The sequence below is a fragment of the Rissa tridactyla genome, chromosome Z, assembly GCF_028500815.1.
Source record: "Rissa tridactyla isolate bRisTri1 chromosome Z, bRisTri1.patW.cur.20221130, whole genome shotgun sequence".
Classification (NCBI taxonomy): domain Eukaryota; kingdom Metazoa; phylum Chordata; class Aves; order Charadriiformes; family Laridae; genus Rissa; species Rissa tridactyla.
In genome coordinates, this window is record NC_071497.1 from 24,918,270 (window position 1) to 25,184,302 (window position 266,033).

General features: G+C 37.7%; 1 protein-coding gene across 1 annotated transcript; it reads right to left on the reverse strand.

Annotated features, from left to right (window-relative positions):
• Positions 1-55,370: 55,370 nt before the first annotated feature.
• MAN2A1 (mannosidase alpha class 2A member 1) lies at positions 55,371-172,123 on the reverse strand. The gene is made up of 22 exons (XM_054185042.1): positions 171,438-172,123; positions 158,592-158,852; positions 149,587-149,731; positions 141,904-142,075; positions 140,114-140,241; positions 138,436-138,609; positions 135,882-136,068; positions 129,808-129,985; positions 125,990-126,192; positions 120,315-120,500; positions 118,272-118,386; positions 115,281-115,348; positions 98,209-98,374; positions 96,228-96,458; positions 95,993-96,115; positions 87,807-87,921; positions 84,624-84,757; positions 83,511-83,652; positions 77,902-78,035; positions 64,748-64,942; positions 59,635-59,745; positions 55,371-58,694 (listed from the first exon to the last, which is right to left on the reverse strand). Exons 1-22 carry the CDS (start codon positions 171,570-171,572, stop codon positions 58,542-58,544), a joined length of 3,456 nt encoding a protein of 1,151 aa, XP_054041017.1. The 5' UTR covers positions 171,573-172,123; the 3' UTR covers positions 55,371-58,541.
• Between the last annotated feature and the right edge of the window lie 93,910 nt (positions 172,124-266,033).

Here is a 266,033-nt window from a genome sequence, read left to right on the forward strand (position 1 = left end):
ACCTCCAGGACGACTTAACTGAAAATTAATATTCATCAAATATTGATCAGCAGTTTTGCAGCATGCACCACGTTCCATATGCAAAGCTGGAAGTAGAAAGACTATTCTTCTCAAATCGGGAATCATTAGCTGAGAAAGTGCAACGTACATCTCAAACAATAAATGTGTATACATATATTTTTTTCCTCCACAGAGGTAAACAAACATTAACATAAATTACTCCAGAGGTATTCTCATATATTGAAAAATTAAAATTTAATGAACATAGGAAAATTATGGCCATATTTCTCTCAAGCATCTAAGGAAAAAATGAAAATATTCTCATTTATTAAGAAAGGAGCAGAATGTTACAAAGAACCTTTATTGTTTGCTTTTTATTAAATCATTTTAGAAAAAAAATAACTTTTTGAGACATAAACACAATTTTTCTGAAAACTAGTTTTCAGTACAGTCCTTTTTTATTACATTTTTCTAAAACCTCTGTCCTAGTGACTACAACTCTTTAATCTAGATAAGTCATTCTATTTACAAGTTGGTGCTTTTTTTATTAAAGCACTGTACACATGGCTGGTATCTCTCATTGTTTCTCAAAACTGGATGCAGAAACAAATAGAACAGGTGCATAACTGTCTTTTCATTTTTTTTTCCTTTGCAGCCCCTCAGAGACAATTGATATTTCAAAATTACTACTTTTTTAAAAAACATTAACTGAAAACTTTCAATACATCAAATATTTAATCCCATTTCCGTATGGAAACAACTGTTGACCTGTGAGAACTTCTTCAGCAACAAATATTCTAATTTTCAGTCAGCTCATATTGGAAAGATCCACAGCACAAGGACAGATATTGTGTTACTAATACTGGAGAGCACGTGAATAGATACAGCAAACCTAAAGTTAGAGAGATTAAATAATCCTATTTAAGTAAATAATCCTATTTAAGTAACTCCGAACAAACCTAATAAAGAAGGAGATACAGTGAAAAGCATGAAAGTGGACTTGAGATGAGTCCAAATGTCTGTTTTGTTGGACACTTTTTGCATTGATGTGTTTTTTATGTTCATATATCATAAACACAGAAGGATCAGTGCCTTTGTGTCTTCCATCATAAACAATTCAAACTAACCTTGTTAGGGTTCTGTATACTTTTGGATGATTTAGAAGAGTGTTTCTGTTCATAATTCAGAATCTCTGAGTGCCTCATAGTAAATAATTAATTACAACTACTATTGAATTTCAGTATTTTTATTTTTTCAGGCTGAAACAAGGACTGTATCTTATGCACCCAAGAACAGCATTTCAATTTTCATTTTTTCATACAAATATTACTGGATTCTAGGGACATAGCCAATAAAACCCATTTCTAATTACTTTAATTTTGACAAGTTTAACCACTGAAGCCGAAAGTTTTCAATCTGGTTTGTCTGCCTTCAGTCAAACAGTCTGAAAAATTTCAGGTTCCACTCTTGTTCAGAATAAGGCTAGCGATCAGAGTAGAGACAACAGAAGAGGGGAAGACATGCCAGAAAAATATGGTGCTGGAACTAACTAAGCAGAAACACAACCAAAAATGGCAGAAGAGGGGTTAGCAAAGGATGAGAAGGCTCAGGGAAGGAGGAAGGGGTGGACAACAAAAAAAAAAAAGCAGGAAGTAAAATCTTGGAGAAAGATACTGAGACTAGACGACCTATTAGTTAAGTTTTGTCATGTGAAGACCCATGTGGAGAAAGCATAAAGTAGGAGATAGGGTCTAGTAGACAAGGAATAGCTGAACAGAGTAACAGAACACATAGCAGGCCTCAAGAAACAGAAAGGAGACAGACTGAAGCAGAAGTGGGGTCTGTGAGCATTGGGGAACCCTCTCCTTTCACAGAGCTTCAGATGCTGGCTGCTCATCACTCTGTAGCTATCAGCATGTATCTGTGACACCTGCTAGAAACAAACAAATTTCATCGCTCTCCAGTGCCAGTTTGCCTGTGGAACAACTACGTGTCACATCAGTTACTTGCTTGACAACTGGCAGTGGTACACACAGCAAAGGTGTACACTCACTTTCGTACTGCACGTGGGCATTTTTCTCTCCAGCACACAAGAAAAGAATCACAGAGATAAACTCCTCCTTCCACAGCCAAAACGACCATTAAATTAATTCTCCTCTCCTTATCTCTTTTTTTTCATACAAAAGTGAAAATTCTTTTTAAAATTTTCAAAATAAAAATTACCTCAAATGAAAAAGACAGTTGCAGAGGATCATTCCATGTATAATACCTGTATATATATGATATACTTGCTTTCTACTTTGTGTTTTTCTTGCCTACTTCGAGAGTTGGAACAGGAATTGTCTCTTGTTTTGCAGAAGATGGCTTTGCTCTTGATTAAAGTACAACAGTAACAAATAATTAACCCTCTGCACATATACAATGTCATATACGTACACAAACATTTTGTGTGCATAAGTCTGGCAAAATTGTGTGCAGTTGAACCATTTAATTGCATGTACTGTTCACAAAGCCAGCCTTTATTTTAAAAAGTAGACGCAATTTCTGAGTGTATTCACAACCGGAGGTGCTCAGCATTTTCTCTGACAGAAATAAGGGCACACAGACTGGAGTTGGGACTTTTGTGAAGGATCTTCATTGAAAATTAACTGTTCTGACTGCACAACTGTCAGCCATGTTCTCACGTATCATTAAGATGGCAGAATCCTGTACTTTAATAGTTGTGTCATTCCATGGAGCAGAAAACTCTGCAAGAATGTTTTTGCAGTAATAAATAACTAGTATATATGACCGGCCATTTTGCATGCAGAAGTTTGTTGACAAAAGATTTGTATGAGATGAGACTATATCCCTTTTCCTTCCTCAACACCCATTAAATCACCAGCACTACTTGAGCCCTCAAATCTTTGAAGCTTTTGACCTCTAAGCACAGCAGGATAAATACAGCCTAAGATTACTAGCATTTGCTCCAATCATTACACTTTTCTCTTAAAAGTGGCAAAATGGCTTCAGGTTCAGCCATTTTCCTATAGTCAGTGTTCATACAGGGTCCTCTAGTCTGCCTCTCCACAAAACAGGAAATTTAGTCTTAAACAAAGATTAGATTGGCACTGGATTCATGTCTTAATTGATCTGCATAAGGCAGTATGGCAAAGAACATATTGCCAATAGCAAGTATGCTATCAGTCAAGTGACAATATTGTGGAGTCTAGCAATGCCAATGAGCTGCAGCTCCCCAAAAACGTGGAAAAACACACATTACTTTTTCATGCTGGTTTTAGTCTTCTAACATACTGATCATATGTTTTTTAGTTGTCTAGACCATGCTTTTGCCAAGACAGGTTGGACCGGATGATCCTTGAGGTGCCTTTCAACCTGTTATTCTATGATTCAATGATAATGAGTTAACCAACCTAGCCACAAACTAAACAGACCCTACAGGCAGAACCAGTTCGTGTGCAATGTTGTATAACTGTGAAAGCCAACTGAGATGCTTTGTGATCTGTATATCCCCTGACTTTCCACTGCTTAATACAATCTTCCAACACTCATCATTTCACTATGGGCAGCCAAACCACAAAGACAATTTATATCTTTTCCAGACAAGCACCTCACCTTAGCTACCAGTTTAGTCAAAATTAAATCTCAGCAGAGATAATCAGGCTTCTTGTTTTCCAAATATGAATATGTAGTGTGCCATTTCAAGTCCAAGTCTTCATAACACCGCTTGGCCTCAGCCTATACAGCATTGTTTCGCTCTGTCATTCCTGAAAACTCTGGGCATTCAGCCCCACAATGAGCCCAGCTGGCCACTATTTGGTAGCAGTTACACAAGTAAGAAAATGACGCCATTAACTTGAGTGCAGGCTTTTGTTTGGCCAATTATTAACTGAACAGGCTGGTAAAATTTTAATAAATACTGAAGTGATTAAAGTGTAAGAAAACTGATATTTGCAATGACAATATCAAATGGCTTAATATGGGTTGCAATAATAAATCAACAAAATTAGCAACTAGCCTTATCAAAGAGCAGTTTCTCAACGAACTATAAGAATATTGGCATTTTTCCAGACTGACCTCAAATTAATGTTTAAAGGAATGCATTTGCATAACACATTACACAGCACATACACAGAGTTACTAACAGCTTGTTGAAACCATCCTGTTTTCTCACTTAGGCAGAAGCAGAACAGCAGCTGCTTGCATACTAAGCTCCCTGCTCGGTACTCCCTTACCGCAGCTGGGTGCACGTAGGGAACTGATTTGACTTCCTCTAGAAGGCAGAGGTAGGGGTGACCTGTTCATTAATTCAGTTCATTTCCAGGTATATTTGTTTTAGTAAATGTGTATAAGCAATGACATTTGTGCACTTGATCTATTAAGTGATAAGGGTAATGTAACATGCCTCTCCTTTTATGTTGACTATTACTGTGATGCAACAGACTCTATTCTGCAACACGAAGTACAGTAGTGTTCTTCATCAGTACAAAACGTGTAATTTATTGTTTTTCTACCTCTCTGTTTTACCACCACTTTTTCTGCATTTTCCTCAAATACTGTTGACAATTCCATCTTTGTTCTTGAAATTTGTCCTTCATAGAGGCATATGAGCCTCTGTTCACTACCGCTGACATGTGCTGGGCTCATTATGGCAGGCAGGGCCATGCTGGAGCCGGGCAGCGGCTGTAAGGGCCGCATCCACAGCTCCTCCACCACCTCTGAGCTTCTCTAAGAACTAAAGAAATGCAACAGGCAAGCTCAGCGGTAACATTTTCCTTCATGAAAAGGCAGCAGCAAAATCCATGCCTGTGGTATGAGCGAACCAGAGGTACACACCTGTGTGGAGAAAGAAACGGGGTTTCCCCCACACCACTCTCCTCCCTGTGGGTGGGCAGGTGGCCAAGCTGCCTTGCTGGGCTGTCTTCCAAAGCCCACACATCCGCCAAGGGAGAATTTCACCGTATTCCGCAGGGAGAGCAGCATCCCAAAAACATGGAGTTTATTGAAGCTCCACGGCAGTCTGGTGTGTCCCAGGGTGGGCTGTTCACGGTCTGATAAGCCAAGAGGGGTTAAAAGCGTCCTACAACATTGTGGCAGCTCCTCCTTCTACCAGCCAAAGAAGGGGGCAGCGGGGGGGTGGGGTGGGTGGCCAGGAATTACTAAAGGAAGAAGTTTGTGTGCAAACAGGCAATCACAATTTATAGGGAGACTTCTGTTAAGTCACACAACCAAGTACACAACACGCATTAGGTTACAAGTGAAGTTTCTGCAGAGCTAATGCAACACTACAATGAATATAAAGACACAGTTTAAACATATGATCACATACCATTTTTTCCCAGGGTTCCCTCATTTATTCACTGCACAGTGTGGATGGTACTTACTTCAAAACCAGCTGTTCAATATTTTATTTCTCTCCTCATTGTTCTTGTGTAGTTATAACATTATTCAAGCTCTGCTCTGAAGACGGAATTTCTAATTTCCCTTTGGGCTCTTTTAGGGCTCAAATCAGCACTAAATACCTAAATTTCTGAGTGAGTGCATTTATTTAGTTTCATGAGACCCTTGTACAGTGAGAGCCTGGTTAACTCCATTTAGCAGACAAATCAATACCCGAACTCCACAGGTGTTTAACTAGCCCAACCTGGTGCTATCACCCCACACTCCTCCCAGCCCCAGCCCATGGCCACCCATTCCTGCCTTCTGGCTACGTTCTCCTTCTGGCACAAGTGTCCACACAGGCTTTTCTAGGAAGGAGTAGAAACCAAATTACCTTAACCTACTGAAAATCTCCTTCTTCTGGCAGAAAACCTACACATCTAGGACACAGTACCAGAACCGTTGCTTTCAGACAGGCTTCTTGTGGGTATGATAAAGCAGCTATCTCAGACTTGGAACATTAAGTAAAGTTGCTTTGTGGCTAAAAGCACTTAAATGGACTTTCTAATAACCTGAAAGGTATAAACTAATCTATAAAGCAGCTTTTAAAGTATAGCAAAATGGCAAAATGAATGGCCGTTTCCAGGCAGGCCTGACAGATCCTGGCACTCTGGCATACTGCAGAAGATTCAGAACCCTTGTAATGGCTTTGAGGTTTTTCCTAGTCAAGACAGGAAAATATCTACATAGGAAATCTGAGAATGTAGTAAGTGTTTATTCCTCATTTGTGAAAAAGTGACTGCCTGCTCTTTCTTACCATTAAGCCACAACTAGATCCTATTTAGTATATAGTGAGAAGAGGTCAGCTTTCAGTTGTCTTTAGGTCATTATAGATGTCTTATCTTATTACAGTTTTAATTTCTGTCTAGGGAGTGCAGAGATCTGGAATATTCTCATAAGTACAACCCAGTCAACATTCCTCTTTGGCTCTTTCTGCAAATGTCTCACAGGGCCACAGCACAGATCCAGTTTAAACCATGCTCCAGGTCCCATTAGCACACCCCTAAGTAACTAAAGACTCAATTTGATGAGTTTGTAAATGACTGCTTTTTCTCCTAAAAGGAGATATTTGTAAAACCCCTGTTAAGATACATGTTGAATTCCCTGGCAAGTACTTAAACACAGTTCCTTAAAAGCCTCCATGACTTGAACTTTGCAAACGGGAAGTTCTCATTAAGTAACTAAGGCCAAGATAGTTGTAACTTAAAACTGCCCTGGGCAGTTGAGGAGTGTTCATATATCATTTTTGAAGCTGAGGGGGACTATGCCTCCGTTTTGATGAGATTATTTTGAATTCTTCAATGACCTTGATGTTCCTTCTGGCTAGGTGCTGCTTACAAATGTAATAACTATACTTTTGCTTTCATCATCTATATCATAATGAAAATATTGACTAGTATATCCCTCAGGACAGTCCCCAGCAGAATCCTAGTCAATACACCCTTTCATTTAGACAATGAAACATTGATAATTCTAGCGAGCTTCTGACCAGTCAGGAAATACCATCTTTTAAACAAAGAATTGTAAACCATTTGACCATATGATTACTAGTCATTGTTTACTTTGCAGCATTCTACTTCATACAACACAAAGTACAAAATAATTTCCACCATTCTAGCAGCTGAAAGGAGGTTGCAGATGTTAGGGATCAGCGAAGTGACTTTTGACTGGTGCAGAGACACCACTAGCCAGAAGTAGACATAGCGTACTGTCTTGAGCTAGGCTGTTTCTCAGGGTGGAATTCAATACTGCAGAGCAGGATTCCTCTGTTGCAAACTGGTGACTAATCTGCCAGTCTGTCTGGAAAAGCAGGCAGCATTGATCTGCAGAAAAAGTGCTGAACAGCATGTGAGCATGTGGCTTTTCCTGTGATGCTGCTCAGAGCCTGCTGCATAGTGGTTTCATCCACTGCAAATTCATACTTTCCTAAAACTGCAGCTGCCAGAATACTTTGAGTAGCTTATACTGATCCTTATTTTAACACAGTAATTCCCAAACCTAATTTTCAAGATAGCAGCATCAGTCCTAATGAACTGGAACCACAGTACCTGGATAGGTCAGGTCCAGCCAGGGAGAAGGAATGCACGTCCATCTGCTCCACCATGCTATGTATCCTCTTTCTTTGCAAAATTTACAACACTAGCTTTCCCCTATCTCCTACACTCACCACAAACAGGCACTAGTCCTTTCTCCTTGCTTTACCACCCTGGCATAGGTTGTTCTGAGCTCTTTGTCTCATTCTGCCTTGCCAGCCCACTACTGATACATGTTCTGGAGACCTGCATGCAGGGCAGCTGGCTGGTCCAGGGCTCACGTAAGCACCTGCACCCCAGAAAGCAGGCAGGATCTGGTACGAGGAGCTCCTCAATGCCTGTCTTCAGCTGCTTATCTGTGAGTCATGATTAAATCAGCAAGGAGCCTATAATCTGGTGATTGCTGAATGCATGTAACTGCTGATGTACAGGACCGTGGATCCAGGAAACACCTTTGTGCAAGTAATTCATGTCATAAGCCACCAAGACCATGACTTGACTACATCTGTTGTCCTGTGGTTACACAGGGTGTGCAACAGAAGAATGTCACCAGCTCAGTAGGTAAGAGGCTGGGCAGATGCTCAAATAACTTTATCCTGTTCCTGGGTTTTGCACTGGCTTAGTCCTATAAAATCAGATGTAACTTCTCTAGGTGCCTATACTGACCCTCAGACCTGGTTTCTCTTGCCTGTTTTGTCTGAAAAATCTTTGTGATACAGATGGGTCCATCAACGTGCTGACATGGTGCCTTGCAAAACAGAACCCATGTCCACAGGAGCTAAATGCAAGGAGTCCAGAACACTCGTGCCTGTGGTCTTAATTCAAATGGAGATTTTCATCAAGAAAAACAAACAAAAACTGACTTCAAAAGAAGTCTAGCCAATCTGTCAAAACAACAGAGAGGAGAATGCCTTTACTCTAGTTTAGCTTTTGGTCCCTTCCTACATACCCCTTCCTACATACCCCCTTTATTGTATTAGTCAACTAATACAATAAAACAGGTGCATGAAAGACTATATTCAAAGGTAGTCGTTATCTTTTTTCAAAACAAAGATGAAAGATATTATCTAGAGTTTTCTTTCTGGAAAACAATGTTATAGTAAATATTAGCTACACTTCTTTGATATAACACCTTTAATGAGAATTGTTCAAATGAAAAGTGTGTTTTCTTTTATATGAGAAACGACCACTGAAATAGGTTGTTAAGGGTAATGTTTTTTCATGGCATGTTTTCCACTTTTTTTTCTCCTCCATGTGAAGAAAATCAAGTTGTCTGGAAAACCTTAGATTCAAGTATCTTAACCTATAGTGGCTATTCAACTACTCTTCCGATTTTTTTTGTTTGTGTGTGGTTAATCTCTAAACAGAGACACAAAATTCTGCGCTAGTAATAATAATAATGATAATTACTATCTGTAACCTGTATCAATAAGCATGCTTTCATAGAGATTTACTACCACAGAAGAGGACAATGGTAGTTAGGCCCCTTTTTTTTTTTTTTAATTTATTTATTATATCACAAGATACTGAACACTTGTTCAGGTAAAGAAAGGAGACTACTTGGATAATCGAGTTGAACTTAGCAAAGGAAATTAAAATAGAGATTTTTTTTTTTTTTACCCCCATTCCTATAATTAAGAAGAGGAATAACAAAAGAGGGGGAGAGAAGAGAATGCACAGACAAGTATAAAGTTTATATGGTTTGAGGGCTTGTGGCATCAGTGGATTCTGAGCAGCCCATAGAGTGTGACTGGGTGAAACTGATGCTGGAAACCTTGGAAGCTAACCAATAAAGTCGATATTCTTCCTGGTTTTGTTACCATTAGTAAAAAGACTAAAGTCCAGGGTGCTTTCCATTCATAGGAAATCACAAGAAAAATGGAAGGGTACAAAGTTGGTACGGCTCCAAAAATTAATATTTTACCTGAGTTTTCAAGATACATAATAACTTCTAATGTACAAACAAAAGCAAAAAGAAATTATTTGTTTTTCCACTAGAGGACAGGATATTTTTTATTCCAGAATTGTGAAAGAGTTGGGAAATGAAATCACATACCCAGCAGTGAGAATTCACAATGAATCTTTCATTCCAGAGAAAGGTACCATCAATCTAGAAACCAGAACATGATTCAATATTAAGATAGGCTCAAAAAGGAAGTGTTAAAAGGGAAATGAGTTGGGAAACCACATAGGCAATAGTTTGGCCTGTGCAATAGTTAGGGCTCAAATTAGTCTTTACGTAAAAAATTGTGGGTAAACTGAAAACGGACTAAGCATACACCAGTGTTAGAAAGGCAGGTTGTGTCATCAAGCATTTTTCACAGATAAAAATAATTCATATTCTGGACAAGGGAAATGCTCCAGGTCTCTTCTCTTTGGAATTCAGTGGAGGAATTTGACTTAATGCCACGTAGGAAGTTATTAGTTCAAGTGGAAAAGGTGGGAATTACTACACGAATAATAAAAGGATAAAGGTTTACCTATTGGGAAGGTAACAAAACCAAAAAGCACCCTGTAGGGATGTGATTAGTGGACTCCCCAGAAGTTGTAGAAGCCAGCCTGGAGTGAGTACTTTTGTTGATGATCTTAGCATAATATGCTGTCGTGTACTTCTGAAACAAAGTCCCGAGCCATTGTCACTACAGAAGGGGGAATCAAATGTAGCTCGAAAACCAAGATAGAGTACAAGTGTCTTTTGTTGTACAGCTGCCCCAAAAATACAAACTCTTTTAAGGTTATTGCTGAACCTGCCAATAACTTGCATAAATCTAATCACTTGGACAGGTGGAGGAGGAGGGATGGGATTGTCAGAAATGTGTAGAAATTGTATTACAGAACACTGTTGATAGATTTTTAAATTTTTTTTAGAAAAATCCCAAACCAGGCAATGTATGCATTGCTGTCAACTTTTAGAAACAAAGATCAGACATATGATTTTTCTACAGATTTTAGTGCAAACTCAAGATTAGTCCTTAAGCGACAAGAAATGAGCATGCCAGAAACATGAACCAATTTAGATTTCTTCACATCCACCACTGGAGATATTTGTATACCTCAGGCTAGAGTGACAGAATGATCAGCAACATGACTCTGCAACTATGATCTGGCTAGATGTTCGGAGTCATGTAAAATTAGAAGCATTACTGTTTCTGTCCCTCCCTGTCACTGCAAATGCACTAGTTTAGGGTTTAAATACACTGTTAATTACTGCTATAAATGAAGGATAGCAGAGAGGCCTTTCTCGTTCTAAACAAGGTATATAAAAAAAGGAAGTTATGATTAGATGATCTTACCCTATAAAATTTCCTTTCTGAATGTTATCTTGTGTAATTCAGGTAGAAATTTTGTGTACATACACAAATTTCCAGGGTGAAATTGTTCAGAAGAGACTGGATCTCCTGGTGCAGTCATGCCTTAAAGCACTAGGTTGCATACAGGAATCATCTGGCACCTCATTGCAGAGATAGCGTGTATTTCAGAATTTTTATCAAATTGTTAAATTGGATCATAGAAACAGCTGTGAAATATGCAGCTGATAGTTTAAGATATGAATTTGACCATATTATAGCTTTCACTACAGAAATATTGTACTAAAGATGAAATTTAGAAAAAAAAAATGACTTACTATACTTGGTCCAGCATGCAATGTTACATGGAATTCATTAATATAGATGTTCATAATTCTGCTGCATCTTCTCTCATGTTGAGGACTTATTGTGAATTATTTTGGTTTAAAAATAAGATTATTCAAGATACCTAAGAACAAAGATAAAAGGGAATACACGTTGGTTACTGCAGAAATTAATAATGCTCCACTAAAATAACTTATTTGAAAAACACTTGTTGAGCCTTAATTGTTTCCCATGAAGCATCACAATTTCCATTACCTTTCACCAAGTCCAAGGAGTCTTCCAAGGGAATCTGCAGGAACTCCTTTCATACCGCGTGAAACGGGAGATGCCAGGGCCTTACCTTTGGCTTGCAGGTAGCCACAGTGGAGGCCCTTTCCGAAGCTGGGTATCTGGCAAGTTCCGATTCCCAGGTGGTGGAGAAATATCTGCCCCACAGGACTCCATCCAGGCCTCCCAAGTAGATTCCAGCAGCTTAGGAGGTAGATTTCCCTGGTATGTGGCTCGAGGTCAAGGGCTGCAAATGAGTGAGGGTAATCAAAAGGCAAAAGCAGCAGGAAGGTATTAAGAACCGCAAACAGAGCCAAGGCACTCAGGCTCCTATCTGCAAGGTTGAAACTCTAAGGATAGAAATCCTAGGGGAGTTTGGACGGTCCCTGGCAACAGAGCAGTCCGTATAGAGCGTGGATGGCTGCAAGCAATGCCGGGAATCCTGAAAGCCAGCCAGTGAAGCTGATACTCCTGGGTTGGTTTGTGGGGTTTTTTTGCTGCTAGTAAGCAGAACAAAGTCCAGGGTGCTTTTAGTTCACTGGAAATTAAAGGTAAATACTTTATGTTAATTTTGTATGAAAACACACAAACTGTAACCGCCACACAACCTGGAAATCTTACTGCCATACTTGCAAGCTTTGGTTCAGCCCGTGACTGCTGCTGTTATAGGTTCAAAGAGGTGGATTTGAACGTAACATGGTGCTCTAAAAAGTACTGTGCCACATTGTGTGCATCTAGACTAATACTCTCAGGAGCATTTTACTAAAAGCACACAAAGATCGAGAGAAACTATATGTCTCATGCAACTATATCCAGTTACCCAACATAAAAGTGCAGAACTTTATGTGAACAAGAGCTACAGGAATAATTAGGTACTTAATACTTTAGATAAAGTTTTTAAAGCATTTTACAATTGGAAGTAGGCCATGCTACCAGAATACATTCTGGTGGACAGGTGAGAAACACCTCCAAGCAAAATAGTAGAGAGAAAGAAACCGCTCTTGAACACTATCTTACGTTTTAAAAACAAGCAAATCACAAGCATCTTTCATTGCTAATAGTAAACTTATATTAAAGGAGTCTTAAATACAGATATCAATAGTTTCTCTTCTGATTTTCTGATATTTGATCCTTATTCACTGCCAAATGATCACTGATCAATACAGACAAGTTTATTTTTTTAGCAGAATTCAAACACTGAAATGGTTCAAGCTTTGGTATAAAAGACTTTCCTGTAAAGTAGTTACTCTACTGCTTGGTCACTATTTTCTCTCAAGAAAGAAGCAAGGCAGTTGTTAGTGAAATTCCTTCATCAGTAATACAACTCTCACTTGTAGGAAATCAGCAGTGGGGAACCTAGATGCAGTTTGCTGGTCGCATTGTTGCTTACGTATCTGCTTAGTTTCATCTAGCAGTTTTCCAGCCAGTGCGCCTAGAACAGCCTGAGCCTTTGCAGTAAGAGAAACCACCTTATTTGGGCCTCACATTCTCAAAGTGTGGGCCTCTATGTCAGCAACACGGGGGTTGTATAGAGCTTTTCTGATGTCGTCTCTGTCACAGGAAGTCTGCCTCATCCCTTTTCTTTTTTCATCTGTTTGGATTCCCTTTCTCGGTTTTGTTTTTTTGTTTTTTTCCCCCTCATCACTTCCGCTTTCCACAGCTTGTACTCTCAGATATTCTTTAACTAGAATTTCAACTTTCTTCCAACTCATACAGAAGAATTTGTGGTGTATAAACAATTGCTTTCAGACTCATGACTAGGAGTTTTAGTTCTCTGGGGCTCTGTTCATACAATTGTGTTTCTTTCTCTGCCACGCTGTTAATTTTTTCCTTTGATAAGCCCTTTTAGCAAAAGGCATATCTATATTGTTTAGTATGTCAGCTGTATTTAAAACACAAATCCATCAACACTACTGCCAAACTACCAAGCAGACCATACTATATAACCTGTATTCTAACAATAAAATAACCTCTGCCGTTATAGTTTGAATGTATAACTTAACAGTACAATGAACTGTGAAGGCTGGAAGGGATAAACATGAAATGGCTGCACTGTCATGTCCTAAGCAGTAATGAATGTACCAATGAAACATTACGAATAACAGGCAGTCAGAAACATCCTTAAACAATGTGAGGAAAGTAGCCACCTCTTTGTTTGCATTCACAGAATTACATAGTCTGCACTTAAATTACTACAAAGAAAAAAGGTCTCCCAGAATTTCTGAGCATACCTGAAAGATCATCTGTGGGAGAACACTGGATAAAAAGTCAAACATGAAGAAAGGAGATATTCTTCTCCTCCTTCTCATTTTGTTCTCTGCCACAACAAACATCCTGTATTTGATCTGCAATTTGTAAAGCTCCTTTGACATCTTGGTTGTGAATACTTGCTGTGAGTGTCACAGCTGCACTCAAGACACAAATTAACACCCTCAAGGTCAGGCAGCTGTGGGGACAACTCATATACTATCATTACTTACCTGCAGAGTAGCCCTCTTAGAAGTCTTTGTTCTGCAGATAACGTGTGTTAAGCAAGTCATTTTAATTTCTTTTCCACTTTATCATTTCTAATGCTACTTGCTATGTTATTCTGCAGCTTAAAACTGCCTCAATCAGTAAAGGATTTTTTCAGTCACTCTGGCCATGCTTTGAACTAGGTCCCCAGGCTGAACAGCTGCAGAACTTAATCTAGCTTTTCAGTAATGAATTCATTCACCTCATTCATATGCAAGTCATGAATAAGTACCACAACTTTAAAGTAAGACCAAAACCAATCTTTTTAAATGGAGTGAATGTACAGTAGACTTAAACTGAAGAAGCTTGCACAGAATTCACAAAGGATTTGCTGTGTTAGTGAATAAGCTGCACACATTGCAGTTAGAAAAATTCCTTTCAGTGTTGCCATCTAACTCTTTCTCTCCCACAAAATGCTATCAGTCATTGCTGTCTCTTGGGCAGAGGCATGAACAGCTGACTTCCAACAGCACCCCTTAAGCTGTGGCCCTTTAAAGGGGCCTGTAGTGCAGCCATAGGTGTAAGGACACCTTGCTTCTTGCTTGCCTGCTGCACTCTAACCTGGATGTAGAAGTGGCAAATGAGCCCTTTATTGGGACCGTCTCAAATGGTTGTCCATGCATTGCAGCATCGTCTATCCAGAACAGCACACTTCAGCTGAGCAAACTGCCTCTTGGGTAACCTGGGTCTGGTGCAGCTCAGACAGTATTACAAGGAGGGTCTCTGTAACAAACTCGTATATTAGCATGCTCCAGGGTATACCTGGAGTGCCTTCAAGCCTAGAATCTTCCTATTTTTTTATTGGTAGAGAAGATAAAGTTGAAGGAATAATGGTTGGAAATAGGTAGGAAAATGATGCTACTATGGGCAGCCCAATGCTGGCATTGCACATTTTATATTTGGCCTTTCTGGTGTGGGGTTATTTTGCTATATTCACGTGCCACAAGATGCTCTGCAATGGTCAGATCAATCAAGAGTCTGTTACCAAGGACTACGGTAAATATACTGCTCAAATGCCATTCTGCTCAGTGCTAGAGAGGTGGCTATCTGTCTGAAATGTATTTTTCCTCTTTTTAGTGCTGCCAGTAGTGTAGTTTCAAAATAAATTAAGTTGAAAATTTAATTGCATCAGTCCTAGATAATTTTTTCGCACCTCTCATAGATCCATAGCATGCTGAGTGGTATAGGGCTCTTCACTGTTTTGCTTCTCCTTTATATTGGACTACATATGATTATTCTTAAAAGAGTGTATAAAAGCTTTGTGAAGAAAATTTGGATAGCTGAATGCCTTTGTCACTGTGGATGCTAATGTATTAAGTGAGAGCAGTGTTTTTCTTTAAATGTCATTTTTTTGAAGAGTAGTAACTTCTTGACCTCGTAAAAATTTCATTCTGCAAATTGGGTTTTGTGCTTTGTGGAAGACTCTTTTGTCCAGTTTTTATTTCACTGCCAAAGCTATCTACTTGAGAAAAACCTGAATTAAGGTCACCAGCAAGCCACTTGAAAAATTATGCTTGTTAGTCCATTCCACGTGTGTAAGTGTTGCTCTGCTGCATGTTCCAAAAATGCTCTAATACAATATTGCTCGGTGACATTTTTTTTTTGTCACAACTGTAGTACTTCACATATTTAAACAACTCTTTGAACAAATAATGAAATGGAAAGTCATTGTCATTCTGACAGGATGCAGCAGCGTCTGTATGGCTTTTGTTTGTCAGAAGTGCCACTGTTGCCAGGATACTCTGAGGGAAGATGTCAAAAGACAACAAGACTATCTGGACTTTCTGGAAAACTGCCCCTTGCATACTAACAAATTTGGGGAGTGCTCCTTTTCTCACTGACTTCAACAAAAACAAAACTGAGTTGCTAGTTTCACTTAGGGACAAGCTGGAAAGGATCCCATGAGGCATTGTTAAATTTCTGACACCAAAGAAGCAGCTAAGATAGTATCTCTGCTTCCAATAACTTTTACGCTTTCTCTGGATGTAGCTAAATCATCCCTGCAAGAAGCTTGTAAAAGTTGTTTGCCTTTTGAATGGATTCTGCTGTACAGTGTTTTCCTGGAGCAAGATCTCTAGAAAGTGTAGTTTTAAGACCTTCTTAAATTGTACAGTTCCTGATAAGATTTTGTTGTTAGTACAGGATACAGTTTAGGCCCTAATGCTGTGCCCTCACTTCGGTGGGCAGGTTGACAAGCCTCTCAAAGACCCAGTGTCTTAAATGGGAAATTACCCAAATTAAGACTAGAAATATGATAGAAATGTAACTGACAGCAGCGTAACTCTTACTAAACTTCCATAACTTTATGTGTGGAATCACCTTTGCCCGAAAGAGGACGACTGCACTTCTTTATCAAAGTGGTACCCACAGTTCAGAGGCTGCCAGCTGTTTTTGTCATTAATGCTGATGAATCACTGTGTAAATCAGTGCTCCAGATGGCCTTCCTTGCAGCTGGCACACAGTGGAGACACAGAGAGGACATGCCCAGCTGTGCTGCCATACCCAGCGATCTATGCTCAACTGCCCATACTGCGGATCCTCTTTCATTTTCTCTTTACCTACCACTCATTTCCCCCGTGCTGCTAAACCCCTCTGTCTGCGTCTGTTGCTCATACCCCTACACAAATAGCCCTTGCAAGCCACACAACAAACCTCCCCCCCAGCCTGGGTCCTGGCTGCAGAACTCACACCGAGACCTGCCCCATCTCCACAGCCGTCCCCCCAGCCCGCTCCTCGCCGGGCCTGCGGCCACCGCACTTCCCTTCTCTGTTGGCACAGGCACGTTTCACACTTGCTGAATAAGAAATGTTCGTACTGCTGTTTCCCTTCCCGGAAAAGGACCCCCTAATTGCATGCGCTGCCGCATGCACTCTCCCTCCTCCCTGATGAAGGCAACGGTTAGCAAAGGCAATAAAGAGCTATGTGTGCAGCAGGCCGTTTCTTGACAGGTTGGCTGCCCCTGCGGTCACCAGTGGTTACAGAACTGATTCACCACATCGCCCCTGTGTGCCTGCATTATAAGGCAGTCTTCAGAATAACCTTGACATTTGTGCGCCTCTGGAACAGACTGCAGTCTGAGAAGGGGCATGGTGAGCACGCCGTGCCAGCCCCAGGCTTCCCAGGCGCTCAAGTGTTCTTCTTCTGCAGCTTATTTATGAGTAGTGAGGAGTGGACACCATGCAGCGTTGTCAGTGTCATCAAAACAGATTTCAGAAATAGAATACAGATGTTACCAGACGATGCCCTTGAGATTGCACTGTGTGCTTGGTGGGAAGGCACCTTTCCTTGTTTTGATCATAAGGAAGTATTTTTGTTTCAGACAGAATCCACAGGTCTCTTCATCTTCTGTGGAGAAAATATAGCTTGAGGTACAGGAGCTTATCACAGGCTGAGTAAAAATGTTTAAGGGCACATGAAGTAAGCTGAAACCAGAATACTACCAGGACTACCATTCTTTTATTCTGTGTTTCCCATTGCTGGTATAATAAAGCAAGGCTATTTATTTGAATTCTGTTGAGAGAGACAGAATCAGTTGTTAAAGGTGGCAATAATAACCCTTTATTTAAATATAGCACTAGCATTTAAGAGGGTGATTCATTAGTACATACCTCTGATTCATCATAATGCATAAACAATTACGCCACCAAAACATAATGTTGTCATAAAGCTTTGCCTAAACCACGTTGAAAGCAATAAAAAAATTAATTCTGCTCAGTGAACTTTGTGTCAGACTCTTCATAATATAAAAATAAGGCTTTTTAGACTTCCTACTATGTGTTATTCAAGCCTTTTTTTACAGTTTATTCAACATGAAAAAATTATATTCACAATGTGAGAAAATAACACAATTTTCAACTGGGGCCATTCATTAAAATTTTTAATAACTCATTTCCTATATGAATAGTTGAAGAATTTGTGTTGCTCAGTATGTGGTTTTGAGACATTCAGAATAGGTATGAAAGCCTGTAAAGTACATTTAAAAGGTGCACTTTTTCTCAGTCTTCATTAAAAATATAGTCCAGAGAAATGCAGAAGTGCGTGTGCATAAAACACAGACTGGAAGGTATATAGTGGTGCATTTACAACCCAAATTGGAACATCCCCTCATAAAGATTTCTGGGCTACCATGGAATTATACAACATTACTATCCAGAGTCCTAAGTCAGTATGTGAAATGACTACTGTGTATATTCTTGTTGTTTGTGTGTAATGGCTGTACAAAACAAGGGACTTGGCTTTGACTGCTGAGTCAATGAATTCATTTTCTTCATACAGAACTCCAAAGCACCTGGCTGCTCATGATTTGCAATTCTTTTTGGTAAAAGACTTAAATATTAGGGCATGACATGACCAAAATTACATAAGATCCTATGGAGAGCTGCTGCATTGACTGAAAACTATCCAAAGCCAAAATGCATGTGAAAATTTAACTTACAAAACGTCAGTGTAACTTCCTATAAAAGATGGAGCAGAACTACACTTTGAGCACCTGGAGTTTAAGATCCTGTCTTTTACAGGCTCAGCTATTGCAATTGCTAGATGGTTACTAGCCCCTTGTAAACGTGAACATTTTCAGAAACTGTGATTGCATATGGCAAGATTTATTATTATCAGAGGCCAAATTACAAAGATAACTGAGGAAAAAGAGGTCTGAAATTTAGAACGTCTGATTGCTCCAAGGTTGCAAAAATAAATAGATCATAGTCCAGCCACCACCCTGGAGGAGTTTTTCTGCCTCATTTCTTGCAGCCCCAGCTATATTTAGAAATGAAAAATGGAAGGAAAACACCCTGTCTATATAGACCTAAGGGTATGTCTGTATTGTAGAAAGCAGCATGTCACAGAAACTCGTGGGCAAAAATGGCATAAGCTAGCTTCAGAAACAACTTGCGTAGTCCCTTCAGATCAAGACTGTGCCAAAGCTCATGAGCACTGTGCTGTGCTATGTTGACAGTACATCATGCACTGAGCTGGCAGCGGGAGCCCTGTGCTCTGTACTAATGTCCTTCATAGACACACCCAAAAGGCATCCACTGCCTTAAGCATCCACAGTTGAAGATATAAAACCCGACTTTTTTGCAAACGTCATTCTACCACTGCTTTCAAAGACAAACAGTGTTATCACCATGCTCAACTTATAGTACATTTATTATACAGTCAATTGATTACAATGACTCATGGCAAATGGCAAATAGGATATGATTGCAAAAATGCAGCACGAGGGAAAATGGGCACATTTTACAGAAAACATGTTTTACGTAGCTTCATATCTTAATTGTTTTACTTCACCTTAGCAATTTACAGTCTGATGTCAGTATGTCAATCTAAATATGATGTACACAACAGCCAATTCCAATTTCTTACATGCTCAGGAATGCTGAAGCCTAGGTACCATGAGAAGGAAAAAATAAAAAATAAAAGGCAAAGCAACTCAGAAGAAAGGGAAACAACTCCTTCATTTAAACCAACATCTTGGAAGTAAACTTGGGAGCTTATGTTTATACTGGATTTTAGAAAAATGTATTGTACAAAAAAAAATGAACAGAATTTGCTGGATAAATGTGTCGGATATCATGTTATAATGATTATCTTTCCCTGAATCCCCAAGGATACACATTAGTCTTCTAAATTCTCTATTAAAAATACCCCACAAAACCTTAAGTGACAGATTCCTGGAAACAAGGATTAAGTAGAAAATGAGAAACTTAAGTTTTTGTTTTGTTTATGGTGTGTTACAGATTTTTGCATGCTTAAAATCCAGACCAAGAAGAAATTTTACATTGCATAAATGCATCCCATTAAGCATTGTGCTCCAAGCTAAACCTGAGAAAGATTAAAACGCAATTGCAGAGTACATACTGACACACTGGAAGAAGTGTGATGACTTCAGCGGCATGGAACAAGGCATAAGCTGCCTGGATGAGGATCGGGGAAGAGTATTAAGCTTCCACAGATGCTGACTTTATAGCATTTTTAAAATACTACTCAGAGGGTTATTTAAATACTCTCCACAGTTCACCCATGCTTCTCACCAGTCTCTCACCGTTTGCTCCATTTTTTCCTTTCATTTTTGATCCTTGCTGCTCCCAAAGGTTCCTTTTCTCCCCTGCATTCCAGTTTCCCTTTCAAACATCAGCAGGTTCCAGACACCACCTTCCTGTGTCCCTTCCTCATCACCTGGGGTGGCAGTGTCCCAAAATTGCATTTATTTCATCTGTACTTGCTGCCCATGCAATCCCCCTTGTTTCCTTCTTCCCTTTTACATGCTGCCCTGTACCCTTCTGTGAGTTTCTGAAGTGTACGCTCCATCTTTAACATGATTCCTAATGGCTGTTTCTAGGGAACTAAGACATTCATGACCTTTCAGCTTGCTTGTCTCTACTACAGCCATTCCTGGATCCCTGTGTCACATACAGTGACACAGAAATTACCTTGATTTTCCTCATACAGAGAATAATTTAGGCACTGGGCTTCTTCATGTCTTTCCACACCCTGTCACCTCTGGCTTCGTAGCTTCTCTCGGCTTTTTTTGGGCAGCAGCCTCAGAGCCTCTCTCCTCCGTTTGTTCTCACATCAAATGTACCTAGCCATCAATCTGTTTTCTAGATTTAAGCTCTTTGGTTTCCTGGATTTTTGTCTTTTGTGATAGTCTGTTAAACATCATCTATGATGATGTCAGCCTTCGTGTCAATGATCAGTCCACCCCCTGCTCTGCACATTACCTCACCCTGATGTTTTAATATAATCAGGAGTCTTGGTTTCACATCCACCCAAAAAGCTATTATTTGATTACAGTCTTCACCAGGTGCTACTTTAATTTAGCTGTCTTTTGCTGCCGTTCTCCTTTTTAATCATCCTTCAGTCTTTTTCCACAATACCTACCAGTGTCAATTTTGTGCCCTTGTCTTTAGTATTTCTATGACTTTCTCTCATTCACCACCTGTGACTTTTCTGTTCTTAAGTCGTTCTTCCCTTTTTTTTTTTTCTTCAGTATGATGACTGAGTCTCTCAGTGCTTCACATTTCTCTGTCCACAAGTCCTATTCATCTCTTGCCTGTTGGAAGGTCCATAGTGCTAGTCACTACCTAACAGGCCCTTCTCATGCTCTGCTGTTGCCCTTGCCCTTGCCCTCACCCTTGCTGTGGAAATCATAGAATCATAGAATGGTTCGGGTTGGAAGGAACCTTAAAGATCATGTAGTTCCAACCCCCCTGCCATGGGCAGGGACACCTCTCACTAGACCAGGCTGCTAAAAGCCCCATCCAGCCTGGCCTTCAACACTTCCAGGGATGGGGCACACACAACTTCCCTGGGCAACCTGTTCCACTGCCTCACTGCCCTCACAGTAAAGAATTTCTTCCTGATATCCAATCTAAATCTACCCTCTTTCAGCTTGAAGCTGTTACCCCATGTCCTATCATTACACTCCCTGATAAAGAGTCCCTCCCCATCCTTCCTGTAGGCCCCCTTCAGGTACTGGAAGGTCGCTATAAGGTCTCCCCGGAGCCTTCTCTTCTCCAGGATGAACAACCCCAATTCTCTCAGCCTGTCCTCATAGCAGAGGTGCTCCAGCCCTCTGATCATTTTTGTGGCCCTCCACTGGACCCACTCCAACAGGTCCATGTCCTTCTTGTGCTGAGGACTCCAGAGCTGGACGCAGTACTCCAGGTGGGGGTCTCACAAGAGTGGAGTAGAGGGGATGAATTACCTCCCTCGACCTGCTGGACATGCTTCTTTTGATTCAGCCCAGCATGCCATTGGCTTTCTGGGCTGCAAGTGCACATTGCCTGCTCATGTTGAGCTTCTTGTCCACCAGCACCCCCAAGTCCTTCTCCTCAGGACTGCTCTCAAGCCATTCTCTGCCCAACCTGTATTTGTGCCTGGGATTGCACTTGGCCTGGTTGAACTTCATGAAGCTCGCACAGGCCTACCTCTCAAGCCTGTCCAGGTCCCTCTGGATGGCATCCCTTCCCTCCAGTGTGTTGACCGTGCCATACAGCTTGGTGTCATCAGCAAATTTTCTGAGGGTGCGCTCCCTTAACCAATGTAAATCCTTTAACCAATGTAACTTTCTCTATGTCAGCTTCATTCTTTTCTTAGTTTCTCCTTAGCATTTCTCTTTCTGGATGATGGGCAAGATTCCTGAGCAAGACAGTAATGCGTATAGTGAATATAAAATAGTATTTCTGAAAATTATATTAAGAGGTGGAAGTAAGTCAATATTCCAAAGCATTCTTACAATCAATATCTGTTGGTAATATTTGCTCTTCAAGGCGCATCTGATTTTTTTTTTTTTTATTTTATCTTTCTCCAATAAACTGATTTTGTTTTCCTGTGCAGGATACAGAAACAAAGGTTACAGGCAGGTAATAAGCTTGTTGGATATGGACGAAGGGTCACTAATAGTTGTTGGGTGATTTGTTATTATTTCAAATAGCACCTAAATCTTGAAATAAATATATTGTGAGACTTATCCCCAGAGAGAACATGGATCATTTTTCTTTCATTAAATGGAGCTGGAATAGCATTGTTTTTATTTATAAACACATTTCCAGGCCTAAAAGCTTGTCCCTTTAAAATTGCTAGTATTAAATTCTGATCAGCTCTTGATGAAGAAAGAACAATTGTTCAACAGCAACCCTGTTGACATCTGTGCTTGTTAAAAAGAAACCTAAAAGCCTAAAAAGGTTTTGCAAAGTTTATCAGTTTTTCCTCCAAAAGTAAGATGGGATGAATTGCACAGTTCTAAGTCAGTAAAGAGGTAAATTGGATTATGTTTTGCAATATTGGAGTCCCCATATGTATTGTAATGTGCAGCTGCCCTCCCTAGAATGCTGAATGTGTTTTTGCAACACGTTGCAGGATAGTAACCTCTGCTTTGTACACCAATAACACTGGAACGTGGATTTTATAAGTCCTTCTACATACCTACTTCAATATTTAATGCACACTGCTTAACCAAGCATTTTTCACATGGTTAGTATGGTCTAAACCTCAAAAGCTGGGGCTCTAAAGCATCGCAGTAACAGATGATGGTCACTAGATATAGTTCCACAATTTGGAGAGATCACAGAACTTTGTGTGAATTTATCTAAGTATAGGACTTAAACTTAGAATTATAACCATGCTATTGTTATATCATTTAACAGGTTCCACAGAACAAACAGAACACAAAACAAAGGTGTTATGAAATGTTTTCAGAACCCTCAACCATGAATTCTGGATTTTACAACCAGAAAATCGTCTCGGTATTTTTACTAGAGACAATCTAAAGGAACTTAGGTACCGGAGGACCTCTAGCCTCTCAAATCTGTGTTATTACTGGCTGATGAATCTTTTGTCAGAATGACTAATGGGTCATTCATTGGAGGACAAGGCAAATGGTTGCAATTCTCTATGAAAGATCAAAACACCCCATTTGGCTTGTTTCCATTTCACAATTACTGTTACATTATAAATAGTGTCTGAATCCAGTATCCAGTCTCCATACATGAGAAGGCAAATGTGCCAATGACTTTTGAAGAAGAATCCTTGTGATCCCTACATGTGTGAACAGGAGCAATGTAAGTAATTCAGATGGAAAACATGGAAATGGTGAATCATCTGACAAGCCTGCAGAATGTCTATGACCAGGTAGAAGAACGAAGTTCAACATGGTAAGCAGAGCCTGTTCTTCTCAAGATACGTATAAAGGATGTTGTTCCTGCCCTTTTCATAAGTACCATTTTGTGAATCAGACCAGTTTTTTAGAGGAGATTGATGTTCCTTCGTACCTAAAACAGCATGTCTTTTCTAGACATAAGGGTCTAATTGATTCCAATGACTGTCTAGACTTGAGTAATGCTCTCAAGAACAGATGCTTCAAACACCAATCAGGTGATTATTTTTAAGTGTCTTATTGCAACATTGTTAGCAGAGGCATATGAATTCTCCATGTGTAGCTTGTGATATTTACCCCTGTAACTTTAAAGGAGCTCTAGTGTGTTGTGGTTCTGAGATCTAGTCAAGGATCAGTCTTGCTGACAAACTTACTCTGGGTTCCCATTCAAGATGGACGCTAGGCATGCAGCCCTATATCTGCTTTAGGTCCTGTCTGTCACTGAGTCCGCTGTGACTGAAGCTAAGGCTGTGTCTTCATCACTCTTTGCTGAGCTTTTTAAACCTGTTATGACTTTTGACAGACAGGATCCCAGTGATTACTTTTCAAATAGTAAGAATGCTGAATCTTTTTGAGTGCCTTGTTTGAGAATGACATAACAATATCGCCTGCTGGGTAACTTGCAGCAGTCAAGTTTATTAATTTCCATTATTTCTCCTGGAAGCTGAGTCCTTCTCTTGTCTCAGAGGGGCACATCATTTTGTATTTTATTACAAATTTAATATGCATTTTGAAATATCTTGTGAAGACCTTTTGTAACAATATGCATTTTTTTGCATACAGAACATTTTCAATTGGTGTGTCTCAAAACACCGATAAACACTAATCAATTAAAACTCACAAAACTTAAAAGATATGAAATTTCTGTTTTCCAGTAGAGGACAGTGATATAAAGAGAAGTTTAGTTACTTCCATAAGATTTCACAAAAATCCCAAACTTCAGTTCTCAGTCCCATTTTTGACTTTTTAACCATTCCCCCCAGTTGTGATCACTGTGCCATTTCACCTACTATTCACCTCTTTGATGACATTTTAATTTTCATCCTTCTGAAATACGTTACTAGCAGAAAACAAGATACACTTGAGTACATTGTTTATTATAGCTCAGTTCCTAGGAAGTCAATCCCTTAAAAATTTATATGTCAGAGAACAATGAAGAACATAGAGAAACAACAAGGTATTAGAAGGCCTCTTGAGGAAACTGAAAGGTCAACATCATCATCATTTTGGAGAGATAAGACACTCTTTTGGTTTCTTCATAGTCTACTGCAAGAAATAGCCTCTTTACAGAATGCACTGGTTCTCACAATTCTGCATGCACTCTGAAAAGGTCTCTTCCCCAGTCAAAACATCATCCAACAGTTCAGGTTTTTACACCAGAAAATACCCTAAGTACCATATTTGATCTCTGTAAAAGTCCATAACTTTGCAATGCTATACTGTCAAGAGTACAAACATTCAGTCTATTCTGCAGAAAAGCGTTGTCTCACATTGGCAAAGTCCCTTCCAGTTCAGTATGGAAAACCGCTAATTCCACTAATTAGTGGACTGTTAACTCATAAGAGATTTAAAGTTGATAAGGCATCAATTAAATTGTGATAATGGATTTATACAGCACTAGACCATTAGACTTGTTCAGTTTATCAGCTTTCTTTCCCTCCTGAATTAGAATAAAAGACCCAAGCTCTACAGATGATGCTACCGTATCATTTATTCATAGATCATCAATAGAATAGATCATGCTTCCATGTAATTTACATGCAATAAAGCTTTTTCACACACGAGAAGTCAGTTTCTGGTCCAATTAGTGGTTAACACTGTTTCTGAAAAGAAGAGGAAGAGCCGTATACGTACTTTCCAAATTTGCAGTGCCACCCATGAGACACAGATGTCCCTTGTGGTAATTAGTTTACACCCTGAAGCAAGAAGCTTGATTACCCCTACATAATTACATTAACTGTGGCTACAAATGTAATTAATGGCCTGAATGTTATCCAGCCTTTAAAAAAAAAAAAAAAAAAAGGCAACATTGTAATCCAGTGATCTCCCCAGGCTGATTATAGTGTACATAGCATAGAATCATATAAGCATAGAATCCTTTAGGTTGGAAAAAACCCTTAAGATCATCGAGTTCCACCATTAACTGAGCACTGTCAAATCCACCGTGAAACTATGTCCCTAAGTGCCACATCTACAGGTCTTTCAAATACCTCCAGGGATGGTGACTCCATCACTTCTCTGAGCAGCCTGTTCCAAAGCTTGATAACCCGTTCAGTGAAGAAATTTTTCCTAATATCATAGAATCATAGAATTGCCTAGGTTGGAAGGGACCTTTCAGATCATCTAGTCCAACCATCAACCTAAATCTGACAAAAACCATCACTAAACCATATCTCTAAACACTATGTCCACCCGTCTTTTAAATACCTTCAGGGATGGTGCCTCAACCACTTCCCTGGGAAGCCTGTTCCAGTGCTTAATAACCCTTTCAGTGTAAAAATGTTTCCTAATATCCAATCTAAACCTCCCCTGGTGCAACTTGAGGTGGTTTCCTCTTGTCCTATCGTCTGTCACTTGGGAGAAGAGACTGACCCCTACCTCTCTACAACCTCCTCTCAGGTGGTTGTAGAGAGGAATCTACACCTCCCCTGGTGCAGCTTGGGGCCATTTCCTCTTGTCCTATCACTTGCTACTTGGGAGAAGAGAATGACCCCCACCTCACTACAACCACCTTTCAGGTAGTTGCAGAGAGCGATAAGGGTGATGAGACAATGGAACAGGTTGCCCAGAAAAGCTGTGGATGCCCTGTCATTGGAAACATTCAAAGTCAGGTTAAACAGGTCTTTGGCCAACCTGATATAGTGAAAGATGTGTCTGCCCATGGCAGAGGGGGTTGGAACTAGATAATCTTTAAAGATGCCTTCCAACCAAAGTGTTCTATGATTCTATGATTTATTATCCTTTTTCTCTTGTGGAGTCCAGTTCAAGACACAGGTTCAAAACAGATCTAGTGAATTGAGTCAAGGAAATTAAACAGCAAGAAATAAAATTTTTCTTGGCTGCCTATACTGCATCAAGTACCTCAGTGGCTGGGGCAAGCAAATTAATATGATCATTATAATGACTTGAGTGATGTGTATTCACTGGGGAGAAAGTCTAATTTTAAGACAGCAAATCCTCACCAGAACCCTGTTAAAGGAACTGCAAGTCATTTCATAGGCGTAATTTTAGACATGTAAATGCCATGTTGCTCATGAGGTCACGTATGTTATATTGGTCAAAAACAGTTTGCCAAAATTATTTTAAATTATCTAACCCTGGATATTGATCAGATGCAGGACTCTCTCTCAGACTGCTGAAAGTATGTGGCGCTGACCTAAGGAGGTCTTATGGCAGAGACATAAGCTAGTGTACAGCCATTTTAACCTAGAGGGAAACCTTGGGTATTTGGCACTAGAAGAGTAGTTATCCAGTGACCAAGTATTTGAAACTGATTTGTCCCTTCTTGTTCTAAAATTTTTCACTGATGATATACATTTATTAGTGATAACTCAGTTTGATACAATATTTTCATAGAAGGATATAAAATAGCCAAACTTTCCAAGTATTTATAAAAATAGGATCCAATTAGGATTGCTGTACAATCCTATGAGAAATGGTTGAATTTTGGAGCTTTCTTTCAGGTAGGAACAGTATAGTGACCGTAGATGAAGCTACCTGGTTCATATTTTCTAACTTGACTTTAGTTTTCAAAGAAAACAAAAAAAAAAAAAAAAACAAAGCAGGAAAGTAGCTTCTTTAGTTTAACAAGGCTTCTTCTCTTCATCAAAGTTCCGTTTAATTCATCAGTCTTGCTACTGCATACAAAGTTAATTGATGTCATTAACTATATTACATTTCTAAAAAAAAAATCTCCCCTTGCCTCCAGGGAAGGGGATTGACTATTTACACCTTTGAAAATAAATTATTTGCTAATCTTTCATTGTAAATTACTGGAAAAATTCCTCTGACTCAGCACCTTTAGGACAACATTGTTCCTGAAATATCATAAAACAACCAAAGTACATTCCTGCAATGCAAATGGAAAGTTATGTTACCTTAATATTGATGACAGTTTACTTCAATGAGCCACTGTGTAGCATGGAATTTAATGCTTTTTTCACATAAATAATTCAAGTAAATACCTGTAGATCTAGGATAAACAATGTTGAATTTTAGTCTGCCCATAGCTTTCCAGCATTTAATAGTTTTTGCTTCACTAATCTGAAGTAATTTCCAAAAAATTCAGACCTTTACAGATATGGTTAACTGGTTATCCTGGGCAAATTAAATTAAGCCTCTGGCATATGATGAAAAGTTTGTTTCACCTAATTGAGCATCTAATGAGTATGGATGAATTTAAGCTACTCATAGAAATTTTGTTTTTCAAAGCTTTTCTGATTAACATCCATTCAATTGGAGAAAGAAACACATTGCATTTATATATACAAAAGGTTTTGAAAGAAAGCTTAAAATAAGATTCTGATCCCTCCAGAAGGTTTCACCTCAAATTGTTGTGTCCTGTAGTAATAACTGTAATTATTACTGAAATACCCTGGCCCACTTTTCCTTTTGATTCATACAATTGCCTCTTCTTATTTCCCTCGGCTTTTCTGTGCAATATTGTGTATATTCACTAAAAAGGTGTGCTCTTCAGAAGCTTTACTATTACTCTGATCAAACTAGCATGTCAGTTTTCTCCCTCTAGAATATGCACCTGGAAACTAGATATAGCCTTTTTACCATCAAAATGTCAAGCAACAAGAGAAAGGGGTGGATAAAATTTTGGACTCTTTTGAGATTACTGAAAGCTTTATACCTTTGACCTTGCTCCATTTGATAGTATTCCTCTATGAATTCTTCATCTTAATAGTATTGCAAAAGCCTGAGATGGGCACTTTATTCTTTTTTACTCGTTATTACACATCAATAAAGCTCTGGACTCTATCTTGTCTTTTGGGTTAGGATAAAGGAAGAAATTCTTGTAAAGTAAAAAGTCAAAAATTTTTATCCTAGAAATCTTCTCATTTTGAGGAAACCCACAGGCTTTTAGACAAAGGATTTTAAATGAAGAGATTGTGTCCGAAGAAAGTTCACAGCCAGTTTTTCACACCACACAGCTTGGTCACAGTCCTGTTACTAAGAGCTCGTGTGGTTATCTACACTTGTTTCCCTCAATACCACATTAAAAAAAAATAAGTCTCTTGTACAGCAAAAACCTGATTTGACCGTGTCTTTTTGAAGCTTGCACTAGCTTTTTTCCTTCAAAACATTTTGTTCTGCCTTCCCTTTCCTTTTAAATCACTACACATTTTGATCCTGCCTACATCCAGACCCTAATCCCTTCTTGCTATCACCCTACCGCTTTTGTTTGTTCAGGCTTTTCTTGCCATTTCCTTTGTCTTGAACTAGGTGCTTTCATTTAATGTCTTTATACCACCATCCATTTATCCTATGCCTACACTGAGTTTAAAGATGTGATTGAAGCACATGGAGGTGTGCCCATGCTAGCCTTAATCTACCTGTTTGTGCTATGAGATTATTGCCTTCTAGTGCAAACCTGTCAGAAATTTGAGTGACCTACTCAAAATGTCACTCCCTTTGCCCTGAAATCTATGACTCTACTTCTTCCCTACATTGCTTCCAAAATTGCCTGGTTTAGAGCTAGTATGGATATATATCCCAAAGAGTGCCAGTCACCTTAATTCTGGCTGCATAGATTCACGTGTAGTATATTTTTAACCCAGAGCAATGCGTGGCTTATTTCATTGGGGTGGTTGTGTTCCTTACCCGGAGAAGGATTTGTCTCTGTGCCCTGCTTCCATGAGATTACAGATTATGGTTTAATTGGATAAGGTTTCTTCCAGTTCCTACAGATACTCATGAAAGGACCCTATGTCATTTGCTGTTAAAATAAGCTTTTTTCTATTCTCAGAAGAAATCAGATATTACACACTATTCACTGATGCCCTATGTTTCTCAGTTTCAAAGCATCTGTTAGGTGAAGCAAAAGGAAAACATAAGTAGGAACTTAACCACTGCTGGGCTGACAAACTGGCTTCTTGCTGTAATGAGGTCCATATGAGGTCCAGCGAGTTGTGATTCACCTCCCATTACAGGTATGGTCTTGGGCATGGGAATATTTTCCCACAGAAGTGAAATTAATACCCTAGACGACATATAGTTTTTTAGATAATCTAAGTAAAGCTATATTTGCTTTAATACAGAGGATCATTTTTTCCTGTGGCACTAATGTGGGCTTTCACTTGACCTGGGCTGTTCAGTTATAGCAAGGTTTAAAAAATTCAACATTGATCATCTAAGGCTAGAATAAAACATTCTTAGATTTTCTCAGGATTTACCATCCCTAAAGGCCTTCATTTATCCTTTTACACAAAGTATTCCATAATACTTTATGAATCTTCGTCCTTGTATTAAACCAAATAATGCTAAAAAATGAAAACACACCTTCTTCTCTTCTCCAGCTTGCAACAAAACCCAGGAATATACTTTCACAGATGCCCATGCTAAAAGGTACAATGCTTTCTTTGTGGTCTCTCCCAAAGCAGTACCTTAATCTGTGATAATTCAAGTTTATGGTTTTGTTTTATTTTTACTAAAAAAGTTAACCACTATTGTATTCGGACTTTTCTTTGCTATATTACACTTAAATGCCAGAAGGACTGCAGCTGCTCTCAAGTGCTTGTGCACGTTCTGATGTTTTCAATTAAAGTATTTACAATAATGACATACCATGGACTAAGAAGAATTTTCAGAGATGAAAACGGACTCAAAATGGAGTAGTTGGGAACCACTTATGTAAAGAATGTTTTTGCTCTCATTCATTTTAACAACCCTTGTCAGCCTGTATAGGTGGAAAAAAAATCATCTCCACTTTCTCTCAGGGGAAGGAATAGGGAAGGGTAAAAGTGCCTGTTTGCCAAGTCCCCTGCTGGTAATAATAATTTGAGATTTTTGTTCCATTTTGGGTAATGCTTGCCTCCCATCAAGACTTAAAGGCTTTTGTATTCAGAGAGTTCCTCTGCATTTATGATGCTTCATTTCTGCTTGCTTACCTCGCATGCAGACCAATGGTCTTCAATTTTGAGCAGCAGTTTTCACACTGCTGAAAAGAGGATTATGCTAATACCCCCTTTGGAGTCATCTGTAGACAACTGAAATTGTTCTTCCTGGTGTTGTTCCTGACCACTGCTGCTTCCTTAATTCATTATTAAGGGGGGAAACGGGTTCAAGTTACGTCAGGGGAGGTTTAGATTAGATATTAGGAAACATTTTTTCACTGAAAGGGTTATTAAACATTGGAATAGGCTGCCCAGGGAGGTGGTGGATTCACCATCCCTGGAGGTGTTTAAAAAAAGGGTAGATGGGGCACTTAGGGACATGGTTTAGAAGTGGCTCTTGTCAGGGTAGGCTAAAGGTTGGACTCGATGATCTTAAAGGTCCCTTCCAACCTCAACAATTCTATGATTCTATGATTCTATGATTCCTCAATTAACTCCTTCAGCTTCTTTTATTTTGTGTTAAGGTTTTCATTTAATGTCCACAGGACATCAGTCCAGAGTGGTATTCTCAGATTACTGTGCTGAGCAGCTAGATTAGACACACTTCTTATGAAGCATATTGTTCCATAGGATCTTTGCTGGAGCAAAAGTATTACTGATGGAAACAAATGTAGTCTGTGCTACTCCTAGGCTTTCTTCTTTTGAGGATGATTTTTGTCTCAGGTATGCTTTTTTATAGAATTACCTGTGTAATACCCATGCCTGTTTTCATTGTTAGTACTAATTAGTACCACTTCTGGCAACACTCTCTTTTGTACATCAGGGTCCAGCTCAAAATCCAGTTTATTTAATAACTCATTTCCTTTCAGGCTTTTATAGAGAATTTGACTATGATGTTATTGGCACCTTTGCCAATTTTGTGCATATTATGCAAGCTCTTACTAACTGTTGTAAAATGATGTAATTATGTTTCTTGCAACATTTATATGGGTGCTGAACATTGTCTTGGCTCCAGTATCCTCCTGAGCAGTTGTTAGATCTCACCAGTCCTGAGGTCTGCCATTCTAAATTATGTCTTTTTTCATGAGATATTTCAGATTTGGGGTTTGGGGGTTTTTTTTAACCATTCTTGTTGCTCTGGAATGGTGCCCACATTTTATAAATTTCATTCTGGGCTGGACTATTTCCGATGCCTGCCCAATTGCTTTGTCAAAAGGCAGACTGACATTTTTGGTTTTCTTGCCCTCCCTTTCTATTCCCCCAATTCTTTTGTTACACGTCCAATCAAGGTGTACTCTTCGTCCTAGAGTACTGTTCATCTTTTAATTCTTAAATAAAGTCGCAGGGGTTTTTTTGTAGTTTCATTCGCTTTAGGTACAACACCCTCAAAGATTTTACTTTAATGTGAAATGCAAAAATACTCCCCAAACTTTTTTATTGGTTTCAGCTAGCTTCCTGTTTGATTTCGCTGCTGTGCTCATCAAGTGTGTCAGAATTAGCCATTTGGTAGAAATATGGCAAGGTTTTCTCTGTCTTTCAGTTCTTTCAGATATAGAGTGCGATACAGGTAAAATGTCTCCACCCTCCCTCCATACCTAGATTTTTTAGTCATTGACCACTTCAGCCTCTCATTGAGGCAGTTTTCTTAGCTCCTTTTTAATTCATTATGCTGTGGTATTCAGCAGCTGCCCAGTGCTTCTAGCATTTTGTCCTCTATCGGCTGAGCTTCACGTCTGAAGCCAGGATGAAAAATTCTGCACTCAAACTGCCCCCAATTAAGGATCCAACCAGTTCCCTTGCTGTGTTAGAAACTGCGTAACTTTGAAACGGGCAGTGGAGGATGAGCTACCATCTTCAGGCTGTGATTCCCACCAGTGATACACCTATCTCAGTGCTGTGCCCTTAAGGTTTCTGAGATTTCCTGTGTCAGACTCCTCCCCTGCTGGGTGCAGCACAGAACTATCTCACTTGGGACATCAGCAACCATGTAAGCCCATTCACACAGAGAAAATATGTCAGGGGAAGGACCCTGGCAGCACTTTGGACTTGCCTTTAATGGCTGTTGCCCCAACAGCTCCTTTACTGTGTCTGATGCTGTCCCAGAATGATTTATACTTGTCATCACTAAGATCCCAATGAAGACCCAGAGGAATCTTGGCTCCTCATGCAGGACCCTCAGAGTAGCAAACTATCTACATCGGTGACAACTTTCTTCCTCGCAGCTGAGTGAGTGCAAGCTGAAGAGAGAGGGTTGAACTGCTCATAAGAGTGGAAGAGTCATAACACAACTGAAGCTTCACACCAAACCCACATACTTGTTGCATTGCTCACTGACCCCTTGCACTGGTATACCTTCATCTCTATCTCCTCTTTCCATCGTCTTCAGCATTACCAGTTATTACATTAACCTCCTCTCACCCACCAGCACTGCTGTTCAAGCCATGTGTACCCTGCAAATACTCTAATGAGCAATTACATTTCTAAGATTTCCCTCAGGTGAAGTAGTGAATTCTTGCACAGCATCACTGTGCTCAGTAGGTGCAGTCTTTTCAGCTGGCTAATTTTCTCCCCCAAAGCAATGCAAATGTGAGACTGGAAGAGTTAGTCTCCTTCTCCTTTGTCAGAAAGACTTCACAGAAAGAATATTTGATCACTTTGGGATTCTCGATTGCATAGAGCTAGAGCTTTATCCTCTGTATCAGTAAATTTTCTTGTACCTCTTTATGTCTTCCAACACATTTCTCTGCAGGACATGGTCTCTTTTTCTTTGGTATTCAATACCTAATAAACACTGAACGCTTTTAAAAAACAACCATGTGATTATATAAAAATAAAAACAAATTATCTGCTTCATTCCAGTCTGGAATTTGGTAGGTAGGAAAACAATTCTATTTTATCTAGATTGCTGAATCTGGATAAAGAAATATTCTTCCTCAAGAAGTCTCATTAACTGTATTTCTGTCTCATCACTTCAAATGCTTGTGGAAATAAGACAACTAACATTTCTTCTCTAGAACGAGTCATTGCATTCATATACTAATAGAGATCTTGGGAAGATTCTCTCCTTTAAAAGCTATGAGACAAGTTTATCTGTAACTTTGAAATTGTTGTTCAAATGTTAAGCTAAAATCAGTGAAATTTGATTGAGTATACCACAACACCTTTTTAAATCACACTTATTTTTAGAGTTAGGAAGCCAATGAAGTTTTTCTGCTCAGTTTTTCTTCTCCTTTACAGAAAACTGATAAAATTAGGTTCAGATGTCCTAAGTGGGCAATATATCTGATCTTACAAAACAGTCTAGTCTGTGAGAAGTACTTAGATTTTTCAGCAAATTTCTCTGTAAGAATCTAATAAAACTTTCTTTGTGTAAGCACACTATTTCATGTAAAACATCTCCACTTTAAAATTAAATTTTCTTCCTTCTTGCACAAAATATTGGTTGTTTTTTTTTAAGACTTAGGATTCTAATTTCAAAATTACATCCTGTGAATTAGAGCAGAACTTAAACCGCCTTTCTGTTGAAGCCTTAGAAGAAATTTTTGAATATGTGAACACATGGATTATAAATCTTAAAAAAAAAAAGTAAAATAAAATTGTTTTTTAGATGAATGAGTGCTATAATAGTGAGAGCATCTGGTATAACATTTTGCTGACCTCTACATGAAATACAGTTTGGCTAACACTTAATCAAAATTGATCATTCTTTCTGTAAACTAAAATGCAATCCATATAGCCTGAAAAGCCTCCTAAAACACGTTTGGTTTAGATTTTGCCTATGACTTGCACTCTAATTTGAAGACCTCCATCTATGAACAGAATAATCCCCCAGCTTTCAAGGCACTATTTTCAGCACAAACTGCACAATTACCAAGCTGAGAAGTTCTGGCATGGCATTGGATATAACTACATCTCTATGTATTTATACATATGTGCACACAGAGAGAGATTTTTTGTGTTTAGTTTCTAGCAGAAAGTCATTCATTATTCCATGAATTTCAGACTGGGACTTGCAGTTCTTTATTAAATGAATGACAAAAACGTGAATGATACTGAACAGAAACATTAATATAAAGACTAATCAGTTTCCTTTTTTGTATGACTTCCATTTCAAGGTCTTCCCTTCTCAATTAGTCTCCATGAATTGATTGTTTAATGCATACCTAATCTTGAACTTGTTCTTCTCTTGCTGATGGGAAAATTAAAGTTAATTTGGTTGAAGTCATGATGCTTATGTTGCCCATTTATCAAATGGTGATATTTTCAAAATCCGTATGGCAGCTGTTCTGTTTCTCCTCAGCAGTACACGGAAGACAATTCTATTTATAAACATGCAGACCTCTACCCTGTTTCCTGGAAATAAAAAACAAACAAACAAACAAATATTTTCTCCAGTAATATAGAATTTTTCTCTCATGGTGGTAGGAATTATGTTCCCATGTGCTGCATTACAATAGGTTAAAAAAATATTGCTTAGGTTGGAAGGTCTAAGCTGCTGGCAAAAAGGGATAGAAAAACAACAGAAGTTTATTTCTCTCTAGAAGGCACACAAAAAGAAAAGTTGCAAAGGTTTGTTTATTTGCTGCAGCAGTTATATTTTAACCAAGTAAAACAATACCTGTGTCATACAATTACTTGAAATGAATCTGAACCTCACCTCCATGCCTTTTGGGAGTACTTGACCAAGTTCACCTCTGTTAGTTGTTAGTCCCCTATTTCCAGCTTTACCTTTTTCCAAGGGAATTTTGCTTCATAAAACACTGGGACAACTATATTCTCATTCAGAATATAGTTGCAGCTTTTGCATTTGCCTTCCGCTGATTTTCAACAAATCTTTTGTAAATGCGTTATCCAACAGAAAACTCCTATTAAGTGTCTTGGAGTTGTAAAGAAAAACAAATGAATAAAGGTGAAAGTAATGATAAAACCAGTATCAAATCCTCACTGCAAAATCAACTAGGAAAAGACTGTGAATCCTCATTTACAGCACAGATACAGAGTGCTGACCATTTCTAGAGCTATTACTTAGCAGCTAAGACAGCAGCTAAGAAATAGCATAAATTCAGACTATTGCACTAATTTTGCAAGGATTTTTGTTTCCCCAGTAGTGCCTTCAGGCCTACTAGAGTCACATCAGTCATTCGTACCATATTTTTTTGCATGCACAGATGCCATGGGTTTATTTCACTGGATGAAGTGGAGATGGAATCTGCCTTTCTCTCCTGTGCCAGCATTGTCTTGTGCCCCAAGACACAGCAGAGCATCATGTGCCAGCAGGAGGATGGAAGAGATTCAATTCTGTTCACTCAAGTTTAGCCACAAAATTATTCATATGGTCTGAGCCTTGAGCTTTGGAATGCCCAATCCCTAATCTTGACCCAGAAATGATCCCCAGATCATTTCATTAACTATAATGAACTATGACAAGTGAATTTCCTCTCATTTAAATAAGGGTGTGACAGTTTTGCTTTTCTGTTTTTTCACTTTACCAGCTAGTTTTTTCTTAGCAATTACTAAGAGGTCATATTAAGTTTAGTTGAATCCCTTGACTTATGTGCTCAAGCATCATGGGAGTCTTGTGATTTAACATACCACAAAGAAGCTTTTATCATCATTTGGAGATAGAAAAATACAGATACGTATCCAAACATATATAATTGATGAAATTAGCAGCCTGAAAGCACACAACATTAGTAAGCACTGAGAATTAATATATGAACTTAAAAAATTACTGAGGAGCTGCCTGAAAGGGAGATGGCCTGGAGCTCTGATGAAAGAAGAACCACTGGGCTGGAGAAAGGCAACTGGGGAGTTTTTCAAGTATTGGTTTTAGAACTGATGGTATTTAAATATTTTCATCAATGACCCTGGCAAACATAGTAGGAGTATGCTAATGCAATGTGCCAGCACCATGTTTTGTCAGGTCATGGCGACATTCCAGCTGCAATATAAAAAACGCCATATGGATTTCTCTTCACTACATAATAAGCTGCTGCTGCCAAAGCAGTTTGGCTTTTGGAGCACTCCATGCCACCGTTCTCCCCCAGCCCCCTCACACGTGGAAAGGGAGCAAGATACAAACCTGAGGACTGTTTTCAGAGGTTGGTGAATATTCTGGGAAGATTGCAGACTCTTCCCTACCATTTGCTCTCCCAAGAGCCTCTTTGTCTCCTCATATTGACATGACCAGGTATGTGTATCACATGAATAAGTTCAGTTACTTAATTATCCCTGGTTACATACCAGACACACACCGAGTTAGGGAATGGGAGCACACATGCATTTCAAGCCACATGGGAAGAAAGAGCATGGGAGTCCTATCTTATGACCTACACAAAGATTAGGGGAAGACATTCAGGCCAAGGCAAGAAATTCTGTGTTACAGTCTTAACTGCCTCTGTTGCCAAAAGTTACGTAAATTAAGCTACCTAACAAGGCTTTTGGGGAAGCAAAATGTGAATTACCCAGATATCCTACTTAGGAATGTTCTTGATGTATGAATAATATACTTGGTTCAATATAACTTTTAGAATGTCTTTCTGTTGACTTTTATTTTAGCACAAAGTGAATGTATAGGATACAGATGAAGTTTCTACCGGAACAGCTCTTCTTTTGAGTCAGTCATCTTCTTATGTGCATAATCTAATAAGGTTTTCCTTTTGTTATAAGAGTCTGATAAAGAACAAGAACAACATGTGGACCTGTCTTCAATAATGTCCTCTAAGGCTACATACCTTTCATGTGCTTTTCATGTATTCCAGCCTCACAGAAAATGTTTCTAAACTCACACGAGTTCAAACCTTCATGATCTCTGAGGACCCAAGAAAAATGCATTTGCTAGTTTTTCAGATTATTGTTTTCAAGTTTACAAGTTTAAAATTATGAATAGTCAAAAACAGGAGGAAAAAGGAGAGTCACTGCTTTTTCTTTCCGAACACTCTTCTGTAGGTAGACAAACCTTTCCTTTCAGAATTTTGCATTTTGCAGATGTTTTATTTTCTTTACACCAAAGATTCTGAGGTACCTGGAGGCATACCTCTGTTTTGGAAACTATTCAGTGTACTTATGGCAAATAACAGTGGGCAGCTGGGTGAGCTTGACTGACATGGTATACTCCAAATACAGAAGTCATTTACGCTACACAAGTTCTCTTAAGCTTTTGCCAACAGAACTAGACTACAATATCATGCTATATCAATTATGTAAAAGAGACTACAACTCTCTATTTCTAAGAAAAAGCAAATTTTTGTTAGTGATTCACCTACTGAGTCATTAAAATACTTTTTAGTAGAGATGCGAAGAGGCTACGCATACTTTTTATTTTTAGCTACAAGGGAGGTAATGCTTATTTATGAATTTTAGTCTGTGTGTCTGAATTGCACTTATTTTCCTACAACCACCATTTCAGTAGAATCTTGCCTGAGAATTACTCTGCATAATTCTGCATAAATGGACGCCATTGATAAGAATAGCCATAAAGTGCTCTACAGAGAGGAATACATGATTTATATCTTGTGTGAGCAATTTTGCATAATAATTGCTAGATTTTTCAGATTTGGGGTGTATGTAGTTTAACAAACAGTGGCCAAAATATTATTTTTAAGAGAAGACCATTACTACAGGACCACCATAAAATAATCGTTATCCTGCTTTACTCTCCTGACTTCCAACAATTAATGGCTTAGGGATTTTCAGTACCTGGGTGGTTGTTTATAACAGCCCCTGGAAAACCTATCTTTTGTTCTAACCGCTTTTTGAATCTATTTACCTATTGGGTTTCCACAAGTTATACTACCTCCTTTTTTTAGTTTAAATTTGTTAATCAGTAATTTCATTCTGTCTTAACTAGTTCTTATGAGATAAAAAGATAGTAAGTAATTTCCTATCATCTACTGTATCCACACACATTTATAGTTTCATCATTTTATAAATGCCTTTCAGTTTGCCATTTGTTGATGAGTCCCAGCTCTTTAGTCTTTCCTCATATGGCAGCCACTCTAATCATCCCTGTTGGGCACCTATATATTTTTCTAGTTCTACTATATCCTTTTAAAGATGAAATAATTAGAACTGCAGGCAATATTCAAGACAGGGGCATACTGTTGATTTGTGCAAATTCAAAACAGTATTTTCTGGTTGATTTTGGTTTGGTTTTGTTTTTTTTTCCTCCGCTCTCCTTCTACCAATAAAACCCAATGTTATGTTTTCTGTCTTGCCTGAGCACCGGAACTGACCTTTTCAGAGAACTGCATGCAGTGCATCCTGCATCTCTTTCCTCAGTAGCAGCTAATTTAGAGCCCATAATTTTGTATATCTATATCGCTTACCATATGTACTTACCCATTCTGAAATACATCTCCCAGTCCCGTTGCCCTGTCTCTGGTATATACATCGCAATGCCTAATCCCGAATAGTAAGTGTGGTGCCAAAAGAATACAAAAGTATAAGAATTATAGAAAAAGCCTCAATAGATATGTATGTCCAAAAATGAAAGATATGTTTCTGATTAAAAGTATTTACATGCCAATAGAGAAGATATGTTTAAGGGAAGATGCTGAAGTATCAAGTCTATTAACATTGTTGCAAAGTTAGTTAAAAGTCTGGACAAAGTGTTATAGCAAATACTGGAATTATTTCACAGAAAAAACTCTAGTCTCAAAGACATCCAAAGACTATGAAAATATTAACAGGAATTTAATCTTCATGAAGGCCTAAAGCTACTGAAAGCAGAGAACATTCAAGTCAGAAAGGTTTGATACCAAAGAAATATCACTGAATCAGAAAAATGAGGGAAGGATATTTTCCACTATTGTTCACAACATGTGTTTCTTCTGATAATTTTTTTCAGTCCAGGAAACACAGTATCAAGAATGAAAAGTGCTGTGAGAAGACATTTTTCTTTCTTTAATAGATAGAACATGCCTATAATATCATATTCATCTAACTATGGATAGGTGAAGAGATCTGGAAGGCCTGAAATAAAATTTATAATTGACAAAACCCCCTTTCTTTATCAATAGAAATTTAAGACAATTCAGAGAACTGCTTATATCACAAAAGCTAGTTGAAAAGAAAATTAAAATTTTTCAAACAGATTAGAATCAGAAGAGATCAATCAAATAAAACTTTTAATTTGCATACATAGAAGTAAGCATGTCATTGTAGCAACCAATAACCTTGTATTCTCTCTGTTGGTCATGTGATGCAAATATTGACATGAATTATGTAGTCAGCCTTTGGGAATACTAATGAACGTTTCATATGGTAAATAAAGTATTGCTCTCTTTTTCCTTTCAAATCTTCTCCTAAGACTCATTACTACCTAGATGCCTACAAAAACCTTAGCAGATATATTTTGCTAGGTAATAGATCAATCATAGACAAGTATTATTGCTTATTTATGACAAAAAGATGAACTGAGAAATAACTGGTCACAAATCTAACAGAAATAGAAATGCTCTCTAATAATTCATGAACATACAGGTTAAGTCTAATGGCAGGTAGGACAGGGACACAGAGGTTGGAAGAAGCAGAAAAAAAAGGAAAAAGAAATCAAAATAACTTCTTCACATTTCATTAGCAATAAAGAGTTAAGAGAAAATTCTATGAAAGGACACGGCTGATGATAGATCAGAAAGGCTACTGCAATTCTTTTTTGTTTTTTAAAGAAGAGGTTAGCTGCTGTGGTAGCTTTTATAATAGAATAGACAAATGCACAGACACCTATTGGAACATCTGAAGATGATAAGCATTCCAGGATATAGGATAGATGTGTATATATAACACTCTCTCTTTTAAAGTCTTTCTGCTCTGTTCTTACCATTAAAATAAACCATGCATTGTATTGGTATCCATTTATATACATCCGTGCTATGGGTACAAGTGTACTGACATTGTTAAGCAGAGACTTTTACACTTTTATCCATCCTGGAGCGTCCAAGACTCCTGCTCTCACTTTCAATTTATACAGAAATACAAATGGATAGATCTCTCCCAGTCACTCCTTCCAGTCCAAGAATCTGAACTGAGGATTCTGAGGGTGACAAACAGAAAAGTAGGTTATAAAGGTACATATTGGAAACATTTCTAAAGAACAGTTATTATTAAGTAACTTTTTTTTTTTTTTTTTTTTTTTTTACTTTGCTTGATCATCTCTGGATGTATTCGCATTGGGGAAGATTCTCAGCCTTCCCAAAAAGTGTTATGTGGGGAGTTTTTGTGGCAAAGAATAGGCACTTGTTCGTGATATCTAGCATCTCTTCAAAAGCTTGATTTTATTGTTGAGCTTATCTATTACAAGAAGCTGGTGCCAAGTATAAAACTGAAAAAAAGAAAAAAAAGAAGTCAAGAAATGGCACTTAAGAATGAGGAAGACCTGAAGAAAGCAAAGAAGTTTTAGTACTGGTGACAGAGAGAGTTTCAAATGGCAGTGAAGGAGGACTGAAGGATGTCACAGTGCAAGGGGACATCTTTAAACTATGCATACTCTGTAGAATAAAGCAGATCAGCCATCTAGGCAGCTGATAGCAGGCTGATATGTATCAGCTCACTTCTGGGTGTTAATCATGCCCCAACAAGTCAGGATCAAACATGTTCAATAGCAACATTAGAGAATACCACTCGAAGGGGTCATCCACCATTTAGTGAATTTGAGAATTAACTTTTTCACCACAACTCAAGCAGATTATCAAATCAGACAACAAGAGTAAGTGATGACCTCTAAGAATTTCTGGGTGAAACCCCTTTGTCATGAGAGATTAACCATATTCTGTCACTTTTACCTTTGGGGAGAACTCAAATCACAAGCCTAATAGAAGGGAATTCTTAATTAACTAAGAATTATCCCTTATATATCTTAATATCCCAATATTGGTTTCTGTCATCATCCCAGATGCAGACATTCAGGAACCTATAACACAAATGCCACTAGCTAGATAACCTACAGCCTTTTGGAACTCTGTAGCTTCCTGAATCGGATAGTTGGTAAACAAGTGCAAATCACAGAATGCCATGACACCCCAGCTAAAATGCCAGTAAATATAAATGATAGTCAAGGGATTCTTGGGCTGCTGAAGAGCGGAGTCTCGTAGTAAGTGACATAAAAGTACAATATATGCATACATTTTCATTTTAGCTTACATTGATTTTCTAACATATATGCTACTTACTATGCTCCTCCATCACCATCCTGCTGGCCAGAACAAATTGTTGCACAAAAGAATTTTTAAAAATATCTCAATATTGAATAAAAACATTCCCGAGGGTTATATGGCAGGCTGCTATTTCCAAGCCAACTCACTCACATAATTTTTCATATTTCATCATTTTCAACAGCCACAAGACAAAGTGAAATTAGAGCATCCAGGTATTTGTATACATTTTTAAATTTTATATATTTTGAAACTTTGATCCTAGGAAAATACTCATGAGACAAGTATCTTCTTTGAATATTCATCTAGATGTAGGAAAATTTGCAAATTTGGATCTCTGACTTAGCCGTTTGAGCCAAAATGCCTCCCACAGTTGTGCTACATATGCATATTTGTTAAATATTATCCCCTTTCTCCTGCAACTCTAAAGCAACCCTGTGTATTCCCAGCTAAGGGACAGATGTGGTTTGTCGTCTACAACCCGCAATATTCTGACTTGCACTGATAAAAAAATTAAAGTTCACTGTCTAACAGCTTAATATTAATAGATATTATTTATAAAGACAATATGAAAAAATACCAAGGTTCACAATAGCTGTCAATGTACTTGTAGTTCTGGAGAGTCATAAACTATTCTGCTTTTAAAAAGTGGGATATTCTAATAAAGAGAAGAGTAAACCGAGTCTCTGAAAGCATCAGTGCTTTCCAAGTTCTGTATAGTTGGCCTTCTGGTACCAGACAGGCTGACAGAGCTGGAAGAGCTTTATATACTGGAATACAGGAAGTATTTTTCCGACATGCAGAGAAGCAACCTTTCTTAAAATTCACAATCTAACATCCTTTCTCGTAACACCAGTGGCTGACTGGAAACAAACTTCCTGAGAGATACCGCTCAGTGTGGCGTTCCTGGTATCTTGTTTATCTTACTATAAATTAGCATACATACACATAAGAATATATATTAGACAACTATTGCTGATTGTATCTGAAATGGCCTCTTTGTAAACTCTAAGAATACAGTCTGGATCTGATGTATAACAGAATGATTTGTGAGAAAGATACTCTTTTTTTTTTATTTTTTTGCTAGAAAGTAGTACTTGGGAAAGACCTGCATCAGTTTTATAGCGTGATTTCCTTTAGTATTCATAAAGGAGATAGCAGAATTAGACTCACTGAAAAGTACACAGTAGAAAAGCAGAATGAATTATGAGAATTAACTCTATGAGATGGCTAAACTGAATTGTTGAATTGTAGGGGTTTGCAGTTTTCTTAACCCTACAGTCCCTAAACTTCAGAGTGGCTCATCCACGTCTGAATCCCTAGAAATTCCAGCAGGCATCTGGAAAGGAAAATCATGACCATGTATGTATTTCAAGACCAGTTCAGATAGCCTTGTCAATCTGCAGATACAGAATCTTAGAACCACAAAGGACTGGTTGAAATAGCTGAACATTTACAATTTATACTCGTTACTGTCTAATGTGAATAGCAAGCTTGCAGAGCCCTCTGGAGAACACACAGTAGGCACCCTTTGGGATACAGAAAAGCAGACGTATTCTCCCCAGGCCAACTGCACAATGACCAAACCCACAGTGCGATCTCCAGCACAGCTGCCAAAGTCAGCACACGAGCAGTTTTAAATTTCATGCAGCAAAGTCAGCAATCGAGGGCTACGTCATCTTGAAAGAATGGGATCTGTGAGACATAACAAATGTGGTCTAAACTCAGAAGCAGCCAAAAACACCATGCTGAAGGGCAATACTGTCAGCATCTAATTTCTCTGAGGGGCAGCATGTTCTCATTCCAGAGAGTTAATTTTAGAAAGACCCATCCCAACATACCATTTTTCCAACACAGCAGATGACAGGGATGTTTGCAACATGCCGAACAGATGTGCAAAATGCTCCCAACTTTCTTGGAACCAGAACTGACTTGCTATAATGGAAGTGGCTATGATCACAATGTGTAAGGCCTTTCTGGCTTTATTATTGAAAACTATGGCTTTTAGCTATATCTCTACAGCTAGGAAGTCAGATATAGCAATACTAAAATGATGTGGAAGCTAGATTCTTCTGTTTTTATTGGATATGAACAGAAGGTTAATGGTGTTGCCTTTATACTATGCATCCTCTCTGTGAATCCAACAAGTAACATCCCGTTGTGATAGCTGCAAGCACTGATTATTATTTTTAAACTCTCAAACACTTTCTAGGATGTTTTATACATAAATTAGGTGAGAAATTTTTTTTACATAGGTGATTTACTTTCTGCAGCTTTCCCAGGCAATTTTTGCCAAGTGATAATAAAAATTTGGAAAACCAGGCATAGAACTGCTAGTGAAGAGCGAGAAGTGCATGTAGTCCCTGTCTGCAAGAATTACTGTTATTTGCTACTGAAAGGACTGGAACACTGTTACATGTACTAAATGGTACTATGCAGAAGACTCAGAGATTTTTGCCAGTGCGAAGTTACTTTACCTGCTAAGAGACAGAGGACACTGAAGTCACTTTCTGTGCTAAACTCAAAATTGCATTTTCCACCGTGGAGTAAGTAGCAGAGGAATGACTGGAGATGTGTTTTTTCAGATGAAGTGACCCTAATTGATTGCTTGCACAGCTGAACACAAAAGTTTAAACAGTGAACAACGGAGAAAGTGAGCTGGAGTAGTAAAGCTCTCTGTTGTCTGCAGTGTCAACAGTAGGACACTGACTTTAGTAGAACTTCAGGAATGTAAATGACACTGTATTTTGGCCTGCTGGCTTCAGACACAAACCTCATCACATCCTAAAGTACAGTGAAAATCAAAATTCTCATATCCTCCACTTCATTGTATTACCCTTCTTCTTATGAAAGCAGAGATGTATAGTCGGACAAACTTGACCATACATAGGCCTACATTTTAAGAAATTCTGCATTCGCAACTTTTCCTCAATTGTATTTGAAGGCACACTTACAATCAAACATGTTTTCTTATCTTGTTTGTTGTTAGTCTTCTATTAACTTTATCTTATCTTTCTTCATGTAAGGAATTTGGAGCAGGAAAAGCAAGCTGAGCATCAGGCTTGGAGAAAGAAAGCAAGCTCTTCCAAGCAACAAAAGAGGGACCAAAGCCATTGTCATGGCAACAAGAATCAGAAGTGAATGCTCCTGTTGCCCATATTCTAGTAGATAGGTGAAATAATTTATGTCTGAACTGGAGGTGCAGTATTCCTTGTTATTGATTGCATCTCTGAATTATAGAATAATTCATATAAATTGCAAGGAAAAAATATGCAGAGAAACAGATTTGTGTATTAAATGATCTAAATATAATTTGTAAGAATGTGGAACAGTGTACAGGTATTATATAAAAATCAAATCTCTCCAATATGTTATTTTTTAAAAAAATCATCCATTCTGAATAGTTGCCTCTCAGCATTTTGTGTTGAGAAAATATTGTTTTCCAAATAGTATGTCCTAAATATAATTATTTCCTGAAATTCAAAATACAAACAAAATATATGTATCTGCACACTATAGTGTACTAAACAACAAATTGAAAAAAGATCACTGTAATCACTTCACTAAGTAATCTAATAGGTACATGATTTTTAACTGTGTTCTTTTCCTTTATATTTTAAAAGAGGATTACATACATTTGAAAAGGCTTTTGGAAGACTACAGATCCAATGATCCTGTACTATAATCCACCAATATTTGCAGAATACATTAAACACTTTCAAGCATTATGTGCTGAATATTTAACACATGAAACACTCAGGAAGACCAGAAAGTCTGAAAGTGTTTTAATTTAAAAGCTGGGTCTCTGGAATAATTTGTTCCTTTGCTCACAGGAGTTACACACGGTACCACTTTAGGTTTAAAGGAAAGTATCTTTTCTCCCATTTTTAACATAGAATCATAGAATCATGGAATGGTTCGGGTTAGAATGGACCTTAAGGATCACCTAGTTCCAACTCCCCTACCAAGGGCAGGGACATGTCCCACGACAGAGTCTTACCAGCTTTCCATCCTGACTGTGCTAATTCTAACTGTTGCCTAACACCAAATCTTTGGTTTCTCAGCAAGAAGCTTCCAAATGAGCTCCCTACCCAGCAATTCACTTTGCAGAGCCTGAGCAGCACCTGCCTGCCTGGCACTGCTGCTTTGTGCTCCACTGCCTGCCGCAGCTGGGAGTGCTGGCTTCATCTTCACCTCCTCTGCGGCATTGGTCACTGTTGGCCATGACTACCTCTACACCTGTGTGTCACCTAGGAAACATGGTGTGTGAGCAAATGTGTTGGAATTCTTTCCTGAAGAAAGAAACCCCACAGACAGTAACGTGAACCTGCATCATGACCTACTGGCTTTTCAGCCCCCAAATCTCACAGGAGCATTTTGCTTGCAGTACCAGCCAACATGCCACCTATAGGGAATCCGCTGTTTTGGTGTAAATCAGAGCTCTAGCAATATGCAGGTGATAGTCCCTCTACTTACTATCCTTGGGTGATGATCAGAGAAATGCTTCCGTGCTTTAATTTAACCAAGTACTGAATGAAAAACTGTGATTCTGTTCAGCTGCAAGAGAGAGGCTGATTTCACAGACAAAGTCATTGGAGCAACTTTCAGCCACAGCCCACCCTTCTGTGCTAGAAGGTACATATACAAATTAGTCAATGTAGCCTGTATTCTAGTATTGATATTATAATCTTCACTGACAGTAAATTGCTATATTGCAGCGTCCAAAAATATGTCTTTTTGCCTTTTGGCTTTATATCCTGTTATATCCTTTCTTCAATTTTTTTTTATTTTTTTTTTTTAGATATCTTTTTGGCTCAAAGGCTGCTGTGCCCAATCTGTTTGATCTCTTGATGTGAGATGATATTCGGAAAGATAAAGTTGAGCCCCAGAAGATTAATCTCCCTCAAAGCACCTGTATATAAACATGAGAGAGGGCTGTGCAGTGAATGTTTCAGTGCACATAAAAGCAAACTTCTCTGAGTCACTCTGCAGAAGACTTATTTACTCTCCCTGAAAGCAGAGAACCAAGACAGAAATTAGCCTCCTGTAGCTAAAGTATGCTCTTCCACATGCTTTTCCATGGTTGCTGCCATGGAGCATCCTCCTTCATGAAACTACTGAATGCCTTTAGTACTTCTGTGTTATGACAAAGTCTGCCACAAACATGTCAAAACACGTCCTCTGCCTTATGCGCTGGTCCCTTATATCGTAGAGAGACTTTTCCAACGTCTCAGTTCTAATTTTCAAGAGTCTTATGACTTCAAACAGCATATCTAAATGAATTCTTTCCATGTGAATATGATGATAGTAAGAAACTTACAATTTGAATCAAGATGAAACATTCAAACAGCTGATGAGAACTACACCAAGGTCTCTCTGACTTCAGCCACTACTGTAAGCCATCTTTCAAAGTAAACTTGAGGAAATCTGTGTTTTCCAAAAATCTGCTTTTCCTGGCTTTTCTGTTTTAATTCACAGGCACAAAATTTTTACAGCATTTCCTCAACTAAAACCTCAAAATTGAGGATTTTTAAGTAATGTCGCCCTTATGATAGAAAAATCCTTAATCAGACTTTAATGAGGAAATTTAGGTAAACCCTTGAAACCTACATTCAACTTATACATCATTTTGCTACACAGGTCAGAATAGTTATAGAATCTCTCCCTTTTCTGGATGGAGGCCGGTCTTGTACTGTTTATTCTTCTCAGAGTGAACCAAATCAAATATCCACTTTTTTTAAAGGGCTTCTTCATTTGGCTTGTCACATTTTCTCTACTCAAACTGAAACAATTATCAGTTTGAGTTGGCAGGATCTGTACACTGCTCAAATGACAGAAATCCATTTGCGCTTTCCAAATCTCCAAACAAGAGTTTTGTAGGGTTCTTTGCTGATGGTCAGCTATGAGGAATGCTGCTGTGGGCCAACCAGATTGTTACTGTTGTTGAGCAACCAGATGCTGTACACGGATCTCATCTTTATAGCATTAGTTTACAAAAGTCATCATGCCAATCCCCACTGTCCCCTCCAAATCCTACAGAAGTTTGCATGTTTCCTAAGATAGTATGAATTTTTAGATTTCAAGTATCTCAGCTTGCCAAAGCACTATAGATTCATGTTTCTCCCTTGGTCTGTAATAGATGCAAAAATGTGCATTCACTGTGAACTTTTCTTTCTGTTTGTTAAGTTTCAGACCTCTTACACAACTCAAAGCCCCAGTTATGTTAACAATATGTACTTCATTGTTTTTCCAGTGACCTAGTCTTGGCTAGGTGCTCGCTTGATCCCACTTTCCACTGCCCAATTTTCTTTTTCTCCAGATAAATTCTGCCTTACCTTGACTGAAGTTTTTAGAACTGCAGAATGTCCAACAGTTTAAAATAATGACATAATCTTACAACCTTCCTCTTCCTGGCAGAAGCAGTGGAGCCATGCTCTGATCATGAACTGCCTTTCATCTCTCCTGTGGAATACTTAACCTTTGAAATCCAAGCATTCTCTCTGTGATCAGGAACAATTTACCATGGACTTGAAGATGAACTGTATTTCTAGAATGGATCCTTGCCTGTTGATTTTCCAGTTCCATAAATTTACTTATTTGTCTCTTTACCTTAAAAAAAATATCTGCTGCCTTTGAGTGCAAGCCTGCTATCCTATACCTATTTCTCAACTGTGGAAATGGGCATATTTATATTTCTTCTAATCATTAAAGCATAGACATAAATCTCATCTTCCAGAGCAAACCACATCTTTTCCACAGCAAATTTATTGCTATTTTCCTGAAGGGCACTGATTTAACAAGGATGAAATGCAAAATGAATATAATAGAAATTCAGATTTGCTGATTAGCAAGTAGTTACTTGTCCATTACATAAGACGGAAGATCTCTGCAGTAACTGCAGACTTCCTTCCATAATAATAGTGATACAAACAGTAAGGAAGATATCTATATACTTGATTCTCTCAACAAGTTCTTAAAGTAGATGTTAGCTTTTTTTGTAATATGGACATCAGCTTTGCAAAACTTTGGGGTTCTCGTGCCTGTGTCCAATGTGGACAATATAGGTAGATGAGTGTATGAACAGCTGCCATAACTTTACCAACTTTGACCACTAGAGCAAAAATTGGTGTTTCTTATCCATAAAAGAGTTCTGAAAAATTGGCAAATCCACAAGCAGATGATGTATAATAGGAGCAAACTCCAACAAAACTCCTTCCATCTATGTCTGTCTGGGAAATTATCCAGTTTTGAGCATTCTCAGTTCTGGTTTTGCTGCTGGAAATTTCTCTTTGTTGATTGTGTGGCTAAAATAAATTAATCACTTTTGAAATGATTCACATTCCTTCACCTTTGTTCATATTGACAATCTTGTGTTTTCACAGGCCAGTCGAAACTATATTGATTCTTGTTCAAACTGTAATATGGACAAAGATACCATCTTGCAGCAAACAAGCAATAGCCCTCAAACATGGTTTGAGGCATTATGTAAGAGGAGAGAAATCACTTTGTATTATCACAGCTCTGGCATTACCACAAAAATTTTTTCACTTTGCCCTTTGGATTAGTTTCCATTTGCCTACCTACTTTTAAAGCCAAGTGTAGAATACAAAATTAAACCCAACACTGGTGCCAAGTTACTATGCATCAATGACAATTGATCAAAATCCTTTTAATCTCAGTTTCCAGCTTGGTCCAAACATAAGGTGGGGTTGAATTGGTGATTGCCCTCACTTTTATAGGAACTATAATGTCCCACCCTGACCACCCACAGTTCCACACCTCCCATCACAACACAGACAGCACCTTTACAACCCAGTTACTCTGTGACCTTCACATACAAAATGCTACCTGTCATCATGGTCACAAGGCTTTGGGCACCTAATGACTTACATGGTGCCAAAGTGAAAGCAGTGTGCCTCGAAAGGCCAGTAAAATGCATATCTTGACAGTTTGTGCTACAAAAGTGAACTGGACTTTTATAGACCTTATATTGTGGAATTCTAGATATCATGACAGAGATGATGTGACATTCCCAGAGACTGGATGAAATATAAGTGTGTTGGGGGTGGGGGTGTTTCTTCCACTGAGTTTTTAGTTGAAACATGGAGAAGATGACAAGGACTGCTGGAAGACTCCTTACAGATTTTTGACAAAGTCCCGAGGAATGAGATTTCAGTGCTTGGGGTTTTTTTTTTGGCTACTGATATTTATTTAGGTGGTGCCTGTTTCACACATACCACCATACCAGATTGCTGTTAGGTCAGTGAATCATAGCATTTTTTTTTCTTGGATTTAGAAGTTTGCTCTTGAATCCTAGCTTTTTGGTTCTCCCCACTTAAAAGTATGTCATCATCAAAGAAGGAAACTGTATTTGCTTTTTCCTCTTGGCTAGTACTTGCATGATTCATTGTTTTATATATTAAAAATACACACCACACACCCCCTCTCCCCCACCCCCCCCCCCAGCACTTGGTTACTAGTTGTCAAAAACATCCAGAAAATCAAGAGAGATCCATTTCTGGTCCGTATCTGCAGGAGGTTTAACTGCTAAAATCTCCCAAACTATGGATTTTCCCTTTTCAGCTGCTCCTCATGTATTCTGTACTGGAAAGCTACTAATAGCCCACAGATCACAAGTTTCACACAGACCTTATTTTTAAAGATGAACCTCCACAAACTCAATTTATAAGGCACCTTTCCTAGCAGCAATTACACATTTATTAGCTATATTAAAACCCAACTCAACCCAATTATTAGCGTCTTGGCTTATATTCCAAAGGCCCAATTTTTGATGAATGAAAAATCACAACTCATTTTCTCTATTTGGAGACCAATTAGGTTAATAGGTTGTGGATCTCTGTGCCAAAACCATTTGAGTAAGTTCGCCTTACAGTTACATTTGAGCTTTCACAGTTTCTTTCTCATGTCTACTAGCCAAGCCGGTAGAATTCATTTACAAAGATATAAGCAAAAGAAATGGAACTGATTTTGGCACTGTCAAAATAAACGATTTCCTTTATGGGGTGCAAACCTTAAGTCTCTATCTGGTTGAAGGACTTTTACTAGAATGCTCCATTCAGAATTAACACATTTGTAACATCTGTATTCAATCTTTTGACACAATCAAAATTGTCTGTTTGAATTTCTTCCATTAAACTGATATTGTTTGACTTATTTTGGCTTGGAATGGGTTACGGTTTTAAATAATTAAAAACATATGGAACAAAGATGATACTTCTTTTCACTGTCACAGGTATTAAACAAAGAGTTTTGCGAGCAAAGGTCATCAGTTTTCAAAGGTGTTTTTCTCAGTACACTGCTGCAAGTGATTCAGACCACACTGCTTAGGATGTATAGCAACCCCAACAGGCATTTTAAAGGGCAAGTCCAAACTCAACTTTAAACTTGCCAATTTCCGTTTTCTCCTGGAAATGTTCAGTGCTGCACATTGAACCAGGAAAAACATTTCTGGTAAAGGTTGTTCCTTCTCTGAATTTTCAGCGATCATCTTTGGCCTCACATCCTCAAACATGCATCTGATTCTTGTAAAAGTTCTAGTTATCAGATGAAGCCTTCCTTCCGCTTCACAGGAACAGGCCATGCAGCACCACAGAATGACTGAATTAATGAGGTTGGCAGGGACCTCTGGAGGAGGGGGCTGGCAGGGACCCCTGCTTTGGCAGGGGGGTTGGACTAGATGATCTCCAGAGGTCCCTTCCAACCTCTACCATTCTGTAATTCTGTGATTCTGTGAAAATGCTGCTCAAGCAGGGCCTCCTACAGCCAATTGCCCAGGACCATAATGTCTAGACAGCTTTTGAGTATTGCAAAGGGTGGAGATGGCACCACCTCTCTGGGCAACTGTGCCAGTCCTTGGTCACCCTCACAGTGCAAAAGTGTTTCCTGATGTTCAGGAGGAACCTCCTGTGTTTCAATTTGTGCCCATTGTCTCTGGACCTGTCACTGGGCACCACTGAAAAGAGCCTGGCTCTGTCCTCTTTGCCCCACCACTTTATATACATTGGTAAGATTCTCCTGAGCCTTCTGTTCCCCAGGCTGAACAGTCCCAGCTCTTTCAGACCCTCCTCATATGACAGGGGCTCCAGTCCCTAGAAGAACAAAACTACACAATGTCATTAACAGGCCTTTTTTATTATTTTCTTGCTCCTTTTCACATCTACTGCTTTGGCCCCCATGCTGAATTAAGCCTAGTAAGTCACCAAGGAATTTTCTCAAAGTTATAAGACTTTTGCATGAATTGGATTGGGACAATTTGCTTTCTCTTCCTCAAGCCTTCTTGAACCTTCAGAACTGCTCTAAATGTACAGTATTGCTGATAACATTTAACTGATATCATTAAAAAGATTGACCTTCACTGTCATCTAGAACTGCGCATTTTCTTTCATCAGTGCATTTTACTGATGAAGTCTTTGAAGCTCTTTCTGTTATTAAGTTCAAAGTTGGCCAAAACTTTAATATACTCTATTTTCCAGACAGCTTTCTGATCTAGCACAATCAGGTTGCTGTCTCTCTCTTTAATGTGACTTGAGTGTCCAGCTGTTTTACGGCTGGGTTTCTCAATATGCCTAAATCTTTTGATCTAGCAAATACTTCATCTGTGCTTACAGGTCATTTTTTTATCTTTCCTGGAAATCCTCCAGTTCTTCTTGTTTTTTAAAAAAAAAAAAAAAAAAGCATACCTACTTTTGCTGTCTTAAAAGATGGTGGAACCTAGCAGTTTCAGATATTTTGCCTGCAACAATATGTGTATAATACAGATCATATACCTTTGCTCACGGTACGTTATTTCTCACTTTTTGCGGTACTAGAAGACAGTTGCTATGCAGAAAAGTCTTTGGAATTGACTTGAAGCTATTATTTACTGGAAAACTGAGAACTTGCAAATGATTTTGATTTCACTGTTCTTATTAAGTTCTTCCAGTACAAAGCCTATGGTTTAATCTGATTTGAGTTCTAAAGAGAGAGCTGTAAAAAGCCTAATTTCTTCAGAATGAATTGGGTTGCATCCCATTCTTACTGAGATTTACACACACAAATTACTTGAACTAGAGATTTCTTTTTTCAAACTATCTATACCTATAGTTTACCTGCTTCTGGAAAACAGAGTTAGGAAACATCTTACATCAAACTCAAAGTGAAAGTAGCCCAAACCACAGAAATTATAGATTTTGTTGGTCACTGATGTGAACAGGTTGCTCTTAGAGGGTGCCTGGTAGCCAAAGCCCTAACAGTGGGCATTATCAAAATGTCTCTGATTTATTATCGTCTGATCAAGACAGATCAATTAATTCTGAGCATATTCAGGACTTCTGGAAAGTAGGTTACAGGTAAACTTGGGGATGACTGACAGCTCCTGAAATGGAGATCACGTTACATCATGCTACCACTGGCAGAGCACTCTCCCATCTCTCTTGATGAGCGTCAGGAATACCTGGATTCTTCACCACGCACAATTCCAGCTCACAAATGTATAAATTTATTTTGGAAAACTAGGGAAGGAAAGAGAGGAGGAGAAAAAGGGAGAACGGCAGCGAAGCGTGTTCAAATGGATTTTCAGAGACAGAAAAATGTATGTGCCTGAAGAGCAGGCTAGAGATGGAAGGAAGTTGTGCCAAGCAAATAGGGTTTGTGCCCCATTCACATGCTGATTGATGTAGATTAAAAAGCTGGCTGAGTGCTCACATCCAGCCCATCTCATGTTTTGGCTCACACTGCAGGCAGTCGGACTCCAGAAAGCTCTAGGCAGAGCTGGAAGGCTGTGTACGTGCTGGAGTCCACAAACGCCTACACGCTTAGCTGGCATGCTAAGAAAGGAGAAAGTTGTACAAAAGGAAAAACTCAGACATCAAAATAAAAATAGACTAGCCATCTGAGGAGATCACAAGGTACTTTGCAGGTCATGATTTGAGAGGAACAGAGGCACATGCCATCCATGTGTGGTGGTACACCACAGGGCCTGGCGGTGGTGGTAAAGCAGGACAGACACTGCTGGGATTAAAGTCTTCAGTTTAGTCATACCCATGATATGAATGATTATATAGATTGACAGTAAAAGGATATCCCCTTAGCACACCGTCTACGAGGAAGAGTATAAGAGTATGTTATACTGAGAAACTAAAGCTCTGAAGCTTACAATTAAAAATATCCATCTTTACAGTTCAAATACCACAAGTTTACATACGTGATGGAAGTTTTTTATTTAATTATTTTCTCATTACCCTCAGCGTTATTAAATAATTTACCTAAAGGAAGGAGAGTAATGTAAATAATGTATTATTGCTACTCTGCATAGAAATTCTGGCAGACAAAAGCTCGTGGTGCAATATGGACTTCAAATATCTATTAGTTCATAAAAATCTGTATATTACAAGACTGATGGCTCCACAATTTAGTATTATAATTTACAGAAATATTTGGAGAGAGAGAAACTTTGTATCAGTTAGAACATTGCCTGAAAATCCCAAGTCCTCCAATGAATTGAGCTTATTCTAGGTAATGTACTGCATTTTTTGTATGTTCCCTCTTTTAGAAGACAAAATTAATATTTTGTCTCATTTTTGTTGTTGCAATTCTTAATATTATGAAAGAGTCATTATCCCAAAATAAATAGGACAACAAATTGAATGTCTATTTTATATTTTGCCATATATGAAACTCATTACAAGTCAGATAACCATTTAAATCTCAGCAATATATTTTAGTGTCAGTATCAGTAAAGATACAACAATGGACAGGTATATACCAAATACAGTTAATTTAATTTCAAAAAGTAAAAGACTTTATTGGTAAAAGGAATTAATGGAGTATGTTCTGTCCAGATGGCCATTCTGATATTAATGGATTCCAGAATAGGATGACCTTAAGAAGGTGAAGGCGTGCTTCAAATTGGACCCATACCCATTGTTGTCTGCTGCAGTTAGATGTTACATACTTTTTTTATCTTGAAGCACCTTTAAAATTATGTGGATTTACACTGTATATGTTTATGTATACTTTTATATTTATAGCTAAGACTATCCAGTCCAAAATCAAATAGCTTCAGGCACTGACTGAAATTTATACTAATTGTCTTTGCAACTCATTATGCTCAAGCTCCATCAGCACTTTGGGAAACCTGCAAAGCATCTATGCCTGTTCAACCTCTCCTATGTAATTACAACATATTACAATAGCATTATATTATTTTCTTAAAAATGTTTCATCTAATTACAATTGAACTGTTATTTTGACTTTATTTTCAAATGGTGTGTTAGTTAATTTAATTTACAAGAACAGCTCCGAGTCAGTTACTCTCAAATGCTTAAAGGAGAAATGAGATTAATTCAAGTAAAAAAAAATTTTAGAATTTTACACCTTCTACTATTTTCTGCTAAGTCACTGCAAGGTTTCTTTTGTGAAAGAAGAGCTGCCCATTATGTCTGAAGTTAGCATCTATCTTCTCTGTTTGGCAACTGTGAAATAGATTGCATCTTTCACCAGGAGTTCATCTCACTACAGGTAATTGTCACTCCCAACCTTCTCAAAGAAGGCATGCTTGTTTTTTATCTTTTTTTTCTTTTATTTAAATTAAAGGTATTAATGACACTGACCACATCTCACAATAACATTATCTTTTATTCGAGATCTTATTTTACATATCCCCATAAGATATAAAACCTTCCAAGAGAAAATATCAAAAACCTTCAGTTGAAATCAGTTTGTTTCAGACAATATGAGCAAGTCAACCAAAGACATTTAAGATAAAGAAATGTAAAAAAAATTCAGTACAGGTATAACTCTGGTATGGAAAGTAATTACGAGGTTTTAAACCATTTATTACATAGCATTGTCTTTAAAACCATATTGTAAGGTAAGGATGCGTGGTTCTCTTAACCAGTAGTTATAAACCCAGCAGCTATAAAAATAGAAAAAAAAGAAAATAATATGATTAAATTAGCTGGCTAATGCACAAAAAGCCCAAGAACTTAAATGAAATATCCAATGTAAAGAAAATACGGCGTAAGAATTCATTAAGAGTTGTCAGGAAAAACAAAACAAAACAACAACCAAGCCCATCGACAGCCACATTCTGAACCAATTAAAGTAAAATTTATTATCAGACTTTGACTGGGGCCTACAGGAAGGATGGGGAGGGACTCTTTATCAGGAAGTGTAATGATAGGACACAGGGTAACGGTTTCAAGCTGAAAGAGGGGAGATTTAGATTGGATATCAGGAAGAAATTCTTTACTGTGAGGGTGGTGAGGCAGTGGAACAGGTTGCCCAGGGAAGCTGTGGATGCCCCATCCCTGGAAGTGTTCAAGGCCAGGCTGGATGGGGCTTTGAGCAGCCTGGTCTAGTGGGAGGTGTCCCTGCCTACGGCAGGGGGTTGGAACTAGATGATCTTTAAGGTCCCTTCCAACCCAAACCATTCTATGATTCTATGACTGGAGTTTTGACTTAGTCATGGATTTCAGGAAAGGATCAGAAATTGAAGGCTGTTCTGTTGTTCACAAAAAAAATGCAAAATAAAGGAACAACGATTAAATCTGCTGGTTAAGGAAGATTCAGGCATCATGATTGTACAACTGATGATAAAAGAAATGATCCAATGTTATATGAAACATCTTTTGGAAGTAATTCCAACAGGCAAAATACTTTAAAACTTTATTGCATCAAAATTTTCTTTCTTCTGCCTAACAAAACTGAAATAGTATTTTGAAAGCTCTCTTGCAAAGAACACATAAAAGTCTCTGAAGCATTTTAATTTTGAAGATGCAACAAAATAGATGTTATGAGAAAATTCTGCTGGCAGGTCTACCAAGCTTTAAGTTCCAACAAAAAATAGGATTTTCAAATACTACAGCTAAGAAAAGTTACAGTACATGTTTATTGCATGAAAACATCCATTTATTGGATCCATCTGATTCTTCCATTTGTGGTTAGTGGTTCTTATATTCTTGATATAACTTGCACCAGATCCTACTAAGTATTCCATTAATTACAAAACACACAGTAGCTTGAATTAATTAGGGAAATCTACACAATCTCAACAGAGATCCAACCTGTGACAATGCATGAAATCAAAGTTTCACATTCATTTTCTTTTAAGATAGCCTGTAGCTACATGATATAATTTGATACACTGTGGACCAACAATGATGAAATTAAATACAGTAGGCAATATCAGAGTTAGAAAATAGCATATCTTTTTAACAGTTATGATGACTTTTCATGCATTAGTATTAAAGATAAGCAATGATGTATGGAAAAGTAAAGCATAAGCAAGGGACAGAAGAAAAAGTTATGAAGATAAATGAAGACTAGGAAATGGGATCACACTCAGGTGCCTGTTTATATATATAAACTGTAAACAGCAGCTCTACTTAGGGAAATACTTTTCACACTTGAACAACTTCAGCACTAAATATGGATTGCTTGATATGTGAAAACAAAGCAAAAAGTAAAGATTCCATTTTTCAGTAACGTGAGCACTGGCAATGTAAGTGAGGTTGCAAGTTTGAAAAATGTCATTTAAAATATAGGCACATGATTTTGAATTAACAGGTCACCACAATCTGTGACATGCAAGCACATATTTTGATGGGTTTGCAAACTATGTCTTGCTTACTATCAACTCTGCATCAAGTTGCAATTTCCTTGAAAGCAGCTGAATTTAGATTTTACAGTAATTCTTTTTTTTGTCTGTCTCATGTTATGACATCATTTTAATACATTCAAATAGTCAAAATGTTCAGAATAAGATAGCACAAACTTGGTGCAGGAGGACATAGATCAGAGTGTGGCCAGCATTGTCAAATAGGAGATACACAGCTTAAGTATTATATAAACTACCTTTCCCCCAAAAACATTAACATAGACACCAAAATTGTAACAAGACGTATCAAAAAATAAGGCACATTTATCTTGATATGATAATCTTGAAATAGAAAACTCATTTCAGAGAACATCGGTATCTAAATGAGTTTTATAAAAAATCTTGTATTCATGATAATTATGGACATTTCTCATCATACATGATAATGGAATAATTGCACATATCCCAGTGTGTCAAGTAACAAAATGGGAGTTTTATTAAACATTTCCATTGCAAAATTATTTTGTAGGTTCATGTTTTCCTATTTACATAACTCAGGTGAAGGATAGAAGTATTAAAATCTACCATCACTTATCACAAGTACTGCAGGCTTTTATTTTACCACAATTAATAATCCCCTTTATGTTGAATAAATTGAAATTAATTGTGGAATAAATTGAGATTATTGTCATTTATATAAATGATTGTAAATATTTGGACATTAGCTACTACACAAGAACATTTTATTTCATTTAATTTCCAAGCTGCATCAGGACTTTCTACACTGAATTATTTGTACATAAATTCATCAAGGATCAGCAAAGAAGGCTGTTTAAAATCCAATCCCCTCTTTATGAAAATTAAAACACCAGAAAACATCATTAGTTAGCATTTAACCTGAGATATAATCTGTTGAGAGGTTAACATCCTTAGAAATTTCTTCACTTGTTGCATTAACTTATACTGATGTTGCTATTTTATGAAAACAAAACAAAATAAAAACCCCCAAACAAAAAAGTTGGTTGCAACATGGCTTTTCACTGTGTTGGTCAAAAAAATTATAGAATGCATGTTTTTGTCACAGTATCCAGAAGCTGGAATAATAATAATGTGCTTCTTATTGCACGTAAAACTTAGAGGAGATATATTTGCAGATTCCTGTTCTCTATCTGAGTAGTAAAGCCAGATTTCATCTTAGCCGAATCCGGAACGTATTTATCTCCATAGAATTCATATTTATTTCACTTATATTTCTGGCATCCGGAGGTGAATGCATCAAAGATAAAGATGTGGGTGTAAGACTTTCCACTCTGAATTTGTTAAAGAGTTTATGCACCTTTATCTGAAAAAAAAAAATAAAAAAAAATTAGAAAATATGGCATATATCTTAAAATTGACTTTAATCTAATCTCTAACAATGATTCAAATGATACATCTCCTTATGGGTATTACCACAGCAATTCTTACACCAAACATTATGAATATTTTTAAGTACCATCTCTCAAATGCTATACACTATATCTTTTTAATCAGCGTTCACTTGCCACATTTCAAAGCAGGTAAGTTAAAATGACACATTAAAAAACTCATCAGAAATATCTGAATTAAAACTCTTCTTGTTTCTAAACAAAACAGCACTTACTCTTCTGTTTAAAGAAAATCTCAATCAGATTTCAAAATTTGATTACAAAATTGCTACAGATTCATAACCATCCAGTCCATCTGTAACCCTCAGAACAACATTGTATAATTCATACTTCATAATTTTACATATCACATCAATTCTATAGCAACTGCAAAACACTCAGGTATTTGCAATGGCGTAGGCCATGCATGTGAACATGGGTAGACAAAGGACATGCTATAATAATCAACAGTTTTCAAAGTAACAGACACATAACTTGTGGATATGTTAATAATATTCAAAAGATACACTTCATAATATGTAATATGACTTTTTTTACTTAGTAAAGTCCTAAAACACTATCAAAAAAATATTTGAGAAATACCGATCTGTGTTATACGAAAACAACATTTACAGGAAGATGATGAGATTAAAACTGACCTAGAAGTTTACTAGTTGATGCTTACATGCCATTCCCCCACACCAGCAGATCCATATATTTATCAAATGGAAAGCAGTTTTCAAGATAAACTTAACTATTACCCTGAAAGTATAACTCTTGAGAAATAAGTACCTAGACTTTTCCTATAATTTAACTTAAAAGATCAGTGTTTCTGCAATACTTGTAAGGTAAGCTACCCATAAAATTTCAGTATACCTTTCCCTGAGTAGTGGAACAGAGCAGACCCATGTCTCTGTTTGAAAATCTGCAGTCAAATCCCTTTCTGTGAAGAATCAGAGCAGCTTCATCAGACGGCTCAATATCTACCTACAAATAAACAAAATAAAAAATTACTCAGAAAGTAGCAGAGCTGGAAAGACATTTTAGGACCTCATAAAATTATCACTACCTTACAGTGATAGAGCCACTTATGCCTTAAATAATTAATGTTCAGCCTAGATTGAACAGTCATGTTTCTTTTAATGTTTGTAAGACTAAACATTGAAAGAGCTAAACAGCAAAGAGAGTTTAGATATACAAAGTACCACAGAATATGAAGGTAAGTTGTTAAGCAAAGAGTTCAAAGCTCAATAGATGCACATGTACAGACTCAGAATTCAAGTGTATAGTAGTATTAATTGGCTTCCCAGAAAAATGACATGGCAAAACTAAAAACTGACTAGAAATCACAAGCTAATTACAATATCCAGTTTTTAACAGTCATCGTGACTATATTCCATCAAGCTTTCATTTTGCAAACCAGATCTCTAAAATCTGACTCAGATTAAGGTGTACATGACATACAGTGCTCTTGAGCCTCAACAGGCATCAAAGAGTAATCCACAATTTCAACTTCCTAGTTTGGACCAAATCACTAACATCACTTAGGACGAATGGTCACAAGGATAGCATATAAAGGCCTCAAATCAGAATATTGTTTTGATATGTACTTCATAAAACAAAATAACCTAGAACTGGCTGGGAAACTTCAATTTACACAAAAACTTCATTATTTTTTTTTCTTTTACACTAAGATGTAGACAACCACTCTTGTTCAGCAAGAGTAACAGAAAAGAAATTCTTCACATTACAGATGGATGTGCATGCAAGCTATCTTCATGTCACAAGATTGGCACATGACAAGATGTCCTTTGTGCTGCAAGATGGCTGCTGTATCGCTACACTCACCTTAGTAATTTATTTTCCATGACGCATTCCTTTATTTATTTTTTTGTTGTTGTTGACATTGTTTTACATTCTTCAGCTCTTCATCTTATTGCATATATAATAAGGGTATAAAAAAGATGGCTCTATCCACAACCATGACAGGTCTTCAGGCTATTTTTCTCTAATTTATGTCTGGTTTACTTGTTTTCGTACTAGTGCTTTTTCCCAAAAGTCTCTGCCATGAGTTAGGTTCATTTCTCGTACTTAGTAAGTATCTATTGCCTTGGAGAAACCTATGCCAACAAGCATTAGGCACTTTGTGATGCTTTAGCTCTTGAAGGTGTAACAAACAAGAGAGGTCTTAATCTAACACACTTCAGTTCATAACCAATCTTCTAATAAAGGAGGTCTTGGAACAGCTTGAATCAGCTTCTTTGAAACCCAGCACAACACAGCTTCATGGGAGTACAAATTCATAGTACTAAGTAGTCATTCAGATAATAAAAAATGGTAAACTGATAAACTTAGTGTTTTCTAAATATTTAAGTATTTAAAATAGCAAAAAATTATTTGCTATTTTCATATTGATAGCAATATTGATATTGCTAATATCAACAGTATTTGGAATTGAAATGAGATACTTTTCAGTAAAACATTGCCTGGTAAAAACTCTGCATAGTTTACAAATCATGAATAAATCTCAGTATGAGAAGATTTTAATGAACAACAATAGCTTATAACCATGTAAAATCAGATTTTTAATTAATGAATGATGTCTATAGTCAGCACAATGAAACTAGTTTGCAGCACTTAATATCACTGATGGTTGAAAGAGTTCTTATCCTATTTATTGGAACAGTAGTACCACCTTCTACATTAAGTAAGGTAATAATGACGCTGTGACAAAATTATTTTCTGTCTCCAACTATGAAATACCTGACTTGGTTTTCACTGTCACTGATGTGACAAAGTTGCACTTGAAAGTAGACATTTTTATGTACACAAAATAATGCTGTCTGCCTAAACATCAGAATACTGAAATTTTAAAATTCATACTGCAAAAGCCTCACTTCCTATGGAGTAAACTGGTATTAAAAATGACAAGCCAATAACGGATATCAAAATTTTCTCTATTAAAGTGGAATTATCTTGTAGTAATCTGCATAACAAATGCATTTCTGGATTTCAAATGATGGCATGAATATTTCACCTCTTAAGTTTTTAAAATTAAATATTATCTTAATTAAGATTCAAAATATTTAAAACAGAAAGATAATAAACAATTAATGACACCTTCAGGAAAAGAGTTTTGGTGAGTATAAATATCTATGATACAGCAGTCAACCTTTTAGAATTCCCAGGACTTTATCATGCTCACAGCATTCATATGTAATAAATTAAGCTGTTCTAACCTATTATCAAAGCAGGTGTAAGACTGAGTAAGTTACCACAGCCTCTGCATCTACTTTAACTTACCTCTTGTATCCTTTCTAGGTGAATTAGATTATGTGTATGCAAGCCTCAGGAATGTCTGAGCAAGGATGAACCTAATTTACATCAAATACACCTTCTAAACATGATCATGCTAACTGCATGAAAACCTGTAACAAATTCTCAATTTTCAACGAACAACACCACTTTTAATTGCAGAACTTTACAGCATTGTTATATGACAAATACTGTACTATCAAATCTCTGTCTGCCTCTCTTGGAAGAGCTGCCAAAGCTTGATTTGATTTTGATCTCTGAGAAATAAAATGTGGTTCTCACATCAAGATGTCTAGATGGAAAAAAAAAGAAAAAATTCTCATAAGCAGCACTCCAGGGCAGTGCTGCTAAAATTTTGATGAGAAAGAAAGAAACGTTTAAACACTTTTTTTATCTGATTACTGTAAGCTAACAGGCATGCATTTAAAAGTTCAAGGAACATGACAAAACTATGTATTTATATTTAGTATAAAGGGACAAAAATGTACTTAGTTTTTAAATCTTGAGGGCCAGTCTATTTACAGTAGGTAAAATCTGTGTCAAACAACCTAAAAACCGGAGCTTTATTAAAAATTCATAACAAAAATTTCATATTCCTGAGGCATTGGAATCTTCCATGACAAGATCACTTATCTTACAACAATAGCAGTATTATTCCCACTAAGAGGAGCAGAGTTTAAAGGGAAACCAGGAATCCCCTTAAGTTTTTTCTCATTTATGCTTTAATGTACTTGCTTGCATTTGATTTCTACCTTAAATCTTAAAAATATTTTAATTTGGTATCCTTTTATGTGGAATTGTAATGATATGATTTCTTGAAAATCAACTTCAACAGCTAAAGCAATGGAGAAGTAGCCATTTTTCTGGAAAAAATGGCACTGTATCAATTAGCCAGAATTATGACACTTGTCATTCAAATTCTTGGAAGACAGAAAGGAAGCAGAAAGTGAGAAAAGATAAAAAGAGGCCACTTTGGCACGCAAGAAATTATTTGCAAGGCATAGCACCATTTCTGCTGTGGGGAAGAACTGTTCTGTACCTATAACGATAGTGCTCCTACCCTATGACTACTGATAACTTTCACTTTGAAGTGCACAGAGTAATGCTGCAAGCTCAAGAGCTGTCAAACAAGTAATCATTGAAATATACAGTTGTGGACAGGGAAGAGATCATAGCCTCAACCAATCTTATACCAATTGGGATAGTGGGGCCAGTATAGCCCAGATAAAATCGCAGAATTCACCTATGAATAGTAACATTGAACTCAAAAAACGCAGACACAGAGCCAGCCTTCCATTTCACAGGTTTCACACCCACATGATACAAACAAGGGGAGGAAGTTTAGTTCTGGAAAAGGGAGAGGGGGCACGTTCATGAAGGTCTGCCCTGAACTTGACATGCTGAAGCAAACAGGTGCTGCTGAGCTGGCTGAGGTAAATGAAAAGAGTTTACAGTGAAGTGTGGAATGTGAACTTCGCATAAACATTTAATTCATTACAAAGCTTCCTCCTAACTCTTCAAAGGCATAAGACCTGCAGAATCAAGAGTTATTCCACTTTGAAATTTAAAATAATAAATGGTCACAGCTGAAGGAGCGTACATGAGACTGAACTACTAACAGAGGAAGTGTGAGAAACTAAACTAATTCTTTAAGTTTTGAAATAAGGATTAAGACAAAAATCAAGAACTACAATAAAACAGCAGCTAATGGCAAGTTTTTTAGATATTCTGAAGATAATCTGGGGCTATTATAGATGAGCAGCTCTACCTCAGCCACCACAGAGACTCTATGGGAAGAGGGACAACTGTAGTTTCTAAGTATCTAAGCATGGTAGAATTAAAAAGGGATTTCACCTATGGTAACAGCACTGGTGAGTGATACTGCAATACAGCATAAAGTTAATATACTCACATTTTAAAAGGTGTTGAAAAACTGAAAAGAATTTATACAAGAGCTGGCAGAAGAAGGATGTCTAAACAGTCCTACTTCTACAGTTTATCAAACAGAAAACAGAAATATGGTTGTTAACAATTGTGTAAGTTCCTTTGCAAGGAAAAAAAATATTGAGTAGAAAACAGGTTTTTTGTTTGGTTATTTTTTTTTTGGTAAACCTACCAGAGAACAGTTTCACAGGAACCAAGGATTGTAAGCTGATATAAGAATAATTAAAATAGGTCTTGTATTTAAGCTTAACGATATTTTAACAATTTATTCCTATAGATGTTAAGATGTGGTAAATTTTCTTTAAGCCTTCCAAATGGAATCAGATGGGTTTAAAACTATATGCTTTAATAAAAACACAAATTATTGTACCCAGAACAAAGTCCAATTACCTTAATTTCAATTCCTCTTTATAGAGGAGAGGCCAAAGTATATGAGCCCTTCCGCTCTTAAATTTTGGGAATGCATTGAAATGTGCCTCCTCCAGACAGAGAATAATACACTATGCATATTATTATGTTGTGAAAAAACAAGTCCTGTATTTCATGTTACTCAAACAGACACAAGTCTCTAGTTCTTGCAGAATTAACCAAAACTAGTCATCACAGAGCAGTTTATCAAATCATACAAAAAAACTCCCACAAATTACTTTCCTAGAATGAAGCATTTGATTAGATTATATTACTAAGCTATATCATACGTTTACTCATAAGAATAGTGGTTTGACCTTACCTTTGATTGGATTGTCCTCAGATTGACTATATGCATGTCACAAGGCATAGATGACACGAGTGGAGAAAAAGTATTTAGCATCTCTGGGACACCTGAATCTGCATATGTTGTCATTGGAATTACAGGATGATTTAAGAAAGAAGAAGTCATATGGCTAAGAAGTGAGGGAAAACTGACTGATGCCTTCTCTTCATTCTGCAAAATACAAGAGAAAATATTTGTAAAATCAAGTTAATATACCATCACGTTTAAATTTTGAAACCCATTTACTTTATACATGACTCCATTAATTTAATACAAAATTTTAGTTTATAGACTGTCCCTTTAATTGGTTTTGGAAATTTCTAATCATCCACTAATTCTCTTCTAGTACTAGGTATACTTCCTGTTTTTACAAATCATTAGTACATCTTTCAAGAAGATCATTAGATGACACTTCATTTTACAGTATTAGCCCTTGATGTGTAAACAATGTAGTTTAGAGAAAGAAACTAGCTACTACTTTAGCAAGTTACTCCTATCTATTCAGAATCTACCTGAATACTGACAGCCAGCTAGTCTTTTGCAGGCTTCCTTTTCTGCATAAATTTTCTGTCCTTTATTTCTTATCTACTTTCTTCAGATTCATCTAACTTTCATCCTACATCCCTCTTTCGTCTCAAATCCAACTTCTTAAAACTTTTTGCTGGAAGAAATTGCAAGTAGCATCTTTGTCTTAGCTTGTAATGTAAAAGATTTCATGTCCTGCCAGCAGGAACTGAAGGGGCTCTCTCCCAAGATTTTACAAGTTCTGTACTTTCCCAAGTTTTGTATTTGCAGTGCTTTTACATGACTGCAGAAGCTGTGTTACAAACACAAGACGACCCAGTCCTATGTATTCACAACAGCTAGTTAAAACTCCATAGAAGCCAGAAAAGAAAACAAAGGAAGTTCAAAAACGCGATTTCTGTTTTAGAATGTCAGTGAAATTAAGGTAGAAATGGGTGAAAACTTATTTTGCTCTTATTTTTACTTGCATACTTAATCAGATAAATCCCTGCTTGTTTATAGTTAAACAGGTGACTTTTAGTGAAAACTTCACAGAAAGTTTATTGGAAACATAGTATCTTAAGCATTGATATCTTAAATTTGCATTTTACGACAGGCTGAAAATATGAAACAAAAAAAATAAATGGAAGACACTTAAAGCAAAAGGGAGGATTATTTATCAACTTAAAATGGACAACCGTAACAGTAATTCCTGTTTTAGGGTGCATATGCATGTATGTATATTTATTTATACCTCTGCAGAAACATTTAATACATCTGATAGTGTAGCAATTGAAAATATGCCAGAACTGGATTGATGCAAAATGATAATTTCTGTTTTATTCTTGGTGCTTTTCTTAGTAATGACTAACACTGTTTGCCTGTTTGGTAGCCACTAAGCATTAAGGCTAGTATTATAACACCCAAAATTGCTTTCCAAAAATGGTAATAGTTGATAGTTATAGAGGATTGCTTCTCCATGCACTTCACTAAATTTACTTACATTGAATTCTATCTGCCACTTTACTGCATGCTAAATCACCGAGTCCTCCAACTGCCCAGTTAGCCTTGATTTTTTTTATTTTTTTTTTGTACTACCTTGAATAGTTCAGCATCCGTGGAAAATTTGTTTGTCATGATTTTATTCTTTTCCAATGAAAGTATGAGCAAGCTTACTCTAAGTACAGCAAAAGCTAAAAGTCTTCCGTTCAAGTGACTGCATGCATGCCCCACCCACACGGAAAATGCGCATATACGTGTTCTTTCAAAGAATTCACTTTTTCACACCAAAAGGAACACCATTTACTGTGTTGCCTTAGATGTGGTAAAGTCAGTCAAAACATGTTCTTGTCAGTTTTCATATTATTATTCTATCATTTTTTCTCTATAAAGTAAGTTGATTGCTTGCATCTGAGAACTTTAAAAAGGATCTCCTAGAATATCTTACAAATTACTCATGAATCAGTCAAATAATTTATTTATACTATTATATTTAAAACAAAAGATTTATCAAAAGCCCTGCAACTGGTTCCTAGTTCTAGGCATGTAACCTGAGAATGAGCAGAAGATAAAACTACTGTCCAGCTACAACAGATAACTGAGATCAGTTTTTCACACACCCTTTTAAACTCAAAACATTTGAGATCAGTGATTTTGCCTAAGTGGGATTCACAGTCCATCATTTCCTCCCCTACTTTCAACCACTGCCTAATATACACTACAAACATGTTGAAGCAAGAAGTGCACACCCCATATCCAACACAGTTCTCCTCAACTCCATTTTTCTAAAATTTAAGAGACTCCAAGGAATTGCAAAGACGAAGAAGGGGGAGCCTTCACAGAAACAACTGGGGTTTTGTTTTTTTAAATAAAATGTTTTATCTACTTGCAAATTCTCACTGTAAGACATCCCAAATACTTACTTGGAGAAGGGCCACAGTTTGTTATGAGAAGAGAGACTGAAAAACCATTCTACTATGTGCAACTTTACACCTGGAAATACAGTGCTTGCTGTAAACAAACAAAACTCATTTAGATGTACTCAAAACTTCCTTTAAAAGCTTTTAAGCTTTAAAAACTTCCTTTCTGTTCCTCAGAAAATGCCACCAAGGTCATCTGAGATGAAGAGACGTGAGATCTTTATGAAAGCTTCTGTTCCATGTACAGAAGAATACCACGTACATAAACACAAGCACGATACCATGGGTCAAAACCTTGCCCAAATCCCAGAAATCAGAACTACAGGAAAAGATGGGAAGCAAGTTTGTATATTGGCAAACATGACTGTAAAAAATCCCCCGTGGCAAAAATATCAGGCAAATCCTCAGCTTTGTCTAGGAAAAGATAGCACAGAGCAGGTCAATCTTCTAGGACCGAATCCTTCAAAGCCTTCTATAAGGCTAACAGAAGTAATGTGAACAAAAAAAAAAGCTGTTTTTAACATAAAGATGCAGTAACATATATTGCAGATGAGAAATCAGGAGAGATGGAAGGAAAGACACTGGAAACTTTGAAGAAGAATGTGGGTGGGAGAGTATCATCTACTATTTTATGGGCAATGGGACAAAATTCTCAGATAACCTGTAGCAGAACCATAAAGAGTGGATCCTCAATTCCTTGATTCTGGAAATAACCGAGGACTGCAGAGAAACACAGTCTTGAAGGTCTCTGGCAAATGCTAGAACCAGAGCTGATTCACCTTGACTCATTTTTCTCCTGCTGTGTTTACATGTTTTATCACGGGCACAAGCATTCTATTTAAGCATTATGCACTTTGAAACTTTGAAAAGCTGCACTAAAACTTAAGTGGAGATTTTATCTTGAATCTTGTATTCCCACAGTTCAAACAACAGTCAGTTATGCTACCACAGAAGATCCAGAAGGGATATTTCAAATCCCACTCCCCGCAAGGTACACCACAGTCACAAAAGGACTGGAGTACGTCTTTGCCCTCTCAACCTAGTGATCCAAAATTTCAACAGGACTCTGAGGAAAGAGAAAGATGGGAAGGTTTTGCACGTACAGACAACACATTTGGAAGAATAGTTACTCTATATGCACATTCATTATATGGGCAGCTTTCAGCAGTACCCTGCTAATGGTAAGTCAGAAGACATAGTCCCACAATCTCCATCTAATTAAAGTACTACTCTCTCAAAAGTGGCATTATTTCCTCAACTTCAATAACAGTGTTTAGCACTCAAAAGTGTGAATGGAGCTCCACTGGCAGCCTTACAAACATTACGTACTGGCAAGATTCTGACAAATGCCACTGATATAGCTGAGTGCTGGCTTTATGAGCTCTAATCAAAGCAAATACTGCCTTTTTACCTACCTTACAGTGCATTCATATACAGTTATCCAATTGGAAACTGTGTTGAAACACAACCCCTTGAATGACTGTGCAATAGATGTAAATGAAGGATCTTTCCTTGTCATCAAAAGTAAGGTGAATAATTCTAAATTTTTAGTTTTGAGGAAAAACAAACAAACTAACCACACTCCAGTATAATCTTAGGTTACAACTTGCAACAAGTTCTGAGAATGGCCTCATCTATATAAAGTGCCCATATAACAGAAATGAGCTATTTTATCAATAAATGGAGGATGGAACAGATTAAGAAAAGACTCAAAGGGTTTGCTGTAAGAGTTTAAATTGAGGAACTGAGGTCCTTAATTAGAGGGGAAAAACACTAATTAGACTCTTCAGGAATCATTTAGTAATTGAATGGAAAAAAGAAATGGAAAATACTGTAGACAAGAAAGTAAAGCTGAAGCAGTTGATAATTAGAATTCAATTGAGCTAACAGAGAAACAATTAACTTTTCAACACAGACAAGTAGTTTTAAATTTCCCATACAAAAGTAAGGAAAGGAAACTGAGGCAAACAGAATATCAAATCACAAATCTTGACTATTTACTCCTCCTCTAAACTGTTCTCTGCTATGAACAACCCTGGTCAGGAAAGAAATTTAATTATAAACCGAAAACCCACCAGCATCCAAACTATCTGATCAAACATGCTGAAATGTGGATGCTGAATTTGGACGCCAGTGCATTCAAATAAAATCTGGGAACAGACAGAATTCTGGTCCTGCTAAATCAAGGGATGCAGATCAAAATAGTCTGATACCAAACAATCTGGACTATTCCTGCAAGGAAAAATTCTCTCACTCTCTCTCATGTTGTGTGAGGAAACAATTTTTACCAACTTTCCCTGTTACCAGTTCAGAAAACCAACTGGCAGCACTCTTCAAAGACTGGTAAATCTAATCTGTGCAGTAAAATGACTCTTCAGAACATCCCTAGGCCCAAGACAGAGGGAGACAATACTAATAAATCTCTCTCAATCATAATCTAGCAACTGACAGCAACCGCAATGGTCCGCTGAAGAATCTAAAGCTTTCCGAAGTCAAACATGGAAAGAAAAATTTGTTTCTTTCTGCATGATCCAAAGATTCACAATCCATCTGCATGTTTGATGAGATGCCAGAAGTGGTTGTGTAATACTGTGCTAGCCTGCTTATAGGTGGGAAACAAAATGGCAGACAACATCACTGACTATGTGAATATGCAGTTTTACAACCCATAACAAAAATAAGTTACAGGTAAGGACAGAAGCCTTAGCTTTAAAATTACATATATTCTTCCCCAAATGCAAATATCTTGAATCCTTAACTATTTAGAGTGCTCCCCGCTTGAGGTGTCTGTAAACCAAAAGAGAGTGAGAAAATCGCACAATATTCTTGCATGCACATTGCCCTAAAGCTTCCAACTTGAAAGAGAAATTCAGATTTTATTTGGGACTGACACTAGTCAAGTTAATGAAATTGACATCAAGCTGTGAATGGTTTCAACTTAGTTGCAGGTTTTACACACGAGATTGCCTGGCTGTTCCCTCACTAAATGAAAATCAGATGCACGTGCTTTAAATTCACCCAAAGTTGCACAATGTAATACAAAAAGAATAATTGAAGTCTGACAAGTTGTGAATGTCCTCCAGATATGGATAAATCATTCCCTTTCTTCTGAGGTCAATGTCTGGAGCTAGATTTTTGTGTGTCTGTAAAAACTCCCAGTGCTTTTGAGAAAGAAAGAAAGAAGGAAGACACATAACAGGGCTTAAACCCGTAATGCAATAAATGGCGATTAGTCTGATGAAAACTGGGTTAATTCTTCTGAGGTGAGTAATTCCTTTTCAGTGTCCAACAGTACAATGTGATGTAACCAAGTGTCAAAGGAAACACTGACCATCACTTCAAGCAGCCTTCAAACTGCCTAGTGGTTGCAGAGGTAATTTTGTATGGAAATCAGATAAGGTGATAGGAAGACCATCTTTTCTGGCAACGGGATTCAGAACACCCAAGACCTCAAAGCTGTACAAGAACAATCTTCAGGTACAATGAATCAGACTTTTAGGAAGGCCTGGATAAATTGCAACCAGAAATAACAGCCACAAATGTGAGTACTGAACAGGCAGTTACCCCGGAATCTTACAAAGACTATAAACAAGAATACCAGGTGCCAGATTATTTTCTGCTATACTACAGCATCAATCTTCCCTGAAATCCTGGGGGACAAAAATACTGAAAAATATAAGGATGAGATCAGCCTGAATTGTTCATATACACATTTTCGTCAACATTGAAATATTCATCAGTTACGTTACAGTTTTGCACATCAAAGTATAAATTCTTTTGGCAACATGTTTCAAGTCCTTTATTGAAAACCATGACCTGGAATGCTTAGGGTTTTTTTGATAGCTATTGAAGTGACCAGCAAAGGGGGACTCAACTGAGCAGACAAAACCTGATATTACCTCTTTACCTCAGGGAATGGAAAAATTTCTATCAGTTCACTTGGAGACTATTACACTGGAAATGAATTTCTGCCACACTAGGTGAAAGGGGTCCCTGGAGGCTGATTATAGAAGTAATGAAAATTCTGAGTCACTGTAAAATGTCCACGAGCCTGTGAGTTGGTTCAGAGTGACTCTAAAATCACCACAGAACTTCTGTACTGCCTGTGGATTCTTAGCTGGCACTAAGACTTCAGGTGAGGAAACCTGGGACAGCTACAGGTAACCAAATCCAGGGAAATTTGGACCCACAGGAGGAGTTCCTCACAGGCTGCTAGAGCCAAATTTGATGGTCTCTAAGACCAGGGGACTCCACTCTTCCCAGGTCAAGAGATGGGAGCCTGCTATACTTCTGGTCCTCCAAGACCAGGCTGGAGAAAGTCAGAGCATATATTTCCAGTAGGCATGCACACACACATGGCCAGCCATACAAGCGAGCAGAGAGCAGCACTTTTACCAGCACCCACATAAACACAAAGCACTTAGGTAACACGAGCAGAAAATCCAAACCTGACTGTGCTCTCCAGATGATCAGGTCTGAAGTTCACTAGTCAAAGACCCTGACCTTCATGATTCACAAGTACACTCAACAACCACTGATCCCTCAAAAATCAGTGTGGACCTCAAGTCTGTCTGATATCCAGGCCTGGACTCACCAGCTCAGACTTCACATCCTTACAGGTGCTGGACCCCAACCTGTCAGCTTGAAGTTTGCTAGCTGTTTACATGCACTCACAGAAAATATAGGTCTTGCGAGCAACTAGCAGCCAGTTGCACTGGTCCCTCAGTCCCGTGGTGTCTCTCTCCAATAACTAACACACAGACCTCTTATTCTACTTGCTTCCTAATTCTTACCTGAAGTTGGCTAATAGCTCACACAAATTCAGAGAAGATTGTGCACTTGCTCAGAAACAAGATTTAATACGAACACAGGGTAGGCTGTGGTAATCAAGCACTGACCTATTTATGCCTCTTTTACCCCTATTTTTCCCACTTGTTCCTCCTCAGTCCTTTTCTTTCCCCTCCTGCGGCACTTACACTGAACATCCCATAACAAGCCTCTAATTTTTTTATTTTTTTTAAAAGTACAAAATTCACTCCTCCTCCAAATCCTGTAAATCTTGGACTCCTTTAGGCAATAATCCCCTTAGTCTGCATAAAGTGATTTCTGCTGAGTTGTCCTGCTAGGTTTCACAACAGGAACAATCTTAACTTCTCCCTATCATGGCCTCAGGCACAGCCAGTTCAGTGCACTCCACTCCTTGCTGGTTAGGTTCCTTCACTTTCTCCACCTATCACTGTTCTTTTGATGACTGTCAGGTCCTTGCGTTTAATTTAGTTAGTCTTTAATCAGATGCCATAATACCAATCATGTTCTATAAACAGATCATTTGGAGAACAGCTGCTCACTGGTCTACAGAAGAGTGCAGACAGCAAAGAAAGTAACTAGTCACTGTGACCATAAGCACACCACCATAATTGCTGAGGTTGACAAATATGTAGCCATCAGTATAGTCGGACGAAAAGGACCACAAAAGCAGACCAACAACACAAAACACTTTTCTCAACAATAAAAGTATTTTATACTTTAGTTATAGACTCTCCCACCAATTTTATTTCTTCTCTTCTAGTTCTTCTTACAGTGTTTATATTGTTCAATAACAGTGCAGGAAGAAGGAGGAGGGACTTAATACCTAAATAAATAAACCATGTTAAGAGTTACGGGAGGGACACGGTGCTAAATTTTGTTTCCTGTTGACTGGTAAGAGCTTATCCTGTTCCCGACGATGGCAGAACACAGTGATCAGAAATTTTCTGGAATTCTGCTTTGATGAGAAAGTAGGTCATCAAACTGATGATAAAGACAGAAACTACATAGTGATATCCTCCTGAATTTTGTCCTCCAGAGAGACTACCTGCATTGGAAGACTGCTACTCATGGAAACTTCTTGTTCCATGTGTAAGGAAATTATCCCTTGAGAGTTATATGTCTTGAGAATACAAAAAGCCGCTCTGGACTTTGCAGCCTTTCTCCCTTCTTTAAGAAGGATTCCGCCCTACTGCCAGACCTTACAGCAGGAATGAGCAGGCCTTCCTAGAAGTGCTGATACAGAAAGGTTTAAATCTAATACCTCAAACTGCACCAGCTCAGATAGGCTCAGAAAAGACCTTAAAGAGGTAGACTCTCCCACTTTGGTGAATTATATGGGCTAAAAGTGGAGAGACCAAGCTTGAATACTGTGCATACTACTGAATAAAATACTTCCTTTCAAAACAGAGCTGGCAGACAGGTTATGCACAAATGAAGACAAATAAAAACAACACGAAGTAATTCCCTGTAGAGATGTACACACATACATACAAAGAAAACCCACAAAAAAGACACAGCTGTAAGCCCAAAAATCAGAGGAAGGCAGTCCTCTGTACTACCTATTGCACCACGAGACAGTTATAACAAGTGGCTGCTGCCCTCTTGTAGGGGGAGAACATTCACCCCTGTGGCTTTGGACAGTTTCACATGAATGGAGCTTGGAGGCAAATCTGTCTTTATTTAGAACCTGTCTGCAACACATCTTTGTCACAATGTCAAGAAAAAACATGTGAAAGAAATTAAGCTGTAAGGTGCCCTGGCATAAAAACAAAGACAGTGCGGACCTGAAAGCAGATAGTATTTGTAGATCAATAAGAGATGGAAACATTGTTCTTGAGCAGCAGAAACAAACTTCCAGCATAAGAAATACAGTATCATCTGTATAGTAAGTAGCAGTAATAATTTAAATGTAGTGTTTTAAGCAAATTTGTAAAAGAACTAATGCATGCCTGAATCTCTTTTCAAATGAAACAAGAAATAAGTGTATTTCCTTTACTAAATATATGTGGCAAGGCTCTAAAGGAGAAGCATTGTGTTCTGTTTAGAGAGAGGGAGAAAGGGAAATGTCTTTTTTCTTCTGTGGCTACCATAAACCCCTAAAATTTTAAGTTTTAAGATTTTGTGTACATTTGACAAGTTCGCTATGGTAGTCATAACTAAAAGTGATATTAGAATATCTGAGGTTGTCACACATGGGCTTGAAAATGCTTCTAAATGGTAGTAGTTAAGCCAATGTTAAGATTCTACTTTTCTGAAACATCAGTTATGCTTGTTAAGGTGTGGTTACACATATCATAGCAATGCATAGTATAGTATATAGCTACTATGTGAAAGATACACATGCATTATAAATATGCACATCAAGTAAGTGGAAAATGCAACTCAATAATCAGACAGAAATGGCTGTATTACCAAGCATACATTTTCAGAGAAAGTGGATACTGACGGATATTTAATAAGAAAAAAAGAATAGCTGTACGTGGTGGAAGAAAAGGGGTTTGATTATCTGACTGCCATATATCTGTGATTTTATTAACTGTCTGTATCATTGTTTCTCTAAACAACCTCCCACAAACCACAGCAAGTATTTGAGCCACTGAATCCTGGATCTCTTCTTGAGACTAGGCTCTAAATCCAGTTATATAAATTGAGCAGGTCAAGGCAAGGTATGAAAGAGGAATCTGAACAAGAAAGCATGTGCCTGGCACAGCATCTTTTCTCCAGCTATGTCATTGATGAAATAAAGATATTATTACTTCCTATAAATTCTATTTCATTTTCTTATACTAATATAACGCACTAAGGGCCAGAAAGCAAAACAGTATCAATGCTTATTTTTAACCAAACTTATAGTAAATGTAAAATAAAGATACCATATTTTCAAAAATAAAGAAACATTTACTTTTTTGACAAACAAGTATTGGTAACTGTACTCAGTTTCATTCTCACCTAAATAATAATCCCTTCAGTTTAAGAATTAAATGCATTCAGTTCTTGCTTAAAAATCTCAATTAATATTAGGAGAGAAGACAAAAAGATATGCAGAATCAAAAAAGGCCTGCAAGGACAAAATGAACATGTAAGCAGAATTAGTTAGATCTAGGTAGGAGGAAAAAAAGATGTATACAGACATTGTATCAAAACACAGTAACAGAATTCATGAGCCAAAACCCAGGTAACACTAGGACTAGAGACTTAGCAGAATACAGGCCACCTCAATTAAGAATTCCACCTTCCCACTGGACACGTCAATCTTACACTTCAGAACACTCATGCAGTTTGACTCTGCCATTAAAATACACTGTTCAGGGTGGGGTTGGGAAAGAAAAACAAGTATTTCAGAGATGTAAATTAAAATAATTGGAATAATTGGTTGAGATTGTCATAACCAAAAAGCTCCTCCGTAATTGCACCACAGTGGTGCATGTTTATTTGAATTAATTTTAAAGAATTGTACATCTTACACTTCACACACTCTCCTTTCATGGAGAAGTTTCCCAGAGAAAAAATCCTGTTCTTCAGAACTGTTTTTGAGAAAAGACAGAATGAAATATTTTGGAATACACTTTAGGAAAAGCTTGTACTGGCAAAGATGCCAAGTGATCAAAACTCTCTCCTCCTGTAGCTTCCATGGTTCCTCAAGTCAATAACAAAAACGGGCTTGACAATAAAATTAGGGTCAGTGTATGAGTCACGCTGCAGCTCGTTACATATATAAACTGCATATAATTTCTTCATAACTTTCTGACAGGGCTATTTTTAAACTATTATAACAACTACCTTCTGAGTAACAATGCACTAAAAAAATATGTTTGTACATTTAAAAAAACTGAAAGAAAGGGTACTACTACTCTTCCTTACTTTAACACATCTGAAAACGTTACATTAATCAGAAAATGTTACTGAAGTTCAAATAAATTTTGAAAGACAAAATGCTAGAACACTCTTAGTATAGCAAAGGGGAATTCCAGATACAGCACCAGAAAGATAATGTTTCCTTAAAACACCTTGCTTGGCTCCTGGGCGTTATGCACGCTGTATCAGTTGGGCCAACAGCACCTCTTTGACTGTGCCCATTCCCCCATAACTTTGATCCTCCTTCCTTTCGAGTCCCTGCAGGCATGTATAAGAACCAACTGTCATTAAAGGCTTACTCTGCAGCTATTTAAAACCATTACAAGCTCAGCAGAAAGAGTCAGGGAGAAGCAACATAGATGCTGTAACACAGGTACCCAAAACACCTCAAAGATTTTTTGATTGTAGTGGGTAACCGTCCCTGCTCCTTTGAATGATTCTCAGCAACTTGCACAGAATCTTTCAAAGATGGAGGAAAAGAAGAGGATTTTAGTAATAAAAGAAAAATACATTGTTATTCCACTAAGCTTATATCTGACTTGTATCCCAAACAAAGTGGTAAATGTATGCAAAGCCACATGTAAATGTTTCACTAACCAGATAATCCCAGAGTTGTTTGGGCTGCCTGTTCTGCTGCCCATTCTAATTGAGGTTTGTCTGTTCTGACATTAAAATAGACCTGCTTTCAGCAGGACTAGAAGACTTCCAGAGATACTTTTTAGTGAGTTATTTTATGGTCCTATGGAAAATACCAAAACTGCACACAGTGTCAATGCAAGCACCATGGTACTAACTGATTTGATCTGCTCCTGTTGTTTCAAATTATTTGCTAATGTAAACATAGATGTCCATGTCCAATAATTCTTACTTATCAGCTTCATATTCTAATTTAATACAACACAAATTACCCTCGGAACTCAAAAAGTTTTCTGTGGTGGTATAGATCTCTCTGCAGGTTTCTTCTTGTGAAGGTAGATTAACCTGGGCGATGCTCATTGCTGTCAAAGCTAGACTGCTGCAGAACTCAAGTTAGCTTCTTTCAACTAGGATATTTGCATACCACACTGATAAATGCAGTTAATATGCTGCCTGAGTTATACAGGATGAGGAACTAGAAAATCATAATGACACGTACAACCTGAAAAAAACACCGGCAATCACTAAGTGGTGAAAATTAGCTTTAAGCTTGATATTATCATCCTCTCACAGTGGTTAATGATATCCATTATAAACCAGAAATAATTCCAATTTATCTGCATATTCATTAGTAGCTCGGTATACAACCTCTCATGTTTAGCTATGTGATGTTTTTAAAATATACTCAGTGCTATCATCATGATTCTACTGCTTCAGTACGAAGATGTACTACTTATTTTGTCCTCAAAAATGACAGGAAAAAAAAGCAGAGATGATACGAAAAGAACTGAAAGAAAACTGAAGAGTTATTTGAAAGACTAATACAGGAAAAGGTGAACTGAAATTATCTGTGTGAGTAAAAAAACCCACACCCTTACAATAAAGGGTGTCAACTTTCCCAGAATCATAATGAAGTGAGAAGGTTTATATGTCTGACAACTTAATATTTCAACTTAAATCTTATTTCCTAAGAAAACTAAATTTATAACATGTTTTTTCTTTTCACCCATTTATCTAAAACAATTTGTCAACCTTTTTCCAGATTCAGTTAACTTTGTTAAGAAGCAGAAGTCTCGCTCATTAGCAATTTTTTAAAAGCTCCCTCATTAAAAAAGAAAACAGGAAAAAAATAGAAAGAAAAAAGAAAAGACTTCCACAACAGTACCCCAGTCATGTGTCGAAGTGTGAGTGAGAAAGTACACACTGCAGGTACTTGTCTGAGGAGTAGTGAAAGATGAAGTCTTTACGATAACAATATGCAAGCAAGCTGACAAAACTCCCTTGAAAGTTATTTTTCCTTAGTTCTACTGGTCTTAGAGTAATTTCTTTCCTGAGTTCATGGCTGCTGCAACAAAAATAAATATTTATATCTTAATTAGCTAGAGAAATACAGACAATGAATCCTACCACATCTGTTCCATGTCTTCTTTCCAGCAGAAGTCGGAAGATATTAGCTGTAATCTTGTTATCTTGGACACCTTGTCCAAGGCCACGGTTGTCATCCTGCATAAGACGACGATCCATGATCACTTCCAACTGACCTGAAAGAGCAATACAAGGATTAGGCTGGTAATAACAGCATGTAAAGCTTCTATTAAACATAAGAAAAATACTCTGAAACATAACTTACAAAGAATCACAGCTGTTCTCTTGTGTATGCAATAGCAGATCTATATTGTTTGGACTGATTATGAAAACAGTTAATACCCTTGGGTTTTGGCTGTTAATAATCTTCCAAAAAAATTTTCACAAGCCTTTCAGCACAACGTCCTGCAAAGTTTCAATGTAAAAGTCTAAACTGAAGTTTAGCACTGTTAACAGTGACAAGTGGCATCCCTCAGGGGTCCAAAATGGTACTGGTACTGTTCAATATCTGCATAAATGACACAGATAGTGGATCAAGTGCACCCTCAGCAAGTTTGCGGATGACACCAAGCTGAGTTGTACGGTTGACACACCTGAGGGACTGGATGCCATCCAGAGGGACCTGGACAAGCTTGATGAGTGGGCCTGTGTGAACTCCATAAGGCTCAACGAGGCCACCTGCACCTGGGTCAGGACAACGCCCGGAGTCAATATAGGCTGGGGAATGAAGGGATTGAGAGAAGCCCCATGTAGAAGGACTTGGGGGTACTGGTGGATGAACAGATGTACATGAGCCAACAATGTGCGCTTGCAGCCCAGAAAGTCAACTGTATCCTGGGCTGTACCAAAAGAAGCGAGACCAGAAGGTTGAGCGAAGTGACTCTGCCCCTCTACTCTGCCCTTGTGAGACCTTACATGGAGTACCGTGTCCAGATCTGGAACAGGAAAGACACGGACCTGTTGGAGCGGGTCCAGAGAAAGGCCACAAAAATGGTGAGAGGGATGGAACACTTCTCCTATGAGGACAGGCTGAGACAGTTGAGGTTGCTCAGCCTGGAGTAAAGGCAGCTCCGGGGAGACCTTATTGCAGCCTTTCAGTGCTTTAAGCTGGCCTACAGAAAAGATGGGGACAAACTTTTTAGCAGGGCCTATTGCGATAGGACAAGGGATAACGGCTTTAAACTGAAAGAGGGCAGATTTAGATTAGGTACAAGGAAGAAATTTTTTATGATGAGGGTGGTGAAACACTGGAACAGGTTGCCCAGAGGGGTGGTAGAACCAGAGAGGTAGAACTTTGCACCAGATGAATGCTGAGTATGAAGTTCTGAATTTATGTTGAACTGTAACATTGCCATTCAGAATAGCTCTTTAAGCATGATGTTAAATCATAAATAGCCTTATGGAAGATGAAGTTCATATCTTTTCAAGTTTATATCTCCAGAGGGAAACCAGTTCAGGGCATGTAATTAAGGCTGTTACGGTTTTTGCACGCTGAATCTTCAAACAAATGTATTTGTTTCCTAAATAAAACTGGAAGATTGAAGTACTTGTTTCCTAAATAAGAAATGCACAATTTAAGCTACTAAAAGAAGCTGCTTAGTAAGACGGTCTCTTTTATAATTCTTCATTGTTTCACAAACACTTATCCAATTTTCCTAAATACTTATTCTTCTCTTCCTGCAAGGAAAAACAGATTTTGTGTATTCAGGACAGAAGTCAGCTGGCAATGAGTAAGAAACAAATTTACCATTTCATACTAAGGTATAAGGCTAGGATTGTGCCTCAAATTGATGGTCTTTGTGGATCGCTGTACGAACATGGGAGACAGGCATGATAAGTCTCTGAAAAAACCTAGAGCCACAGTAAGAAGGACAAACCTACGATACACTTAGGTCAAAGTTTTTTAAAAAAACAACTTAGATCCAAAACTATCCAACTGCATTTCCAACTTTATTGGAGAAGCTAGGATAACGAAGGCTAACAAAATAAAGCTTTATGATTCTTAAAGCCATTGTGAACAGCAAATACAAAAAAAAATGATCAGTCCTGTTATAAAAAATATTTGAAAAGTGGGTCAAAGATTAAAGATTGTTTTAGGGAAATTTCTGGCTTAAAAGTGGTGTAAGTGTACTGCATGAAGCTTCAGGACATAAGTGATCCCTGCTACGCCATTAGTTATCCACTAGACTGCAGGGAAGTCCATCTCTAAATGACTGGTGCATCCCATCTGGAGGTCTTCCCTAGGTCATGGAGGATAATCCACTAAGCAGTAAATTAGAGCAGAACTGGATGGAATTTACAAGGTGAAGCACGTTCAGCATCTAACATTAAAAAATGCTTATGCATCCAATCCCACAAATGGAAGAGAGATGGAAAGTAGGAATAAAGTTGTGGCATATGTACTTCACAGTTTTTGATCACGTTTCTTAGAAGCTGATATTGAAGACTAATGATAATACAGTGAGAAATCCTAATCCATACTGCTGAGATCACCTGACAGCATGACAGTTAACTAACTGCTCCTTAGTAAGGAACGTGTCTCTAATCCAAGAATGAGAAGTGAGAAATAATCAGCTGTTCATGTCTCAGATGGTGGGTTATGCCTTGAGACACACAGTCTCAGACACACAGATACACAGCTACTGAAGGTGGTTGCCTAAACTGTAATGTTTCGAGATCCTGAGGGGCCTTCAAAAGGAGTGTGACGAGGTGTATGACTTTCAGCAGCCACAGAACCTTCAGCTTCATTTTTTGTTTTCTTTCAAGGAGTCCAACATGCCCTCAGGACAAAGGCAGTAAACACACATTTCATGAAATGTTACCTAATGATAAGAAGTCAGATTAATACATTCTCCTGCTTTTTTTAGTGGGCACTGAGTAAATATTTGATGTTGCTAACTATCTCTTAACCTTGAGTGGTATAACAGAGTTTGCCAAAGAGTGACATTGTTAAGAAATTAATGCCATGACCAGTTATGGGACACATCTTTTGCTCTTTTATATAACTGGAATAGGGGAAAAGCCTCTAATGTCCTCTGACTGTGGTAAAATCAATGCTCACAGAAAGCCAGTTTCTCCCTGATACTTAACTGCAATATGTCAATCAAAGCTAGCCTTAATTTCCCTAACTTGGAAGCAGATAGAGGGGGTCTCTGTGGATTTAGATGTTCCACTATTCTATGATGCAGAGACTAGGATTGTTAAAGAACAAATGCAGACACTATTCCAAGGTAACAGAGCCTCTGCACACTAATTTAGTCTCCAATACCTATGTAACAAGTGTCTACAAACATTTGGTGGTGTCAAGATAATTCACAAGATCAGGCCAAAGGGAATTTTGTTCCTATCAATGAAAGACATGAAAATATGTATCTTGTATCAGGCAGCCTTGGAACAAAAGGCTGATATTTTCCACTATGGCTTTATTAAAGCATCAGTCTATAGGCCAGTGTTAACTCTTTGCCCTGAAATAAATTAGGTTTGCTAATACTGCCATCAATCTAGTACACTATTCACCTTTTGTCAGAACAGACATTAATATGACACTTTTCTGAAAAGCGACTGGGAAGTAGGTTTTGGCATAGTTTCTGATGGGCTATTTTTCTAAGTATTCATTCCATTGTTTTTTAAAACTATGTAGATTTAAACTCACAATATACTACTGCAAGGAATTATACATCTTAAATTATGAATTACATACCTTATTTTGTCAACTACTTGCTAGCTTTAATTCATAAAATGGTTTAGTTTGGAAGGTACCTCAAAGATCATCTAGTCCAACTCCCCTGCCATGGGCAGGGACACCTCCCACTAGACCAGGCTGCTCAAAGCCCCATCCAGGCTAGCCTTGAACACTTCCAGGGATGGGGCATCCACAACTTCCCTGGGAAACCACTTCCAGGGCCTCACCACTCTCAATAGTGAAAAATTTCTTCCTAATATCTAATTTGAATCTACCATCTTTCAGTTTGGAGCTATTAGCCTTTGTCCTACCGCAATAGGCCCTTGTAAGAAGTCCTTCCCCACCTTTCCTATAGACCCCCCTTAGGTACTGGAAGGCTGCTATAAGGTCTCCCTTGAGCCTTCTCTTCTCCAGGGTGAACAACCACAACTCTCTCAGCCTGTCTTCATAAGAGAGGTGCTCCAGCTCTCTGATCATGTTTTTCACCCTCCTCTGGACTCACTCCAATGGGTCAATGTCCTTATGTTGGAGGCTCCAGACCTGGACCCAGTACTGCAGGTGAGGTCTCATCAGAGCAGAGTAGAGAGGGAGAATCACCCCCCTCAACCTGCTCGTCTCACTTCTTTTGGTGCAGCCAAGGATACAGTTGGCTTTCTGGTCTGAGAGAACACATTGCCAGCTCATGTTGAGCTTCTCATCAACCAACACCCCCAAGTCCTTCTCCTCAGGGCTGCTCTCAAGCCATTCTCCACCCAGCCTGTATTTGTGCTTGGGATTGCCCTAATCCAAGTGCAGGACCTTGCACTTGGGCTGGCTGAACTTCATGAGGTTCGCACAGGTGCACCTCTCAAGCCTGTCCAGGTCCCTCTGGATGGCAAGCCATCGCTCAGGTGTGTCAACCACACCACTCTACTTGGTGTCGTTACCAAACTTGCTGAGAGCATGCTCAATCTCACTGTCCATGTCACTGACAAAGATGTTAAAGAGCGGTGGTTCCAATACTGACCCCTGAGAAACCCACTCATCACTCATTTTCACTTTGGTATTGAGCTGTTGAGAGCAACTCTTTGAGTACAACCAGCCAATCCCTTTTCCATCGAGTGGTCCATCCATCAAATTCAGGTCTCTCCAATTTAGAAACAAGGATGTAATGTGGGACAGTGCCAAATGCTTTGACAAATGTTTGTCAAATGCATTTATTTGAATTTCTCCTCATTCTGGTAGCAGTATAGACTGAACAACTGACTTCTGTTTCCACCCCTCCAAGGCCATTCATCATCACCTTCTTTGCTCTGAGGGACAAGACTGTGTATCTTTTGGAATTCTTAATATGAATTGATTTTTCTTGCCAATGTATTCATCAGCTCTTTCAAAGTACTCCATTAAATTTGTGGGGTACAATTTTGCTTCAGAAGAAGTACATTGATTCTTACCCAGGGTAATTTTTATCCTTTATTTCACTAATTCTTGTCTTCAAAAAAGCTACCAATGTTTTCTTTGATAGGGATGTTACACTATACAGCCTATACTTTAAGACTTGTGCTTTCTACCCTAAAGCAAACAAACAAATCAAAAAACATAATCAGCAACACATTGTCCATCTTAAGCCTTCTGCTACCAGAGCATTACAAAAAAGAACAAATCACTTAATTTTGCTGTTTCACCCTTGAGCTCCACGTGAGTTCTTGGGTGAAAAACACTTGGTTATGACAACTTATTGCTCATTTTATCTTTTTTGTAATCTCTTTCCTCTGTCTCTAGTTTGAGACAGAATTTCTATTGAAGATGACAGGATCTCACGTGGGAACAACCTCTACCTCCTTCCTTATGGACATATTCTAAAACTTGTCAGAATTGGAGAACCGTATTTCCTTTCTTCAAATGTTAGTAGGTACGGCAATCTCTGAATGAACTATTTCAGACAATCATGAAGGACAGACCTTTATAGTATCTATCCTCTTGTACTTACCATTTTTCAAGCTTGCAACACCTAGAGATTGAGCTGAATGAAGTGTCAAACGCACGCCAACATCTTGGATATAAGCCATTGTAGTCATAGGATAGATATTTGCTTGAAGAGGTAATTTGCTCATCGTCAGTCTGGGCTGGATCTGCAATATGAACAGGAACTTCAATAAAATACATTCTTTTTATGCATTTAAATTTCAAAGACCTTTTCAGACATTTATCCCATGTGCTTTAGAAGCACAACTGGCACCAAAGCACTCACTCAACTGTATTATTTAGCTTTTTGGAGATTTGTGGCTAAAATTACCACTTTGGAAATGATAACTTCAATGTACTTTTAGATCAAAGACTATTTAAAAAAACCTGAAAGATTCATCAAGGGAACCTACAAAAAAAGCAATAATCACAGTTATAGAATGAGAGAAAAAAAATTCTCCTCTAGAGAGAAGGCAGAGAATAGATTCAAGGTAGCAGAAAATGAACTGTTGGTTTATAATTGGAACTTATTAAAGTGCTAGTGGAATTCTTGAATGGTACATGACAAATGAGTGGTAGTACTAAAATTATTTTCATGTTTATATATTCACTTTACTGTCTCCAGCAAAACACAGGACTACACGCTAACTGTGAAAAAAACACAGGTATGATTTTAAATGTATTTGCAAAACTATTTTTAGCAAGGAAGGAAGATAGGGAAAAGAAAATTTTCTTTCTTTTGTGTGTGCTGCAGTGTCCAAGTTAAGAAAATAGTCACACTATATTTCATCAGATGCATTACCAATAGAATAAGTTACTGCACTCCAAAAATACATCACTTATTTCCACCACAGCAGCAAGAAAGTGTTCTCTAGGTCTGAGTTGCTGGGCCTTATGCACCTCTAGCGCTGTGCTACCCAAAGGGCTCTAATTAAATAGAAAAATCAGGGGGGGAAAGGCACGCAGATATACAAGCTACTACATGGTAGCTTGTCATAACTTCCTTTATTACAATTCTTATGTTAAAAAGGACATAAAGGAATATTTAGCAAACACTTTGAAACTATTTACGATCAGAAGTATTAAGACAATCCAAAACTGAGACCCTAGGCTTTTATAATTAATAGACGATCATTACCTGATATCCATTAAGATCAGTATAGAATTTATTTTGACTGTTTATGTCAGATGAAATTCTCATGGCAAGCTCACGATTATATTCTCCTCTAATATCCACAATATTGGAAACTTCAAGAGACTGGCCTTCCAAACCTACATGAAAAAGATGCATTTAAAATCTCTCAAATTTTAAAAGTGATTGACACATATATAAGAAAGACTATGCTCCCAGAACACAGTGATTTATCTAGTTTTTGCCTGCTAGTTTTCCTTTTCTGTTATATCTAACCAGATATCTGAAGCCAGTTCAGTTTTATACCATATGATATAGCAATACTTCTAATCCAGTACTCATTAAGCAGACAGTCTGAAACCTTCACTGAAATAGAACAGAAGCAATTAATGGTAAAAACCAATGTGGGTTCCATAAGATCAGCAGGAAACAGTACACAGCTGTTAAGTGCTGTCTCTAGCAGCAGGTAATACGCTGGAGCAAGAGCTAGGCATTTATGTGGTTGTCGCCATTCACAGACAAGAAGGAAGTCCCAGCTCCTTGACAGCAACTGTTCCATTAAGCAGGAAACTAGTCCGCTGTTTTAACCAAAACAGGGAGAAGCTTCCGTAAGGACAGTGAATTAAGAAACCACATACTCATATGACCACAACCAGGACACAAGTCTTTGCTGACAGGGAAAAGATGCCTATTTATTAAAAGAAGGATTAAGTATTTGAAAAAGCAGACATATGTTCACTGAGATTCTTTTCTACAGTGCCTTGCCCTGAAAATTGAATACAATTAAAAATAACCTGACCTTTTCCAACAGTTCAAGACAGAGTTTGGACTGGAATCATACCATCATTCAGCATGACCACATCTACCCCTTCTGTAGTCTAATGGGACTAACAATTGTGAGCAGAATTACGCCAAGCACAACAAAGATATGAAGTCTCTCTTTGTAGTGAGATGAAATTACGTGTGCTTGTCTGAGGGATTGCAAACAGAAGAAAGCGAGGCATTGATTAACCAGCGTAGTCCTTTAAAGTTTGAAGTCAGGATTTAAAAATCTTAGGTACTTAACACTTTTTTTTTTCCTCCCAACACTTCACTGTCAACTCACAAGACCCAGAGGTGTGCTAATCAGTTAGAGGCTCATCACAGACAGAGGTTAGTACAACCTCTTTTTCCTTCTGCATATACAGTTTTAAAATTTTTCTAGCAGTTCTGTTTGAGAGCATGTTGGAGTAGTTTCCTTAAGAAGGTCTTTACTTTGTCAAATTCTAAAACAAACACTGAACCTTTACACAATGGAATGCTGAAAGTGTCTGCCTGCTTCAATTTTTATGCTATTATTTTGTATGTAAAATGCATACTAAATGGGTTGTGATTTTGTCACCTGAAAAAGAAGGATGTCAAGCTCTATATCTGTTATAAAATCTGAATGCCACGTGCAGCAGTACCAGCAACTGTTAAAATGTTAACATTTACCCATTACTATTATGCTACAGTGCTAAATTAAAAACATTTGATTCAGGTAATTATTTCTATTTTCACAGACATAGTCAGTAAAAAGTGGATCTATATGTTCCACTTTTGACGGTCTTGGTCATAGACTTTCCACCTATTTTGAAGTAGGACTATTAAAGCACGAGTACATTGAACAAGGAAACAATATTTTAGTTTACAATTTCGGAATGACCAGACCATTAATTACTCTCAGCTCTTTGCTACTGCATTATTTGAGTTAATACAAAAATACAATTAAGAAGATAATGAAACATAAGAAGCTTCCTATAAAAAGATTAACAAAACCCTGCTGATGCCAGTGGAAGCAGAAAAAGACAAAAATCACTCATTGGCCAACTACTGAGCAGAGTTGCCAAGCCAGACTATTTTCTGCCGAAAATTAACAGAATCCTAAAGCCATAAGTGGAAAAAGCAGTGTTTTACTAAAATTGCTGAAGAAGTCATAGGACTAGGAAGTACTGTCTAACAGTTGGATTAGGCACATGATCAGGCTTTCCAACACCTGGCAAGCAGGAGTACCAGGTCTTTATTTAAAAAAAAGGTACATATTCACATACACATATTTCTTTCTCTCCACATGATCTGTTACTGTGCATATCTAGTAAGACTTCAAGATACCTTCTTTTAACTGAAGTAATGCTATACAAATAACTTCCCTTACAAAGCCCAGGAATCAGATCTCAGCAAAATGATGATGCAAAGACATCAAATTTTAAATTTTGAAAAAGGCTATTGCATATGAAGAAATTAAAATAAAACAAATCACAAAAGTAAACAGAGACAATATATAAAATAATGGCATCATTTTTCCTTGTAAAAGCTGTGAACGTGGTAAAGGACTTCACCATGATGACTGGATAGGTAATGGTGTAAGTACTGAACCAGTGCGACGAATTAAAAACTGTCAAAAAAAAAAGAAAAAGAGGAAAAAAAACTAGATAGTGCACTCAGAATGAAAGATAAACTTATGTTTTAGGAAAGATTTTCACTGACAGCCCATTTTCTGCGAACTGTGAAATGGAGTATAATACTTCTGGTAGGTACTTACTAACAAATTAAAGAAAAAGGAGTATTATAAAGAAATCCATTAAAAAAACCAAACAACCTCACCCTAAACAGACAAGAGAATTTTCAGGCTTTTTCTCTGCCCTTCACTACAATAAACATCCTCTTTATGTAAGTTCCCTCCTTGCTAAGAAATTTAATTTACTGGAAGCCACATAAAGTAACTTTCTTTTCACATTTTTGGCAATCTAGTATATCTTCACCTCAGGGTACCTTTTCTTTCATCTAGACATCATTGGTCACATAAAACCAAAAAAATTTCACATCACCTCCAAGATATTTCTAATTATTTTTTTTCTCATTTTCATAAGTTACAGCTGCCTACAGCATTCAGATGACCCGGTAAAGCTCAAGACGCCCTTGTAGGTAATTATAATACAAAATTTCCTAATACTGAGAGGTGTATCTAACCAATATGTTAAGTCTAAGCACGCCAGCTTAATGACTAGCATGATGCTCAGAAAGGGATCATTGTGCACTGGACTCAGTAAGACTTCAGTCTGACAAATTCTGCACTAGTTCAGAAGTGCATTTAAACATTAGTAAGTCAGGTAGGATCCAAGACTGTAGCAATGAAAAATAACTGCTGAGACAGAATTTCACAAGTCTTACCCTGGACTTTATACAGTCGCATGGTGTGTGTCACGTGGTGGAAAAAACAAACAACTTCTGAGAAAATCTTTCCATGAGCAACTCTTACGGTAGGTGGATCTGTGAAAATATAAGGCTACAAAAAAAAAAAGGAAGTTAGACTAATTATTTTGAGAGTTTTGCATAAACATAGTGTCAATAAATCAAAATATTTAATATGTATTAAACAGCCTTTTAATTTTCTTGAGTTGTTCTATGTATAAGTCTAGTCTAAAAACTGGGAATTAAAAGCTACTCCTGATCTTAAATTCAGCATCTTCTCTTCAGTGCCTCACTTATCCTTTGGCTAAAATTAGGATAACTCTCATTACATATCTCACAGGTATTTTATGAGGATTAATGGATACAAGGACTACATATAAACACAGCAATGTATTAATATTGCAAACATACGGATTGAGGTTTTTTTGCTAGCAAACTACAGTAATCAAATACGGTAGTTTCATAATCTGTGGCAGATGATTTAACTGTTGTGTTTGCTCACAGTTTACTGTATCACTGGTACACAATGCACGAGGAAAACTGCCTCTACATTGTCTTGTGGATCAGTTTGCATATCCTTTTGACAGTGAAAGAGGAAGCTTTGTCTGCATCAAAAGCAGCTACAGTTGTCAGGGGAGTCCCCTGGAATGCAGGGTATTGCTGGGAACAATTAAGAAACCTCAAGAGGGACACTGGCTTCTTATTAATGTCTCTCAAAGACTAGCAGAAATTTTGCACATTCACAGTCAAACCAAAGAGATGAAGAAAATTATTTTTCCATGTAGTTACAGTATTTTGAGTCTCAGCTAAGCAAAAAATGACTTTTTTTTTTAAGTTGATCCCAAACTGAACTGTATATACTATATAGAAACACATGGATGGCTACAAAGGTAAAAATGGGTTAAATATTAAGCGTGTACAAAGCCAAAAATGAAAACACAACACATGCAACTACTACTATTATAGGGCAACAGCAATAAAGACTTCACTCAAAAAAACCCAACAGAATACTTGAAAAACATGTTATTCAAGAAGGATCTATGCAGAAAGCTCTTAGAGGGTGGCTGCCTTCCTCCTGTATGTACCAATGTCATAAGAACAGAACATGCTTTTTTTCTCAAGAAAAAAAACCAAAGATCAAATGTATCTTGAGGAAGAGACAAAAATCAAGATTACATACATACAGAGAAAAACAAGTACAGATACATAAAACCCAATCATCTTCTTCGAGCATGCACTATATGTATATTCACAGAGAAGATTTCAAGAAGTATTGTATAAAAGAAGAAACTGAAAGAGATTTTCAAAGACTAAAAGCCTGCCTTTCTATTCACATATTTATTCTTAAAGCTTCAGCCAGAACACTGTTTAATATGAGCTTTGCCAGAGCTCCGAGAGGCAACTCTGCAGCTATCAACTAGAGGAATACTTCGTACAGGAGTTTGGTAGAGGAATCATAATTGCTTACACTTCGGTAAGATGGGTTGTTTTAGGGAGAGAGGGACTTTTCTGCTGATCATCTTACACCAATGTTGTATCCCGTTAATCAGTACAAAAACCCAAATGAGGAAATGGTTTTTTGTACTTCTTAACAGTTGACATAAAAAAAATGATGAGATACTTCCAAGGGGTCTCATCTTGTCACTAAGACAAAAAAGTGTTATCTATTATACAAAACTGATTTTCTAGCTGAGAAATAAAAGAGGACTATGGTATTAGGAAGGCACGGAAGCCAGACGAATTATTATGCTGGGATTATTACTTGAAGATCAAATTTTAGCTTAGAATTTGAGATGGCTTTTGGGTTCTGTTATTTCCATGAAAAACTGCCAGCATAAGTAAATGTAGACTGAATCTTCCCCTTTCTTCTGGCAGAAGAGATTGTTATCTATCTGCTTATCTATCACACATAGGTATAGAAGACAAACTCATTTAAACTGTGACTGTATGCTCTTAGAAGTATAGCTTTAGATTAAAATCCCACAGAGGAACTGGATTACTGACAGGAAGGTGGAATAATCAAACCCTTCAAAATCCTACCTACAGGGTAGGGTGACATGAAGATCCTCAGGTTAGCAATGAAGGACTGAAACAGCAGCTAAAGCAACTCTCAGAAAATGAACTGAGAAACCCGAAGTTTTCAGATCAAGCAAATACCCTCACCAATTATTACCTAGGAGAACACTACTTGCATGAATAACAGCCTGACAAATACATTCTGTTAGCACAGTAACACCTATCTTATGGGCTTATTTCTGTTGTTTGTAAGAACATTTCTCATGAGATCTTTCACTGGAGCTATACAGGACCAAACCAGCAAAATACAAAGATGCTGCATGAGTGACAAAGGAACGCAAAAGGCTGTGCGCTTATTAAAAAAAAAGAGAGAAAAAAAATAAATTACCTGAAGCAATTTTTTTTTAAAACAAACAGTAAAAAAAATACTTGGAGGAACTCTGTTCCATCCAGCTTGTTAGTATGAAACATGATGGTGACATTGACAACTACCAAAATACGTTGTTCCCATACAAGTAGAAAGCTGCAATTAGATGCATTTAACAGCTCTCAGATTCTGGGATATTGCCACAAACACTAAGTTAACACATGCAAGCTGCACATGTAGCCAGATCAGCTCCCCAGCTGAAGATAATGACAACCATACTTACCATTCTGAATTTAAGGAAAGATGACGTCGTAAGAAAGAAAAGTAATTATGTGTCATTTTACAGATATTGCCTGAAACTAATTATTTTTCTTTAAATCATAATTTGTGATTCCACTAGCACACTCACTGAGAGAAATGTATCAAACCCAGTTTGCAAGCCTCTAATTCAGACATGGTGCAGTGAAAAGGTGCAAACGAGAAAAGAAAGTTACAAAGGCACATGCTATCATGTGATTCTGGGGGTTAGAGAAGTTCTTTCTGATACAAAGAGTGCAGATATTTGATGTATACTTGAGTTCTTAAAGACGCCTGTTGCTTCCTGATTGTTGGACAAACAGGAAAAATGAAGAAAAAATACAGTACTGAGTGAAGAGGGAAGTCTCCTAATTCATATTTAGTTCTTAGAGAAGCACTAATCCTAGAACATTATTTCTTGATAGTCATCTGGAGACATACTGAATTCACAAGCTACAAAGATATAATTGACCTGCTTTGCCACACTGAAAACTTTTCAACGATTCAGGCAGGAAAACACCTTTATGCACTGAATGTGCAATTACTCTAGTATCATTGTAAAAATCCTCAGTGAGATGCACAAAGGCCTGTGAAATGATCCTGGTCCTGGATCTGAAATATAAAGATAGCTTTGATGTGAAAGTCTGGCTAAAATGCCAAAATAAGCCTCTTACTACTCAGACACAATCCACTGTCCTTTCTAAGTGGAAGGAATAAACAGTGATAGAGCTATTTGCAAAACTGATTGGACAAAACCCTGGTCTGAATTCAGTATTTACTCTGCTTTGAGTGGGAGCTTGGACTAAATGACCTTCCAAGCGTGAAGGACTATGTTTACTTAGACCTTAAATTAGGAAGAAAAAGATTTGGGTCTCATACCCAGTGGTACTCTCAAGACTCCACTTCCTAAACAGTTAAAATGAATAGTTGCTGTAAAATCTGTTCCCCTCAGCTCCACTGGAATGAGTTCCATTCTAAAAGATTCAGCAGCTACTGTGTCAGGTTTTCTTGAGCCTGGAAAGCAGTATATTCAGAATAAGGGTAACAGAACTATGGGTCAAAGGGTCCAGAAACCATTTTTCAGTACTTATATTGAAGAGAAACATGTCAACCTCCCCTTGAGGGAAAGAAAGAAAAAAAAAAAAGCAATCTAGAAATTTTAAGAGAGAATACTTGGAGCAAAATAATATCCCATAGTTCCCTAGCATATTTTAAAATACTTGCCATCAAATTGTGTGCCAAAGTGCCAAGGGGCAGTGAAAACTGGAGAGAGGTTTACGGGCTCACTTAGCAGCTGGCATGGCATATTGCAGTCTGAAGGCACGAAGCATGGGCAATAAGCCTTTCCCCTTGCAGTCAACCGAAGCACTACGAACCATCTTAGCGCGGCCTAGAAATTTCTGGCAGCGCAGCACACCGTTGGTGCGGAAGTCAAATAAACTATGCCCAGAAGAAATCTTTCCAACACAGACTGAATTGCTCTTGATATGCCTGAGATTTTATTAAAGATCTCAAGACAAAGCCTTCAAGAAAAATTGCTTCTCAATAGCAGATTACCCTTCATTTGGCAGGGTTTGAGATTAGACTGGGCTTTGGGGGTGTGAGGGGGAATAAAAATCAAATACAATGAACTCTTGAGAACTGTGTTTTTAAGAATTAGGTGTCAGAAGTGAGACAGTTGTCATTTTAAATACTTTTGTCTGCAAAACCAACCCCACCAATACGTGGGGCAGATTTTTAGACGACAGATAAGATGCTTGAGGAAAATACATAGCACCAAGGAAAGAAGAGAAGCTTAAAAGGCAGACGATTTTTGAGCATTGTGAGCACCCTCCAGGTAATGGTGCCTGCATACTTGTCTTTTCCTGTTATAAGGCACACAATAATGACGGAAGCATTAAAAATATGCTTGAATGAGGATCCTCTCCCCTTTTGAGAGAGAAGATCTGAAGTTGGATACAGTGGGATACCCTAAATGTATAGTCTGTCTCCTTTTGGGCAGTGGAACTTCCCAATCTCACTTATAAAAATGCAGAAAGATACCATTATCTCTTCCTTAGGTTTGAAGGCCAAGCATTTAGATAACTCAGATAAGTGTTCTCTGAGAAGTAGAGGCAACAGGTAATCCTGACAGATTAAAAAAGAACCTGTCACGAAAAATGTTTCTTGAAGCTAGTGGCAGCAGCTGCAGCTATCCAAGTCAGAGATCATCATCAGTAAAGGAAGTCCAACCGTGGAGACAAAGCTGAAGAAATAAGGAGAAAAGCTCTAGCACTAGAGATCCAGCAGGCTTAAAAAAAAAATAGATCTCTCTTCTTATATATTCTGTTACTACTTAAGTATCTCCTACTAGTACATACATAGACACAGCTGCCTGAGGGAGAATCACAATTTCCCAGTCTGGGTCTACCAAAAAAGTCCACTTTTATTCTAAAAAACTGATTTGCAAAAAAAAGAAACTGAACCACTCACATTGATCCCACAAACACTTAGCATCTGACTCCTTGGAAAAAAACTGTTTTATTCTATTTCCTACTGATATTGAACATGGCTACTAAGTAGGTCATCACATACTGAATTCTCTTGAATACATAGAAGAAAACGTAGACAGTTAACTGTTCAGAATTTATTGAATGCTGATCTAACAGATTTATGGAGGTGGCCATCCTTCACAAAAATCACAAGAGATACAAATGTTTTCCCTTCATAGGCAGAATGCTTTTGTTTATAGTTGTTGTGAGGTCCATGGGTCCAAGGGAAGCCCCTTCCTTCCAAACCTTGACAACATTGTCAGTCAGTTAAGCAGCACTGATGTTTTAAAAACTTAAGATACTCCCTGGTACTTTGCTTTTGCTCTATTTTGCAGAAAATACAAAGACATGGTAGGGGTACTGCCTTATCTCTACAGCTGCAGCACGGAGCTTCTGCTCTGTGTCAATGTCCTGGCACTGATGTCCCAGCCTGAGGCTGCCACTGAACTACTTTCACACTTCAGAGACAGCAGGGACAGCATGGTCATGACCCTATGCCACAGTCCCAGAGACTCCTCTTACTGGGGGCTGTCTAGCTGCACCATGGCAATGTTTGCCAATGTGTCATAGAGCCTTAAGTCCAGCTATTCTTTCAGAGCAGTGACAGAGTTATCAGTGTTCAGTGTACCTTCTATTTAATACTGTGTAAACCACTGTCATTAACCCAGGCGTCTGCTGATGACCAACTTAGTGCTGATACTAAAGGCTTACCACGTCTTAGCTGGAATGTACTCTTTGCAGTACTCCAGGCTTGTTTTTGGTCAGCCATAAAGATAATTAATCCAAGGAACCTCTTGAAAGATCCAGATTTGTGTACATTCTAAGCACACAGACCATCATCTGCAGAAAACATGACATTCACTCCTTACAGCCTACTGATGAACAGAGCTGCACTATATGTGTCAAGTGTGAACATGGCTTTAAGTCATGGCCTACAAATGTAGCATGTTACAGAACTAAGTTTCCAAAATAAAACTGGCAGAACAACTCAAGACCAAAAAGGCTATGTAAGTCCTATAGTAAGACAGACAATTAAACTAGGTGAAGAAAAATAATGAAGAAAAATAATTTCTGAGTATTGCAGAACTGAAAAGAAAGGAAGCAAAAGACTTAATCAGGTGACAAAATAATCAGCTACTAAAGGCAAAGAAAACATAGAACTGTACTCATATACCAGAGAAAAATGACCCAACATCAAATGCAATTTATTCTTTGCAATTTTTGCAGTAATACATAGGGTAAGGGGGATAGAAAAAAACAACCACCTAGCCAAAAATCAAGAAAACTGCCTGTAATTTACCCTATCTCCACTCCACACAAGAACTTTGGAAGTGTCAGTCCACCTCACGTTGAGAACCGTGAAAAGATGGCATTTCTTTAAAGACAGAAATTAGTTCAAACTGGTTTAGAAACTACTATAGAATTACATCGTTATTCCCAGTTGGACAACCCAATTAATGTTATTAAAATGTAAGCCAAATGAGCCTTATGGTATATTTATGAAGCAGAATTTTTAGAAGTATCATGATTTAATTTTTATTATATAAAAAGTTACAAAAGCTGAACCCACCATCCTTTTTAATGTTAACTAAAAATGTACTTTAATTTCATTTTTCATAAAAGTTCAATATGTACCTTATTTTCTAACTGTGCTTGCAGGCATGTGAGACAACTTCTGTTCAAACCATAGCATTATGCTATCTAGATTTGTCTACGTTATTTTATAAAGCAAGTAATTCAAAAGTGTAGTTTAAATTATATAACTGATACATTTAGGGATTATTGTTTTTATAAGCAAAAGACGAAGAAGTATCTAAAATAAAAGTGTCACCATGCAGCTGATGAAAGGTAAAAAATCAAAAAATATAATTAATATTATTCATGTATTCACAGATCAAACCCACTGACATTTAAAAATTAAGAGTAAGTGAACCCTGGTGAATATAACTAATGCAAACAATTAGGGGACTAAATACACGAAATGATTTAAAACTGCCAACTCACAGACCTCGGAACGTGTGCTTCTAGGACAGGCTGCGAAAAGGAAAAGAAACTGTTCTGTCCACTTCCAGACTGATTTATGAGTGATTACCCTTGTGTATTTCCTGAAGTGGTGAACATAGAACTCCCAGTTTGCCTTATGCATGTAGCTTAAGTTTCCGCAGGAGAAAATGGGCAGAAGAAATATGCTGCAAACTAGCTAGCTTTTTATAAGTCTTCATTATCTCTTCATTTTCCTTCTGAAATATCGTCTTTCCAGTTCCAAAAGTGATACATTTTGTGTATTAAGTCAGTATATTTCTTATATTAAGTCAGTGTAAGAACACTGTCATTTTCTGAATTTCCTATATGAAAACTAATATGAGCATGCTGTTCCCCTCCAATAATTACACAGATTAAAGTATTGATAACTCTAGACAACTAAATCAGAACAGTTGCTTGTTACTCCAGCTTTATACTCATCCGTTGGGACTCAGTATCTTAATTACTGTATTAAACTACATATGCTAATATCAGCTTTAAAAGTACTACACTCTGAACTGGAATCTCCTAATTCACAATAAAGAAAGCTTAAGAATCAGAAAAGTGAAGAAATGCAGGAATGAATCAGTATGTCCTATACATTTGCACCACAGGAAGTGAAAGTGAACTTATTTTATTGATAGTGAATGGTCACATCTCACTGGCTTTCTTGCAAGGGTGTCATCTTATTTAAGTTTTTTGTTGAATCATGAAATAATCTATTTTTACACTTCCAAATTAATGCTGTCTTTTTACCCAAATCTAGGGTTATGAAGTATGAAGTTCTGACAATCATTTCAATAACTGATGTCATTATTTCTAGTCACACAGCTGTATTTCAGTGTTGGGGAAAACTAGGTCTTCCAATCTGTATTTGCAGAATGCTTGAAGTTACTTCAAGATGAGAATCTCTCTGCAAATGGAAGATTTACCTTGGCGTCTCCATCTGGTAAGAAGAGATAAGCTCCACTTTTATCCCGGTTACTTGTCGTTCCATACCAAGAAAACTCAACCTTCATTTGATGATTTTTACCATCTTCTTTGGTATTTATTTTCTAAGGACAGAGAATCATGTTTGAAATAGTTGACAGATTTAGGTTTCCACAAATAAGAACAAAAATTCTTAAAAAAGTAAAACACCGTGTTTCTAAATATAATGCAACACACCTCAAGTAATCCAGACATTCCAGAAAACCACAGTTTCATATAAGAATTTTCTAAGATGATATTATCCACAGAATTCTGCATCTCTTTTATCTTGAAAAGTCTGTCCGGCTTCTCCTGCCTACTGTTCCTTGTGTATATATTATAGTCTGCTAAAACTGCTTCTGAACTCTGAACCTCCAAAAGCTGGTAAACTCCAAGCCCCAGAGGTGGTAGATGCGCCACGAAAGAGATCTGTTGGGATCAAAGAAGAAGCCATTATTAAAAACATCGAAGTATCAACTTTCTATCCTACATTTATGCTCAGACTAACTCCTTTTGTTTCAATTATTTTAGGATGGCTGAATTCTTTCCAATATTCCATAAATGAATTTGTATGAAATTACAAATGTCAGTCCAAAATTAATAGCTGAAGCATATTTAGAAGAATTAGGAAACAAAAATGTCTGCATTGTTAATTTGTTAATCAAGAGCACTGTTACAATAATGCAATAATGATTCTGAATCTTATTAAAAAAGAATGTTAGTTGTGATGTGCAGTTCTGAGCATATTTGCTGTACATTAAAGATGCGTGTGTAGCGTATCAAGCGTGCACAGACCCTACTTCTAAGCTGCATTTAAAAATTCACAAGTTTAAATCGTGAAATATAAGGCAACTGTCTCATTTTTAGTCGCCGTAATTTTATTTCTCCTTCTTCAGACTCATGCAGTGCTATGTTTTGATATCAACAATGTTAAAAACAGGGATGTTTTATCTACGGCTGAGTAGTGCTCATGCAGGACCAAGGCCTTTTCAGCTTCTCAGTCGACCCTGCCAGCGAGCAGGCTGGGGGTGCACAGGAGCTGGGAGGGGACACAGTGGGGACAGCTGACCCCAGCTGACCAAAGGGATACCCCAGACCATATGACGGCATGCTCAGCAATAAAAACCGAGAGAAGAAGGAGGAAGAGGGGACGCAGAGAGTGATGGTGTTTGTCGCGTAATGGAGCCCTGCTTTCCTGGAGATGGACAAACACCTGCCTGCTGATGGAAAGCTGCGAATGAATTCCTTATTTCACTTTGCTCACACGCACAGCTTTTGCTTTACCTATTAAACTGTTATTATATCAATCCTCCAGTGTTCTCACTGTTACCATTCCAATTTTCTGCCCCATCCTACTGGGGGCAGTGAGCGAGCAGCTGTGTGGGGCTGTGCTGCTTACTGGGGTTAACCCATAGCAATTATCAATAATTACCCCTTTGAGGGACGACTGAGAGACACTTATTGAATTATCTTCGCAGGAACGTTATCCTGAAACATGTTCAATTTAGCTCCCAAGTCAAAAGGAATCACACTAAGAATGTAAGCCTGCAAGTAATACAGTGCTGTTACACTAATACAGTACTATTATATCACTAAGAATTTAACATAATATAGTTTCTGATGTGTGATCATTGAGGACAATCTTCTATAATGACGTAGGATTCAAAAATTATCAGAAATTTTGTTTAAAGCCAAAAACAAGAGGTGGACCCAAAGTCATCTCCCTAGCTTGAGTACAAGAGTAATGAAGATTACTATCCAGCCTCTATATCCGAAAGACGGAAAAAAAAATAAAAAAAAAATCAGAATCTAACTGCTTAAGCCATTGCACTTACAAACCTTCCAGCTGTAGTGCTTGAGCACATACAGACAGTGTGACTGTGTATAGACTATCATTTGAACGAAAAAGCAGTTTTGGAAAGACACACATCCAGTATTTTCTGTTCACACCCTTCAAATGTAGTACACCATATCAAAAAAATTTAATAACTTCTCAGTTTAAGAAACATTAATGCTAAATATATGTATTTCCTTTTTTCCTTAAAATGACTAAATTAACGGGATGATCTGCAGAAGACAGAATTGCCAATATTTGAAGTATGCTTTCCATTTCCTTAGACTGTGAAGCTACAATATCTGTCAAAAAAACCTTTAATGCCTTTTACTTAAAGCAGCGTACCTGATATGCTTCATGTGATACTGTAGTTGCTCCGTCCCAAACAGCACTGATCTGGACACTAACAGGTTTTCCCAAAGGAGATAATATTTTAACTCTGGGTGAATTCACATTGACTGAAACAACTGAAAATCGCTCTTGTTCCGTAGGATTATATATCAAAAGGTACCTGCAAAAACATATTTACCAAATTATCTTTTGGCAAACAAGCTTCCTCCTTCAGGTTTAATATTATTGCACATAAATTTTACATACAGAGCGTTAAAACAATGTTAGAACAACAGATACATACCACAACAAATAAATATGCAAAACATAACCAGGAAACAATGGATATTTAACATCAATTCTTGTCAGATCTTCTTTTCTTAATGCTATTATTTTTCCAAGCAATTTTGAAAATACCTTACAATAAAAATACATCATTTTCCCATCTTAACTACTAAAAAATTGCTATTAACAGTTGCAAGCACAATCAAGATATTTAAGGACATTTTAAATGTACTTTTCAGGGTGAACTACTAAATTCTTATGCACAGTTGCTCTCTGTTTAACATAATTTAAAAACAACGAAAGAATGAACAAAGCCTCCTGTATATACATATAATTGATATATATTCTTTAAAGCAACCAGTTTCTTTCTGCTATAAGGGAAAGTTAAAAATTATTTAAATTATAATTTACCAAAATTCCCTATGGCAACTGCCTACGTATACATTGAAATCTTTTTATTAGGTACATCGTGAATAACTCATTTTTATGTAATCTTATGCCTGTTATTCTGTTTGAACACAGATTTTGTTACTGACCAAAAGAATCATCCCTGAAATTGAATAGAGCAACTTTGTCAGCCTCTATAATTTTTTTTTTAATTACAAGTTCGTATATTGTAAGGTATAGAAAAATAAAATTATACTAGAACATTTGTCCCTCACGCATCTCTAGGACTATCGTTGTACTTCTTGTCTTTTCACTGCCAAGCTCAAAGAATACACTATTTTAAACTGTTCTCTGAAGTTTCCCTCTCTTCATTTCATCTTTTAAAAAAATTGTCTTTTAACAGTGAAAAGTGTTCTTGCCAAAATTTCTAATAACTTCGATACACTATTCTATCTTCAACCTCCTTGACCCTTCCGCACTGTAAAACATAGTTTACTTCTTCATGAAATCTTAGCTTTCATCAGTTTCCATGATATCCACTTCTCACTTATCAAATCACTCCTTCAGCATTTCTTCTAAGTAGATTCTCCTCATTCTCTGCTCCATTTTCTATGCAGATTCCTCAGGGTTTTGCCGGTGATTTTCTTCCTTTCTCTTTCACATCTTAACCTTCAAATTCAATTACCACCTTCACAGAACAAACCGCTTCATCTAGAATTGTTTCCTTCCACCCAAACTAGAAATCTCATTCTGTCACTCAGGTCTTTAACTTAAACATGACCTGTAGCTTGAATCTCTTTCTATAAGCGCACATTCTGACTGTAAGTCTTCCAGGTTCCTTACCCATACATTTAGATGCTCTGTGCTCCATTATTCACTAGCCTAGCACTACAGTACAACTAAGGTCCTGCTAATAAGTTACTTACATCACAAACCCTTTAATCTTTTCTCTTTTCCAACATTATCTCTAAACAGACTGAGGGTAGCCCTCCTCTACACACACGCCAGAGGACAGTGAGGTCTTCTTGGCACCATAAAGTCTGGCAGGCAGTGGACAAAACTGCTGAGATGATACTTTGGAAATAATGAAACAGCAAAAGTTCAAGGCTGAGAAGCAGCAGCGAACTACTTAGAGTTAATAAGGAAGTACAAATTTAACTCCTCTATTCTGGGAGAGAGGACTTCCACGCAATTTCAGTGTAAAGTCTGAGCAACTATGTTAATCCACCTTTAAACTACAAACGCAATACAGGCATAAAAGGAAAATTCTTCCTCCTTCTCCATACTGCTGAAAAATTTCACCTACTTTCTTTCCATCCTGCCCTTTTTATTTTTTTTGCAACACTACTCTAATTTTAACAAGTGCTGTTTTGCTCTATGGATACTCAAAATCCTCATGAACACTAATGAGGCTACCATTTTCCCCTTTTCTTTTCCTTGGCTCCCTCTTTTTTTCTGCACCAAACTTAGGTTTTTCATCTTCAATTTCATAGCCCTTCACTGCTATCCTATTACCTCACAGTCAGTAGAAAAGAAAAGATGAACTCCAACTTCTCATTCATTGAATAAACTAAAATCAAAGGCTATATTAGTTTTTCTATCAAGCAGCTTTGGATTACCTGCCATATATAGGATGAGCTTCCCATAAAAATTATTTTCCTTTTAACTCTTCAAATGAAGATTCCTGTGCTTAAGTATTGTTAAATCATGACTTCTGTGTATAACAACTACTTTCCTCCCATATTTGTGCAACTAACTGTGGTCAGTTACCTTCTAGCAGAAATAAAAGTGCTTTGGGATGCTCCTTTTGCCCTGTTTCATGTTGAAGACTCCTAGATTATGAGATATGACAAGAGTTAACTGTATTCTTGGTCAGCTATTGGAGTCTTTAAGAACTTGCACAAGACTTTGTGAGGGCCTCCACTAGACTTGGGTAGGTCATTTTACAGTTCTGCTTTACTGAAGATGTCTTCTTTTTAGATAAGATTTTAATTTAAATATTAAAGTAAGTTTCTTTAGTAACAGTTGTGGAACCAAAACCAAACTAAACCAACACTGCTCTCAGTCTAGACCCTTTAAAAAGTAGGAAGCCACAAAAAATAAAATTAGTGAAATACTTTTTTCAGAACTCCTCATATACTGTCAGAAACTATACATATCTAAGAGATGATCCAACACCAAAGCTCAGAATAAATCATCATTCTCATCCATCAACAGAACATTACAAAAATCTTTTGTTTATTCTTTCTATACAGTGGAATTCTTCAATTATTATGCCTCCAAGTAAAATGCTAGCTTATGCTTACAATTCATTTCTAGTAATGCTATACATCTTCATTAAATTTAAATTATCTGTAAAAATATTTCCAGAAACTTTGTTCGCTTTCCCATTGATACAAACATGTTTCAAAATTTTAATTAACTGCATGACAAATTTACCCATGACAGAAGACCTTAGGAAGTGCCATAATATCATTATATTTCAGCAGGTTATTTTTTTGTTATGTTTGGATAAAACAAAGCTCCTCTTGTACCAAGGTATATATGCTTTGTACCTTCTTGAATCAAGGTACTGTAAGTGCATTATGTGTATGTAGAATAATAAGGCAGTCAGATGAAGCTAGTAATGACAGATTTTCAGCAGTTGAAATGCAGAAATACTACACGCTACTATTTTATTTTCAAATTCTATTACAGCAGGACTGAAGTTTTTATGCTCCATAAGATATAATTCTTGTGCATATACAAAAGCACTGATTAACGTAACTAACTCATGTTAGTTCTGAAGCACCATTCAACTCCCAGCTTTAAAACAGAGTGGGATATTATTTAAGTTCTTTATGAAACGAAAGAGCTACACTTAACTTAAGCTGTATCATTACAAAGAATGTCATCCACAAATGTAGATTACAACTGCGTAATGTATTGTGGTTACATTACACAGAGAACCAACTTGACAATATTTAAAAGTTTTCTATTCCAGATTTTAAGGAAAAAAATTAAATTACTGTCTTTCAGAAGCAGCAAGCAATTATTTTCCTTTCATTTTTCAGATCACTGGTCTTTGGCAGCAGCACCGAGAAAACTACAAAAGCTCACATATTGTCCAAATAAAGGGGGAGGGTTTTTAATGACTGCTGGTAAAATTCAGATGAAAAATTTTACCTGAAATATTTTACTTTAGAAACACCACTATGGCCAAGTGTCAGCCATTATTTCTTTCACTTACTCAAGAAACCAAAGAATTCTGAAACTATTTTAATATAAACTGTATTGAAACAAAAGGAAATCATGTAACTTTCTACAGCTAAAACCACGGCCAATTTACTCACACAGAGACCACATATTCCATCTGTGCACTGGAAGCAGGAGTAAACTGCTCTCAGCCCCACAAAAAAATGAGAAACAGGTGCACATTTGAGCTCTTAATCCTAAATTGGACGCATCTCTGATGTGCAAATATTTGCAATTTCAGAAAAGCAAATCCTGCCACCTGCTTTTCAGACACTTTTGGAAAGATATACCTTGAATTTTTTTACCCCATACTTTTTTGGGTCTCTGAAACCTAGAACAAGTACCTTTTATTCATTTTCCCTATATAGCCTACCATATGCCATTAATAAACCCTTCTAATATTCGCATACGTCCAAGCATCAAGGAATATTTTGACTAGTCTTTCCTGTAGTAAAAATTTAATTTGCTGTGGAACATTCTCAGCCAAAGCTGAAAAAAGTCACCCCCTATTTCCCCCCATTCTTATTTCAAATACTTTCTTTACTAAGTTATCAAGAAAACACGTAAACCGGTGTAGCTATATTCACAGGCAAAATGTGAATAAAGCTGATACAGATCTTTAACAATTTCTTGGTTTCCTCGAAGAATGCTATTGCAAATTTTGTTTCTTAAACTGAAAAGTTACAGTATTTCAGACCACTGTTCTTTTTTTTTCCACTGATGTGCATAAACATATGGGCATACATATATATTGATACATAGACACATTTACTGGTAACACCTGCAACACATACACCATTTTCTTCTAAAGTTCATTCAATGCTGTCTTCACAAGCAATGCCTTCAACTAGCATGAGAAACTAGAACTCATTACTAGTAAAAGTCAGAGGATCATCAAGTTACAAAGGATTATTGAGAAGACCACCTCTTCAAGACACTTGGACTCATGACAGTTTAGGACAACAGCTTGCATTGCTCAGTGGAGGATCTTTATTCAAGTTTGCTTTGACAACCAGTTCTTTCAGGCACTCTAGCTCAGACTGATCAATTTTACTGGAAGCTCTCTGACAAACCTGCACAGACAGATGAGAGAATTTCCCATTATAACTCATCAGAACCAGTCCTCTGGGCACATACGGATGATTTCAATGCAAAGTTATGTGAACAGCACCTTCAAAGCTGGTTAGTTTCTTTCCCTCTCCTATTCTAGAGGCTAAGCTAGAAAATCACTAAGTGGTGAAAAAAAGCAAAACTGCAAACATGTACAACATCTCTGATGAAAAGACCTCAATGATTCTTGCATTGAAGCCCAAGAAAACATGTTAATAGACACTTAGTTTCCTCAGTTTTACTCTCGTGTTATTTAAGAAGCTCTTTCCTTGCTTTAGGGGACCATGGGAAAAAACTTTGAACAAAAACTAACCACAACAATCCCTTTTTCTTAAGAAGAAATACTCTGCAGAGTTATTTACTCAAAACACTAAGTTAAAAACCAAAAAGTTATATCAAGTTACTTAGTTCTGTTCAAAGCTCCTATGGTCTCTCACGTAAGAGTCAAGGCCTCCTTAGTCAAAAGTATGACTAAAGTGACATTTTAAGTACAGATCCCCATATCCACTTTTTTACGTATCTGTCCAAGTTTGCATTCATTTCTGCTATGAATTACTAAAGATGGAAAGAGTCTACATCATTGCTCTGAAAATAAATGCCATGTAAATGCCACATATACAACTTGAAGTGTCCTTTAATCAACTTCAGTTTTTTGAAAACAGGGATTCAGGATATCATCTGAAATCATCTGGTCATGCTGCTCCTCTGGTTCTACAAAAATTAGACATCTTCTAATATCTCAAGCCATGTTCTTAATATTCCTTTAGGAACATGACTAATCAAAAGCCAACTATACAGGCTCATGATCGCGACACTCTCCTTAACAGCAGATTAATGCTTTTTCTACAACTCTTCTATCAGTTACTAAATTGAGTTTTAGAAACTATATGTTTCACAGCATTTCAAGACACCTTTAAATCCAATCCAAAATATATTTAGGAAGAAAGTTAGGTAATGGAGAAAGTTTTGGACAGTCATTCAAAATCTACTGCATGAAAACCATGTGACCAATCCACTTTCCAAAGGTATTCAAGTCTGATCCATGCTTGTTTTAAAGAAAATTTGACTCTGCAGGTATTTTTTAAAACCATCCTCATTTCCCACTCTGCCACATGGGTATTTATTTCTGAAATGTAAAAAGTTCTCCTGATTTCACCAAAATTATACTTTTTCTAATACATGTTATTCAAGACACTGAACGCCAAGCCTCTGTGTGTCAAAGACATCTGGCTCACAACTTTCTTTTAACAGTGGCAAACCCTACCAAAAAATAGAAAACAAAGAATGTGGAAACCAATTGTCTGTTAATTTTTAGTTAAAAAGTCCATAAACCCCTGAGGAATTTTTGAATGTATTTTTGAAGACATATGCATGGATAGTTGTCCAATAATACAAAAATAATTTTCTTCCTAGTTCATATTCAGAAAGGAAGCAAAAATAGTAATACCCATAAGATGGAATAATCGTGCATCAGAGTCTGTTTTTTTCCCAGAAGGGGAAATACACTTTTATATCAAGCCATACTCACTAATTTACAGAACTACAATGTTAGGGATTCAGGACATTTCTTTTATAAATATAACTGGATACATACACATAGTATATATGCTACTTATGGGTGGGGGAGGGGTGGGTCAGGTAGAGGGAAAATCCAGAATTTTCCAGTATTAGGACATATCTTGACCTGTGCATTCCTATAGAAAACTGATCTGTTGTTACTCATGTAAATAATTATTAGTTTACTCAACACTTCACACTTCATCAGAAAGCCACCTACCCACAGTAAAAAAACATAAAATAAATGTATTACTTTGCAAACATTTAATGTGTAAAACAGTTAAAATACCCAGGACTGAGACAGCTCTTTTATCAGAAGTGATACAGAAACACTTTTCCTTTTATAGCAGATCTGCCAAGTGCCAAAATAATGCTTGTCAGAAGAAAAAAAAAACCTTTTTATCCTAAACAGGAAATTATTTTTGCCTGTACGACAAACTGAACACAAAATGCAGCGCTTATGCATTAGGGACAGCAGTTGTAAGCAGAGCTGTTCTCATTAGAGCAACTAGTTCTCATACAAACATCAGGTAACGTTTCAGGTCACTGGAAGGTCTTGTATGCCTTAAACCTGCCCACTTTTCTCATTTATTCCAGTTGGTCAAATAAAAGACAGTATATACAAAACACACTAGCCTATAGCCTTAGGCCATGCTCAGTACTGCAAAATATACTGGGTTATTATGACTCTCAAAAGTCAAAAGGCAAATCTATATATTAATAAAAAACCCAGAGGACTAGAAGGTTGCTGTAGTTTGACCTCTTACCCAGATGGAGAATTCAGTAGGACAAGCTTTGACAAATGCTTTAACCACTATTCTTGAAAACTTCCAAAACAGTTTATACTGTTCAAGCCTTCTCAAAGTCTCATCTCTTGAAGTATGCTTTCTAAAACTATATACCATATTTTTGATGCAGCCTTCATCACACAGAGATGTGATAGCACACTATTTCAACTGTATTTTACACAGAACTTCCATTTAAATAATCCAAAAGCAAAATTGTCTCTGACACCATACAAGTAACTCTTTCAATTTGATCTTTTGTAATGCCTTGTCTTTTTCTGCTTCACTAATGTCTACTAGGTTAGTCCCCACATTATTTTTCCATGTGGTGTGTAATACTTCCACTTGCCTACTTCATCTCATTCTTTGACTATGAAACATTGGCTCCATTTTATTAAGAAATTTTACATTTTAATCCTATATGGAGTGTTTGTTCCCAGTATGATTTCAAGCTTTATAATCTATTTACATTCTACTCAATCAGTATGACTGATACAAATAGAAAACAACTTGTGATTTTATGATCAGAACTGAAGAATTTCTTCTTTGTTTTTGGCCTCACTTTGCACAAAAAACTCCACCCTGTTCAGATGGATACTCAAGGATATAAGTTGAATAATATGTGATATCCAAAATTTAGCAATGGCCATTTGAGTCATTGCTAGGCAACCAGCAATTCTGTCTATTAACTGAGTGAAGGTAGCACTGGCAAAAATATATTTACAACAAATGGACTAGAAATTAAAGTGTGGAATTAAAACATGACGCTATGTCTTATTTTTTACTTTCTAGTTTTAAAGAAAGGGGATCAGATGTACTTCAATATTCCTGTTTGGGTTAGTGTTTTTTTTTTTTAAATTTAATCTGCATATTATGAGAATAAACTTTCAGAAAAAGCTGTAACAAGTTAAGCTCAAAGCACCAAACAAAACTACAGTGAAGGTGTCCTTTAAATTGCATCAACACACCTAATTGTATTACAACATTTAGTTTCAATAATTGCTACACCTTTAATGTACACCTCCTCTAAGATATAGCAGATGCTGAAACTTATGTTAAGAGTTCATAACTATACAATCCTAGACATTTAATTGAATAGAGAAGTCTTGTGTAAGGAAAACCTTATGCTTACAGAGCTGCAGTCTCAGATACACTGCCAAATGTAAACATGAAGTTTGGGGCAGTGGGAATATGGGTGGCTTAATAAAAATTCAAGTTAAGCAAGCAGTTCTCCTCTATGTAGTCAGAGAAAAGCAAGTTCTTCCCAAAAGGAGATTCCGATACCTTCCCAAGGGCCTTTTCATTGAGTGGATAAAGTGTAAGGAGATTTTTCAGCTTACTTAACTGGGTAAGATAAATAATGCTAATATGGTCCTCTGCATCACATCCAGCTAAGCTTCTTGTAAATTTAAAAATCCTAATTTGTGACTACCAATACTGTAACAGATGTAACAAACAAACAAAAAAAAATCAATTTACATTTAAGCGCCAATTCTTATAATCCAATTACACTGTTTATTATAGAGTAGAATATTAATTTTAAATATATAATCAAATATTATCATATATGAACAAATATTAAGATTTTTGCCTCCTCCTAAATAAAACATCTTTTCTAGTTTATCAAAAAAATCCTACAGAAGAATTAGTAGAAATCAAATCTCAACTTGAAACTACAAGCACACAATATAAATTTGTGTTGCTTTCATAAGGTATAAAAACCAAGGTGGAAACAGTATCTATTATCCACAGATCATCTTTTCATTATAAAATCAAATTGGTGACATCAAGAAATTAAAAAAAGAGATAGTATCAATAAATCAGTAAATTCACAAGAACTCAGTAGCTTTTCAACCAACACAAAATAGAATTATGCTATGTTTATAACAGCATTTGAAGAAGTAGTTAAATGCACAGTATAGAAACAAAGGTATAACGTTAAAATTACACATTCCTTCTAAAAGAAGTAGTGGCTGGCTGACAGTTCTGATTAACATACAAATAATTAAAAGCAATGATAGTGTGCTTAAAAAAAAAGTTCCATTATCTTAGCTTGACATTTCAGAATTCTGAATCACTCCAGGAACGCCCTTCCTAATGACAAACCCAAAGTCGAACTTTAGATTCGTTGATAAAGGTAAAAGAACTCACTCACACACGTTCCTATCAATTCTCTTTTCATAGCTCTACAGATATATCTTTATAATAGCCATTACTCATGCAAAAGGCAGAGAATTAGGCAGACAATCGGCACATATTCCAGCCCTCTACTCTCACAGGAAACAGGACCTTTGTGTGGCTTTCTCAAGAACAAACCATGGAACACCCTCAAGAAAACAGCGTTCACGATAAACACAGACAACAGCACAGCAAGAACTATAAATTTTGAGAACACAAAAAACCAACATCAACCTAAGACAAGACTTTTAAAATGTTATGTACCTACTACATATGCCAGATACACATACTTCCTATGATTTGGATGGATTGTAGTGGCACACATATCCTAATCTGGAGCACATAACTACTCTCCAATTAAGGATAAAAGGATTAAGTCCAAAGGCACTATTTTAAATTTTTCTTTTACCACAAAGTTGTGAGGTGTTCTGAAGTCCAAGATGGGCTTGAAGCCCCCTGACTTTTTCAGGATCAGGAAGTACCTTCACTAAAATCCTTTCCTTGTTCCTCTTGTAGTGCAGGCTTTATAAATCTGCATTTAGAAGGGAAAAAAAATCTGGTTCAGAAGAGCAGAAAGACTTTTAAGTATGCCATATCGCTTCAGTCTGTGCCTTGAGAGCCTTGGACTAACTACAGTATTGCCTCAAAGCAACTCCAGTAAAAAGGCTGAAGGGGCCAGTGCCTGGAAAAAAAAAAAGAAATAATACACAAATATACTAATATACTGAAAACGTGTATCTTCTACTTCCAAAACTGCTTCAACAAATACATGCATACAATGCAGTATATTTCAGTTATATTCAGTTCTTTACTAGCATATTCCTTCATAATGATCACTTTTTGGTTTTTGAAAAACAAACACAGTTTTTTTTCCTCCCCCCAAAGTATGTTTAGTTAATCTATTCTTTCTATATTTCATATGACACTTCCATTACAAACAGCATTTTCAGAGAAACCCAGAATTTACTTGTAACACCTAATTGTGGGATTTTTCATTTAATGTTTAAGTTTATATAGCAAATGAAGCACTCTGATTGCATTGGTACTGCAAACCCCAACAAAAACTGTGCATTGAACCGAAAATCCTAAATTTGTGTACTTTTGAGAAACTGCAAAGATTCTACAAATGCTACAAATTGTATCAACTTATTTACTGGTTTAATTTTGCAACTGTAATTTCAGAGACAATCAGTAAACAAAAATACTTAGAACAGACCATCATTGGTTTACCAACAATAAGACAGACCAAAAACTGAAAATGCTTGATTTATAAGAATTTTTATGCACTGAAAAAGTAATTATTAAAAGTTCAAAATTTAAGAAATTTTAGAACAACTTGAATTCAGAAGCATGACAGTCAAAACTGAAGTTTGAAAAATAAAGATTAATTACACAGAAAGCTTTGGAGTGCAATTAATTGCAAATCAAAGCTGCTTTTGTCTTCTTAATAATGAAAATTTATAATAACTAAAAAAATGAACCACTGTTCGGTTTTAAAGAGCTACACCTTACATCAAAACAGACATTCATCCCTTAACTTATTTGTTGTTTTGTTTTCAGAGTTCACACATAAACTTTTAATGAAGTCAACTGCCAGTGCAGTTCTGAGATAAGCCTGCATGTGGTGTAATTAACACAAGTAGTAGAAAACACACAATAAAAATGGAAATCTCTGAAAAACTGCTGTGACCTTACAGAAAAGAGTGGGAATTAAGAGACCAAGGTGCTGTGAACTCTTCCACACCCCTCGCTTCCTCTCCTATTAGACATTGTCAATGCATAATTTGCTGGGTTTGGTCATAAAGATAGCTGCACAGCTAACGTACACCCATACAACAGAATGAATGTATCCTGGTTTTTGTTTTGTTCATTTTGTCACCACTATTGCCAGAATGACTTTTACTGAAATATTTATTTCAGGTTCACAGTAACTGATGTTTCAGGATTCAGATGCCTGAGTTGCCCTGTGTCAGCCAAGCATTTGATTGCCTTTGCAACTGCTCCTCCATCATGAAAATCAAAGTGAGAGACTGCTTTTTAAATACCCATTCAATTTAGTCAAAATGACCTTGAGTTTACTACAAACAGAACATGTTCATGGCAGTTATAGGTCACGGGAAATCTAGTAAATTGATCAGGCAGCTGAACACTGAGATTAACACTTTAAAGTAATTTTTAAAAAATCATTAGGCTGATTTTCAGCTTAAGCTGCCAGGGTATTGGAAACTGAAAGTGCGGCTCTTCACATATAATTTCAAAGAGTTTTCTCATTTTTTTAACTTCTTGCACTACTGTGCTGAGAATATAAGTGCTTAATTAAGTGTTGTTTCTTAACAGAAGAAAAGAGTCTTAAGGCTCGATTGCACGACCATTCAACCTGTCCACCTCCCTTAGAGTTACTAATACAGAGGTTTCACTTTAACAAAAACATAACAAGGCTGTGCATATTGCTATCACTATTTCATCCAATAAAAAGCTAAAACTGTCGGCTTGGTTTTGGTTTTTGTGGGTTTTTTCCTCCCTGGGAAACAAGTGTGCTTATTAACAATATATGGACCCCCACAAATATTTTTGGCTTTATTTTAAATGTTACTGTATTCTTTCTTGTTTTCTTTAAACATTTTTCCCCCTCATTGACAACTGAATATACCCTTGTTTCAACTGTGGGTTTTTTTAACTGTTTCAGTATTTAACTAGACATACATATGCCTCAGAACTTGTGCAAGCATAAAAGGTAATTAAAATGTATATTATTAAAATGTCAAATGCTGTCAGAGCACCCTCTGCTTGTACAATTGTTAGGCTGGACAACTGCTTAGATTGATTGTCCCAACATGGACAACACAGGTGAAAAAAAAAAATTAAAAAACCCCACCACCAAGGTAAAGTTGCCAAATGAGAATATTAAAACATTACCCCAATCCAGTCACCTTCTAAACTCAGAAAGATACAGTTTCTTTGGTGTGAAGCTTTAATCAATTTCTTCACATCATCAGGACAGCTTTCCCTTTTGGCATATCACACCAACAGAGTTTCCTTCTCAGGCAAGTTATCCTTGCTGTCATCTCCAACAAAATACACTAACACAGACACTGCTCTGCCAAGAATTTTTGACCTTTGTACATTATTCTTTATCACACATTAAACTTAATAACTTAACTTCAATTTTCTACATTATAGTGCTGTGTTGAGAAAGCAGTAGGTTCACGTGCCAAGCAAATTTTTGAAAAGGTAACCAACTTGCAAAATCTTAATGGTAAATCATCATTTTCTTTCTCAAAAAAGACCACAAATCTTGGACCTAACAGGATGAGCACATCTTATGTCAAAAGTTTGTTAATTACAATCTTATGCCAAAACTTGCTCACAGATACTGAAGTACGGATAATAGCCCAGAATACTGTGAAACCTCAAATTTGGAAAAATGAAACTTTCTTTTATAAGGTGGATGTCACTAAACTGCTTGGTCCTTTGACAGATCTTTGAAGAATCATTGATTACAGTGTATCCTACCCAGAATTAATCCCCTAGGCAACCTGAATATTTCAACCAGTGGAAAATGTCTGCTAAGCTATTGAAGTAGCTTGATAAGAAGGATATAATGCCATTCCTCCACGATGAGCTAACAAAAGTAACTTGTGGGCAAATTACAAGTATTGTTGGTTTAGCACTAGAAATAATCCCAAATAAATAATTTTTTAAAATCTTTCAATATCATAGTATCTTCACTTCAGATGGGATGCCTTATACCATGCTTGCAGAATGCAATGGAGTTCAGGACTGAAACTCCACAGCCAGGTACATGAAGGTTCAGAAATGGATAAAAAAAAGGGGGGGAAAGGGAGGAGAGGAGAGTGTGTCTCATTCACTCCTAGGTTCATCATGTTGTGCGAAACAATACTACTACAAAATCCAAGCTGGTACAGACTGCCAATTCAGTTATTTGGTCATGTATCACATTCCCCTTCAATGCTGTCTTGGGAAACACTGTAGATGGAAATAGCTATGAAATCTTACCAATCACTTTATCAACACACCCTTCATCAACAGCTGACAGCTTAAACTGGATGGCGTGAGGTTCAAACCCACATCCCCCTCCAAGTCCAGTGAGTGTGAGTCTTTTGCCATTGGGAAGTATGACCTCTGACAGACTATTCCCAAGAAACAATGATTATATCAAAGGACAGGGCTCTCGCAGAAGTATGATGCAGCATCCACTTTATCAGCACACTCACGGGCTTTGTTTCCAAGACTCACTGTAATAACTGTTAATTTCAGAACAAGGTAAAAGTAGTTCCATATCTAGTTGGATATTAACTTGTGAAAGCTTTGTTTTTCAGCTGGAAGTAACCATTTTTTAAAAAAACATGCAACTCCATTTATCAGTTAAAAGGGGGTTATTATAATTAAATACACCATAACTTCAGTACTTAAAAGCCTGATCAAAGACCACTTAGTTCGTCTAAGGAGGCAGAGTCACAATAAGATTTAAAATACTCTACATACCTGTTTCATTGAAATTAACACATTACTTTTCTCATGAAACTACGGATTCATAAAAAGATGGCAACACAGCACTACAAAGAACCAATGCAGGGTGGGGTGACGGGGTGGGGGAACCACGTCAAATATATTAGAAGTGGTACCTACTTAGAAGCGGTTTGAAAGATACTTCGCCACTACACAACCATCTGGAGCTGCTTTGTACTAGAACAATGACTACCGAAAAGATAGGTTCTTTTCCTCTTTTCTTTTTTTCCATGTAATCAACTTGTACTAGCTCTCCTGTATAGTCTGTCCAATCAGTTTGCACTACTGACTACAACTTTCACAAGCAGTGAAGAGAACACAACTAAAAAAAAATATCAAAAAGGAAGGCTGTTTGAGAGAGGCAAAAGCATACTATGAAATTGTTTCCTGTTGAAAAGCAGGTTAGATTTGAAATTCAGTATCAACTCAGTAAAATAAGAAAAAAATAGGAAAATGACTGAATAATTAATCAGATAAAAATATCCGTTATCTTATGAGCTTCCCATCAGCAGTGCTTCTCTAAATTTATAGCTGATATGAACCAAACTTTTTTAAGAATAATCAATTTACAATACAGTTATTTTTAAAAATCTTGACATGGAAATGCAAAACTACAAAAACCTAAATATTCAGTCAATTAAAGGAAAATAACACTTTGTCAGTTACATTGACTTAATTTCTATCCCACATAATGGTATATTAGAACACATCAACAGAAAGAAATCCAGAGATTTCATGCTCCAGACATAAATAATAAAGACTATTATGACTAGAGGATAACCAAGCAATAAAGTTTTGAAGATAATCAGTATTTTCAATCTGCTGATGCCTCAAAATTTGAAATGAAAAAATCAGTTTCTGTCTTAGAAGCTTCAAACTCTGGAGTTTAAGCACAGTAATCCTTAATGATAAATTTATCAAGTTAAGTTTAAGATTCTACTGAAATGAACTTTTCATATCTTTGCTGGTTACCTAGAAAACTCAGATGCACAGTCATAATATTCACATACTAGATTTAAGCAAAAGTTACTGTCTCAGCTTACATACTACTTTTCACAATAATAATAATAATAATAATGTTAGTGGAGATTCAGACTACACCCAGAGATAAAGCTAAAAGCCTAGAAAAGACTATGCTCATTTTTATAAGAGAAAATAATTGAACATACAGATACTCAAATGAAAATTTTAACAACAAAGTAAACATGATGTAGTGTGCACTTCAGCATTGCTTTGAAAGTGTTTCCAAACAGGAAGTCATTACAAAAATAGGTTTTCAGGCAGCAATATCAATATTCTCTTGTAATCTTTCTCTTCCCCTTCTCCCTCACATTTTTCTCCTGTTTAGTCTATCTCCCATAATTCTTATTACACAGTCTTTGGAACATGAACTGCATCTTATATGACTGTATATGGTACCTTCACAATACCAGACAAGTTAAAATTAGCAATTATCTACCAATGTCATCTTCTTAGTAAGTTAAGAAAAGTTTGGAGAACAGCAGCAAAAGGCTGCTAGGATAATATTAATTTTATAATAAAAAATCTTGACATATATATCTACTTAATGAACTACTAAGAGGGGAAAAAAAAAGCAAATGCCTGAAATGCATAAACACCAAAAAGGGAAAAACTTACTTAGCATACTATGCAGAGAGATAAGTGGAACAGCAGATGTAAACAAAAGGCATATCAGGGGATGGAAGGGGCATGGGGAAAATTTCAACAGCTAACCTAGGCAAGGAAAGCAAAAGCATTAAAGCTATCCTCAAACGGAAAGAATGTCTATATTATAACTTGCCTCCAGCCAAGTGTTTATGTACAATATATACAGTCCTCTCCTAGTGAGGATATCTGAGGGGACATTTTGAGAAAGTTGAAAGATTTTAGTTAAATAAATAGCTAGGCACCTGAGTTTTTGACCATTTTGGACAAGTTTAAGATAACCTATTAGCACCTATCTAGTACTCCAATACAAGAATAAAACTCCTATCTTAGCAAAAATGTGTGTCTACAGGACTGCTCCAGAAACAAGCTTATATTAAAACTACATATACACACACATTATATACATTTAACTTCAGAGCACAAAAGACAGCTTCCCCAAAAAGCTCACAAGGACCAAACTTCACTCATTTTTTCAAAGAATCTGATTAGAATTTTTTAACAGCAGTTAGTCTGCTGAATAGCCTGACACCTTCATGAATTAGGCATGTAAGTTTTATTAGCTTGTCACTTGCTAGAACTAGAGAAATTAAATACTAACAACAGCAAAAATAGCATTCACTACTTTTTAAATGGATCTTAAATCTTCTCTTCTGTAAGCAAAAACCTTGGTACTACTTGATTTACACTCATAACAGCTCTCATATCCATACAGTTTATTCACTTGGTGTGGATTAGTCAGCATTGAACGGATGTTTAAGTTTTTTCAGGTTGGATACGGAATGTTCACGGGGAGACCAGAATGACACAGTTTCAACTAATACTCCAATGACAGTTTCAACTGAATACTCTGGAACTACACATAAAGAAGTAAGCCCTCTTAATACAATGGAAAGTTGGAGTTAAGACAAACGAGTCCTAGTTTATCTTCTACTTGAATTTTAAAGACAATCCAGCACTTATGTATTGTGATTTTTAGGCCTCATAAAAACTAAGGTTTTGCACACAGTGTTAGTTGAGCAAGCTGTAATTACATTTAATTAGAATTTTCTACTGCTAAGGATTACAATGCTCTAAAAGCACTTAGTAAACAGACTCTTTACTTGCTGCAGCTGAATTAGTGGTATGTGAGAAACTTCTATGGTTTTAAAGTGCTGTGTCCTCTTTATACTAGACATACCAGTATTAACATAATATGCCAGACTACCTTTTTAATTCTTTTTTTTTTTTTTAATTTTACCTTTATTTTGACTGAAAGTTAAAAAGGAATGAATTGGCATAAAAACCTAGTAGGCAGTGAAAACACACACATTGCTAAAAGAATCTCAGAAACTAAGTAATATATAAATTATTTACCTTGGTTGTGATGTCAGCTTTATAACTGTCTTACGTGGCAAAGAATCTTGGGAAGATTGAACATCATCCTACAAGAGAACATCTTTGAATTTGTTTGGAATACACTTAAACATATATTATATGAGCTTTGTCTATTATGTGAACTTTATGAAGTAAAAAACCATGATGGCTGTACCATAAACAGAAACCCGTTTTAGCACGTTACACAGGACGATGAACCACAAAACTGTATAAACTAAGTACTTCAGACTGACAAAAGAAAAGGGCTCACTTTGACCAATTCATTGAGAAACCTTTGCTTTCACTAAACGTCTCTTACCAGACCATTACCAAATTGTTACCCCCATGTTTTCATTTTTTGCATAAAAGACATCATAATCACCAACTTCCTTGAAGTTTTGCATATACTTGTCATATTTTTATTAACTTTCTCTTGCTATAATCTACTCTCTGAAACCTTATGCTCCTGTGTATTTATCACAAGAATTTAGAGTTTAGTTTTCTGACAGACCTCATTGTTACCTTATATTGTATGTAAAGAAAATTTTCAAAAACATATTTTGGGATGTGCGTTTATGATTTTTATGTGATATAAACCACTTGAAGAATTGTTTCACAATATTGGTTAATTCTTATTTTTCACTAGTTTCTCTCTTTTCCTAAACACAATACAACTGAGGGCTCAATTCCAGTGAGAAAAGGTAGTGACAAGCCATTGCTGTCACTATTGTGTTACTCTTTAATTAAAAGAACAGCCAACCTGTTGATGTACTGTTACATTCCTATTGGCTCATATAATGGTGACAACAATAGACCTTGCAACTGAAGTACAAAGCTCCTAGTTCCTCAGGGCACTCCAAAACATCCTCAAAATCATGGTTTTCAAATCCAACTATTGCCACTTAGACGAAATTTTTCTTTCTACACTCAAAGAAATAAGACTAATATACAGGAATGGTGCAATGGTTGGATAGCTTTACTTTTATACATTTGATCTCATCCTGTTGGTTGGATCATTCAGGGATCTCTAGGTTTCTTCCATTTTTCAGTGTGTTGTGTTCCAAGAGATCTGGGTTTTGTTTGTTTACTAGTGTAGAGTCTGTAAAACTTACACATGATGTACAAAGTATTCAGTTATCGTCTGAGAAAACCATGATGCTTTTGTGTGTAACTAATAATTAAGAATAGCAGAAACACAGTGCAAGCGGTGTCATTCTGTAATCTTTCCATCCTTCTCTTTTCCAGCTTCCTTTTTTCTAGCTTCAAGAAGCAATTTTACCCTGGTTGCACCTACTACCTACTGGAATGCTGCTAGTCTCTTGCTCTGTTCCTTTGACCATGTGTTTTTTTCCTTCTTCACCCCCGCAAACACAAATGAAGCCTGTTAGATCAAAAACAGCTATTGTCTTTCTCAAGTCTCTCAGCATTCACTCTGCATGCCCATCTCTGAGCAATGATTGATGTCAGCTTCCATCGGCCACGAAAATACCATGATAGTATTTCAGAACAAGTGCCTCTGAACTTTCTACTTGCTCAAGGTTTGCAAAAGGTTTTTCGTAAATATCCTTAAGTTCTCCCATTAGCATTCCCCACATTAAAAACATTTTGTTGTGGTAAACAAAGTACTGTGGGAATATTAGGTTTATGATATGCTGTAGTTACTGTATAAGATACAGATAAATCATAATCTACTTCTTTAATCATCTTTTCTTTCTGTGTTATATAGATATAATAAATTCATTGAAATAAGAGCTTTCTTTTTCATTTCTGCTTTCACAGTAGTAATAATGGTGGGTTTGACTTAGTGTGCTCCTAGGCAATATACAGTTTAAACAGCAATTAGTACTTCTACAATCCATTAGTATTAACCCAGACTCATAAAGAACAGGAACAATGAAAGTTTGTCAAAATATAACATCACAACATCCTCCAATATAATTCAGAGCAGAAATGAAAACTTCCTCCCATGAACAACTTCCAAAGATTCTTAGTTTATGAAGGTGCACATTCTCTTTGTTACCCTTTCCAACCGGGAGAAAAAGGACATATTTTTGTCACACAACCACAGGCACATATATGCATCATGCACATATATATTAGTATCAAAGTCATAAAATGCATAAAGAACTGTTTTAATAATTCATTATTTTTTTAAATATATGTGACTGAAGATTCAAAACATGATACACCTGGCACATCTAAGCCAGCACGATACATGTCATGTTAGTTACATTAGAAATGTGAGGTAATCATATAATAAAAATTGTATTAATCCTGCTATGTTTATCCACAAAGAAATGAAAGCATCTTGTTTCCCCTCTAGTCCAGGTTTATGGACTTAGGTAGACTTACGAAGACTACCTAGCTATGACAGCAGAAAGTTTTCATTCAGAAAGTGAAGAAACTAAACGGAACAATATTAGCAAGCGTGTTTCTTCAAGGTGCTCTTCACTGAAAAATGGGTCACAAAATGATATGTTGCTGACTTTACCATCAGTAGATCCTGTTTCAAATAATTTCAGCTAAGGAAAAAAGCACAAGGTCATGTCTAGACCTGGTCTTGCAAATTTAGCTTAGGTTTATTTCAGGATGGAAATTTTCAACTTCCTACATTTGTTAAGTAATAAGGTGAAGTCAAATTAGAGGACTGCATACCATTCTGTATTCATTTATCATACACATGTCACTGAAGTCAACAACAAATTCATGCCCATAAGAAAATTAGAACACCTGGCTTTACTATGTGATTCACGAAGTGGAACAAAATAAGCCTATTTAATTTAGGTATGTGGTGTTTTTTCAGCATTAACTACTGAAGTTTTCACTTTTTACTTTCCAATATCTTCAATTAATAGGAACAATGATAAGCAGCAGGTTTTGAGCAAGTATTAGCAGCAAATTTCATTCTGACTTTTAGCAGACCACTTAAACTGTATTGAAACTGCATGGTTCACATTTTATTTTTGGAGAAAATCAAGAAAGATAGCTCACCATTTTCAGGAATGGAGTTGATGTGTCATAATTATAAGCACCTTTATCCTTTAGGATAAGAATATGAGCGGAGTCAATTATCACTTTCTTCAAGTTCATTATTGAATGGAAAAGCCTGTTAAAAAATTTAAAGTCTTAGTTAGTTTTCAGTTGTTTTTATTTGATGTGATAATCGAAATTTAAAAACATTAAAGAACTCAAAACTATGAGTTATAAAAAAATAAATGTAATTTTTAATATCAATATAGCATGAAATTAACAACAGCTAGTTGAAATAAGTGACTAGACTGCAAAATGCAGACATATTCTGAATTTCGTTATATTCCTACCTTGCATACTGAAAATGAGGTACATCTCCACCCCACTGTTATGCTACAAAATGTATACCCTCAAAATAACAAGTACTTTTTCAAAATACTAATCTTAGGAAAGTTTATGCTTTCTATGTTTGATTTCCAGTATCCATAGTGGGGACAACCTGAAATGCTGGTCACAAAGTCAAGTCAGTCTGCCTTTAAGCAGTATTAGAAAAACAATCAGAAGCACAAAAATTTAAATTATCGTTATTTCCATTGCTTCAACTGACACAAGGTTTCCAAATTCTTATATACAGAGTGCTGTGTAATTTTATTTGCAAAGTGAAAAAAGCCTTTATTTTACTCTCTCATAACCAAATGCATTGCACATGTTCACACCTTGATTATACCTGTGCTTTAATAGATAAGAAATTAACAAATTTATGGAACTTAAAAATACTTGTCATGAATGCAGTAGTTTAAACCAAAAAAGAGTATTTGAGAGGCATTTAAAAAAATAACTTATTTAATGGACATGCTCTGCCATCAACCATCTACCCCAATTAATCAAATGCACTAGTGTTTAACATCCCAGTATGTAACAATTTTCTGAACAAATGCATAATTAAAGCATGTATCTGCATACACAGACATACACATATAAAATTCCACAAAGTTGCTAGTAGACTAATTGGTCAATACTGAGAAAATAACTACCCACCAGATATAACAGTGTCCTGGTTTCAGCTGGGATAGAGGTAGTTGTCTTTCTAGTGGCTGCTGTATTTTCAATTTGGTATGAAAGGAATGTCAATAATGCATATTGGTTAAGTTCTTGCTAGGTGATGTTTATATTAATCAACAACTTTTTTCAGCTTCCCATAGAAGCTGAGAAGGCGTGTACACAGAACAATGGAATGGCCAATGGAATATTCCACAACATAGGCATCATGCTCAATATATAAATGAGGGTTGGCCAGGAGGAAGGAATCCACAGATCACTGCTCGGGATGAGCTGGGAAACCAGTTCACCAGGTGGTGAGAGTGACTTGTGTTGTATTACTTTATCTTATATATTCTTTTACTGCTATTATTATTATTGTTATTTTCATTTTTCTGTTACTGTTCTATTAAACTGCCTTTATTTCAACCCACGAGGTTTTTTTTCCCTTTACTTTCCACTCCTTTTCTCCCTATGGGGGAAGAAGGGGCAGAACCGTGAAAGCGGCTGCATGGTACTAGCTGCTGTCTGGGGTTAAACCACGGCAAACATCAATACAGAACAACAGACAAATTAAGTAAAGTTTGGCAATATGAAAAAGATTTCCCACATTGAAGAAAGGCAGGTTACAGAGGGTGTGGGACTTTCCAAGGAATATATGCCTAAATTAGCATGTCTCTTGATCATTGCTTAGCACAGGCAGATACAAAGTGTTCTCCTATACAATAGCTACTGCAGAAAATAATAGCCCTGTTAATAAAGAACTCTCGGCATGATGTCTACCTAGCTTCTTTTGAAACCTCAGAAAGTTTGTTTGGACATCAAATTCTTACTTCAGAGGATTAAAAAATATTTCATAAATGAAGAGCATGGGTAATCGAATCCACTTATCTACAGCACCACTACACTTTGAGTACTGAGTATGTTGCTAGCTCTAGCAAATCTGCATGTCTGAAATAAATACCTGTGTTTTAAAAAAGGTAAAGGGAAAATAAGATTTAAGTTTATATAGTCATAATAAATTACCTAGTGCCATAATCCACAACTACCCAATCTTTAGACGTTCCTGTAATAGCATCATGATGCTGAAAGAGTCCAAGGTTCCTCCTAGCTTCTGTCAGCAATTTATAGTTATCCACTGAAGGAAATAGACCCATTTTCTCAGATTTGCTGGACTGTACCAAAGCCAAGGAGTAGAGGATTTCAGCTGCTCTGGAATTGCAGAGAAGAATCAAATATTTATATAGGTTTAAAAACCAAAAAACAACACACATTTTATATGAAGAAGATACCAATGTTTTTACATCTTTCCTCATGCCTAGTTCCACGGGTTCTTTAAACCCTAATCTTGTACTTTTTGGCCTGTTTCTAGCTTCAAACAGTTAAAAATCACTGCTGCATTTGATCGTCACTAGTTTTGCATCTTGTAAGCTTCCTGCAAGTTTTCAGTGATGGAAAACAGAGCTTGAGAACAAAAATAAGACAGTACAAAGTACCATAGCATTTTCACAAATGTGTGAGGTATACAGAGCTGAACTCAAATGATACAGCAATGATAGCCTGCATTACAGGAGGCATACAATTCCCATTTCAAAAAGCAACTTATTAAACAAATAAAATTATCTTAAAATAAATACATTAATCTGTACACTCTATATAATATCTATTCTGCCATTTGTACTCTAACCAAAAATAACTTCTAAAGATGTAGGCAGCTGCTCATTAAACATTCACCTGAATGGTGAGAACATTGGATTCAAAGACCCTTAGACTGAACCAGATGCAGAGCCCTTCTCTCCTTCTTATACAAAAGCCTAGCACTAAAATATTGCCATCAGGTTCTCACTTGATTTATGAGAATCTAAATTTATTTTACCAAAAAAAACCCCAAACAACAAAACTAAAACAAAACAAACTATAATTGCCAGTCATTATGAGTATCTGACTAACAAGATGCCTGTAGAAATTCTGGGAAATCATTTGTTAACTTTTTTTGTTATCTCCTTATCCTAAAATGTTACAGTTCTGTTTTTCTAAATCTGATAAGTGTCAGATTCTTTTTCAAACTTTATTTGATCTTAATCAAGGTTTCTCATGTGTTTAAAGAAATCAAGAAGATACAGGTTAATGTTATAAAAAACAAAAAAAAGCAAAATAGCATGTTCTCGAAACAAACGTAAAACTAACTTCTAAGCATATAAAGAAAAAAAAAAGATTTAAAAAGGGAAAATATGTTAACTCTTATACTTACCCAAACTGTCAGTGAGTGCATGTGTTCAAATTTAAACTAGGTACAACAACAAATTTTAAAATAATTCTCAACTTGGGTTTTCAGACTGTGGAGTGCTATTAACTGTTAACATGAAAAATAAATGTATTCATTTATTTGAATGAATGGATTCAGCTTGATCTCTTTCTCTTTGTGCATCACATAGTTGACAATTATGTAAAAACTGCAAGTAGCATGCGTCAAACTAAACTGACATGTACGCTGTACATATAACAGATCAATTCACTTTCATATTGTCAATATTTGAGGAATAGGGTGAGATTTTGCTCTTACAGGTAAAATAACTGCTCAGAAGCTACGCACAAAATCAAGAGCTAAAAGTTGTAATTCCTTTTTTTATTACTAGTGCACTTAAGCTTAATGGCTGTGATTTTAATGTTCCGTAGTATAAATTCATACATCTATGCATTCCTCCTACTTTGTTCTATTACAGCTTAACTTTAAATGAAAACAAGTACATTGTAGTTAAAATGGCATCCGATTCACATTCATTTAGTGGATAAGCCTTGTCTGAAAGTGTTTTACTGTTTTTTGTAAAATTTGACTTAGCCACTAAACACTGACCCAACTGTCAAGTAGAGAACACAAAAAATTCTAGTCCTCAAAATACAGGTTTGATTTCCCTCCCCACAATCCACCTCAATTTTTTTTTGTTAAATAGGGAAGTCCATTATATGTAAACAAGGTAACAACCTTAAAGCAAAAGAAATAACATTAAAATGAAGTTGTATAGTAAATATATTCTGAGTTCATACTGCTTCCAGAACTTCACTTTAAATCCATTTTGTCTATAAGGAGCACTCAGAACTCTTTTCACTTTCAGAAAAACAACTGATTTTGTTTTACAGATCCCTTCAATACATCAGTCTTTTAGATGCAGAATTTTCCTTTCAAGTCTCGATATTATTCTAAATAATAGAATTGTTCAATGGTCTCAAATATGAAAGACACTCAGAAGTGAAACCACAAGAAACACTGTATTAGAGAACACTTCATCTTATAAGTAAACATTTACCTCTCCGTAATACCTTTCTACAAAAGCTGTATAAAGCCTTGGTTTTCTCACCTCTATTTCAAACTACTACAGATCACCTAAAGTAGTTACCCCAGATTATCTACTTTGGTGTAATTTGTAACTGTATCTCTACCTAATGGGACACTGCAAATAAACCAAAATTTCCTTCACTGATTGCTCAAAGTCTACACTAGGTTACATTTAGGTATACTTTATAGGCAATTTACATAAATAATAAATGATTTCTACAAGAGTTTCTGAACTCTCAAGATGTGGTCTTATCTATCCGTCTGTACAGCTAGAAATATCACTGCAGCTCTTCTTCTGCTTTGGAATTACTGCAACGATCTCTTTTGCAGACTAATCATAATTTTCCCCCGATTACATCTGTAAAGAATGAAATCACAGAATGCATTCCTAACTTACCCCCAACTACACTATTGTTCTTTGCATCTTCCAATTACTACATTAAAAAAACTTCTGGTCACTGATTTCATCACCCTTCAAACTACTTTGATCCATCCATCCATCTCTCACTTAGGATTAAAAAAATCAGTTATGTCTCAAATTAGCAGTGATGTCAATCTCCATTACAAAATCCTTAAACTTTCATGTACTTTAATGCACAAACCAAAAAGTTTTTTAAAAACAGGAAAAACCCATCCAACCAACTGTTTTTGTGGCTTAAATGGCCAGCCATCATAGCAGGTCCTGAGGCTGAACAGTTTCCTGGCTATTAAGTAGCAGCGAAGTACTTCTTAATCCTGATACTGCTGGAACTTAAAAGCATTCATCCTTGGTAAAGAATACACGCACACATATTTATCTCCTGTTCATGGTTCATTCCCCTACATGTATACACATACATATGAACACTAGATAGATAGAAAGAACTTAGCTCAAAAAGAACTATGGAAAATTTAATCACAAGGGTGGGATGAGGGTGTTATTGATTAAATATGATCATAACATATTTCTTCTGACTCTAAAGAAAATAAAAAAAATAAAAGACAAACGCCCTAATTCTGCTAATATGCCAGCCTTGAAGATCCTCCAGGTCTCTGAAAGCACAACTGCCAAAAAACCTGATACTAAACTGACAAGAACACTTCTATACATTTTGTTCTTGCATGGTATTCAAAGAGGATAATGAAGGATGAAAAACTTCCCAGGCACATTTTTAGAAATGTGATTTGTTTTAATTCATAAGACTCAAGGTTTAGTTTTCTTCCAGAGATTCTTTACATGTAAGACTAGCAGCTTTTTCATGAGTTAAAGGTAATTGAAATCCTTATGTGAAGGAACCTTTTAAGAGTGTAAAGTTGTAGATACTACAAAGAAACTTGAAAGCAATTAATACTAAGTTTTATGCAATGTAAGTAATTAAAAACAGAAAAATGTACAGTACAATAAAGTAAACATACTTAAAAATTTTGAGAGAATAGGCTATGATAAAGCTAAAAGAAAATTAAATCTTGGTGCATTTTAATAAACAGAAAGGAATTTAGGCAAAAGTATGAAAAACAATTCAATAGGGAATTCAATTTACAAGGACACCATCTTTCTATACATTCTATATTTCCCAACAGCAGTATTAAACAAGGTTGTTTTCACTGAAAAGCAAAGATTCTTACGATAAACAAGCTAATAAGAACAGAGCTAATTAGTATTTATAATGTCAATACAGCAAGTAAAAAATAAAATGCTTCTAAGAAAATCATATTCCTAGTGATGCTTGATAATCTATTTGTAAACTATTTCTGAATAGCTGTCAAAATTCCTAATTACTGTTAGCCTTATAAATGCCCTCTTTCTAATCTTCTAACATTCTTGGTTTTGTACATAAGTTAAGCATAACACTTTTAACATTCCAAAGTTCTGATTAAAACACTGAATAAGTCACTGCTCTAATAACTTCTCCTTACTATATTATTTTTACATTCTTCTGCCAAAGAGATCCTAGCCTTGCTTTTTGTCATTCCTCTAAGCATTGGTCTTATTTTTCTTCTTCTTCCTGACAGTCTTTGGCTTCTTTCATCCCTGCTTTCCCATTTGTGAGCACCAAGGAGAAAAGTTTCAATGTGATGCCTTCAAAGTTACATTACCTTGTCTCTTCCCTAACACCGTTCTGTTCTCAGGCCCTTGATCTCACTTCTCCTTACACATTTCTGAGTCTATTGCTTTCATTTGTTCTTCATTTAGGTTCTTGATTTCCCCAGGTCTCATACTCTGTATTCATAGAGTGCAGAGAGAAGGCTAGAAAAAGCCACTTTTATTACGAGAAAAACATACTACGGATCACAGAGTAGCTACGTCCCAAGTTTGCGAAACCTCCATTGTACCAGAGTAAAGACTTGATTCCTTGTCAGAAGGAAAACAAATTCTTCTAGATACGGAGGTTTCTCTTCCGAAAGGTACTTATATCTGCCTCCAAACTGCTGCTTTCCATGCTCCCAAAACACTACTTTCCACACCTCTCTTGCTCTCTCCACTACTGCAGCAGCCATTACAACACAAAAAAACCATAACTGTAAGAAATCCTTAAGGAAGGATTTCTCAGCTTTACAGAAGTTCTTCTCTAGCACAAAAAGGTCTGAACAGCATATAGAAGCACGAATATAGGTATATTTTAAAGGGTCCTTCCAAAAGACAAAAAGCGTCCTTTGACTAAGGATCCTTGGAAGAGTAATCTTTTGGAAACCTAGTCTCCAAGTTTTGGCAATAGATGAAACGTCCAGGGTTTACATCACATGCATTTGCCCCAGAGTTCTTTCTGGAGCTTTAAAATACAGTGTGTCTTATCTACAGCTGCTACATGGGAGAACCACTTAAATACTCCATTATAAAAATTCAAAAATTCAGCAGTAACTTTTTCTGTAAAGGTGCAAACACTTTTCAGCAGAGCAGTACCTTACAAACTGAGATCACTTGGCACACAATATTCCTGACTACTTCTCACCTGTATCTAACAACCCTTGGAAAATTGACACCTTTGTATTTCTCTCTAAGAGTTCACAGTATAGCTATAATGACCAATTGATCTGACAGCTACTCAAATCTGACCCAAAAATAAAAAGCATACTACTTGCTATTTTTCACAGAATCAAGCCTTGCTGATCACTTGAACAGTATTTTCCAAGAACTTCATTTGTTAGGATGGAAAAAATATCATTGCATTTCTCTCAATTTACTAAAAAAACAGATAGACCAACTAATCCTTATAACAAGAACTACATTTGAGGGCCATTTAGGCTATCCTTATTGTAAGTAGACTTAAACTGTGCATTTTGAAATCACTTTTCCATCTGCCCAACAGATTTGGAGTACTTATACATACACTCATCTCTTCTGTGTGCCAAGACATATGTTATGAATTTACTGGATGGCAGTATTTACCGTAAGTAGGATTCCAGAACTCTATCCAGTCGTTTATAGAAGGGTCGCGATGTAAAATATCCACTCCAGTAATGATGATCTCTGTCTGCATAGGTGAAGAAGTCCCCACTTAAAACAGGGAAAAATGAATTGCTGCTCTTTTCACCCAAATTGCTTTCTTTGCGCAGAGCTTCAAAGTAATCTGATAAGGTTCCAAACTGGGCCTGAATGAAAATTAAAATTACTATAACATAGTTCCTTTTTCTTTATTTAGACATATGAAGAGAATTAATATGCTTGGTTTCATATACGTTTCAGAAACATGCCAGTCTTTCAGCAGAATTGTAGCACAAATCCTATCCTAAAGAGCTTTAAAGTTTCCCTGCACACTTTTCAGACAAGCTGAATAACTCTTCCAAAAGCATTTCAACTTTATTTCAACTCAGTACAAGGAAGACATGGACCTGTTGCACCAGGTCCAGAGGAGAGCCACAAAAAAGATCAGAAAGAGGGCAGGTTCAGATTAGATATAAGGAAGAAATTTTTTATGATGAGGGTGGTAAAACACTGGAACAGGTTGCCCAGAGAGGTGGTAGATGCCCCATCCCTGGGAATATTGAAGGTCAGCCTGGACAGGGGTCTGAGCAACCTGATCTAGATGTCCCTGCTTATTGCAGGGGAATTGGACTAGGTGACCTTTAAAGGTCCTTTCCAACTCAGATTATTCTATGATTCATGAAATACGAAAGACGCAATATTATGTAAGTAGATGTCTGGACCAAACAAGGAACTTAATGTAATATGACAAGAACATAATTGTCTTAATCCCATGTTTTCAAAACTAACTCTGTTGTGCTCCAGATCTCCGACATTTGCCTAATCCAAAATGACTGTTGATCAAAAAATTAGCATTTGCTTTCAGAAGCTCGGGGTTTTTTTTGAAAACTATATACAAAGAAATTGCATTTAGAGATGTAACACAGGGGAGTACCAAAAATTCATTACCTTCTGGTCATTTTTAAAAATGCTCAGTCAAATAAGGCAGTAACAGCCCTTCACAGGGTAGGTCAAAAGATGGGGTACAAAAAAGGGAAGAAAATAAAAGAGGGACAGGGACCAATGTCAATGCTGCCAGCTTTGAGAGATGTTGTTAAAGAAGGCAGAGATGGCAAACTAGATTGTGAATGAGAGTGGAAAAACAATTAATGGAAGTGCAAACAGCACAGAAGATCACATTACCACAAGTATCCTCATAATAAATTATAGTGATAAATCTTCAAGTTTAAATTAAGTCACTTTTGGGTGGGTTTTTTTTTTTGGGCAGGGGGGTGTATTTTTATTTTATTTTATTCTGAATTTTTAATTTTAATAACAAGCATATGAAGTAGCATGCTACAATTTACAACACCAGAAAACAAGTTTCTAGTAAAAATTCTTTTTAAAGTGACTTGGAATATAAGGACTGTTACTGTGACAACGAAGATACACTATTTCAATGTTAAAAAAAACCCAACAAAATCCCAACAGTATTCACTCTTCAAAATCATTCAGAAGATCCAAGTATTTGTTAGGTGGATACAATTTGATAACTTGCTACTTTGAATGGAAGTAAAGCAGAAAAAGAGACACGCTGCCACAGAAATCCCAGTATTAGTGATCCTTGCCTTATCAGGCACTTCTAGGACACCTGGCATTTCCCCTCACTATCATAAACAACTTCAAGACGGAATTCAGAAAAAGTAAAAATAAAAATCAATGGAACAAAAGAAATCAGGTATAGGTGGCCTCCCTTCTGCATGCTGGGCTACATCAGAGGAACAAAACCTCACTAGAGGAACAGACAAAGTTGAAGAAAACTCACTCTCATGTCAGGTGAGTGGAAACACTGAAATAATCTGGTAGACTCTTCTACTGGCACATAAATCTCAGCTTAATTTATGCATAACAGATGTAAAGGACATCTCCAAAAGGGAGATTAAACTCTCTGAGAGCAAAATAGATATCTTTTCAAGTAATCTACCACATCCTTTTAGGACCACAGAAGAGTGGCTGGCATGAGAATCTCAAAGCTAACAGACATATCCACTAGATAAACATCTCTAAATTTGTCTGAAAGGGTAAATCTCTCATAAAATCATAAAGGCAGAGTAGGCAGTCCCTTGTGTAAGTAGAATATCCTAGGCATCTCAGAACTTAAGAAATGTGAACTCTTCCTTTACATAATCTAGGTTTATAGGAAGCTGAGTGTGACCCCTTACTTGCCTGTGGAGTTACAGTCCAGTGAGGAAACTAGTACAGTGTGAAAGTTCTCCACCCAAGCTTATATTTCCAAGGATAAATGACATCAGTTTATAAAAAGAATGAACGAACAAACAAAACCAAACATTAAACAACCACAAAAACCTAATCCCAAAATACAGAGAGAGAAGGAAAAAAAAACCTCAACTAAATAAATTAAATGAAAAGAGATGCGCTCGAGTGCCAACAGTGCACCGGCTAAGCAAAGTACCCTACGTATGAAGTGGCTGAATCAGAGTATTGCATATCTTTTTGTCTGGGTATTAAGAACCAGAAAAAGGGTTGGACAGTCTATGAGGGCCACAAGGCACGTTGTGATTACTAAGGCATTAATCTTGGCAGGCAAGCCAGGGCTAATGAAGTAGACTTCTGGAGTGGCTGAGCAGAACCTTTTAGATAAGGATCTTTCAGATAACTCAGGACAGGATTGGTCCTTGAAGAATGACGTCAGAGCTAAAGCCTGCAAGTTTTTGCCCCAGAGAAGAGATCATTCAGCGCAGGTTAGCAGGAATGGAGACTACAGAAGCTATGCTGCTGTTAGTATGCAAAAAGTAACTACCTGCACACTATATCCAGTTTTGAGGGGAGTAAAACTGGTGAGAGCAGCAAGCTTTAGGTTTAAAACATAGACTTGAGATTTAAAAGATTTTAAAAATACCCTTCAGCCCCATCTCCCTCTACTGAGACATAACAGGCATTCCCACACATCATGTCACCCACAATAGCTCTCTCTCATGTGATACTCAAGAAAAAATAAGGTTGTGGTCCCCTATTTTCTTATTCCCATGCTGAAAGATGATGAAAAGGTGTCTCAGTACAGAAAACATCTATAGTACAAGAAGTCTCTAAAGTACTCAGCTTACACATTAGAATGTATGAATGTGTATTATAACACTCAAACATAATTAATGAATTAAAGTGAAACATAATTAATTATTTAAAGTGATATCTCATCCTATAATTGTGGTAGTATATTCACATATATTTTGTAGCCAGGTCACTCTCCTTGATTTTATTGTATTCAAGAACATGTGCTAGCAATGGCACCTCTTTGGAATATTTTTTTGGTTTAGGAGGTAAAACCAAGGGGACACAAGCAAAGGAACAAAATTTGATTGAAATTCTAAAAAGAGAAAATACAATAGTTTTAAATAACAAAGCCTGCAAGCTTCAAATAACTATGTCTGATGCCTGTGGAAATATGAGTACTAAGAAAACAATCAAACCTAATAGCTCCTCTCTAAAATAATCTAGCTTGGATACTATTTACAGTTTTCAAGCGGATATTACTAATAGAAAAGTTTTTGTTTTGGAGGGAGAGAAGGCGGTAAAGGTAAAAAAAAAGTTATCTGCCAAGACAAACCAATGTGCTGTTAAATAAGATAAGAAGCTCCACAGTTTAAAAAAAAAAACAAAAACACACACAAACCAAAAAAACCCAAACACCAGCAAAAAAACAACCACAACTTATTTCCATGAAGAATCTTAAAATACTAAGAAATATTGTTTCCTCCAGAAATCACAAAAAGTGTTTTATTTACCTTAACATGCCACTCAGGATGAGAATTCATATAATCAAACAGCTTCTGATAATTCTGGTACTGTTGATCCCATTCTGAGCTCTCAGCATAGCGGAAATCATCCCCTAGTGGAGCCAACAGAACTTTAGTACGGAAAAGCTTTGACTTCTTCCTGTATTGATCTAAAATCATCCAAGCCCTTGAGGCGGGGGGGGAAAAAAAGAAGACAATTTAGAAAACAGAAGAATAAAGGTCAGATTTTGACAAAACAATTCTTAGATATCAAGTTGTGCATTAGGGTGACCCTACACAAGAGATATAAAACTCTGCTATCTCATTTTGTAACAAAAAGCTGGATGCAATTCCCCCCACTGAGACACCACATTCAACCTACTATTGTTGCAAACGCTATGCTAATTAAATCCTTCAATAAGCTTATCAAGTTCCATCTCAAACAGTAGGTCAGTCTGCATCAATTTGTTCCTGTGCCAAAACTAACCTTCAGTTTAAATTATGTTTACCTGCTTTATATTTAGATAACAATCCTAATCCTCTCCAACCCTTATTTACAACAATAAGCAAGCCCTTCTCATCCCCTCTGGTAATTCCCTTGGATACTTTGCTTCATATGTTCATGTCCTTGACAGAAAAGCTGCCCATAAATTAATCTTTGAGGAACTCCAGCCTTGCCAAAAAAAAAAAGAATATTCTGGAGGAAGTTCACTAATAACAATCATTGTTCTCCCTCTCAGAGACAGCCCTCTTAAGCTTTAAGCACATTCTAAAAAATTAAACACTCTGCTTTTCTGCTTTTGGCCTTAAAAAACAAAACAAAACACAAAAATACCCCAAAAAACCCATACAAACAAAACCCACACATGTACACACAGAAAAAAAGGCAGTAAAATTATCCTTTGGCACTTACTAACTCTCTGACAGGTAAAATATCGGTTCTGTCATTAAGCAGCAATGTATTAGAAGTTACAAGTCTGATGTCTTGGTTACTGAAAAGTTCCATTTCCCCCTCCCTCCCCCTCCCAACCACAATCACTATCAACATTTTCAGATGCTGATCCTCTATAATCAAAGTTATGAAAATATTTTTGGTAGGAAGTATAAACCGTAGTAACATATTTAAGAAAACAGGAGTACAAATTACAACATTTTAAAGAGAAAATAGCAGCAAAATCCAGATTCCAGTGAGCTTTTTGTTTCTACAAGTCTGTTGAATAGATGGTCTAGCAAAATCTACTTTCAACTCATACTCTTGAAGATTTGTTACATAAACTTTTATGTGAGAATTGAATCTAGTCCAATATATTTGAAACCCATATTTCTTTGACCAGCATGTCAAGGTTTATTTATCAGATTATAAAAGTATTTAGCAAACATGTGGTCTGACTGTATTCTGGAGGGAGAAAGGGGGCACAACAACATCTTTAGTTAAGGATCTACATAGTTCTGCTGAGACTACAATAGACCCAGCTAGTGGCTTCCCTCTCTCTCTCTAGTTTGATTTACTGTTCAGATTACCAAGTATTTGCTTGACTGCTTGACTCGGTATTTTCCATGACTTTCAACAGGCTGACGATTTACACATAAAAACTTCCTCTCCCCACAACTAATAGAACAACTGGCACAGCACAAGACTTTGTAATTCTGCCTTCTAAGAAGCCAGCCTAACTCAACTTTTCTACACGCAGACTACAGCTGGAAATATACTTTATTTTAGACCGTCCAGAAAAATACAGGTTTACAGTTAACACAATATTTGACTTTGACATCTATCTTCAAATTATTCCTCTAGTTTCTTCCCAAATCTCCTGCAAAATTCATCAGTGCTGCTGTTCTCCCTTTCTTCAAAGTACTTCAAACTGTAGGATTATTAGGTGTTTTTAAGGGGGCAGCAGGATCTTCCTCCATTGCAAACTAGTTTCAATTACAATAACGCTAAAGAAAAATCAGATATCCTAAGTCAGGTATATCCTCTTACATTTCTCTCAAATAACTTCCTAAATCACTATTTCATACAGGAGTGAGAAATAATCAGCAGAAAGCCCCTGACAGAATCTGCTGAAGACGAAAAACACTTCTGAAGGAAAAAAAAAAAAAATAGACTTCCCCTTCTGGTTCCCCAGCAAGACATTATTATATCTATTTTGATATATGTTTATCCTGCCTACCTGAATGAAAATTTGAAAACCAAAGAGATTGGTCATGATAAACTTTTTACAGCACTGTAATTACGAATATAGCATATCAGCAGCAACTCCATTGTAATGGCTTTAAAAAAAAAAACCTCAAATTTTCAGTTTTATACAATTAAGAGTTCTTGGAATTGTACACAATGCATTATGTAGTTTTCACTATTCAGAGCAACCCTAACTGCACTCTTAGTTGACAACACTGAAGTATATCAACATTGTCAGTAACATTGTCAAGAATATTTTTCACCTTTCTTTTGGAAGCTTTCAGATTATCATTGAAAGACTAAGACCTTTCAGAAATGAAGAAAATCCCTTCATATGACAGGTGTGTTCTTTTAACACAAAAAACCCAAATATTTGTCTAAAACATATCAAAACAAGTAACATGTCTGGTTTTGCCCCTTCCTGTGTCAAAGAAGGAGGAGCCACCCAGAATCTGTGGGAACCACAAGAAATTTTGCAGCAGCTATAGCAAGTCCTATGTAGACAGGTTTGACAGTGGTCATGGCTCACAGTCCCTACTACATCAGCCCATACTGCACATGAAGCATTAGGGACTCACTCTGCTCAACTATCTCAATTAGAAAACAAAACCATTTGGTGGATTGGCAATTTTCTGTTCAAGTAATTTTATGGAGGACATGGCTATGCAGATAGGACAAGTACTTCCTAAGGGGGTGATCTCAGATTCTTGAGGTTGGCAGTCACAAACATTAACGATCAAAGCCACATGAGCAATATAATTCTGAACGCCAGTTGCATGTTGTGCAATGTCACCAACCATAAAGCGAAAAAAGCTGAAGCATAAAATTGGGCTCTCGAACAGCAGAAGGTGAAGGGGAAAGTTCATTTTCTACTCCTTCTCTGAATCATGTAACTTGTAGTACAGATTCTGTCCTATTTTCCATGCACAGGAGAGAGACATACACCAAAACAAGCTATGCTTCCTTTAACAAAACAGCTCATTCCATTCAAGGAAAAAAACAGCAACAGCTGTTTTTTCTTGCTATAAGGACAGGCTGAGAGATGGGGTTGTTCAGCCTGGAGAAGAGAAGGCTCCGGGGAGACCTTATAGCAGCCTTCCAGTACCTAAAGAGGGCCTACAGAAAGAATGGGGAGGGACTCTATCAGGGAGTGTAATGATAGGACATGGGGTAACAGCTTCAAACAGAAAGAGGTAGATTTAGATTAGCTATAAGGAAGAAATTTTTTTATGATGAGGATGGTGAAACACTGAAACAGGTTACCCAGAGAGATGGTAGATGCCTCATCCCTGTGAATATTCAAGGTCAGCCTGGATGGGGCTCTGAGCAACCTGATCTAGTTGGAGATGCCCCTGCTCATTGCAGGGGAGGCTGGACTAGATGACTTTTGAAAGTCCCTTCCAACCCCAATTATTCTATGGTTTATTCAAACATATGGATAAGGATGCAGCTGCAAAACAAGGCAAGTGCAGCGGCAATCTTTATAAACTAAGGTGTGATGAAGTGCAATTGAACAAGTACAGGCTTTCAATTAGGCTGTTGTTTCATTCCTTCCTACCAAATCATAACTAAAGTAGCAAGATAATGATAAAACCAACAGCTACTAGTTTTAAGTTTTCAATTCAATATCTCTTCAGTAGGTATATACGGCCATAATATTATCAAAATCAAAAGCAAGAGTCCCATCTGAGTATTCAAGATCTGTGTTTTATTAATTTTGTTGCACATTTAGTATTGAAGAAAGGTCAGTGATCTAAACCTTGCCTCTAAATTAATCATGTGTATCAAATACATTTTTCAGATCCATGTACTGTAGATCTCCTGTATTTTTCCAGTCTTAAAAAACAAAGCAATCAGAGATGAGAGACACATTAGTGTGCTACAAACTTTTAACCTTGGAAAGCTTATTATGTAAAGACAGATTTTACAATTACTTCTGCATCTCATACATCTCCTCATCATAACAGCTGTAAAACTTGTGTTGTTACTGAGGTCACATCAGAGAAGTTTTTGATTGCCTACAGTATTCCAACTTTTTATTTTATGTGACATATGAGTAGCGTCTTTAGCATTCTCCAGCAAAACACTGCTTCCTATGTTTTAGTGGATTTATTTGAAACTACACTCTCAAAGTATGGTTCCTGTGTTCCTTCCAGTGTTCAAAATGTAAATAATCCAGGCTCACCACTCAAAGACCACGTTTGAGTTTTTACTTTTCCCTTAGGTATTATCTTAGCTATTATAATACTGCTCTTTAAACTCCCTGTTAGAGACCGAAACTGATTTTGTCTACCAAAAGCTGCCACAAAAAAATTAAGTTTCAGAGACTATACTGAGATGATGATCTCTTCAACTCGATTGTACGTTAACTACATACCTGCCCCATTTCTTTTATTCTTTGATTTCATATGACATGGTGAAAGAAGCATTTCTTTTACAAGGCCTAATTTAGATTATGCAAAGGTTGCATCTTGGAAGTGCAGGGATAAATTAAGATTTAATTGAAAAACAAAAACCTTAAAAAGCATTCCGAGTAGGCTCACTCTACATTATATTTATAGCCTGTATGTTCCAGGTATTCATTAAACAAGCTGTTACTCTTCTACAAATATTTGTCTCAGCTAATTGGGACACATATTCAATGTTTTTCTTCTTACAACTTAGATTAAAAGACACATGATCTTTCCTTCACATTTCATAAGCACTGGGTGTGTCATAATGATTCTTCTATTAGGTCTACTTGTTCTCCTGTCACCTTCAGCTTTCATTTTCCTATTTTTCAAGAAAATTACTTTCTCCTATCATCATTCCAATTTCTACCTTACAATATGACAGTTGTGATGTATTCTGTTTTATTTTGGTTTTATCTTCAATAAAATTTCATAATTGAATTCTACTGACAAAGTGCAGTTTTCAAGATGCTTGGTAAAATCCACACTCAAAAAGGACATGCAGACTTGACATGTAGACAACCAACGCATCATCATCAGATCATCACTTCAGAACTTCAGCATCAAGACTAGAACCAAAAAGTCACCCTGCTATCCTTAATACATTTGTTATACTCAGCAATTTGCAACAATTGTAAACACCTACCTGAATTTCTAACTCTTGAGCTTGGGATGGTTTGAAGGCCTGAAGATAGTAACAGGGCCATAGAATATAATCTTTTTCTGGAAAAAACCTTCAGCAGTTCTATCTTGCCTTTCTTTTTTCCCCTTTCTGTTTTGGGGTTTGTTTCCCCCACCCCTTTTTTTTCCCCCTCCTCCACAAACTGAAAAGTAGTTTTGTAAAACTGTAGACTTGATTCTTACCCATGGCAAAACAACTCAGTGTTTCTATTTGAAAAATAAAATTGAGGTTAACATGATTACTCTCCCTGCCAGGACATGTAAGACATAGGACAGATTCACTTGAAAGTGCCCACTTCAGGAAACCTAGGTCACAGATTGCCAAGTTCTGCAAAGATATACCATGAAAAATACCTCATTGTTTGCAGTTACAGCATACTATACCATGTTGTCCCTGAAGTCTTCCTCTGACAGAAGACAAATCACTGTCTATTCATAAAATTTGCAAAAACTACAGTAACATAACTATAATCAGTTGACTATGTTCTGTCTAGCATTCAGAGATAGTAATAGTTAGACTCATGCATTATGAAAGGAAAAGAAAAAAAATTAATGCATCCTTCTTAATCATAACCCATCTTCAAATTTCACTGTCAATTACATTCTGAACTTATGAACAAACACTAGGCTAAGCAATAGGTATCTCGTTTTCCTATTAAAAGTTTCTTTTTAGAAGCATATAAATTCAACAAACTATGTTAGATACCATCTTTGACCAGCATGAATATTTTTGTTTTAAACTTAGTCCCTTGAAGAATATGTAAAAACTGTACCTGTGTTGAACATTTCCAGCATGAATGGCTTCTGGTGGAACTCTCCACGGACAGCTTACTCGTCCTCCAGGAAGACGTTTGAAATCAAACTGGCAGCAGATTTTCGGATCCGGACCGCAAGTATGAGGAACATCATAGCTATAGAAAGGCATCATATGACAAAGGATATCTGTACTGGATCCCAAATCTGGAATTAAATACATAGAGCACATCTTTAAAATAAACCCTCTCAGATTTGCCAAAAACTATATCAGTTCCATGCTTTTATTCCAAGACTTGTATTAAAAACATCAGGTCAAGACAATTCCTTGTTTTGAATAGCCATACCTGGAGTCTCCCTTTGCATGTACCTTACACATAAAAAGGCTAAAAAACAGAGATACAAACAAGATTGGCATGCTCCAATCAAGCACCAGCTGGTGGACAAAGATAGGAACAGAAGGTTAGGGATTTTTTTACCCCGGTAGGTCTCACTATTACCAGAATTTTAGAGGTGAACACACATCTTTTATACTTCGAGTGAATCAAAACCAAACAACAACAACAAAACAGCAACAAAAAAAACCAAACCCAACTATCCTGTTGTCATCACTTCATTAGCACAACATATTAATTGGTTGACTTTAGCGATATCCTTATTTCTTGAACACATAACTTCAATACATTAACAGTATGATTCTATGCACTTGTAGATAGATTATGTGCACTTGTACATAGAACTGCATGGAATCCTCTGCACTTCTGAGACCATCGTTGCAATCCCAACTTTTCCATCTAGTCATTCCATTCCCTTAAGTTTGACCCACCAGGAGCAGATATCTACCCACATTTTGTCAAGTCTCAGTAGAAAGTCTTTCAAAATTTAACTTTAAAGAAAACCTGAATTTCTCATAAAATTTAAGAGAACCTTAAGTTTACTCATCTGGTAAAACAACTAAATGCTGCTTACCTATTTCCAGCACTAACAACTTACAGCAATTTTATGCCCAAAAAAAGGGATGAATGCTGTAGATGTGCCACAGAACCTGGCTCCTAAGTATGTCAACAATACACAAAACCTTTAATAGCATAAGTCTTCACAGTTCTAATCCAGATCTTTTGTTTAAAAACTCCTATTTTACTACTACTTACTTATTACTAAAAAGGTAAATATATTTTATTTTTCAGCTACAGGTGTTCTCTTTATGTCAGATAGCATGTCTACATATTATGCCAGATAACTGTGCAGTGATCTTTGATTTGTGATCTGGTTTGAAAAGATGTCTTCTGAAGCCTGAACACTAGACCATACACATGATTTACATATGCAAGTATTTTGGAAAAAGTCCTGTCAACTAAGTATTCTGTAGACTGAGTGGCATACACCAACGTTCAAAGAAAAATCTCTGAAGTGTCAGTATCTGACAAATTCTTTCACAGTGGCATGCTTTCCTCAAATGAAGCTTACTTGTGCAGCAGATTGCTTTCTCTAAATAACCTCCTCCCTACAACTTCTGATTAAAAACACAGAAGAACTAAAAAAGCTTCAAAATCACCACCATCTTTCAATAGTAAGTACTAAACACATTTGTTTCACCCTGTATCGATACAGCAGTGACATATTAGCTTAGTTTAAAAACCAGAAAGACCAAAACCTACGTACATTCATCATACAGTTTACTGGAATGCCAGTGCAGTACAAAGAAAAAGAAAGTATTCATATAGAAAAGTACATTCATTTACAAACACATCAGTTTCCTAAGGCATAATCACTACATTACCTAAGAAAACTTTCATACTCTATATTGTATAAAGAATATCAAAAAAGCAGTCACATTTATTCTAAGAATAAGGTTTTAGATGAGACTTCAATTGCAAATTAAAATGGTGACATTTTTAATCTATTTTTCTGACCAAAGATAACTTACAAATTTCAACTCCACAGAAAGCTACTGTAACTACTTATGCTAATTTGTTACACCAGCTGAGGAAAACTGGTTGCTTGAAAGTTTTTTCCATAGTAAGAACATAAACAAGACGGATCTCTTCATCTTCAAATGTTCACTTTTGGCCTTTTTTTTTTTTCCCCTCTCCAAAAGAAATGTTCCTTCTCCTCCACATTATTTCCACATAGTAGAGTAAGAGGAAGAAAACAAAGAAGTGAGAAAAGGAAAAAGAATATTTCACTCCATTTACTTTTTTTATATATATTTGTAAGGAATGTGGGAGTAGGGAAATAAGAGAAAGTAAAAGCACAAAAGAAAGTGAAGAAACAGAAAGATTGGAGGAACAATGGCAATAATACAGTTGGGTTTTTTTAACTCTTTTCCCAACACACAGGTACTCACATTCCCTGTCTGTTATTTAAAAAAAAATATATATATGTATTCCTGGAACTTAACCTAGAAGACTTTTTTTTTTTTAAACAGAACTACAAGTCAAAGATTTTCAAGTCTAGGTTGACTTCTCTAAGTAAACTATTCTGTAAAGATTTCCATAGTATTTATTCAAGTTCTCTCCACATTTTACCTGTGTAAATTAACAAAATAAATTGACATAAAGGAAAAACACATACCCCAGTTCTGTCTCCAAAAAAATTCTAGTGTCTTCTGCATTGCAAAATGTTTTTTAACTGAGTAATGAACTCTCTGTATAAGCATATTGGAAAATCCTGTGCGTTTTAGAAGGTAGGCCATTGTTGGTGAATGCCCAAAAGGATCAATTGCCCAACCAGACTTTGGTTTTACTCCTGTTGACAAATGAAAAATGTAAAAAGGAAAGAAAGTTTTACTTTATACTCAAAGAAAGCTATATCAATATAATTCAAATCAGAGTACTAAAGAAGATAAATTAAAATATACAGGTGAGTATTAAGCCTCCTGCAGAACACACCCTGGAATTAACAAGCTAGAATTAAAACAGATAAACAATTAACAAAAAAATCAAATGTCTTAGAGGCAAAGCATTCTGTCTAACTACATAAAAACCCTGAGATTAGTACTCTACATTGTTACAGTATTTCAATTGTGCCTCAAACATCTTTACATGGAATGATAATGAATGCACCTCCTTTTTCACTTCAAGTAGTTTACAGATGTTACAGTTGGAAAGCTGACAGAAAATGAATGGATGGAGATGGACTGATGTTGCGGCTTGTTGCATTTTCACTGTAATTTAAATAATGTTAACCTTCGTTGGCTTTAGAACTAACTTTTCTTTTCTTTTGATTTATTTGGTTGGCAATCATTAGAATCATGTTGATTAATACTGTCCTTTCACTGAACTTCATACTAGCAAATAAAGAAGCTATATCTAACTCTTGTTTTACTGATTCTTCAACATGGTTCCTTTACTGTCGTATCAAAAAAAACAGTAGGGAATGCATTATTCTTTTATCAGGCCTTCCTCCCCGCCCCTTAATTATGGCAAGCTGCATTTATGGAAATTTCAATTTTCCATTTAAGAAAAACAGTGAAACAGCTTTTCAAAATAATTTCAGTTAATTGGATGAAGACATGTGAACTTATTATTAAAATCACTATACAATTTTTTTCTGTAGAAAAAGGGTTCTCTACTTACAGAACATTACCTCTATTTATACAACTAAACAAAAAAAACCCTCCCAAAGCCACCAAAACAGTTCAGCCAATGTTACTGCAGCCAGTAATTCCTCAAGTTTCAAAAGTGAATGAGTCAGCTTTTTTTTTTTTTAAATATGAACATTACAATGGGTTTAGGTTTTATAACTACTACTGGTACAACAACCACTACTAAATTTCACATTTACTTTTTTGAAAGCCTTACATAAGAGAACCTAATGAATACACAGCCTGCAGAACAGATTCAAACACATGAAAGGAATATTAATTTTTAGGTCATTTTAAGGCCTTTGTCATGATTTTCAAAAGACAGAAACAGCAAACAGAAACTGTTTGTGACACCAGAGACATGATCTACAGTTCAGAATGATCTAGTGTTAAATTTTATTATACTAATATACTACACACGTCTTTCATTGATCAAGACAAAATGTTATGACATAAAATTGTTTAAATGCACTTCATCCAGGAACTTCTATCTGCAAACAGTAATTGCAAATATTAGATTCAATCCTCTAGCTTACAGTAAGTGGTCTGATTTAATGTTTCAGGAAAGCAGAGTAGAGAGTCTTCTAAGCACCTCATAAATACAAAAAGCTTTTTCAAATTTACTTCTTCTATTAACACAGTTAAATTTTGGATCAAGATACATACCGAGGTTCTTTTCTAGCCATTGATGTCCTTCTATCAGTTGGTCAATTAAAGCAAAATAATGAGGAGAGGCTTCATCAGGCATGACCCATCCTCCTGTTACTATTTCAAATTGTCCATCTTTTATCAACCTGAAAAATACGTAAATTGTGTTCAGAATCTTGCACACGAAAACACACTCTTAAAAATCAATTTCTGAATACCCAATAGCTATTTACCAGGGACACAATACCAAAATCTAAATCGTTTGTGCTACTTCCATCACTGGACTACATTTCTTTAATCAAACTGGGAAAGAATGAATAGATGGAACAGTGAATCTTTTAATGCCTCTGTGCAATTAAAACTACCAGCTCTACTGCATATGCCATAATACTTGATTTTTTTTTTAAATCAGGAAGAGGCTATTTCCTGCCTAGTTTATCAAAACAAAAGTGTATGTGCCACAGTACCAAAGGTCAATTGAGCGAGACCTTTCCAAGCACATTTCAAGCATTACTAATATGTCCCCATCTTTGATCTACTCTTCCTTTTATTGTTTTAGAGAGCTGATAGAGCTTCAAAGTTTATTGTATCTATAAAGGCTTCAAACCATCTCCCTCATTAAAATGCCTTCTTGAAACAGATCACAGGACGATGACATCAATGAAAACAATGACCACGCTTACAGTACCAGGTAGTCCCTACAGTAAAATAATGTAATTTCAGCACTTATACTGTACACTGGCATATAAACGTTTAATGAATTCAAGAAAGGAATACAGTAAACTTAAGTCACATTATAGATAATACCTGTAAGAGTAATGAAAAACATACAGCAAAAATAATCGCTAGTGCAGCTTCTGTAAGTCTTACAGCAGTTTAACCAATACCTGATTCCCCTGAAGAAAGGACAGAGTTTCTTAGCAACTATCATTTACTGTTTATTGTGTGCCAAGGGATCTTTTTAATCTCAGAAAACAACAGCTGTGCTATAATACTCATGCATTGTACATAAATTTTTAAATAGACAGTTTTGTCATACCCAAGATTCCCAGCTCTACCTAACCTTTGCAGCTGTGAGGCTCTCATAGCATAATGTACACTGCAACTTCTGCATCTTGAAGAGGGGCATGAGAAGGAGGGCATCACAGAGATGAGCTAAGAAGTGTTGGATCCTGTCTTAAAGCCAGCCCCTTTTGGAAAACTTCAAACTATATCCTTTCTTCAAGTTTATACAAGCAGCATGCTTTCTTGTCTCAATGTCTATGCAAAACTTTTACTTTTGTCTCACATTTTGAACTTTAATTTTAAAAAGAACTGAGAAGAGCAAGGGTGTGGAGTATGTACTACTTTACCATTAAAGCAGCTGCATATTTATAAAAAAATACTCACATTTAACACCAAAAAATTCTCATTTCATAATTGTGTTAAAACTGAAGAAAAAATTACCACATATAAAGAGCTAATATGAAAAATTATTTTTATTCCATTGCCAATACTTCAATGTGACTTCAAATAAAGTTTATAATCACAACTCTATTACAATTATAATGACATCTTTATGGTTGTACATGGAAACTTTTAGTCAATTTTTTCAGTAACTCAGTAATTTGTCTTCAAAATCTAAACGCATTTTTATTTTGTAACTGGCAAAAAAAAGAACCAAGGCCAAAAATATTAGAACTTGAGTAGTCAATTATTCTAGCAATTCTGCATTGCAGAAAGTGAAATCTCAAGTTTACCATGTAGTCAAATACACAGAGTCCCAGAACATTCCACATAGAAAATAAGAAATAGTTCAGTGTTCAAACCTTTTAACAGCATCCTTTTTTTGGCTATCTATTCCATCCCACCATTTTGAAAAGTAAGAAATCTCAGACCACATAAATTTCCTTCGATTGTCTTCTTGCAGTTTTATAACCATATTACTTAAGATATGCTGTGTCTGATCTCTGAAGTAATCATCAAAAGTCTTCAGCCAACCTAAAAAAAAAGAATATATGAAATTCAAGTTGCTTTCAACAGTCTTAGAGATCTGCCTTCTTCCCAATGCCTACAAGAAGTGAAGCATTTTCTTAAAGAGCTGAGCTTTACACCCTGCGGACAGTTCAAAGTGCTAAACTCTCCAGGAGTTTCTTTCTACAAAGTTTAGATGCTTTATTCCCTAAACATGTAAGTATATGGAAGGCTTTCCACTTGGATCAACACGATACACAGATTTAAAAAATTGTGGATTTTTCTTTTTTAAGCACAACCTAAGTAGTTGAAAAGGAAGATGTATACACCTGCAAATTGATCTTTGATAACTTCCACCAGATTTCCTCGTGTCTCACATCAGGACTGTAGCATCTACTCACAGATCATCTTCCCAGCCACAGCACTATTCCAAATACACATACACACAATACCCTCTAATACTTCCCTCAATGTCTTATTTCTTCGTTCAAGTCAAAGCACCCCAAACCTACTTTATGTAAAACAACCAAACAAAAATCCTTACTAGCAGCATCTTACACCTACGGCTTGAGGAGAAAATTAAGAGTTATCCCACAGACCTTGAGGGTAAAGAAATCACATGGGGGCAAACCAAGCAGCAGTAAGCCCTGCATCCCATGTTCAACATCATTTGTGAATGAAGGGCTTGTTAGCAACGACTGAGAAAAGAAATGTTATAGCTGCAACCTTCATTAAAAAAAGATATTGGTGAGACGCGGAATAAAAGAAAACTCAACTTTAACCATATATTCAGACCTCACAGTACAAAGCCTTCCATGAAAATTTTTAACCTCTTCCTAAAACCTTGCATGAGAAAGTACATGTATCTTCCCTCCCAGAACCTGGAAGGGGTATATTCTTTCTGTAACTATAACTAGAAAAAAGAAGCAGTTAATCCTGGCTACTAAATACACAAGTGGCATATTCCTACTCTTCATACCATGTCACGTATGGGCATTTTCATTAAAGTGCTTCCAAAAGGGATTCAGCGGTTGAGTTTGAAGCCTAAGTATCATGTACAACACAGTAACAACTGAAGAATGGGAGTGATGTTATGAAACTGTCCTATAGCATGCATCCACACAGTGTGAGGATTGTGCTCCAGAAAAATATGATCATAGTGATTCCACTCTGATTTACCAGTTCTGTTCTGCAGAGGCACTGTCATTCTAGCACAATGCCAGTCTGCTTATAAAATACAGGATTAGGCTGCTCTGGACTGAGATTATATTGTTCCAAGGCAGTTATATAAATGCAGAAAAGTTCAGTATTAAAAAAATAATTTTTAAGTCTTATAAAAGAAAACCACTTTATTTCCAAATAGGGTCCAAATACGGATTCAGAGAGGATATATTATCCTTTATTTTAAGGATGAAAAACAAGTGATATTCACCTTAGGTAGAAATGTAGAGCTAACATAATTTGACAATACGCACATTCTTTTCCAGTTCACATCGAATTGTTCATTACATTTCAAAGAAAAACTCTTGTAATTAGGAATAACCACTAGGCACAGGCTCACTCTTACTTTTGTTGCAATACTTTCAGGCTGGACTCTCGCTTTGTAAAGCTCAGATTTTAATAAAGTAGTCAGAAGCAAACAAAATCACCACGAATTTCCAAAAACCTCCCTTTTTTATTGCGCAAATGAGGAAATAAACCTGTAACACTTGAGAGGAAGAGTGCTAGCTCAGTATTTTTTATTTTTTTTAACAGATGTTTAGCATCAAGAAAAATCATCACATCTGATGTAAGTTTCTATACAGATAGAACAAGAGAGTCTAAATTATCTTAAGGAGGAAAATACATTTTGTCAAGACAGTTAATATGAGGACTTGAAATTTAAGAACTTAAAACATTTTCTTTAAAGGCATGGAAACAGCTTAGTAGAAAAACGTTGTCAGTAAATTACTATTACACAATAATTTCATGGAGACTGAAAACAGAAAAGCAACGAATAAGCTGAATTTATTTTCTTTTTGTGCTCTTTTTACTCAAAATTTGTTGTGATCTCTGCCTATTTCAGTGTTTTTTTTAATGGAAGTTTTCACTCAAAGAATTGAGATCACATAGCCAATTAATCTTTTTCAGTGCTCTTTGACTTTTCAACAAATCAAAGAAATATTGAACTGATATTTACATAAGAAGATCCAGATGTAGCTGACTACAAATTTATAGCTTTTTACCAGGAATTTCTTCTGCAACAGACAGTATCATGCTGGCACACAACTAATGGAAGATGAACTTAACCCATCCTATGTTTTTCCTACACAGAAATATATCATAATCATAGAACCATAGAATGGTTCGGGTTGGAAGGGACCTTAAAGATCATCTAGTTCCAACCCCCTGCCATGGGCAGGGACACCTCCCACCAGACCCCTATGTTGAAGCACTAAGTCTGATTCAGAAGAAGACAAATAGAAGATGAGCCCCTTGTTCCCCAAAAATATTGTCTGAAATAAAGTCATTTAGGTAGAAGCAGAGACACTGATATTAGAAAGGCACAACCATATTGATTTTTCCAATGGCATACTTTAACTTGTAAAAGATCTCTGCTCAATGGACCACAAGAATCATTTCATATTTATCACATTTAATTTCATAAGCATAGCTAGAAACTCAAATAATTGCACATTTCACCAAAAGCCAAATCTGTCATGAACCATAAGGTACTTCAAAAATTATAATTAGACTTCTTATGTATTAGGCTTACACAGTGCAAGGTATTGTATACATCAAGTCTGCTGCCCTCATAACTAAGATGGGAAGAAAATTTGTACTGATCAGAAATTAAAAGTGTGTTCTCTGTAACAGTCCTGTCAATTTGCAATGTAACTTCCCTGAATTTTCTTCCCCCTGCCTCCACCACCTGACAAAGGAAAAAGTTCTCTTACTAAAAGTACCCTACCACCTCATACACAAACACAGAAACATTGAGAAGTGAGCCAGCAATAAAATTTAGATTTCTGTAATTCAGCATGTCAAGAAAAACTCGTGAGCTGCCCGGTTTCCCATTCTATTTCTAGGTCTCATCATCCTCTACAATAGAAAAATTAGGTGTACACCATTCAATGTGTATTTTTATAGTCTTTTCATAGCCACAGAATCACAGAATCTTCATGGTTGGAAGGGATCTTTGAGATCACCGAGTCCGTAGCCATCATAGTTGTTTGTTTTTTTTTTTGTTAGAAAACTCTATATACTGTTCATGTTTACAAAAAGGAAAACAAGTTCTAGACAGTGGTGACAGATTTTTATTTTTTATCTTCCTATTAAAACACAACACGAACATATTAATCAGTGAACTTTCAATTTACAGTCTGAAACTTTTAAAGGTAAAGTTTTCACATGTTATTCAACTAGCATTTTTTCTTTTCTGCTTCAGTTCTATACTAACCTGTTCCTACATTTTGGTGGGTCAGACAACAGTCTAAATAACCTGTGTTTCAAACATGTCAGAGAAACAAAGATACCTGAAAACCATATCCAGATCTGGTCAACAGAAAACAAACCTGAATCTCCATGGTATATCAACAGCCTCAAACTTCTATGCTTAAGTTTTCTCTTATCTTAACACTGCAATTAGCTTCACAGGGCTATACAGATTTCCTCTTGAGAACCAGAGACTGTCTTAAGTAATAAAAATGTATTAACATGAGTGCAAGTAAAGTAAAGTTACCGATGTTATGGATAATTAATGAAGTGTTAAAAAGTGGCATTTAGACCTGACATATGTGCACATACACTATTAATTAGGTAGAAATTAGGGGTGGGCAGGCAGAGGGGCAAGGGAAAAATCTATTTTTCCTCTCTTTTAATTCCACTTAAGCACTGTTTGTACTAGGTCTGTAACAACCACATTCAGCAATAAAATAATCTGATCTGCTACACACATATATACAAAGCTCATAAGTCTCAATTCTTAAATAATTTATTGAGAAGCCGTTACCAAAATCATCACTGCCAACAGAGCAAGAAATGCTAGAGGTGTCTTTCAACCCCTCAGGTGATATCTGAATATCATCTTTCAAGTCCACTTGTGCTGGTTGACAGTATCTCTGTCCCTGACCAGGATTCTCCCCTCTGGAGTTCAGCTGCCTAATCCACCTCAGGCAGTCACATGAAACTGCTGCTGAAGCACATGAGAGCTAACATAAGGGCTTTGCCAGCACAGCATGTTATACGATCGCTCATTAATCTGCTCCAGAAAGAAAAGTCACCCATCTGCAACAGCTATAACCTCACACAACACAGCTATTTGTAAATTGAACATCTCTCCATGGCTTGAGATTAATCTGCACTGGGTGAATCCCCCCCAGATCAGGCATGCTACTGAGGTGCTCAAATTTTCATCAGCTGTCAGCAATTAAAAGACAGTTATGCCTGCCACTAAGCAAAAGTGTGAAGGGTATCCATCCTCATACCTGATTTCCCAATAACAGGTAAATGTTAGTGAAGGGCTAACATTTCTATGTTAGGGCTAACATTTCATGCCCTAACTAGGGCACACAGCTAGTGAAGGGAGAAGCACAGACACCCCAAGTTTGTGGGTCCTGGTTGAATCACACAGAAGCAATTAACTCAGATTTAGCAGAATTTAGCAACATAAAGGGTTTTGGAGCACATAAATTATTCCCCAAAACAGAACTTGGAACCTAAGACCACTCCCTTCACTACTGATTCTGTTTCAAGGCAGTTTCTTTGCCTTTTAGCTACAGATTCTCGCTAGCTAGCATAACTGGTTATGTGAAAAGTTAAAGTAGCCTCAGATAAGAAGACATAAAACGTAATGAGAATTTAAAGCTTCTGCAGCTAATACAGTTATAACTTTACTGATCACATTTCTTGGTAAATATTTTTCACATACATTGTTACGCTATAGGTTCATTATGCCTTAAACTTTTTCGCTAGAAGGCATTTCCTTTGCACTATGCCTTTTAATCCTCTGTGGGAAAGGAATAATGTAACCATTAGCTATACAAGAGGTTTCAGATCTCTGTTACAGATAAATTTTCCTTCTTTCAAGTGCTTATTAATATGCAGTTTCATACTGCAGACAATTCCACAGAAATGTCCTTACCAAAAGCAGTACCAACTCAGGAGATTTCTATATCACTCTTTGTAAAAGCAAACAATAACCAGTCTCACATGATCGCCTTTGGTGATGAACAGTTTACGTTTACCAGGATTATATCTCAGTTTAACTCTACTTGATATCAACTGAGGAGCCTGAACCAGCTGCGAGATACTTAGATTATACGCATGAGGAGATGCAAATGTTTTGATTTTAGTTGCTGCTGGTGGAAGGACTGATACAATTTTATAGTATAGTAAAGGCATGAAGAACTTAGGTATCAAGAAGGAAGACCTTAGGAACCCAAACTAGACACCAGTGAGAAAGTCAACTATTAAAAGTGAATGACAACATCATTAACAACAACTTCAGACTAGTCCTTGGGAATAACCTATGCAGGAAAAAAGTTGTAACAGAAAGATGCGAGACAGCTCTCATAACTTCACATAATTCTTCAAGCCTTACTATTGAAGGGGCAGTCATAGAAAGGACTTCTTTCAGAGAGCTGAAAGAACAAGTACCTTACTATAGATTTAATGAGTGACTCCCTCCAAAATAGATATCTGAATGCCGGGAAAAAAATCCATCTGTGAAGCCAAGTTCATTATGGCCCACACCCCTATTTGGAAGAGGGCCAGGGCAGTGCTGGAGAGGGCAAAACAGAATCACATTAAACTTCCCAAGTGCACCAAGAGACATCATTCAGATGTAAAATTAAGGAATAGACAGACACATCACAAACATGTTTCCTGCGTAAGTAAAAAAAATCCTACTGGAAAGTACAGGAAATTCCAAGATTGGTAAGAAAAAAAATTAAACAGGAGAAAGTGTTGGTGAGGCTACCTCTGGTTGTAGAGCAGTATCTATGCTTTATCTGTCTTAGAAGTTTAATAATTATTTTTTTAGAGAGGGTGGCGGGTTTTGGTTGGGGTTTTTTTGTTTGTTTTTTTTTTTGGTGGTGTGGTTGGTTTTTGTTGTTTTTTTTTAAGACACAGACCAAGAACCCAAACTTGACAGAGAAGAATGCTGTACATAGAGAGGGTCTCCAGACCTGGAGAAAACCCTTGTTATCCTCTGACCTTTCAAATGAAGGTGTAACATTTTAAGAATCATAGCAAATATATAGCAAAGCTCAAAGCATTCCTCACTGAATGAGTTTAGTAACTTGACATCCTAATTTGGAGGCTATTAAGATATGTGTCCATCTTCCCAAGGATTCCACTATTTTTGGGACCCTTCTCATACGAGCAATACAGAGCTATTCAGTCTGCTAGACCCAAAAGACACATACCTAAAAATTTGGAGGCTCTGATGAAGCCCCCTCCAGCATAACCTGATATTGATGGCTTCTGCTATTGGCCAGCTCAGCCAAAAAATAACTGTAAAGACTGGGGCTTCTTTCTAGGAAAGTTTCCAGAAAAACAACAACCAGAGAGGAAATAAATGGACACTGGTTTAAAAACAGTTCTACAGAAAGGCAGACCAAAGTTTATACTGGGATTATTTTACCTGAATATTTTTACTATATCCATACTTTGTTATTTTAGCTGTCATAACTGGACAATACAGTCCCTCCAAATTCCATTGCTCATTTTCTTTGAAATGACTAGATATGTGCAAATGGAAGTCACTTACTTCACTCAGATCCACAGTACTTCAAACAACAAATTAAATTGTTAGACAGATATACAGCACTAAAGTTTGAAATCACTGAAATTTTGGCTTTCCACAATAACAAGTAGCTTCACCAGCTTCTCATGGTCAGTGTACATGTACCAGGAGTATACTACAGCAGTATAACTCACTGCTTTTTGGTGCATTTTACAGTCATTTCAAAATAAAGTGACACTTCTCCATTTTATTCATTATACAGTAAACATCCACCCAGGAGGAAGTGAAATTACGTAAGCATAACTAGGTTTCGTTTAGATCCAGACTTTATATTATCCCACTGTAGGTTGTGGGTGGGGGCATGCACAAAACAGTAAAGAGTGTTACAGTAAAAAACCTCAGATTTGCCATTGTCATGTCTTCCAAAAAGCACAGGCTGAGGGTTAAATATCTATCTATGACAGCCCAAAAAGTCAAAATCAGAGCAGGCCATATTTAATGCAGCAGTGAATAAACTGACTGGGTTACCAGCAGGATGAACACAGAAAATCCGTATTACCTTCCAATATCAACACCAAAGTTCTAGTCCAGTTAATAAATAAGTATGCATACAACTTTTATCATAACAGTTGTCACTCAAAGTCAATGGTACTTGAATTACACATCTGCTTATGCACCCTGCTAGACCTAAATCTAACATATTAAGTTGTATGCTTCAAAAAAAAAAAAACCCAAGTCTTAACAGAAATGGCAATATATTTCTTAATTCAAAAGTTCCTATATATTCAAATCAATATAGTTAAAATATTACCTGGGTCATTATGTGAGTGAGGCACGACAAAAACTTGAAGTGGTTCATTGTCCCATTCATTTTCATTGTATGTGATATCAAATCCTTGTTTCCACACGCCACCATCTGGATTATCAAAAGGAAGAATGTCATAGACATCCAACATCTAAAAAAAGAGTAAAAGAAATACAAAACATGAATTCACAAAAACACTTCTGCTATTAAAACCCAAAGCTGTTTTCATCAAAAATGGATCAGCTTGTTCATTACGCAAGGAGAGACCAAGTGTCAAATGAATAGAAAACTGACAAATGAGAGCTAGTTTCAAGTCACACTACAACACCCAAGACACAGCTGCCAGGAAGAGGAGCATTTTGGCAGGCCCTGTTCTAAGGAAACTGAAATTCATTAGATAAACAGTAGGAATAAGAGCCTTAAGTCACAAAAATTATGACAGCTCACAATGGCATTGGAGCAGGAAAGCAGGGAGAGGATTATAGACAATAGCACAATACCCTAAATAGGGGAATGCAGAAGATGATGAGGACAAACTCAGGAAGCAGTAAGAAGGGAGGACAAAAGGAGAGAGAAGGGAGGACAAAGTGAGAGAAATTGAGGCAAAAATCAAACTCACAAAAGGGAACTGAAAGAACCTATCAAGGACAAATGTTCAGAAATACAGCCAATTGCTATAACAAAGTTACTTATATATTTACTGTTGCCCAGTATACTAATTACACAAGGAAGGACATATTTCACTTGTCAAGGCAAATAATAAGGTTACAGGTAAGTAAATCAACTCTAAGAGTTATTTTAACAAGTTCCTATGAAATTCAGAAACCACCAGATAGCTTCAAAAGAGAATTTTCTAATGTGAGTTCAGACCAAAGTTACCATATCCAAGGTTTTTTTGTTTGGTTGGTTTTTTTCTTTTGTAATGCTCTGGTCTGCTTTTAGGAAAGAAGGCAAACTTTATGAAGGTGGACTATCATTTGGAAAAGCCTTTTACTGGCAATAGTTTAAAAAACTTAAACTAAACTTTAGTTCTAGCCCCATGTTAGAATAGAACTGTATACTTGACAAACTTCCTTCAACAAACATTTCACTTGCACAAAAATAGCCTACAGGAGTCATTTGCTACATGAACACCACAAGAGTTAAAACTTTCCAGTGGTAAGCCAATTTCTGTCCTGCTATGAAACTTTAGAAAAATACAGGTATCTGAAACAAACATCTGACTAAAGAAGTTAAGGCCTTGTGATGGGTTGACCTTGGCTGGCTGCCAAACCCCCACCCAGCTGCTCTCTCACTCTCCCTCCTCAACAGGACAGGGAAAGAAATAAGATGAAAAGCTCATCAGTCAAGATAAAGGCAGAGAGATCACTTACCATCACAGGCAAAACAGACCTGACTCAAAAACATTACATTAATTTATTGCCAATTAAGAGAGTTGGATAGTGAGAAACAAAGACAAAACTAAAACACCTTTTCCCCACTCCCCTTCTAGCCTGGTTCAACTTCACTCCTTCATTCCCAACTCCTCTACGTCCCCCTACCCTAAGTGGGGCAGGGGTACAGGGGCTGCAGTCAGTCCATAATGGTTCCTCTTTATCACTTCTTCCTCGTCACACTTTTTTTCTGCTCCAGCATGGGGTCCCTTCCACAAGCTCCAGTCCTTCATGAACTGCTCCAGCATGGGATCCCCCATGGCCACTGTTCCTTCTGAAATTATCTACCTGCTCTACCTTTAGCTTGAGACACAAAGAGAAGTAAGCAATGTTAGATGGGAATACAAACCACTGTAATCCTAGAACTAGCAGAGCATCAGTTAGGCCTACAACGTCCATACACTAGATATCTATGGCCTGTACGAGATCATCTTGTCACATCACTGCTCTACCAGGATTGCTTCCACCTTTGGACAACATTGCTTAGTGGAAAATACAGGTGCAATACTTGCAGATATACGCATTCTGTAAGCCCAGCTTGAAGGGCCCAAATAAAGGTTACAATGAAATTACTGTAATACCATACTTTCTTGCTTTTCTAACATTTGATTTTGAGTAACTGCAATTTTTCTGTGAAATGCAACCTTCTGAAGAAAATTAAATGAATGCACACTCTGTAAATTTGCCAGTTACCAATGTGTGATCTTAAGACTGATAAACTCATAGGAATGTGGGCAATTCCAGGAATTGTTCTTTTTAAACAAAAATGTTTTCAAGGTTGAAACGTCAAGAGCTTCTCTCATGGACAGAGCCTGAATTTCACAAGCAACTTTCTGCAGCCTGCAGGACACCAGTTTTTATAGTCCATAACATACATAACTGTAAGGTAATAGATGTTAGGGAAAAAATTATCTCAAACCATGCTCCCGTGATTATGAGCTCAAGAGCTGGAAAGTGCAACTCAGGAAATAGATCTTGGAATCTTAATCTATAGTTGTTTGATATAACTGGCTCAATGACCTGATGCATCTTCTACAGAGGTTTGCTCCCTGCCAAGGGCACGGATCCAGGATGTTCTAGAGGAACTGTCAAAGCTTGTCCAACTTGATGACTGCTACCCCTTGCTCTTCTTCCATGCGGGTACCAACGATACTGCCAGGGGCAACCCAGACTGCATCAGAAGTGATTACAGAGTTCTTGGGGTAGCAGTCGAAGTCATGGAGGCCCAGGTGGTATCCTCTTCAATCTCACCAGTGAGGGGTAAGAGTAAGAGTGTGAGAGGAGGACACCAACAGCACAGGTCAATAATTGGCCTCGGAGCTGGTGTTGGGAACAGGTTTTGGGGTTCTATGACCACAGGACCCTGTTTGCAGATCAGTGTCTGTTTAGGAGAGAAGAGATCCAACTCACTAAAGTGGGGCAAAGGCATCTGTGCCAGGAGGATGGCTAACCTGTTAAGGAGAGCTTTTAGCTAGGAATAAAGCCTGAGGAACAGAGTTACCAGCAGGCCTGTGATGGACAGAAGTAATGTGACACAAAAGGATTTAAAAAAAAATAGTTAAAAAAAAAAACAAAAACCAAAAATAATCAGGGCTTAAGTAGGGTCACCTCCAGTGTTTGCATGTAAGTAAGGAAGTGCCTAAGGCACAATAACAGAGAAATCCCCAAAATTCTCTCTGGGAAATCAGCATCCTGGGGTGCCTCTCTGAAGTACACTAACACACACAGCATGGGGAATAAACATGATAAACTAGAGATCTGTGTGCACTTGCAAGCCTATGATCTTGTCAGGATCATGGAGATATGGTGGGATGACTAATGACTGTAAATGGAGGGATACAAGACAGAAGATCTTGAGGAAAGACAGACCAGGAAAACAAGGAGCGAGAGTTGGCCTTTATACCAGAGAGCAGCTGGTATGCATGGATCTCTGCCTGCAGATGGATCAGAAGCCAACCGAGAGCTTATCAGCAAGGACTAAAAAGCAGACCAGTACAGGTGACGTTGTAGTGGATGCCTGCTATAGGCCGCCTGACCAGGAATACAAGTGAATGAGGCCCTCCACAGTCAGATAGGAGCAGCCTCATATTTGCAGGACCTGTTCCTCACGGGGAACTTCAACCATCTTGTTATCTGCTGGAGGGACAACAGAAAACTGGTTAATATTCAAGGATCACCTCATGCAAGCTCAAGTCCATCCCGACAAATAGGAAGTCAGGCAAAAATGCCAGGAGGTCTGCATGGATGAACAAGGAGCTCCTGGCAAAACTCAAACACAAAAGGAAGCATACAGAGTGTAGAAGCAGAGAGAGGTAATGTGGGAGGAATACAGAAACATTGTCCTGGCATCCAGAAATGAAGTTAGGAAAGCTTAATTTCAAATGGAATTGAATACAGCCAGGAATGTCACAGGCAAGAGGAGGGCTTCTATAAGTACATGGGTGACAAAAGGAAGGCTGCTGAATGAGACAGGGGGTCTGATGACATAGGACACGGAAAGGGCTGAGGTACTGAGCCTTCTTTGCCTCAGTCTTTACTAGCAAGACTGGCTTTCATGAATCCCAGGTCCCACAGACCAGGGGAAAAGTCTGGAGCAAGGAAGACACACTTGGTGGAAAATGGCCAGGTCAGGGAATACTTAAACCAACTGGACATAAGTAAGTCCGTGGGCCCTGGTGGGATGCACCCACAAGTACAGAGGGATCTGGCTGATGTCACTGCAAGGTCACTTGCAAGATGCGTTACAAATCATGGTGGTTGGAAGAAGTGCCCAAGGACTGGAGGAAAGCAATGTCACTCCTATCTTCAAGAACAGCAAGGAGGAGGACCCAGGGAACTACAGGCTGCCCAGCTTACCTTGGTCCCTGGGAAGGTGATGGAGCAGCTAATCCTGGAAACCATTTCCAGGCACATGAAAGACAAGAAAGTCAACAGGAGTAGCGAGCATGGATTCACCAAGGGCAAGTCACGCTTGACCAACTTGAGAAACTTCTATGATGAAATGACTGGCCTGCTAGACGAGGGAACAGCTGTGGATATTGTCTACCTTGACTTCTGTAAGGCTTCGGCCCTGACTCCTCTCACATCCTCACAGAGAAGCTGCAGATGTATGAGCAGTGAGATGGACCAAAAACCATCTGAACAGCCACGCCCAGATGGTAGTGATCAATGAGCGGCATGAAGTCTAGTTGGTGGCCAATAACCAGTGGTTACTCAGGGGTTGCTACTGGGTCCGATCCTGCTTAACATCTTCATTAATGATTTGGATGATGGCGCAGAGTGCACCCTCAGCAAATTTGTAGACGATGCCTAACTGGGAGAAGTGGCTGATACACCAGAGGATCATGATCCCTCATCCAGAGGGATGCCAACAGGCTGGAGAAATGGGCTGACAGGAACCTCATGCAGTTTAACAAGAGGAAGCGCAAAGTCCCGCACCTGGGGAGGAACAACCCCAAGCATCAGTACATGCTATAAGTAGCCCAGCTAGAAAGCAGCTTTGCAGAAAGTAACCTGGGGGTCCTGGTGGATGACAAACTGAATGCAAGACAGCAATGCGCCTTTACAGCAAAGAAAGCCAAGGGCATCCTTAGCTTCGCTAAGAAGAGTTGCCAGCAAGTCAAGGGAGGTGACCCATCCCCTCTACTCCACACTGGTGAGGCCACACCTGGAGTACTGTGTTCAGTTCCGAGCTCCGCAGTACAAAAGAGACATAGACACAATGGAGAGAGTCCAGCAAAGGGCCACTAAGATGATGACGGGACTGCAGCAGCTCTCCTATGAGGAATGGCTGAACTGTTTAGCCTAGAGACGCTTGGGGGATCTTATCAATGCATACAAATACCTCAAGGAAAAGTGCAGAGAAGGAGGAGCTAGGTTCTTTTCAGTGGTGCCCAGTGACAGGACCAGAGCCAACAGGCACAAACTAGAACACAAGAGGTTCCTCCTGAATATCAGGAAACACATTTTCCCTATGAAAGTGACAGAGCACTGGCACAGGTTGGTGGTAGTCTCCATCCTTGGAGATACTCAAAAGATGTCTGGACATGGTCCTGGGCAACTGGCTCTAGGTGACCCTGCTTGAGCAGGGGGTTGGACCAGATGACCTCCAGAGATCCCTTCCAACCTCAACCATTCAGTCATTCTATGATTCAAACATTAGTCAGAAGCAGTTAAGAAAATACAAGAAAAAACTTAGGACTCAAAAACTTCCACTGGAATAAACTGAAGCCAGATCAGGCCGAAATCTATGCACTTATACAAAGACTTCCAGAAACAGATGTTAAGTCTTTTTTACCTTTCACAAAACACCATCCTCTGTAAGAATTGTGCAAAGGATTAATTACAAATTGCACCATCACTTGACCAGGTTACACAACTGCAAGTGAAGAATAAGTTCCAAATACCCAGTCAGTAAGGAGCAAAAAAGATTAAAGACAAGCATTACCTGGATATATTTTAATTTTATTTCTAAGTATAAAACACCGATATACTAAGCAAGGACTTTGTAAAAAGAGTAAACAAACAGAAACTCAAAAAAGATGCTGCCTGCTTTCATTACAGTTGCTTCAGAAGACAGTCATGTTTTTACAAGCTTTTCAATTAAAACATTTAAAAACTTATGAGTTTTCCTTTTTCCCTCTATATGGCCTTATTCTTTCTCTACACTGAGGACTCAAACTGCTTAAGTAATGCAAGTCTTGGGCAAACATCACAACATTTACCCCAGTGAACACTAAACTACCACACGGAAGAAATAAAAGCATAGTCTGTGCCTCTTGAAGTCACCTTTTTAAAGAGTGATTCGTGACTCATTTTAAAAGGAGCAACATTACTAAGCACAATGTTAGATCCTTCAGTAGTTGAAAGGGACAAGAGAGGAGACACCTTGCTGTGTTAAAAGACCTTCCAGCTCAACACGATGGCTGTTCAGAATTCTATCTTCTTTGAGCACAAATTCCAGATACTTCTTGAACTACTGACCTAAAAAAGCATCAGGTCACAATGATATTTGATCCAAGTTCTTCATTTTGTTGGTTTTATTACCTAGCTCTACTTTTACCTTTTGAAAAAAGTACACATTAGTCTTCTATTTCATTTGAATTACATCAATTCTCAAGTTAGTGCTAATTTCAGTGGCCAGCTGTACTACAGTTTCCCACCTACTTAAAAACACCACAAGTAACAGTTGTACTTGTGGTACATGTATATTACCTGAACCATACAAGTATACAATTTCTTGATTTACAATTCCTTCATGAAAAAAAATCCTTTAGCTCTCCTATCCAAGAATCTTTTGAGGCTCATGTTATTAGTAACTTGTTTTGTCTGATTTATGCAAAGAAAATACATCTCTGAGTAGCAAGTCATGGTAATATTTCTCACTGAAATATCACAAAGGTTTTTAATCCATATTTGAATGCATTCTCATAATGGTTTCTCTATTATGAGAGACTATAATAAGTTCCCATAATTTATTCAGTGAAGCCTCTTTTGCCTTAATTCTCTAAAGTGATCTTTATCCAAACGCTATGTCTCACCTATATTAGCTTTTACTTCTTTCTAGTCTCTTGTTTCATTCTCATACACCCACTTAAGAGACAAACCATGGAAAAAGTAAGGTCTAAATCTGTAGGTTTAAGTTAATGTTTATGAACAGCAGGTAATTAACACAAGCTGGTTTAGAATTTAAAATATAATTAAGAAAAAATACTCCAAGTAATCTACTCAGAATTTTTCAGTCCTTATAAAAAAAAATCTAGAAGAAAATAAATTAACTGAGCTTGCAGAGCACGTCAGGCTTGGCAAATTATTAAATAGTAAAACCATATTCAAATACAGTAATTTAGATCAGCTTTTGAACGTGGTGTTACAAGAATTCCGCTAAAGTCAAGGTCTTAGATTTCATAACGGAAATGTGGGTCAGGCTCACAGGATGAGAAGCCACATACAGAAGCTGTATTAAAGTGACTTAGTGACGATGGTGGATAACCTGCTGAGTACAAGGTACTAATGCAATGACACAAAAAACACTAGAGCCCTCCCTCCCTGTGCAAGGCAAGGAAAGAAGTGTGAATATGGGAGTAGTCTAAGAATATTCCATGCTATATTTATTGCTTAAGTACATGCATATAACTTTAAAAGTAAAGTTACCAAAAAGCAGTTTAGCTAGTACAGCCTACCATTAAGTGGGTAGCTACATTAGCTGACAGTAGGTACATGTTCTGACATTCTGCAAATATGAAGCAAAACATGGGAATAGTTTAAGCAAACATGTTTTGCTTCCCATTCACAACAGGTTAACACATCCAAGAATTTAAACCAACTCATTTTACCTCAAAATTCACAATTCACATTTACGATAATTTATTTCTAATGCTCCTAAAAAGCACACCACTCATATGGCAACAGACCATACAAGGAATAACCTGTTAACAATCCAGTAACTTGAAAACATGTAATCATAGATCCACGTGCTTTAGTTTTCTGCACAGAAGTCTTAAAATATATTAGAAATATGAACAGTCAGATATTGTCTTTAAAAACTACTTTTCCTGTAAAAGACATTAAGGTGGTGCCTACCCTTGAAGAGCTTAAAGGAATTATGAACAATACATCAGAGGTTACAATTGTTCTAATATGTGTACTTATTCATCCTAAGTCCACTGTCTTTCTTCTGCAATAGAAATACTTTCAGTTCTAGACTGAGAAAGCTGGACTTCAAAATTTAATCTTTGCTTTAGAGTACTACGAATAGTTATAGTACTCCCACAAGACTCCTGAAAACAGTACAGATCACAAACTTCACATAGTATTCTCAGTGCTCCAGAAACACTCCATTGAAACTGGATACATAAGAGTCCATGAACTCACAAGCATCACCAGAAAGCCAAATAAATTCAACTTGAAGTGTTTGACTTTAAAAACTTCAACCTCCCCAGTTCATGGCAACCAGTCAACATGGTATATGTTCCTCCTTTCTGATCAAAGTGCCTATACAAACTGGAGACACACGAGAATGCTGAAATACAGAAGTGTCATTTAAAAGGTTATGCAGTACCTGAGATTTTTTTTAAACTGTTAGTTCTTGAACACTCTTTACCTCCCCATCAAGATCCATCTACACAGATATCCCTAAAATGTAAAACCTATTTAAATCAAGACTATCCACCATTTCCAGTCAATTTCTCATTGATTTTAGAACAATTTTGGGAAACAGAAAGAGACTCTCAAATAAAGTCTTTCCAAAGAGCTTCTGACTGGATAATAATCTGGAAAATAATCTGAGTATAATTGTTTTAAAACCCTGGGTTCTGTTTAGCATTTTTTAAGAACTTTCAAGCTTTCTGAAATGTTGGCTCTTCACAATCATTAGTCAATTTCTAGACAGTTTAAAACCGGTAAAAAAGAACAGTTTCATAACATCTGTTAAACACAACAGTCACCTGAACAATTCTATTATGTCTTAGATTAGAAGCTTAGTACCAAGCTTTTACCAGTAAATTAGACATTTTCAGAATTAAAAGGTAATGACAGCTAGCACTTCGGTAGAATGAAAGAGAACGACATACGGCTTACCTGTACACTTGAACCGTGACTTCCACTTTTTGAAGCAAACAAACAATCCTCAGAGTCAACTGAAAGCAAAACTGAAGCAGAAGGAAAGAGCTCGGAGACAGATCCTTGACTGAAGTTTATAGCCTCTGCATTTTTTTGACCATCCTTTACTGATTCACTCAGATTGATCACAGAATCTCTTATGTTTGAAATAATCTCATTATTTTCTGCCAATAGGCGTTCTAAGTGATCTATTTTTTCTTGCAACATTGAAAGTTGGCCCTGTAAAAAAAAAAAGTAAATTTTAATTATTTCTCAGACCAATTCTTGACAGAATTTAAAAAAAAGTATCAATTTCACAATAGTATATGATCACACACACAAAATCAAATCTTTATTCTATATTTTATGTAAAGTCAAACTAATAAGAAATTGAATGAACATATGAAGTTTTCTCCTTTCAGAAAAAGGGAAAAGAGCAAAAATTACATTTTCCACTATGAACTTGAATTCTCAGCACAAGATTTAATCAGTGATACAAAGGTACCCTTAAAAGGTCACACTGTTTCAAGTACCAATTATGCAAACCTCAACTTTTTTCATGTCTTTCACAGATTTGCAAAAATCTGATCTTTTCATTTATCTTCACATCAGAACATCAAAGAGAAAATCATTTTTAGAAAGATGTCGCATCGTTATGGGATTAACAGGATATATACATTTTAGGTTTTTCCTGTACATGGAAAATAGTAAGTCAGTAAATACTGAGTTGCTTATTTTCAGTGAAATTTTGAGACAAACGAACAAAAGCACTTAAACTGCCTGATCATAGTAATAATCTGTATAATTGGAACATCACAAACATCAAGATAACCAATAACACTTTCAGTCGGAAGGTCCTATTCAGTTGCCAAACATGAATTTGTAGATGATTCTAGTCTATACCACAAAAAGGATATAGCAGTGTGAACTGACAGAAGTCAAAGTATCTCCCAAAAATACTTCAAAGGAGAGACAGATACCACAAAGCAATTTAATAGCATCTAATCACTGTATTGCTGGAATACAGGAGGGAGCATAGCAGAACAAGGTATCTGGAAGTGCTACTGCCCTCTCATGTACTAGTAATCACTCCTTCCAGATGATTTGAGGTATGCTTTTTCAGGCATGAATGTGTTAGCTTTTACACAATCACAAAAGGCCAGATTATTTAACTTGTTTTTAGGGATATTTACTTAACAGTAATTTCTTTCTTTCCCTAGATTGACTTCAACCTAACACTATTAAGAAAAGATAGAAAAGAAAAAGCCGGTCGCTCCCTGTTATTAAAGTTGTGGTTAGACCCCAACATACACAATACATGTTTTTTTTTCAAGAAGCTGTCATTACAGCAAAAACCCCACTGCAGATTCAGGCATTTTCATATTACCCATTACATTCAACACAAATAACATTGATTTGGTAGACAGCTACTCTGTGACCTATGATTTTAAGGACAGGTAAAACTTTTTCCTAGCACCAATGACTTATTTTCTAAGTAATACAGAATAAGATTAGAAACAACAACTGTACATGAAAACTTTTTTCCTCTTTGACAATAATTCATTTGAGGTCTTTGCATTTTCCTTTTAAGTGACAAAGTGCTTTCCTCAAATGCTAAATTAATTCCAACTTCTGTAGTTAGGCTGTAGTTTGCAAAGGACTAAGCCTCCTTTCTAAATTGTGATGCGTACTTAGTTTTAAATTCTGTTCACTTTGAGAATAAAAATAAAAAACAACCCTTACCAAGAGACATTAATCAGCCTTTTGGGTTCTACTAAATCGGCATTCTTATAATTCTATCTTTATGGAAGTTCTGTGTAATTTTAAACATATGTTTTAGTATTTTTTTTTTAACCTGTTGGTAAGTTTTTCCTCTCATTTTCTGAGCTGTATAAAGCGCTGACCCACTGCTTTGTTTTTTTTCTTAGATTGATACATCCTGAAAATGCTTACAGGTTATAAGATGCAACATGGACAAACTGTTATTGCTCCCCAAAAGACAAAAACATATTTTGACAATAGATCCCAATTAAGCTAATTGAGATGTAGGGCACACATTCTAGGATCTTGGCAGTTTAAAGACAAATACTAGAAACTTAAAAAATAGATGAACTGAAAACAATAGGAAATCAATATGCAGATGATGGGATGCTCGAGAGAAAAAAAAAAAAACAAACAACTGTTGTCCCATGCCCCCCGGTGGCACAAAAGAAACAAGAACCAGACTGAAATCTTTCAAATGCTACATTAAAGACAGCGTACACACATTTCTGTGTAAAATTAGTATTTTTCCTTTCAATGTCTGCAACATTTTAAAAGAAAACAAGGTTTCTCTACTCAGAGAGAGTACTCAGTGGCTTAGTATGCTGCTCACTCTAAATATAACATATATAAAATAATACCGATTGGGGCTTTATAGGCTGCCCAACATAGGCTCTAATCTTTAGATTCCTAAGAAGCTAAAGTATAGCTGCCATCTATACAAATTATTACCTGCTTCACTGCACATGACTATAGTTCACCAAAGTTACCAAGTGTGTAAGCAGCTAAAATGCCATTCACACCTATCCCACCACTATATACGCTGCCTCTACAACTGTAAAATCAGACAACTGTTTAAAATTTATATTCTCACTCACATATGTTATAGAAATACTTTACCTCTTCCTACAAGAAAAGCATTTTATACTGCTTAGCAATAGCCTGTCAACTACCTGGTCATAGATTACACCACCAATCTGCCTTATGTCATCGAGCCAATTATGGTCTCTCCAGCACTGACCGACAACAGGCACACACAGCAAAAACCAAAAAAACCCTGAACCCAAGATTAAAAAAAAAAAAAAAAAACAAAACACCAAACACACATTTAAACTGATCCTTTCATTAGCATATACTGCCAACCCCTAGCAGTCAGATATAAACTTCCAGTTTAGAGGTCATGTCATATTTCACATCTCCAAGATGGACCTTTTCATTTAACTTATCACACTTCAAACCTTCAAATATCTGCAATAACAAGTTCCACCATTTTACCATTTATTATGTGACAAAACACTTTTCTTTGTAAACTAAGTTCTCTGCTTCCTGTTTCACAATAAATAGTAATTTGTTCCCTGATAATCTTCAAAAAACAATGATTTTATATGTTGCTATATACTTCCAGTAATAATTTATTGTTAAGCTGGAGGGTTCAAGCCTACCTAGGACTCTGAAGAGCAGTGGTTTTTAGAATTCTGTTAAAGTATGTTAGTTTAACTTTGAAGGTAGATATTCTGTTATTTGGAGAAAAAAAAAAATCCTTACAAAGACCTCCCATTGTGGAACTTAACAGAGGACATTAATAAAGACAATCCTGCTTTCTTTTCTGAAGACTATGAGATGCATCCCGCCTCTCTTTTAAAGCATTTTGACATGCTATGTTCTAACTCAATTTGAATGTAAAACATGAAATAAAAAGCTACAGTTAAGGACATATAACTATGACCTCATGCAGTACTCAAGTTAAAACTGACAGGCAACCAAACCTTTTGAGATTTTAAAAATATTTTCCATTTGAGGTTTTAAAAATATTTTCCACTTATGTTGTGAAATGCATCAGCCATGAGAGTTAACTTTAAGAAACAATAGTGTGACAAACCAGAAACAAATCCCAGTTTTCATTCAGTATGAAAATAGTTCATGTCAGGAATCCATTCTCAAGTTGAAAGTTTCACATGGATCCAAATTATGCAAAAGCTAAGTCTATTTCTATTGCACATTCACCTTTTCTTCTCACTCTTTTTAAAAGGGAGTAGACAATGCCTAGAACATAGTATTCAAGAGAAAAATTATTTTAAAATGTGAGCTAAACGTGGAAAATACGGCAACTCTTCAAGACAACAAAATTAACATATGAAAATAAATGAAATTCAGTTTCAACATTTTTAGAGGAAGGCAAACAACTTACACTGCCCAACTTCAAATGTCAAGGCCAAACAGTACAAAACAGTGAAGTTACTCTAAAACTGTTTCATCTTATTGATTGCTAGTAACAGATGTTGATTTACTAGTAAAACAGATTAGAAGCATGTTGCAGGTGGCATTAAATAGGTCTAATTAAAAAATTAAAAACACAGGTCCTCTCCACTACAAAAAAACATACTCTAAAAGTATGTTGGTTTACAATAATTTTGAAAATTTTTCATCCATTTAGGGGGCAAGGGGGGATTATTTTTCTTTTTTTTAAATCTGAGCAAGAGATGCACCATTTTTACCTTAACCAATTCTGCCTCAAAAATTTGTAATCTACATGGCTTTGTGGATAGCAAAATTTGGCCAGCTGCACGATCCATAAATGTCAGCAGACCTCCCCCTGACTTTACAGCATCAATTCTTCTCAGAAAAGATGCAATCCTGATCTGAGACTTTGAGCCCTGCCTAACTGCACAGAAAATTGGAGATACGTTATCTGGATAAGTATGTCTTAGTCCAAATTAACGTCATTAAAGGATGCTCTGTTAATGTACATACTTGTTTTAAAGAAAGGAAATGCAATGTAAAGTTATGTGAATCACCTGGCCTATGCAGCCACTTAAAAAGTTAATAACAACTTTGGTGAAAATATCTTTCTTTCATTTCTCTCTGACTTTATATATTGATCAGATGGTGCAAATAAAGGTCTTACTAAAAAAGCAAGAAAGGCAACCCTGCTGTTACTCCACAGCAAAGCAACCACTTCTACAGTAAGTACAAAGTGCCAACAAATCCAACAGTACTGAAAGTAGGTACAGCTGCATCGGTAGAGAAGTGGCATCACACGAGCAGCGCATCTGGTCACCATCCCCATGGTTACACAGGGCTGGACTTAACAAACAAAATCTGCCCATGGGAGATCATCTCTGAGCAGAGACCAGCACACCTTCCTCCCACCTGGAACAAAAACTGTCCATACCTGCAAGCTGCACTGAGCAACCCGCCACTACCACCACATTAACCAGCTACATAAACAGTTCCTTATGCTTCAGTCAGTCCGAACCCTTCAGCAGTTTTCATGTCCCAAATACTCCAAAGCAATCTGCTTTCCCACTGCCCTCTGCTTGTCCTTCTCTGTTTGCTTCTGACACTGGTCCAATCTGCAGCAAGGACTCTCTCCAGAAAGGAGTATACTGCCACCCAGCACAAGGAGGCAAGTCCAGTAAGACAATGAAAGATCATAGAATCATAGAATGTGTTGGGTTGGAAAGGACCTTTAAAGGTCATCTAGTCCAACCCCCCTGCAGTAAGCAGGGACATCTCTAACTAGATCAGATTGCTCAGAGCCTCATCAAGCCTGACCTCGAACGTCTCCAGGGATGGGGCATCCACCACCTCTCTGGGCAACACGTTCCAGTGTCTCACCACCCTCATTGTAAAGAACTTATTCCTAATGTCTAATCTAAACCTACCCTGCTCTACTTTAAAGCCATTGCCCCTTGTCCCATCGCTACATGCCCTTGCAAAGAGCCCCTCCCCAGCATTCTCATAGGCCCCCTTCAAGTACAGGAAGGATCAAGGTGCTTTATTCTGGGGAAGTGGAAAACGGACAGTTTCTCCCATCTAACCATTGTACACTGCAGAAAAGATACTAGTTGCAACTTTAATTTCCTCAGTGAACGTTCACGGCTTCTCTAAATGCAGTGCTTTCAGCAGGCCACTAACCACCATTTCATCAGGAAAAAGACAGCTAGCTCAAATAACTGATGTGGGAGTATGACAGGCCCACAAATGAGGAAATCTCATGGAAACAGGCAGGCAGAGGAGAAATCCACATTAGAGACTTCTGAGGTTAGGTCGGCTGGAACTTGATTATTTGAATCCACTCAGCCAGCAACCACTAAGCGCTTGGTCCAAAACCAGCCAGAGTCCATGCTCCTTCTCACCCACATGAACAAGTAACAGACCACAAAGGAACTGGCAGTGTCCTGCATATGAGGCTCTGGTGCACCGATGAGTGGTAGTGAAGAAAGCAGAATACCACAATGAACAGAGTTCTCCAGGGGACGTGGAATTCAAGTCAAGATAGTTGCCTATACAGATTTACTGCAGTAAGCAGTGAGGAAATTGGAACTCAAATCTCATTTTCTGTCTGCGCTGAATGGCAGTCATCATAACAATATTCCACACCAGTCTTGTAAATAACTATTTCCAGGTACATTTTCAGAAATCGCATACTACCTTCACTAAAATCTTAATATAAACCTCTGATCAGATGCCAGTGTACCAAAATGGTAAGACCAGCAAGCATTCTCTGTTGACTGTTAGAGCACTGTACAGTGAACAGAACATACTAAATGTAGAATTAAATGGTCAGCTCCTGTACAGAAAAAGCAAGCAGGTAAAAGTTAAAAATGCAACCTGATGTAGCATCAAAGCTTAATATTCAAAGACACTGTTTCAGCATGTATTCACATTGCAAGGTAGGTCATAGAACAAAAAACCAAGCATACAAAGCATCTATCAAAAGGACAAGTCAAGGTTTAAAGCCTTTACTAATCTGAGCAGAAGACTTATGTGCCTTTGTAATGATGAAAATTGCATAAGTAACCTTGTTAATAATTTCCTACCTTTAAAGTACCATTCAAAACAAGCTTACTTTACAAAGACACTGGAATTCTTCTGAACTAACTGAACTACAAAACAAAAGTCGTGTTCTCTTAAAAAATGAGAAAGTTCTATTCCAAAGATGCATCAGCCTAACAAATGGATTCGAAGAGGCTGATGGACTTCCACATTCTATTTTACCAGAGGCAGCAATAACAGGAGTACTTAATGTACTATTATCCTAGACTTAAGTTTCACGTAATTTACTGAGATAAAAATAAGGCATGCTGTTAGGGACTAATTTGACACCATCATCAGTGATCTGAAGGTAAGGAGAAAGGAAAGGGAGATGGAGACAAATCTAGAAATATTCCCTGTTTACAGTCAATTACTCTGAAAAATGTTCACTACTACTCTATCTGATATGTTTCAGGTTCATTTCCTTTTTGATTCCCCTCTCTGTTCTATGTTTAATCCTTATTTAAATGGCTAGCAGTACAAAACTGAAGCACAGCTTACATGGCATTAAGAGCATGACCATTTTAATAATGTTTATTTTTATTTGAACAAGTCAAAACTTAAAATAACAAAACCACGTGTCAGACAAAGAAAAGGTCAAGTAAGAGCAAATTAGGAAACTTTCTCTCTCCATTTAGTTTATACAGCTTAAGTTAGGCATTGACTCTAGGTAACAGAAGGAAGTGTTCATTTAGAGGTGGTGGTACTACTTTGCTGCAAAACACATTTCACTCAACAGTTTGCACCAGATCTAAAGACTGTAATTGAAGGACAGTAGCTTCTGCTTGACTGCTGCTTAGCCAAATAACAAGACAAATACTGTGAACATTAGGAAGTACAAAGAATTGTTACTGACCTGCAATTATGTTCACAAAGACGCCCCCTCCTTCTTTACAAACCTACTAGAAACTCAGCAGAAGAAATCCTAAATTTTTGTTATCTTACATTCAAGATAATTCCCATGACACTCAAAGGCTTGTAGATTGTGAACTTTCTGGGTGTTGTTAATAGTATTTTGTTTGTTTGTTTTTTAAATGAGTCAACATGTTTCAAATCCAGGAAAATTATTCCGTCTGTGGATTTCTTCACTCAACATTCAATCTTCTCTGATGTGAAACTCATAAGAATGCTAATAAAAGTCACTGTGCCCACAATTTTTCAGTACTCAGAAATCAGAAAATGCCAGCTTCAAAATTATGTACAACCTTAATTGCCACTATTCAGATTTTAGAGTAAGCCAAACATTTCCTAAATACCTGATCATACTGCTTCCAATACTTCTGCATACAGAAGTCCTGTTTCTTGTTATACAACATAGGTCTGAAAGCTGCCTAACAAGCTCATAAAAATACAGCAATTGCTAAGAACATGCAGCAACAAAACGTGTGTATTTGTAGTCCATGTAAGCCATTTATTTCAGCTACTTCACTATGACAAGGCACCTAGCAAAACTATAGCTGGAAAAGGTGTTTACAGTGCATCAGGAGCTATTTCAAAACAGGAAGCATACAAACTTGCCGACACTGGAGGGAGCTGAGGTTTGCACTGCACAGTATTGGGACATGGTAACTACCAAGCATAAGCTGATACACTACAGTTACAGCCACCTAATAGAGACTCAGGGCTGACTAAAGGTATTGCTTCCTTACAGCAGGGGAAATACTACCTTAGCCGTGCTCCAGAGTAAAGTTCACAAGGTGCCTTTGTTCAACACAGATTCAGAGAACTGCTGGTGTTTCTGCCATGTATTTGGTCCTAATTTCCTACTGTTACTGCTACACCCTACCATGATTCATATTTTGGCCAGGTGGTACTACTATCAAATCATTGGCAAGCTCAGATGAAATAACACTCCATAACGAAGGAATCACCACTTGCGCCATTTGTGCAGAAGTATTTGATGCATTGTGTCGATGCCTTAAAAGTATGAATCCAGTAAAGAAGCTTTAGCAGTACCACCAACAGCCAGGCCACTTGATGCTTTGCTGGAAGGATACTGCAAACAAAACAAGCCAGCTGCTTTTATAGGAACTGTACTTGATCACCTCTGCTCAATGCAATGCAACCAGTGAGCCCATAAAAGCAGTTAACACACATGAGAAGATCTAAGTAAGCTTCAAATAATGGTGGTGAAAGGTGGGGGCAGAGAGGGTGAGGAAGAGAAATCTTATTCAAATAAGAATTTGTTGAGAAAAACGGAAACAGTAAGGATGGAAGTTGCTGTACGTTTGTGCTTTGCCTTTTAATAAATTTTAAGGGAAAGACCAAAGATAAAAAGGAGCAATCGCTCCTTGCCATTCCAGTTATCAACTGGAATCATGGCAGACCTGAGTTTTAAGTATTTACAGAAACAACAGAATGTCTCCATGGGGAGACATTCCATAAAAGCCAAAGCAAGCTGTGTGAAAGTAGCTAGAGGGAAAAACTCCTGTCCAAAGCATTCACCTATGAGGTAGTATGAGAGGATGCTGCGTTGTGTTGCTGTTTTGCCTTGCTCAGGCATAAAATTAATTAAAAATAAACTTTCATGTGAAGACTACACAAAGGCCATATATTTCTGAAGCAAGATACTCTTACAAACAAATCCCCAGCTTTTTTTTTTTTAAACTGGATTTTTAATGTGTGCCATGCGTGCTTAGGTGTGAATCTAGCAAAATTTAGAATTGAAAGAACTATTCCACAGACTTCTATAAATGAAGAGCTTTTATGGATCTGTTCTAAGTCAAGGTAAAGTTAGTTAAGAAAACAAGCCATGTTAGGCTAATGATTTAGTGTTTGGGGTTTTTTTTCCCCTATTTAGGTCCAAAATACATAATAGATTAATATGGGCTTATCAGTATTTGGTATTCATCTGTATACAGTAACATAGGTTCTTTAATACAAGGTGCTTATGGAGTTGTTCCAATTTAGACTTGATTTGAATGTAGTTTTCATTTAGTGGTTATCAATTTAGCCCACAAATCACTTGCACCTGACACTAGTGCAGAAGCGATGGCATAGGACTAACCACCACTCTGAACCTCCCTCCACTCTACAGTCACACAAGATTTCTCAGAGAAATCTGTGTTATTACAGACAAAAACAATATACTCAACCATTTTTCCACTATATTCCACTAGACAACTCTTAGACAATGATCTGTACTGACAACTGGTACAATAATAACCTAAAAATGCACCCAAGGCATTCCTCCACCTTGAGCTGGTCTCTGCGCAGTGTTGTAACGTTGTTCCTAGACTGAGATAGGACGCTAGGACACATCGTATACTGAGATGTGTCCTGAGACAGGAGCATCCTATGGCTATTAACAGGCTCATGAGAAAGACAGAGCTTGCAATATGGCCATAGTAAGAATAGTATACACCTGACAACTAGGCAGGATCCATAAAGATATATGCAGGAATTACAGAGGAGAAGCCAGTAAGTCTTGATCTCTTGGGAGAGAGATCCCACTCCTCTTGGGAGATCTTGTTCAAAAATTATTTCTGCAAGACATTTCCATTGGCATCCTTGAACAACTACCTGAACTCTCAAATGGGAAAGCAAGCTCCAGAAGGACAACTCTTGACTACACTGGCAGATAAGCCTGAAAGAAGACGGGTTCACAAAATTGAGTCTGATGCAAACTTCCTCAAGACCATGCAAAGAGAAGGTGTTTTGTCTGGAAGAAAAAGTAGAAATGAAAGTGGAGCAGCAATCCTAACCATTTATTTCAGTACTGGTATTAGGTACTGTGACACACTAGGTGAATGCAGACCAACAGACACTGCCAGTTGAAGAATTCCAACTCTAATCCTGGCAGAAATTAAATAAAAAGCCTAGATAGACAAACACTCATAAACTAAACAGGAGACCGCTTGCAGAGGTACCCCCTTCTCTCCTCTGAGCTTAATGTAAGCCACGTAAGTCAGGAAGAAACTAATCAATATGCAACTTCCAGGACACAAAAAGGTGACGTGTACTGTTACCAGGACTGCAAAGAGGAACAGAAAAACCAAAGAATTAGCACACTGTCAGAACAGAAAGAGGTATGAAGCGAATCAATCCAATAATCTGTGAAAAAAAGTCTCAGTTCCTTTTTCTAAGCAAAAAAGGTTCCGATCTTTGCCATCAGGAATGAGAATGCCTTCTTAAATCTACAGACAGATGATCTACTGTTGCCGTAACTTATCACAAACAAAAACAGCTTCAAGTTTTTACATCTGTGGCTAGTTTCACTTACAGTACAATGAGTTCTGGCAACACTGCACTGACACAAACAACTTTTTGTCAGCTGAGGTAGGATTAAACTTGTTTTTTTCAAATATTTGTGGTGGCTTCTATTTCACTTTTCATCTTTTGCATTTACTTTAAACTGATGTTATAAGGCTCTGAAAACATTTGCTAGCTGTCAAGAGGTTTCCCAGTTGTAGCAAAGTGAAAAATTTCTACCCTATGGGCGGCAAAAGGAAACGACAAAATCACATCGACTTCATCCGTAACTTCCTCAAAGGATAAAGCAGTAAGAAAGGAAAAGGTAACTGTTAGCCTAAAGGAAGGACAAAACCAGCAACACACAGAGGATTCTCCAGTGAGAGTCAGCAGCCCCAAAGAAATTTAGGTACGGAAAAGGCAGAAAGAGTAAACACTGACAGATTGTTCTAGAAGATCGAGGGGAAGGAGGAGGACGGAAGGAGAAATGGTTGTCGCCAGCTGACTAGATCATGTAGAAGTGTAACAACAGATTAAGGTACTAAACCCTTGGTGACAAGAGATAAGACCATGTTACACAGCAAACCAGTGTTACATGTAGGACAGAGACAGGAATTTCAACTGCAAGACACTGACAATGGAATACAAAACACGTTTAATAAATATAGTGCCTGTTCACTCAAGTATTTCAAACCAAAATCTAACATCAAAAAAAAAGACCACCCACGTACAAGATTTCCACGTTCTATACTTTAGCTGTATTATACTCAACTGGTGGTTTAAAGACACATGAAGTGATTTTCACATATAAGATACTGACTGTATCACCAAAGCAGCGCTTGTACTTAACTGTTACAAGTGTCACACATGGCATTACTCTCCTGCTGGAGTTATATATTGAGCAGACACCGCTGCTGTAGCCAGACTTCTTTTGCTTTCTTCTCCTAAGCTTCTTTGCCATTCTCTTAGTTCCTGAAAAAAATAGTGGCTGACCTCTGAACTGTAACTTGAAGGAAAAAAGGCACTACAGATCTGCACTCTTTCTTTACATTTAAGTCAAGGATTTTATCGTTACTGCTAACAAAACTGTATCAATTACTTTTGCATTAACCGAAAAATTTGTGATTCTATCAGAGAGAGAATTGTCACTTTTTAAGTAAGCCTTTTGAGTTCTTCCATTCACTTGAAGCCTCACTGCTGTACTAAAAAAAAAAGTTTCATTCCTTTTATTTCCCAAAAAAAATAGTACAGTGGAACCATAAATAAGCTGTAACTTCACTTTCTAATTGTTATTCTTTTTTGTCTACTGCTATAAGAGAACAGACCTATTTATACACGGCAGTACTCTGACAGCATACCATGTGCTCTCTGAAGTACTTCTGTCACGGTTAAACATTCCTTATTAGAACACTACCACGATACACAGCTTTTAAATTTCTCTGCCGCACAGACAAGAAGGGAAAGTGAGGAACTAAAGAACCGCTTCGTTTCACCATGCGGTGCAGTCAGGTATCGGCCAATTGCGGCTCCAAAGCAAGGCTTAGCGAAAAGGAACGCAGTAACATAAAGTCAGCATTTTTCTAAACCTACCTGTTGATGCCATAGCTGAGGTCTACCCCCGAGTTCCCGACTTTCCCCGCCAGCTCCCGCCCGTTCTCAACACTGGTTTCCACAGCGCGGAGTTAAAGCCCTGCGCTCCCCCTGCCCCGGTGCCGCGGAGGGCGGCCGGACGGTGAACCCACAGCGCGACCCCGGCCCGGCCCGGCCCGCCCAGGGGGAAGCCCCCCCTCCAGGGGCCCCGGTGCCGGACGGGTGGGCTGCGCCCGCCTCCCTCCGCAGCCCCACGCCGGCAGCAGCGCCGCCCCGAGGCGGCACCGCTCGTCCCCCGCCCCTACGGCCCGGCAGCCGCCGCACCTCGCCGCCGGCCCGGAGGGGGCGAGCCGCGCCTCGGCGCTCCGGCACCCCCCGGCGGGGAAAGGGGAAGAGGCGGGGGGGCCCCGTGGCGGCACCGCCGCCCTCCCCTCCGCCCCGCGCCCCGGCCGCCGCCTCGCTCACCTTGGGGAAGGTGCCCTCCCGCCGCGGGCTCTTCGGGTGGTCGAAGTGGCCGCGGTCCAGCATCAGGTAGAGGGAGAAGATCACCACGCAGAAGACCGCGCTGCCGAAGACCGTGAACTGCCGGCTCAGCTTCATCGCCGCCGCCCGGCCGGCCCCGCCGCCGCGCTCCTCCCGCCGCGGCCGGCGCTCCCGGGCCCCACTCGCCGCTCCGCGCTCGGAGGGGAAAAGTTCTGCCGCCGCAGCGGGCGGCGGGGAACACAGGCGCTGCCGCCGCCGCCCCCCCGGACGCGGGGCAGCGCCGGGTCTTCTACGGAGAAGTGCGAGAAGTTACCTCTTACCGTCCCCCCGCTTCCACCTCGGCCGCTGAGCTGGGGCGGAGAGCCCTGCCGACACCCCGCCGCAGCGGCGAGAGGCGAACCGAGAGTTTCCGGGAGAGGATCGGGTTCCCGGGCAGGCTTAGCGCCCAGCGGGGAAGTGGCGGCGGCGGCGGCAGCGCTGCGGGGCCGACTGAGCGCCGCTGCTTCCTTCCTCCCTCCTCCTCGCTAACCGCTCCGCTCCTCCTCGTTACCGGCAAAGCGTCGCCGGAGCCTGACGCCTCCTCCCTCTCCCGGCGGCCGGAGCGCTGCCGCCGCCGGAGCACCGCGGGCCGCCGCGCACAGTCTGTCCGCGCCCAACGAGACCTCGCCGCCGCCGGAGCGCCGCGCTCCGCCCCCGCGCGCCCGGGCGGTTGGGCGGCGCCGCGCGCGTGTGACGGCCACGGCACCGCCCCCGCCGGCCCGCCCAGCGACGGCGCCGCGCTGGGTGGGGGTGCGCGCGCGGCGGCCGTTGGGGAGGCGGCTGGCGCCCCTTCCTCTCACCCGCCGGTCCGCCGTGAGGAGGAGGACGAGGACGAGGACCCCCTCACACCCCCCGCCCCGGTTCGGCGCGGCAGGGCCGGGCACCCGAGCTGTCTCCCACCTCTCCCGCCCCGCGGCAGCGGCTCCGAGGAGCCGCGTAACGGTCTGCCTGCTCGCGGGGAGACCGTGTGGGGCAGCCTCCGCCTGGTGAATCGACAAGGCCTCCGCCGTCCTTCCCGGGCCTTGCCGTGCCCAGCTGCGGAGCGGGGAACGGCGGCCCGTGAGAGGAGGGGGGGTGTGGGGTGACCTCCGGCACCGAACGAGCCCCCGCGTACCCGCGGTGTTTCACAAAGAGACGTCCCGCTTTTCCGTGCACCTTTTCCTGTTCCTCAGCTAGCAGCATCAGACGCGTTTGCGGGTCACTGTCGAGCTCCAGCTTTTCCGCCTCTGAAGCAAGCTTCAGGAAAAGCACCGCATGTTCCCCGTAGGAACGGGCCACAGCTGTGCTCGAGGGCCAGCCGTTCTGATTGCCCCCCTCCTCCATTGCAGCGCTTAGCTCCTTCTCATTTTCACAGATGTCGTCTGCTCAGATTTGAAAACGTTCACGCCTGATGTCTGCTTCTGACCAATATTTTGGGGAAGTACTTAAAATGCATTGGCTGCCACTGAGAACTAGACACATGCTGAAAACATCTTTTACTGCTCTGTGTGTGCTGCTTTTTTGAGCACTATCATGGGGGTATACCCCTATGACTTGAAGTCAGGATGTATGTGTTAGCATTGCTATGTTCTTTCTCCATGGAAATCTCACCAATCGTACCCAGATGTTAAAACTGTAATAACACATAAAAATTTGGCCAATAAAGTTCAGTAGGCTTTTTGCAGGAGCCAAGAAGCTTAAATCATTGCTAATGTTTTCCATATTTGGAGCTTGTTCCATTATCTTACAGAACATACTTGAGGGCTCGATTATTCATAACTTCTCCCTCCCTTTCTCCCACTGGACAAAAAGTTAAAGCATTTGATTCTGGTGGCACAGGACTCCTGCAGTTTCTGGGTATGGACATTATGAGCTGCTGTGGTGGGAGCAGAGAAACAGCCTCTTTTGTGCGTTGTGCACTATTGTGCATACTGACTGCATTCAAGACTTCTAATGCAGGGGAAAGAGATAGAGAGGTTGAATAGAAAAGCAGCTGAGCAGTGGGGACAATACAGGGAATAACCTGAGGAAGGACAAAAAGATGGGCGCTAGTGTAGGAACGGAAAGGAACTGACAACCAGGGAAAGCTAGGAATAAGAGATGAAGCAGGTTCGGGGAAAGAATTACACTGGAAAGGCACAACGCTCAGTGTCAGGCAAAATAGAAGAAAGCTTCAGATGGGTCTCTTACAGAATCTGGAATAAAACTCAGGAGTTTTGAAACCTGATATTGCTGTGCTGTTCAGCAAAAAGCTGCAAACGTAAGGATCTTGCCATTTCACATTTGCTCTATTCCCCCTCTAGTGGCGGATCTCCACAGAAATTACGATGCTTTTATTTTCCATCTCTAGTTGTTAGTGGAGTTCAGATGTCTTTGTGAATCCAAAAATCTAACGTTGCCACGATCTACATAAGATGTCATTTCCAAATTTCTTTTTCTTAAGAGGGAAACTGTATTTAAAGCTGGAGTAAACTAACACTGAGATTACAAAAAATGGCCTCAGGATTTGGGATATCTGTTATTAAAATTAAGTCTGAAGCCTCTGTTCATCTTGTGCATGATCAGATAGATATTATCTCTTTTTTTGCTGGAATATATAGTTGATTCATTGAACAGGGTAATGGTGTGCCTAGAGGGAAAAAACAGGACTGTGAACAAACCAGTCCTCTGCAGACCTTCTGTTTCACCTGTTAAAAAAGTCAGAAACTGATGAACGAGACAAGAATACCACAGAGAGACAGTAGTGTTCAGGTGGCTAAGAGAACAAATGTTGCCACAGACAATCAGACCCTGTTCTCCTCCCTGCTGGAAGATTTCTGGGTGATATTAAATCACACGAACAGAAATACCTACGGAGAGGTGGTAAGGATTCTTTGCTTTCTGTGGTCCTTCTCAAGACACTTGTAATCTAAATTGCAGAAATATGCAGAACTCATTTGCAGCTGAGGCCAATGAAAGCAATGAGCTTAGACCTCTCCTCACAAGGACCTTTTACATATAAAACTGTAATGTTTGTAATAAACCATGATTTTTTAGAACATCATTAAACTATGAGGAAATTAACCGTTCTACTGTCAGTTCATGTTTCAATGGTGTATATGGAGTAATGTGAGAGGTCACAATTTACAGTTAGAATAAAACCATATTTGAATCCTAAAAGTTTCAGTGAGAGCTGTCTGAATAAACCAGGGGTCAAGTGGAAAGTAGTATCTGGTCTAACATTTTGAAGCTGTGTCATAATGTTCATAATGTATATATGGACCAACTCAGGTTTTCTAGGTAACGTTGTGACATGTTGTTGCTCTGATTTTGCAACTCTTCATATTCTTGTGGTCTGAGATTTTTGTCAGGTGACACTTAAGATTAGATATCATTACCTGTTTAGATACATGCTTTGTTCTCTTGTGTTAGATACACTGTAGTATTCTAATGTTTAATGGCTGATAAATAAGAATGTATCTTCTGTAGTCTAGGATCATCTCAATGTATCTGGTATGGCTGGTATCAAAGTCAAGAACTACAATGTTTCCAGTTCTGATTTGTTGGGGTTTTTTGTGTTGTGGTGTTTTTGAGTTTTGGGTTGGGGTTTTTTGTTGTTTGTTTTTTTTTTTTCTTTCATGCATAATGTGAAATACCAGTAGTACACAGTATTAAAACCCATGTGGAATTCTGATTCTCTTAGAGATGTAGTGCTAGGCCCAAAAAATTCTTCTCAGGTAGAATTCAGGTTCTTTTGTTAGATACCTAAATTATGATACACAGGGGATAAGGAGAAGTGCTAACCTCATAAATAAGGGTCAAAACCTCAAGCTGTTCAAAGAACTCTCCTGGGCAGTCACCACTAAAGACACCACTTTAGTCACCACTAAAGACAGTCGTTTGAGTAAAACCCTGCCCTTTCCCAAGATTTAGGCTTATTAATAAGAGACTGGAAATGTGTGTTTTCACCTACTTGGGCCTGTAACTTTGAATTTTCTCTTGAATATAGATGTTCAATGTTCATTTTTCAAAGATATACTATTTTCACTTTTGATGTGGAAGGAAGAAAATGGTGACGCTGGCCACTTTTATAGATTAGCCATCTTTACTTAAGGCTTTATACGGATATCTCTGTGTTTATGAAGCCATAAATAAATACATATTATAATAATCATGTATGTGTGTGGTTTTGTTTTTTAAGTTTTAGTGTCAAGAATTGTATTTTGTGAAGGATGCAATCTTCTTGCTATATCCTTAGAGCTACGCCTGTGTTTTTTCTACCCATTTAAGGTTAGATGGGAACCTGGGTACTGAGGTTGGGGCAAACTTTTGTGGAAGTGCAGGAGCTGTATTCATATGAAAAAGTTTCATCTTAAATACAGATATGTCTTAAGCCATAGGCAGTTGCTGAGTGAATTTTTTTTTAGATCTCAGTTTTGGATTTGGGCACCTAAAGTTTGTCTAATCCTTTCCTTAGATACCAAATTATTTTTCTGGATCTCTCCTCTAATAGCAAACAGAGGAAACTAGTTTTACAATGGTTATTTTCTTACTGACGAGGCTGATGGTATCTAAAATATATTTTCCACTACAGACTATGGAAACCTTATCTCTGGCTGTTAAGAAACTGTAGAACCAAGTAAATACCACACATGAAGAGATCTACTATCCAAAAAAGGATGAAAATATAAAAAATATTGTACAGGTATAACTTTTACAACTTTCTTAACTGCATGCTAACTCTTAAGAGGGGATAAAGATATAATTATTGTTGTTAATAATATTGTAAAAAAAAAATCGTCAAAGTATTTACTGATAAAATTTTGTTTTCCCACCAAGTCAATGAATATTAAATTGTGAGATTGAGAGATGGTTTGCCTATTTTAAAATACATATAACTTGTATAATTAAAGTATATATACCTTTAGTTCTTGGAGACAAATTATTTTGGTCAGGGTATTGGAAGTGTGTTATCATGATATAAAACCATTATTGTTGGATTGGACAACCAGTGATCTATAGTTGCTTAGTTGAAAACTGTAACTAGCATCAGAAATTTGGTAGGAACACAGAAATTTGGCAAACTTTGCCTTTCATCTTCAAGAAACTGATTTTTCTCATTTGCTTCTTGAATCAAATGCTTATACATAACATTCATCCTTTGTAGCAACAGTTGTAATATAAGAAACGGAGACATTTTCTTAAATCTGTAACATACTGTGTTTGATGGGTACTCATATTTCTAAGTATATAGAACATTTCTGAGGGCTAGAACATTTTTAGTTTGCCTAAACTAAACTAAAACATTTCTCTTGGAAATGGAACTCAGTGTTGTTGTTATACATTAGAAAAGAGTTGTGGTTGTTCAGAAATTTTTATTTCTTCTGAGTTTCTCTTGTATACTAAGCTTTTTGTAAGTGTTTTTTTAATAATGCAAAAACAGCTGAGGTAAAAGCAGCACACGCATATATGCATGATACTATAACGGGAAGAACCTGCAGGTGTAATAATGGTGGATAGTATATTTTGATGTACAGATACAAGCACATAAGTGAGAAGAATTCACCTTTATCACAATCTCTCCTCAAGACTTGAGATCCTTCCTGTCCTTTTTCACTTTTCCCCACCATTGTTAAACATACGTATTCCTAGGATATAAATTTGGTACAAATGGACATAGGAGGGGACAATTCTTAATTTAATTTTCTTAAGAAACTTAGCTTGTCTGAACATACATTCCTTTTTCCTTTCCCACTTCAGTAATTTTTCAACCTGTGGATGCAGTAGACTGCATTTGACAAAGATGGAATCTTGAAAACACTAATTTCCCAGACATGTATGAGAAGTGGTGGCTGGGGTACAGTAGGGGAAAAAGCTACACAGATACTGACTGTCCAAGAGGAAATGTTGCTCAGAACATGCACAGTTTATGCTGCCTTTGCCTGTAAGGAAGGCACAGAGAAACAATGAAGGCACTGTGGAGGAAAAGGTAGCTAAAACATTGTGTTAAGGAAGAAAGGAAGAGTGAACTGGAAACACTGTAAGGAAGAAATGCAGGAAAAACAGAGGGAACAAGGAGGGGGAGGGACACTATTGTGATTGGAGATGTTTAGTACTTCAAATACAGCTATAGAAAACCATAATCCATTAGTTAATTGTTCATGGAGTAACTTGATTGAGTTAGAATTATTGCAAGCTTCTTTTTCCCTTTTCTGTTTCTTTCCCCCTTCCTATTCACTCTCCTTCCTCTTCCCCGTCCACTTCCCCTTTTTAAACCAACAAGGCCTTACATTCCTGCCAGGCTATTTTTATTTGATGTTTCCTCAATGTCAGATCAATCACTTTTGTTTAAATACAAATGAAAAATCAACCAGGAAACAGTTTAGTAGTGCCTCGTTGCCTACTATTAGTATCACGTAGCAGTACTTGCCAGTCTTTGCATTTATTGAAGGTGTAAGGCTCCAGACTGCAAAAATCAATCAAATTTCCAAGCAGTCAGGTCATTCTTCTCTAAAATATTAGTAACTACTGGAGGAAAATAAGGCATTGCTCTCACCTTTATTGAATTTCTTTGCTTGGTTTTTTGAATATAACATTTAAATATTGTGTTTGACCACTTGATTGACTGAAGGGCCACAATAATGTAAATTTTAAATAAATCATTAATGTGTGTATATATAGAGAGAGGTATTTAAACACTGATGGCTTTAGAACTAGACTGCATTGTCCTAGTATAGATCTTGAAACACTGTATAATAGAGTGGAGCATCAGGCAATTAACAAAGCCTCTTGTGTTTTCTGAAGTGAATTGCTACAGAAATTTGATTTTTATAAGGTACTTGTATGTCTCTGGTTTTTTTATTCCCTTACATGCAGAACTTGCCTCCATCTGCTTTTAGAGTGCGTATTTTTAAGTATCTGTCTTCATTTAACAATATATTATTTAGAGAGGAAAAAGTGGTGTGGTACTTCTTTGTTAAAATCAGAATGTTGAAACTATATCCATGCAGAAAGTTAATGCAGAGGCTGACAATCGATTATTTCTGATCTGTTATTCTGATAGGCTAAGTAACTCAATCAGTATATTAATGTATTATAGATTGCACTAAACTGCAAAAGCATAGAGTAAAACAATGCTAAATGCATGTCCATTAAGATTCATGGCTCTTTCAAACCCATGAAGACTTTTTGTTTGTCTACAGACAAAAAGGCTGACCATTCTTGCAGGTCAAATTAGAACTATATGAACTCTCTCACTAAGTGCTGTCTGACACCCTTTTCCAAGCTTTTCAATGAACCATTTCATATGTCTTAGTCCGTATAAAAGATGTTTGCCTTGACCACTGAATTCATTTTTCCTAATGGATGGCCAGTTTGCACACTAACTGTAGCAAAGCCCTTTTCTACTGGAGAACCTTGAACTGAACAGTCCTGCCTTAATCCTAGATGAGATGAATCAAAACAGCTGGATTCAAGGGGGCAGATAGCTTCACAACAAATGTTGATTTAATGAGCGTGGCATGACAAAAATCAGAAAGTTACCTTCACAGATCTGAAAGTAAGCCACATGTCATTAAATGTGGCTGAATGAGCGTAAACCCACATGAAAGCTTACTGAAGTTCTTACAGAAAAATAATATACCATTCTGTAACAAGGAACACTCAAATCAAAATTTTAAATTAAAAAAAAAATGTTGTTGGACAAGCCTGTTCATTCATGGTGAATTAAGTCATTGCACAATGTATCAATGTATTTTTACAAAGTGAAAGAATGCCTTGTTTCTTTGCTGAATGCTATTGGATATCTGTGTTTTATTTGTGTGTTCAGTCATGTCTTTAATTATATGGACATTCTCTAAAAAAACAGAATAAAAACATGAGAAAAAAAATCAACACTGTATCTGCTATCCATATATTTTATTCTCAAAATAAAAGCTGATTCTTTCAGTATTAGGCACAAAGTGAAGACGGAGCACAGAGAGAGAAGCCTTTATTGTAAAGAACACAGCACTAGCTTTAAGAGTAAAGCATAGGCTGAGCTAAGGAAAGAAAATCTGAACATCGTAGAACAGAACTTTCAGGGGCCTCTTCCAGTGTCATTCAGTTCTCTAGAAAAATAGTGATTGTAGAGATTATATAATGCTATGGTTAGATCTCCAAAACAGGTACAGTCAGTTTTCTGCATCTCCAAATATCCGAAGTGTAGTAAATACCATGTCTAGAAAGCATAACAGGGAAGGCAGTATTTAATAATAGTCAAAGTATATAGTACTGTCCTGATTATTCTCAGAATTACCCACAACTGGGAAAGCATTCCGGGAACTGCAAATCTTTAAGTGCAAACATAGTTTAAAGGGAATAAATCAACAGCTAATGGGTGGAGATAAAGTTCTGCATTAGCAACATCAAAGTAAAGGGAAAAGTCTCAGATATGTTGTAAGAAGTCACATAAAAATATCAGTTTAGATATTAAATTAACTAATATTTAATAAATATTAAAAAGCAAACAGTAACAAAAATGTTCATCAGAGCAGCAAATGTTATACTTGTTAAAAAGGCCAGTTACAAGTGTAAAATTAGTACTATCTACTTCAGAAAGTCTGTTTTATCATTGTAAGTCTAGTAACAGAAATAAACATAAATCAAGCTTAGCTTATGTTTTGCTGTGATATATTTGATTAAAATATAATCCTGCCCATCTGACTTAGCCTCAAAGTACAAAAACTGGGTCAAATACCACAGTCACCTGTATTTATGTAAATATTAAATGTATTAGAGACATGTTTCATTCTTTTTGAACTTTTACCTGGGGCAAAAAAGCTAATTATTATGGAACCTCACTAATGCTCTTATGCAGGTTTTGAATTCACAAGTTTTAAACCATGTGCTATAAGACCAAAGCTGAACACATCCACAACTCTCTCTCACATTATTCAGTAGTGGCCAAAGTAGCCAGGGTGGTCCAGAAGTACGTTTGGTAGTGAATATTTTGCTATGCTTTGGAGTGATGCCTTGGAGTATATGCAAGTATATGAGAACATGTTATTTCATGGCCCACCATTTCTACAGAAGTTCTAGATCTTTATTTGAAGAGATAATTCACTGTAACTTCAAATGCAAACACCCCTAGGAATATGTCAGATGTTTCTAATGTTTGGTATACAAACTAATTAAATCACAGCATATATTTTCAAATTTACTTTTCTTGCAATAATGTTGAGAATATGGAACAAAATTTGCATATGTCTATTGTTGCTTACTGAGTATTGAAAATAAGGCTTCAAAATTGCAGGAACAAAGTATGGTATATTTTCAGATGATATTTTGGTTCTTATTTTTTCCTTTGATCTCTTTTCAATTCAACTGAAAAGTACATCCTGAAAAGAATATTACAAATCGACTTCACCTTTTGAGAAATACCTTTTTCTTTGCTTGATGCAGTTGACTGTAGGCAAGAAGGTTGTGAAAAATTGTCCTTAATGTGTGAAGCTCTGTACAAACCAACAAAAAAAATCGTGTGGGCAGCCGAATTCTAAAAAGCCTACACAATAAATGTATTATTAATTTAATAATACACTATTAAAAGGAGAAGACAAAAAAAAATGGACAAAAAGTGACAAACAAAAATAGACAAAAAGCAACAAACACCACGGGAGTACAGATTTCACTAGTTACATTTCTTCAGACCAAACTAATCCTTTTTGCCTTCCTAAATTTCCCTAAAAAACAATAAAATATCTACCTTTCATGCTGCCCACACACATATCTCAGAAATGTGCTGAAGATTAATTCTAACTGAACAAAGCTAAGAATATTACCCTAACCAAAGGGATGGACAGCACGTGTCTCCGCCTGCCCCAGCACCCCCTACAGAAGGGGAATGCTTTCCACGGTCCCTGGCTGCTGCTCTGGGCTGTTTGGGGTTGAAGGAGGTAGTGTCCATAACCACAACATCACTTAGCTGCTTGAGATTTCAACAGAAACTTTTGCAGTACCTTTGTGTCTGCATTTGTGTGCGCAGCATAAAGTAGTGGACACTTGAAGGGCAATAACATAGAAAAAAATTAACAAGGTGATAATATTGTTATATATTGGAAAACAGGAAGAATGCCCATTACCTTGTCAAGCATCTTGCCACTTCCTCCCATCAGCCCATTTTTGTGTTTGGACTGATTTGCCACATATCCAATTCTGCAATCGAATAACCTCCTAGATAGACAGACTATTTAGGGCTACCAGGCAGCAATACTCCTGTGGAAGAACTCTGTAGGATGTTGAAGTGTTAAAACTAATAAATAAATAAGCAAACAAACAAACACAAAAATAAATATATAAATAAAAGGGGGGAAAAGAGGATTTTTTTGCATGTTGTTGTAACAAGGTTATATGACCCTTGCAGTGCATGACCTACATTGTAGGAAGGCACAATACTTGCTTGCATTATTCTATTACTTCATGTCACAATTTAGAAAGAAAAACAAAGAAGATTTTAGCACTAGTTATACAGTTCTGGTGAGGATGCCCCCACAATTCCTGTGGGAGATGCACAAAGGAAGAATTTTGTAACATGGTGTCCTACAGTTACAGCATTTTAGAGTTTTAGTTTAAAAGTAAAAAGGGAAAGGTAGGAGGAAAACGAGAGGCTTTTCTGCTGCCAGCAGAACAAATAAGATGTAGTTTCCTATCATTTTGCTCCTTCTTCTTTGATTTGCTGTAATTTAATAAAGGACAAGCACCATTTTCCACAGTGGTGGCATTTATTATCCTCTTTTCCCTTATGAAACCTTATATGTTTAAATAGGAGTTAAGCTAACTGTGAAACTTCTCCATCAGAAGGGCATTAATCAGATGTCTGTCTTCTACCTGGCTGCCTATTTTTATTAATTCTGCAAGACCATAGTATCTTTTTTATCATTGCTTTTCTCTAATATTTTATTGATGTTTGCTAGTGCTTTTAAAAGTTGTAGAAGAGAGAGGATGCATGAGCCTTCTTATTTCAGAATTTTTATCTTTCCTCATTAAATAGGGAACAGTGCTGAGATTTTTGAGAAAATATTGTTCTCTGTCATGTAAAGATTTCATAATAAGCATAGTGCTCTCCACCACCACAGCATGGAAGACTGGAAACAAGTCCTAACAGAAATGTATGCTATCAAGTACTGCAACTATCCTCAACGCCAGTAATCCTCAGACATTTCATTATCAAATGGCATCAAACAGGAACTGCTAAGTAGTTATGATAACATCCTGACATTGTATCTTGGCTTTTCTGTTGGCGATGTTGCATTTTTTCCATCAATGATTAATTAGCTCCTTAGGTCTTTCAACTCTTTATTTCTGCTGTGAGGAAAAATGTGTGAGTGATGGGGAGGAAATTATCTCCCAATCTCCTCTCTGCTGGAGGCAACAGGGAGAGGATTGACTTCTATAGCTTATTCTTCACGGCATGCTAACTGCATCTCAAGCAATCACAAGCTTGTCAACATGACCATGACTGCTCCATGACTACATTGCCAGTGTCAGCAAGATACAAGACTCAATTGGCACTCTCTGCGGTGATGACAAGTAATACAGGTGTCTGATCTGTGTGCAGAGATTCACACTGTATCATTTTATTCTTGCATTTGTAAGAGCTGGATTTAATTTGCCTGCTAATGCTTATCATCATAGAAGGAAACTGTTCAAGTCAACACATGTCACTTCATTGAAGTCACATGCTGCAAGTATGAATCTTTGCCTTAGTAATTACTAGGACCAACACGTGCTTTTCAGAAGGGAAATCTGTTTTGAGGAATTTGTGTTGATTTTGTGTTTCGTAACTGTTTGTTTTACTGCTGTAAGGGAAATTGAGAAGTTTGCTTAAGGGACAGAGAAAATGGAGAAGATGTCCCTTAGAGTAGTGTAACAACTAAAAAGGAGCACATAGGCATGCATATATAGATCAGGTACAAGATCTCTGCAAAAACTAGGACCTCAACAATGGGTGGGACCACTTAATGACAGAAACTTAAGGTGATGAAGCATGGGCTCAGAACTTTTCCAAGAAGAAAAATAAATTAAGACATTTTTGTAAGGAGCTTGCTCAGTGCTTTAATGACAGTATGCTCCTACAAGAGTATGTCTGGAGTGGTAATGGTCTTGAAGACACTGCTCAGTGTATACTGGCAAAGGAGACTTCAGATCAGACAGGTGCTAGCAAATTCTAGGTGGTGCAGTGGTTCTAGTGGTTCATGCCTGCTGTGCTTTCAGGAAACCTAAAAAACCCTTGCTGCCCTTTGGATGAACCTTTATTTTGATGTGTGTCAACTGGATAAGAAAAAATATAACTATATGCCAATAGTGAGAGAATGTACCTTCAACAAGTTTTACAATACCTACAAGCCTGAAAGAGAATACTTTGGAAGGGATTGATGGTACATGATAGAATTGCAAATAACCATTAAGAGAATATTCACACTTAAGCATTTAGACTGTACAGCAAAACCACTGATGGAGTTCCATGGAGTACTTTTTTGCTTTCAGTTACACCAAAATTGTGTGTGTTACGAACCGTGGTTATTGCTTTGTATTTGATGTGCAACTTGTAGATGCCTTACAAACTACAAACTACCATCTCTTTGCCGTTGATGAAATTCTATGATGCCCAGAAAGTGGACACATAACTTGATGAAAGTATATGATAATGTAATTTTCTAAATCATAATGACAACATAAATCATTAACATATTTTTTCTCTTCTGTGCTTTATTAGATATAAATTACTCAGCAGACTATTGACTTATTAATGTGAGTATTTTGTAGTACATCAAATTAGAAGGAGTCTAGAAATTTAACTTTGGTTTTAAATCAAGATCTTTATTAGGATTTAAAGTAGATTAAACTTTTACTTCAGTTGCATAAACACTAAACTTCTAGTAAACATTTGAAAACTGCTCTGTAGTTAGAAAATCAAGTGACATGAGTTTCTGTTTTTAGAAACCATAAACTATATGCCACTATCATTTACTTAATAATACAGCAGTAGTCTTCAAGGGGGGAAATGTGGCTTTAGCTGAATCTTTTTAAAATTTAGGATGACGGAGAGTGATGAATCTGGAATGATAATGAATTAGTGGTTTTGAAGTTCTTATCACCTAGCAGGAAGAACCTCTCTTTTTATTGTCATCACGAAAGAGTTGTTAGGGATACTGCCTCAAAAAATTTTCTTAGATGAGAAAGTATAACTTCATTCTAGATTTGCTTTCACAGTTAAGCTGAGGCAGCAAATCTTTGGCTAGATAATGTGTTTCTTGACAGAACAATTCTCTTTCCCTGTTTTTTTAAGACATCCTGCTTTCTTTTTTGTGTATTTTATTTCTACCAGTGCTAATGCTAACCAGTATTTAAACTGATGTTTAAGGGCTAACCTGTCCACCTTTACGTAGAATCATAGAACCATAGGGTCGGAAGGGACCTCTGGAGACCATCTAGTCCATCCATCACAGCTTACACAGGGAGGGAAGTCAGGCCTTTAATGGTACAGTTTAAGTTTACCTGAGTTGTCACTAATGCTAACAGAGTCAGTCTTACTGTTTTCCCCATTCCTGAATTCACATGACCCGTCTTGCGCTGCAGTGTTAGAGATCATGATGGTGCATGGTTAGTGCAATCAGGCAACCAATTAAGTTGATACCTAAGGAAACAAAAAATAATTTATTTTGAGACAGCTGGGTTCCTGAATCCAGCTGTCCCTTTGATTGCAAAATACTTGTGCTGGCATAAGCAAGAGAATATACGTTTATATTGGTTTAAACTGAATGTTAAACAACACCTTTAATTGTAAAACAGTTTAACAGGCAAACAAAGATGAATTTACTTACAATTTTAAGTCAGGGATGCAGTGATTGGAATTTTGCCTGTGTCTGGATTGTATGTAAGAGTCAAACATGCAAGACTGAAATTCATTACTGGGTTCTGGATCTGTTTGTTTACTAGTGACTAATGAAACGCTATCAATAATTCTGTTCTTCTAATGTATCCTGCCTCTGCAGAGCTAAAATACTCTCTAGGCAGTTTAAGCCTTTTGGGACAACTTTTCCAGAGCCAAAGAAGAAAACAATGTGAGTTTTGAATTCAAACTGTCATAATGGATGAACATAGAATTACATTTCTGGATCTGTATTATTTCTTTGAAGGAAATACAATATATGCAAAATAAGTTGAAGGAAGCTGAGTATCATATTGGACAACAGAATTGTTCTGATCACACAGGATTTTTGCATTTATGCAGTTTAGAAATCATCTGCCTAACTACATAGAACTTAGAGAAACTGAGTGAAACTAGATAATCTATTTTAAAACAGCTTGGGTTTTGGAATGGAATTAATTAATCAAAATACATTTGAAAACCACAAAATTCTGTTAGAAAAAATAGAAACAGATTATTGCCCTTTTCACCTAACAGTTGAAAGGGCAGTTCCTAACCTTGACCCTAGGCCTGGTGTCTGAAAGATATGTACAGTATTTGTTCTGAAACTATCCAACTGGCAATAAAAACAGACAAATCTGACAAATGTTAGGTAAACTTTTCTTTTGTCACTGTTTTCAGAGTGATCTGTCAATTAAAGAGTAAAGCTCTGAAATTGTATTACTGCTACCTGTTGTCAGGGACTAGATAAAACCTTAACAGGTTTTATTCACCTTAACAGGGTGCATAGAGCAGTCACTTTTAATCTGTTGAATTAAATAAGTTATTAGAATATTTTTATTAAAAAAAGTAGCCAAACAATAATAAGGTCAAAACACAGCCTTAAGTAGCATCTACAAGTCTATGCAGAGTGTCATGCTGCCTTACTTAGGCTTCTGTCGGTACCTAGATGAATAAATAGCCGCCAATATATTAATCTTTCTTGAAAGGAAAAAAAAATAAAATTAAAAGAGGAAATCTATGAGCTACATTTGACTACAGATAGAATAGAGCTGTGACCAAAGCAATTTTCAGCTGTTTGATTACTCCTGAGTTCTGAAAAATGACTGTGCGTTCCTTGTAAACAAATAGAAGTTAGTAGATTCCATCATCTTCTCTTCTCAATTTCTTTTTTAGTGGAAGGCTTTGATTTTGTTCAAAATCTAGACAAATAAAGCAGAGGCCATGTTACTCTTGTACTATTTTCTAACTGAAACATTATTTTTCATTTAACAACAGTTCAGGAGTAGATGCATTTTTAGTCTTGTAAAATAAAATTGCTGTTCAGTTACAGAAATAATTTCACATGCATCTAGAAATATTTAAATATGTATTTGTAAATTTCAGCAAAGATTAGATACAGTGAGCAAAAGAATGTATCCTGCAATAACCATGTGGCAATGAGAAAGCTATACACTCAAATACAGTCTAGAATAGCTTTACAATTACATTTTTTTAAATGTTGATAATGGCAAGTGTAGCAGAAGATATTTTAGGGAATATCAACAAGTTGAAAGCCAAAATCTGAACAGATAAGAAGATTACCAGTCGTTTTTAAAAGTCATTATTTTATTATTACTATGTGGTATTTTTCTGCATCACAGTTAGTCTGGACCCATCTTTACTCAGTAAGACTAAACGTCACAGTTATGTTACATTGCTGCAGCGAATTATTTTAAATGTGTAACCTTACAGATTGTCTATGATTAAAATAAAAGAAAACAACAAAAATCAAACCAAACCAAAACAAAACAAACTATTTACCCACCACAGTTGGCACACTTGCTCAAAATCTCAGCAAAATTAAAGATTACGGAATTCAAATGTTACTTCCTAGTGTTACTGTCAGCCTGGTCATTACTACAAAGACTTATCAATGACACTTGGCTTCTTTTAGCACAATCTGTCTGTATTCATAGAGTTCTCTAAATAATTCTCATGCATTTACCAGCAAATACAAACCTGTTCCTCAAACAAAGTAAGAGCTCTGTTAGTATATTTGCATTTATGCAGTGCCTCAGCAGAAAAAGAATGATACCACAGTTTAAACAGTTCTTCCCCAGCAAACAGACAATGCAGCTGTTCCTGCAGAAGAAGCTTCACTGGTACGATGTTTTAATTCTGCTTCATGGAGCAAAGCGCAGTTGAAAGTCTGACTGTCAAATCCCAGCATAGCTTTCCGGGAATGATGCCTGCTCCACCCCACTTTTATGCTGTTCTGTGCTTTAGGAAAAATCTATTTCCTTAAAACATTGATATACACATATTGCATCAGCAATAGTGTGGATTTTTTGTTGGAATGGGAGGCAGGGAAGTCCAGAGGTACAGCAGGACGGGGTCTATGCCAGCTAGAGAGAAATGAAATACACCACATTTACCAAGATTAAGGAGTAAAAATATTAGCCTGAATATTCTAATTGAGATATGCTTTTTAAGTATTCATCACTGACATGTTAAATTGGAACCGTGGTATCTTCCTATTAGTAATAATGGACAGTGATCTAATCTGAATGGAGACTTGTCCTTAAAATGGTGCCTGTGGGAGAGAATGTTAAAGCTGTAAATGCAAAAGATGTTGAGAGTAAGAGTTAAATGCTTGGAAACGTCTCTGGATACAGTAAAAAAGGAATTTGAGTAGATGTGATGCAGAAGTGGCTGCTTCATGAATATAGACAGCTTATTTTCTCCAAAATCCTTTCTCCACCTTCTTCTCAAAATGATAGCTGTATGTACTTTCTTGTTTGAACTTGGACATTTATTTTCATTATAACATGGTGCTTGATAGCAGTCAAAAATGAGACATTGCAGAGATGTTTGCTAAGTAGTTATGTTATGTTACACTATAAAACTGAGTAGGAAAGACTGATCTTCAGTACTCAAAGAGATCTTGCATCTTTCAGCACAAAAGACTTAAGTGTCAAGAGTGCACTATTGATCAAAATACCAGCAGGCTTACAGCACAGCAGCCACTTGACAATACAGAAAAAAATTACTTCTGTCCAGGTAATGTAAAACCCTTCATCGGGTTTTCAGTCTTCCTAGAAGTATACCTATAATCTCACTCTGGCAGAAAATAATAAGAACTGCTATGAATAAACTTACTGTCAGTCACAATTATGCTCTGCGTGGGCTATTAAACGGCAGAGAGCACTCTGGCAGAAGCCAGTTTCCTACATCGTGATAACCTGGCCAAATCGTGTAAGAAATAAAGGCTGGCCATTAAGCCTAAATGACTGATAGGTGTCCATGCTGGTCCCTCTGCTGCTGTATTACTCGGTGGGCTACTTTGCACCAGGACCATAAATACAGCATCCCCTTTGCTGGGGCCCTGCATGGGCTCCCAGCTGACCAGTCACGAGCACTGCACCGGTCTGCCTTCAGCTTTCCTCATGTCTGTCCCACAAGCTGTCTCAGGACCTGCTTGGTAGGGTTACTGGCAGCTAAGCTGGGTGCTGGGCATGCTCCTGCCTTGCCTTTGGTTTGGCTTTTACTTCTTGACCTTGGTCTTTTATGATTACAGTCCTTACTTCCATTCCTTGTATTAGCCTGCTCAGAGCAATTGTGACAGCCCATGCCTTGTTCATGATCTTTTAACATCTACTGCATACACTGAGAATCTTGCATATTAATATTTCCACATTTTAAGTAACATTTTCTAGACAATTCCAGTTGAAGAAAAAAAAGAATGTATTTTCTTTGTCCTGAGACACACACAAATGTCAACATTTTGCAAAGCAATTATTCCTTTTTGCATTGTACGATTTCATACTCTGTGTAACCGTTCTTTGAAATCTTACCTTGGCCACATAGCAAAATATTGGCATATCTCACATTGCGTGAAGTCAGCAGGCAAATTGAACCTCTTGCCATCAGCCTTGGAGCTAGAATGTCCTCTGGGCATCACAAATGTTATGAAATGCAATCATGCCACAATAGCATGAGGGATATTGTCTCTGTCTAGACTGTCCTAGGTGTAAGGCATTTTTAACCTTCCTTCTGTCTTCCAAAGATACATGCCATGACCTGTGCTGGGCCAGGAGACAGTTAAATCTTACTCTGGAAATGCTGATTGTCTTTCCTGATGCTGTCATTCTGCAAATAGAAAAGTACCTCTCACCCTCTCAATATATATGAGATAGTTCCACTGATCAATACAGCATTCATGTTACTAGCAGCAAGACATGTTAAGAAAGATAAATGGTACTAAAAAGAATGGAAACAGAGGGTTTTCTTGGAATGTTGCCCAAGTACTCAGGCAGATTTTGTGGAGCTGTGCTATACATTACACTAAGTCTAAAATACAGAGAAAAGAGAACCCACAGAGTACTGCATCACATGCTCTCCTGTGAGACACAAGGAGGCCCTCGCCCAAAACCTTATATATTTTGCTATAGTCTTTTTCTTCCAGGTCTTGATGAATCTGGGAGAGGCAGACAGCTCTGATTACGCCCTATCAGAAGAACAATACCGGCTTCACCGTGTCTGCTGGTAAAACCTCCTAGGCAGTAGACAAGCATGACTTAGAATGAAGTGCATGATCCAAGCATCACTGGAAAATGAACATCTCTGGGGAAAAGAATATGATTTCTCACTTTTCACCAGCATTAAAAATCGGCTGACAGAAAGGAAAAGATGTGACTATTAGGATATTGATAAATTTCCTTCATTTTTTCATTTGTTTTGCAAAATTCATTCTGGGAGCATGACAGTTAAATCATACTATCTCATGAACGTAAAGAGGTAGCGAGTTTACCTTGATAAAAATCCTTATTCTAAAAGCAAACTTATTTGCCTATTTACTCAACATCTAAGGAAGTTTCTAAGGAGGCATGCATTAGCATAACTATCTTTCTAAAAGATGGTGTTTTGAATCATCAAGAGTGTAATTTGAGGAAATTGATATAGTAAGAAAGAATGTAATAGTATTTAAGGTTTGGAGAAGCTGTAGAAACAGAGGACTGTATCACATTTGCATTCAGAGACTAACCACAATCCAGTATGCCTGTACCTCCACTGCAGCAGAATAATTCACTATTGATATTGAACTTTTGTACCTCTGAATTCTGAAAACTAATCTGTGCTTCAAACAGTTTTGGCAGAAATGGCACTGTCTTGCAATTCAGACTTTTGGATGTTATCCAGATACACTAACTTTATAACATGATAAATAATATCTTAGCATACTGCATTGACCTGTGTTACTTTTGTATGTTTTCTGGCTTGTGCTTAATGAATTGCCTTTATCTTGCCAATCTGTTTTCCTTTTTGTTCAGTTACCAAGTACCATTTACCAAGAGAGTAGATAATAAAGAAAGGCTCATTCAGTACTTTCTAAATAAGCCAGACTTCCACAGAGATTGAGAGAGAGGTGTAACCTTCCATCAGATTTCATAGGTCTGAACTAAGTAATACAGGTGTTTGAGTAGCTGATCCACTAAACACAGAGAACTACTACTTGCCTCCTGTCCACTGAGTGATGAAAGGAAAACAAGAAAGGATTTAGCTATGATTTTGTTTAAAATACATTCTTGCTAACAATACTTGTAGTATTTCTTATGCTGAATATATTTTCTTAGCACTGAATTTATTATGGATAACATAAAAAATGAATACGTATTATATGAATTTAAATGGAGGAATACCATTTTTTTCTTGGTTTTGTTTTTCTTTTTTTTTTTTTATGAAAGGTATTATCATCATTTTGTCTAATACCTCCTGCATTTATATAGGAAATTATTTCATTTTTTGAAATGTGTGACGTGACATATTAAATCTAAACACTCATGATTTAGAAATAATCAAAAGACATCAAAGTGGATACTAAAGGTATGAATTTCTTTAATTTTACCAGAGTAAGCATCTTGTATATATCATTACAGACAATGCTGGCTATAGTAATTCGTCCGGCTTGAGTAGCTCAGACCATTCTTAGGGTCCTTTTGCACAGCAGTCCTAGGAGAATGTGATCAGCAATTTGCTCATGCAGATCTCCTACAGAAATTATCATAAAAAAGGACAAAATAAAGTGTTTTTCCCCTCTTAGAAGTCAGTTCTGTCAAACATATCTTGATCACCTTGTGTTTTTTCCAGGATCTGATTCAAAATCCAAACAAGACCATGGGAATTTTTCAGAGGAAACTTTTTCAGACCTTTATTCCATGCGTTGCCTAATTCTTTTCTCTTTATCTCTGCCCTACTTTAGCACTAAACAAGCTATGAGACACGTAGGCCAAGTCAGACATCTATCATGTATATAAAAAGAGTTTCAGTTCTGATTAGGCATATTCTCTCCTAATAGAAAAGAGAAGTACTCTTTAAGGCTAGTGGAAGAATGACGGAACAGCGTTTATTGAACAATAAGACATACATACAACTAGGATAGATCCAATTAGGAGTGCATGAATAGTGATGCTTAAAACTTTCTTTTCGCTATCAGTGGCTTAACATACTTTCTGTGAGGTATAGCAAAAGCAATAGTTATTACACCTATAGTTGTCATAAATGTTACAATACTATGAAATATGAAGAAGACAACAAAAGACACTTAAAACTTTCTTAAACCCTAACCTTACCAAACCATTAGTATATCCTAGAAGTTATTAAAAATTGATTAGGCTTATGATTCAACTCTCTCAAGTATGAAGCTTCCTATTCAGCTGAGGAAAAAGGGGTCTGCAGGAGGGAAGATTCCTTGGACAGGCAGAATGCCTATTTCTTCCTCTTCCCTGGAGGTTGTGTGCCTCTCTATCCAGAACCCTGTGCTCAGATTTAGCCTTTGTTTTATTTATGCTTTGTCCTTACTTTTTCCCCATTTATGTGCAGGTTTCATTCTAAAACTGTGAATGTCAGATTATTTTTAAATAGCCTTAGTTAATCCACTCTATATTTTCATACATCTAAAGTATGTTAAAATAATGTATTAGTCTGACGCTCTTGTATTACTAGCCTTTATTTTATTCATAGAGCTGTTCATAGCCCTTGATACCATCCAGTATCAAATTGGGTTTATCTTTCCTTGTCCCCGGACATATCCAGTATTTTTAGGAACATTTCCCAGAAGCTAGATGCCATAGTCTATGGTAATAAACTTTTATTATTTTTTCTTGACACAGATTTGGCATATTTCTAGCAACACACTTTCTAAATAATTCACTGGCATAATTCAGCAACTTCCAGGGAATGTTTCCTTTCAGTATTCCAGATGAGACTGTACCTCTTCTGCTCGTTGCCTCCCACAGCAACTGCAGCAGACAGAAGCAACAGCTGCTGAAAGATACCTCCTTAGCTGCCAGCTAGACCACACTGCAGGGTCCTGCCACCTCATCTCACCTGGTGCAGTTAAAGCAAACACAACCAGGCTTACCTGTCTTTCAAGCAAGAATGACACTGGCAAGCATTTTTATATGGCTGTGTGCATGCACACATACTCAATGATCCAGTCCTCTTCTGCTCCGCCCCCTCCCAACAGAGGACATGGTAAACACACACGGAAACTGACACTGGATACTCCATCCATAGCTATTTTCACTATTCAAGCCATCTTTCTTAGCCCAGGCTCAAGGCTACTATGAACAAAACCAGCAGCTTTCTCAACCTCCCTCTCCTCACCCCAGAGCTCCTTTCCACATCCCCATCATCTGCTCCATCTTCCAGACAGCTCTATCCATGTCTGGTGAGGGTTGTGACTGCTCAGCATGCCAGCAAGGGAGGGTCCATACACAACCCAGTATTGCAGAGCAATGTGGTCACCATGTAGGTCCTCAACTAGGTCAGGGTCTGGATGCAGGAGAAGCGGACACACACGTCCCAGGAAGGACTTATTCTGTTCTGAGCATCATCTCAAGGCATGTGGAGGAAAAGAAAGCTATCAGAAGTACTCAACATGGATTCACCAAGGGGAAATCAGGTCTGACTAATCTGATAGCCTTCTATGATGGCATGACTGGATGGATAGATGAGGGGAGGGCAGTGGATGTTGTCTACCTTGACTTCAGCAAGGCGTTCGACACAGTCTCCCACAGCATCCTCATAGGGAAGCTTAGGAAGTGTGGGTTAGATGAATGGTCAGGGGGGTGAAGAGAAAACTGGTTGAAAGAGAGAGCTCAGAGGGTCGTGATTAGGGGCAGAGAGTCTAGTTGGAGGTCAGTGACAAGTGGTGTTCCCCAGGGGTCAGTACTGGGTCCAGTCCTGTTCAATATAATCATCAATGACCTGGGTGAAGGGATAGAGTGCACCTTCAGCAAGTTTGCTGATGACACAAAGGTGGGAGGGGTGGCTGACCCAGCAGAAGGCTGTGCTGCCATACAGAGAGACGTGGACAGGCTGGAGAGTTGGCTGGAGAGAAACCTTATGAAATTCAATAAACGCAAGTGTAGGGTGCTGCACCTGGGGAGGAATAACCCCATGCACCAGTACAGGTTGGGGGCTGACCTGCTGGAGAGCAGCTCTGTGGAAAGAGACATGGGAGTCCTGGTGGACGACGGGATGACCATGAGCCAGCAATGTGCCCTTGCGGCCAAGAAGGCCAATGACATCCTGGGGTGCATCAAGAAGAGTGTGGCCAGCAGGTCAAGGGAGGTCATCCTCCCCTCTACTCTGCCTTGGTGAGGCCACACCCGAAGTACTGTGTCCAGTTCTGGGCTCCCCGGTTCAAGAAGGACAGAGAACTGCTGGAGAGGGTACAGCAAAGGACTATGAAGATGATTAGGGGACTGGAACACCTCTCTTATGAAGAAAGGCTGAGGGATTTGGGTCTCTACAGTCTGGAAAAAAGACAACAGGGTGGATCTTATCAACGCTTATAAATACTTAAGGAAGGGTGTCAGGAGGATGGGGCCAGGCTCTTTTCAGTGGTGCCCGGCAACAGGACAAGAGGTAACGGGCACAAAGTTGAACATAGGAAGTTCCACCTAAACATGAGGAGGAACTTCTTTACCTTGAGGGTGGCAGAGCACTGGACCAGGCTGCCCAGAGAGGTGGTGGAGTCTCCGTCTCTGGAGACATTCAAAACCCACCTGGATACGTTCCTGTGCAACCTGCTGTAGGTGACCCTGCTCTGGCAGGGGGGTTGGACTAGATGATCCCAAGAGGTCCCTTCCAACCCTACGATTCTGTGATTCTGTGATTCTGCATAATTGCAATTAAGGCTTTCCTTGGATCCTAGGCTTCTAGTAGAATATTTTCATAGTAGCCACCCTGGCATCCCACAACTTGGCTGAGGTGTGTTGGCATATTTTTGCAGTCTCACATGTAAGACAGCAACAGGAGCAGCCTACAGAGATTGGAGCAACCCAGCCACAGCTGGGTTTGTGTGCCCCACCATATCACTCCTGGATCCAGACGGGCAGCAGCTTGGCAGGTGCTGCCCACCTTCTGTGGATCTGTGTGATGCTGAGCTGCAGCTGTGTGCTCTGCAACAGCTTCAGGTAGGCTGAATGGTGTAAAATGCAGCTAATAAGCTAGCATACCTAGGTTTTTCTGAAAACCAACTTTGCAACCATCCTCTAGTGGCACCAATTAGATGCTTGATTCACTGATGGTACAAAACAAGCTCAGCAAATGAGCACAGGGAGCCTCTCATGGCTCCAGCCATCTTTTCTCTACCCGCTTTACCCACACCTCTCTGTCTCCCTTTCCTACAGTCTTGGCAGCAGCCTACACACAAGAGACACATGTCAATCAAAAAACATTGCCCAGAGTAGTTCCTGTGCTGGGAAATACTCAGATCTTCTTGGACCATCCCGTCCTCACATTGGGTCAGCAGCATTAGGGTCAGTGCTGCTGCGTAGTTCTGAGGTAAGTGATACAACTGAGCCTTTGCCATGAAGTGGCTTGGTGTGTTGCAGCTGATGGGTCTAATCATACTACAAGTATTCCATCCAACTTGCCTCATTCTTCACTATTGAAGTTTTATAATTTGTAATTTGAATTTTGTATTATTTTTCCACCATTTTCCATAATTTTCTGTTTGAAAATAGCATATATTTTGCTTCAGCACTTGATTACGTAATAAAATTAAAATGTCAAATACTTAATTAAATTTGATGGTAAAATAATTTTTAAGAAAGCCTAAAGGTGAAAATTAATAAAATGAGTCACCTCAAAATGACCATCCAATGGAATGAAACTTTCTATTTCACTGGCCAAATAAGTGACTGTTTTTCAAATTCAAGACGGGTATCTTCTAGCTGTTTAACTGTTAAACTGCTTAACTGTTTATTGTTTAACTGTTCTGTTATTGTTAGCTGGTGGGAAAGTGGCATCAAACATTCCACTTGAATTCTTCCGATTTTATAATAAACCTTAGACTATCCCTTGGAAAAGTATGTAATTTTATCATTGTAAAAGGACTTTGATCTGCCTCCTTCTTTTGATGTTTCTAATGAATCTGTAAAGGTACTTCCTCTACATTGTTCTCCCCATTTCCTTGGAAATATGAAGCTGCCAATGCGTTAAGGTACAATAGTTACATCTCGATGCATTCTGCACTTGCAGATCCATTCTGTACACGTTTGCCTATTTGTCTTATATTCGTAGGCAATTCATCAGTCCCGCTCCCAGACATTCAAAACTTGTGATAGCTCACCATGTCACAAGTCTGGATGGTCTAAGCTGCGCATTCAGGAAAAATCAAGTTATAAAAGAAGACTTCACCTGGATTTACATGACTGTAAACAACTGCCACAATAAATCTGTGTTCTGGTCGCCTATGTTCATGTAATGAATATCAATGTGTGTGGTAAAGCTAACCGAACTGAAAAGTGGCCTGGACACGGCACACAAAAAACACTGCAAAAATTCACCCTTTTGCCTCTCCCCTATTGCTTCTTTCTCTTTATGTTTGTCACCACTGCAAGTTCTTCCATCTCCACCAGCCACACAGATAGTGCCAGGCTGGGGGATGCTCGCCCCGGGGCAGGCAGGGAGCGGGTAGGCCATGGGGGCCAGTGGGGGCAGCCCCAGCCCAGGGCATCCGGTACCTCCGTGGGTGTGGAAACTCCCACAGTTCCAGGCAGACCGGTTGGGCTACAAATGTTACTCTCCACTCTGAGGGTGAAAAGCAATTTTCATGAATTTTCTGCATGAAGCAGCAGAGTTAGAAGCTTCGTGCGCTCCTGTCCTACAGAGTTACAGCCAATTCCCTTAGTTAGAGCAGGTGTGCTGGGTCAGTGATTCTCAGGATTGGGTCAAAGAATGCACTAGCACTATATACATTCACCAAAAGCCGCTTGCCTCCCATTTGCTGTCCACTATCATGAACCTGACAGATAAAATGTGGCAGGTACATTCTTACCTATCTTTATCGCTAACTTTTGAAGCAGCCAAATGCACAAATTAAATCTCTTTGAGAATTTGAATGTGCTTCAGGTGTTGTATCAGTGAGGAAATGGGACTTTCTTGGACTTGATATAATGTATTTTTAAACCTTTTTTAGACTTATGTTGTCAATACTACTCATTATGTTTTACAGCAGGGAGGGAGCAATAGCTGGAAGTAAACTCTTTTGATCTTGGCCAAACAAACAGAAAGTCCCATGGAATGGCATGAAGGATGGAGCAGCCTGACCACAAAACCACAAAGATACACAAAGAAAACACAAAGATAACGAAGAAAAAGTCTCTTGGATTTTTTTTTTCTTTTAGAAAAGATTCATTTGGGTTTGCTCCTATAGTTCTCCAAAGAATTATTCATTTTCTTCCTTGTTTTTAACACATTTAATGCATTTTTAACCCATTTCACTGTCTTTAAATAAGCCAAAATATTCTAGAGTTTCTTCCATTAACAACAGAAGCAACTAAAAGGACTTTTTTATTTTATTGATTTAATTGCAATATGGCAGGGTTGAATTCAGATTATTTAAAAGAATTAATGACATCTAACATTTTTAAGTTTTGGCCTGATTATAAACTAAAAGCAGAAAGACTTGAAGGCATTGTTTTAATGAAACTAATCTTGTATTTCTATTTGTTTAAATCACTGCCACTCTTCTAATTAAACTAAGAAGTACTGATTGACATAGAACATTTCTCATATTTAAAAATATCCAAGTTAGTCAATATTAACATATTTTCTTGGATGAGTAGCTAGGAGATATGAAGGACAGACGTTTCTTTCACAGATGGAGAGAAATGGGTCAACTGTTTTGTTTTACTTGACAACTTAAATATGACTTGTAAACAGCCCAGCAGGAACATTAGGAACATTAATATTTGACTCCCTTCTGCTAGAAAAGGTCTGTTTTTTTTATCAGGAAGTGCAACATTGCCACGTATTCTCTGACGCTGTGTGACACCCGCTTCATTTCGTGCACAGGGAAGCTGGAGAAGGGGTCGGGAGCGCAGGTATCCCCTGCGGCCCCGGGCAATGGAACGAGTTCCGACAGGCAGCAGCATCTCCCACACCCTGCTCCTGGCTGCAGGCTTCCTCCACTGCACCCCCCTTCTGCCAGTATTGGCACTCATCGGTCTTGTGTGACGACAATTCTGTTACCAGAACGGAGAGAAAACAAACCTAACAGCGAACTGAATACTTTCCTGCTGGGCTGGTGAGTTGAAGCAGTTTGGGAGAGCGGCCAGACACCAATCAAGGGAAAGCCTCTGGCTGGGAGAATGGACATGGGATGCAAGGGCAGGAGGCGGCAGAGGAAGCAGGATCTCCTTCCCTTAAATCTTTTCAGCTATCTTGTGTAAGTTCACCCTGGCACACAGAACACTGTTTGCATGGCAGCAACATTTCTTCATGTTCGTTAAAACAAATGAGTTATCCTCAGACCTTCTTTGTCATTGAAAGATACACATATAAATCAAATATTCTTTAATAGGTCACCCGTAGTTGATACAGGTGCTTATCTTGGGAACGGTAAAGTGAGTCCTGGTTCATGACTAGGACTCCTAAGAGTTACAGTATAAATAATAACAATTGCTGGGCACGGTGGATTTCTTTTACTTCGCTACCAAACATACAGCTTGCAGAATCAGGAGTGGCTCAGAATTACGATGAGCAAACTAGAAATATTCCTTCCCTTTCCTCCAACAAGCTATTTAATCATCTTTGAAGGATCAAGCCCTTTATGCTGGTTTGAGAGGAAACCAATCTCTTGGTACTGCGGGAAGAGATTGCACAGTTTGAAATGAATCTGGAAATTACTCCAATCGGTAAAAGAAAACAAAATGGATAACAAAGCTCTTAGAACTGATGTTTTCTGTTCATACTTAGTCTTCAGTCTCATTTGTGGAATGATGAGATTTGTGAAATGATGAAAAGATGATTTTGACCCATGTTTTTTTCTTTTTCTTCAGAACTGAAGAAAGTTGAAAGTAAACATGTAAAATTGCAAAAGTACAGTCTTAATTACCATAAATCTCTCTTAAATTGTTTTTTTGTTCCAAATTCTGAAACTTGTATTATTCTAGTCCAAAAAAAAAATGATTGTTTCTATTGCACTTTTCATTATCTTATGCTTCTTCATGCTAATCTGAATGAGCTACTTCATCAGCCTCCAAGCCTAATCCAACCTGATAATTTTCAAATGGTTGGCTCCCTCCTCTGTTTACTGGAACAGCCCAATTTAGCATTATCAGCAAATTTAGGTACATTTGAAATTGCATGCTCCCTTCAAGGTCATTTATGTCCACAAAGAAACCTGCAATAAAAGAATGTTAATGAGATAGAATAAAAGCAATGAAATTCACTTACAGCTGAAATGTATCTTGTATGACCTACAAAACAGAAGTACAATACAGTACTTTATAAAGCTGCTCAGGTGGCACCTTGTGGTGGTTAATTTGAAAAGGCATATGGTACATTTCAGTCTTGTTTGTGATTTTCCTTCCTCTTATTGCTTTCTTTCATGACCTTTAACCTAGCTCTAGTAAAGCAATAATAAACTAATGTCCTTTCCTGGCTGATTTTGAAGAAAGAATGCCTCTGGAAAGCCCCATCTTTTCATAACAGCACGCTGTTGGAAGAATGTGGTTATATAACTTCTGAATAATGATATCAAAAGCTTCCATTTTCAAAAAAATTACTGTGTCCACCTCCTCAGTACAGTTCTTTTTCCTGCCTGATAGACCTGAGAGGGAAAAGGAGTGGGAATTGGCCAAGCTGCAGGGAGAAAAGGTCAAAACGAAAGAACATTCAGGAACGTAAATGTTATTAAAGATGGATATCTTTGCCTATTCCACGGTGTGCCACCATGGAGGGAGCATCTTGAATAATGGATCCCAAATTAAGCCATGTTTCTATGGAAAAAAAAAAAAAAAGGTTTCTAGGCAGCAGACAGATGTCCAGAGAATCAGCTGTAACGTTTCACTCCTGAAGTGACTGGCCTGTTTGGGCTATAGATGTCTTATTCGGTGTAAGCTCTTCAGAAGAAATAAGTGTTTGTATATTGAAAAACTCTTCACTGAGAATAAATTTTACCTCTAAATATCTGCTTTAATAGTTCCCTTTTACAGAATTCCTTTTAGAACAGATGTCAAACAACCCCCATTAATTTAGCTGTCCAGCTTTTAACTCTCTGAATTTTTTTCTCTTTTTTGATACAGTGAAAAACAACTTCTGAACATATTCCTTCTTGCCTAGTGCACCTTTTCCCAAACTATTTCCGTAAAGCCTTGCTTGCTTGCTGGGTGCTGTATATGACTGCATTCCCCCTCCTTTCTCTCTGTCCCCGAACACGCTGTCCCTCGCTTCCCTGCCCTGGACAAAGGGGTTTTCTGCAGAGCACTGCTGCTGTCCCGCTCGGTGGCTTCCAGCAGCTTGCTTCACTTCCCCTTAGTTACGGTTTCTCCCCCAAGCCACCGCTGCAGTAATTGTCCTCACTATAAAGTGTCCTGAGATCAACCAGTGAGTTACACAAGCACTGGGTATTCTCGTCAGAAGGCACAAATCAGAGCAATTCACACTTATGGCGTCTCCCAGCCCTGAATCCTTCATTTCACACGGCTGGCGCGCAGCGGGTGCACCCCCGAGCGCTCTGCTCCCTGTCTCCCTCCTGGGGACAGGCTCTGCGCCCACTTGCAGGTGGGGCAACCCCTGCCCCACGCTCAGCACAGTCAGAGTCCGGCTTTTTAGACACAGGCAGGATAACTACCCCAGGTCTGCTGCCTGCATGAACGGCAGCTCCCGGCTGGTGGACAACCTGGAAGTTGCTGTCTAAAGATATTGCGGACCTCTCTTATTCTGCACTCCATCTCTTCAATTCAATTTGTTCCACCTGTCTGTGTTGCGTTTGGATTTTTCTTGAATATGATGCTGTTCTTAAGTACGGAATCAAATGCTTTAATGAAATATGGATAGACTTTTTTTTCACTGAATCAGCAAGATAATTAAAGAATTCAAGCACAACAGTGAGACATCTTTTTTTTTTTTCCCCTTCAGGAATTCATAATGAATATTCATTAATAAATTACAGCCTAGTGGTACATGAACAGATGTGCCTGTGTGAACTATTACATCTGCAAAGAATGCGATCATATTCCTCACAGATCTTAAAATCTGCATTAGTACCTCCCTGTTCAGGTCTGAAGCTTTCTGTATGTTGCTTCTTAAGAATTTTTATTTTTTTTCTATTATTTTCCAAATAACTGTAATCAAGTCCACAGGCTTGTGGTTTGGTTGGTTTTCATTATTTTAATTAAACAGAAAAACTACTGCAGCCTACCTACAGGTCTTTGTAATGGGCCATTTTCACTGTACTCCAGCTTGCATTCAGAGAATTTCCAATGCTATAAAACTTCCATTTATTTGTCTTTGCTTTTTCCTAAAATTAAGATTACAGTACACACAAATTCCATGCAATTGCCTCCAGAGAACAATAGAAAACTGGGAATGACTTGACTTGATTTTCCGTTCTCTCTGGAGGGTGCACAGAAGAGAGGATTTAAGCCTTTAAATTAAGGAGATTAAAAAAAACTCCTGAATTAGCTGTGTGAGTACAAAAATAACAAACAAAATTATTTAAGTCAGTTGGTGTGTGCACTCCTTCCTAAGTGGTCCTTAGCTAATCCTAAAGAAACAAAATTATAAAATAGAAGCAATCGTTTGCTAGCATAAAGTTTGAACCTATGTACTACCTCATCATGGCGAACCATAGTTTTTATATATTTTTTCTAAAATCTAAAACAATCTTAAATTAGTTTTCCTAAGCATTATAGCTATCTTTTCAGGAACTAAAGGTGCTTTTAAAAAAAATACTATTTTTATATCTTTTATATATTTTTAAATGGGTCTCATTCTCTTCCTTTTTTCCATTTTGCAGTTGAATCCTAAAGTACACAAGTAATTGCCATGTTTTAAAATTAATAAATAAATGAATGCATGCATTTTCAGAATAAATCTTTGTACATCTTTGCTATTGAAATGTTAGCACTTGGTTTGAGTCCAATAATTTTTAAATTCAAATGACCTAACATCCCAGGACTTTTTTAATTTTGCATTTACAATGTTTCTCTTGTGGTGCAGAAGTAGCATGAAAAAGGACTTAAATTTTGCAGATGTTCCTCTGCAAAAGTGTACTCCTGATATTAGTGCTGTATAGCACAGTTTTCACATAGCTGGAAACTATCTGCCTCTGTTTCTTACCCTTCCTCCTCTCATACGCTTAAAAATACCTGATATTCATATTTTAATTCAACAACTGTTCCTTCAAGATAGTCACTAAATAGATGTGCAATAAACATTAACCTATGCAACACTTTTCTTCTGTAGTCCTCAGTTACTCAAATTATTCATATTGATTTTTTAAATTATTCAGCTTGTTCTTATGCACAGTAATTTGTTGAAACAATTTAGGTTTAATTTCCTATTACGATCCCATAAATCTTCGATGTGCTGCTTTGCCTTAGTGATATTGACTCTGTGCAAACAATTCAGGGGCTTTAGACATTTTTCGATATTCATCACTTTAAACATGATTAAAATTTTTCCCTCAGATCCTTATTTCTGAGACCTAAAATTTAGGTAATAACCTATTTAGGGCCCAGAATATTTCTTTCATTACAAATATTGATGCAGCTGATTCAGGAAGAAGTGAGAGAGCTTGAAACTCATTGTTTTAGTATATCACATGCCACACTTCCGTTGTTTTTGCTACTCAATTTCCTCCCTCTCACTGGAAAAATAGTGAGAAAACCATTTTTTTAATCCTTTTAATTGTACAGTCGAATACTGTTTAATCTTTCATCTTGATGGATTACAAAAAGAAGGGAGAGAACATTTTAACCCTCAAATACAAGCTATTTCCTGATCCCATGAATTTCAGGCAGTTTGCTATTCCCCAGAAAGCCCGCACATTTCTCCTTTGGTTGGATGTCACTGCCCTGTGCAAAGCTCCGTGAGGAGAGAAGTAGCATCCTTTGCAGGCTGATGGAGTCCCAACAGCTACAAGGATCAGGTTTCTGGATTTCGCCTGTTATCTATGGGTACTGGCCGCCCATATGGGTAAGAAGAAAGGTATTTCCATACCTTCTTGTTACATGCAGAGACAGTTGTGGGAATGCCTGGAGTCTGACCACATCACTGTGTGCATTTCCAGGAAGAGACATTAAACTACCAGAGCAGACTGTGCTGCCTAAATCACCTTCTCTAAGAAGACCATGAGCTAGATGGCAGCCTTTTGTAGGTGGAACCCATCCCAAGGTTTACAATAGCGAATGCAGACTGCTTCCTTCACTAAGACTGAGCCCTGACCACTACGTGCTTCAGTGCATAAAGTGAGAAAGCGGGAGTGCATTCAGTCTGACCAGGATTGATTCTGCTTGGCTGCAGATTGACAATCATCCAAACCTTTAATTGGTTTTCTTGTAAATTCTTACTTTCCGTCTACTGCTTCCTTTGAAAAGCATGGAATATCAGAGATCTTAAAAAGCAGCTGTGTATGAATTCTCAAGAAAAAAATTTATGATCTCCTAAAAAGTTGCATGCTGCTTCTGACTTCACAGACATGCAAAAATCTAATTGGTGGTTTTGATTGCTCAGGGAAGATGGGACTTTTCCCTAATTGTGTCTTGAGTCAGGCTAGGTAAAGACAAGCACTGATTGAAATCTATAAAGAATTCATAAACTTATTAAGAAAAAGATCATTTTAAGCTTTTTTTTAGGTTCTTCTTTTTCTAATTGAGCATATAGAATCCTCCAAATGCTATATAAACAGTAGATAAGTGATCCTCATATACTCCACTTCCCTGAACTATATAGCCCCACTTCATGGGTATAGAAACCCAGAAGAAAGTATCCACGTGAAGACAGAGATTTTTTTATACAGTTTTTTATTTGCATTTCAAAAAACAAGAAAGACTTAGTTCAAACTGCAAGCACATCTAAGTATTACAGATTTTTCTAATCCCTTTTGAACTCATGCAGATTTTTGTTCTGAACAATATTCTGTTGAACTAAGTTCATGTTGTGTGAAGGAGGACTTCAAATATTCATTCTGTATGTGTGAAAACTGAGCATATAATCTGATGTTTAGTGTTCTACCTTTTAACTGTGTGCAATCCCACCTTCCTGTTTTATGAGATTCCTTTCTTTAAGTGTTTGTGATGCCAGAACTTTGGTATCCCTAGGAACCTTGGTTTCTTCAGAGAACCCCGCCTCTGTGTGAGGAGTGACTTCTCTTTACAGAGTTGGGTTGACTCTTCCTCAATGTGTTAGTTACACCCATGTGCCAACTAGTTTTGTTCTTTAAAAACATTTCTGCTCACTTGTCCCATCTGGGTAACATAGTTCAGGTCTGTGGCTCCCCAGGTCTCCACTGGAATCTTTTAAAAAGTTAGCATCACATTAACTACCTACCAGTCCTCTAGTACACACAGTCAGTTTTGAGTAAAATATTATACTTCATGGTTGGCAATTCCTGGTGTCCCTGTGGAACCTGATAGGTGAATCCTATCTGGTCCTAGCAATCCATTATTTATTGGTTTAGTCCATTTTACCAATATGTCCTGTAATCTCATCTAGCAGCCCTCTGCCTACCTCTAGTTTTGCGTGTTTCTCAAGTTGTTTTTTAACCTTTCTTATGTTTCTACCCTGAACTTAAAAGAACTCATGATTCTTTCTATTTTGTGCATTTTGCTACATCATTACCTCTGCTTCTCAGGCATGCAGGCTTTCTCATGGGATTCCTAAAGGGAGCTTTTTTGTGAGAAGTGGTAAATGTTTGCTCTGTGCCTCCATTAGGGTGGTTTCTAATTGTCTGTGTCACTTATAAAGATTTTTTTGTCTTTCGTCTCTTAACAAATCTTATTTTTATGCAACTTTGAACTAAGCATTAGATTTTTTGCCTTTGAATATCAAGTGCCAGTACCCTATGATCACTGTGACTTTGTACAGTAACGTCATGAACAAGGTCTGGCAATCAGGACCAGCTGAGGTGTTGCTTCTCCTGTTGAGGTTCCCTGTCTCACTGCTCCACAAAGCAGTCATTTACAATATCTAAGGATTTAGTCTCAGCTTCATGACCTGATAGGACATCTGTTCAAACTACGTGGGGGTAATAGCAGTCTCCCATTACCATTGTGTTTCCTTGCCCTCTCAGCTTCTTTGCTGTCATTCAGGATGTCAATCACCTATCAAGCTTATCGTCATGTCCTTATTTCCACTCTGGGCAGGTTTATCAAGACATATGAGATGGATTGATGCCACGTCATTGGCTGCAGGGCTGATAGCCTAGGCACAGCTTAACAGGGGCTGCCAGCAGGTGTTCTCACAGTACTGCTTATTGTTGCCAGAAATACTGCTTCAAGAAGAAAACGACCTGATAAAGGAGAGGGTACACAGCGTGGGAGAGGAGTAACGTTTCTAGTCAGACTATCAAGTAGATGCCGCAGTGCTGTCCGTGTGGTATTTCGATTGACCGTGTGCTCTTGAGACTGTTATTTTAAGAAGAACATCTGGTGACTCTCCCTCTCATATACTGCTTTTGGTTTAGTAATTTCACGACCAAATACATGCATGCAAATTTGTGTTACACTGTTGGATAACTAACCACCTTTTCAACAATCCTGAAGGACCTCATGAGGACACAGTTGCAGTGGCGTTAGCACTACCCTCCAGTGACATGCTGGAGACACGACTGACGTACAGTTGGTTAAACAAGCTTCATTGCACAGCAGGATGGTCAAGTCAGCCCATTTCAGAAAGGACCTCTTCTAATTTCTAGAGCTGAAGAATTTGCACACTAATTAGTAAGTCTGTTAATCACTTTAACATCTTTTGGTGTATGACATACAGAGTAAGAATGTATCCAACATATCACGTGATACATCTTTTATAAAATGTTATTAGATGACTGTATATAAAATAATCAGGCTAACTTGCTTGTTATATATATACACACGTATATATTACCCACATATACCACATGGTATTGTTTGAATTAAAATCTAGTCATTGAATTTTTGTTAATGTGTGTAAACTGTACTTCAGATTTTGCCTGCATATATTGACTAATGGAATGACTGATCATAGAAAGTAAAAAGGCTGAAAATAAGCCAAAATTAAAAATGCTTAATGACTGGTGCAAAATAAGCATGAAATAATTTCTCTAATAAATTTCAATATGACATCTTTGCACTGAAATTCAGCTGCACTGAATAGAAATTTGAATGAAAACTTACTCTTCTTCCCTGTACCTGCTATATTTTGAAGTGTGAACAACATTCATTGATAAAAATATCTGATTAACAATATCCATCAAATAAATAATAAAAACATCTGATTAACAATATTCATCAAATATACAGCTTGTATTGCTAGGTACAGATGTGGATATAGATACAGACATAATAAGGACATAGATAAGGATATAGATGGAGATGGAGATGGATACCATAAAGAGTAAAAGCTAGTATTTTTATTTCCTAAAATGTAATATTAAGATAATCAATTACTAATTATATACTAATTACATACCATAGCCTTAGGTATAATCCATGTACACAGGTGTGTTCATATTTACAGTTCAAGTCAGTACTAAGGATGGTAAATTGGTCAAGGAACTGAACAATACTATTTATATCATGATCTCAAACTAGGGCTCCATACTTTGTTTATGCTTGGAAAGCACACATTGGTCTTTCTTGATTCTTTCACAAATATTTTTAATTATATGGGATCAGATGCATGCTTTATAACTGATTTTTAACTACAGACATGAAAAATTGATTTCTTAGGAAGCAGTCTTGACTTACTTTTGAATGACTGTACACGAGTAACCTTCACATATAGAGTTGCTTTACTTCTTTTTAAGCATTCTTTATATGGATAGTATGCTGAAGTATTGAGATCTTTTTAAGTTTATAAACTAAGCCCAAAGCATTTGAGAATAGAATTGCTTACCATAAAAAACTGAAGAACTGTAAGAGAAAATGAAACATAAAAATAAATTTCCATGCAAAATTTGAGTCAACACTGTCAAACCATGTTACGTCTATGCAAAATCTATTATCTTTAATCCAGAAAACTGCTCCAGAAAACTGAAAAAGTGAAAACAAATAAAATCAAACAAAAGAGTAAGATAAAACCCATTATGTTTGTGGACATGTTGTGTTATCTACTGCCTTTTCTGGGAAAATATATTTGTTATATTTGTTTCTGAACACATAAAAGGTGTTACATTGCAATATCAAGCAATCATCTACTTTTCAGTTTTGATTTTTAACGTATTACAGTATTGAAATTTAGAACAGAAATAATGTAGTAATCCTGTGAAATCAATGTGCCTTTCTTGTGTTTTATATCATACTTCATATTCGATACAGCAATTTATTATTGCAGCAATTCTTTGTAAAATGTAAAATCATATAAATCATTATTTGGTAGTTGAGACTGTAATCCCTATTGCTATGTTTCTCTACTGAACATACAGATTTAATGAAATTAAAGCACTTGTTCATCATCTTGTCGACCTAAACATCCATTCTGTATTTAAACATTAATTTAATGTAATGTTATGGGTAACTGGACTTGTGTCAGTATGATTTAAGGACTGCCTCTACTGCTGTCTCAGTTGGACTTATCTAGAATAATGTGCTTTATAACAGCTTTTTGTGTTGTACTAGGGGTCTACTGCACATGTAATGGCAACACCATCAAATGTTTAACATTGATAACAAATATCCAGAGCTAAGAGCACTGTATAGCTAAAACATCCAAGGGACAGGACGCTGTGGAGAATCAAGTACCTAATGCAAATACCAACAAGTCCTCTCGGCACTAAAAGAAAAAGGCAAATAGAAACAAGTGCTTTGACGTATTTTGTTGACACACTAATGAAATCTATACACGTATATGTAGGATCAGATGACAATTTGTGTGGGTGCTGTATTTCTAATGTAACCAGAGTTTAAAATTTATATCCTGTACTTGTCTTCCTTTGTAGTTTGTAATCTTTGACTCAAGAAAAAAGTAAATCGGAAAATATCCAAGAGTGTCAGTGACACAGAATTTTCATCATGATCTCAAGCATGTTTGAGAAAATTTAAAAATATTTCCGTGTCTTCTCTTTGCTCTACAAGGGAGCTCTGTGAGAATATCTATAAATAAGTATTACTTAAGCATTTTTAAATACATACATGAGGTAGATATAAATAAGTGTCAAATGGAGAGGTTAGGCAAAATGTAGGGGTGGACATTAAAATGAGAGGAATGACAAGACTAATTGCCCTCATTGTTCATAACATGGTATCACAGATGTAGGTTAAAACAGCTGTGCTCTCCTTCCGCTCAGTTACACATTAACCATTGTAAACCAGTGTGCATGAAGTAAATTTTATGGGTTAACGCCATACCTTAACCACAGCGAAGATTTTTAGTAGGTCTCTAGTCCAGTAAAGAAACAGCTAGCTAAAGGCAAAGTGCCCAAATAACACACAGTTAATAATAGTTTACAGTACATTTACTCTGAGAAATTAAATGTATACTGCAACATGTAGTTACTTAATCAACAGGGCGGAAAAGCAAACCATCTCTGAAAAGTCACCTGAGATCAAATACCCGCAGGTATTTTCTCCTTTATGTGAAACGGAAGGGAAAGTTGGAAAGGGTCTTATGCCACTCTGCCTGACGCCTGTGCTATAGGCATTTCAGAGGGCTTTTACTTCAAATTAGCACTGGACCGAGTGCCTGATACTCATTGCACTACCAAAGCTGCTGCCCTGTGCTGCCTTTCTGGTTTAGTGTCATCTGAAGGAAGCGTCTGCCCTCTGGGAACTCTGAACCAGAGCGTGTGGGGACAAGCAGGAGATTCACTTCAAAAGTGCACACCTGACCCAAACCAAAATGCTCATGCAGGTACATCTACGAGGACCGGGATGCAGAGGGTACGTGCCTGACTGGGGACGTGAAGAACCCAGCCTGTGTGTTTTCCAGCGCTGTTATGGAAATTGCTACATCTCCAAACGTCTGCACTTAACCAGAGCCTGTGATATTTGCAACACTTCCCTTCGCAGACATTGTTTGGAAAATGTCTGCTTCTCTTCAGTGCCACATCTGAGTAATTATTGGTACCTGAAATGCATCCAGCTCTTACCTCTGAGCAATATGTGACTGACACTGCTAATTCCTAGAGAGACTGGTGGCCACCATGCTGAGCGTCTGCCCAAACAACCCCTATTAAAAAATCTGCACCTTGCTTTACTCCATTTGCATTCTTCTGTAAAAGTCATTAGCCACTGCAAGCTGAAAAATTGCATCTAGTATATCTTCGCTGAATAGAAGTTGGAGCAACATGTTTACCCTGGGGGAAAGCTAAGACCTACCTTACTATCTGGGATGAAAAGCACATCCAAGGTGAGTTTAATTCTGAAAAATGCAATCATAAGCTGCTTTGATGGGATCTGATCACCTCGCAAATGGGGAAATTCAGTACACTGCTTACAAAGGTGAAGCAAAATGACCTTTGAATTTTCCACAGAATAGGATGAAATATTTTGTGAATATCTGTAATACCAACAGAGAACCTAGCCTTCTTTTGAAGAGCTGGATTGAGCTGTGAGCCAAAATGTAACTCATCTTCATAAACAGCAGTTTGACTGAAATGAACAACAAAGGCACAAAGGAAAAAAGGAGCAAAAAACGGCGACATTTCATTGTTGCTCAGTCTGTTTTAGACTGTTTGCCAAAGTGAAATGGACAGAAAAAGAGCAGGAGTTGGAAACATATCTGAGTTACTCCGTATTTCTGACCTTTTTCTTACTTTGTGTAAGAGTTCACTCCTGAAAGCAGAATACATCTTCGATGTGTGCCTAGTCCAGGAGACAAACCATTTTCTCCAACTGTATTTTCCCTTGGTTACATTAATTAGCCATTTTGTGTAAGAAATATGTTAGGATCTTTAAGTAGTCGCCAGGAGCTCTCACAGGATTAAAAAAATACATATATTGAGCACTTATTGCTCCCCACACTTGTCATGGGAAGAGCAAAACCTGGCAAGGAAAGAAGCAGGGCGGAGGAACTTAAATCATTTTAATCATAATTTAAATCAGTAAGCACGAAATCTTGCTTTAATGGACCTTATTATCTTGTTTTTCATGAGTAATTTTTAGTTACTTTCACAAAGGAAGTTTGATTCTCATTAGCCAGTAAAATCATTGTACAGCTTGTTTTTGGCTAATACAGAATTTCCAGTAAGTATATTTTGGTTTCTGGAAGGATCTGTAATATTTGTCTGAGCAACTATACACTTTAACATAAATTTTATCTAGATTCAAGTATTCTTGTTTTATTATCAGCAAATCATTCTCCTCTACTTTCCTGACAAGGAGTATTTAATTTTCCTTTGTTTATGTCTGTATCTCTAGAAGTTATAGAAATGTAGAAAATGAGATGGAGTTTTAAAAAAATACATAAAGCAATATTTTAAGTTATCTTATTTATGATTGGAAAGACATCTTTAAATAATCTAACTAACATAACACAGATCTCTAATGTCACAATAGTTTTTATTTTGAAGTGATGTAATGAAAACAAATTATTACACACTGTTAGTGGACTGATGGAATTAATATTCCCATGAAGTTTTTTAAAACTAGCAAGCCCTACCTTTTCGCACTTTAATCCTGTAGGTGAGGAAAGTGGGGAAAAAAACTCCAGTCTGTCTGCTTCTTAAATTCACTGTAGGTTTCATAGTTGTGGAACTAGTCTTTGGGCTGAACTATATGAATAAATTAAGATGAGAAAAGTCTTCTCTCAGCATCATCAGAAACTGTTGATAATTAGAAAACTCTGAGTCTGTATACATATTATGTGTCTCGGTTTAGGTACAGTGGAAAGGATTTTCACCTGTTGTCTTATTTGACTCTGTGTCTAATTTCAGAAATAGCTTTCTGACTTACCCTTTTCTGTTAAACCAATCTGTGTCAAACCCTGCAAAGAGATTTAAGTGTACTGGAAACCTGGATTGTTTGACAGCATAGATCTCTGTTTTCCCACTATTCTGAAAATTTAGAGATCTTATTGATGTTGCAGAAACTGATGGCTGGTATGCCATCAGAATGTTATATTACGAAGCAGAATACATTCTCCATCATGCCCTTTTTGCTCTAAAGTTCTGTATCTGCCTGAAAGCCTGCAAGATGTTGAAACTGTAAAATGATTTCCTGTTCCCATATGTTTTACTTTAATAAGAACTGTAGACCACCTGGTTTAACCAGTTAATTTTAGAGACAACCAGGGAATATATAGCTGTGGCTACAGCATATAGAAAGGTGCATTAAAATGAATTATGTATTTTAAAGCCATAATAAATGAAGTAGCAAAGAAAATGATTCAGGGAGTTGACCAGTGGCCCAGATCCCAAGCCGTACTGCAGTATTTGTGCAAGACACAGCTTTGGTAAAGTGTCCCTGCAGCTGATTCCAACCAGTTTATTATTTTAAATGCATAGTGATTTGAGTACTTTGACTACCACTTACTTTGCTACGTTATTAACGTAATATGCCCTCGTAAAGTCCAAAGATAGTTGCAAAGTTCAGTAGCCAATCTCCATGGCCAGCTTCCAAGCTACTGCAGTAACTGTCTTATCTGTGGGAACAGCTGAAATAATACAGCAGTTAGTTTTTCATTGCAAAGTGGGTTCTACTCTCGTCTGTCAGAAGTTGAAAGCTGACCTAGTCATCTGCACATGTCTTCTTGAGTCACTGCTTCTCCAAAAAGTGAAAAGATATATTCCATGAATTTAGTTTGACAAAGACAAGTAGGTAATCAGAAAAAGTCAATATGGATTTACCAAGGGAAAATCAAGCTTGATCAACCTGTCTGCTCTCTACGATGAAATGACTGACTATGTGAATGAGGTGGGTGGGGGGGATGTGGATGTAAAATAGCTTGAATTTAGTAAGGCTTTTGACTCTGCTTTTCACAGCATTCTCGTTTGGAAGCTGAGTTGAGAAAGGCAGGACAAACAGACTGTTAGATGGACTGAAAATTGGCTGGTCAACCAGAATTACAGGCAAGTAATCAATAGTCTGACATCTGGCTGGAATACCTACTTAGACAGGTGTCTGTACTAAGGTCTTATTGTTCAATAGCTTCATCAGTGACCTGGGTGACAAGACAGAACTCATCAGCAGCACATCTGTGGACAATACTAAATCAATGGGGGTGGCTGGCACACCCAACAACAGTGTCTCAGTCCAGACGAACCCTGAAAATCTCAAGTATAGGACCAACAAAGGATCGGTTCCACCATAAGAAGGACAAAGATCTGTACCTGTGAGTACCTTTCACCAACCAAGGCTGGGAACCAACTGGCTGAGCATTAGTCCTGGTGGAACACACCTGGGGGTTACAGCAGAGTATGTGCCAACAGTACACCTCAATCACAAAAGCAGAAAAAAGTAGCTACACCCTGGAAAAGCCAGATCCAGAAGGTTATTTTCTTGCACTGGGCTAAGGTGAAGTTGCACCTAGATTACGGTGTCCAGTTTTGGGCCGCCTGTTCGAGACGGATGTTGATTAACTGGAAAGAATCCATTGGGGCTACCAAGATGGCTAATGGCATACAGCGTGTAACATAGGAGGAGGTGCAGAGAGAACTAGGCTTGCTTAGTCTGGCAAAGAGGAGACTGAGAGGCAATTTAATACTTTCCTACAACTACCTGAACAGTTGTTTCAAAGGTGACAGGACCAAATTCTTCTCTGTGGAAGCAGAAAAAAAACAAGCAGCAGCAGCCACTAGTTTCAACTTGGAAGTTCAGATTGGACCTGAAGATTAACTTCTTCAGTAGGAGAGCAGAGCAGCACTGCAAGGAGTATTGGTATCCAGAGAGACCGTGGAAAGCCCATCCTTAGAGAAAAACTGAGCTGGACAAAGTCACAGCTGGCCCAGTTCTTGTGTTGCAACAGTTCTGCTTCAAGCAGGAGAGGTTCCTTCCAACCGACATGTCTGTGAGTCTGTGACTTCCTCAAAATTTGCCTTCTGCACTAGGTTCATTTGATGATGCAGATGGATAAAATCCTCTTAATTTATCTTTCCTTCTTTTTATGTGCCAAGCTGACAGGGACTAATACAGTTTTCATTTTGTTTTACATGAAATTTTTCAAACCAAAAATCTTAGGTGGTTGAAGATGAAACAACTGGAAGTACCAGACCTGTTACTATAGCTAATATCGCTGAATTAAAAATTGAATAATATCAAGCAAAACAGGGAGAAATCTGAAAAAAAAACAACACAAACAACAAACACACAGAATATTTGTAATCCTCGGCAGAGGCTTTTATATGGAAGAGCTAATGAATACCTGATAATATGGTTGTAAAATATTCTAATAAAAATACAGTTGGATAAAGGATGAGCTAGCTGCACATGCAAAACATTGGCTGCTGTGGTGGGAAGAAAGTTCTGTAATTTGTAACCAGCTAAAATAATTTGGAATTTATTTGAAATTCACAGCTTTAATCACTATATGGAAGAGAGCTTCAGTCACACTGGATTGATGGCATTGTGACACTTGAAAGATATTGAGTTGCTTTATTCATAATTCAGATAAAGCCAAGACTTATCCTTCTGAAAACAAAATGGTTTCTGAATATACAGTGATTGTCTATGGAAAAAAAGGACTCTCCAGACAAATATATAAACAGTATTTACTGTTTAAGAAACTTTAAACTATTAAAAACCTTTATACTGTTTAAGAGACTATAAACTATTTAAAACCTAATGTATAATACTTTTGTATATATGTAGAATATGTAGAATACCACACAGTGTTCAGGGCCTCACATGAGAAAATACATAAGTTCTGTTCCAGTAAGTTCTATTTTTCAGATCATAGAAAATCTGCAAAGAAAATCCTGTTGAGGGAAAACTACAGTACATGCTAAGAAAAGGAAAGCTCTCAGTTTCTAATTCTGACCTTATTAATCAACTGTGCACTGGAGCTGCACAGTGCACTGGCATTCATACATAATGAGAAATGGGGAAATCATTCTCAGCAGACACATGGCACGGAGAATGCCGGACTATTTTAAAAGCTCATTAATGAGGATCAGGGACTTTCAAGTCCCCTTGCAGAGTTTCTATTCTCCTTTGTTTAATTGTACCAGTACCGAATACACCAGGAGTACGGTGTATTTCCTTCCTCAGCTACCATTTTACAAAAGCACGGGTAAATATAGCTGAAGCACCTCCTAATTTGTCCCATCTCACTTGTTGTGGGCTCTTGAACTGAGCAAGCGACAAGAATCCTGCTTTAGGCTGACTAGCATTTGCACCTGCGTGCTAAGCATTCAGTAAATCTGGAGGAATATGTGAGCATCAAGGGATACACTCCTTTGACAATATTTTCAGGAACTGATCTGGACAGATTCATAGGTATTTTTTCAGGGAATCAGTTGTCTCAGCATAAAATCATCTAATGTGTTGCATGCTAATTTTATATGGGAAAATATGTTAATTGCTACCATCAGTCACAGAGCTGGATGTTGCTCACGGGTAGATTGAATTTAAGCAGAAAGAGCAAAAATGCCTTTTTATGTAGTGATAACCACTAGGTCACATGGGAGACCTGACGAGACGTACAGCGCGTGGTTGGGAATGCTTGGGGAGAATTACAGCCAAAGGAATTCAGGCAGCAGCATTCCAGGTGGAGACGCAGCTGTTGCAAGCTGAAGCTGCGCAAAACTCAGTCTCGCATGATGTCACGATGTTATTCTAGATATCATTAAATTATCAATATAAAGACACGCTCCCACCCAGAAAATACTTAAACTCCTTTTTTAGGGATATTGATTGCCTCGATGTGCACAAGCATGAGATAGGCAACAAAAGCGAACATGAAAGAGAGATTGTGGAGATGGACATTTTCTTGTATGTCTGTTTGTCTGTACTATGATCAGGGATAGGAGACTTTAGGTACATTCGATATAAACAAAAAGATAACATCAAAGAAATACCTGATTTGCATAATTGATTTCCCTTCTAGGGCAACATTTAAAGAGAATCAAACAAAAAAAGATAAACACATACTAAACAAATCTTCAAAATCAATAAAGTAGATGTTTACAGTACTAGTTAATGAGTTTCTAATCATGGTAGATCTTAGTGTTGATACTCTTCCCAGATACACACCTCTCTCTTAAAGAAAGAAACAATTAAATTACGCACACTTAAGAGGATGTCTGATATTCAATGGCTGTGGATGCTATTTACTTTGTTGCCTTACCGGTCATCATTTTGATATACATGTTATACATAAGGCCATTTTGAATATCTGCCTATCAGCACTTAGTATGTAATTTTCAATTTCCCTAGAGTGCTGCCTACTCAAAAAATTATTATTTTAAAGCCAGTATTCTAAAAATAGATACCATGCTAGCACTCATCAGACCACAGAAACTAACAAATTATTTCCCAGCTATAGCAGAAATAACACCATGTTATTTAATTTTTATAGGCAGAAAAGCCTATCCTAATGATGACTATCTGGCTCCATCTAAGTTTTGTCATTTTTGACATGTAGCTAGTTTTGGCTAAATGAAAAGATACAAAAATAATAGATAAACATTTTGACTTTAAGTGTTATTTAAAATTTTGTGAAGTTTTACAGAAAAACTGGTTTTGTATGTATACATATATGCATACAAATATATATGAATTTGACAGTATAAAGTTGATCTAAAGTTAGGATCCATGTTCATTTAAAATTATTAGTCCCGTCAACTAAGAGGGCCGTTTCAGCTTCTGAATACATAAATAATTGCAGTATTATCTTTACAAATATTTTTAGCAGTAATGCTCTACATTTTGCAATTTAGTTAAAATATAATATATCTAAAATTTCAGAAAGCCTGAAAGTAGGTTGTAAAAAAATCAGCTTCTGTGCCAGTAATTCCTCTGTATCACTGTGAATGCTTGTGCAGTGGGTTGACCAGATCCAGTACAGCTAGGAACACAAGAACAGGCCATCCCAGCCCTTCCCAGAGCTTTGTGTACATAAACCACCGCTGCTAAAATGTACAGATTGATTATGATCCAAACAAAAGCTCCCAATAAAGGAATAGTGATGAGTCATTATTATCTCAGATATAAGTGTAACAATGAAGTAATAATAGTAAAAAAGTGACTCTCTTGCTCAAAACATATACAAAAAAACCCCCACATTGTGCTTAGGTACATAGTGTATAGGCACCAAGTAAATAGCTTTAAAATACTTTCTAAAAAAGAATATCAGAATGTCTGTAAGATTATGATATGAGAACTAATTAACACAATACTGGCAGAGATTTTTCAGTAATCTGTTGCAATCACAGAAATGTGTTAATAAAAAAGAAGCCAGGTAATGTAAAGCACTTTTTTTTTTTTTTCCAAGTAAATTAACGAAGTCTCTCACAAGCAGATATTAAAGAAAGTCAGGAGATAAAAGACAAATTACTGGCCTAGGCAAAAGTTAGGAAGGAAAAAGATAAGCAAAAGGTATAAAAGGGGACACTTTATCAAGACAGAAGGATAAAACCAGACCTATATTAAGTCCTGGTTTTGTTTAGTACATAGAAAGAAAGGTAACTACGTTGTTTAGTTACGCCAGGAAAAAAAAAAACACACAGAATTTCACAGGGACTCATGGAGTGGACTGGAAATGACAGAGGGAATTCAGTGATGATAAATGCAGTGGTAATGCACACTGAAGGAGAAAAATGAGCTACTTGTACATATTAAGTCTAAATTAACTGTACTAACTGACAGGACATAGGCATTATTCTGGACAGCACTGCAATGAGAAACTGCAGATGGAGAAACGAAAAGATACAAACAAGTGTCAATAAGGAAAACTACATAGAAATTACCGTCTGCTAGAAAGATTCAGGCAGATGCTTACTTGGAGCACTGCTGCTAAATAAAAAAAAAAATTGAAATCACTTATTGTAAGCAGATTGATAACAGAAACAAAGAATTTCTATTTAATCAAGTTTTGCATTTGTACTTTGACTAATTTTCCTGCATAGTTGTTCATTTGCATTGACTTATATGAAGATTAAACCTCGGAACCTTTACACTTTCTTTGCTTTCTCTGCTGAAAATTACAACACTTTATATCTAAAATTATTTAACTAAATCACTCTATAGCTTCATAGGATTTGTTCACATTATTCATTCTGTCTTTTCGTTATTCTAGAAAACGTTCAACAATTCATCTGTTTATTACATTTTCATATTCTTTATAATTTCCTCTTTCTTAATTACATTCAGAAATTATATTCTAAGTTTGGGGTAAGCTGTATCTGGATTGAAAAAGGAATTCAATTGAAAGGTAACAAAAAGTATTTTAAATTAGTCTAAGAAAAGCCAGTGGAAACGGATACATTTTTAAAAAGAGAAGATTGAAAAGGGAGCAATAACTGGAAAAAGGCAAGTGTTAAACACACCTTCAAAAAGGCAAGCAGGACAATCTGGAAAAGTACAGGATCATCAAACTCACCTTAGTACCTGGGTGTCTTTATATTGCAGTTCCTCCTGGAAACCATTTTAAAGCAGGGGAAGGACAGAAAGGTTATTGGGCACCGCACAAAGGGGAATTTGTGCTTTACCAACCTGTTTGGCTCCTGTGACGAAATGTCCAGTGTTATGTAGGGATGTCATTCACCTTGACTTTCTATACAGTCTCCTGTAGTATTTTGCTAGCCAAACTGTAGGATGGGAGGGCCAAAAGGAAGATCACGAAGATCAACAAAGAAATATCCTAAGTTTTACACTTAGGATGTAATAAGCCCAATGCAACAGTACATGCAGGGGATCGACTGGCCAGGGACTAGATCTGCAGAAAAGGAGTTGGAGGTTGTGGTGGGCAAATTGAACAGGAGTCAGCAGTGTGCCGTTGTGGCAAGAGCACAGCCACGCATCCTGTAGTCCCTGTTTTTCATTCATCATCTGGAAGTAGAAAACCAGAATTCTGGCTTATACAGTTTCCAGCCTTTTGAAGAACTGCTTTCAATTTGGGGAAAAAAAAGAAAAAAAACCAAACAGGTATTTACTGAAGTAGTTTGCTACAGCAGAAGTACTAGCAAAACATTTTCTACACATAAGGATTCAAAAAGATTTTATTTTTGTGTGAAACATATCCACATTTGCTGCACTGGAAATACTGAAAGCAATATATGTAGACTAATATATAACACTAGGACATTTTCAAAAAGCTTGAGCTACCTTAAAAAATTAAATGTTTCCCAACTTTCTGGTTCTGTATATAGTTTTGCAGCCTTTAGCTTTCATATCTGAGGAAGGTCGTAGATGTAGCACATAACTTGATTTATTAAAATAAATTGCCAAGGTTATAGTAGTTTCAGGCCTTAACTTAAGATTGTTATATTTTTGCATTTAATTTTAAATTGTTCCTTTTAAAAATGTATTCCTTTCATTTAAATGAACATAATGGTAGTTATTTAGTCTGCTTTCGGTGCATTTAATATTAAACAGGATATTGGAAAATTAGAGGGAATTCATCAGAGAGGGAAAAAGGATTAATACAGATATGAAAAGCTTTGATTTGAAGAGAAATACAAACTATTTTGCTGCAAGGAGGGGAGGCATGGTAACAAGGTACTCAGCAGGTACCCTGCTCCTGCCTTCACTGCTGCCTATGAAAAGGAGGGTCTGATGCTTTCCTCCCTTCTCTTCTCCACCAGTCTTGACCGTGCATCAAGCATTAGCCATGCTCCTGCTATTTTCCATCCCCTGCTGTCATGACAGTGGAACACCCTGAGTCTTTCTCAGCATAGGGATACCATATATTTTGTAGTTTGTCTGTTTCCATTAGACTCTTTATCTTGTACCCTGTCTCACCTGCCTTTCGGGACCAGTCGTCAGTCATCTGGTCACTCTGAGCTTTGTATATGTCTTTCTCCTGCTATGTTAAACTTGTGATGCAGACTCATAAGATGATTCAGAAGACAATTCTAATCATTTAAGTAACCTATCACAGTGATCATCATGAGGAATATGATGAAATGAGTTTATGGTATCAGTTGCAAAACTTCCCAGGCTGAATCAGAAGCAAATGGTATTCAGTTCAGTGCCTTCTTTTGTAAGACTGACACTGACACAAAACAGAAATAATCATCCGGTCTTGACCACTAGAATAGATGTTTTGTTATTTTTTGTTCTGACAAATACTTTGGCGATCTTCACTAAAGTGTGTTATTTGTATTTCCATTGGAACATTAAGTCTGTACCTCTTGTCATATACCCATATTGTAGGAAAAGCCCATTCTGAGACTAAAGACTAGATGAAAGTGTTCAGGATTTGCTAGAGCATCTTGCTGTCCATCAGCTAATATTTTTCCTTAATCAGAAAGCTTTAGATCATATTAACTATACTTATGACCTCTGCAACCATTTTTCCATCATCATCCAACTGTGAAGAAAAAGATGACGAAACAAGCAGTTAGCAGTCATGTTGTCTGTTTCAGGATGCATTTTAAATTATATATAAATTCAAGAAATCTTGTTAGCAGTTATGTAATTCATTACACTGCTTGTTCAGTTCTTTTTCCTCTTAACAGTGTCATGGATAGATCGTGATTGCATGTAGTTTGTTTGACTCAATGATAGGCTATCTGTTGTTCTGTTGGCCATATGAGTGAGTTAAAAACTGCAGTTCACACATCTAATACTAAACCAATGTGAGATAAGTTGCCTCTTTCAAGGTTTCATCCTAATGTTTCATAGTCAGATACTAGTTTAAACCTCAAAGAAAGAGATTTTTTTTTAGCCTTTCCAGTTATAACTGTGCTGTAGGCTTCATATGAGTAGGAAAGTCCAGAACTTCTGTATATCCTTCACATCTTATGGAAATGAGTCCTACCCCCTAATTACCGCATGTTCCCACAGCACTGTGCAGCACAGTATTGTATCAGTGCTGTTGACAGATCTGCAACCTTATTTTGATGCAAGGTCTGCAGTTTGCAATACCACACTGCATGAATGCTTACTTTTGAATTCTTTTCATGAGGCATAATGCTTTGTTCCCTTTGCTTCTTCATACTTTGTCTGTAAGTTCACATTTCCCATCATAGAATAGAGAAGATATGCAGAGAAAGAGAGTAACGCCAAGGAAGAGAGGAAAATGCAGAATATTAAAAAGGTCACAACAGTATGGCACACTATTTTAATTCATAAAATGTGAGACAGTCTAAATGCTTCCTGACACCTCATTCTAATGATAAATACTGTAATAAGAAACATAAATGGCAGAAATTATTCCATTCACTTGACAAAGATTATGAAAGCAGGAAGAGGTGCAAAATTAATCAGTTCTTTTTTGTATAATTGTATTCATGTAGTGGTCTTTAGACATATTATTTGGAATGACTAAATAACAGATCTAACTTAGCCATTAACTATAATAACAGAAAATAGGGAGAGATTTTCCTTAAATTGATTATTCCAATTTTTAAATAAAAATCATTAAGGAACTGGATTACTGTTAAATCATTTTCTGTTCATTTCAGTATAACTTTTTTCTGGCATACTGTGTTGTATTAACTTCCTTCTTTCCAGGAAATGCTCCACTGGAGCAAGAATCACATTTAACTTGAGAGGACAAAATTGATCAGAATTTTTTACTTGGTTTCTTACTGTGCCTGCTAGTATGCTGACAGACTGTTTTTTGGTATCCTAGATATGGTAGAGAGCATATTTTTATTTGTATCCAATCATGTTTTATCCAGTTTTGAAGGCTGCATAGAGCAAGGTGTTTTGTTAATAACGATGCTATTTTCGATGTTATTTATTTGTCAGAATGGGAACTTTACTAGCACAGCATATAGCATGCAGAGAGCGTGTGCTCTTTCAAGCAGCCCCACTACAGTAGCTGCTGGTACTGAACTGATTAAGAGCTCTTTATCTCTAAGCAACACTAAGCAACACTGCAGTTGAGGCTCACCATGGGTTTACCATAGTCACCGCTTTGGCCTTGTTAGCTCCCGGCTGCATGAATATTGCAACTGTTTTAAGATGTTTTATCACGACCCTTGCTCGTAAGACAAAACTCTGGTGGCTGTGGATAGCCTGTCCATGTATATTCCATAGCCCTGGTGCTCAGGGTCTCCAGGCACTCATGCCTGTACTGTTTGGCCAGATATATTCCCTGAAGAACATGCTGAGCTCTGGGTGTCCTTTGGTCCTCCCTTCACACAGCATAAAAGTGGGAAGGTTACCTGTGTCTGAGAACATAGTATGCAACAGTTCTGAGATGCGTGCGCCGGCTCAGTGAACATTTAAAAGCCATAAGGCTTCAACTCTCCAGAATTGACAATACTCAAGTGATAGAAGAATCTTGTAGAACTCTGCTGAGAAGTACCTGCCTCTGTACCATTTCTATCCAGTGATAATGGATGCCTCCATTTTAGATAGTGAGCTTACATATGTCAGTTCTAGACTCAAAGACATGTATCTACTCAAAAAGTTCATGCAGCATTTGACTCGTAGAGCTAAGAAGTATTTGGTAGGTTGAATAACACTGTTTCCAACAGTGAGAGGACTGATACGGGTGACAGTTTACTGTCATCTTACCTGCATCTTCACCTTCTTCCCTGTGCACTATGCAAGGTATGTGAGACCAAAAATAAAAAGGAGCCATGAAAGAGTCGAACATCTTACCTGCTGTTGATTACAACCAGGAAAAAAGGAAGAAGGGACAGATAAAAGGAAGAGGGGACACAAAGCCCTTTCATATTTCCCGTTGAAGTTTTACAGGCTTGGGTCCAGAATGCACATGGGTCCCAGGCTTATGATCTTTTCCCCAACCACATATTCCTTTTTTTATATTTTTATCAGTCTGAGGAACAAGGTTCACTCTCCTTGATTCTTATAGCAATAAGAAATTTTTGAAAAACAGCGTTACCCCCTCTTGTTTTACACTGTAAGGACATGTACAAGGCTTTCCACCTCAACTGCTACAGCTTTTACTTATTTCGTGTTATAAGCAAGCCATAGCACAAGCATGGCAAGGCTGTGGCTATTAATACACTGATGTCTCTCACACCAGGGCTATCACAGATGATAAACGGTGGCATGAGGCTGCTGGGTATTCCACATCATTCTTTTAGCAAAAAGTGGGCAAGGAAGAGCTGCTAATGTCTCTCACAGGGATTCAGGTACACATCCTGTCCAACTACCATCCTTAGTAGAGCAACGGCCACTTGGGAGCCATGAATGACAAAATAATACAGGCTGGAAGGGAGTTCAGGAGACCTCCAGTCCAACTGCCTGCTCACAGCCAGGTCAGCTTTGCAGTCAGAGCAGGTTGTTCAGAGCTCCAGTTGGATCTTGAAAACCTTAGGTGTTGAAAATGATCAAAGAGACTGCACAACCTCTCTGTACAACCTGCGCCACTGCTTTACTGTCCTCATGGGGAAAAAGATTTTTTCCTTTTATCCAGTCTGAACCTCTGCTCTTGCTATTTGTGTCCATTGTCTCTTATCCTCCTGCCATACACTGTTGTGAAGATCCTGGCTCCATCTTCTCAATAATCTCTTCATAAGTATTTGTTGTTATTTGGTCAGCACTGAAACCTCCTCTTCTTGAGGCTGAACAAGCCCAGTTTCGCTGCAGTTGATCCATCTCTTTCTTGCATTTGGGGCCCAATAATCTGCTTGTCTCAAGAGTGCTGAGTAGAGAAGGATATTGATTTCCCTCCACCTACTGACTGTGCTCCCATCAATACAGCCCAAAATGCCGATGGCCTGTATTGCTGCATGGGGTTCTTCCTTTGCAGGTGCAGGACTTTGCATTGAATTGTTGAATTTCATGAGGTTCCTGTTGGCCATTTCCTCCAGTCTGTACAGGTCTCCATTCAATGGCAGCTGTGTGGTCCTATCTGTCTCCTCAACTCTCCAAACTGTAGGGTATGAAACTCATACAGCTGAGGAAGCTGGCCATTTTTACTACTGCAAATAACAGTGCTTTAAAGAGAAGCTCATAACTTATGTGCATTTCCACTTGATGAGGACTCATAAACTTGTTCAGAACATAGTATCCCCCCCTACAGAAATGCATAAATTCTCCCTGTTCCTCTACACACATGACATGGAACCCAGTAAGTCATATTTTTATTAATCTGCATGCACTGCAATTTGGTCAATAAAATAAACCTTCTCCTCATTTGTCAGTAAGGATTTAATATCAAGCACTTTGCACTACCGTAACCTTATAAAACTACAAACTAGAATGTGAGCATGGGGAATAGACATACATTGTTTAATGGTTATTTATATGAAGCATCTCATATAAATCAATGAAAGTATTCATGTAATTAAAGAGATTACAATCTAGTTCTGGAATGCTGTTACATGTGCAAAATATTGCACACAAATTTTAAGGGTATGTTACAAGTACTAAGAAAGTAATGAGATCTAAACTGTAATCATCCATTCCATTATACTTTGAGATTACTTTGATACAGAATGCTTGGTTTTGTCTATTTTTTGAATTCATGTAATTCCAATTTGACTAAGTCAAATGGATATCCATTTTGAAATGGATAGGCTGAATTTCAGTATGGATTTCAAGTATCTTGTGAAATAAGCCACAACAGTTTCACGAAAGTGAACACATGAATATGCATATACATTCAAAAGCCTTACCTCACCACAACTGGGAAAACTCAAACACACTGTTGTGAAAAGAAAATCCACATACCAAAAAGCAAAGAGATATAAGATCTGTGAAGCACCAGTACCAATATTCTAGATATAAAAACTAAATAAAGCAAACAAATGATAAATCACCTTTCTTCGAAATGCATCCTACACAAAATAATGTATAAATCTTTCATCTCAACCTCTTCCTCTTGTTCCTCCTGAACCTCCATCATCAGGGTGTCAGACCTCACTGTAGCTCCTTCATCACTCTATCTCCAGAGCAGAAGCCAGGTCAGCTCCCCCAACTCTGAAAGTCCTGTTCTTTAACAGCTATAGCTTCCACCTTGACCATTGATGGTGTTTCTCCTTCACCTTCTAACACTCATTTCTCCTGAGTTTTGAAGAGTCTTTTTTCACTACTTACCCTCACAAGCCTTAAAAACTCTTCTTGCTATGCTGCTGCCCATTTCTACTTGGTTTTATTTGCTCCTCTGTTGTTACAGCAGTGGTGCATGCAGTTTCATTGCTGCCTGGCGCCCTTAACACCTGATCAGCACTGACAAGAATCGTTCCATGTGTTAAGTGTGATGTATTAAAACAACCAGCTCAGTCCCAGCAATCTCTGACCCTTTGGTCATCAGAATCACTGGACTGGTGACTAAAAACTGTGCATGCAGGTGGAGAGAGCGCTGTATGTTCACCTCTTACTGTTTTTTCTTTGACCACAGAAGCTAATGGAACGACAAGCGAGCTGACCTCGTGCCCATGTGGAGCTAAGGAGGAGTAAGAGGAATGTCAGCATTTGCTGCCTGTCAGCCTTCAGCTCCTCTGGTATTGTCAGCCAGTACAATGCAGACTGCATCAGTCAGCAAAGAGAGAATAGAGAAAAATTAGATATATTGAGAATCTAGATGAAAAATAGCAATACTATCTCTGTTTTCCTAATCTACAAGAATTTCTCAGACTTCCTTGTGCAGATTATAGCTGTGATTGTATCCCTCTTCTGCTCACCCTTTCTTCTTCCTCTGTCCTAAATATCTAGAGACAGTTGCTTTGAGAATGACCATCGCTTGTTATCACAGGTTTACAGTGGTATTTCAGTAGTCTCTGTCTTAAAGATTAATCCCTAAATTTAAAGATATTGAAGCCAGATCCATCTTCTTCAGAGAATAGTGGTGTACCACAGGGGACCTTCAGTCTCTATCACAGCAAAGCCAATTTCCTCTTCTTGTTTACAAAATTGCCTCTTAGATTTCCTCCATCACGACCCTGTCAATTGAGAGCCATCTACTTTGAATTCCCTCATCTTGGTCTCCTCTTGGTTCTCCCATGACTATGTAGAACTACTCCTTCCCTTGCAATTTCTCGTGTGTTGGCAGTTTTCCCCTCTGCCGCCTTCCCTTATTTAATCTCTCCCTCATCTCTCTGTTCACATTCAAGTAGTATGGACAACACTCACGTTCTCCAGTTTTGTTACTTCCTCCTGACATGAATATTACTCTACTGACTCAATTACAAAATACTTACCTCTCTCTTTTATATTTTAACTTTCATTTCTTTCTAATCTATCACATCACTTTGTTGTCACTTTCTGCATGCACCAAAGACACTGTTGTCAGTTCTGCAAAGTTTTATCTTGCTATTACTCTTGTCTTTCAGAAGCATTTTGTAAAATTTTGTATGAATGTCATTATACAAAAATAAATTGAATTGTTACATTTTGTCATTCATGCCTGAGTGAATGTGTCTTATGGAAAAAACCATATCTGAATTTCAACGTCTTCACAGGATTAGGATTTTCAGGGTTTTTCAATGACATATTTTAAGCATTGCCTGCAGTGGAGGAACCAAAAAACGTGGCTAAAGGAATTACATATGTGTATTAAGTAACCCACTGAAATACTGAGGTATAAAGTAATACACTGAAATAACCGAAAATAAATTAGAGATAATCCAAATTAGTGAGAAGAATTATTATACTGAATTAATGGGGGTAACAAATGATGACAGTGAGTCATACAAATCTTATTTTCTATCAATTGCTCCAGCAACCACTTAGCTCCATAGTACTATAAAACATTACACGACAGCATTAAACAAATGGGTGTGCTGCTGGCTCCCTTGCATTTATATTAAAATACTGCATAACGATGCATGTACAGTAAAGCAAGACAGACAATCATAGGCAAATTTGAATGTCTAAGGAAAACCAGATGTTCAGTGGGATAACAGACATGTAGTATAAAGAGACCAAGACTGCCACAAACAGGATGTCAGATGATGATGCAAAAATGGCATACTTATAAAAAATTATATCATTGAAAATCATTATTTATGTGAGAAAGATCTGTTTCAAAATGGGAAATTCTGCTATATTTTTTTTTAAATACTGTGATGTGCAATGAACAAAAATACCACTTTGAGAAGACATTACGGTTCATACCCTTCCCTCTGGAGGTGGGAGAACAAATGAAATGTCAGCGCACCTCTCCAGAGGCAGAATGATGCAGGGCTGAAATCTGTTGCTCTCTCACATCAAGTGTCACAGAGCGTGTGCCTCACAGGATATGTTGAATCAAAAGCTTCAAGTCTCCTCAGTAAAATCACCCTGCTTTCTACATCAAATTTTACATGAAGATTTCCTTTACACGTGGAAGATTCTTCTCTTGACTGCCCTAAGGGTGTCTCTGTATCGTATGTTACAGCTTCATAAACTTTCTACAGAGCTGGAAGGAAAAGGAACACGTGTCTTCATTTGAAATAATATATACAAAGCAAATATCATAGCTGTAGGTTGGGTGATGGTGGAATCCATGACTCACCTTTTCTTTTGTTATTGTCTCTTTCTTTGGAAATGGACATTATAAACTAACATTTCATTGTCCTATCCCCTCAGCATCCTGCCTCTCTCACCAGAGAGATGTGGTTCTTCTCCCATAGTAGAGCCAAGCAGCTCAAAAGGACTGATTTCGGGTCAATCCCAAGCACCGATATAGGCTGGGCAAGCAGCGACTGGCTTGAGAGCAGCCCTGAAGAAAAGGACTTGGGGGTGCTGGTAGACGAGAGGCTCAATATGAGCTGTCAGCGTGCACTAGCAGCCCAGAAAATCAATCGTATCCTGGGCTGCATCAAGAGAAGCATGGCCAGCAGGTTGAGGGAGGTGATTCTCCCCCTCTACTCCACTCTCGTGAGACCCCACCTGGACTACTGCATCCAATTCTGGAGCTCCTACTACAAGAGAAATATGGACATGCTGGAACGTGTCCAGAGAAGGGCCACGAGGATGATCAGAGGGCTGGAGCACCTCTCCTATAAGGACAGACTGAGAGAGTTGGGGTTGTTCAGTCTGGAGAAAAGAAGGCTCTGAGAAGACCTTATAGTGGCCTACCAGTATCTTAAGGGGCCTAAAAGAAAGCTGGTGAGGGACTTATTAGGATATTGGGTAATGGTAGGACTAGAGGGAATGGATTAAAACTAGAGATGGGACGATTCACACTGGACATTAGGAAGAAGTTCTTCACCGTGAGGGTGGTGAGACACTGGAACGGGTTACCCAGAAAGGTGGTGGACGCCCCATCCCTGGAAGTTTTTAAGGCCAGGCTGGACAGGGCTCTGAGCAACCTGATCTAGTGGGAGGTGTCCCTGCCCATGGCAGGGGGGGTTGAACTAGATGATTTTTAAGGTCCCTTCCAACCCTAACAATTCTATGATTCTATGATTCAGTGTTTTTGGTAAGAATCAGAACGCGACTGTGTTGCGTTGTTCTCAGAACATTTCCCTTTGATGGCTAGACCATATTATTTTATTTCTTCCTTTCTGTCTCCTCACCACCAATGACAGAAACCTTAGCTCTTTACTAAGTACTGTAGGAAAGGACAAGAACTCCTGAAGAAGAAACACTTCTTCCAGGCCAGCACCAGAACCACGAAAGTCACAGGACTGGCTTATAAGAAGCAGAGTTTGCATTTTATCATTTGTAAAGTTGCAACACACACCTTTTCTTTATCTTTTTTAATGAAGTTTTGCCTTTTGCATCAAAGAAAGAATGACAAGACCATACATATAATATTCTTTCAGTGTGGAGTCTATCATTGTTCAATAAGAAGGAAATATTCATATATATAGCTTCAAATCAACAAATATTCCCAAGACTGCTTACAGTTGCAGGGAAGGAGATGCCATCATTATTTCCAAATTTTTATTATGCCAACATGTTAATGGCTAACATCTCATCATATTTGTCATCATCAGTTAGTATTGTACGGAGATATCTGCATAATATACTCCATATCAAGCAGTGGATTATAGGCAGCTGCTACAGAAAGGGGTCTGTATATATGCCTAACTAAATCTTACAACTGACTATTTTTTACGATGATTCATACTGCGGCTTTGGAGTCCAGGCTTTATACAACATACCTGTTAGCAAGCTGTTATAAGCTGCCTTTGAGATATAATATAATAGCTTCTTCATCTTTAAACAGCTTCAGAAAAGATTTCCTGAGTAATAAATGCTTCATTTAGTAGGGCAGAATTTACTCTTTGACTGAAATGACCAGTTGCTCAAATGTACTTTTGAACTGATGCCTAATAGTGAAAGAAAACAAGCAAAACAACTGTAAATGATCAAAAAGAAACATGTTTATGTAAGATATCATTATGTAACTACCTGTTTTCACTGTAATAGCAAGCCAAATACCATAGACCATCTGCATGCATAAAATATTTCCACCTACATGGCATGAGGCTTTGATAGTCCTTTGTGGACTCCTTTTAGGTTTGAAATGTAAATATGATCTAACTGCTATGCTTTCACTTTAATTTCAGTGGGGCTTTTGTCCCGAGCAATTTGAGTTCGCTGTCATTTCTTCTAAGTAAACACATTGAAAGGAATTTGCTCTATTAGGATCACAAATACCCCAAACATGGGAGTTACAGCTTTTGTACGCTGCAGCTGTTTTACAGATGAATAATGGTAAGACTTGAGCCTATTCTTAGCATATTTCTTGTAGAAGTCCACTAGAAAAGTACACCAGAAGGTGTACACCAACAGTTCTACCTGTTAAGAATGGTTTATTTCTATGCCTAAAAAAACTATGCCTAAAAGCGTTGGTCAGTCGTGACGACTCTCAACAAAAGATGCACGCACAAAACCACACAAACAATAGTTGCAAAATAAGTGACTGAAGATGTCAAATGCTAGGTAGGCATTTATGTAGGCATTGAACATAAATGCCTACGAGGTAGGTATTGATTTGTATATCCAGAGCTATCACTCTTGTCCAGTTTTGACATACGTATCCAGATGTTCACCTGCTGAAAATTGATTCTTTATTTCTGTTATCCGTGCAAGAATATGAACAACAATCTCCCCCTTGCCATCTTCTTATCAAAAGCCAAAAGCACAGTTTTAATTTGTGTTTACAATTTCTGCAACGCTAGTATAATTTCAGCCAATCTATGAAAGCAGATCAGAGAGTAAAATCTTTCTATAATTTTAATAATAATTTTTAATAATCTTAAAAAAAAAATTACTTGCATTCCTAATTTTATCCATAGAATGCTCAGACCAATGGTTCTCTTCACAATGAGCAGTACTTTAACGCACAAGCAACTCTAGTGACTTCGGTGAGGTTTCCCATCCAATGTATTTCAGTGCAACAAAGCAAAAATGTCACAGGCTTCTACTATGCCTACAGTCATGAATTCACGATGAGGCATTCTGAAAGCAATTGTAAACAAATAAAAGTAATCACTCACAGTAGCTAACATCGGGAAGATGTTTTCAAAAGTGTAATTATGTATCTACAAGTATGGAGTAATGAAATAGGGTTACATTTTGGAAGAGTTTCAGCAGTTAGCAGCATACATCCAACTGGACCCTTTGGCATTTTTGATCCAGTCTTCTGAATAACACTAAAGAGGAATCTCCAGTAGAAAGCTTTCTCTAACATAGCTCTCACTAAGATTGTCCAAAGGACATGGCCTCTGTGAGATGTGACCATACACACAATTTTGAAGAAGGCTATGGAAGTGCGACAGTGCAACAAGGGATGATGGTCTATTATTGCCTTTTCTTGCAGTGATTTAAGTTAAAACTGTCTTCAGCAAGTCTAACTTTCCCCAGATTGAGGTGAAATGGAGTAATTAACTCCAGCTGTCTCTCTGAAGAGCTATGTGCTGTCTGGGCTGAGAGGAGTTCAAACGGACTATGAGAACATAAAATGAGAGCAGTCATAATGAATCAGACCAAGTATCCTGTCCATTTAACACAGTCTCCTGTCTCAGGCCTACATCCTAGACCCAGATGTCTGGGGATAAAACAAGAACAGGGCAACTGTGCACTGATAACTCCGAAGAAGAAGTCCTTCCATCCAGTGCTTTGCAGGTCAGGAAGGCAGGACCTTCCAGGGCATGAGGTGTCCTTCTCATGCAGAATCATGCACTTGACATGTAGGAAGTAAAGGCAAGTTTGTTCAAATTCAACATAATTAAACAGCAGTCTTGAATTGAGTTTTAATAATTGTTATAAAATAATATAAAAACTAACGCATGACATCAAGAAAAGCTTTCTGGTTCCTGCAGATTTTCTCAGACATATATCCTCAGATAACCATCAGAAACAGTGCTGAAGGATTCTGAGCTTTAAAATTGCCAGTAAGAGTCTCTAGATTGTAAGTTTAGGGTAAATCATAGCTTTAGATACACGAGGTCATATTCACCTCCAGCGTTATGTACTTGAAATCCCACGGATTAATTTAGCACAGACTTAGTGTGATTTTTAGAAAAGTTCACCCAGAGAGCAATTGCTTTATGTTGGATGACATATTTAAGTCCTTTATTGTTTCTGACAAATCACTTTGCTGCCAAAGCATTTGAAAAGTTCACAGCTCTTCTGTCTCTAAGGTGCAGTATATTTATCACTCAATCCTTCACTGGACTTCAAGATATAAAAGTTTCTCAGGGTCATGTTCTAAAATATGGTTATAAAATTATTCAGGTTCTAAAAAGCTTATAAGATTAATTCTGAAGTTATTTTTCAGTGTCTTTTGTGTAAACTAGAATTAAAAATTTGATTAGGCAAATACCTGAATCAAGACTCAGAAGTCTTACGCCACATTAGCGTTGACAAAGCAGCCAAAACTCTTGAGTGTGAATAGGCACTGCAGACCCATATATGCATTTGTGCATCTCTGTTACTGTCTGTATGCACATATACATACACATTCATATACATATATAAACAAGGATAGCTATGGATCTATATGCATACATATATTAGGATTGGAAGTATCTGCCAGCATTTTTATAAAATCTTTTGTTTAAACTATTTCTGTCATTAACTGACATATTTAAAAATCAAGAAATGACAAAACGCCCTGGCTGGTTATCATCCAAGATTCATGCAATCATATTTTTCTCTGTTTTTATGAGCTCTCAAGAAATAATTTTTATAGAATATGTAATTATAAATATACATGCACAGCTGGACATTTCATATCTTTGTTAAAATAGTGTGTGACCTTTCCCTAAATCAAGTTACTTTTCTATCATCATATCAGAAGCTAGGGAGGAAAAATGAAATTTTTTAACTTCAGATATACTTGTCAGTCTTCTCTTCTTTCCAATCAGATTTGAAAATTGTTACAAGCAAGCTTAATTACCTTCGCAATAAAAGCGATTAATTTTCTTCAGAGACTTAACCATAGTGATTTACAATACCATTGTGAATCTATAACATATAACAATCACTGAGACTCATGCTGCAAACGTTCGTAGGGCTACTCAAAGCATAGCGTAAATAAATGACTTAATGACTAATGGAGAACTGTCTAACACAAAGTAGTCTTCATCCTCACTTGGACATATTTTTAATATTATAGTCTGCAAATATAATAGTAGAAAAGGATAAAAAGCACAACCTGCAGCATTTTTTATTATGCCTGAGAAAATATTTTTCATATAAACAAAAAACACCTAAATGATTGAATAACCCCTTCAGAAAATAAGAAAAACAGATCCTCCCATGGCTGATTATATCCAGTATTCATGCATTGCTGGTTAGCATACTTTCCACAGACTATAAGAAAAAAGTTGTGTTTTATAGAATTCAAACACGTGACCATTTTCTAATGATCCAAGTAATCCTTGTAGACACAGCCATGTACGTGCATGCACACACACACATGCACATGCAGAGCGTCACTCTCCTCCTCCCCTCTGTGTTCCCCCCCCACCTGCCCACACCAGCAAGGAACTCGTTCCATGTTAGCACTGATGCTAACAAATTAGCATAGGGAGTAGTTACTATCCATTTGCCAGGAATTCATTACTCATAACTGCAACGTTTTCTATCTACCGGAAAGCAAATTGGTTATGTCACATGCAGAGACTATCACTGGTAGGGAGTTGGCCTTGAGGAATTGTGGGATGTTAAAAATGTGTCGTTCCTCATTGCAGCAATGTTGTCAGCCTGCAGTACATAAAATATCATGTCACATTTATCACCCAGAATCCGTACTGTTTATCTGTTCAGTACACACAATGGCTCATGCAGGTCTCACTGTCTGAGAATACGGCACTTGTCCATGGGGTGCTTCAGAAGCCCCAATACTTCTGTAATAGGACTAATAGAAGCTTTGGATATGAGCCTAAACAATTATGTATATTGATCAATCAGTCACTGTCTTCTCTTCATCCTTATGCCCAAATCTTTTAAAAGTATCCAGGTTCTTCACTGACAGAGAGCATGCATGCTCAGTATAAAAAAAAAAAATAATAAATGAACAGCTTAGTGTAGTTTCCACCCTATGGCAGAAGATGGGAAAAGGGGAGTGGGGAGGAGGGAGAGCAGAGAGGGGAAGGAAAAGGTGTAAATATTTTCATGGAAATGCCAGGAGCAGTTGTGAACTCCTACACTATTTCCTCTCTTCCCTTCTGCAAACGGAAGGAAAATCAAAAGCTTTCCACAGATGAGGTGCATCCTGGGGAAAGAGAACGGGAATGTAGGACAGGAAGGCTCAGGGCAGCTGGAGAAGAGATCTCTGTCCAGAGAGATCGGAGGTGGGGGTGGGAAAAGAGCAATGCTACACGCGGGGCTCCTGGAATGGGGCTGGGCATCAGTGAGACAGCAATGTATTATTCACTCAAAATAATACAAATAAATAATAAATAAACAAATAAATAATACATTATAAAGTATAGATAAATATAATATAAACACATATTAAAAAATATATAAATAAATAAATTATACATGCTAGAACAGCAAATACTTACTAATCCTTACCAATACAGTCTTTGAATAAGTGTAAGAACTGTGTTGGGTTTTGGTTTTTGTGGACTTTTAGCATTCGTCACACAAAGTTAGACCTTGAATCAGATTGTTACGGCAGATTTTCTAAAAAAAGCTCAGGGGAACTTTCAATAGTGTGCTCGTGTTTGCTCAGGCAGCTACTATATTTACTAGATTTGCATGCACAAATATTTGAGTTCTGTGCACGTTCATGGAAAAGCAGTCATACAGACTGATATTAAAATACAGTCTAGAACAGGAACTCTTAGCCAACAGTCTTTCAGTGTGCCATTAAGAGTACCACCATCCTGATTATGATAACTGAAGAAAACAAAAAGAAACTTAGCCTTTAGCAGAAACTGTTACCCTCAAATAAGAATGAAGAGAAGTGAAGGGCATGACACAAGACCTCTGCTTTCCTTTTAATTACTATAGAATTAAAATTGTGTGGAATAAGTGCTTCCAGGAATACACCAATAGAATAGGATTTTCCATTAAGAAGTAGAGTAGAGTTTGTAACTGGAGCAATCACTCATGTAGTAAGCTACTCTTACAGGAAATGGTGCGCATACGTAGTTTGTTGGCTATTAAACGCAAGGGCCCTGAAGAGTTGTAGCTACAACGAGGAGGCCACGTACAAACCTATTTTTAGTTCTTGTCTAACAGTAAAACTATACCAAGATACTTATTACTGTGGTTTGTTTTGGTTTTGTTTTAAAATCAGTTTACATGAAGTGCAGGCTTTGTAACATTGTATTTTTAAAAATAATTAGGTTACTAGCTTTTGCATTATACAGGACTCTTAAAAACATAAGCTACATACAAATAATATTCTGTTGACCAACCACATATGAGACCTCCCTGTTTTGTAATGGATGTGTGACTGATAAACATAAAAATCTGTTTGCAGTGGTTCTTCTCTGGTTTACATGGCCAAATGGCTTTATGATTCTCGTGTTGGCCAATTTTTAGGAATGTGTCTCCAAGCACAGTAAGTTGACAGGCTTTTACTGCCCATGACAATATTAATGTCCCTATAATTTTTTTAAGCCTTTTCATCTGTCAGTCTAGATAGTGTCTGCCCAGTGACTGACTGCCGTTAGATACCGCAATAATTCTACAAACAAACAGTGCAGGTGTCCATCTGTGTCTTACAGGCACAGTACTCATAATTCAGCAAGTGTACTTGAATGAATTTTAAAGTCCCTGTGGACCAGAATAAGAAAAGGGTTGCTGGGAGAGGTTACATCCCAGTATAACTGATACTGTTGGAAAAAAGCAGGCTATCAGACATTCAATCCATTCTTCAAGTCTAAAAGAAAGGCAACAGATTTCTCTTCGGGCTGAGAACAATTGCTATGACTTTAAACAAAATCTTTCGATGAATTATAAAGCCAGAAGAAAAAAAAAAGAAAAAGAAGAGGGGAAAAAACAGAGCTTGCTTACATGAAAGAGCAAAGCAGCTTATTATTAAGAAGGCAAAAGGTGTGATGGTCATTAGTACTTGAAGACAAGGGGAGAGAGAGGTCTTTGGTAGCAGGGACCTGATAAAGGTGAGTAATTAGCTGATGATGGCTTTTGGAAGAAATTCTAATGCATCATAAAACCAGGGGCTCTACTGAGTTTGTAATTTTCAGCCCAACAAAATTAGAATATTTTATTTTGTAGGCTATATTGACTCACTGGTTTCAGTGCATTGCTATAGTTCAGTAGGCCAGGACAAAAGTGTATTCCGGTACTATTTTCTTTCCAATGTGGCGAATAAATTACTGTTTAGTTTTTCCTCATGAAGTAGATTATCTTCCATAGTCACATCCAGTGAGTTATTTTCCTTGGGTAACAGGTAACCAGAGCTTTTCCCACACCTACCTCTTTCTTTTCTCTACACCCATGGTTTCAGTCAGATGGAAATTTTTCAACAAACAAACAACCCCACTGTTTTCCTCTCAGGACCATCACCGAAATCTGATCTACTCCTTATTCAGCAAAGAAGTAAGTAAAAGGACTTAAGACTTTACTTTGTTACATGTCTCAGAGTAACAGTAGATCAGCTTGCTCATCTGCGTTCTCCTCAGTCATGTATATGTCACCATATCAGTCACCATAATCACCAGTCACCATAATCATCACTGTTTGTATATTTTGGATTCACTGCCACTGACAGCTGTCCACATGGAAAATGGCCGAATTTAGTGGCAATTTCTCTTTTTTAATTTGGTTTACACCACTTTCAGTCAAAGTCACAAAGTTTTCTAATTAGCACTTATGCTCTTCAGAGTGGGTGAAACGTGTAGCTCTTGCTTTTTATTGTCCTCACAGCTCATATCATTACTTGAACAGCCATTTAAAGCAAGTTTTAATGACTTCTTTTGCAGGAGGGTAGACAGGTAGGAGTGAATAAATAAAACTTCTTGAATAAGTAAAAGAAGTTGAATTGAACTCCATAAGAACACTGCATATGAGCACTCTTTCTGAAAAGCTCCCTTCCTGGCAAACGACTTAAACACATTTAAATCCTACCAGCTTCAGTGACAGCTGGGTACATGTTTAAGTATTTTGTTGGTGACTGGCCACCGTTTTCTGTACCTCACAGAACCTAGCTTTTAGACAGATCTACTGAGTGAGAAAAGGGTTTCGGAGTGATTAAAATATAGGATATTAGCACCCGTAACATTTTTTTTTCCAGCTACAAAGAAGGAAAATTCAAGAAATACACTCTTGAAAGTGAATACGAAACTTCAAAAGTTTATAGAAAACTTTGGAAATTGGTTTCTCATATTACACCATGAGATAGCACTCATAGGAAAAAATAATTATTAATCTTTTAAAATAGTACATCACCAGATGTCCTTTCTCAACTTTTCAGTATCCATATGGCAGCCTTTCTTAAGTGTAAGTGTATTTGTCCATATACAAAAGCAATCTCCTTAGATATTCTGGGCTATCAAAACATGACAGAAAAATGAATGTGCCCTTTTCCATAATCTCTTCCCTTTAAATCTGCCTCCTCAAAATAGCAGAAGCTTCCAACTGTATATTCATGGACTGGCTTCACAAGTTAATTACCAGTGTTGTGGATCATTGTAAATGAAACCTAAAGGCCAGTCCAATCTACTGAGCTGCAAGGGGAGTCATTTATTTTATAACGTATGACACATCTAAATATACTGTGTAATTACATAAAGTTTTCTGATGCAATTTAGTTTCAGCTGTATCTGTATTTGATGAAAAACTTATATAACATAATGATGAAGTACACTACCTGTATCTATGTAATTTGTGAAAATTCCAAAAAAGAAACTTCCATTATATGAAGATAATAATGCCTACTACAATCATATTAGACTCAGGAACATGAAAGGAATACTAGATTAAAAATGGATTACCACTTACATATATATATTTCATTGAACAGATAAAAGTGAAGAAAAGCAGTGCAAGCTTTGATATATATTCTTGCTGTGATGACTATTTACCCATAACTCAAATGAATCTGTAGGTCTTTCCTACAGACGACCTGGTCCAGAGTATTCCTTGTGCTGTCCACATTCTGCAGTCCAATGCAATTCTTAGTTGATTTATTTTCAGTTACGTTCACAGATGGGAGGCAGAAGCTGATCCCCTGACTTTGAACAGTTTGACGTTCATTTGGAACGTGAGAAAAAGCTAGCAATGCTGTCATAAGGCCAAGACAAGATTTTAAAATGCTGACAGACAGCTTTTCTGACTCACTGGGAAGTCTGCAGAGCCAGCACCGAGACTGTGCAACATGACGCTTAGTCTTAACTGTGCTTTCACCTCAAATTGGCAAGCAATGCAAGATTAAGCAGAACAAGTGGCATTCAAAAAGAAGAACACATAGGTAATTATGCAAAGGCAAATCTCACTTAGCAGTGGTAATACTGCTGTCCTCCAGAGACTGCTGCTTCGCCATTGTATACATAAAGGATTCAAAATAAACAGCCATTCTCCAGGAATTTGCAGGCTGAGGACAACACCAATGCATTGTACAAACCCACAATCGAGGCAATGACTAAGGCACCTACTCAAAAGTATCTCCCCAAAAATGTCTGCTGTAATGGCTTTCACAAATATTCCCAAAAAAGAGATATTCCAAAATACGAAGCAGTGTTGAGACAGTGATTACTGGCTTCTGCCACTTAATCACAATGTGCAGCTGCACAGAATAATAGTGAAATTAATTTGAAGTTTATCCATGCAATAACAATGTTTCCTGGAAAATGTATGCATATTGCTTGAGATCAAATATGTGAACAACTGGTCAGTCCCCAAACAAGCAAGTTTTACAGCAGCAGTAACAACTGTTTATACAAAGACAGCCTTAACCTTTGGTAAAATATAATGTTTTCTTTCAAAGGAAAGGGTTACACTGATATATTCTGTTGAACAAGGTAGAGAGACTATGGCAGCAGTGACTAAAGCAATAAAGATCAATAAAAGTGACAGTACAATTCAGAAATGAATGTGATTTTTCTGGTAGAACAAAATGGTTTGCAATTGGCACTATAAAACGTAATTGAAAGTTCTGTATATGCCTACATTAGGAGCTTAATTCTTTGGAAAACACTATAGTTACTCTAAATAGCAATTCATGTTTCAAAGGTGCTTAAATTAATAATTGTTCCATTATGATTATATGGAAATTCATACTACATTTCAGAAGATTTAAGAAGTAATGAGTATTGGTTTAAGAAAAACAGGAAGTAACAGACAGTGTTGTGGAAGTCCTCATTGTAAGTTAGCTTCTGTGCTGGTTTGAAAGCACATGTTAGTATACATTGATTACACACAAGCTGATTTTTCTATTGTTATTAAATACACCTACTCCTACAATGTTTACTCCTACTACTCCACAACTAGTACTACCGTTGATGATAATGACACAAGACGGAGAAGCACAGTTTCATTTAAGTAAACAATTTTCTATCATCGTGCTTCTATCATTCTGGCAATTTAACCAAAGGAATAGCATAGCTAATTGATCCCATCACAATCCAAAGACCTATTAGCCTCTAAGCTTAATTGTATGTATTAGTACAGCAAAGAGCAGAAAACCTTTATTTGAAGCGTTGACTTCTGAGAATCTGAAGGCAGAACAAGGGCTGACAAATAATGAAAATTGCTCAAAAATCATTAGGTGTTATTATGAATGGAAATCTATTCCATCTGTTGCAATGAATTGGTCATATACAGCCTTATTTTAAATAAGATAACTGTCTTACAAACAATGAATCCAGAAAGCGTGCTCTTTCTGCTATTCTTACTGTCAGTAGAATTTAACAAGTAGGAACTCAAAATGAGAAAGGAGGTAATGAAAGCATTAGTTAGAATAATGCTATTTAAATAAGGAACAAGGCTAGTTCTCTTGTGTACAGAGAAAGCACAGGAGAACATAAAAAAACAAGCCCTAAGGGATCAAGCTGCCCACCTGGACCTCTGAAAGGCGCCAGAAGTATGCAGCTAGAGCAGGGCGTAACAGCAGAGCCAGGCAGAGGTATTTCACTGGCAGTTCCATGGGGGGGGCTGCCCACCTCCACCCAGGGTCAACAGCAGCATCCCTCTGTTCAACAGCCCCCGAGGGACTTCGTACCACAGAGCGCAAGACAGAAGCAATGCACAAAGTGCCTCAGAGGCAGGAGGTGTCTGCATGAAGAAATTTTTTCTAGTGTATTTTCTTTACTTTATTAGAAAGAGAAGATTAAAGACTAGGGCTTGGATTTTGTCAATCTGATGTCTGGAAAACATGTAGAGCTTTATTCTCAAACTGTAAACAGGCTTGCACGTTTTTTGCAGAATGCTTTCTGCCTTTTGTACTTATTAGGAATGAATTCCTGGTCAACTTTCGTAAGGATGGTGAAAATTATACCTTGCTGAGGTGGTCAGAGTCCTAGACAGCTTTACCAAGTGTCAGAAGACCAAGGGTTTGTTCACAGATTCTCACAGGTCTTACCATTTATGCTTACATAATGACAGTCACATAATGGTCCTAATCCTAGTTAATAGGGCATACCTGCTGAGATCACTAATGCAGCATCTCAATGGTAATTCAATTTAAAAGGAAGTTTTTATAGGGCGTCTGCAGTATACAATTTAATTATATTAAGATTAGTTTACTGTCAGCCTCACTGATAGTACTGATAGCCTGGCTATGTCAGCCTTATGTTTGAATATCTATTTCATTTAAATTGTAGGCCCAGGCCAAAATAATCAGGAACTTTCTAGATAAATCGCATGTTCCCAGTGGAAGAATGGTCAATATATCTACTTGATAGCGTAGTTTAGAGGAAAGGCAGGGGAGTGGAGTTTATCTTCTTTAAATCTGGACAATACAGAATTTACCCAATTTCCATCTATACCAAGTATATGATTTACTATTGTACTACTGCTTTTTGACACAGCATTATAATCAGGCTATTATGCTGGTAGCTTCACACTCGCTATTCATTCCTGTTGGACAGCATTTTGCTCTAAAAACACATGCCTCTTATAGGTGTGAGGGAGAAAAGGTTTGTGGAAGGGAAGAAGAAAGCCCTTTACTGCTAGTAATGCAGCCAAGTAAAAGCTGGGTTAGCTGCCTGGCCCAGGAATGGAGAACAAAATCCAGTTAACGTTATACCTGAATGTCTTGAATGGCACATGGGACAAATGGACAACACTGTTATCGGGACAGAGCTGGTCTGCAGGGTTTGCAAATGCAATCCTGTCCTTTGGAGACATCATCTTCTGCTAGGATCAGCTCCTGAGGAGGCCAAAAGTCCTTCTTTAAAAGCTCTTAGTATGGTGCTTTTCTTTGCTAAGCATGGCCTCAGGAAGAGAAGAATGTGTGTCACTGAGAGTTTACCCTATGCGTTCACCCATGACAATGCATGGAGCATGATAAAAAACACGTTGGAAGAAAACACCTGAAGGCATGCTGCCATCTAAAACCTCCCACTACTTATTTCACAAGATGGCACAAGCCCTCTCTTGCTTTCTGCTGCACAATGAAAAAACTTCAGCAGCTTTCGCACCCACCTACTCTGCTAACCACAGTAGCTTATACACAGCAAACTTTTAAGATAGGCATAAAATGTGTGTTTATATCTTTTGAGGGGGAGAACAGAACTGAATATGAAAACAGAAGGAAACACCGTAGCTCATTTCAAAACAACATGAGTGCTTTGAAACAGGCTCATAGGATTTGTCCTGCATTGGTCTGTAAAGGGTATGTCACTTTTAGGTTCACCCAGGATCAGGTAGCAAGTTAGGATCACCTTTCAAAATCCTAGTTGTAGATCAAGATATACTCCCATACACATAAAGTCACACTTTAGGTGTATAAATCTCTGCCACAGCCTCTGGCATCTCCATTCACCAGCAAGGGGGTTAAATGGATCAGTGACTTTTCTTGGTCACACAGAACCTGCTCACAGTGGCCTTTTGCGGAAACCTTCAAGAAAGAATGATTCAACCCCAAGTTTCATCATATGAAGCTTTGTTACCCTGGGGGAACTATATACATTGTCAGTGGTAGGGTGAATTTTCTTAATGGCACAGGAGCACAAGGCTGTGAGTTAGATAAAGCAACTATTCAGCTAGAAAAGCTTATGAAAAAATACTAGTCTCTAGGCTCAGGCGAATAATTTGAAGAAATATACAACTGATAAAAATGGAGACTTTGCTGAAGATGCAGGCATTGTAATTTGAGGTTAATACATTTCCCAAGAGATTTAGAGACTGATTCTGACATTACAGATGTTTTTAAGCTGTTAACATAATACAATATTTATAAGATATCTCTGAAATGTTTTAAAATGGGTGTTTGGAAACCTTGATGATTTAATATATTTGATAATGATAGTGCAGTAATTACAAATTATTTTGTTTCCACTAAAGACTATGAATGATCAAGACCTAGAAGGAAAAGCAATTTTACAGAATTCAAAAGGAAAGAGGAGCTATATCCAATGTGCATTACTTCTCCTTTAGATCCTTTAAGACTAGAGTCTAGTGCCTTGTGGGCACTAGAGTGGAATTACTGAAGTACTGTACTTTTTAAATATACATTCCTGAATGTTTCAGAAGCAATTATAGAAGAAATTTGGAAACTTACCTAAAGCTGTAAAGCCAAGTTGTAAAGTGTTGGGCCCAAAACTCCTGCTTTGTGAAAAGCATGGTCCGAAAAGCTGATCCTGGTCAAGGCTTCATTAAATCAACCACTAGCTAAGAAAGAGAAAAGAAACACTTTACTGAACAGGCATCAAAAGAAAGGGAAAAAATTCTCTCTGCTACTGCATGTATTCAATTGTCTGATGTCATCCACGTATGTAAATAAAATAATAAAGGTAAAGCAAAATATGGTTTTGGAACAATCATAGAGGTCTTGCAAAAATACTGATAAACAGATTAAATCCGTGTTTCCAGTGGATGTTCAGGTGCTTTTGTAAAATTAACATTATATATAAACACAAATCAGTGTTTAAGTGCCAGATGGTTAATGAAGACCAGCCAGGCAACTTCCATAATTCACAATAATGAGTATGGTAATGAGCCTGCATTATAAACTGAACAGCCGAGTGATACATGGTGCCTACTTGAAGTAACAAAGCATTTGGAGTGTTTGATATTAACAAAAAATGTTGCATTACCACAAAAAAAGACAGGGAATGTAAATGATAGATTTGCTTAAGTTGAATGAAATGTTCCTCAATTTTGTTACAAATACTATAAACGAATTTAATCTCCATTAATAGCAAGAAACCTGAATTAAAATGAAGTGACAGAAATTTAAACATTAAATTAGTTCTACAAATGCTTCCAATAACAAACAGCTTTTCCATTCCAGCATTTTCTGTTTTCATTGGCTTTGCTAGGGGCAACACAGACTCCCACTGCTTTTTAGGGGCTTCATTGTTATGAAAGTCAGGTTTGGTACAACCATGATAGCGGCACATCTAGTACTTCTCTGCGATAATGGACTGATGTAATGATCTATTTGCACGTGCAGTTACAAGATGATACCTGGAGATTAGTCCTACAGTTGAAACAAACATTCCCACTGCGGCCTCTGTATGGTTACACTTTTAAAAAGAAAACAAGGTTGAATTGTTTTGTCCTTTATTGACAGGGACCAGTCTGGATCATAGATCATGTCTCAAATACTTAGGAGATGGCTGGGTAAAAGGTGATGCTAAGACACAGTATGGGGTAAGAAAAGCAAAGCCCTATGGTTCTCCCTGAAAGCTGATGACTTGGGAAGGTGGTTCCACTTCTTCCATTCACGGGTGGTCTCTGGTGGGAACTCTATACTCTCCAGCTGTCAAAATACTGTTCCCTTTCCTTAGACACAGGCTTTGTCTTCAGACCATGTCTGAATAGCTGCTTTTATCTCTCCAGCAGATGCCTTCACCTTGACCCTTTTCTTTTTCAGACACCCTCTTAGCCTTCTGAAATGCTCATGTGATCTGACACATCTGTTTTGCTTTTCCTCCAGAGCAACCTTCAGAATAGCAACATTGCAATAAAGCAAAGGCTTCCCCTTTCTTTCCTTGTTGTGTGTCAGGATTTTAATGTCATTTGCACCAGTACTCACATCCTCATTTTCTGGCTAGCTGCTCGTGCTAGGTACCTCTTTAAGAACAGATAAATGACAAGGTGCTGGCATTTTCATTGGTCTACACCAATATGTTAATAAACATAGGCTCAGCAGAATCTATAGTGCTACCAGTTCTAAGATCATTATTTTTAAAGCATTTATTCATAGAATAGCTAAAAAAAAAAAAAAGAACTGATTTTGAAAAATCTGGATAAACTCTTCTATTTGGGCCATAGAAAGCGAGACTTAAGTGTAAAATTTTCACTGGATTCAGTAACACATTTATCGTTGACTGCAATTCTTTTTCAACAAAATTCTAGCCCTACATCTCCTTGATCTCTTAAAGCATTAAAGTTTCTGTAATTAACCAGTTCATCATTTCCATACCAACAACTTGTAAACTTTCAGGAGCTATTTGGTCACTTCCTTACACCTTGTACAGCCATCATTCAGTCACAGCCTGCTGATTTTTCTGGAGTCTGCAGATTTCTCTGCAGTCTGGGCTGGTGAGAAATATGCTTGACACCATTTTATCAGGAGTCAGTGTGGAAACGAAACCGCTGTTGAAAACAGACTAGCAGCACTCTGCTCCTTCCAACAGTTCTGTGATCTGCCTCTTTTTACTATTCTACATCCTCTTTCTTACCCTTCTGTCCTGTCAAACAGATGCCACGAAGTGCACTGTCAATAAAAAGCAGTTTAAGAGATGTCTGTACAAGAATACTACACTTCTGCAAAGTGGGTGCTCTCAGAATGAAAGTTCAATATTCCCTTTGGATTCCTTTCACAGAAGGGTATCAGGGTGGAAAAATTTTGCTTTCTTAGCCTTATGTCTAGTATTAGATGCCTAGACAAAACCCTGCTTGTTTTAAAGAAGCGTCAATGCAAAAACAGTGGAATGATGGGGTTTGTGCAACACCTTTGCTTCATCCATACTGTTCTTCCATTTCCTTCTTCCCTGCCATTATTATTATTAGGCACTTCAGGAGCCCATTTTTCTGTCTGCCTCATTAATCCTTTTCTTGTATTTCATATCCTATTTCAGTCATTTCTGTACATTATTGTATGCTGTTTGTATTTGCTTGTTCCGCACAGCATGCCTTCCATTACCCAGTTTGTTTTCCTTTTGTTTCAAGCCATGTGGTTTCCCTGGATTCCTTTCTGGATGTTGGTTGCTTTGTTGCTTCTCAGCATTTCTACATGAGTCATTTCATTTTGGCTGTTGAGTCTGTTGTTCGGGTTTGGTATATATTTTAGAAGTATTATATCACAAAATGTTTGTAATTCCACTTTAAAAGCAATGACTGCCATTACAGTATGAATTGATTTCCTTTTAATTTAGATGTACCATGGAAATTTTCAGTATTAGTAATATGAATTCAAGAATGATTTGATGGGGAGCGGATATTATTGTGTCGGTGTTATTAACATACTTTGAAAATGCTTTTTCAGTATCTTCCATACACAATTTAAATAAGATAAATCAAATTTGATGACTGTAAGATTTTTATGTAAGCTAAACAAAAATACTAATTTTCTGTGGGAGGAATAATGATTGGTTACTAGTAAGACATAAACCTCTGGGACAAACCTGAGAGATGCTTTAAAATCCTGGCAGTAACAATCTGCAAGATTTCAATAGCTGCCTAAGAAAATGGTCAAATAAGAAGGATAATATGTTACCAACTGAAACAGTCTGAACTACTTCAAACAGAAATCTTTATCCTTAATACTGGTCGGCTGGCTTTGCTTTCTTCCTTTACTGTACATCTGTCATTCTAACTCTCTCTTTCGCTTTTTCTCACTCCTCTTTTCTTCCCCTCTCCTCCTTTTTCTCCTGAACATTTCTGTTTCTCTCATTTCACTTCTCTGTATTGATTGTTATCAGATTCTTAATAGTCCACAGGTCTTTAATCCCATTCTGATTTTACTACAAGGAGAAACTAAAAATGAATACATTGTACAAGCAAGGACATCTAAGACAACATCTTGAATCAATGTTTTCAGAACAGGATCACTCAAGTTTGTACTATTATGAACTATATTCAGCATAATTTTTCTTCTCAGTTGTTTTTTTAAACTACCTGTGTTGTTTTCTGGTACGCATGCATTTTGCCATTTAAACGGAATGATAAGCTGTTGCATTCTAATTCTAATATAGGAATATATATAACTACAAGTACTACTACAACTACTAAAGCCTTTGTCTAATACACTGTATGTATGCAGTATATGATACATTATAAAAAAAGATATAAAATTTTAAAGAAATACAATTTACCTCATGGAATACAATATTAATGGTGCTGCTACTGTTGTTACTATGTTTGTGTAATGAGCTTGGGGGTCCTGGTAATACTGAGCTCTGTATAGATAAAGAGCATTTGTTTTGAAGAATTTGTAATCTATTCATTTCATCCAGGTATACATATTCCACTATAAAGTTACATAAAGTTTATATAATCAAGATGATTTATAAATACACAATGTCCATACTGAATGACTCCAGAAATATAATTTTAAAAGGGAAATTCAATGTGATTTAATTTCACTAAAAGGGATTTTAGTCTCTCAATGGGATTTAGGATCTCTTGAAATTCAAGCTTTCTGATGATAAAATCGTATTTTATTAAATATCTCACAGTTATGAATCTAAAATGAGTTGTCATTATTGCTTTTCAGTGTTATTTGTATAATCAACTTGCTTCATTTGAGGGAAATCAGGGATTAGCTATTTCTTCTTTAATGCCTTCCTGAATATTCTGACACACTTTGATTGAATACACTTGATTTTTCTGTACCTTCCAGGGATTTTTGCTCAGACCTGTGTCTGTGAGAATGGGACACGAGATCAGTACAACTGTCTCACTGTTATTTTTTGAAGAGCATTAATTACTGTATATATAATTTAAAACATTTAAAATTAATTGTGAAGGATAGGGAAAAATTAAAAATGGATTCAGAATACAGAGACTTTCTTATGTGTGATTTGTGAAGGAGGAAAGCAGGAAAAAAGATTGTTTTCTGTCTTATAATGATTAGATAAAAAGCAAGAATAATTACCAGCTCAGTGGGTAGGCTGGTACAAAGGAAGAAACACTCATCAAGCAGTTGTTTTTTCAGCTTCAGCAGATTGTGCACATAAACACACAGACACCCCCCTTGGTGAGTTTTGCTATCCTATAAAATCTAATGAATTACCTTCATGGCACATTTTGATGCATATAGTTCCATAAGATCGGTTGATGTCACTTCACTTTTTATATTGTCTAAGACTTAACTAATAGCTGCAATTCAAATTAATGATAACAAGGTAGGTATGGAAATGATGAGTGCATTTTCCCAAGTTTTTCCAGACTAAGCTTGTTACCAGCATGAAACACAATGATGTCTCTATGAATAATTCTTAATAACCTTGAGAATAAAATGGTGAAATAAAGCTTCCATTTCCCCACTTGGTATTCTGGAGTTTGTTCATGGAAGAGATTACTTCTTTTATCTTTTCTTTTATAAAGTAAATTTCAGAGTAGACCTAGGAGTCCTGTAAATTTGGTATAGAGTAAACACATTAATATTAAACAGTATGTTATTTTGTCCAAAATTGCTTGATGTGCCTTACATTCTTTATCAAAAAGCTCCAAAGGGTATCATATGCATTGCTCACAGGAACAGGACCTTTGGAAAACCAGGTGACAGAAATCCAGACTTGGTATCCAAGACAGGAATGACTAGACCAACACAGACCAACACAAAAGACTAAATACAGAATTAGGCTTGTCAAGTCAGATAGTCCACTAGCTACAGTTTAATTCATAATGTATGTCTGTTGAGAGCCAAATTCTCCCGTGTGTTGCAAAGACTTCTAAGTCTGAATCCAGCAAAATACTAAGTTGCCCAACTCCCATAACAGCATAGCTTCTGAGGTTTCAACTGACTATAAGTCTTGTTTATGTGGTGGATATCATTAGTTTTAAGATGAGGACAGAACATTTATAGAAATTAACAACAGAAATACATCAGCAAGTACTGGAGAGGAGGAACAAGAAAATTTTAAAAGTATCCATCTTCTACTGACTTCCTCCTCCTAGCAATAGGCACGGGGGGCTGTAGATTCAAGGGTTATTAGTGTCAGGAGAGAAGAAACGCTTACTGAAATTCATAGTTCATATCACGCTGGTACCAAAGCATGCTTAGAAGATGTTTCCCCCCTCCAGTCCCCCCCATATTCTGTTCCCTGTCACCTAAAACGCTTTATTCTCTTTAGAGTACTGGGTGCAATATAAACCAAAGATTGCACATACACTTTTTTCCTTTTTTTTTTTTTTCTCATAAAATCTTTCACATCCTATAATGATTTAAGGAACAAAATTATTTGCTCACTAAACTATATGGTGTAGCACACAGTTAATAGACTGTCCATGCTTCTTTCAATGAAAGATCAAAATGATGTGCCTAATTCCTTCCTCATTGGTACCAATTTTAAACCCATCATGGGAGTATTATACAATGTTTTACTGCTATTCTAGTTTGTTCTTCACATAACAAACCCCATACTTGGATTTAAACAGATCTTAAAAGTCAGAAACACTCAGACGCAGTATTTGCGATAGGGAAACACTCATCTGCTGAATTGTTTCAAGATATTAATTTGTGTAAAAATAAAGGGTCTGTACAGTAGGTAAAAGAGATGGGTGCAAAGCCTAAAACAGTAATCCCCAAGCAGATGAGGAAAGTAAAAGATTTTCCCAAAACAGAAAGCATAATCTGTGTTCTCTCGACTCACCTAATCTATGCAAATTTGCAATGTGTTCAGCAACCAGTAAATGTGGTCACAGTAAAGATGGATGTTCCATATAAGGGAAAGGCAATGCTTACCCAGATGCTGCAAAGCTATCTTAATTTGTGGCTCCTTTAGACCAAGAACAAAGCAGATTGCCTGCAACCATAGCTACTAGTTCAAATGTCAAACTTCTCTCTTAAATGTACTACGGAGGCGGCGGCAGCTGACAGGCAATCCAAGTGTAGAGGATAAGTGGATAATGGAAATTCCAGGAGAGATCCCTTGCAACAATTGAGGAAAGCCAAAGGTGAAAAGAAATGCTACAGTCACTTGGGTGTGAATGTTTGTGAATATTGCTGCTACATTCTGCTGTGAGCAGTGCAAATTCAGTATTGTTTCTGTCGTCTTCCTGTTCCCCTGCCAGAGTAAAGGATTCTTTTTCTTTTTTTTTTTTTTGCCTTTATTACTGGAAATGCAGACTACAGCAACAACATCAAGTGAAAATCTGACCCACGCTGCAAAAAATGAGAAATGCAGCCAGGGATTCTCAGTTACTGCCTCACGTATAAACGCACAGAAATTCTACTACCTACCCAGACAAAGAAGAAAGCTGTAAGGCTCCTTTACTGACAACGATCTGGCACGAACACAGTCCTTCACAAGTCAGCACCAGTGCCTAGCTGGCTTACTGGGCCAGGTTGCAAAACACATAATTTTGAGCACTGCTTTTGGATGGGATTATACTATTGGAGAGATCTGGCCCTGCCATTGCTTTGGAAGGTCATTACTATTTCCACAACTCACCTTTGAGGATGCAAGTGAAGATTTATTTATCTTTTTTTATACACAAGAATCCAGACACGACAGCAGAGGAAAAATCTAGAGAGAAGTCCCCCTGTGAAGCACAGGGCTAGGACAGAACCGTTCAACCAGAGAGCACCATTTTTTTAAATGAAGATCCTTGTTTAATGTGAGTTTTAACCATTGTCACACTGACAGCTGGGGTGCTGAATACACTTGTTTGGGATATGAGCAAGCATTTGCATGTGTACGTGCTTATGTGTAATTTACATAGTTTTTTTGAGATACATCACAATTTGCATCACTTTTTCTAAAGTGCTTGCAATATACCAGATGGAATAATTGTGTTTCTTTTCTGAAGGATTATTTTAAAACAAGATCCAGTGCAGTATTTTATTTATAATCACAGAGAAAAGTAAGAAGCAAGACATAAAGGAACTATATGAAATACTATTTTATTTTGTCAGAGTTCTTGTATGTCATTTGACCTCAGTGAACAATTCCTGCTTATCTTCTTTCTGGACCAAAAAACTCTTTTTTCCATATCCCAGGTTGCATTATAACATAGTCAAATATCCTTTTGTCACGGTTTAACCTGAGCCAGCAAATAAGCACCATGCAGCGGCTCCCTCCCTCCCCCGAGTTTGGATGGGGGAGAGAATTGGAAAAGTGAGAAGAAACTTGTGGGTTGAGATAAAGACAGTTTAATAAGCAAAGCAAAATCTGCACATGCAAGCAAAGCAAAACAAGGAATTCATTCACTGCTTCCCATCGGCAGGCAGGTGTTCAGCCATCTCCAGGAAAGTAGGGCTCCATCACGCCTAACGGTTACTTGGAAAGACAAATGCCATCACTCCAAATGTCCTCCCCCTCTCCCCCTTCCTTCTTCTTCCCCCAGCTTTATATACTGAGCATGACTTCACATGGCATAGAATGTCCCTTTGGTCAGTTGGGGTCACCTGTCCCAGCCGTGTCCTCTCCCAACTTTTTGTGCCCTCCCAGCCTACCTGTTAGCAGGGCGGTGTGAGGAGCAGAAAAGGCCTTGACTACTTAGCAACAACCAAAACCATCAGTGCACTACCAACACTATTCTCATCCTAAATCCAAAACATAGCACTATACCAGCTGCTAGCAAGAAAGTCAGCCCCTTCCCAGCCAAAACCATGACACCTTTATATGCATCAGAATTTGAAATGGTCCTTTTTCACTGGAACTGCAATGCTCTAACAGTAGTGTCAGTTGCTTCAAAAGAAAACCCAAGTACTCCTGCAGCAAATGGCCTAAGGAGAAAAAATATAGTTCAAGAAAAATCTTTAACTAAAAGAACAGTTTGATGCACCATAGTCAGCTTTAAACAGTCTTCTTGAAGGGAAAGTTAACCATGTGAAGCTTGGCTTTAGCCACCTTTGGGTTTCAGATACCCAAGCTGGCTCATACAAAGCTGGTCAGCGCACCTTACAGCAAAATTATACCTTAGCTTTGCTTCAGAGTTTATATAGCCTTTCAAATATAGCAAGGTTATAAAGTCAGTTTGTCAACCGACATAAAAAAAAAATAATTTTTTTTTCCCTTTCAACACATTCAATTTGGTTGCATATCATAAAGGTTTGAAAAACGTGTTTCACAAGCTATGTGGAAGCTGATGTGTCTGACTAGATGCCATAACAAAAGAAATACTATTTGAGAGACAAACAATTAGCTCTCCAAGTTTCTTTCCCACAGATTTTTGGATTATGAGGCCTTGATGACAAGACTGGTATGACAGACACACAGAAATAAAATTAACGAAGAAATCTTCCGCCTTAGGGCACCATCTGATCCTCTTGCAACCCTGTGTGAAAGCAGTCAAAAGTCTAAACTTCTAGTGTCATTATTACCCTTTCCCCCATATCTTCTGAAGGCCTAAACAGTGCATGTCCACCAATGCACACCTCTTTCTGTCATATAGATAAAATTATGACAGTACTCCATGTGTTTTACAGATTCTTTTGTCTAGGTTCTACATATTTTGAGATTTGCATAATCTTCACAAAAACAAATGGGAAATAATCCTTTTGAAAATAATTTGCAAGGCTGTCCTGAAAAAAGGAATGGAATTACTTAAAACTTCTCTAAAACCTTTTTGGAAAGCTAACAACCTTATAAAGGATGGTATCATGCAGCTCTTTAAAACTAAACTTTTCCCAAATAATTTTTCTTTGATTAGAAATGTGATCTATGAATTTTTATATAATTAAGATTTACGTTAGATTAGGGACAAGGTAAAGTTTGCATTTGTTGTAGGTTTACAAAAATTACTATCCTACTTCTTGTAAACACACCTATTTTACACATGCTCCTTAAAATTTTGTAGTAATTCCCTGCAGTGAAATCAGTGAAAACGGTGCTCAGTCACAAGGACATCAACTATTCACGGATACAAGCACTGAAAACAAGATATACCTTTACAGCTGCAAATTGTAGATAATGCTTTTGTCATCACTTCTCTCTCCTTAGTGTCTACCTATAATGCAAGCAGAACTTATTTAAGAAACCAAATATGAAGTCCTGAAACACGCCCCATTAAAAACCCTCACAATATTAAGATACAATGTTCACTTTGCAGAAATGATGCCAACAGCAGCTGCTGTAAAAATCTACCATTCCTCACGTTTTTGTGAAGCTGAGAATATGGATAGCCTATTAGCTTGTGTGTCGTGCCACTATTCCTGAATACAGCAGTATTATTCACAGGGAATTAGCTGTAACTATACCAGTAGGAGGGTATTTGTGTGATGAAAGGAATACAGATGTAAGAAAATACTTCTTAATGTTTTGGGAACAGAGAATTTGTTAGAGCAAATCTGCAGCGAAACACATTCAAGAACTGCTACTAGTGTGCTTTCTTTTAAAGGCAGTACTGCATCTAAGATTAGGATACCAGGTAGAACAAAATATCACCAAAATATATGAAAAGCATAAATTACAGTGCTATTTTATTTTAAACAGTATTCTTGTAAAGTGGTCTTCCATTTTGCAGGAAGGCCATTCGGTTTCATTTTTTTCCTCACTAAAAAGCTCAGAAAATAACTTCCCCTTGAAGGATCTCTGTGTACAAACTTGCGGTGTTATCCTCAGTGGACACAGTCCTAGTTGGGATATTTGGTCAAGAGAACAACTGGAGACTAAACACCGACGGGGAAATTAGGAATGAATGGTTAAGCTCTTAGGACAGCACTCTGTGCCCTTCTTGACTCTTCCTAACTTCTACCCATTTGTCCCTTACTGACAGCAGTAATTCACAGAGTGTAAAATACAACCTTTGGAATGGCATCAGTGCTGGGCATCACAGCTGTTAGCTGTCCCCTGCTCCCAGTAACAAGACCAGTCAACTTTTGGAAGATGTGGATGGTATGGAAGAGCTTTGATAACTACGAAATAAACAGCATACACTGCAGAGCCTTCTGCCAGCCACTGTGGTAAACTGTTCCTCAGCCACAAAGCTCTGGCTGCTTGTAATTACCATGCTTTTCCTCTCTCTATCACCTCTAAGGAGAAAACACTCCACACTGAATATAGTAATGAAAGACAATATAAGGTATATATTGCAGAAATTATATAACAATACAATTTGGTGAATAAATTATTCTATCAGAATTGAGGAAGAAAGAGCAATTAGTGGCACTGACATGGGAAAAGGAGATATAGCATACAACACAGCTTGAAAGAGGGGAAATTAGCGAGATACAGATGGCAGGAAGTGCAGAGAAGAAAACATTGACATTAATGGCTTGCACAGTCTGCAAAGGAAAAAAGAAAGGAAGCAGTTTAAAAAAAAAAAAAAGGTGATGGTGGACAGACAAATGAGGTGCTATATCCAAGAGGCAAACTGCAGAAAAATCTGTAGAGATTTTTAAAGGAAGAGGTGGTTTTGAACTGGATTCTTAAAGGGCTGAGGAGTCATTTCAAGGTGATCTGTTTCTATTTTTAGTCCAAGTGGTAAGATTGGTTGCAGAGTTCTGCAGGTAAGAAGATGACAGAGGAGTTACAAGGACAACAAAAGGGAATTAAAGGGAATGTAAAGACAAACAGGCGGAAGATTTCAACAGTGTCAGACAGTGCACTTGAACAGAAATATGTGCTGACTGAGGCAAAAGAAGCATAGTTTGGGATCCAGGACTCCACTGCTCTGAGAGAAGTCAAAGACAAGTCAGCAGGCAGCAGTCTCCTCAGAATCCTCCTTGCTGTTGTAATACAGCACCCTGAGCATTTTCTGGTGTTATTTCCAGCAGTAGAAATCAAATAACTATTGCCAGCTACCCACATTACCTGCTCATTGCAAATGGGGCCTGTAACGGCGAGAATGACCGTTAATCAGATTCCAGTATTATTTAACAACCTCTGGGTTTAACAATGAGCAGCTTAATTTTGAGCAGTGAAACAGAGTGGCAGAGTTAAAGATTTTCTGAATACCTAATGCTAGTGTGTACATTCCTATTTTACACAGTAGCCTCCACACCTCTGAATACAGATGTTTTCACCACGTGCTTGCATCCTGCTAAGTCAAATAAATGCTCTGGAGTATCCAGAAGTCAGTAAGAAAGAAAGCTGGAAACAGCCTAAGTATTCACTGGTCTACAGAACAGTTAAAGTCCTACTGATACACAAATGATTTCTAGCCCTCCCTCACTTTTTAGAAGACTTCAGTTGTGTTGTTGCTTTCATGATCTTTACTTAGATGAAGAATTACATACAAACTTTGCTCTGCATTAAAAAAAAATCAGACAAAAATATTTTTTAAATAAACTCCTCACCAGTCTTTCTAAAAGAGCCTGTCTCCTTTCTGGGTACACCAGATACTTATTTCCAGCTTCCTAGTTTAGCGACTTTTCTGTATGTTAACTTTTTGGCCTGTCAGACATATGTCCGTTGACCTTATGGACTGTTGCCTTGATGGGTCTTAACCATACATCTGGATCCCACTGCGACTGCAGCCATGGATTATCACAAAGGCCTTACAGATAAGGAGTGACATCATGCGCTATTGTTCCTGCCTTGGCCAGCTCAGCAATACACACATCCAGGCAGCCAGGCACCTCACGGACTTCCTCTCCATGCTGCACTCGGGTAGTTGCGGACATGACCCTCGCGACAGTCACAGAACTATCCAAACAGTTCCTCAAAAGCGGTGCTAACTCTGATATAAACTGCTTGTGTTACACATTTCTGTGGTGGTCTAAGAGCTGTAATCTGTACGTGTAATCCTCTTTATGTTGTGACGCAGCACATGGGCTGGCTGGCTGATACAGCATTCCTATCCTCTTTGGACAAAAAAAAGGCATCTAAGTCACAGCATATTAAGCTGTTTGTAACATAGTGCCTTGGATACTTTCCACATTCTGAAAATATGGATTAAATTATGTTTCCCAAATCCTACCCTGAAAGAAGAAATTGAAGTGGTAAATAAGCCTATCAAAAATAATCATCATACCACGGCACCAAGTTTACAGAAAAGCATGTAACTGCTGCACAGCTGCCAGAGCCTCCCCACACTTTTCCCTGCTTTTCTACTTGTGTATAAAGTGTCCCTGGACACAATGTCCTTCGAAGGTGAAGCCAGGAACAGAACCTTCTTCATTAATAGCTTATTTTTCCTGGAATTATGTCAGAATTCAGTACTTCCAAAAACACAATAGGGATTGTATTATAACAAGAGAAAATTTCATTGCTCCGAGAAGGAGGTGATACAAGTTTACAAATTAATGGCTCTTTATAAAATAAAGTGAAATCATTTTATTTATTTATAAATACCCCAGGACTTCAGACTCCCTGAATCTTACTCTTTTTCTCTCATCTCTTTCCTATGAAGAGGAGTTCTGCATGTTTTAGAAAGCCTCCTTCACTAAACGCCGCTGTAGAGAGGCTTTTCGGCCTGAGGGCCGCGGGCTCCCGCCGGCCCCCGCGAGCCCCAGGGCGCCCCGGAGCCGGCCCGCCGATCACAACATGGCGCGCCCTCCTCCCCCGCCCCGCCCCCGGTGCCGGGGAGCGCCTCAGGGCTTTCCGGCGAGACCAGCCGCCTTGCCGCAGTGAGGACGGGTTTTTCTCTCCCTTTCCTCGCAGAGGGGGGCCGGCAGGCCGGGACAAACCCGCCCGCACCCACTCCCACAGACCCGGCCCCGCCGCCTCACGGCCGTCGCCGGCCGCCCCGCGGCCCCACAGCAGCGGCGCGGCGCCACCTGCCGGCCGTGAGGGGGCCGAGGGGAGCCAGGAGCTCGCCCTTACCTTGGGTCAGCCAAGTTAATTAATTACAGATGTCAAGCTGCTGCCTGCATGCCCAGGGTGGGGATTTTCCTTTCCTCAGGGAATCTCCCTTGCGAGAAGAAGCACGTCCCGACCGCAGCCGACGCCTCGGGCACCCGAGCTTGGCCTCCCCACCTGCCCCAGCGCAGAGGCCAGCCTGGGTGCTCCAGCCGCTCCCTGGGGCTGGGGTTTCAGGAGAACTCAACAGGATGATGCTCAGAGTGGAAAAAAAGGTCCTTGAAAATGGCCGCAGCGCAAGTTTGAGGCACCGAAGCTAGTTGTAAATTCACCCGCTTGGGTACTGGTTACAGGCAAGGCGGCTGGGAGCTCAGCAAGGGTGGGCTCGCCTTCGCCCGTGGCCTGAAGCTCTACCCACCAGCCAGCGTCAGGAAGCTGGACCCATGTGATGCTGTCCAGATGCGGTCATTTTCTTCTGGAGCTGAAGGTGTCGACCGTTTTACGTTGGCTACAGCTGCCTCCTCTGAGAATTGATTTTGGAGGCAGCCCCCAGACGTTTGTCCCGTAACCTCTGCAGCTCAAGTCCTAAGACTTAGATCAGCTACTGAGCGTCATCATCTTCAATCAAAACCTTCCAGTTTGGTCTCATTTAATAGCTGGATGCTTTGGTGCATCGTGGTAGCCCGTAGGCTGTGTGAGATAGAGTTATCCTTTGGTATTATCTTTCCTTCTTGTAAATGTCAGTGGTAAAGTGCCTTCGGAGACCACTGGAAACTTTGACATAGCTGTCTAACAGGCCCCATAGATGGCAGTGCAATTCACCTCTTGATCCTCTACAGATCCATGCTCTGAGCAAGTGGGGGGATAGTTTTCAGCATAAAAATTGGCTGCATTTTGAACTGAAGTCTGCAGGAGGCTAGCTGACCATTAGTGACAGGTTGTAGGAACATTGCATACTGAATTCTTTGAAAAACGCTCTTCCATTTCTAAAACTTGATATTGAGCCTATGTGGTCAGTCACCAGGTGATGTCCTTCTCTTGTGTTGTGAGAAGCCTCTTCCCTTGGTTCAGTATGTTTACACTGCGATGTCTTCAGGGCTGGGACAAACATTTATGCTTTGTTTCGTCTGAAAAAATAGAAAACTTAAAACAGATAATAATAGACAATAAGTATTCACATTGTGCTATGATGTCTGCATATTCATACAGGCTAAGGAAGTGCTCCCGGTCTGTATATGTTTGCAGGTCAGAGATGCTTGACAATTACCTGTGTTTTAAAAATACCAGTTTTTCAGAATTAACAGCTCTGCAGAAATATAGTTCATGAAAAAATCCACCTAGAAATTAATAGATAAGGTGATGGTTTCATAAGGTGAAACTGTGAAATTTCATTTAAAATTTTTCTGTTTCAAGTGCATATAGTATTATTTTTAAATTTTGTATAATAAAGCCCCTAAAAGCTGGAAATATACATTGGTTTGCAAACTGTTCAGAATCTTCACTCACTTGCTTTTTTTTACCTGTATAAGGCATTGCTGAAAGGACTTACAGAGAGTTTTTGCCAGCAGTGCAGAGCACCAGGGTTTCTTTCAGGAACTTCTGCTGAAGTGAATTGACACTCCAAATGTAATTGTTGACATCTGCAAATGTTGCGAGATGTAATTTTATTTCATTCTAACTCTTTTTGCAATAGTGGGATTTATTTTTTCTGTTCACTTGGAACAATGAGCTTCTAAAATCTGTGAATTATCTACATATAATAATGTTGCAATATTTTCCATGATTTATTTTAACGTAAGAGCTAAGACTTGGGAAATTCTGCAAGTCAGCCTTCTGTGTGATTTGTTGGTTAGTTTCTCCCTAAAGCCTTTTTCTGAAGGCAGATAGCCAAACTAGTACCACCATACCATTTTCTATTCTGATTTACGTACGGACAGTAGTATTGGATCTCATTCCTTAATGTTATCTCTGGGGCACACAGGACTGAATGCTGTCTCTTCAAATCTGTGCTGTGGTGCAGCTTCTTAATCAGAGCTGACTGGTACCTTTTCCATTCCTATATACATGGTAGGTCGAAAATACCTGAACTTATATGCTTATAAAGGTGGAATGGTTGGTTGAAGACTTTGCTGTTTTGAAATTAGATGAGAAGTTGCTGCAGCGAAAACATTCTTTCACTGTCTACTTTATGGATGATACTGTTGTTGGGGAAAATCAATACATTTTATTTGAAAGTGTACACCAGCAGTAAAAAAAGATAAAGTTGGGCATAATTTCACAGGTTACATCAATTGTTTTAAGTGAGATAACTGTGTTTTATATCCTTATTAACTGGCTTAGTTTGAACAAGCAATCTGACTGGCAGGGAAGATTATGAACTCGATAAATAAAGAAAATTCAGACTGTGTATATATTCCACTTTCTCTGCCAGGAAACAAATTAGCTTGAAGCATGTAATAGAATAAACAAAATAGACTTGGCTTTCGCAGTATGATCTGCGAGGGTTGCAGAAGTTATGCAGAACTTTCAGATTCTGCCAACAGTCTCTTGATGTTTTACACATAAAAGATATGAACACAGCAAACAGTTTCGTCCTGGAGGGCAGGTAAGTATCTAGCAATCAATAGTATAGTACATTATCAACAAACATAACAAGGTGGCTTGATTGGAAGTAGGTCAATATATATATCCAGTTTAATATTTTCAAGTTGTCCTACACAATAACTGTATAAAAATCAATCATTTTTTTCTCCAAGATTTAGCAAAATTGCCATCTGGTTTGCTAGTTACATCAATAAAATCTTACAGGTGCTGTTACTGAAACAGAATGAAGATAAGTAGCCAGATAATTCCTATAATAACTCCTAGACAGATTCTGGTTGGTGAAAAAATCAATCTCTAGCAAATGAATTATGCCATCCTATTTAATTTGGAAAGTTTACATTCTGAATTCTCAGCCTCTCGGTTAATTAAGTTGTTGTTTTCATTTTTAAATCAGTTGTTTTAGGAAGAGAAGAACTGGCAGGTCTGGTCTCCTGCGGATGAAGGAGCTGATGCTGAACACACATGGGAGTTACTCCACATGGGGTGGACTGTGCTGCTGTTTTCACAGGGAAGTCTGTCCTGCTCACTGCCGTTGAAACACGTAGAAGCTGAAAAAATTCTGAGGCAGACAGACAAACTAGGAAACCAAACTCCAGATATGACATATTTAACCATGGAAGCTGCATATTTTAACTTTCTAATAGGTAGGCAGCACCAATTTTTGATGAAGCTATATCTGAGAATGGTCATTACAAAAATATTTGCCTTTCTTCGACTTATTTTAATTAAAGGGATAAAAATGTCTGTTTCCAAAACAAGTGCAGACTTCGTCTGTAACTTCAGCCCGAGTATCCAGCACGTTTCTGCTGTGGAGTGTTAAGGCGAGAGGACGCTGTGGTATTTTCTGTGCAGCGACGTTATCAGCGTTAGGTAGTTGTCCTAGTTTCTGTAAGGTGGTACAAGCAGAGGCTACCTGATTACAGGATGGGTATCTCTAGGGAGGTATCTAAATTCCTCCTTAGCCATTCACATGAAGACTCGCTATAGCACTACCTGCACAGAACAACTTTTAAAGATTCAGACAGTCTTGGGTTGGAGGAAAACTGCAAGCTAAAAGGTATGCTAGACCAGAATCTATTAAACGTAAGCTACCTATTTTGGTAGTGAACGGACTGACATGCCTATTTTAAGCCTGTTTGAAAATCTTAACCACAATATCTACAGCTAAGATCACCATCGGTGTAATTATCATCTAAAATAGGCTTATCCCCCTTTGTTAAGCCAGGACCTATTTTGGTACATATGATTGTGGACAAACTTAAAAAGTTCATTATAGTACCCATATTCAGTAAGGAAAAAAATGCTGAAGTAGTGAAAAATAGATTCAAAGACCTACAGAATGGTGTCACTGTACTGGCTAAGGATTCTTTAACTTCAGTAGGCGAAGATGGAAAAAAGCTTGGTTCGCTCTATCAAGAAAAAAACAAACCAAAACCAAAACAAGCCCCGCAATCCTCTGTTGACACAAAAACATACATCCTCACAAAGAGCAGGCAGTTTTCAAAATAATAGTTTTTTGTAGTAATTTCTGAACAACCATTACATACGAGGGTTTGAAAGACATGCTTGCAGCAGCTATACAGCTCATGCAGTTTTTTCCCATTTTAGGATCAAGTCTTCACCAATAGCACATACGAAACGAAAGAGTGCCTTAACACATTAGATATGCCTTCTCTCAAGTCAGATTTTTCATTATTTCAAGAATGGGAAAGGAGTGTCTTGAGCAGTTGTATATTCAGGGATGTCAATAAAAAGGCTGAAAGAATCATTTGGAACTTGGAAAAAAATACAGTAACCCAAACTTTACTGTCAGTTACACAAATACAGCTCCCCGGATCATACTGCCTTTGCGAGAAATGCAGTCAGAAGTAAAAATGGATCAACGTTGTCAGTTCTCGAACCTGCATCTCTGCACCCGAAAGCAGAAATTGATTCAATACTTACAAATACATCTGCCAGATCACCAATAGGCTAAGACAAACTCCCCTTCCATGATGGTTTAAGTTAAATGCCAGGCTGTAGGCTGGAGATCCTGAGATACAGGCACGTTTTCCATTATGTCCACTCCAGAAAGGTAATCTTTATCTTCTCTGAGCTTGGGAGTGGTAATCTTTATCTTCTCAGAGCAGCAGAAATCCTTGCACCGTGCAAATTCAGAAGGCACTTTTATTGAACTTCCAAAGCTTTCCAAAACTTTGGCTCTTTCTCCTTGGCTAGGCCAAGATTTATTTTTTAATTTAGTCATTACCATGATACCAAGAATGATAACACAGCAGACCTCTTAACTTATCTAGCTCCTAACAGATTAAACCCATTACTTACCTCTAAAGCTTTGAGATCCCTCTCTCGAGAAACAAACAACTCCCAGCCTTAAACTCCAAATTTTGTTTCTTTTTGGCAGAAAAAGTGTACCAAAATTGCATCAGGTGCAGGGAGACGTGGCTGCTCTGTGAGCCGGGATCCAAGAGTGACAGCATGGCACATGGGAGCAGTGGCCTGACCAACAACGTTGCAGGGGTCACGCTTACAGCCCTGGCAAATTGGACTTTGTGCCAAAATTTGGAGAGGTTAACACACGTGTGTAGACACACACTGGCCTTCAGTCAGCTCCAGAGAACACTGTCAGAACTACTTCAGCTACCCTGGGCTTTGGTATCAGAAATGTTTTGTAATTCTATTCTGGAGAGCAAAGATTAACCATTTTAGAACCATTGTTAGGTGTTTCCAATTAAGCTGGCTAGCTTGCTATAAATGGCCAGAAGAGCAAACTCTTGAAACTAGTGCCCAAAACACTTTGCTATATATTTAAAAACTAATCCGAGTACCACTTCATTTTTTTTTTGAGATGACAAACCTAATCAATCATTGTGAGAGCATTCATTTCTCTTGGTGTGCTTCCACGATGTCACCATTTTACTGTGTCACAGTATCACACTGACACACCTGCGAAATTTGGTAGAGGGGATCGGTATTGCCCAGTTACGAGATTTTATCTTACGCGTTTTTGTGGGATCTTTCATGCTTAGTTTTAAAGTGTGTTGTGTGCCTAGGATGTAGCAAGTTCGAAGCAACAGCTGTAACTCCTACAGTAGAAGCAATTAGTTGTCTTTTAACATTTTTTTTTCTTTTTGCAGGACAGAAAAAGTTGACTGCTTCTGTTTGAACATGATGTAATTTAGAAAGGAGGTACCGGGAGAGATTTCCACAACCACAAGTATCAGAAACACAAGAATCTAGGGAGCTAGCAGCCTTTTGCTTGTTCATGCGTAGGCCTTCATGCATCTGTTTGAGTGCTTTCCTGACAAAAAATGCTTTCCTGACTAAAGCCCTTCAAATTTTAATCCTCGTGTGTGCTGGCTTGATGAATAAACAGGAATTATATTTGTATATTCATTACGAGAATCTGTAGCTATAACTAGTACAGTACCTGTTTGTGTTGTAGATTTTTGTGGAATTTCATAAGGGCTCGAGGGGGATGTTTTCTGTTGTTTGTTTGATTGGTTTTTTTTAATACAGAGCTCTTTGCTAGGATCTAAACTTCGATTCAGGGCATTACTGCTGAATAAATTGAATTAATCAGAGACCTGGCTAGGAATTTAAGTTATAAATTGTTTTTATTTAGAGAGTACTTTAGGACATAGAAAGATTGCATGCAGTACTTTGTTCATGCTTTATAGCCTGTGTATATCTTGGTACATTATTATGAGCTATAAATACATGTAGAGTGTATTCAGTCTCTTTAATGAAACTTTAATTTGTTTTGGTTGCCCTGGGAATTTTTTGGTAGTTAGGATTTCATTTACTACTCTGAGTTATCCTGCAGAGCTCAGTTTCTGCTAACCCATACAAGAGGTATTTTAGGAGGCCTGGGCAATAGGAACATGTCAGAACCACTAACGTATAGTATACAGGTGATGTAAGTTCCCATCCAGCATAACACTGGAACAGCCTTCCTGGGGTCAATGCCCCAGGCCTGTCAGTGTTATAGAGGCATTTGGACAATGCTCTTAATGACATGCGTTAACTTTTGGTCAGCCCTGAAGTGGTCAGGGAATTGGACAACATCATCATTGGTAGATCCCTTCCAACTGAACTGAACTGAACTGTTTTGTTCTGCTCTATTATTCTATCCTATCCTATCCTAAGTAACTGCAATATGAAAGATGTATTTATTAATCAGTTAGTAATTGAGATGAATAACAACCACATCTTAACAATAAAGCAACCATTTAAATATTGTTATTAATAATTGGTTTAATTATTCAGCCCAATTTCAGACTGTAAGAGCAATTTTTTTTAGTTATATATATCTTCTAGTTATGTTTTAGCATCCGAGTTAATTATCGAGACAATGTGACCTAGAATGAAATCATATTCCATTTGTTACCTTTTTTGTTTTGGTTTGGTTTGTTTTTGGAGATGTAAAAAGGACTGAAATAGTAGATAGCTTGTTTAGAAGCTCAGTAGGCTGGGTCCTAGTGCCATGCAAGGAATAGTAAGTGATGTTGGCTATAAGAAAGAGAAATTATTTTTATTAAGGTAGTTTAAAATCTTTCTTTATTTGCAGTACCATTTAATTCATTTCAATAAAGAAAGAAATGTTTTGTTACATAGAAATTGCCATACTCAATCAAGACAGAACTTAAATAATTTTAAGTCTTCTTTGTAATAGTGCCAGGAATCAAAGGACCTTGGGGAAGCACTCTGAAGTGCAAGGGTAGGAATAATCCAGGCATGCTGAAACCATCTTCTTAATAAATTAGAAATGCTTTAACATCTCAAATTCTGAACACGGATTTGTAGTCCTTCTTTCCACAATTGTTGGTATGCATTTGTTATTTATACTATTGTAAACCTAGATGTCGACATTATCTATATAAACTTGTATCCTGCTAAACACTTGTTCTTAACAATAGTTACAAATAATATTGTTATTATTATTTGTAATAATATATATATTATTACTAATATATATATGTATAAAACTCTCTCTCTATATATATAACTAACGTCACCTTGCAGAAATACCCCTTGGCTAAATTTACAGTGTGTCAGCAAAATTATTTTAATAGATTTAAAATTTTCTGCCTTCATTTTATTAAACTGAGTGTTTTCTTGTTCTTGAATGGGAAGTGAATTTTTGTATGATAGGATTATATTAACATTATCTGTGTTTTAAACTGGAACATACCATGCTTTCCTGAATTTATAGCCATCTGAATTTTTGGCAGAGGAGATCTAGTTTGCAGTTCTGTGTTGTTATTGTTGTTTTTACAGCTTGTTGTGCTGTAATTTCAGAGTTTTGGGCATGCAAATGAATAACTGTACTTGAACAAATCACTTGCAGAGTATATATACAATAATTCTCATGCTCCTAAGAAATATTTGCTGTGCTGTAAAGTACACGTAATACCTCATTTGCTCAGAAATATCCTGAAATCACCAAATTTACAACATTCCTAACATACAACAGTAACTCCAGTTGAAGCTACCACTGTAGGAATACCAAACATCTGAGAAAAAAAAAGAAAATTCTTGAAAACTACTGGACAAAATTTCTGGTTTGGGTATGTCCAAGAAAGCAGACAGGCATGACAGTTTATGGTTTGCAATAGAATTTCATTACAGGAATCATCGTATTGTTTTTCATGTCTGCCTTTCAGTACTCTGTCATAGTTTTCTTTTAATTCCTCTATGAGGGAGGATGAACTTGATCATCAAAAAATTCCTCTCTTGTTATAAAACCTAACAATCTAGAGTTGGAAAAAGAAGTGGCACTCCTTGATATGGCAGTATTGTGTATGTTCTTACTGGGCGCAGCATCAGTATGTACACCTACAGTTTGGCTTCCTGAGAAAAAAGCTTGGTCTGAATACTATGAAGATTTAAAAAGTTACAAAATTAGAAATGCTTACACACAGCTCACATGAAAAATCTTTCTATTTATGTGTTTACTTAGTCTTTTGAATACAATATGAATGATAGCATGGATGAATCAGTGATATGGAGGTGTCTTATGCAACCGTTTAAAATTCATTAGAAAGAAACTGTTAGACTTCATGGACTTTCAGATTATGTATTTACTGGAGTATAATCACCAATCAGCAAAGCAATTCTTCAGGGAGAATACACTCTTGTGTCCCAGCTGAGGATAAAAACTCAAGATGCTTGCATGTTTGCGCAGTAGTAGTATTCTTCTACTTAAACTGACAATTTTCTGCCAAAACTTTTCGTATTTCCATGGAATGAGGTGTTGATGCAACATGAACAGTATTCACAGAGGCTAATTTTAACCTTTGGTGCCTAATTTATCCTGTTCCCTTTTATGCAATCTGTGGATGTATGGGGTGGCCTTAAGAGGATTATTTTCAATATGAGCCTAACTTAAAGAGCTGTATCCTTTGCTGCTGAGGGATTTATCCTCTACTGATTGTAGAGGTAGTCTACAAACAGTAGCCTATCTTGATCTTTTTGAATAACTCACATCCTTGCCTCCAAGTATCTGAGTTCGGCTTGTCTGTGCACCAGTCTGTCTGCATATATGCCTATAAGCACTCCTTCCTAATGGTTTTGAACTATTAGCTTTTTTTAGCAAAAATTTGACAAAAGGAAGGAGGTCCGGAAGAAAGAAGCAGAGCGGAGAGAGAGAGGAGAGGAGAGGAGGGGAGGGGAGGGGAGGGGAGGGAAATATCAGCTGGAAGGGACCTATAGTGGTCATCTAGTCCAACTGCTTGACCTCTTCAGGGCTGACGAAAAGTTAAAGCATGTTATTAAGGGCATTGACCAAATGCCTCATAAACACTGACAGGCTTGGGGTATTAACCACCTTTCTAGGAAGCCTGTTCCAGTGTTTGATCACCCTTTTGGTAAAGAAATGTTTCCTAATGTCAAGTTGTTATGTTTTGAAGAACCTGCAACAATTCATTGTCATTTAGACAATTATTCCATCTCCTGGTGACCCCTTCCCACCTGGGAAGAAGAATCGGGAAAAACCAAGGAAACCCGAAGGCTGAAATATAAATGATTTAATAGAATAATACTAAATAATTAACATTAATAATGCTAAAGAACCAGTATTGATCCTGATACCAATATAAAATATACAAGAATTATATTCAGCCAATTCTATCAGTAGGAAGCTGTGCACTCCCAGCAGTGGACAGTAAGGTTGGACACTGAGAGCACTACAGCTTTGGGAGGAAGGGAAGGAGTCTGGTACCGGTGCAAGTTCTCTGGATCGCGGCCATTAAGGGAGAGAAAGAACTTTGCAGCAAACTTTCTACTTTATATCGAATGTGACGTTCGTGGTGTAAGAGACGGACTGTAAATTCCCTGACAAGGGGCAGAAGACCTCCAAGCCTTCAATGGAATGCCTCAAACACTCATGAGAAAATAAATAATGCAGGCCTGGCCTTCAAAGAAGGCTAACACTTCTGGTGCCTGAAAGTGTGGGAGAACTGTCTTGTGAAGACAGGACAGTTCTGCAACTTGTGTGGTGAGCTTGCTAGTTCTCAGTTCTCAAGGCCATTGCGTACGATAAGTGACCTTTGCTTCATTATCCGTGAAACGCATATGAAAGTGCACACCCTGCACATGCTAATGAAGATTATAGAGATCATGCTAAACATGTATGACTATGGCACTCGTCTCTCCACCCAAATCATGCTACACATCACCTGGGAGAAGGGAGAAACCTGAAACGATGCTGTCCTAGGCAAGGGGGGTGAATTCAACAAACATAAAAGGGGAAAATAGGTGCCCCTAGACGGGGAACAAAGAGGAAACAAAAGAAGAAGATAGTGCCTGGGAAGATTCTTCCCAAGAAAGAAGACTGTGCCTGGGAAGATTTTTCAAAAAAAGAAGATTATGCCTGGGAAGACTCCCTGAAAAAGACACTGGAACCAGGACCGGTGATCTCTTTCTTTCTGTCTTTTTCTCTGTCTTTTCCTTTCTCTATGCCTCAGTTTCTCTTTTCAAGTTGCTAAGTAACAGTTAGAGTTCTTAAGTAACGACCTTAAGTACGACCTTAAGTACCACTTGCCATAAGTTGTCATCTACCTGTTGTTAAGTAACACAATGTGTACCTCACCATTTGCCATAATTTGTCATATATCTAACCAATTATCACGGACTTGTTAAGACCTATACTAACCATTTTGGGAAGCTAATAAATGTTTCTATATGGACCTTGAGATTTATCTCACCTTAGTCTGCGCCGTTGGGAATTTACGAATCTGAAGTCACTTACCCCCCCTCTTTCCTGGGAGTGGGACGTGACACATGGCATAAAATAATCCTGTTGACCAGCCTGAGTCAAGTGCCTGGGTCTTGCTCCTCCTCATTCCTGCACCTGGCAAGGCTCGAAAACACTAAGACCTTGAAACCCGCATGCCATAACTGGCTATAAAGTAAATATTTTCACAGATTCAGACACTAGAGTTTTCTGGAAATGTAGTTTTCCCTCACATTAGAAGACACCTTACTGAAAAGTAAAATTACTGAAAGAGAAATTAATCCTGCGTTGCTCAAGCCAGGACACACCATCTAAAACTCCCCTGATGCAGCTTTGAGACATTCCCAGGTGTTCTGTCACTGGATGCCAGGGAGAAGAGATCAGCACCTCCCTCTCCCCTTCCCCTGCTCAGGAAGCTGTAGAGAGCAATGAGGTCACCCCTCAGCCTTCAAGGACCTTCACATCCTTCTTACATTGTGGGGCCCAGAACTGCAGACAGTATTCAAGATGAGGCTGCACTAACACCGAATACAGCGTTGACCAGCTGGCCATGCTGTGTTTGATGCACCCCAGGATGCGGTTTGCCGTCTTGGCTGCCAGGACACACTGATGACTCCTATTGAGCCTGTTGCCAACTGCACCTCCAGATCCCTTTCTGCAGGGTTGCTCCACAGCCACTCCTCTCCCAATTTATACTTGCGTCTGGCATTTCTCTATGCCACATGCAGAATCCAGTATTGGGACTTGTTAAATTTCATGCCACTGATGATTGCCCAATGCTCCGGTCTATCTAGATCCCTCTGCAAGGCCTCTTGTCCCTCAAGAGAGTCAGCAGCACCTCCCAGTTTAGTATAATCAGCAAACATTCAAATCCTGCATCCAGGTCATTGACAAATATATTGAACAGAATTGGTCCTAAAATGGAGCCCTGAGGAACACCGCTGGTGACCAGTCTCCAGGCAGATGTAGCCCCATTCACTACAACCCTTTGAGCTCTGCCCTTCAGCCAGTTCT

Coding starts and splice junctions, on each gene's coding strand:
- MAN2A1 (XM_054185042.1), bottom strand. CDS start 171,572: ATGAAGCTGAGCCGGCAGTTCACGGTCTTCGGCAGCGCGGTCTTCTGC. Junction 149,732..158,591: donor GTCACGGTTCAAGTGTACAG/GTAAGCCGTATG, acceptor CTCTTTTTTTAG/ATGTTGGATGTCTATGACAT. Junction 64,943..77,901: donor GAAGACATGGAACAGATGTG/GTAGGATTCATT, acceptor TGTATTTTGCAG/AATGAAGAGAAGGCATCAGT.